General features: G+C 35.3%; 1 protein-coding gene and 2 pseudogenes across 2 annotated transcripts; 1 reads left to right on the top strand and 2 right to left on the bottom strand.

The window, feature by feature from the left end:
- Window positions 1-107695: 107695 nt before the first annotated feature.
- Window positions 107696-287506, bottom strand: LOC149567120 (pentatricopeptide repeat-containing protein At2g03880, mitochondrial-like; annotated as a pseudogene).
- Window positions 135346-140083, top strand: LOC149567122 (putative cinnamyl alcohol dehydrogenase 7/8; annotated as a pseudogene). Its single transcript, XR_016362346.1, has 6 exons — window positions 135346-135606; window positions 136145-136258; window positions 136360-136587; window positions 137697-137982; window positions 139344-139497; window positions 139605-140083. The product of XR_016362346.1 is annotated as a putative cinnamyl alcohol dehydrogenase 7/8 (transcript).
- Window positions 189144-282165, bottom strand: LOC149567121 (putative inactive purple acid phosphatase 27). The gene is made up of 13 exons (XM_089820319.1): window positions 281074-282165; window positions 280769-280999; window positions 278417-278508; window positions 277032-277104; window positions 276718-276840; window positions 241785-241877; window positions 213189-213321; window positions 210075-210156; window positions 209714-209846; window positions 209292-209497; window positions 209050-209174; window positions 190101-190411; window positions 189144-189776 (listed from the first exon to the last, which is right to left on the bottom strand). Exons 2-13 carry the CDS (start codon window positions 280982-280984, stop codon window positions 189468-189470), a joined length of 1896 nt encoding a protein of 631 aa, XP_089676445.1. The 5' UTR covers window positions 280985-280999; window positions 281074-282165; the 3' UTR covers window positions 189144-189467.
- Window positions 287507-288358: the final 852 nt, after the last annotated feature.

The following is a 288358-nucleotide window of genomic DNA, read 5'->3' as shown; positions in this document are numbered from 1 at the left end:
GGAAACATGAGACTTGATAAGTCTACCAAGTCCCTCAACCATAATGATAAACAAATAAGGAGAAAAGGGATCTCCTAGGCAAAGAACCCTAGAGGCCCCAAAAAGCTCTGATGGTTCACCATTAAGGACTGAGAAGGAGGGAGTAGTAACACAACTCAAAACCTAGCCAACCCATTCCTAACTGAAGTCAAAAGCTAGAAGAACTTTCTAAAAGAAACCCCAATTAACTCTATCATAAGCCTTAGCCATATTGAGTTTGATGAACATGATGCATTCTCTAGAAGTACACATAGAGTGAATGGCTTCAACAGCAATCACCAGCCCATCCAAAAAAAAATTTCCAACCACAAAACCTCCTTGGTCCTCAGAGATAACCATGGGAAGCCAAACTTTAAGCCTCTCTTCTAGCAGCTTAGTAATAATTTTATAGACCACATTACAAAGAGCAATGGTCCTAAAAAAATCTAGTAAATTAGCCTCTTCCTTCTTTGGAATAAGGCCTAGGAAAGTATCATTCAAAGCCTAGAACATATCTTTTTTGGAATAGGACTCTTGAACCACATCCAAAAGGTCATGATTCATAATATCCCAAAATTCTTGGAAGAATTCAACAGGGAAGCCATTAGGCCCTAGAGCTTTGCTACACAAGCTAAAGACCACCTCCACCAAGTTAGACATATAAATTATAAAAATAAGAGATTCATTCATGTCCTTGGTCACAATAGAGGGAATACAGGACAAGATTGTGTTCTCCTCAATTTCTGCTAGAGGCAAGTCATCTAAAAATAGAGCAGAGTAAAACTAAATAGTTTCCTTGGACAAAACTCGAGAGAAGATCAAATGCATCCCATCAAAAGTAGCAAGAGAAGAAATGTAACTCATGTTACATTGAGCCTGCACAAATTTATGGAAAAATATGGTGTTCTTTTCCCCTTCTTGAAGCTAGTCAACTCAAGCCTTCTATTTCAAATAAACTTCTTCTCGATGATCCCACTCTGCTAAATCACTAGAAGCTTGGGATTTCGATATGCCAAGAGCTTTAGATAAACCCAAATCATGAATCTATCTAGTAATAACATTGAGACAATCTTGAGCCCTCTTCATCATAATGTGGAGATTACCAAAACAATTCTAGTTCCAATTCTTCAACTTCCTTTTGACATACTATAACCTTTTAGAGAAGGAGAACATACTAGTGCCATAGGCAAGGCCTCCCTATCTCCACTAGTAAACCATTAAATCATGGAGAGAAGAGTCTCAAAGCCACATCAGTTGGAACTTAAAGGGAGGCTTCTTGGGGGTAGCAACATAACTAGTTGTGATCTTGATAGACCAGTGGTTAGAGCCTCTCCAACTAATAATTTCAAAAGAGAGAGAAAGAGAGCCACAATTCTAAAAGAAAGAAACCAAGAACCTGTCCAAGTGTTCTGAGATGTTATCATCTCCAACCCTTCTATTATTCCAAGTAAAGAGCCCATTAAGAGGTTTGACATCAAAGAGATGTAAAAGATATATATTTTCCTGAAGAAGATTAGAAGAAGGACCCAAGTGAGCCAGCCCACCCTACTTCTCCTCCAGACTATTGACAAAGTTGAAATCCCTGGTCACAATCCAAAGCAAGAATGGGTGACAGCTTTTGACATGCCTAATATGTTCCCAGAGCTTAATCTTGCTAGGGAGATCAATAGGGGAATACACATTAGGAACAAGAATTAGCTCTCCAATTTCCAAAGAAGAGGCCACCATTGAGAGAGCTGAGTGGCAAGATATCTAGTAGAGAGGTGTAACTTTCCTAGGATCCCAACGAATGGAAAGATCACCAGAGCTTCTTAAAGCACCAAAATACTGACATTACCCTAGAAACCAAATTTTAGGAGCACATCTAAACATGGAATCCACCAAAAGCTTGGTCTCCTGGATACAAAGGATATCTAGAGAATAATCAACCACTAGCTCATGAATAGCTTTTTGTCTAGGATACTATTTAACCCCCTCACATTCCATGAGAGAATAATCATTGAATAAAGTGGGGAAATTGTTCATCCATGGTCTTTATGGCCCTAGAATCTACCAGTAAATCTCCTATAAGTTTAATTTTTTCCTGATCTTGCTTTTACCCAACTCTTGGGGGAGTAGCAAAACAAACTTTCTTAAATGGTCTTTGCATTGGGCCCAAAGCAAGAGAAGATCCATTTCCTTTATCAAAGGAAAACACGTCCTTGACCAAATCTTCCAAAAGAATATCCTTTTCCTGTGTAGCAAGATAAAACACAAGGGAACTAGACTCAGGGCCAATAGAGGTCTCCAACTTTTATTGAACTACAATATCCTAGTTGCCACTAAGAATAAAACTCCTCCCCTCTGAGCTAGTAACCCCACACTAAGCCTCTATAGGAATGCCTTTTTTGATGACCATATTGTCGAGCACCTCAAATTGAGTGAACCCTAAGTCCACTTGCCGATCTAGATGAGATATCTTCTGAACCCTCTCCTTAGCATGGTTTTGAACAGGGATAAAAGCACCCTTATTAGGACTGATAGTATTAGATCTCCCTTGCCCCTAACTTGAAGTGTTCATTTGAGCTTTCCCTTTACTAGTACTATCAGTGTAAACATTTCTTTTTCTAGTACTAACAGTTTGACCATTCTCCTTACCATCATTAGCCATCCTTGGGCCTAAGAACCTGCTAGGGGTACCATTGCCTTTAGAGGCTTGAGGGTATTGGTGCTATAAATGACCATACACATGATAAATGTGACATCAAAAGGGAAGGGATTCATAATCTAGCTGTTGAATCCAAGAAGAAGAGCCTAGAAAAATTTCCAAAGAATCTGACAAAGGATTATTTCAATCAATTTCTACACAAATATAGGCATAAGAATTAACCTTTTTATCTAGTGATTGATGTGTTATAGCAGCCGACTTCCCAAGCATAGCAACAATCCTTCAAAGGATATCCTCTTGCCAGAACTCCAAAGGAAGCCACAATAGGTGGACCCAAATAGGAACCCTCAAAGGTAGATCCTCAGTAGAATTGAACCCCATATGCCAAGGTTTGACAAAAAGACCCACACGGTCATAAAAATATGGTCCTCCCTCAAAGACCCAGTTCCAATCTAACATGCAAGAGAAAGCCACCAAAAAGTAATTGTTACCAGCTAGCACAATATCTATATCACCTTCCACCTACCATGAATGGTGAATCTAAGCTTCCAAAGCCAACAGGGAAATTTGGATACCAAGAAATTTGCATATCAATGCATGTGTGGCCAAATAGTCCACATCTTCCATTCTTGCATCTGGAGGGATAACCAACATAGGTTGATCCTGGCTATGTGGAAGGTAGCCATTAACTTTATTTAACTTCAAGCTCTCGCTAACATAAAATGTCTCCTTCTCCTATGAACTCACCCTGGGAGAAGATCCACCACAAGTTGAGGCTCCAACAAGAATGAGACTCTTGGTGACCCTGCTCATGGCCATAAAAGCCCAACAAACAAACTCCCTCATAGTAGAGCTCAACCCTCACACACCTCTAAAGAACACTCCCACACACTCACATAGCCACATGTAACTGATAGGTAGGAAAGGTCAGTGCTAGGGTACAAAAATCTAGCCTATGTGAAGCTCAGAGTAGAGTGCATTTTTCCCAAATAACCATAATCCTTATAAATTTCAAACTATCATATACATAGAAATTATTTCCAGTCTTCTAACAATAAGAATGAGCCCTCAAGAACAAAATTAAGATTTTCCTAATGCCATGAAATTTAAGAAAATATCCTCCAAAATATTATATGTTTACTATTTAGGATTAACACTTACATAAACTTCAATCATACATAACTTTTGGATTTTCATTCATCACTCATGTCTCGCTCTATTTTATTGAAAAAATCTAAAAAATTGATTAATACATTCAGTATTAGGAAGTATGAAGAAAGATCCCCTATCAATTACCATATTTGAAAGATGGTCAACAACGGTATTTCCCTCATGATATATATGTGAAATCAATGGTATTTCCCTCATGATATATATGTGAAATCATATAAGATGAGAACATACACAACAATGGTTAAATTTTCTGAAATAGATAGTTAATTTTCCAATTCTAGCAAGATTGAATCATAAAAGCATTTATAATTATCATTGGATCACCCTCAATATTTAGATCCGTAATATCCAATGATAAACCAAAAAAAAATCCATAGTAAGATGCCAAAACCTCTACTTTGTTATTAGTTCCATTCATAATAGCAAGGCTTTAGAAGAAATCAATTCCCCTTGAGAATTTCTAATACAAACACTTTCTCCAACATACCCAGGCAACCTCAGGTGGCATCGTTAAAGTTTAACTTGTATAATTAATAATAAGGCTTACACCACCTAACCTCCTTCCTATTAATTCTCACCTTGGTTTTCATTTGATGATATGTTGGAACACATAGCTTTAGTCATATTTTAATAATTTCATTTTACTATTCCTGCTTTGGTATTTACTCCATCAAAATCTCAAAATTTTAAGTCAAATGGGAAGAGAAAATTAAAACTACAACTTTTCACTCTCTCTGCTCAAACCACAATTTTTTGTAAAAGTTAAGGTTAGAAAGTTAGAATTGGGAAGTTTGAGTTAATGGTCATCCTTCTCACTCTCTCTACCCAAACCTCTATGCACTCTCTCTCCCTTAGCCTTAACTTTTTGCCCTAATCCTAACCTATACTTTTTAGAATCCAAACCCCAACTATAAATAACTACCATTCAGAGTTCATACATGTCATGGTGAGACAAAATGAATCTCTTCTTTAACATGTGTAGGATTTTTCTTTCAATAGTTGTATGATGCATGTACTATATTATAGGTTTGGCATCTCACTGAAATTGAAGATGGTCAATGCTAGAAACAAAGATTAAATTTGAGATTATGCAATGCTAAGCCAAGCAATGAAAGAAAAATCACACATCATATTATTGATGAAAACACAGCTAACATGGAATTGATAATCTAGAAATTATCAGGCAAGAACTATCAGTATGACAATGTGTCACTGTAAAACCAATCTTGCACTAGAACATTGAAGGCTAAAGGTTGAGTCACATTAAGCCCAAGCATGATAAAATTCAAATAGATAACTTTTTAGAAATACAAATCAAGTTCAAAAGAAGAGATTGAGAAGAAAAAATACTCCACAATAGTGTGATTAAAGGAGTTTTCTGAAGTTGTTTATGAATGCCCACACAATAATCAATGAAGACTGCATACTTGAAAGACTACAAGATCTTTTACTAGGTGCCTAATTTGGGAATGCCACTTGCATGCAAAATGTAAAATTATAGATGAAGCTCATGTTCATCAAAAATTGCTCAATGGAGATGATCAACTCATGCAATTTAATAATATAACAATATTGTAGACATTACATCTTTGATACTACTTATCATGGGCATCAAGTGTGGAGAACACATGAGGACAATCACTCAACCAAATGAAGTTATGAAGTCATCAATAAAGGTGGCATTGGTAAAATATAAGCATGCCAATCGCTTGAAAAAATGTTGGAATATGAATACAAAGTGTAGAACATGGATATGCACAATGTTGAATAATAAACATCCTTCAGAAATAATGAATGGAGCTCCTTGTCAGATTTTGGCATTGTGAATTCACTAAAGTTATGTCTACAAATGAAGAGAATCTGTTGCTCCTCATTTCTCTTCAAGGATTCTAAATTTTTATAAGGTACCTATCTGATATGCTGGAAATATCACATAGAATGCATCAATAATTATGTTGAAGAATAATGCTTGCTAGAATTAAAACAACAAAAAGGGAAGATAAAAAAAATTTGTGGGCTTGTAATTTAAGCTTTGGGATACAAGCATAGTTGTCTGGGGAGACATTAATCCTCCCTTTCTCCTTTCCTTTTCTTCTCTCTCTCACTTCAAACTAATTCAAACAGATCTTTCACTGCATTCATGAAAAATTCCTATGATTTCTGTACCTCTTTTCATGGTGGGGTCAATAGCATGGGGAATGTATGAATCACCATAAACACAGATTCCTACTGGTTCTACCCAATGCTCAAAAGTGATTATGTAATTTTATTGATATATAATGGAAATGTATGAATTATCATAGCTTTTTAGGCACCAACTTTTCTTATATATATATAGATATATATGTATGTATATATATAGATATATATGTATGTATATATATAGATATATATGTATGTATATATATAGATATATATGTATGTATATATATAGATATATATGTACATATATATGTACATATATATGTATATATATATGTACATATATATGTATATATATATATAGATATACATATATATGTATATATATATATAGATATACATATATATGTATATCTATATATGTACATATATATGTATATATATATATAGATATACATATATATGTATATCTATATATGTATATATATATAGATATACATATATATATAGATATATATGTATATATATGTATATATATATATACATATATATGTATATATATATGTATATGTATATATGTATATACATATATGTATATATATATGTATATATGTATATATGTATATATGTATATGTATATATATATGTATATGTATATAAATATATATATGTATATATGTATATACATATATACATATATACATATATATATGTATATACATATACATATATATATGTATATACATATACATATACATATATATATACATATACATACATACATACATACATACATACATACATACATTTATGTATGTATATATGTATTGTATAATTCATTTAATTTGTGTAGATGCTACCCTTATTGAAGAGATAGTAATGTTTAATTATTTAATTATTTTCAATTATATACAATATGCTACTAATGGTTTTATGTTTATATTTGATATAATTTTATAGCCCAAATATTTTCTTGTGAGAAAAGTCCATGCCTAGCAATATGAACTCAGAACAAAATAAGGTGACAATTGTTAGATTGTGGTCTTAGTTCAAAAGAAAAGGTGATGGAAAATATTATTGTCCTTGAAAAAGTGCAAGGGCTTAAAGAATTGAAGAATTCTAATCACAACAACTCAAAGACTGTTAGTCTAAAAATGGTTTTGACACTTGAGTGCCAACACACTTAACCACTTTCTATATTGAAGCTGAGTACAATGTATGTCGAGCCACAACGCTTGCTGAGTCAAGAAATTCATAAGGTGCTGAGCAGTCTTTAGGTGTCGAGTGACTACAAGAACTGAGCATGATCTAAGTACCAAGCAATATACAAGAGCCGAGTTACATAAAGGATGCCAAGCATATACAAGAGCTGAGTTACGGAAGGTGTCGAGCATCAGGAAGCAGTAAGTGTTGAGTAACTCAGAATCAACATATGAGTTTGAAACTTCTCAAACTCAGATGAAAATCATTTTCATAGCCGACATATGACGAATCTCGATAGATTTAAGTGATAAGATCAAATCATTTATATTTCCTATGCAATTTTCATGCAACCAATAAGAAAAATGGAGAAGGCATGCAACCAATGATAAAAGTGCAAGGAATAAGCGAGAAACAAAGATTCAATATGGATCGTAGATCCATAAATAACCCTAAGTCTTCGAGTGTCTTTATAAGGAAGACAAAATCTCATTGCACAGAAGTGGATGGACAAGGATGTGTAAGGAAAACTAATTTTCAGAGAAAAGAGTATCAGATCATAAAGGATCAAGATCAGAGAAAGTAGATTAAGTGTCTATATTTAGCAATCAAAGGATTGTAAGCTATTAGGTTTATTATACCTAATACTCTCCAGAAATTGTATTACAAAGAAAACCCTATGTTGATAGGTTAGCTTAGCCGCTATTTTGTAGATCCTTTAACTAGGTGACTAAATCCTTTGATAGGGTAACACTTCATGTAAAGTGTTTGTAAATCCTTTAACCAAGTCACTATTGATACAGTGTAAAGCCTTTGACAAGGCAGGCCTTTAACAGGGCAAACCATCAGAAGTGGTCAAGCATTATTACTACAGTGATTTTATGGGTATCATCCCCACCCCAGTTTTACCTTCTTATTTTTGGAGGGTTTCTAGGTTACCAAAATCTCAAGTGTTATGTGGTGATGCATATTTGTTTCTCATGATTGCTTAATTTTTTATATGCATGCATGTTCATTTTAAAGATATGTTATTAAGGACTTCAAACTATTAGAAAGCTAATACTTCTGATTCACCCCCCCCCCCCCCCCCCCCCCCCCCCTCTTAGAAGCATTCTTTCCAATAAGATATTCCAACAATCTTGATTTCTCTCAAAAAGGAGCCTAACAGCTTGGAGGAAAAGATCTAAAGATGGAAGTTTTCAAACTTGGAAAGATCATTAAAAACTAGGTGATAGATGTGCATCTCACTTTACAAAAAGTAGAGGAAGCTAGAGTAGAATTAAGAAAATCTTTGAAAAGAAGAAAGGAGATAGCCATAGCTGAAAATGACATACACTACAAGGAGATTGATACCACACAAGTATTTTCCAATGGAGACACTAAAGAATTTGATGCAACAATAACAAAACTAATGGAGAAAAATAAAGTTCAAGCAGAAGAAATAAGATCTCTCAAGATGGAACATGAATCACAGGCCATAATGTTATGTGAAATCACTGAACAAAAGAAAAGAGTAGTTGAGGATAGAATCATGATGGAAGATGACAAAAGCAATCTTGCAAACAGATGGAAGAAAAATGTACTGAATTAACAAGAGTCTCAAACATGCAGATGGATACACTTGCTCAAATGATGAATCTTCATCATGAACTTAATATGAAAGATATTGAGATCTCTACTTTGAGGATGCAGAATGAACAATTGTAGAATGAATTGAACAGAGAAAAAGAGATAGTAGAGAATCTCAACAAATCAAGTGAAGCCATAAAATACTTTGAACAATTGCTGAAATTCCCAAGATCAGCCCATGATACATTAGGAGTCGGATACAACAGTGCTGAAGTTGGTGAATCATCAAAGAGTGTTGAGCAAAGAAGTGACAAAGGTAAGAATTCTAAACCCACTTGTCATTACTGTAATAAAAAAGGACATACTACTAATATTTGTAGGAGTAGAAAAATCAATCAGCCAAACACACACAAAAGTAAGAGTTACTGTCACAAGTGCAACATGTAAGGAAATATGACACAAGATTGCAGATACAAAATCCCAAGAACACAAAGATTTGATGGACATTGTCATAATTGCAAAAAATATTGACATAGGGCATTTGAATGCAAAACAAAGCCTATGTGGACATCAAATCAACCAGCAAAAGGGAATGAAAGTCACTACCATTAGGATTAAAACACCAGGTATAGTTGTCACTATTGTCAAGAATATGGACATATACCCCAGAATTGCATAAGAACATATTTCAAGGGGAACTATAAAAGATGGTTGATTCAAACCACATGTTTTAGTTGCTTAAAAATTGGTCATACCAGCAAAAACTATCCTACAAGGTCCAAAGCACCAAATACTGAAGCCAACAAAGGAAAAGAAAAGATTGATGTCATAAGAGGACAAATGAATAAAACTTGGAAAAAGAAAGATGAGTGCAGTACATCAAGAAAAGGGATCACTTCACCTAACGGGTCAAGTGATCACACTTCATCAATCTAAGCATAAGAGAGATATATGGGACTGATATACAAAGTTGTATCATACATCAGTCCCAAGACAAAGAAGCACTGAAAAGAAGAAATAAGCATAAGATAAGATGCTAAGACTAAACTTGAACAATGATACCAAGTTGTCTTTGGATGTCGAGTTATCAATAAAGTAAGTAGATGCCAAGTATAGTTGCCGAGTGGAAGCCGAGTTGAAAAACATTTGGAAGATGAGTGATAGGTGTAGGTACTAAAATGCATTAAATGCAAAAGTTTCTTTTGCCACTTAAAAGTAAAAATTGATTCATTCTTGAGCCATTAAAACAAAGAGCAATTTCCTTGAGCACGACTGAGCAACTTTCAAGCTTTCAACCAGTGATCTGCAGCAATTCAGCATCTACTCAAGTGATTTAAGTATCTATCCAAGTATTTCCTTCAAGTGTCGAGTTTTAAAATTTGAGAAATTTACATTAATCATTAAAACCCTAGTTCGGATATAAATGGCGTCTAGTTCAAAAATGACCCAAGAGAAAATGAGCCATGAGATTCAACTTGTCTGCAACGAAGTAAAGTAGCCTAAGTTTAGACCTATACTAGAGGTTGCATACAAAACTGATCCCGCTGGTACCCTATCCACCATCCCTGAAAAGGTTTTTATGGTTCAGGATGTGCGAAAATGCTATAATTGTAAAATAGGAGCCATAGGAAATTTGGAAATTTTTAATGCGTATGACAAACTCTGTGAAAATGGTATTCTGAAAGATGAGTTTTCTATCATAGAAAAGAAGGGTTTAACCAAAGCCCTAAATTTTCCAATCGTATTCAAAAATGAGTGGATAGGCATTATACTCAATAGAATCCATGATGGATCATTCTAGTTAGAACAAGGGCAAGTCAAGATTAATAAGAAGATTGTTCATAGGGTTACTAGTTTTCCAACTCTAGATCGGCCAAAGACTTTGAGAAGTGAAAAGAAGGAAACAATTGAGAAGCACACAGGTGCAAAGTGGAACAATAGAGGCATAACTATAGACACCATAACTGATCCCCTTCTAGACTTTGCTGTAAGGATAATATCACATAAGTTTTACCAATCCAACAGGTTAAACAGTGTACCCTGCATAGCAGTAGATGTGGCACATAAACTTGTAAAGAAAGACCACACTTATGACCTTGTAGAGCTCTTGTTGCAATAGATCAATGAAAATCTTGGAGCTATTAGAAAGTCCAAGGGAGCACAGTGTAAATTTGGTTAAGTGTTGGTTTGTATGTTCTTCTATATAATGAAGGAATTCCCTTCATTTGGCAAAGTCAACTGGAGTTAGAATAAAACCATTGTTGATCAAATTAATGATTTCATTGCACAAATGGGAGATAGCTTTGATGATCAAATGTCTATCTATATTGAGGATTTCAAAAATGCAATGAAGAATAGAATGAGAATACCAGTTTCACTGGTAGAAAAGCATATAAATGACATATGTTTTCTTGTTGATATTGATTTCACTTACATTCAAGTAGTCCTTCCAAGAACAAGATGGCTTAGACCATTGGGATATGAGCTTGATGTTGATCAAGCTTCTGTAGCCATCACACCTTTACTTGCAGAGGAAATGGACAAATCTACCAAGTCATTTGGAACATATGACACTATAAAATCAAGAGTTGTTACAGAACTCAAGACAGCCTCAACAGTAAAGAAAAAGGAAAAGCTGGTAAAGCAGATAAAGAAGAAATTTGGTGTTGAAGAATCAAGTGTAGTAGGTAAAGATGAAGAGATTAGTGAAGGAGAAGAAGAAGGTGAACCAGTGCAAGAGCCACTTGAGAAAGATGAGAGTGTCAAGGAAGCATAAACCAAGGAAGCACCCATCAGAGGCAGAGTCATCAAAAGGAAAACAAAGACACCTCCTGCTTCTCAGCCTTCACCAAAGAAAGTTACCTTGAAAATGCCTAAGAAGCCAACAACCAGAGCTAAAACAAGGGCCTCTACTCAAAAGGCTAAAGAGGAAGTCGTAAAGAAGAAAAAAATAAAGGCACAGGAAGAGCCAAAGAAAAGGAAAAGATATGTGGCCCAAAATGATACTGATGAAGAAGATCAGACTGAAAAGGTAAGTCCTCCTAAATCTTCAATTGATACATTATGTAAGAAGATTAGGAATGGAGACTTAAATGAAATAAAAAAGATTGATTTCAATAAGTTCAGTAAAGAAGAACAAAATAACATAGAAGAGTTAGTCTATGCATTAATGGGACAGTTCAAGTATACACCTCTTGAACTAGATGGACAATTGCCAAAGGAATTGTCTAAAATTATAGAAGACATATGGCATTTTTGTCTAAAGATGGAGAAAGAGATGAGAGAATCAACCCTAGCAAACCTACTGCCTAATTTAACAAAAGAACAAGTAACTCAAGCAGTCAAAAGGCATAGCAAAAGTTTTACACTTAAATATAGGGCATTCTCCATTCTGCAAAACAAAATTGAAGAAGTTGTGCAGAGAAAAATAAGAGTTTGGAAAAACTTGTACAAGACATTTGAAGATGTTCTTGAAGAGGTATACAAAGAGGAAGCTACTGCTAAACCTAAAGAAAGAAGGAAGAGGAGAGAAGAGAAAACAAAAGAAGAGAAAAAGGTTGAAGAAGAGGAAAATAAGAAAGAAAGAGAGGAGGAAGGAAAAGATGAAGACAAAGGAACTTATGAACAACAAAGTGTGCAAGACACACATCCTTCACCTCCTAGCCTACCTCACTCACCTACCACACCTGCAGAAATCATAAAGATTAAGGATGTTGTTGACACCACATGTCAAAACATTAATCCATTAACTATAGTGGATCTTACTAAGATCCTTGACCAAACAACTTTACAAGCACAATTGTGTACAAGTCCTATATTGGTCAATGTGGATAATCTTCAAAAGTTAGTAGATAAACTTAAAGAAGCCAAGGTGTTACCACAAGAACCACCTCAAATTATTCAAACTATTGGGCTTACATTTCTACCACCTCGATCACCACAAAGATTAGCTACTCAAACTCATTAGGAGCCGAGTGCAACAATAGAGGTAGTTACAGGAATAATAGTTCAGACAGCAAGTACTCCTCCAGCAACAGTGACACAAGAAGAAGAAGACAAGCAAGAAGAAGAGGATAAGGAAGAAACTCAAAATAAAGAGGAGTCTGCAATACAAACTTTGGTTGAATTACCTAAAATAGGAACTCCCACCAAACCCAGTAATAAGCAGAGTACTAAAACAATGACCTTACATGTTATTACACCAAGTTCAAGTTCTACTAGGGTAGCCAAGACCATCCATTATGGTATTCCCGAGCTTGATGAAGAAATCAAAATACCCTATTATGATTCAAGCACACTAAATGAGGAAAAGATGAATGAAATACAGAGTGCATTGGATAAGAGAAGGAGACAAGAGGCAATGAGGAAAGACTACAAATACAAACATGCAATGAATGAAATAAAAGATATATTAATGGATGCGTTTAGTCTTCAACCTCCAGATGCAAATAGGCCAATACTTGAGCAATTATCTGATATAGTTGACCAAGTAAATAATGAAGACTATGATACTAATGTAAAACTAATGGAATGGTTAGAAAAGAAGTTTTTAGGAAAAGTCAATTAGGAAATAGCTAATAAAATAATTTTGGGATAGGTTGACCTAGACAAGAAATTGGAAAATGTAAAAAGTGTATTAGGGAACATATTTTCCCTTTATAGAAAATTGTGTGATTTTTCCAGGTTCACACAAGAAATAAATCAGAAAATTTTGAACCTTGAGAGTAAATTAAAGCTCTCTAGCACACAATTACCCTCAGACCCTGCACAGAGTGAAAAGAAATTTGCTCAAACATTACACACTCAGAGGGAATCAGCCACATTATCAGCAGAAGAGGCCACTATAAAAGAAAAACTGATGCAAATTCAAGCCTCCATCACTCCTCACTTAGAAATATTGCACAAGGAGCAAATATATGTAGAAATAGTCCTGAAGATGGATCCAAATATTTCTACACATGAAGGACTTGTTGATCTCGTAGCAGAGCTTGCAATCCAACAAAAGTCATTGGATATTGCCTTAAATAACTGGGATGCAGCTCTCCAAATACTCCTTGAGGTAAACAAGACATTTTTGGCCAAGCATGGCATTACTATCTAGGACCCTTTGACATCAATATCAAAAAAGGGGGAGATAATATTCTAAGAGGGAGATAATATTGTGAAGATATATTAAAGAGAACATTAGGCATAACGACACAAGACATCGGCATGATCAACTCAGGGGGAATTATAAGCATGATCAACTCAGGGGGAGTTATAAGAGTTATAATAATCTTAAGGTATATATATTGTAAGCTACAAAGTTACAAAATTTTTGTTAAACCTTTGTATATATACCAAGTAGATGAGTAAATGTACTCATAAGATCAGATAAATATTTCTTAGTTAAGTGTTTTTGGCACTCATGTCAAAGGGGGAGATTGTTAGTCTAAAAATGGTTTTGACACTTGAGTCCCAACACACTTAACCACTTTCTACATTGAAGCTGAGTACACTGTGTATGCCGAGCCACAATATGTGCCGAGTCAGGAAATTCATAAGGTGCCAAGCGATCTTCAGGTGTCGAGAAGTCTTTAGGTGCCAAGTGAAGATCAAGTGCCGAGTGACTGCAAGAACGAAGCATGATCTAAGTACCGAGCAATATATAAGAGTTGAGTTACATAAAGGATGTCAAGCATATACAGGAGCCAAGTTACAGAAGGTGTCGAGCATTAGGAAGCAGTAAGTGTCGAGTAACTCAGAATCAACATATAAGTTTGAAACTTCTCAAACTTAGATGAAAACTATTTTCATAGCTGACATATGATGAATCTCGAAGGATTTAAGTGATAAGATCAAATCATTTATATTTCCTATGCAATCTTCATGCAGCCAATAAGAAAAATGGAGTAGGCATGCAACCAATGATAAAAGTGCAAGGAATAAGCGAGAAACAGAGATTCAATATGAATCGTAGATCCATAACTAACCCTAAGTCTTTGAGTTTATTTATAAGGAAGACAAAATCTCATTGCACAGAAGTGGATGGATAAGGATGTGTAAGGAAAACTAATTTTCAGAGAAAAGAATATTAGATCATAAAGAATCAAGATTAGAGAAAGCAAATTAAGTGCCTATATTTAGCAATCGAAGGATTGTAAGCTATCAGGTTTATTATACCTAATACTCTCCAAAGATTGTATTAAAAAGAAAACCCTACGGTGATAGGTTAGCTCAGCTGCTATTTTGTAGATCCTTTAACTAGGTGACAAAATCCTTTGATAGGGTAACACTTCATGTAAAGTGTTTGTAAATCCTTTAACTAGGTCACTATTGATACAGTGTAAAGCCTTTGACAAGGCAGGCCTTTAATAGGGTAGACCATCAGAACCGGTCAAAGATTATTACTGCAGTGATTTTGTGGGTATCATCCCCACCCCAGTTTTACCTTCTTATTTTTGGAGGGTTTCTGGGTTACCAAAATCTAAAGTGATATGTGGTGATGCATATTTGTTTCTCATGATTGCTTAATTTTTTATATGCATACGTGTTCATTTTAAAGATATGTTATTAAGGACTTGAAACTATTAGAAAGCTAGTACTTCTGATTCACCCCTCCCTCTCAAAAGCATTATTTCCAATAAGATATTCCAACAGATACATTGTAGGGAACATGATCACATTGAAGGGGAAAGGATTTTCACCCTTTGGTGAATGTGGATTTCAAACTGGTAGAACATGGAGGGGTAAATATCAAAGCAGAAGGTAATGCTCCCATGGAAGAAGATGACCTCGAGGTAGAGGACACAATTGAAGATGTTGGTATTGGCACAACTAATAATGTGCCAGAGAATAGGATTGAAGATGATGTTACTAGAAAAACTAATGAAGATGATGATAGTTGCACATATAATGATGATTATGAAGAGAACCTTGATATAACTATATTTGCAAAGGCATACGAGCCCCTGTACCAAAGCTCCCAAACAATGCTTCTCTCCACTATATTGTTGTTGGTAAACTTCAAGGTTATGAATGGTATATCCAATGTAGCAATCTCACATATGCTAAGGTATAGTGTCATTTTTGTCATCTTCTATGCTAGTGTACCATTAATGTTCTTTATATTAATTTTTTTTCCATAGGTTGATAGGTGAGTGTTTCTTACCACCATCAAACATTCTACCTCACTCTTACCGAGAATTATCATCCATTATGAAAGATATTGGAATAAAGTATCAAACAATACATGCATGTCCCAATGATCATATTATATATCATAAACAACATGAATTTTCAACACAATGCATTAGTAGATATCGATCAAATCAAATAACCAAAAGGGTGCCTTGTAAGGTTCTTCGGTGCATTCTCATTATTCCATGTCTGCAACAATTATTCAAGTGCACTAGCTTGGCACAATTTATGGATTACCATGCACGCAATAGAAGTCAAGATGACAATAAGTGAATGCCTATGGATGGTTCTGCATTTAAGGACATAGTGTTAGTGTAGTTTTTTATTTTTTCTATTTTGCTAGGTTTTTCCTACACTTTTAATAATCTCACTTAGGTTAATAAAGCATGTCTTATTAGGTGAATGGTTGTGAGGTGTCACCTTCCTACATGTGAGCATCCATTAGCTATCTTGGGAAGATACTTTGCTATCTTTAGTCCGATAGATGGTTGCTCCTCATTGGTTGGTGTTGCCACCTCCTCCCTCTTCCTAGCCTATATAAGCATGCTACCTGGCTTGTATTTGTATCTCTTATTTTTGCACCCTCTTAATGCTATTTTGCTTCCAGCATTTGCATTACTCTCTTGGAGACTAACTCTATGATGCTATTTTGATATTGTATCATTTGCATTCATAGTTTAGATATTTACTCTTTGCAATAGTTTTTTGGGTTATTAATCTTTTCAGATTCTAACATGGTATCCGAGCTTTTCTATGTGCAAGAGTAGATTTTAGTTTCCTTATTTGAGAGATTCGGGGGGGGGGGGGGGGGGGGGGGGGGGCAAATAAAATTTATTGTATTTTTTTGAAAAATGAAGTATGCTCTTCTCTTGCATCTTTGGATGATCTGGAGAATCAGAAAAGTTTTGACAAAAACGGTTTTTCTCTAGGGTTTCAATCTCAAATCTGACAACCAACTTACATATTTGGAGTTTTCAATCAGTTTTGCAGGTTCCAACATGTCATTGATGGACTTAAGAAGCTGATCCAGCATTTGCATGTCATATTTTGGTTGCTGGGGTCATTTTTTAATTTTTGGAGCCGGTTTTTACTGTTAAAGGTGTTTAATTTACACTACAGCAACATCTTCTATACATCAGCAAGAAAAACGCTTTTTGAGTTTTGTTTGCAGCCTCGAAAAACCATCTGGGTATCTTTTAGATTTTGCATGCAAGCTGTATATTTTTTATAATCGAGCATGCAAAGCTACAGCCATACCCCTCTCCGTTGGCAGTCGCAGATTTGAATGCAATTTTTCTTCAAATCAGGGGATCAGCAAATTTTTGGAGCACTTTCAGCCCAAACAGACATCACCATTAGATCAGGAACGCCGTTTGCAATCAGGATTTATATAAAGCTTGTCGTTTTTGGACACAGGGAAATTTTGGGAATTTTTTGAAGCCTCCAGGGTCTGCCGTACGGATCGTACGGACGCAAGAAAAATAAATCAAAAAAAATTATTAAAATGGGCCGCTGCCAGCCCGCCCCCGAGCGGCCACCTATGCACCGCTTGCCGGCCACCACAACCGGCTGAGCCGTCGCTGGGCAGCCCCAGCCTGGCCGCCCCTGCACTGCCCATCGCAGTGACACCGCTTCAGTTTTCCCAGCCACCGCTCAGTCTCGCCGCCCTTGCGGCCACCTCCACCCAATTCTCCACTCCGACAGCCGTGCGCTCTGTTAGCAGTCTCCGTCAGCGTTTGCAACCACTGCAGGGGTGACACGTTGCCTGGGCACCACGTGGCACCTTGCCACGTGGAACCGCCACGTCACCCTGCCACGTCAGCACTTTTGTCACGTTGCTACAACGTGGCACTCTTTTTTGCCGAGACGGGTTGCAGGTCATCAATTTTAATCCCCAGTTTTGCTGACGTCAGCATGACGTCATCCTGCATCAGCACCTTCTTGCACCTCTCCTAGGGTCATTTTGGACCTACCTTCAGTTTTTTGGCCATAACTTTTGCATACCGAGGTATTTTTCCGATCCGAAAGAAGCGTCGAAAAGCTGGGTTTGAGACAGAGATGTTGGTATAGGTGTTTTTGAGTTTTGATGCAATTTGATTTCTTATTATGGCAGTCAAATCTGGATGTTCTGTTTTGCACTCCGGGAGGCGTATCTTGTGCTTCCGATATCCGATTTTGGACTTCTTTATATCGCTGGAAAGCTCTTTCTGTTTTCTTTCTAGTGATGCTAGTTGTTGTTCCAGATTCTATTCTAGACACATCCTATTTAGTATTTTGCATTTTAGCATTCTGGTGGATATTCTGTTTGTTTCAGGTCCAGAGATCAATTTTGTTGCTTCAGTTGCTTCGTTTTGGGCTTTACCTTCTGTTGTTTCAGCCTTATATTTTTTCTGATCATTGTTGATATTCATTGTAAGCATCTTTATGCAACGCACTGAGATAAAGTGCCACTCTTGCGTTTCGGGATCCTTTTCATCATTGTGATTCGTTGTACTCGCACTATTATATAAAGTGCCATGGGGGGGATAGTTTTTTGCCGCTTATAGGCCCTCTTTCTCTAATTCCTCATGCAGTGTCGATGACACATGCCTTTATTTGTGTTTTTACCTCACTCTTAATGAGTTTGGCTCTTGTGTTGTAGGAGATTTTTGGCCCATCTTTTCAGCTGCCTGTCACCTCACCTACCTTAAGGGGAGGTTATATTGTTGTTCTATGCTTCTTTGGTTGATGGTTTGTGCCTTCTATTTCCATGGAGGTTTCTTTGGTTGATGGTTCGTGCCTTTTATTTCCATGGAGGTTCTACAGATCAGCATTTTGACAGAGTTTTGTGGTTCTTCATGCTTTAGTGATGCTGCTTCTTCATGATCACTCCTTGTTCCTATTTTAGGGGACAATTTACCTAGCGGGAGACTTCTTCAGTTCTTCACTAGGTTCTTACCTCTTTTTGGGGGAGGGTTTTTCCCATGTGGTTTTCTCTCTTTCCCCACTTTCAGAGGTTGCATCTTCTTGCATTGTACTTGGGTACCTAACATGACCTCGTTGCCGGGACCCATTTCTACATCCACCTAAGCTTCGCTTATGGGGGGGTGTTAGTGTAGTTTTTTATTTTTTCTATTTTGCTAGGTTTTTCCTACACTTTTAATAATCTCACTTAGGTTAATAAAGCATGTCTTATTAGGTGAATGGTTGTGAGGTGTCACCTTCCTACATGTGAGCATCCATTAGCTATCTTGGGAAGATACTTTGCTATCTTTAGTCCGATAGATGGTTGTTCCTCATTGGTTGGTGTTGCCACCTCCTCCCTCTTCCTAGCCTATATAAGCATGCTACCTGGCTTGTATTTGTATCTCTTATTTTTGCACCCTCTTAATGCTATTTTGCTTCCAACATTTGCATTACTCTCTTGGAGACTAACTCTATGATGCTATTTTGATATTGTATCATTTGCATTCATAGTTTAGATATTTACTCTTTGCAATAGTTTTCTGGGTTATTAATCTTTTCAGATTCTAACACATAGAAGATAGGTGGCCAATATTTAAAGAAGAACCTCATAATTTGAAGCTTTCATTGGTAGCAGATGGTGTTAATCCATTTGGAGAGATGAGATTTGTTTACTCGGTCTAACCTATCTTTGTTATTATTAATAAAATTCTTCCTTGGATGCACATAAAGAGGGAGCACATAATGTTGGCAATGATTGTACCAAGTATTTTTCCATTTAATAATCATCTAAATTAATTTATAAAAATAATATCAAATGGCCATAATAATTATATTTTGTTTATGTTCATTCAACTAGGTAAGTACCAAGTGAAAGATATGAATGTATATATTGAGCCCTTGATTGATGAGTTGTTGGAGTTATGGAATGGGGTCACTATGTATGACATCTCTAGATTAATTAGTGAAGGACAATTTTAATTCTGTGCAATGCTTGTATAGATAATACATGATGCCCACATTTTTGTGGTATGTAAAACTGTTAACACATATATTTATATGTAATAGTGCTAACACATTTTTTTTGTATTTTTAAGTTGCATGTGATAATTATAAATATGAATCTTCTAGTGCATAGTCATCTAATTATACATGTTCTTGTAGGTCTTCAAACAAAGGAAAAATTTGCATGTATAATTTGTGGTCCAAAGATGAAATCTTGTCATTCAAAAATTTTAGGAAAGAAGGTGTTTGATGATAATAGACACTTTCTCCACAAAAATCATAAGTATCAAATTACTGAAAAACATCTTTTCAATGGGAAAGAAGAGACAACATCAAATCCATGAAGAATGACACCTCACATGTGGAAGTTGGAATACAATAGAATGAATCATTGAGGTAATGTCACTCCATCTGATGTAGGTTTTTGTATGAAATTAAATTTAGAATGCTAGGTTTTGTTTAGTAATGATATAATTGATAGTTGTGAAGGTCGTCAAGGAATTACTGAGCAACTTTCAAAATGACTTAAAAGCTATCCTAAACAATTTAGTAGGTTTTCGTACTACGAGAACCTTCCAATCATGCATTTGTTTGATGCTATGCATATTGAAAAGAATGCAACAAAGATACTATGTAAAATATTGGATGGAAGGCATGACAAAGAAAAATTAGTAATCACATTGATGAATCTAATCATGCATTGAAGTTTTTCTTTGAATCAAATAGCAATGAAAACCCAATGAATATGAGTGTCATTCTTTGGTTATTAATGCAGTAGAAAATTGATGCCATATTTGAAGCCATAAAATAAACTAAATTTTTAACAAGATTTTATGCAAACATAAGTAGTCTCTTATCAAAGAAAGGTGATTTTGGGTCAAGGTTGAAAACACATGATTAGCATACCTTCGTCAAGGTAAGTCATGTTCTTCTCTATTTACAATAAATTTGTAAACCATCATGTACTTTTGATTATTTTATTTTATAATATATTGAAAAGATCATTTTATTATTATTGCAGTATGTTCTACCTCTATCTCTCCCACACAACTTTGACAACATGAGTGTCAAAAATGTTATATATGATCTTGGGAAATACATGAGGCTAGAAGTGTTATTTGTTGGATTTGTTGTATAGATATTATTTTTGTTTCTTGCTCTTCTTTTTCTATAATTTATTGTATTTTTTTTTGAGAGTCTCGTTAATATGTTTTTGTGTGATGAATATCTTCTAGGTGGTTGTCATTTAAAAAAATTGATAAAAAAGACATAAAGCATTGGAAGAGAAAAATTCTTCAACTTTTGTGTGAGATGCAAAAGTGTCTACCATAAATTTTTTTAATGCACAAGAACACTACCTCATACATCTAGTTGAGGAGATTGAATTGTGTAGACCTATACCAACTAGGTCAATGTGGATGGTTGAGAGGCACTTGAAATTTTTTAAGGGCTTGATTTGACAAAGAGAATGTCCTGAGGGTTCCATGGTTGAGGGATATATGGTCTACCACACCATGATGTACATTAGTGAATATCTTCTCAATCTTGCATCAAAGATCCATGTAGATTGCAATTGGAATCTCAACTCCATTAACGAAAGTTAGATTGAGGAAAGTGAGAGGTAATTACAAGATGTTAGTGTAGTTAATTAATTCTTATCCATCATCAATATAAGTTATTTCTAACTGATCTTTTTATTTTATACAATTTCTCATGAGTGGGATGCACTTCATTTGTATATTGCAAACAATCTTTGATTGGATGATGGTATGTATTGAATAATCTCAAAAAAATGGTCACTCATTAACATGGGAAGGTGTTGCTTCATTGGTTAAAGAAGCTCATTGTAATGGAGATTCCAACGTTACACCTTTGGTAATTGATCTAGAAAATCATTTAAGAGGTGGAAATATATGTATACTTTAATTGGATGCCAATAGTTCAATATAAAAAAAAGGTATGTGTAGGTATGCACTATTAGAAAATTATCTACACTGGAAAGAAAATGATCAAAGTAAAAGACTTGTGTACGTTGATGGAAGGCCAAAATCAACAGGGAACACTGTAGGTTTTATAAATAGTACACATCTTGGGTCAACTAATAAGCAACCCAATAGCATTTTCAAGGCACATGAAGGAAATCATGTTAAATTGCATGTACAATAAAATCAATAAGTTCAAGGGAAGAGCTGCTAATAGATTACAATTTGAATCACTTAGATACAATTAAAGTTACAATCATGAGACTTGTAAGTACTATATATGTAATATTTAAACTAATTACTTCCATTTATAACTCCATTATATAATATACCATTTTATTAATAAGTTTCTTTGCTAAGTCAACTATTCCTTTCATTATGGTGATGTTTTTATTTATTTATTTTTTTGTCATAAGGTGACATGGCCGATCCATCAGATGACAGAGGTAGGGATGTTGCTCCCACCTCTTCTCCGGGTTAGGTAAAGCTTTTGTATAAAAATTTGTGCAATTGTAATTTTACAAAATGTCATATCATTATGTTATTTTTTTAAAGATTTTGGACTTGTTTTGATTATTTTACTAATGTTTTAGTCATAATTTGATGCTTAGGGAAAGGGAAAAGAGCATATTACACAAGAGAAAATAGTTGTTAATGTGGCATCCATAGTATTATGCAATGATGACATTGCATATACCAGTGACCCTATAAACATGTGTAAAAAGAGCCTCAAGAGCATCAATTGACAAATTCTTGGGCTTGTGATGGATCCAAATCCACTAGAAGAGAAATAGGCCACAAGAAATGAATTGTGTCGTAGAGCATGCTATCTAGAAGTAAGCAACAATGAATCTTTTGCTAGGAAAATAGTTCAATAAAGCTTTATGTTTTATACTAATTTATGGATCATGAACCAAAATATGTATGTTTTGTTACAACAATTTTTGAGACCTTATTGAGTTGTTCCACCCGGCAAGGGTACCAATGTAGCTCCTACAGGTATGTGATTTCAATTTTCAATCATCAAAAGGGGCATTATTTTCTTCATCATTATTATTGATAGTTTTATATTACTATTGTCATGTTTTTGCAATCTATATTTTAAAAACAAAGTACATTGTATATATATATATATATATATATATATATGATTTTATTTATGTGTTGATAATGTGCATATGCCTCCTTCCATGAGGTTGGCCAACACTTTAAGATTTTTGACTACAAGATTGACAACAAGGAGCATGCAAACATCCACACTTGTTGCAACTAGAGTTGGTAAATCCTTGTTTTGCTACATTTTGTTATGTGTTAAATATGATTTGATTTGTACTTTCTTGTTCATTTGATTATAGTATGACATTGATTAACTTTCTACAGGGATAGGTACACCTTCTCATGATGATAGAGTTGATACTAGTACTAGTGATAATTTACCAGTCTTTCCTAGAGCAGCCCATGTTACTTCTACTAGATCATTGGAGGCATCATTATTGATGGTTGAGAAAGATATGATTTCCTTAAAATTGCCTAAGCTTTTAGGTAGTTTAAAATTGTAATTATTTAGAGTGTAAGTGTAGTTTACTTATTAAAAACTCATTTTTGACTAATGATCTCATGATGATTTTGCTAGAAACGATCATTTTATGAATTTTTTTATGATTTAACATTGAAGATATTTGGGCCCACATAATGTAAAAGGCACATAGCTTGATATAATTGGTTGCTACATTTTTCTGTTTATCCATTTGTTGTAATATATTCAAGGTACATAGCTTTTAACTATTTTTTTATTGAACAATTTTATTTTTTTTGTTAAAGGTGGAATGAGAAAAGCCTTGAATTGAAAGATCATCTCATAAAAACTATGGAGGAGCTCTTTGGTCAAAATATTTTGAACAAAGTCCAAATTCTTAAAAATGCTTGCAAACATCTAAAGACTATGAAAAACCCATACATAAGGGCTCTAAAGGTCAACCCAAAATATGCATGTCCTCCTATGGTTATAGACCTAGAGTGGAATGAAATCATTGAAGATGCAAAAGAGATAAGACTAAGAGATAAAGGAATTAACCCATCACCTAGCAAAAATAGGTATGTGGTAGTATTAATGTAATTATGCACAAATTAGTGATCTTTATATTTATATAATCTAACATATTTTTAACATATTTAAAGTTTACATATACAGGCTCTAGAACACATCAAAGGCTACACAAGCTAGGAAAGAGAAGGTTGGTCAACACCATCTTGGCTCTAGTGAATATATGAAACTTCACTCATGCCTTGTAAGTAGCAATAAATGAAATTTCATATCAGTTCTTTTATATAAAATTACAAATAAGCAATACATTCAATATTGATGCCATTATGCAAAAGATGTAGGGCATTAAATTCAATCTAGTGCCCATAGAAGAGAACAAACAAATTGGCTTCAAGAAAGGTTGTAAAGTAGTGGTTGTCCACCACTGCATAGATTCTAGTGGCCAAAGAGATGTAGAGGATTCTGGTGCACCTATTCACACATAGGTAAGTAGGACTAATGAATAATAACATAAATTGAGAACTTCATGAGAAATAATCTATTTGATGTTAATTTCGAACAATAATAACAATGTGCATGGCATTTCACTGCAACATTCTACTCTTGATACAGATCTTACTCATGATAACAAAGACACAAATTCTACACATGATGATGGCCTTGATGTGCATCATAATGATACATGTACATATTCAATTTATATTGAAAATTAATTATGTAATTATTAATAAAATTTAACATCTTAAATTGCAATTGGTGTAACCTTTATGTGATAATTTTTTACTATGCAAAGCATGATGTTAGTGTTGAGCATGTTGATGTTGGGACTTAAAAAAATGTGATAGTAGATGATGTGGCACTATCAGGTAAATAAAAATCCCTTTTATGTTCTTTAGATTAATGAAATACTTATAACGTTAAAAAAAAATGTTTAGAATTAAACTAATTTATTTCTTATTACAAGGGTGCATTAGCCTTGTCCTAAAAAAGAAGAAGAGGAAGCCTCATGTCATAAGATCAGAACCACAAGAGCCACAAGAGAATGGAAAACATAGTTAGGATGTGCCTATTAGCCTTTATCTTCAACAAAATAAAACCCAAAAGAAGAAATGAATGTTAAAAACCTTATTTGATGAGGAATGTGTTGATGATTTTTTTAATGGATGTTTCTTATTAATGAATTATTGATGAATTTTTGTACATATTAATGAATTATATGTCATGTTAATGAATGTTATGTGAATATAATGATTGATGTGTTCACGAATTATTGATGAATATTTGTACGGATTAAATAATTGTATATCATGTTAATGAATGTTATGTGATTATAATGATTCAATAATATACTTCTAAAATCAATCAATGAGATATTTACTTAGTTGTTAATGGGGAATTTAGAGTGATTATTGGGTAGGGTGGGGGATGGGGCCAGAGAAGCCAAATGAGCTTCCACCTTCATGTGGTTGGCCTTGTTAAGTAGAGAATATGAAAAGATTCTCAAAGCAAAGTGAAGCTCAAACTAAACAGCAATATATGGTCCCATTAATTCTTCCCAAATGCCTTACCAACTTGACACTCAAATAAAACTTCACTAAATCATCATAACACCTTGTAAATAGGATCATATGGATAAAACTCATTTTTTGATTACACAAGCTTTATGAACAAACTCCCAATGGAAACTTTGTCATTTCCATCACAATCTGATTTGAATGTCATACTGTGATTGTGGCATAATAGTGGCACATGAAAGGATTGAAACCTTCCCAATGCATACATCAAACCAAGTAAATAACCTCAATGCACTTCAAGGTCAATCACAATGTTTTTTCCTAACCATACAAATTTGACCTTTAATGAATCAACATATTACTATAATTGTCACTGTCATGGTCAAGACAGTATGATAATGTATTTTCTACACAAGGATTGAAAACAACTTAAAATCCATTTCCATCCAAGGTGAGGTTTCATCTCATTAAACTTCATGGAATATTAGGAGACTAGCATTTCTTCCATGTTGATGTCAACATGTCTAATTGACTCCTTTGGTCATCACCAAACTCCACCTAACACACTTTTCTCAACTTTATAAAAATAGCCAATTTCACTGCTTGAAGATAATATTCTATTGTGAGATTTTATACATGCAAAGTAATTTCAGGAGGAAGATGGCTTGGGAAGATTCTTCCTTGGCATTGTAAACACTCCATATTTCTCACTGCTCTTCATCTGGTCAAATAACTTCATTTTCATCATCCCAGCTGCATACATCTATAAACTCAGCAAGTATTCCACCCAAATACACTCTTCTATCTTGGTAAGAAAATCATATCTCCAATCTTTGTTCTTGGAGCATATACAACCTCCATGATCTTCTCATGATCCATCACCAACACCATTGCATCCTTTTTATTGAGATCATTTATTCTACCAAATTGTCACTTACCTCATGTCATTCCTTTTAGCATTTTAAGTCTTCATTCACCATCAAGGTTACATCATTAGCATCCATACCCTTCTCCTCACTCAAAGGACTCATCATACTCAAGCCCCATAGGACTTGCTTCCTTATTGTCCTCACTAGAACCTTTGTCTTCCACATATGCTTCAACACCTTGAACCTCTTTAGCACTAGGTTCTTCATCTTCTTTACCATCCATCACTATTTAAACATCTTGAAACAACTCATTTTCAAGTTGTTCATCCTTTTTTTTGCTTCAACCCCATCTTCCTCTCCATGTCATCAAGCCCCATTCTTTATCTCTTTCTTGATAGTATAGCTCTACCTCCTTTCCTCACACATTTTTTTCCTCTTCTCCTCTTGCTCTTTTTTATTTATTTTGATTACTCAATGATTCCTTCAATGATTTGTATGCTTCAAGCATATTTCTCTAATTTATCAAACCCATCTTTGTTTGTTGTAGAATTCCTCTTAACCTTCACCAACTTGCAAGGATCTAATCCCTTTCTCTGATACCACCATGATGCAAACATAGTGGTTCAACACATTTGTCCCATGTACAAGGATAGATTACTAAATTATTCTAGTGAAATATAACTTCTCACATCAAACATATCCTCTTAAACCACTAAATAGATTGAACCAATGCCAAGTCCCCTAACTAATCATCCAATCACTTAATGACTCTATTAAGACCTATTAATGGTTAGAGCCTATCACAAAAAACTTTGTCCAATCACTATGCTCCAAATATTGGTTTTCCATCAATCTTTGATCATGGCTAAGTATCAATCACATAATAATTTACTGATTGTCATCCCTTTCTTCTTATAACAACTTTATCCTTCAAATGTGTTTTAATTCCACAAACTATGACTCCAGGACCCTTGACAACTATTTCTCTACAAAAAAATATCATTCAGGGACATTCATTGTGATTTCATCCACAAACAAATATGATTTAGGTACTAACCAATCAACCATGAAAGAACCATTTTAAAGCATTGTTATATCAGTCAAAACATATAAATATGCAAAAAGTTGTCCTTAATTGATGCTCAAAAATCATTCGAATATTACACTTATCATCAGGCTTTGACATCTTTTATAGACCAATGCAATCTACTGAAACCAACCTCCAACTTTGTAACTACCCTATAAAAATAATAGATTGATATTTTATTTTGTATTCCATTACATCAAATAGCCTCTTGTTTCCCCTTTAGACTCAAACATCAACTAAACTCTAAAGCTATCCTTGAACCCATCTATTAGCCCTTGTTAGGTTTATTTTCCCATATTGGTAACTTTGAACATTTTGACACGTTTTTTATTCAAACTTCATTCAAATGGCTCTAATGGCCATGGTTACTTTGGATCACTTTTGTAAAATGGTAGGGATTAATCACTCTCCCCATATAAATGTTGAAAGTACCATCATTGCACATAATTGTGTCTTTAATCGATATATTGAAGAATGTGTGGTAAGTCATGTGTTGCTTCTTAGACCTAACTGCATTTTTAAGGAGATTGCATTTAGATGTTGACAATGTTGTCAAGCAACCTTGAAAACTTTTTGCATTTTGTAACAAATTACACCCAAACCATTTCAAACCTCATACAATAGGTGCAATATGACTTGAAAATTTTCCCAATGTAGAACAAGATTTAGTGTGCAAAGAACATTAACAATAAGAGAAACATTCACAAACTAAAAACTAAATTCACATATATGCTTAGACAAAGAAAGAAAACAAGAAATGCAAACCTCAAAAGAGAAAACACTCCATGCTTCCTTGATTTTGTAGATGTGTCCTTTGATGTGGATGTATGCTCAATTGCTTGCCCAATTGCTTCAATGGTGGAGATGGGTAATGGAAAATTGGGAGCCTTATGAGCTCTCAATTTGGCATTATAAGGTTAAGATTGATGACTTTGGTTCTCAAAATAGCATGGTAACTTTAGGTCAAAGATTGTTGTTGAAATGGCTTGGGATGGGATTCAATTTATAGGCCAAGGGGTAGAGGGATGGAGGGCTTAGATGCAAGGATGGGGAGATGGTTAAGGAGGGCTAAGATGCACTCAAAGGGGAGCACATGGATTGTTCTTGTTTAGCACCAATGCGAAGGTGACCCTTGTCACAAGGAGGATGAGTGTGAGAGTGTAGGGTAAAGGGTTGGTTAAAGGCATGATGAATGGGGTTGAGTATGTAAGAGGGATGTAAGAGGAATGAGTGTGGAAGAGGGAAGACTGTGGAAGATGGATGTAAGAGTCATGAGTGGGCTTGTAAGAGTCTTTTATGGTTTGTAAGAGCACTCATGACTTGGTGGTTGGGATTTTTTGAGGGGAGACTTTGGTTTAGTTTAGGAAAGTCTTAAACTTGTTTAGGGAATGTGACAACATTAGGGGGTGGATTACTCTTGGGTTTAGGATTAGATTAGAGATGTTAGAGATGTGCAAGTGGATGGCATTAATGAGGGTGGGTGAGTTAGTGACTAAGCTTGGTTAGTATGGGTGGATGGGGTGGATTAGGCTAAATGGAGGATTAGGGATAAGTTAGAGGTTTTTGGATTTGAGGATTTTATTTATCAAATAGATTTATTTAATAAATGGAGATTTTGGAATTAGATAGAAGAATAGGATTTAATTGATAAATAATAGGTTATTTGATTTATCAATTAGGACTCTAGATGATTAATTAAATTATTCAGCTACGGATGGAAAAGGATTAATTAAATAAGAATTTAATTAATGATGCCTTTAGAGATGGCTAAATTAGATTACCAAAGTGGTGTAATCAAATTTAGGTGTCTACATTTTGCCCCTCTTTGACATAGTGTTGAGACAACACTATTTCAAAGAAGTTCGAATGAAGACGACACGAGGAAGATGTTTTGGAAACAAGGTTGCCCTAGTCTCAGATAAGAAGAGGAGAGACTAGACTTAGATGATGCCCCCTCAAGAAGGTGGCAGGGAGAGAAATGAGGCTCGACGACTTCTTGAAAAGTACAAGAACTTGAGATGAGCTAAGACATAGATTGGCAAAGAGAAGGGACTTAATTAGCTCAAACTCTCACTACGGGAGAATGATAAAGGGAAATCAGAGGCACAAAAGTAAAGCAAGCTTAAGACTTTCCAAGATTGGGGGGAGGATGGAGGAGCAGAGCGCTATAAAAGGAATCCGTGGTAGGGAGATGGATGATGGATTGATAAAGCTGATGCAACAAGATTTCAAAGAGTCAAATTGGCAGAAGATGGGTTTCAGAGATCCCTAGGACTAGGATTGTGGATCTCGAAAGATGAGGCTTGGTGGATTAATTTGATTGGTGGATCCCTAAGACTAGGATTGTGGATCCCTAAAGCTAAGTGTGAGGAGTGATTCAAAGAGATACTGATGCATAAGCTGGGGGAGGAGTGACAAATGCAGGATATGGATGGGGCATAATGGAGATAAAGGGATTCCATTGAAGCTTTTTGAGTAGGGGGATACTTCAAAGAGAAGTACCACCATGTAGTTGAGCACTAGATTTGCTATAGGACTGTTGATTAATTGCCAAGGTTACCAAGAACATCAAGGCCTTTTCACCAACCGTCCAGAGGATTGATAAACTAACTCAAAACAAACACATAAAGATTGTCCCAGTATCACACATGAATCCCAGAGGAAGTAGCATGAAAACAACACTAGGTAACCCACAAGAAAAAAAAGAAAACAAGCAAAATACTTGATCAAGACCTTATGCTCTAATTGCCCCATTCGCAGCATACCATGATATGGAAGATCATGCCAACCTTGAGGAGGGAACAAGGAGATTGCTTGGAAAAGATATTTTCAAGACCCAAAAGGGAAGATCCCCAAATCAAAAGAAAGTGAAAATCCAAAAGAGAACCATTTTCCAACGAGATGGGTAGGACGAGGTACTAATGGACCAAGGTCAGACATGAGGAAAGCTATATCCTACAAGGACCTATCGAAGAGCACCTAAGCTGGTGGATTTGGATGAGTGATGCGTCTGGCAAGCTGAACTAAGAAGGATAACACTTTGGTGATAGGAGATCTAGCTAAAGGATGCATTGGAATAGCTAACCAAGATGTGCGATATGTGCAAGATGCTGATCAAGGACAAACTGACACGAAAGCTGGATAGATACAATGGTACTAAGCTAAAGAGAATGTACAAGCTGATGAACCAAGATATGTTACAAATGTACAAGTTTTTTTAAGTTTTGGTTTTTTTGAGATGGAAATGTTTGTGAAAGATGGGATGTCTATAATAGTTGATAGGTGGATAGGTAGATGGTTTGCGAAAAGCTTAAGTGAAAATGGGGTTCTTTGTGTGCATGTGATAGGATACAAGCTAGGATACAAGATTATTTACAAGCTGGAATATGGTACAAGCTTTGGACAAGATTCAGATATACAAGCTATGATACAAGGGATTTACAAGGTATAGTACAAGATTTGGTACAATATTTACAAGCTGAAGTACAAGATTTTACAAGCTGTACAGGAGGTATTTACAAGCTCTATCAGATTTTGGATATTTGGTTGGAACACCAGGGGAACAAGCAGGTGTGTTATGGGACGGTGAATGAATGGATGAGGGATAGGATAGTGATAGATAATGGATTAGTCTTTAGTACACAAGGTGCTTGAATTACTAGGTTTTCACCAAGGTACCTATCCAAGGCACTTGAATTGCCAAGTTTTCACTATTGGACGCTTATTTCTCTTTACTATTTTTTGTATTTTTCAAAAGCTGGGTATACCAAGGATCTTCAAGCATAGAACTTCTTGAGATGAATGATGTTAGTGGGATCATTCAATAGTTCTCCTTCCAGTGTAGATAACTAATAGGCTCCAGAGCCAAAGGATGCAGTGACAACATAAGGACCGAGTTATGTAGGTTCAAACTTGCCTTTCTTTTCTCGATCTGCTTGGACTTTCATGTTTTCTTTGAGGACCATGTCACCTGGCTGAAAGTGTCGTGGGAGCACCTTCTTGTTGAAATTCCTTTTGAGACGAGTTTGGTAGACTATGAGATGGTCATAGGCTTGTTGTCTCTTCTCGTCTAAGCGATCTAGCTGGGTGAGCCGAGCTACTCTGTATTCTTCATTTGATATTTTCCCTCGCAAAGATATGCGTAGTGAGGGAAGTTCAACCTCTACAGGTAATACCGCTTCGGCGTCATAGAATAGGGAGTATGGAGTTGTTCCTCTGGATGTACAGAAGGAGGTTCGATAGGCCCATAGAGCTAGATTTATTTGTAGGTGCCAATCGCAGCCGGATTCATTGACAACTTTCTTTAGGATTTTGAGGAGGGTTTTGTTAGTTGCCTTTGCTTGGCCATTACCTTGTGGGAAATATGGGCTGGAAAAGTGGTGATGGATGCGGAGGGAAGTGCATAATTCTTCCATGTTGAGATTTTCAAAGTTACCTTCGTGATCAGTGAAGATGGTGGATGGGATGTCGAAGCAGCAAACAATGTGGTACAAGATGAACTTGGAGACCTGAACTCCTGTAGCTGAGACTAGGGGGACTGCTTCCACCCACTTAGTGAAATAGTTTTTAGTTGTTATTATCCATTTATGTCCATCAGATGAGAGAGGTGTGATAGTTCCAACTAGATCAAGGCCCCAACAAGCAAAAGGCCAAGGTGGTGCAATAGGCTGTAGATCCTGTGCTGGAGTGTGCACAAGATTTGCATGCTGCTGACATGGGAGACACTTCTTGACAAAGTCACAGGAGTCTTCTTCAATGGTAGGCCAATAGTAGCCTGCTCTAAGGATTTTTCATGCTAGGACAATACCACTCATGTGGGTACCACAAAGTCCAGAGTGTACTTCTTTTAATTCCATCGTGGCCTCATTTTCATCTAAACATCGAGAGAGAGTATCGTGATAACCCCGACGATATAGGGTATTGGCTATGATAACATAGCGAGATGATTTTTGGATGAGGGTCTGGCGTTGGGTACGTGTGAGGTGAGGGGATATGATACCATCGTTAAGGTAAGCATGAATTTCATGGTACCAAGAGGATTGGGGACCAACCAAGATACAAACACGATTTGAATCCTCATTCGCATAGGTGGCTGTGAGGAGCTACTCGACTAAAAACTCATACTGCATAGCTTCTTGGGGAATTTCCAAGAGTGAGTTGATAGTGGCCATGGTGTCTGCTACCTTGTTCTGCATTCAAGGCACTTGTGTAAACTAAAGCTTTGTAAAATGTTGGGTTAGCTGATCAACTAGCTCTTTGTAGGGTAATAGCTTTTCATCTTTGGTTTGATATTCATTTAGGACTTTCTTGATGATGAGCTGAGAATCGCCAAAGATTTTTAACTCAGTGATGTTCCATTTGGTTGCTATCTTTAATCTTGCTATGAGAGCCTCATATTTTGCTATATTATTGGTACTAGGGAATTGTAGCTTGAAGGCTTTTGGAATATAATCTCCTTGAGGTGTGACCAGCAATATTCATGCCCCTGATCCATGAGATGTGTATGAGCCATCAAAATAAAGCTTCCATGGGGGTTGTTCTTCAATTAGGCAGATATGCTCGTCCGGAAATTTGGTGAGCAAAGGATATGCATCTACTAGAGGTGCATCAGCTAGGTGATCTGCTATAGCTTGCCCTTTGATTACCTTTTTGTCCACATACTAAATGTCAAATTCACTTAGTAGCATAACCCATTTTGCTAGCCGACCTGTGAGTGTTGTTCTAGAGAGCATATACTTGAGAGGATCAATTTTGGAGACTAGTTGGATGGTATGACTTAGCATGTAGTGGCGAAGCTTTTGAGTTGAGAAAACAACTGCCAAACAAGCTTTTTCCATAGGAGTGTAATTGAGTTCATAACCAACTAGGGTTCTACTGATATAGTAGATGGCTCTTTCTCTGCTATAATCATCAAGCTATGCTAGAAGTGCCCCTAGAGCAATAGGTGTTTCTGATATGTACAAAATTAGGAGATGACCAGGAACTGGTGGAACCAAGATAGGGGGATTGGTGAGATACTGCTTGAGCTGGTTGAAGTTGCGCTAACATAAAGGATCCCACTTAAAGCTCTCATCCTTCTTTAGTAAATGTGAAAATGGTGTACACTTATCTGCAAGCTGGGAGATGAAGCGCCGAACAGATTGAAGCTTTCCCTGAAGAGAGCAAAGTTGTCACAATGTCTAGGGAGGAGGCATGTCTAGGATAGCCTTGACCTTTTTGGGGTCGATCTCTATACCTCATTTAGAAACTATGAAGCCTAGAAGCTTGCCAGATGTGACCCCAAAGACACACTTCTTGAGATTTAGCATGAGATGATATTGGGCTAACCTGTCAAAGACTTTCTCCAGGTCAGCGAGATGATCCATGAAGGTGTGAGATTTGACTAGGATATCGTCCACATAATCCTCCAAAATGCTATGGATAAGATCATGGAAAATGGCTTTTATAGCTCTTTGATAGGTAACCCCAACATTCTTTAGGCCAAAAGGCATCATGGTGTAGCAAAAGGTTCCCCAAGGGGTAGTGAATGTTGTCTTATGCTGATCCTCTTCTGCAATCTTGATCTGATTATACCTAGAAAATCCATCCATAAGGGACAAAATTTCATGTCCAGCTGTAAGATCTACAATCATATCTATGTTGGGCAAGGGAAAATCATCCTTTGGACAAGCTTTGTTAAGATCTCTGAAATCAGTGCAAATTCTGATGTCACCGGAAGGCTTAGTGATAGGGACCATGTTGGAGATCCACTCTAAGTAGTCAATAGGTCAGATAACCTTAGCAGCTAACATTCTTTCTAATTCAGCTTTGACCAGTAATGCCACCTTGGGGTGCATTTTTCTAAGCTTTTGTCTGATGGGCTTGATCTTTGGATCGACTGCAAGATGATGAACTACAAGCTTTGGATCAAGTCCTGGCATGTCCTAATATGACCATGCAAATCAGCCAATGTTCTCTCGTAAGACCTCAAAGAGGAGGTTAGCTTGGTCTTGTGATAGGGATGCAGCAATGTGAACAAGTCTGGGAATCTCTGAAGAACCAATGTTGACTTCTCTAGGATCCTCTATTAGAATAGATGACACCTCTGGTCAATTATCTTGAGGAGGTAATAATAAATACTCATGTTTTGCTTGTGGCTCTAGATTTTCTTGTTGAGGGGCTTTCTTCACTACCTTAGCTAGTCTCAGATTCACCTTAGTTATAGTTTTGGGTGTATCAGAACTAGGTTGGAGATTTTCTCCAAAATACCCCTTAGGATCTAGCTTATAGATATAGGCAGAATCTGGCTTTGTCTACTTGTGAGGTGTTTCAGCTCCCATGAATCTTAGAAGCGCTTCCTCTAATGCGAACTCATCAATGTGTATGATGCTTGGTTGGTCCCAATCTATGAGTTGTGGATGAGCAAGTGGTAGGTCAATGAGATGGATGGATAGTTCTCGGAGAACAGAGTCTCCTAGGAAGATTTGGTCTGGGATATTGTCGTAGGCTCTCTTTTCAACTTCCTCGAGAATGTCTTCTATTTCAAAAAGGTCGCGGTGGATGTTCAAAAAAGCATGACCATTCTCGTTGGTGCCCCTAGTTGTGGGTATGCCAAAGCCAAGACCTGACTTTGTTTCCCACTTATGTGCTTCGATGGGACATTGAATGCCCCTTTCTTCTAGTCCTAGTCCACCTCCTTGATAGTTCCATTTTTCAGTGATGAGCTTATGTTCTTGGGGATACTTCTGGCTGAAGTGGATAAGGCGTTCTTGATTTTTTAGAGGTGCATCCTTATGTAACCAATTGTTTATATCTGGAGTGAGCTCTTCATGAAGAGGGGTTTTTTAGGACACAAAGGTGGTTGGGCCAAACTCTTTATATCAAGGAGGTGGAATCTCCTTAGCTTTGTGATATGTCAGCCATCCATGGGTATGTGGATCAAGTGGGATTCCTCCAACAAAAAATGCATCTAACAGACTATATTCTCCATAGCCTTTGTTGTTGATCTTTACGGTAGATAGGGTGGAGGCAAGGATGGTTTCTACGTCATTACAAGTGTGGGATGAGCTGGCGATGGCTGTGATGATGTCTATTCCAGGGAAATGGTTTATATATGAGGCTTCAACCGCATTGCAGTAAGCAAAGGGTTCTGGATCGGCATGGATGGTCACCTTAGTGCCCTGATGCAAAAATTTGATGCACTGATGGTAGGTGGATGGAACGGCTTTCATAGCATGAATCCATGGGCAACTGAGGAGAATGTTAAATGGTAGGTTTAGATCAACAACATGGCAAACTGTCTCTTGGATGACCGGCCCAACCTTGATTGGTAGCAAAATAGTCCCTTCTGTGGTTCTTTCCAAGTTGTCATAAGCTTTGATGGTGATAACCTCACTGATCATATCCACCTCAGTATACCCAGCTTTTTTTATGAATTTTAGGGTGCAAATGTTCAAGGCTGATCCATTATCTATCATTACTCTTTTCACGGAAAAATTGGATACCATGATGGCTATGTGAAGCGGAAGGGTGTGATCTAGCTCGACCGCAGGTATGTCGGTGGGTTTAAAAGATAGGGCACATGAGGATGAAAGTTGTCCAACAAGATTACAAAAATTAGTAGCATTGATATTTGAAGGGACACAAGATTCTATGAGAGCATTGTCAAGGATGTCTTTGGACATGGGAGTAGTACGAAGAAGGTCTAAAATGGAGATTTGGGTTGGCATGTTCCCAAGGTGTTCCAAGATATTGTATCGGCTTTTTGATGGAGCTAATGGTGCTGATGAAATTGGTGGGCCTGCGATGTTAAATTGCACTCTTCGAGTGGTGACTGCACACTCATTGTCTGGTCCTCGGATATTGATAACATTGACAGAAGGCTCTTTCTCAGATATACAACCTATAAGGCTACCATAGTCTATATAGGATGAAGTGTGTTCATTGTTCTTCCCATGTTGTTGGTTTGGTTGGCGGTTGTTGGTGTTTTTTTGGATAGGTGCTTTTCCAAGATTTTGGTTGTTATGTGGAGGAAAAGAATTTTGATAAATCTGTAAGCCTGCATTGGGAGAGGTTTGGGCACCAACAGTGATTTCTTTTCGATCAATGAGGTCCTGCACATAATCTTTCAGTTTCATGCATCTGAGGGTGGTGTGACCGTTTACCCTATGGAACTTGCAATACTCATTGTCCTTGTACCATGCAACTTTGGATTGGCTTGGATCAATTTGCTGGGTAGGAGGAAATTTGATGAGGTTGTCCTTAGCCAATTTCTCAAAAATGACATCCAATGGCTCACCAAGGGGTGTATAATTTCTAGGTGTAGGTTAGAATCTGGGTTTTTTCCCTGCAGCTACATTGATGGCATTAGCTTGATTGCTAGTTCCTTGGAAGTTGGGTCTTGTATTGTGGTTTTGATAGCTTTGGTTATTCCATTGTTGATAGTTGATAGCTTGTTGATTGTTTGTTTGATATGGTGGGTTAGACTGATTTTGGGAAGGACCAACAATATTCACATGTCTGGTGTCAGTAACCCCATCTGTTGCAACATGCTTGTTTTTGTTCCAATACCTAGACTTGTCATTGGAATGTGATTGATTTTGGTTGGCCTCTTTGTAAATCTTGACCACACCATCTTTAATGAGCCCTTGCTCAAGGATCATTCCTATCTCTTTGATATCCTTATAGGTCTGCAAACAGTTCATGGTCATGTGGTGAGCCAAGCTAGGATGGGCATTATCAATCAACATTTTCACCACATGGCGCTCTGGCAAGGTGCAAGATATGCAGGTGGTAAGGGTTTTCCATCTTTGCAGGTATTTAGCAAGGCTTTCTCCACCTTTTTGCTTAGTGTGGACAAGGTCAACTATTGATAGCTCTGTTTCAAAAAGATGGGCATATTGGGCTACGAATGCCTTAGATAATTCAGCAAAGTTTTTAATTGTGCCATATGGGATTCTGTAAAACCATTCAAGAGCTGGTCCTGCCAAGCTTTTGGGAAAAAGGTGTAAGAGGAAGACATCATTGTATGCCACATCTTGGCAGTGCATGTAAAATTCTTTGATATGTGTGACAGGGTCTCCTTTTCCTCTGAATTTGTCAAATTTGGGTACCTCAAAGTGTTTGGGAAATGGTGTCATGGTAATGGCTCTGTCAAATGGGTAAGGACACACATTCTCAAACTTGAATGTCTTTGGATCATTCCCTTCTTGGATGGCTTCCAGAGTTGTCTTCATTTGCTCCCATTCTGAATTGATAGGTGATGGCTGGGGTGCCCCCAATGTAGGAGTGCCTTGAGGTAGGTATGCGCTAGATGGGGCCACTGAATATGGATGGCTATGAGGGATTTACTAATAAGGATTGTACATTGTTTGGGCAGCTACATGGTGGATGACGGGTTGTTGAGGGGGAGGTGGCGCATATTGTTGCATGTGCTGCGTGGCTTGCTATTGATATGGGATTTGAGGTTGGGATTGAGGAACATAAGCTGGCTATGGGATAAATGAATGGCTTTGTGGAGGTAAGGTATAAGATGGTTGTGAAGCTTGGGGAAAGGATCGGGGGGCTTGTGAGGTTTGACCAATATATGTGGGTTGTGCCCCCATTTGGGATGGTATCTACAAATAATTGGTGGTTGGCTGGGGTGGTGGATTACCTCCTAGAAGTGGCTTTGAAAAGTAGTTGGTAATAGGAGGTAATAGATTAGTTGGTGGTGGAGGTGGTGGGAATTGAAAGCTTGGGAATGGAATTGATGGGGTTTGATAGCTTGGTTGCTGGATTTGGAAGCTTGGTAGAGTGGTGGCAGGAGTTGGGGTCACTTGGGAGCTTGACAGAAAATTGGTAGTAGCTTGTGGGATTTGATAGCTTTGTGTAGTGAAGGTAGTAGCTTGTGGATTTGTGGCTGATGGTATTGAGCTCCCAAGACCTAATGAAAATGATGGGATTGTGCTTTGGGCTGTGGTGAACAAGCTGGGGGTGATGAAAGGTTCATTACTTGGCCCCATGGGTGGCATCCCTGTTGTATATTGCTGAGGTTGGCCAAAGATGCTAGCACTGATTTGGGAGATGGGTGGATTTGGAAGGTTGGGTTGGGGAGCAGCAGCAACAATAGTGAAGGGAGTGAATGGTAAGGTGTTTTGGGTAAAGGGGGTTTGGAGCAGAGAGGTATGAACCAAGGATGGAGTGGTGGTGGCTGAGTTGGCTTGCGGCGTGGAGATTTCAACTTGGGTGGATGATGGTATGTTTGGGTCTGTTGGATCATATGGATTGGCTGGAGGCTCTTCTTTTGGCATATATTGAGGATAATTTGGATCATAAGAGCCTATGGGTGGTGGCAGGTACCCAAACAATGGGTGAGATGGATCTGATAATGGAGGGGGTCTTCCAAAGTCAAAGGTTCCTACATTATCCCTTCAAAAATTAGCCATGATTGTCTCTTTGTTCTTGTCTATAATGACGTTTACCAATATTGCATTTCCTGGTTGGTTCATGAAAGCTTCAATGTCAGTAGGTGATGGCATAGTTTCTCTGGGCTGAAGGATGGTTGAGTGCTCAAGGGGGGTGAGGTTGTTCGATCCAAATGATAGGGCTCCATTGTTTCTTTCTTCTTGGCTAAGCGAGTGACGGGTGGCATGAAAAATGCTCCTAGGGATGAGATGCAAAAAATGCTGATGGATGCAAAAGGGGGAAGGCTTCTCTATGCAAATGATTTCCTAGGTTGAGGCAAAGCTATATGACAACACCTAAGGAGGATTGGGTTGGGGATTCTAACTTCAAAGATATGTTGCCAAAGCATGAAAGGTCTGCTTTCCTATGTGCAAGCTTGGTTGTGATTGTGTCAACTTAAGGATAGACTGATGATCCTTTAGGAAGAACATGAGATTGACCACTTGTGGATCCCAACCTTTAGCTCAAGGTGATGAGGGATAACAAGTGACAAAGCTAGATTACCCTAGAAAAAGCTCTGTCAAAGGGATAACCTTGGTGAGATTGGTGGATTTGAAAGATTTTAGGAATGACAAACTTTTGGCAAGGTGACAACGATTTTGAAAGCTTAGATGTGCAGATTTTGGATTACTGGCTAGATGGTTTGGTTCTAAATGAGATGGATGAGCTAATAATGCTTAAGGGGATAACCTAAGATGGCTGGCTTTTCTACAAAGATGACTCTAAGGTGAAGCTTATCCAAGAAGATGTGGAGAAACAAGGGTGTCTAATCATAAAAATCATGCCTAGTTGGTAAGGCATAAGCAGGATTAACTCCTGGATGTTGGCTAAATTTGATGGTGTGCTCTAACCAGGCCTCTTGAAGTGCTTCGTCGGCAGCTTTTTCCTCTGCTTTGTGGAGTTTGGCAATTCGTGGGTTTGGTGTTATTTCTTTTCTCTTGGCTGAAATTTCTTGGTATGCCAGAGATGGCTTGAGTTTGACTTTGTGAAACTTCTGTTTGGGTTTGGGTTGTTCCAACATAAATTTTTGAATTTGCTTGGCTTTGAGAGATCTCAGTTGTTTTGCTTCGACTCGTTCAAATTCTAAAATAGGCAGTGACTATGCTAAGTGTGCCCTAAGCTAGGATTGACCAAGTTTGACAAACATTCATTCAACAAGTAAAATAAAATCAAGCAATAGATAGGAACACCCAGATAGAAGTTTGTGGTTCTCAGAATGTGATACTTGCACCAAGGAGTGTGTATATTCTACAAATGTTTCGATCAGTCACTCCAAACACATTAACACCCTAAATAGTTTTTTCCAAGGCTGACAGTTGGTTTAGCTAGGGAGTCCTCGATATACGCAAGGTACGTGAAGCCCAAATCCGTAGATGAGACCAAAAAGATGTCACACAACCGAGAGGAGTAGTAACCCACTTCTCCTTTTTCACTTCTCAAGGGTATAAAGTTCCTTGAGGCTTAGCTCGAGTGACAAAATCTTGATCCTAAGAGAGGTGTCTTTCGATTCACCTCTCGATTCTTATACTCCGTCGGAACGCTGGAGTTGAGGTCATCCAAGGGGTGATGAAATCCCCAAGCAAGCCTCTTAAAAAAAAGAAACAAGGTTTTGGATCCTAATCTTATGCACCCAAGATGGCCTTGAAAGATGACAAGGGGAGAGAAGACTTGGATGACCTTGGGCTAAAAAACACGCTTGTTCTTTTACCAACTGACTCTTATGTGTGCTAATCTAGACCTTGCAAGCACTCATGTTTAAGAGACAATGTTCAATTCCAACTTGAAGCGCCAACAAAAGTAAATCGATCGAAGAATGCAAACAAGAAGAAGAGTTAGGGTCAACAAAAGCAAACTTGCGCACCCGGAGGCCCTCCACGTCAAGTATCGATTGATTTTCTTTAAGGCATTCAAGATTGAGTGTGTGTTGATTTTAAACCCAAAACAAATATGTGTGAGATTCGATTTCAAGTGTGTGCCCAGAGGCCCTCCACATCAATTGTTGTTCAATTTTAGTGCCCAAACTTGAAGTGTGATCAATTTAATCTAGAGTTTTGTTCATTTAAGAATTTCGATAAAGCTAAAGCAAACGTTCAAAGACCAAGTGAGTTAGTTAGATTGTGGAACACTTAACACCTTTTTCAAGTAGACCCATCCCCATAAATGGCACTAAGATTGCAACCAATGGTTGAATTGATGGGTGATTAGAAAAGAGGTGAGTCCAAGGAACTACTCAAATTGATTTTTGCAAATTTGTATTTAACTTAACAAAGTTTCTTAATTTTCCAACAATCAAACTTTTCCTAAATTGCATGCAAAAGAGAGATTTGTTTGTTCTTTTTAATGCCCCAAAAATTGAAGTGTGAGATATTGCATTGATTCATTGATTCTTTGCATTCAAGATTGAGTTTGTTTGTTTTAAGTATGCATTCCAAGAAAAATTGATTTTAATCCATGGCATTCAAGAGTGTGTTTTGAGCAACATTCATTCAATGGAAAATGTGTTATAACCATTCAAGTTCATTTTAGCAACATGCATTCAAAGACAAATGATTAAACATTCAAGTTCATTTTTTTAGCAACATGAGAACCTGCAAAAAAACATGGTTAGTGGTTTCATATGTGCTCCAACTTGCAATGAGACAAAAAAAGAAATTTAGTTAGTCACCCAAAATCTTCAAAAATGAAAGCTTAACTATGGAAAAAAAAAATTTAACTTTTTTTGCTATTTTTTCTACGCGTAAAAATGCTTAGAATGGTCTTAACTATGAGAAATAAAGATTTTAAAACAGAAGTGCAACAGAGACAGGCAAAGATGACAGTTCATCAGGCACAGATGCCAAACTATGGAGACGCTGATCTACGGAGATGCTGATCTACGAAGATGACAAACAAAGAAGCAGAGATGACAAGGTAGCCGACGGAGGCGCTGATCTGTGCAGACAACAATCCAGGATGCGTAGATGACAGTTGGAGATGCCAAACTACGGAGATGATAATTTGGTTGCGAAGACGATAAAGTAGCTAGCGGAGACAATAGTTTGCAGGCACAGACACCAAACTGTGGAGACGACATTGCGCGAAAAAAGCTGAAAAACACAAATTTTTTTCAATTTTTTTTTTTTTTGTTATTTTCAAATTTTTGAGGGTATGTCTTCTTCCCCAGTGCATTCTTTAACCTACAAAAACAAGTGAAACACCCTACAACTCACTCAAACAACAAGAAACATTAGATTATTAGAGAAAACAACATATAGATGAAAATGAATGATTAAATGACCCATAGTGGGGTCCCACCGGGCGTGCCAAAATGTAGAACAAGATTTAGTGTGCAAAGAACATTAACAATAAGAGAAACATTCACAAACTAAAAACTAAATTCACATATATGCTTAGACAAAGAAAGAAAACAAGAAATGCAAACCTCAAAAGAGAAAACACTCCATGCTTCCTTGATTTTGTAGATGTGTCCTTTGATGTGGATGTATGCTCAATTGCTTCTCCAATTTCTTCAATGGTGGAGATGGGTAATGGAAAATTGGTAGCCTTATGAGCTCTCAATTTGGTATTATAAGGTTAAGGTTGATGACTTTGGTTCTCAAAATAGCATGGTAACTTTAGCTCAAAGATTGTGATGAAATGGCTTGGGATGGGATTCAATTTATAGGCCAAGGGGTAGAGGGATGGATGGCTTAGATGCAAGGATGAGGAGATGGTTAAAGAGGGCTAAGATGCACTCAAAGGGGAGCACATGGATTGTGCTTGTTTAGCACCAATAGGAAGGTGACACTTGTCACAAGGAGGATGAGTGTGAGAGGGTAGGGTAAAGGGTTGGTTAAAGGCATGATGAGTGGGGTTGAGTATGTAAGAGGGATGTAAGAGAAATGAGTGTGGAAGAGGGAAGAGTGTGGAAGATGGATATAAGAGTCATGAGTGGGCTTGTAAGAGTCTTTTATGGTTTGTAAGAGCACTCATGACTTGGTGGTTGGGATTTTTTGAAGGGAGACTTTGGTTTGGTTTAGGAAAGTCTTAAACTTGTTTAGGGAATGTGACAACATTAGGGGGTGGATTAGGCTTGGGTTTAATATTAGATTAGAGATGTTAGAGATGTGCAAGTGGATGGCATTAATGAGGGTGGGTGAGTTAGTGACTAAGCTTGGTTAGTATGGGTTGATGGGGTGGATTAGGCTAAATGGAGGATTAGGGATAAGTTAGAAATTTTTGGATTTGAGGATTTTATTTATCAAATAGATTTATTTAATAAATGGAGATTTTGGAATTAGATAGAAGAATAGGATTTAATTGATAAATAATAGGTTATTTGATTTATTAATTAGGACTATAGATGATTAATTAAATTAATCAGCTAGGGATGGCAAAGGATTAATTAAATAAGAATTTAATTAATGATGCCTTTAGAGATGGCTAAATTAGATTACCAAAGTGGTGTAATCAAATTTAGGTGTCTACACCCAACACCTAAGAACACCAAATTCTACCCTTACCCCCTTGACTAGTTTGACCATGATGGCCTATATATACAAGTTAGGCTAATGGTTTTATAATTTAGGTCATTATTACATATCACTTATTCCATAAATTTTTATTTTGGATTAAATCTATATTTTGGATTAATTTGTTTAATCTATCTTGGTTTAGACAATGCAGAAGGAGACCCTACTTTAATATGCAATCTCAATTGATATGCATAGGATATCAGGTGGAGCTGAAAAATGCAACACATCTTTGCATTTTTTATATAGGTCATTAATGTGAACATGTTGCATTTTTTCAGCTCCGCCTATTGTCCATGCATATGGAATGTTGTTGCATGCACATTCTCAATTAAGAGTGGTTGAATCTTATTTTGGATGGGAGGGAGAGAAACCAAAGACATGTGGATGCTTAAGTGGCTACAAACAATTATTCTTCACTATTTACATTCTATTGTTGAGTTCTGTTTTCTTACTATTGCCATATTCTACATTTTGATGTTATTAAAAGTAATGTTTTGTTTCCTTTATTGAAATGTGGTATGCCTTCATTCATTAAAATTGATCTCTACCAATTGAAACCATATTGGTAGTATGTTGATCTTAGTCTTCTTAAAGTTGTTATAATGCTAATTGATCATGATTTCATTGTATTTGGTTGCAGGGTACCAAGCAACATAACTGATAAACTCAAGTTGGTGTGCCTGAGTTTGACAATATTGATACTTAAGGTTTGTTACTGAACTAGCAATCTCTTTTTTTAATTTATGATCTAGTTAAAACAATAGTGGTTTTAATTTCCCTGTTAAAAGCATTTGAGTTATAACTTACTTTTGTATCATGTCATTATTGTAGACGAGGATGCTCCAACTTTGAAGTCTCCAGTACGGTCATATCACTTTTGTAAAATGACAAAGATTGATCACTCTCCCCAAAAAAAATTTTGAAAGCACCATCATTGCTTGTAATCTTGTCTTTAATTGATATATTGAAGAATGTGTGGTGAGTCATGTGTTTCTTCTTAGAATGTTTCTTTCACTTACTCTTTCATAGCAATCTTAGTTTTCTTTAGTAAAAGAAATTAGCTTGCAATATGTGCCAGAGTTTTTAAAAGTCATAGGGTGAATAAATACTTTCTTACTAACAATTAAGTTCCATTTTTCATAATTTATCAAGTGTAATTAAATAACATATCAAATTGTTTAGTTATCAACTTCTAGATATCAAGTTGCATTTAGGAAACAAAATAACTATTAGAATTCTTTAAAATAACTGAGAGGGGGGGGGGGGAATCAGTTATTCAAGGTCCAAATGCCCTAATAATATTTTTTCACAAATTATATTGAATCCATAAACTTTTCATCCATCCAAGCTTAAATCAATCATCTTAGTAAATTATAGTAAATCAATATGCAGGGATAAAACATGCAAGATCAACACATGACATAATGATTTACGTGGAAACCCAATTTGGAAAAAACCACTAGTAACATGCTACTTGGTTTTCACTCTTCTAAAGTGATGCCATGTTAAAGGCTTACAACACACTGTTAAATGTGACCTTGTTAGAGGATTTCACCATACTGTTAGGAATGGGCCTGATCAAAGGACTTTAGAACATTCACTTGGAATGTCACCCTGTTAAAGGATTTACAACATGGCTATTAAACCAACCTAAGTCCATAGGATTTAAACTAACTGCTACAATTGCTAGAAAGTAACAATAATAGCTTTTTGATCTGATGCAACTTACAACATATCTTGCAAATTTCAGATCACACTTCAGCTGAATCTTTTGCTTGTCTTTAATCACTTTAGCTCTAACAGCTTGTCATCTCAAGCTTCATCTCCTTGAGTCTTCTTACTCATCATACCAATGCAATCATATTTGTGGTCATCTGTTGAAGCAGAGTAACTGTGCTTTTTTTTTTTTTACTCCTTAGCACTTCCTTCAACACTTTATACTTTCATGCTTGACCTCTCCTCTCTCTTAGCTTCATGACCTTGTTATTCCTTAAATAGAAATCTGGATTGCCTTTGTCGCTCGATTCTCCTTCTCCAACTTTAGGGTTTCAAATGGATTAGGTAGGATACAATGTATCTGTTGAAAATGATTGAAAAGATCATGATAAAAAATTGTTGGAATGATCATATGGAACTGGTAAAGAATGTTCTCAATCATTTTTTTTTCATCGATGTCAAACTTGCTACTTGCAGGAATGACAATTGCTTTAGTGATCCAAATACTATCAATTGGTTGATTGACAAGGAGGAGGCAATCAATAAGATGTAACTAGAACACCTAGAGAAAGGTTGAAGTTATGATGTTGTAATGAAGTCCAAAGATTAGCTAAGTCATTGATGAAAAAGTGTATTGATGACATACTCTAAGACACAGAGAATAGGCACATTGAAACATATCAAAGATGTAAGGTTTTACCTAAGTCATTTGTAAAGACTAACTAAGATCATTAAGGAGCCAAACAGATTCCTATTTGAAGCCAAGCAAGTGCCGAGTGAACTTCAGATGCCAAGCAGAATCAAATGTCGAGTGCCAAACAGAATCAAGTGCCGAGTGTCGAACATAATCAAGTGCCAAGCAGAATCAAGTGCTGAGTGCTGAGTAGAATCAAGTACCAAGTAGATACAAGTGCCGAGAAACACAGAGATGCCAAGCATCAGTAAATCAATAATGCCAATTTGCTGCATTATTTTGAAAATCAAAGATTCACCATATCTAAGCCAACAAGGTTGTTACCTAGAAATCTATGAATTAAATGGAAGATAAGAATGATGAGCTGGTGGCACAAAACACCATGTAGAATGTTTTTGGAGAATACAACTGGACTCTAGATGAAGTTTTCTAGATAAGAGCAAGATATGGGGTAGATACATTGTATCCTACCTAATCCATTTGAAACCCTAAAGTTGGAAAGGGAGAATCGAGCGGCAAAGGCAAACCAGATTTCTATTTAAGGAATCATAAGGTCATGAAGAGAAAGAGAAGAGGTCAAGCATGAAAGCATAAAGTGCTAAAGGAGGAGCTAAGGAGGAAGAAAGCACAGTTACTTTGCTTCAACAGATGACCACATATATGGATGCATTGGTATGATGAGTAAGAAGACTCAAGGAGACAAAGCTTGAGATGACAAGCTGTAAGAACTGAAGTGATTAAAAGCCAAGCAAAAGGACTGAACTAAAGAGTGATATGAAATCTACAAAGTATGTTGTAAGTTGTATCAGATTAACAATCCATTATTGTTACTCTCTAGCAATTGTAACAGATAATTTAAATCCTATGGACTTAGGTTGGTTTAATAGCCATGTTATAAATCCTTTAACAGGGTGACATTCCAAGTGAATGTTCTAAAGTCCTTTGATGAGGCCCATTCTTAACAGTATGGTGAAATCCTCTAACAAAGTCACATTTAATAGTGTGTTGTAAGCCTTTAATAGGGCAAGCTTTTAACAGACATCACTTTAGAAGAGTGAAAATCAAGTAGCATGTTACTGGTGGTTTTTCCCAAATTGGGTTTCCACGTAAATCACTGTGTCATGTGTTGATCTTGCATGTTTTATTCATGCATGTTGATTTGCTATAACTTGCTAAGATGATTGATTTAAGTTTGGATGGATGAAAATTTTATAGACTCATTATAATTTGTGAAAAAGTATTATTAGGGCATTTGGACCTTGGATAACAGATTCACCCCCCCCCCCCTCTAAGTTATTCTAAAGAATTATAACAGTATCTACCCTATATCTTTCTCTTTTCTAGAAACTTTCTCTAGAGTCTAGTTGTATTCTCCAAAAACATTCTACATGGTGTTCTATGCCACTAGCTCATCACTCTTTTCTTCTATTTAATTCATAGAATTCAAGATAACAAACTTGTTGGCTCAGATCTGACAAATCTTTGATCTTTGAAATAATGCAACAACTCGGCACTATTGGTTTATTGATGCTCGACATTTCTGTGTTACTCGGCACTTGTATTTGCTTGGCACTTGTTTCTACTCGGCACTTATTTTTTCTCGGCACTTGTTTTTGCTCGACACTTGTTTCTGCTTGGCACTTATTTATGCTCGGCACTTATTTCTGCTCAGCACTTGTATTTGCTCGACATCTAAAGTTCATTCGGCACTTACTAAAATTGAACTTGCTCGGCTCTCTCTCACTAATTAAATTAGTTAGGCTTTACAAATGACTTAGCTAAGACCTTGCATCTTTGATATGTTTCAGTGTGCCCATTTTTTGTGTCTTAGAGTATGTCATCAATACACTTTTTCATCAATGGCTTAGCTGATCCTTCTACTTCATTACAACATCATAACTTCAACCTTTCTCTAGGTGCTCTGATTAGATCTTATTGATTGCCTCCTCCTTGTCAATCAACAATTTGATAGTGTTTGGATCACTAAAGCAATTGTCATTCCTGCAAGTAGCAAGTTTGACATCAATGACAAAATAATGATTCAGAACATGTAGTGCCTACCCTCGTTCACATCTTTTCTAGACTTATTGTTGCTATTATTATCAGACTATGTAGACTAGTTTTATGTTGATGTTTTAGTGGTGTTGTTTTGACACTATTAGATATTATGATAGGGATTCAGTTGATATAAGATGAGATCATTTAGACTTTACATTTCATGTGTGTATGATGATCATTACATTGTTTTCAGTTATTACTAATGATTAGTTAGATGGTTTATTATCTCATGTGTTTTATTATGGTTACTTACCCCATACTTGCATGTGCATGGTGTGTGTGTTTTTTTATTGTATGGTGTTTCTAAAGTGGTTAAGGAAGGGAGTCGTAGTCACCTGCTTAGTCGGGATCTACACGATGCACCACTTCCTGCTATTGTCTGTTTAGCTTAGCATTATATATTGTATGTACATGCATGATTTTTTTGTAGGTTGCAGGTACCGGGTATCGACTTTCCTGAATTGTCAGGACGAGCGTACCCTATTATACTATCTCAATGATAAGAGAAGGGAGATAAATTCTCAAGTCCAAATCCCAAACCTAAAAACCATTTGTCCTAGTGAGTTAAGACAAGTATCAAAGTTGAATACCCACCGAATGTGTCGGATGACATATTTCATGATTTTTAACCCTTTAGATTTATTTTGTATGATTTGTTCTATGATGGATTTTCATATTTTATCTTGGAGGTCTATGGTGAATTTTCCATTAATTAAGTTTTAACAAATAGATTTGATTAATAAATTATTTATTTGAGAAAATTAATAAAATATCATGATCTTTGATATTTTGATTGTAATTAATTAAATGTGAATTATTGGGGAAAAGGAATTAAATAAAAGAAAACTAGAAATTAAAATTAATAATAATTATAAAATAATAATAAAGTAATAAATAAAATAATAATAATAAAAGTTATAAAAATTAAAATGAAAGTTATAAAATTTAAATAGAAATTATTTAAAAAGTAAATTGGAGTTATAAGCTTGCATGGGAATCAAAATGTGTCAACAACACGGGGGTTAGTGCATCAATTAAGCACAAGGTGTCTACAACTCTATGACTCATCAAAAAGGTTGGAAAAGACCCATGCTTAGTTGGTGACACCTTCCAGCTGTTTCAAGAAGCATTCCAAAGATTTCTTGAGAGCTCTTTATATTCAGGCATTCATAGAAGCTTAGATAAAATAAAATAAAAAAGGTGGAGAGCAATTGGAGGACTCAAGAACTCTAAAGAAGGGAGCTCACTCTACAGGTTTTCTGAGGAAGAGTGAATTAGCATCAGAATCCGAGTAGATTCTTGTGATTTTTCTTATGCTATTTCCGCATCATGCATTCCTATCTTCTTCGTGTCTTCCATATGTCTTCTAAGGAATTTCATATTTTTATTGTATGCATTTTCCATTTGGGCAATTAAATTTATTTGAGAATTTTATATGCATGGATTTTAAAAAAAGAGAAAATGGGGCTAGGGTTGAGATTCATAGCCAAACCCATTAGATTAATTGTTGGAAATTTTGGAGATCAAAAATCTATGGAGGAATTCTGAAAAATTGAAATTGTAATCATAAATTGTCAATTTGCTTATATATATATATAGTGATATTTTTAATTTTGTATATATTTATATATATATACATATATATGTACATATTCCTTTATATATATATATATATATATATATATATATATATATATATATATATATATATATATATATATATATATATATATATACATACATATGTATATATAATATATATATTTGTTAAAAAAAAAATCGATTCCATACCGTGGGCGAAAACGTTTAAGAAATGTTAAAACCAAATCGCAAAGTCTGTATCGAAATTGCATAAGCGATTGTTAAAAATATATATATATAAAATATTGGGCGGGCGGGTACTTCGTACCCCACCCACCGCAAGCCTGCGTGATCACAGGGTACCTGCGATCCCAGTGTACCTGCGGTGCGACACTTTAATCGCCGTGCGATTTTAAATCGCATTGTGTTATATGTGTTGGTTTTAAATTATATTTGCAACGATTATTTCATATATGATTTGGATATGAATTTCAATTTCATTTTTTTTATAAGTTGCAATGTTATTGATTATTAAATGTTATTATATATATATATGTGTGTGTGTGTGTATATATTTATGTATGTGTATATATATGTGTGTGTGTGTGTATGTATATAAGTATATATGTATAAGGGTGAGTGAGTAGCCGAGTTGGTGTGAAGGCGAGTTGTGAGGCGTAGTGTTAGGCTAATGATCCCGGTGCTACGCATCAACTCCAGTTCGAGTCACACTAGGTTCACCACAAACCCTTTTTGCCAATACTGGCATGTTGTGATGGTTAAGTTGTTGCGTTGTTATCCTTGCCATCCAGGTTCAAATCTCATGGGGATGAGGTCCCCCGTTTGTGGCCTCACTGGTTCATAGCTCCAGGTCAAAGCGTTGGTGGTACCGGTGGGCGTGTCACGCTAGCGCTACCGGTCACGTTAAAAAGTTTACCAGGCGCATTAAAAAAAGAAAAGTATATATGTATATATTATTAATTATAAATAATTATTATAAAGTTCTCGATTAATGGATCACTTTTTTTAATGAGTAAAATATTGCTATTAAGCTTGTCAATTATGAAGAGATATTAACAATTAATTTAATTAAACTTAGTTTTTAATTAAGATTAATTATTAGAATATATAATCGAAGTTTTTGATTCATTGAGAATGTCAATTTTCAAACAATGTCATATAAATCAATTAGAAAATTGAGTCTGATGGAGAAACTTTTATCTATCAAACGAATACTTGGGTTAGATAAAACGTGAAAATTCTCCACTTGATGTTAATTTGGGAATACATAAACTGAGACTTTTGAATTCAAATTTGAAAACTTAGCAAAACCAAAACATGTGTTTACATTGTGTATTCTTTATGCTATTGTTTTGGGTTTTGGGTTGACTAGTGTTGACCAGTATAGGACGTCTACCAGAGGCTTGGGGGTTATGTGATTGTGATGTCATGATGATGTTTTAATCTTGATCTTTATAACCCAGCCATGGTTATGTGATGGAATGCTCTGTGTATTAGTTGTGAATACTGATTTTTATGGTTGAGATTCTTATTTATGAGACACTTGACTTAACCATTATTTTGGGTCATCGATCAGTTATCCTTGGTTATTTTCTAGTCGCCATGATGGGACTGAAATGTGGATTTATTTTTGATGATGATATGTTGTGACATGTTTGACTCAACCATTTTTGGAGTCTTCGATCAGTGTGTTTGAGATATATTTTGGTTAATTGAGAACCATTGGATACTTTTGATTATTAGTGATGCTTCAGTTGCCAATAGAGAACTGTTGTGGTCATGATTTTCTATGGATGTTTGCTCATGGAGATTTGATGTTTTTATGCATATTTGATGATTTTATTATGGATTATTTTTGTGATTTTGAGATTTATGATTCCATGAGCATTAGGGTAGGATATCTACATGTAGTGATGGGAAGTGGCCTGCACTGGGGGTCGGGGCCCTAAGAGGCTGCCAGGGTAACTCATTGTAAGTTGGATTAATAAGTGATAACATTCACACCTAATACTAACTAAATGAACCTAAAAAGATAAGAGTTTTGGTTCTCACCCATGCCTTGAGTGCTTGTATAGGCTAGGATGGGAGTAGTGAGAACGCATGGTTGCGACCTTACATTCCATAGTATGCCTTGTCAGTATGAGAGGATACTAGTGGCCACATGAGATTGGTATGGACCCATGGAGTTTAGCTAACTGCCAGGGTAACTTGTACGTGATAAATGTGATGACACTTTTCTGCTTGCATAGTAGGTTCCTACATGTCATTGTGTGCCTCTAAGAAGTAGATGTCAGTTTCGTGATTGGAACCTTTGAGTTAGTATACTTTTAGGATTCCTGGACTATAGAGATTTGTGCTATGTGTTATGGATAGCCTGTTTGGGACTTGAGATTATCTCCTCAGCACGGTGAGAGTGGACCACTTAGGTACCACACGGTCAGGTGGTAGTGTATTTTCCACTCTTATCATTTGAGATTCATTGAGACATCGTGGCTGATGCGTCCTTCGTGATGGTGGATATGTATCCTTTCATCGATGATTAGCATATGTTAGATGATGTTATCTTATGCTTATATTTGCATGTTAGATTACTTTCTACATATGATGTTGTATATGTTAGGAGTGACATTCCTACTATGTTAATACCGATGATCTCTTAGGTGATTTGGGATGTTACGCACGGAGGGATGGCTAGGGCCCACGATGGTCTAATGATGCTATTAACGGTTGGGAGGAACCGTGCACTTAGTTAGTTATGTTTTATCTTATGATGAATGTATATGTATTTTATGATGATGTATCATGTGTATCATGTGATTGTCTTTGATGTATCATGGATTAGAATAGGATGATGTACCTTATTTCACATATGTATATTCTTTTAAGCCTTCATACCCTGTGACATGTACAGTGGATGATTGAGCATTTGGAAATGTAATGTATGAACATTGGACTTATCATTATTATTTTATGTGGATGTTGTACTAGATGGATTCATGTATGTAATTCAACGTTAAAGGATCTTAAAGAATGTAATCTGTTATGTATGTTATGTTTACTTTTCAGATGGACATTGCTATTGCTTTTGTTATTGTGAATAAGTTATGTATGGTATTTACTTTCATCTAAAAAATAAAAAATAAATGTTACCAAACTTAGTGAAACTCTAGGTTAATTCTTTGGATCCCTTGGCGGGGCGTTACATTTGGTATCAGAGCCTGAGTTTCTACATTGGGAGCTCTGGGTATTTTGGAACAACTAGAACTATGAACTATTAAGTGTATCTCTTCAACTTGAAAGTAGGTGAACAAAAACAGAACCTGAACTGTTAATTGAATATTTTTCATACTTCAACACTTAGTTTTCAAAATTGAAGATTTTACTTAAACCTAAACATAGAATTGAACTTAGTCTATTGCAAACATGTGTCTTTTGATTGTAATAGTACCTTGTTCTGTTGTAAGATGGTGTCTGGGACTAGGTCTTCTGTTAGAGGCCGTGGTAGAGGCCGAGGAAGAGGCCATGGTCGTGGCAGAGCTGTCAGTGCCCATGAGTCTGCCCATGAGGGATCGACTCATGTAGAGAGCAGGGAAGAGCACTCTAATAGGTAGCAGGAAGAGAGTTGTAGAGAGGACCAAGATAAGTCTGAAGAGGTTGGTTTGAGACAGATGATGCAGACTATTTTAGAACGTCTACCTCATGTTCAAGAACAGCCTAAAGTGCATCAGACAGAACAAGAGCATAGACCCAAATCTAGAAGTCCTCGGAAGGATCGTCAGAGGTCCATTGTGTCCACTCAGATGAAGGATCTTTCAAGATCCAAGGTCGAGCCTTTCAATGGGCAAGGTTCTGGTTATGTGGCCGAGCAGTGGTTGATTTCCCTCGACAAGATTTTTGCCATGCAGGATTTTGACAGCAATGTTAAGGCAAGATTTGTGATCACTAATTTAGAGAATTTTGGGGCCACTTGGTGGACGATTGAGGAGAAGAAGTTGGGAATCGATATGAGCAGTGTCACGTGGGAACTATTCTTAGAGAGTTTCCATGAACGATTCCTACCAGAGGAATGGAAACTACAAAGGTAAAATGAGTTTCATAATCTCAAGAAGTACACTTTGTCAGTGACCAAGTATGAGTGTAAGTTTTATGAGCTTATGCCTTTTTCAGGGTTCATTGAAAATTTAGCTCAGTTGACACAACACTTTGTTAGGGGTTTGAATAATCGTATAATTGGGGGTGTCAAGGTATTTGAGCCATAAACTCTCAAGGATGTGGTACATCGAGAAATCCTTGTTGAGAAAAGTGTCAACCTTGGTCAAGGTGGTTTTGTAGGAGCACCAGCAGCATCAGGATCTAAAGGCAACTTCAATTCAGGTGGTAACAAGAAGCCTTTCTTTTCTAAGAGAAAATAGTATCAGCAGCAGTCTCAGCAGACGTAGCAGCAGAAGGGATCAAATTATCAAGCTCAAGGTGGTGGCAAAGGTTCTAAATTTAAGAACAACCGCAATGCTCAATGCAATAAACAAAATCAGTCAAATCAGCCAGCTCAAAGTAGCCAGTCTTTTGTAAGTAGGATAGTCGCCAGCAATCTCATGTACCACCTATGGGAAGAGGATCTGGCAGGAATACATAATGTTTTTCATGTGGTCAGATTGGACATTATGCAGCTCAATGTCCACAGTGAGCACCTCAATTTTTAGGACCTAGGCCTACAGCTTCAGAACCCACAGTTGGGGATGCAGGGAGAGCTGATAGAGTTTTTGCAGCAGTTGATCAACGTCAAGTAGATCATCAGGGAACAGTGGTTGAGACCACAAGTTCTATTTGAGGCATATCTCTTTCAGTATTGTTTGATTCAGGAGCTATAGATTCATTTATTTCACCATCTATACTTTCTAAGTGTAAGCTGGATACGGTGAAGCAAGATCATGGTTGGCAAGTGGAACTAGCCTTAGGGATTAAGGCCTTCACGGATTCTATAGTTCATAAGTGTGGGCTTAGCTTAGGGAGCTTTGATACGGCAGTGGATCTTCGAGTCATACCCCTTGGTTCCTATGATGTGGTTCTAGGCATGGACTAGCTTGGATCTCATAGAGCCAGTATAGATTGTAGAGAGAAGATTATTTTGTGCCAAGATGACCAAGGGAATGATGTGAAGATAGTTGGGATACCGAGGTCTATATCTCTACGGATGATTTTTGCTATGCAATTGAAGTGAAGTTTCCATAAGGGATGTTAGATATTTATTGTTATGGTAAATGATCTTGATGAGGAAGATCCTGTGAGGAAGACTTTAGATCACCTGATTTTACAGGAGTACGCAGATGTCTTTTCAAGTGAGATTCCAAGCATACCTCCAAAGAGGGACATTGATTTTAGCATTGATCTAATTCCTGGAGCAGAGCCTATCTCTAAAGCTCCTTATTGTATGACTACTCAAGAACTGGGTGAGCTACGTCTTCAACTAGAGGAACTTCTGGCCAAAGGGAGCATTCGACCTAGTGTATCACCATGGGGAGCTCCAATGCTCTTTGTGAAGAAGAAAGACTGTTCTTTGCGCCTTTGTATTGACTACAGTTAGTTGAACAAGGTGACTATTAAGAACAGGTATCCTTTGCCTAGGATTGATGACTTATTTGATCAGATCAAAGGAGCTACAATATTCTCCAAGATTGACCTTAAGTCAGGATACCACCAGCTTCATATTAAGGAAGCAGATATTCACAAGACCACTTTTCGAACGTGCTATGGGCATTGTGAGTTCATAGTAGTACCTTTTGGTTTGACTAATGCTCCATCGGTGTTCATGAGTTTGATGAATGGTGTTTTTCGATCATATCTTGACAGGTTTGTTCTCGTGTTTCTTGATGACATATTGATATTTTTTAAGACTCAGAAGGAGCATGAGGAACAGCTGCGGTTGGTATTGTAGTGTTTGAGAGACAATCAGCTTTATGCCAATGCCGCTAAGTGTGAATTCTTCAAATCGAAGATTCAGTATTTAGGGCATGTTATCTTAGGTGATGGTATTTCAGTGGATCCTACAAAGATTCAAGCGATAATAGATTGGTCTACCTTGACTAATGTGTCAGAGATTCGTAGTTTCATGGGTTTAGCTGGTTATTATCGTAGATTTGTCCAGAACTTCTCTAGGATAGCACATCCTATCACTTCTCTTCAGAGGAAAGGTAAGAAGTTTGTGTGGACAGAGAAATGTGAGGAAGCATTTTAGAGGCTCAAGGAGCTTTTGACTAGTGCACCGATTTTAGTTGTACCTAAACCAGAAGGTGATTTCATGGTGGGTACAGATGCTTCTCTTGAAGGAATTGGAGCAGTGTTGATGCAGAATGGTCGGGTGATTGCGTATGAATCACGCAAGCTCAAGGATCATTAGTTAAATTACCCTACACATGATCTTGAGTTAGCAATAGTAGTTCATGCTTTGACAAGGTGGAGACATTTCTTGTTGGGGCACAAATTTGAGCTACATAGTGATCATCGTAGTCTTCAGTAAATTTTTACTCAGCCTAATTTGAATGCTTGCCAGAGATGATGGATGGAATTTTTATGCGAGTATGATTTTGAGGTTAAGTACATTCAGGGTAAGGAGAATGTGGTGGAAGATGCTTTGAGTCACAGGAAACATGTTGTAACATCGATGACTCTTAGTGTGGATTTGAGGAGTCAAATTCTTCAGGCACTTCCTACAGATTCTTGGTATCAGGAAGTGTGCAGAGAGATAGATTCAGGAAGATCTTTGGAAGGTAAGTTTGCAGGTTATGTTTGAGAATCAGATGCTCTTTTGAGACATTTGGAGAGGATTAATGTGCCATTACTGGATGAGCTTCGCACCTTGATTCTGGCAGAAGCCCATCGTACACCTTACTCAGGACATCCAAGTGTCAAGAAGATGCATGCTGATTTGAGACGTTTGTTCTTTTGGTCCGAGATGAAGCAAGATATTGCTGATTTTGTGGCTAGGTGTCTTGAGTGTCAAAAAGTCAAGGCAGAACACCAGCACCCGGCAAGACTATTGCAGCCTAATCTCATTCCTTCTTGGAAATGGGATATCATCTCCATGGATTTTATAGTAGGATTACCTATGACAGTTCGACGTCATGATGCTATCATGGTTACCGTTGATCAGTTGACTAAGGTGGCGCATTTTTCACCGATCAGGTCTTCCTACACAGCAACTTCTGTAGCAAATGTCTTCATGTGTGACATTGTGAGATTACATGGTATTCCTAAAAAGATCATTTCTGACAGGGATCCTATATTCACGTCTACATTTTGGACATCGTTGCAGCATGAGCTTGGAGTGCAGCTAAACTTCAGTTCGACATATCATCCAGAGACTGATGGTCAGATAGAGAGGGTGAACCAGGTTTTGGAGGATATGTTACGGATGTATGTGATGGATAGGCAGACACATTGGGAGGACTATCTCTACCTAGTGGAGCTGGCTTACAACAATGGGTATCATAGTTCTATTGGCATGGCACCTTTTCAAGCATTATATGGACATCCTTTTCGTACACCATTGAGTTGGGACAGCCTCGAGGATCACATTCTATTGGTTCCTGAGATGCTTCATGATATGGAGCAACAAGTAGTGCGTATCCGTGAGCATTTGACTACGGCACAGGATAGGTAGAAGAAGTATGCCGATGCTCATAGGATTGATAAGCAGTTTGCTGTGGGTGATAAGGTTTTCTTGAGAGTGCGACCATGAAAGAGTTCGATCCGGTATGGAAAGGGTTCTAAGCTAGCACCTCGCTTTGTGGGACCATTCAAAATTTTGGAGAGGATTGGCCCGGTTGCTTACCGTCTTGCTCTACCACCCAATCTAGCTCGCATTCATGATGTTTTCCACGTTTCAGTGCTTAGGCAGTATATTCCTGATATTGTGCATGTTCTTGATTGGAATGCGTTGCAAGTAGAGGACGGGCAGCTGGCTTTGGAGCCGGTTCGTATTCTGGAGCAGCGGGAGTTGACCCTCAGGGGTCGAACCATCGAGCAGGTAAGGGTCCAATGGGACCCTACTGATGATTCTTTAGCTACTTGGGAGGATGCAGCTAGATTGAGGGAGTTATATCCCTATTTGTTTGCAGGCTTCCAAGAGTAACCCTAATTCAAGGGGGGGTGGATGTAGTGCCTACCCTCGTTCACATCGTTTCTAGACTTATTGTTGCTATTATTATCAGACTATGTAGACTAGTTTTATGTTGATGGTTTAGTGGTGTTGTTTTGACACTATCAGAAAATATGATAGGGATTCAGTTGATATAAGATGAGATCATTTAGACTTTACATTTCATGTGTGTATGATGATCATTACATTGATTTCTGTTATTACTAATGATTAGTTAGATGGTTTATTATCTCATGTGTTTTATTATGGTTACTTACCCCATACTTTCATGTCTATGGTGTGCATGTTTTCTTATTGTATGGCATTTCTGATGTGGTTAAGGAAGGGAGTCGTAGTCACCTGCTTAGTCAGGATCTACACGATGCACCACTTTCTGCTATTGTTTGTTTAGCTTAGCATTATATATTGTATGTACATGCATGGTTTTTCTATAGGTTGCAGGTACCGGGTATCGACTTCCCTGAATTGCCAGGACGAGCGTACCCTATTATACTATCTCAATGATAAGAGAAGGGAGATAAATTCTCAAGTCCAAATCCCAAACCTAAAAACCATTTGTCCTAGTGAGTTAGGACAAGTATCAAAGTTGAATACCCACCGAATGTGTCGGATGACATATTTCATAATTTTTAACCCTTTAGATTTATTTTGTATGATTTGTTCTATGATGGGTTTTCATATTTTATCTTGGAGGTCTATGGTGAATTTTTCATTAATTAAGTCTTAACAAATAGATTTGATTAATAAATTATTTATTTGAGAAAATTAATAAAATATCATGATCTTTGATATTTTGATTGTAATTAATTAAATGTGAATTATTGAGGAAAAGGAATTAAATAAAAGAAAACTAGAAATTAAAATTAATAATAATTATAAAATAATAATAAAGTAATAAATAAAATAATAATAATAAAAGTTATAAAAATTAAAATGAAAGTTATAAAATTTAAATAGAAATTATTTAAAAAGTAAATTGGAGTTATAAGCTTGCATGGGAATTAACATGTGTCAACAACATGGGGGTTAGTGCATCAATTAAGCACAAGGTGTCTACAACTCTATGACTCATCAAAAAGGTTGGAAAAGACCCATGCTTAGTTGGTGACACCTTCCAGCTATTTCAAGAAGCATTCCAAAGGTTTCTTGAGAGCTCTTTATATTCAGGCATTCATAGAAGCTTAGAAAAAAAAAAAAAAAAAGGTGGAGAGCAATTGGAGCATTGGAGGACTCAAGAACTCTGAAGAAGGGAGCTTGCTCTGCAGGTTTTCTGAGGAAGAGCGAATTAGCATCAGAATCCGGGTAGATTCTTGTGATTTTTTTTATGCTATTTCCGCATCATGCATTCCTGTCTTCTTCGTGTCTTCCATATGTCTTCTAAGGAATTTCATATTTTTATTGTATGCATTTTCCATTTGGGCAATTAAATTTATTTGAGAATTTTATATGCATGGATTTAAAAAAAAGAGAAAACGGGGCTAGGGTTGAGATTCATAGCCAAACCCATTAGATTAATTGTTGGAAATTTTGGAGATCAAAGATCTATGGAGGAATTCTGAAAATTTGAAATTGTAATCATAAATTGTCAATTTGCTTATACATACATATATACATATATATATATATATATATAATATATATATTTTTTATAAAAAAAACTGATTACATACCGTGGGTGAAAACGTTTAAGAAACATTAAAACCAAATCACAAAGTCTGTATGGAAATCGCATAAGCGATTGTTAAAAATATATATATATAAAACGTTGGGCGGGCGGGTACTTCGTACCCCACCCACCGCAGGCCTGTGTGATCGCAGGGTACCTACGACCGCAGTGTACTTGTGATCCGCAGTGTACCTACGGTGCAACACTTTAATCGCCGCGCGATTTTAAATCGCATTGTGTTATATGTGTTGGTTTGAAATTATATTTGCAACGATTATTTCATATACGATTTGGATATGAATTTCGATTTCATTTTTTTAATAAGTTGCAATGTTATTAATTATTAAATGTTATTATTTATATATATATATATATATATATATATATATATATATATATTTATGTATGTATATATATATATATATATATATGTATGTATGTATGTATGTATTATTAATTATAAATGATTATTATAAAATTCTCAATTAATGGATCACTTTTTTTAATGAGTAAAATATTGCTACTAAGCTTGTCAATTATGAAGAGATATTAACAATTAATTTAATTAAACTTAGTTTTTAATTAAGATTAATTATTAGAATATATAATCGAAGTTTTTGATTCATTGAGAATGTCAATTTTCAAACAATGTCATATAAATCAATTAGAAAATTGAGTCTGATGGAGAAACTTTTATCTATCAAACGAATACTTGGGTTAGATAAAAACATGAAAATTCTCCACTTGATGTTAATTTGGGAATATGTAAACTGAGACTTTTGAATTCAAATTTGAAAACTTAGCAAAACCAAAACATGTGTTTACATTGTGTATACTTTATGCTATTGTTTTGGGTTTTGGGTTGACTAGTGTTGACCAGTATAGGACGTCTACCAGAGGCTTGGGGGTTATGTGATTGTGATGCCATGATGATGTGTTAATCTCGATCTTTATAACCCAACCATGGTTATGTGATGGAATTCTCTGTGTATTAGTTGTGAATATTGATTGTTATGGTTGAGATTCTTATTTATGAGACACTTGACTTAACCATTATTTTTGGTCATTGATCAGTTATCCTTGGTTATTTTCTAGTCGCCATGATGGGACTGAAATGTGAATTTATTCTTGATGATGTCATGTTGTGACATGTTTGACTCAACCATTTTTGGAGTCTTCGATCAGTGTGTTTGAGATATATTTTGGTTAATTGAGAACCATTGGATACTTTTGATTATCAGTGATGCTTCAGTTGCCAATAGAGAGCTGTTGTGGTCATGATTTTCTATGGATGTTTGCTCATGGAGATTTGATGCTTTTATGCATATTTGATGATTTTATTATGGATTATTTTTGTGATTTTGAGATTTATGATTCCATGAGCATTAGGGTAGGATATCTACATGTAGTGACAGGAAGTGGCTTGCAATGGGGGTCGGGGCCCTAAGAGGCTGCCAAGGTAACTCATTGTAAGTTGGATTAATAAGTGATAACATTCACACCTAATACTAACTGAATGAACCTAAAAAGATAAGAGTTTTGGTTCTCACCCATGCCTTGAGTGCTTGTATAGGCTAGGATGGGAGTAGTGAGAATGCATGGTTGCAACCTTGCATTCCATAGTATGCCTTGTCAGTATGAGAGGATACTAGTGGCCGCATGAGATTAGTATGGACCCATGGAGTTTAGCTAACTGCTAGAGTAACTTGTACATGATAAATGTGATGACACTTTCCCGCTTGCATAGTAGGTTCCTACATGTCATTGTGTGCCTCTGGGAAGTAGATGTCAGTTTCGTGATTGGAACCTTTGAGTTAGTATACTTTTAGGATTCCTGGACCATAGAGATTTGTGCTATGTGTTATGGATAGCCTGTTTGGGACTTGAGATTATCTCCTCAGCATGGTGGGAGTGGACCACTTAGGTAAGACGTGGTCGGGTGGTAGTGTATTTTCCACTCTTATCATTTGAGATTCATTGAGACATCGTGGCTGATGCGTCCTTCGTGATGGTGGATATGTATCCTTTCATCGATGATTAGCATATGTTAGATGATGTTATCTTATGCTTATATTTGCATGTTAGATTACTTTCTACATATGATGTTGTATATGTTAGGAGTGACATTCCTACTATGTTAATATTGATGATCTCTTCGGTGATTTGGGATGTTACGCACAGAGGGATGGCTAGGGCCCACGATGGTCTAACGATGCTATTAACGGTTGGGAGGAATTGTGCACTTAGTTAGTTATGTTTGATCTTATGATGAATGTATATGTATTCTATGATGATGTATCATGTGTATCATGTGATTGTCTTTGACGTATCATGGATTAGAATAGGATGATGTACCTTATTTCACATATGTATATTCTTTTAAGCCTTCATACCCTGTGACATGTACAGTGGATGATTGAGCATTTGGAAATGTAATGTATGAACATTGGACTTATCATTATTATTTCATGTGGATGTTGTACTAGATGGATTCATGTATGTAATTCAACTTTAAGGGATCTTAAAGAATGTAATCTGTTATGTATGTTATGTTTACTTTTCAGATGCACATTGCTATTGCTTCCGTTATTGTGAATAAGTTATGTATGGTATTTACTTTCATGTAAAAATAAAAAAAAATGTTACCAAACTCAATGAAACTCTAGGTTAATTCTTTGGATCCCTTGGCGGGGCATTACAGAACATTCTTTACCAGTTCCATTACTTCCATTACTTTTTATATATGATCATTTCCAACAATCTCCCTCATGATCTTTTCAATCATTTCCAACAATAACGCACTAACATGAACCATGAAAATCAACCCAAGTTGGCTTATGTGGTAAATGTGTTGTATCTTGATTCAACTCCTTAACTTCTAGCTTAGTATCCCACTTCATGAATTCTATTACCCAAGTTGGGTTATGTGGTAAATTTTTTGTATCTTGATTCAACCCCTTAACTTCTAGCTTAGTATCTCACTTCATGAATTCTATTAGATCTCTCTCTCTCTCTCTCTCTCTCTCTCTCTCTCTCTCTCTCTCTCTCTCTCTATCTCTCTCTCTCTCTCTCTCTCTCTCTCTCTATGGAATGAAGCCTTCAAGGTATTGGGGGTGTATTGGCAGCTCCAATAATTTCCAGGGTCTTCTCCTTTTGGGAATGGTCACATGAGTCTTAACAAGGGCCAAGTTGGAAGAAGCTGCCAGAGCATGCTTTTTCATGAAGGCCCAAGAAACCATGAGTTATGGTGGACTTTGATAAGAATGTCCTCAAAGAGAGGCACTAGGAGAGGTCCTACTTTGAAAGTTTGTCATTGATTTTTTTTTTAAATAATGGTTGTCGTCAAAATTTTGATCACTACTAGTCATTATTTTGATGATTCTTGTCGTCAATGGCATGAAAAACTCATCAATAACAATTTTCTAAATGTCGATAACAATTTAATAATTGTCAAACTCTCAATGTTTCCTACTAGTGGTATGACATCGCCCTGTGACGAAGATTGGGATCATTTTCAACAAGGTTGTCTGTCAATATATCGACAATCTTGGATTATGTCAAAAGTTAGAAGAAATTATAGCAACACTATTTTTTGACCATTGTCCATTGAAAGATCGACCAACTCATCAAAAAATAGGTCCAAATTTACTAGTGTCATGTTGTCTTCTAACATTTTCCAATTTCTTTAGTAATAACAACTTAACCAAGGGAGAATAATCTTTCCTATAAATTTAATAAATCATGTTTATTAACATCGTACATTACAAAAATAATCATTGACATTAATACAATTGAATTTGGGGAACAAGTTAGCGGATTTCATATCCATGGACCAAGTTCAAAATTGCATACAAGATTCAATTTCATACTTGCAAAAACTATTTTAATATCTAGAAAATTGAATTGGATTATCAAAAATCCAAAAATCATAAAGTCATACTAGATTCAACTTCTTTTTTCTAGCAGTGGTAAATTGGCATAGTCATATTTCATCTCTTCTTTGTCAATATTTGAGTACACACTTATTATTGTTATTTGATTTTATGTCTAGATCTAACTTTGTATGCATTTCCAATGCTAGCTTTTTATCTATTATTTTGATTAGAACAATTTACCTTATTTACAATTGATTGGTGAATCTAACTTTAAAAATCCTATACAATTTACTCTAGGGGTTTGATCTTTGTTATATATTTTCTATTTAGATATGATATAACTGATAAATTTATGTTTATTTTAAGCTTAATTAGGATTTGGATCTAGCCTAATATGTGCTTCCTATTGTTTTTATAATACATTTAGAAGATTATTATTATTTATTTATGTTATCCTTACTTGAAAAACCCTTCCTCGTGTACTTTCATTATTAAATCTTTATCATATGAGAGTAATTTTCCTATTTTGTATTGAGATTTCCTTTTATTCCATGTGCACCACCTATGCCACTATACTTTATGATGATGCCTATTTTGTGGCCTATATATTGACTTAGCTACTACTTTAACCATGTATTCGTTTGGTACATCTAGGTGTCTTTATTTACATGTTATGTTGTATGTGGTGAACATAATTTCCTTCTCCAATTTATGAGCACATTCCTTTTACAATTATAGATTCTCCCTAACATAATTCTATTTCGTCATCTTTTCTTGTCTACCAAGCAATGTTGATGCACATATTTTACCATCTCATTATGTTTCTAGTTCTTCTCCTTTTTTGTAACTATAGATTTATTGATGATGTATTTATTATTCTATTATGATGTGGATCATGACTAATTGTATATTTCATATTCCTTTAATGTACATATTATAGATACATTAAATTCTAAGAAAAAATCATTCTTACATGTCAAATATTTTTTCATCCTTATATATATGCTCGTATATATAATGATGATACATTAAAATACAAGTAATTGGTAACACATTGATTAAATAAACCTAAGAATGGTTTGATTTGGGTGATACCTATTTTACATCATTTCATACTTCATCATATGCTTTTATAGATAATTTTAATTAGTTCTCCCAAATAAGTATCAAACATATGGATTTATTTTATAATTTAGTTAACCTTGTTTGGAGGATCACATGGCCTTTATAGGTAGAGAATTGTGATGTACAACTTTTTGATGCCCTTAGGCATTCTTCTTTATGCCCTTCTAAACTTTCTCATGATATATCTTTGAGTAGTTGTGGGGTGCACATGACTTAGACATGTATGAAAGATAAAAGAGTGTGAGGATATTATATAATATTTACTAGTCATATCTCAGAATCATGTGCCAGTAGTTAGTCATAATATCCATCATCCTCTACTATTAAACACTTGATATGAATATATATACATATTGAGTGTCTTAAGAATGGTCTTTCCCATTATTTGAACTCTCCAACATGAGTCAACCAAACCATCTAGATGGTGATATTAATTATTATGGATGAGTATTCATAAATAAATATTTTACTAATGGGATATTTTATAATCACTTTACGTATGAAATTTTGACTTATACTTTTCCAAGTTGATATATGAAAAAAATATTTCTTAGCAAAGTAAGATGGTATAGGTGATTAAGTTCTTAATTTGACATACTTTTAAACTACATGATTCACTTATTTTCATGACAAAATGTTTCTTAAGGAATTTACAAGCTTGAATGGTCATGTTTTTAAAGGTTTGTTTTTCATTTTCATGTACTTCTATCTCTTCTTTTATGGACCTAATTCATTCTTACATGAAACATGTTTATTATAGTATTGAGATAGTGATAAGTGTTGCTAATCATGTAGTGCAAGAAATAAGAATAAGAGTTGGTAAGAATTATATGTAATGGTCCAAATAGGTTCCCTAATGTCATCTTTAAATAACAATACTTAATTTTCTTTATAGCATTTTATCCTTAAAACTTATGTTAAACCATCTATTAGCTTCATGTCTGCTTATGATTTGATACATTATACATCCTAATATCCATTTACAAATAAGGGACTAATGCCATAATCCTTATAATCAAATATATCTACTTAACATGCAATAAAGATACATGAAATAGATTTAAACCATCAACTACACATGTAAACCAAATCATAGATTGTTCATTTAATAACATTATGAAAAGTACACCATTATTTTATTCATCATACATTCATCTAAATACAAAGAAATATACAATGTCATGGCATCATCATAACTTCACTCATTTTTTCAAATAATTGTAAACATGTTCACATTTTCCTTTATTTCTCCTAGAGATGCAATTGACCCTTATTACATAGCTTTTCATTTCATGACAAATACTTATGAGATTTTACTTTCTTCAAGATTTAAAATTACAATATTACATAAATTTATTTCAATGAGATGCAACGTATAGACTTCAAGAAATGATCTTCAACCACTGCTCAACAAGGTTGATTCATATAAAGTCATCCATGAACACTCGAATAGTACCTCGAAACATTTTTCCACCCAACCACATGGAGCCATAAATGGTCCACTCCCCCAAGACCATGATCCACATAGGTTCTAAGGAAATCTAAGGATTATATCCCAAAATAAAAGTACAAAGATAACATAAGGCCACATAAAGGATAATGCCCAAAAAGAAATCACAAAGAAAATGGACAACTAGAGGCAAAAGCATGTATGAGATGTTTGGCCACATCTAGGAGAGTTTCATCGTAAATTATTATATAATTGGATCAACCTTCTAGGGAGCCAAATCATCCTACAACACAGAATGTCCCTACTTGAGTACTACAAAAGGATATGTACAGTGTGCCATAGTAGAAATATGTAATGTTGGGATCAACCTTCTAGGGAGCCAGACCATCTTGCAGCATAGAATGTCCCTACCCAAGTTCTCCAAAATGCACGATATCTAATTATCTTTATTAATGTGAATTTTAAAACCCCCATAACTCATTAATTTTATTAATGTTACCACTTGATTGTGAAAATTCACATGTACAATAGCCTACACAAGGTGTTGGTCTCTAACATAGGATCCTCTGGCAACCACTTCTAGGCCCCAACACCTATAGTGAGCTACTCACCTAGGGCATCTACCCTACTCAAAAATCCATAACCATAACCATAAAAGAGTTTAGGGAACAACATTCATAGGGTCCCACACTCCTAGTTTAAACAAGACCCTAACTCATCATATAAGCATCACAACACATAAACAATCAAAAGGCACATTGATGATAAGCATATATCATTACAAGCATTTCAATGATAATTATAAATGGCATACATCACATACAAATTTGATATGCCTATTGGAAACTATAATTGAGACAATTGTTATGTTGTCATTGATGTCAAATCTTATTGGTAAGACAGTTGCTATATGAGTAGAGTGTCGTATCAAGATGATTGATGAAGAAAATTTGAGAAGAAAGACATAACAAAAGGACCTAGAGGAAAGCTTGACTTATGAGGGAATACAATGGAGATTTGAGTAGTTAGACTTTGACAAGATGATATGATTATTTAATCATAACCTAAGTGGAGAAGACACTTGTTTTGAAGCCTAGAAGAAGTGATCAAAGAAAGACCAAATGCATAGGCTTGACTAAGAAAAAGAGTTAAAGATTAAGGAACTTGAAGTTTATGCCGAGTGATGCTAGAGTTGACCAAACACTAGTATAGGCTGAGAAAAATATAGTGTCCATCAAGCATTATTATTGACTAGGTATCAAAAAGTATGTTGGACATAATAGTTAGTAGCGACCAAGTAATTCAGTGATGACAAATTATTAGAACCCAGTGTGTGGTTGAGGGAAAACATTTCATAGATTATGAGGAAATCTTGATTTCCAATTAACACAATTAAATTTTTGGAATATGGAAAGCATGTTGAAGATAAGGATGGATGACTTGGAGCATTTAATTCAAGGGAAGTTGTGTTTGAGTATTTCCATGCATGAATCCAAGGAGACATTTGAAGAAGTTTCTAGAAGAGAAAAGAGGAGATAAAAAGATGGAAGGATTCATTGAATTTAACATGACCCTAAGATCTATGGTGATGTTTAAGTAGAAGAAGATCATAATTACTTATTTAAGCAGGTTCGTTAAACATAGAGAGATTAGCAAAGTTGGTGAAGACCTTAACAAGGTTGATGTAGTTGTTTATTTTGTTGATAGGAAAACTTGAGCAGAAGGTTGAACAATGAAGTGTTGAGATGAAGAGTGATTGCTTCAAAGATTGCCAAGAAAATTTGTAATGGAGATGTTGATGGAGGCCAATCAATGAGTCAACTATTGGACCAAATTATGATCTGTATTTGCAAAGTGAGTTGTATTTGTCAAATCTTGACCTGTTATTTCTAACCATTATATCAGTATTGAAATCCTTCAATCAAGGTTGACCTAATAGTCATATATAAGTCCTTTAATCAAGGCGACATTCTAATGGAATGTTTTGAGGCCTCTAACAAGGCCACTCCTAACATAGTGATTAAATCCTTTAAAAAATTCATATTTAGCAATACATTTTGTAACCTTTAATAGGGTTGGCTCCCAACAGAGCTCACTTCAGAAAAGTGAAAAAATGGTGACATGTTACTGGTGGTTTTTTCCAAATTGGGTTTACACATTAAATCCTAGTGTCATACTTGTGTGGATGTTATCTAAGATGTTTTATTGTTAGTGTTTCACATTTTGCAAGTTTTTTACTATTATGACAGTAGATTGCAAGTTTATGTTACAGATTATTTTCTATACAGACCAAGCTAGTACATTTTTAGATCTGAAGTATTTGAAGCGATTAAAAGTTTAATTGATAAATCTGGACTTGAGGATAACCGATTCAATCCCTCCCCCCTCTCAATTATTCTAAATTTTTCTAACAATTGGTATCAAAGAATTGGTGATTGTAGAGGAAAGTTTCAAGACACTTAAAGGTAAATATCAATATGTACAAAAAGGAGATGCTAAGTTTGAACAAGGAGAACTTCCTTGCATGACAGAGTTTGATGAAGTTGTATTCGACAATAATTGGTGAAGGAGCCATACACTATGTGGAAAATGCATATGTAGAGATACCAAGACCTCTAACAGCTTAGTAGATGAAAGAGAATAAAGAACACAATCTGGCTATGTTGGAGATTGTATCAGTCCTAATTTATACCAAGTTTTATGACATAAAGGAGTGCACAACTACTAAGCAAAAGTGGGATAAATTGTAGACTATATATGGAGGAGACACAAATCTTTTGAGAGAAAAATCAAAAACTTTGAGAGAGAAATTTGATGAAATGAGAACGATAGAAAGAGAGACCATTGCTTAATACTATGGAGGAGTCAAAGAAGTGGTAAATGTTATAAGAGGATCAAATGGAAAGATTGATGATGAAATTATGATTAGCAAGGTACTAATAACCCTACTTCCTATTTATGCTATTAGAGTCTCTCTAGTACAAGAATTGAGATGTACCCTTGGTAATAATCTGACTTTGGAAGGATTAGTTGGTAGGCTTACTACTTTTGAATTGTCAAACTTTGATAGTTTTACTCATACTACTATTGAATTTGCATTCAAATCTCAATTGGTTCTTAGTTAAAAAGGAAAAGGAAAGTGTTTGAATAGTGATAGTGATGTCTCTGACGATGGCCTTGATGAGCTTGAAGCATTGATGGCTAGAAGACTTCCAATAGGAAGAGGAAAATAGAAAGGTAAACTTCCTATAATATTTTTTTCATGTAACAAAATTGGTCATAATGTTGTTAGATGTCTTGATAGAGAAGACAAGGATGAAAGAAGGGAAAGCAAGTACAAGGGCATAAGAGATAATCGAGACAATAAGAGGAGCAAGGGCTACAAAGAAAAAGGTAAGAAATCTTTTTATATTTTGAAGAAGAAACTTACAATGAGTCTGAAACTAATGATGAATAAGTTGTCTATGTTGCTATGAAAGAAGATTCTTATGAAGATGAGAAAACTACATAAATTTCATATGTGATCAAAGGTGATAGATGGAAAGGAAAGGAAAGCGGAAGGGAAAGGGGGTTTTATAGTCCATGACACTATGTCATAGTTTTTGGGTTTATGTATAGTGACACTGATATGGGACTACCTCATACTCTTTTTTGAGAGGCACTTGGTGCTACAAACGAGGTGTACATACCTTACCCCCCAATGGGATTTGAACTTGTGACCTCTCTTTTAAGAGTACAAGTTCTCCATCACTAGACCAACTGAGGTTGGATAATTGATAGTGGCTTCTCACATCACATGACTGGTGATAAAAGTAAATTTGAAATAATGAAACAATAAAAGGGTAGTTGTGTTAATTTTGGTAATGATGCACCATGTCTTGTCAAAGGTAAATGATCAATACAATTGACTAATAAGATAAAATGTGACAATGTTTATTGGGTTGAAGGACTTAACAATAATTTTTTGAGTGTTTCAGTTGAACAAATTAGGATATAGAGTTGAATTTCATCATACGAAGGCCAATATATTTGATGCTACTAGTGAATTTATCTGATGAGACATGCTCATTTGCACAATATGATGATATATGGTTATGGCATAAGATGTTTTTTCATGTGAGCTTTGATAATTTGGTAAGCATTAGTAAGATAAAAAGAGTAAGAGGATTACCAAGTTTGGAGAAAAATGATAATGCTATGTGTGAACAATGTCTATTGGGAAAAATGAAAAAATCTAGTTTCAAGAGAAAAACCTATACATCTAATGATATTTTGGAATTGGTTCATACTGACCTTTTTGGACCTATTGGAGTGAAAAGCTATTGTGGAGATGAATATTTCATTTTATTTGTTGATGACTACTCTAAGATTATGACAATAATGTTTCTTAAAGAAAAATTTGATGTTTTTCAGTTGTTTAAATGGTATTTGGCAAGAGTTGAAAAGGAAACAGGTAAAATTCTAAATTTCTTGAGATTTGATAGAGGAGGAGAGTTTATCTCTAATGAATTCAACATATTCTGTGATGATAGACGAATCAAAGGAAGATGTTAGTACCTAGGACCTCTCCCCAAAATGGAATAGCTGAAAGGATGAACAAATCAATCATCGATTGCACTAGAACACTAATGATGTAGAAGAATGTGTCACAAAAATACTGGAGAGAAGTTGTAAGTACAACATCCTATACTTTGAACTGAGTCTAGGTCAAGAAAGGTACAAACATTACACCCTTCGAGTTATGGTATAAGTATGCACCTAATGTGAAATATTTTGAAGTCTTTGGAATAAAATATTATATGTTGTTCAAGACAATAGAAATGGAAAACTTGATGCTAAAAGTGATGAAGGCTTATTCTTAGGATATTCCACTAAGAAAAAGCTTATAAGTGTTTGAACTCTAACACTAACAAAGTTGTGGGAAGTGTAAATGTGAAAATTAATGAATATGTGAAAAGGAATGAATTTGAATACAAAATAGAATCTAAAGATTACAACACATTAATATATGTCAATGAAGGTGTTCACTACACCATACCTGAGCTAGAGAACAAAGCTATTGATCAACAAAAAACTATGAATGTCAAGTTGCAACAACAAGCAACCAAGCAAGAAACTTTAGGTGTCAATCGTCAGTAGAATGATGTTGTGATACATGAAGAAGATGCTGAACACCAGGAAGCCAATGTCAAGCAAGTGGAACTAGAAGTAGAAATACAAAAAAAACTTGAAATCAATTTTTAAGATGAACCTGTACAAGAAGAAAGAAGAAAAGAACCTACACTAGCAAAGTATGTGAGAAGACATCACACACCTAAACAAATCATTGGAAACAAAGACTCTGGAGTTATGACAAGGAAAAGACTTAGAAGTGATACATGTTTAATTAATTTTTTTAGTGAAAGAGAATGATTTACTCTTCATGATAAAAAAAAATTCAAAAGAAATAAATCTAGGAGCGTAAAGCATATAGTTCAAAAAAAGATTTTGTTCAAGGCTCTCAATAAATAGAAACACGTGTTTATTCAAGTAAATGTAGGAGATGGAAGGTCATATTAGGTACATAGTACACCATTTTAGTCATGCATGACTCAAATGTAGAATGAAAAAATGTGCATCATAAGGAGTGTTGTATTTGTTCCTCAGATGTATCATAATCTTAATTTTACCAATGAGGACTAAGTTTCATCAAGAGGAACTTGTAATTTGGATTCTAGGTATCTTAGTAAAAGGTATAAATATTTTTTTGTGAAAGAGAATTTGATTTATTCTTCATGAATGGTATCTAAACATATTTTATTCATAACTCCCGTCATTTCATATTAATTGTTTACTTCATGATGATATCGTTCAACTCCCTCACCAAATCTGCATTATATCCTCCTCCTCAAAGTTCCATTTTTTCTCATTTGCAATCTGCCCTTATAACTGTATTGTGACAGCTCAATGTATGATCCAAAATCTCCATTAGGCACAAGATTTGTTCCAAAATCTGATCCAAATTTTTCTTCAAATCAGGCACAAGGTCTACTCCAAAACTGATACAACTCCTGCACAAAATCTGCTCTATTTTTAAAAAACAAACTTGCACATATAAATCTGCATATGTTCTTCAATATGAATCATAAATATTCTCCATACGTTGTGCTCTTTTGGTTTGCATTGAATCAAATAGTATTTCTTTTCTTGCTTGCTTTTCCAACTCCAAATTTATCTTTTCCTATTTATCTTCTATATCTTTGTGAAAGGGAGCAACTCTTTGAATAGAGATAAATCTTTAGGGGACAACACTTTTAGTTAATAAATTATGGCCTTTTAAATATATAATTGTTTCCTTATTAACCATTACCTATTGAAATTTTTGCACTTTAACAAGCTTAATTATTGTCTTTTTTTTTATGATTGCCTTTATAGTTTGACATTTCTACATATCCAATATGGGAACTGCTTCTAATACCCACATACACACACCTCTTATCTTTGGGCAATTACATACTTCTAGTTTGCCTCTTTGAGAAAACTTTTCTAGAGCTAATTTTTTTTTCTATAGTTTTGGCTTCATTCCTTAGAAATCCTTTCAAGATCAGAATGATTAGAGAACTTCATATTCTTAATGTTGATTCAAGGCTCTTCCAACCTACCTAATTCATGAAGAACATCAATATCAACTTCCTTTTCAAATATTCTGACCTTTTAAATGCAAGGTAAATGATATTTGGCTGCTTTGTTGCTTTGATCACAACGAGATTCAACTTCTTCCATAAGTGTAAGAAGTTGAGAGAGAACTCTCCTTCCAACTTCACTGCGGGTTAATGCAAATTGTTTTCTTCTCTGTTATACCACCCACCTCTACCAATGTTTGCATCATGCTGAAGACCTTATGAAAAAAATCTATAGTTGAGGTGTTCTTTTCATTGATACTTTGTGAGTCATTCAAACCTTTAACATATTAACATATTTAACCAAAATCAGTGACTTAGAAAATATATGCACAGGTTCTACAGCTTAATCCAATCTTTCCCTCCTTGTATATCAGCGATGCTACATTCTTTAAATAGTTTGTCATAGTAATGTTTTTCCAACCCACATCCCTTTGAAGAATCTGGATCATCTTCCTCCCAGAAAATGAATTTGTATGTTTCTCCATGTGTGTCTTGGTCTATTTTATATTTTCCATAAAAGAAAACCTAATAAACTTCTAATGACGATCATAAGCATTGAGCCCTCTGATACATGTTCATCATCAAATGTCATACTCCGTCTAAGACTGGGGAAAACTAAAAAGGAAAGGGAACTGTACTTGGCCAACCTACGGCTAAGGAAAATAAATAATAATAGAAAGAAAGGGAACTATAATTGGCTGACCTAAGATAAGGAAAAGAAATAATAATAAAAGAAAGAAATTGTTAATTGAATAAGAACCAACCCTTGCAAGGGACTGGATTCAATGAAATGCCACATCTCTCCCATTATGAAGATATAAATAGGGGGGAGAAGAGACCAAAATTAGGAAGAAGGAAGTCAGAAGTATGATTTTTATATTGAAGAGATCAGCAAATCATTTACAGCAGAATTGAACATCAACAAGTAATTTTTATGAAATAGGAGCTGTGAACCATCTAGGAGATCAAGAAGGAAGGAAGTATTCAGATCTGCAAAAAGGCAAGTGCATTGAATCAAACAAAGAAGAGGGCCAATCAATGGGAAAAAATCAATTCCAGAATTAATAAGGATGAACATCAGCATAAATTAAAATATATCCAATGATCAATACAGAAGGCAGCCCCAAATTTATCCTGTCAAAGAGCTATTAACATTAACATCTTCTTGGGCAAATTCTACGGGTAAATCTCTCACTCTCTCTCTCTCTCTCTCTCTCTCTCTCTACTTGTGTACATAACTTGGCTTATATAGAGTAGCTTGGTCACAGTGATGAATGTTTGACTCTGCCTAGTAAATGACTAAGTGTGTGACACTAATAGACAACAATAGTTAGAGATAACAATAATACCATGATCACTCTAGGTGGAATTGTGGACAATGTTTCAAACGAATCTCTAATTAACGTAATATCTAGGTACGCCTTGAACTTTGGTGGAGTGAATTCATCATTTCAAATAATTTGTGCATTGTTATCCCTCAATGTCTCATTCTTCTCGCTAGCAGATGCAAACGATGTCATCTTCACAATCTAGGGTTTCAAAATCAGACAACTTTACACTCGGTTCAAACATAACCTTGCACAACTTACTCATTAAGCTAATGACACACACTTGAATCTCTTTGCAACTTTGCATAGACCTCTCTGCAAATCGCCTAAATTCTTTGCTCTATAAATTTGAAAACTAGTGAGTCATAATGAACTTCAAAATCCATTATATAGGTTCAAATGGTTGAATACATGAAACATATTTGATATCACCACATAAACTCTTGTTTAAACATTCATCTCATATCAATGTAACCATTCACATCAACATAATATCAGATCTACTGTCTAACTTCATGAATGTAAACTCATAAAGACATAACACATTAATCCATAGATTTGGTAACATAGAAGCCCTCCAAGGTAGAGATAAAACTATGATGGAGATGACACCCACAAAATTTTCAATACTGCAACATTAAAGCTGTACCTATTAAGGCTGCAATATTTTGATCACTTCTGATGATCTACCCTATGAGGGGTCTACCCTATTAAAGGTTAAAATAATTGCTAAGTTCTACCTTGGTTAAAGGATTTTATATCACAACTAAGTGAGTAATCTATTAGGAGATTTACATAAGCCTATTAAAGTAACTATGTTAAGAGATTTAAACCCCAAAACACCTATTAGAATGTTCAATACCTGATCCTTCAGTTAGCATTTTAATAATTGATAACATATCTCCTCTATGATATATTATATCACCTTACTGTGATAGATCTTCTCTATCTCTTCTCAAAAAAATTTCATTGCACTGCTTAGTCTCAACACTCTGGTTCACCTCCAAAACTTCACATATACTCACACACACTCATCCTTATAAACTAGGTCATAGATCCTCCTTAAATAGATGTTTGGGTGAACCTCCTAGATCCAAATCAATAATCTAGAATCAATCTTTTTTTTTATTTAGTCCTTTCATTATTTTGATTAGTGGATTTCCTCACATAATCACCTTCTTGATTACCTCCTTGATCTTCAAAACATGCTTCCACCTCGATAAAAATAGTTAACATAAGATTTTGTACCATTCTAAACAAAAATGTGAAATTTTTTTACTCGGCACTTACATAACACTAACACTCGGTGTAAACTATTTCTTCATGTTGTCCCTGGACCTTATATGTACTCGACATGAACTAAATTGCGTAGTCTTTGTATCACATTACATCAACTACTATCCTTGACAAACTCGACAATCATTGGAGTACTCAACGACCATTAGCTCTCTCGACAGTAACTACTGCTTGACACATGACTTGAAATATTTACAAGTCTTCAATACTTGACTTAGCCTATATAGGATGACTCGTTCATAATGATTACCAAATAATCCTTCATTGTGAATGACTAAGTGTTTTACACTAATAGACAACATGACTTAGGGATCAACAATAATCAGCAAGCAAAACAATCTTGATCATTCCTTTAAATACATAACTTCTTCCTTTCTAGAATCTTCCATATTTTTCCTCTTAACCATGATCGTAGATCTTAGATGCAATGAATTTAGATTGTTCTTCTTCATTTTGTTAAATCTCTTTCATCAAATCTCCATTATATCTTTCCATCAATAGATCTCATAAAAAACTTTATTCTTAGCTTTCTGAGTTTTCAAACATTCTTGATTTTCATCAAATGTCGACCTCAGATTAAATCTTTTCTTAACTTGTTATTCTTGTTTAGGTTCGGTGAACATTAAAAATTTACTCAAGCAATACATCACTTGGCTAACACTAAAATTACTTGGTTAACACTAAAATGTAACATTCACTTGCTAGGTGCTCAATGACAACTATAGTATCTTAGTTAATATTGTATTCCTTTATTTACTGATCAAAATGTCTTGCATATGCATGATTTTCATTAGTTACTCACAACGTTATATGGTTGTAAAACAATTAAATCAGCATTATACTATCACAATCCAACTCTTCAAGTACTCATTGAATATCATACACTTATCATCATACTTTCTTCAAATTCTCTTCATCAATCAAATGATATGACACTCTACTAAATTAGCCTAATTTCTTACCAGCTAAGGCTTGACGTCAATGAAAATATAACAATTTACTCTTTCATCATACATTACTAGTATTATCGGTTGGGGCTAACATTTCCTTCTAGTCCTTTAATCTTTAGTTGATCTCCCTATTTTAGACATACTACAAGTCTCACTTTCCTCTTCTATTCTTATGTTTTCTTCACTCGAAGAAGACACATCTGACAAATACCTATTTGTTGGTATCTCCACTCCATGAAATTAGAGAGATAGCTAGTAATGAGAGAGATATTTTGCAAATGGGAGAGATATATTACATGACATGAATCTTACTATTGATAACCGTATTAAATGGACTATCTCTATGTGGTGAATTGACTTATGCTTGTCGATCCATGAGACTAAGTGGAATTCTTCTAAAAGGGGTTCGATTTCTTGCATATGTAATTCAATTATCTTATGTTAGTTAAATATTTCATGATATGTATTGTCATGCCCAAAAATAAGGGGCAAAAACACACACACAACAATTTTTTTTTTTTTTAGCTTGATCACTTGAACGTCATAACAATTTAATCATTTACTTTAGGCTCCATGACAATGAAAATTTAAAACGTACCCATTAACTTTCCTTACCAATGAGCGCTAGAGTTACGCTAATTAAACCTTTACTAACCACCTAATTTTAAACCTAAATTTATTAGAAATAAAATATTTCTAAAGGTAATACAATATAATTAATATAACTACAATTAGATAATAAAATAAAACAAGCTTTCATAACTTACTAATCTTAACATTTTTAGTTGGCAATTAACTCCAACATATTTATACTATCTAATTAATTAATTTAATGATCACTATTTAAAGTTGGTGACTATAACAAATTCAATGAATCTATATTTTAATCTAAACTTTATTCGAGTTATCGTAACTTTAAGTCCACATTAAAATCAATCTATAAAGCTCATAATAGAATAAGGCTAATTAATGAAACATTAAAATTGTTTTAAATTACAATATTCAATTTCACGTAAAAACTTTCTAACCAGAAATTAATTTAATATTCTAACATCTAACCACTATCTAATATCAACACCATTACCAACCTAAAATAATTATAACATTACCTCCTAAAACTAACAATTATAATCTAAATATAGGTTTTAAAGTAATCCTTAATTCAAAATATAACAATCTAAACTTTATTAACAAAAACTAAACTATCTTAACTATAAGATTTCTATGATACTAAGCTAACTAACAAACTATACCCAATACTAAACTTACTAACCTAAACATAATATACTAACTATATATTACATACTAAAACATCCTAAATTAACCAAGCTTAAAATGGAAGAAAGACAATGTACAAGAAGTCTAATTAATATCTTAGAATCTCATCTAATTTATAAAGTGATTAGAATCTAATTAATAAATTAAAAGTATCTAATCTAAACTAACCATAAAAATCTACCCACAAAACAATAACACTAACTACTACACATTACCTATACATACCCCCCCACTATCCTGGACCAAGTGAGCTAGCTACCCACGTCTCCCCCACATCCCAATGGGCAGTGCGCTGCCCTAGGTCTGTAGTACATAGACCTGTCCCCCTCTAAAGCCCTGCGTGAGTGGGAAGAATGAAGTCAGCGCTTGGGAGAAGAAGTGAAGGCATTATTGCCTTTTGCAATAATTTTTTTTTGAATTTATCTTGCTCCAAGGCTCCTCAAGCCTATCCCACGTTTCCCCAAGGTATTGACACGTTGACATAGGTATGTCAGCACAGTACTGTCCTTTGATTTCATGGGTACAGGATACTATAACCAGCGTAGGTGGAGGATGTGGTGTTTGGGAGGAGAAATAAAGGTGGGGTTTAAAAGTTCAAGACTATGCAACATCCTTCCTTGCTCCCCAATGCGATGTGACCAACGTACCTTGCTGCAGGGTGGTGAGATTGTGCCACGCCTAGCAATGAAATGGGTGGGTAATTCAAGCAAAAGAACAAGAAGTGCATTAATTTAAAAAGTTGATTAGGTAGAAAGTAGCTTAGTCAAATATATATATATATATATATATATATATATATATATATATATATATATATATATATATAAATTGTTATTTTTTATTATTATTCACATGCATGACTCTTTTTTTTTCATATTCTTTTGTTTATATATTTTAAAAATTAGGATATTTAAAGAGGTAGGAGGATGTTAGGAGAATCCTTTTAAGATTCTCTGCACTCAAAAAAGAAATTTAAAAATTTTCCATACATTTTCCAGAGAGTGTTTTTTCACTCCTGGAGATGCACATTTTTTTTTGAAGTCCATTTAGTGTGAGTGTTGACAAATTATATGTTTTCTTGTTATACTAGGAATGTATCAAACCTATTGACAATAATCATTCTTATAACAACTATACCAAAACAAGGAAGCACACAAGATTATATTTTGCCTTTCTCTCTCAAAAATTTTTTTGTTTAATTTTAATCATTATATAACAAGGGATATATTCCTTTTATCTAGAATACAAGGTGATGTATAATTCTTAGTCCAATCGAGTTTTGATCATTACGAAACTTAACAAGGAGAAGATAACATGGATCACAATGTAGGATTTCTAATTCATCTAAATACTTAAACCATATATTTGGAACTTTAACATATCAATTTGCATTTTAATAACATAATTGGAAACTTGGAAATTTATAATTAAATGTCATCATCTATCGATCTATCTACTCACAACATAAGCCACATTTGAAATCACATGATAACCAATTATACTCAACACCAATTTTATTGGCAAACTTGATTCAAAGGCTCAGCCGAGAAAGAATCAGGAAGAAAACCTGGCGTCATTGCCATTTCAACTTATTTTTGAAAAATAGTTACATAGGATATCAATCTCAAATTACAACAATTTAATTGAATTTTCTTTATGACCCTCATCAAGGGATTCATAACAATTTTTGCAACACATTTCTAGAACCATGGAGGGAACAGAATCTGATCAGGTGACCACAAGCATGACCAAGAACAAATCAAAACATGCATATTCATACAAGGCTTTCACAATAGGATTCACAATGAATCAAAACTAGGGAAAGGTGGATTTTTCCAACAGGAGACATCAGACACAACACCAAACTAGGTGCCCAATCGGGGCTATAAATCAAGAACTTTCGTTCTTCCATTCTTACATGCCAAAATTCATACATGGTTTGTGCTGACAGGTAGGGGCCCATAACACCCTACCCTCTCTCCCTCTTCTCATCCCGAGAAGAGACTCTACACTGTTGGAGTCTAACTAAAATGCCCTTTCCCGAAATTGGCCACTTCTGCCCTCTCCAAGGGTGAGTAATGCCAAAACACCCATGCAAAACATCTCAAAATTCAAACATAAACATGGAAGGAATTCATTCAAAAATAACATGGTTTTCAAAGCCTCCCAACATACCCACAAACATACAAACATTCAAACAACAACAAGGTAGCATAAGCATGAAACAAACATGAAATCTGAACAAGGGAGATGAGAATTCCTACCTTCACAAAGAGGTAATGGCAAAAGAATAAGTTTGAGTAGAGCTTTTCCCTTCCTTGATTCAATCTTCCAAGACTCTCTCTAAATGTAGAGATTGGGTAACAACCTCCACTAGTCCAAGAAGGGCCTCTAAATAAGCCTCAAACTCAACCACCAAAGGGATCAATAACTTCTACCACCCACTTACAATTCTAGAAACTCCTAACTCAACCCACACTATGGTTAAACACTAAGTGGAGGTGGGGTGATGAAACTCATGGTAGCCATAGTCAATTTTCGCACAAAAGCAAAAAGAGACTTTTTGAGTGGCCTCAAAAGTCAATAAAAGGGGCTTAGGGGTTGGAAAAGACCCCTAAGCCATATCCATACCCCTTGGGTATAAAAATTTCATGTTTTAAAGCCTTAGGAATAGGTTTAGAGCCAAACAAAAGCTAGGAATAAAATAGGACCATCTAACAACTCTAACATTGCAGATTAAGCACTAATTCGGATTAAGGGATGACTAACCTCGATTAAGAACCAAATAGAAAACTTACACTAACTTAAACCAGCTTAGGTTCAAAGGTTACACAACTAACCCTACTTAGCACACTAAAGAACATACACAATTCACGAGTGTCAAGTGACACTATAAGAACACCGTTTACGAACATTAACATTTACTGATCACATAAGGATACATACATACATCTCAATTTAAAAAAATACTTGAATTACGAACAACAAGGTTTCCAAATTTAGCACATAGAGATCAGTTCTGTTCCTCCATCGATTTTATCGGCTAAAATATCTGCACACTCATTGACACATCAGTAGTCCCAAAAATCACATGTACATATGTATATACATATCAGAATTTCACATAAATTGGAATATACATCACTCAGGGTTTCTTTCATCCTACTTAATTCTTAACCATTTAAAATCTCTTAAATCAAAGTATCAATCCTACATTTATTGATTTCATCAACATACATATACATAAAATATTAAATGGCAAACATCAAATATCTGAAAATAACATCACACAACATAAAATAATATAATATGTTCAAGTATTTGATAATGTCTTGACATCTCGAGTCATGAGTATCAAAATGAAAAAGTAATAACTAAGGCTACGAAGGGTCGGGGCGAGGCCTCACATGTATACTCAAAATGACACAATAGACAACATAAACAATATACAATCATCATAATCACATCCATCATAAGCATCACATATGAATTAAAATTATTAAAGGGTACATCATAAATTATTCATGCAATAGCATTGGAATTCTATACATAATGAATAAACTATGTAACCATATAATACAAATATATTCCTATCAAGAAATCATTATTAAATACATTAAGGATTGATCACATACCTCTAAAAAATTTCATCCTCGTGTAGAACTAGACTGACCTCTAGATCCCTTATCTCAGAATTAGATCGATGACCTCCCCTACCTAACTATACGAAAAAGGGGCGGTGCCCTATCCCTATCCCTGGTCAAGGGGCTCCTACTATCCATAGGGTAGGTTCCTACAAATAATCTTCACTTCTTTTAAGATAGGGTCAAATTATCAGTAGTTCAAATTGGGAGAAACTATAGAATAGAACATTTTAATCTCATAATGTTGCTTATTTAACTAGACAATTATAATAATCTATTTCAAATTACCACAATACAATATTAATATATACTTCCAACAATATCTTGGATAATCAATCTTGCCCTAAAAAAACATAAGAAATGAACATAAATTGAATACAATCCATCCATCATAATTACCATAAATTGTATCTTACATTATATCAAAAATACAAATACACAACCATACTCATGCATATATGTGATTATATATTTCTCAAGTTTGTCTAAATGTTGTTTATACTTAATATATATTTCCCTCTTTTTGTTCAAAGTCAATTTTTGACCTATTCTCATTATCTATATTTAAATCTTAAACGTATGTTATTATATATTTGTTGAGTTTGTTTGAATGTTGTTTGTACTTAATATTTTTTTTTTTAATGTTTACATTCCAAGCCACTTTTTTATTAATTTAGGTTTCAACCTAAATAATAGACTTCCTTAAAAAATAATTAGAACTGTAATTATATTATTTGATCCGTAATTAATAAGACTTTTCAAATGATAATCTTTTTTCCCCCTTAATATAACCTAATAAAAGAAATATCCTCCTACTCCACCTACATTTTAGATAACAAATATATTGAAATTTGTGTTAGGCCTTCTTAAAAATAGGTCAAGTGTTGAGATAGATTAGAGAAAAATTCTTCCAAAAAATCCTCAAAACGTATTAAACCAAACAAGAAAACTACTCCTATTGCCCAATCAAATATTGAACTAAAAACATTAAGTAGCTCAACAAAATTGAATAAGAGACTAATTTCTACCTCATTCAACCTACACTTATTCAAGCTAAAATGTTTGCATCATAAGAAGTAATCAACAAACTTGAATAGAAATTAACTTTTATCTCACTGTGCTTGTATTTATTCAAACTCAAATGTTCGCAATTTTGTATGGAGAAGACTAGCAATGACAACAAATCTCTACAAAATATTTGAAAATGGCATATTCTAGTGTATGGAGCATCATGAAAAGTAGAAAGATTTGGAGCTATTTTAATTCCCTTATCCTCTTCACTCACACTCCAATTTAACCAAAATAAAACTATAAATTCTAAGTCATAATCATCTTAACCCTAATTTTTTTGTAGAATTCATTTTCTTCATAAAATGCACACTATAACAACAGAAGCAATACATGACATTCATAACTTGTGAATAAAATATATCACAATGAATTACAACACTGTGTAAGATGCATTGAGAAACAAAAATGCTTATGAGGAGAATTGGAACCTCTTCAAACAAGCATGCCTTAATTGAACAAAATAGTGAAATCTACATATAAAGCCTTGATTCTTAGGGTTATGTCATGAGATAATTGAACCACTCATACTCATGAAAAATGGGTAGAATTATTTAAGGAATGGCTGGAAACAATTAATTCTAAAACCACAAAGGAATAATATTATATAAGATTTAGCTTCATTTTTCAAGTATAGGGAATTTCATTGTCGAGCCCAAGTTCAAATTTTCCAAAAAGCATGGTAAAGTATGGTTAATATACTACATATAAATTATTTACATCAAAGGTGAGACCAAGTTGTATTACAACAACAAAAATTCATGGGATCATGTTTGTGGGAGATAATCATCCAAGACCGCTAAATTATTGTACATCTAGAATATAGAATTGCCTATTTGTTATTGTGTATACTGTGTTATAATCTTGTAGTCATACCTCCTCTTCGAATGTAGATATCCCTTTTTTAACTTTCTCAAGGATTTCCTCCTTGCTAAATGCCTCTTCTTTTGTCATTACAATCTATTCTTCAATGATTTCAAGAAGCACTAATGGATCAAATAGTTCTAAAAAATATTATGAGATGAAAACAAAATCACATCAATTGACTAAATTAATATAGATATCCATGGTTATATTCTAACATAACAAGAAAAATAAGTATTGCCAAAAAATTACCATAATCCATAGAGGCAATGGCTTCATCCATATAAATATTACTTTCTAAAAAATGATGAGTTCTCCTACAAGTTTCTTGCAACTATGTTCGCTTATTTAGAACAAAATCCTCCATCTTGCTTCATTTCAACTCCTCTAGCCTTACAACCTCTACTTCACCTGACTCTACATGCAATCCAAATGTTGAAGTGTAGACCATGCACATGATCAAGAATAATACTAGATCATTACTTCTCGATAAACATTTAATATCCAACCATCAAGTTGACATCAATGACAACAAAATAGACTATCAATGCCCATCAAACATGTAGTATGACATCTATGAAAAAATATGCATTAGCTATGCAACACTTATACTAATTGAAAGAAAAGTGAAGGGAGGATTTTTTTAAGATCAAGTTGCAATACTTAGAAGATTTAATGTAGATGGCATCCATACCATAACACAATGATTTACATCCAGGGAAAACCATTTCAACAAAAAAACCCCACTTAAAAAGTAACCCAATGCATTATTTAAAAAGTAACTGATATAAAAAAACATATTTGTAGAGAAAACTTCTTGTAGGACTGTCACTTATCAAAGATCTTGAGGTAACTTAAGAAATATAAAATTCTTATAAAGAAACTCTATCTCATGCACCTAATATATATGAGAGAATATACATGAAACCATAAACCAATATTATAACACTATGAGCTAAAACCACCCAAAAATTGGTGCCCAACTTATCTCCAATCCAAGATTCCCTTTCATGTGTTAGAAAACACACTAAGACATGTAACTATAAATTTTACAACTCATTTATATGTCCAAGACATTTTCATGTTTCTCATTTCAAGAGATCCAAATATCAGAGTTTGGATAATATTTGTTTTGGGTCACTACAACATTTGGGTTCAAATTGTGACAACAATTTGTGATGACAGTCTAAGTTGTGGTTATTTTCATGTTTGTCATTGTAATTGTCCCCGATGCCATCACAATATGTCAGAGTCGTAATTGTGATGCCCTTACGAGCATAAAACAAAACAAAATACAAAAAAAAAATACGACAATCATTTTCCATTTTTTTGGATTTTGGAGAGTTGCGCGTGAAAGATGTGGAGAGCTCTAAACAAGGGTGGAGAGTTGTGAACATTGTCATGGCCCTTGTGATCGGTGCATTTGGTTTTTGTGCCCTCATGATCTATGCATTTCATTTCCATGCCATTTCTCTATAATTTCATTATCCTGTAATGCCCTTGCTATGTAATTTCATTTTCATATCGTGCCCTTGCTCTATGATTTCATTGTCATTTTGTGCTCTTGTGATCTACATGTCTTAGTTTTGCGATTTCCTTCAAGGGTGAGAATGTGTATGTATGTAAATTTATTTTTCTTTTCCTTGTAAACATGTATGTCTTTATATTTCCTTCTAAACATGTATCTCTTTATATATTTAGACAGATCTTTTTCAAGGTGCTTATTACATATGTGATCCAACTGCATACATATTCTAGAATCCAAATAATAAAACAATAAAACTCATTCAACCCGTGCTAAGTGACTTAGCTCAACATCCTACACAAAAATAATTCAGACCATGAAAAACGGACCGAGTTCACAAGAAATTTTACAAAAACATATCACAGTAGATAATTTTAGAAAGAAGTAAGCCATAACCAGTTAAATGGGTGTAGTTGTTGATTAGCTGGGTTGATATATATGTATATTTAACTAGGTTATGGCTTCTACAAGGTAATGATCCTCATGATTATGCATATGTGCTTGGTACATTTCGTTCATGTGATATATCTCTACATTTTGTTGATATCCCCTTGCTCTGTAATTTGGTTGCCATGCCCTTGTGATCTTTGCATTTTTTTTTCATGCCCTTACTCTACAATTTCAATGTCATGCCCTTGCTCTGTGATTTTTTTGCCATGTCGTGCCCTTGCTCTGCAATTTTGTTGCCATGTTGCGCCCTTGCTCTGTGATTTCATTGTCATGCCCTAGCTCTATGATTTTCTTCAAGGGTATGTAAATGTTGGTTTATTTTCCTTCTAAACAAGTATCTCTTTATATCTCCTTTTGAACATGTATATTGAGAGATCTTTTTTAAGGTGCTTATTACATCTTAGATACACAACATAAAAAATGATCCAACTACATACAAATTCTAGAATCCAAATAATAATAAAATAAAACTCACTCAACTCGTGCTAAGTGACTTACCTCAAGATCCTCCACAAAAATAATGCAGACTAGGAAAAATGGGTAGAGTTTGCAAGAAATTTTACAAAAACATATCATAGCAAATAGTTTTAGAAAGAAACTAGCCATAACTAGTTAAATAGATCTAGTTGTTTATTAGTTGGCTTGATTACAACACCCTTTAGAACTGTCATCAAATTAGGTACAATAAAATGAACAATCAGTTGTTCCCATATAGCAAGATCAAATACAATTTTCCAAGGTGATAAAATTGCATATGTAAGGAATTGAAGAATAACTTCAGTGAAGAGTTGAGTGTAAGGAGTTGAAGAAGCAAGTTCTGCTTCTGTGCAAATGCCATAATCATGAGGCTCATTCCCTTGCAGAAGTCTCTACCATAATGACTTTACCTCTAAATCATGTAAAGGATGTTGAAGTGGTTCCCAACCTTGAAACACTCTTATAAGCATTTGATACTTGGGGTCATCACAGGGAGACTGTGTCAATACTTGAAACACTCTTATAAGAATTTGATATTTGGACTGTAATTTCTCAAAGACACTTGCAAGTGATTCCAATGTCATAGTACTTACTGCAACACTTTCCTCGATTCTATCTAGTGGCTCCCATAACATCCTCTATGTTGTCTAGTTGTTTCTGTCATGCAGTCTCTTTCTAAAATCTTTGCTTCTTGTTCTCTTTCTAAAGCCACTCCTTCTCCTTTGTTCTCATGCCTTAAATTTTTATTATCAAACTTTTGAATATCTGCCTCTACCTTATCTAAAGTCAACTTCATAGTTTTTTGTAACTTTGGCATAGGTGTTTGATCATCGATAACTTTCATTTCAGTATTCAATTTTTCAAGATTGGTCAACACCCTCACTTGTAGACTTCTCATATCAAGCACTTTTTGTATTGTTTCAATGTCATGTTCTTGCTTCTAAGCTAACAATTCTTCAAATGCATTTTCTTGTAAAACATTAATTTTGTTGAACAATTGTAAACTCTTAGAAAGTGCATTGTTATTTTCGTGTATGTATGTATGTATATATGTATGTATGTATGTATGTATGTATGTATGTATGTATGTATGTGTATATGTATATATATATATATATATATGTATGTATGTATGTATATATGTATGTATATATATGTATATATGTATATATGTATATATATAGATAGATCTTGTGGATTATGGATTATAAACAAAAAAGAAAAAAAATACAACATTAATCATTCCCCAATTGTTTTGATTGATTGTGGAGAGGTGAATGCGAAAGAGGGTGGAAAGCTCTAAATGAGGGTGGAGAGCTTTGAATGTTGGTGTAGGTTAGTGGAGATCTAGGATTTTTTTGTCATTCCCTTTTGATCTTCGTGCCCTTGTTCTATGATTTTCTTCAAGGGGAGAAGAGGTACCTATGTAAATGTTCTTTTCTTTTCTTTCTAAACATGTATTTCTTATTCATAAATAATAGCTTTGGTAAAATTCAAGGATAATTGATTATGATGATTGTATAATATGTGCATGTATGTATGTAAATTAGTGCACTATGTGAACTACTTTACATGCATACATACACACTTGCATAGTACTTGTGCTAAATTAAATTAATAATTCATGGCTTGAATTTACACAAGAAATTATCCTTGCATTCAATCGAATTTATTCATGCCAAACTAAGTATGTAGAAATTTGTACTAACAGATTGTATTATCTCTTGGTGATTAAGTCCTAAAGATTTCATGCATAATATCATCCAGGTAATCATTAGATGCATTCACATTAAGTCATAATAGGATCGAGAAAATGATCCATTTATGTTACTTCATACTTGTTTTATTGAACATTTTGTTTAACATAATTAGTAATACTAGAATTATACAGCTACAACTATTAGTCTTGTTTATTTTATTTAATCATATACATTTAAGACTATTAGTTTTCTTAAAATTAGATTGTATATTTGTTATTACTAAAACACAAATATAGATCTCTAATAGTTATCTTTTTAATTTCAAGATCTTCATATTTAACAAGAAGAGTTTCCACTACTGGACAGTGGAATAGCCACATAGCTCATGGCTTTTTCCACCAAATTATATTTTTATTATATTTTTGTCCTTCAAAAATATTATAGGTGAATGTTCTTCTAATTTTTCATATATTCAATAATTTTTTGCTTGTCATTTGAGGTTATTTTCTATTATGAGATAGAGACATCTATCATAACGATGGACATGCCAATTTCGATCATCCTGCTTTCAAAGCTAATTCCCTTATTAATTAATGAAATAACTTGCAACTAACACCCTAATTTTTTGCAAGTTGCCTGATTATCCATTCACACAAACGAATCATTCCATATCCATAAACAACATCTAATCTTCTGTAAGTCTCTCTCCTCTAAAGACCCAATACATGGATTCATTATCATCATGAGTAGACTCACTCTCCTCAGACGAATTCAACTGAAACTATTAATAGCAAACTAAGTATGCAGAAATTTTTACTTACAAATTATATTTTCTCTTAGTGACTAAAGATCACATATAGTTTTCCAAGGTGATAAAATTGCATATGCAAATGTATGTATGTATGTATGTATCTCTACATCTCGTTGTCATTCCCTTGTGATCTTTGTATATGTATGTTTGTATGTATGTATATACATATGTATATGTATACATATGTATATGTATACATATGTATATGTATACATATGTATATATATACATACATACACACACATATGTGTGTGTGTATATACACATACATATACATAAAGAGAAGCTTCTCTAATCACCTCCTAGGGGAAATATAAAGAGATAGATGTTTAGAAGGAAAAGAAAAGAACATTTACATAGGTGCCTCTTTTCCCCTTGAAGAAAATCGCAAAGCGAGCACTACTAAATTTGGGCTTGAACACCAATAATTACACCACCATCACAATTTGACTCCAAATGTTGTTGTACTGCAAAGGGCACAAAGATCACAAGGGCACAATAGAACAAAAAAATAGCAAAGCAAGGGCACGAAGATCACAAGGGTGCGACAAAAAAATGTAGAGATCACAAGGGCATGACAACAAAATCTTGGATCTCCACTAATCTCCACCAAGAGCACGAAAATGAAATGTAGAGATCATAAGGGCACAACAACGAAATGCAACGATCACAAGGGCATGACAATGAAATCTCCACCAATGCTCATAGCTCTCCACCCTCTCTCGCATGCAACTCTCCATAATAAAAACAAATGGGGAGTGATTTATGTCATTTTTTATTTTTTTTAATATATAAAATCAACTTCACATTGTGTTGTAACTCTTCCATAGGTGTTTGATCCTCGATAGCTTTCATTTCAACATTTCAACATTCAAGTTTTCAAGTTTCCTCTTCATTATATAGTCCTTTCCACCCTAAAAACCATGTTGTTACTTCATTAAAATCAAGACTTGAACAAAGCCAATGATTAAAAAAAAGCCCATATTCCAAAATCCAAATAATAAAGAAATAAAACTCACTCAACCCATGCTAACTAACTTAGCTCAAGATCCTACACAAAAATAATGTAGACCAAGAAAAGTGGGCAAGAAATTTTAGAAAAATATATCATAGCAGATACTTTTAAAATGAAATAAGCCAAAACTTAGTTAAATTGGTCTAGTTACTGATTAGTTGGGTTGATTAAAAATTCCTATAGAACTATCATCAGATTAGGTACAATAAAAAAAACAATCAGTTGTTCCCAACTAGCAGGATCAAATTCAATTTTTGAAGGTGATAAAATAGCATATGCAAATGCATGTATGTATGTATATATGTATGTGTATATACATGGATGTATGTATATATGTATGTATGTACATATGAATGTATGTATGCATATATAGAGAGAGATCTTGTGGATTGTGGAGATCAGTGGAGATCTAGGATTTAGTTGTTGTGCCCTTGTGATCGCTGCATTTTGTTGTTGTGCCCTTGTGATCTTTGCATCTCGTTGTCATGCCCTTGTGATCTTTGTATATGTATGTATGTATGTATGTATGTACATATATATACATATGTATATGTGTGTGTGTGTGTGTGTGTGTGTGTGTGTGTGTGTGTGTGTGTGTGTGTGTGTGTGTGTGTGTGTGTGTGTGTGTGTGTATAAACATAGAAATCTTGGCACAACAAAAAAACAACAAAAGACTCGCTCAACAAGTAGCAGGCCACGGGTATTATCACAAGATTTTAAATATAACTATATAAGGAGTGAGTTAGGATGTATATAGGTTAACCTTACATTAACTGTAAACTACAACACAAAGGTTGCACCAGGGTATTATAGTATTGTAATTATAGAAAACTGTCTAATTTACCTGAGTGGGTGTATGGTGGAAAAGAGTTATATTAGGTGAGTAAAGTTCACTAGTGGTTATAGGAATAAAACTACATCAAAACAATTAGAAACCAAAACTACATATTTGTTAGAGTGAGTAGTTCAAGGGTCTTGATCCTATGGATATAGGTATGTAGGTAGCCTGGTAGGCAGAGTATGCCTCTAGTGTTCAGACGCCTTGGACATAGTTAGGTAGCACTTAACCACATGTATGTATGCATGTATGTATGGTGTAACTATTCTCTACTAAATAGTGCCATCCACATGGGGTGGGCCCAGTTGAGCTTGCACCTTCTGCAATACGTCATTTCCATTATTTGTGCTCTCTGAATCAAAGGTATATAACTTTATCACTTGTAACTATAATTTTCAAATAGTAAAAAATCACAATAGTTTCTTACAATTATATGGTTCTCATTGTAAGTTTATAAAATTGAAGTTTAAAAATTAATTGCATTTATGTACATCTTTTTCAAGTTTGATATTTCTCTTTTTTTCTAACTCACAGTCCAACAATAATTTTTCAAAACACATACTGACCAATTCGAGATTGGGGCAAAAAATTGTAAGAATGATTGTGCCAAAAGAGCTAAAAAATCATGATTGGTGTATGATAATCATCTTTTTATGCTCTTTTTGGCATATTTGTTCTTACATTTTATGATTTTTGGTGAGAACAAAATTCCAAACTAATCAGGTAGGTGATCCAAAATTTTAAATCATAATTGGTTGAGGCATGTTTAAATACCTTATTTCACATGTTATTGAATGTTAGGTGTTTATGTGCTACTATTAATAAATGTTAAAGGATGAACTAATGTTAGATGTTAGCTTTTGACATTATGAGATTATTTTATGGATGCTCATAATTGTTTTTTACTTCATGTGATAATGAATGAATTCTATATTCTATTAATGAAATAATGTGAGATCCATCTCTTCTTAGGTACTCTTTTTAGGATGGTGTACCAGTTCTTAAGCACATTCCCTCTATCTAGATGTTTCAACAAGGGGAAAGGTTAGTCTTTGGGAGCTATAAACTTTATAGGTAGTAATTATAGAAGCGTCATGAATATCAACATCTTTGGAAATTCTAGACAAATCCTTCGCAAGGAAGTTTCCAGATAGCAAGTCTACTAGGATTTTGTACTTACGAAATTCACTCCCTTGTCCATAGATAATTGAGCTTTCATCTTGTCTTGTGATAAGATCTATTTCTTTATTTAATAATAATTTGTAAAAACATAAATTATAATTCTATATTGATTTTTTAATTATTAAATGCAAGTATACTGCATAGACAATTCCTGCATGTAATCTGTCTTGACCCAGGTGCATTAAGAAATCTTCTAGAAGTGTTTGACATTATGACCAAAGAGATTCCTGAATTGACATTTCTTACCCCCAAAATGCCATGACTCAAAAATTAATTGACATATTTCATTATGAATGTGCATTGCAAGTTGACAGCAAGCATCAACTATTTGAAGGAGAAAAGATTACCCAAATTATAAACATCTACCTTATCAAAATTAAGATTATAAGAGCTCAATATAAAGAAGAACATAAAGATAAATTAAGAAAGTTTAGATGTTTTTTATCTCATACAATATCAATCAATGTGGATTAAGTGAAATGGGTGGTCAATATTTTATCCACATTTTGATTGTTGATGCCCATTTAATTCACTGGCAGTGAAAATCGCTTTCCCAGCTGAAAATAGGAACTTTGTTCATTCCCTCCTTTTTTCTACCAATTTTGAACATAGTATAAAACTTTTGACAATATCATTTTGAATGCTCTATTAAGATGCATCTAATTTGCCCCCAAAGAAGAAATCCCATAAGATAATTTGTTGCCTAATAAGTTGAGAAAAAGTTTTGACAATGTAGGAACAAATGATATTTTCAACAGCGTGGAAAAATTGAGTTGAATTTTATTTGGTTTTGGCTAATACAAACTTTTATTTAAAATCTATGTTTTTTTTCCAAATGCCATGGTTTCTAACAAGAAAATATAGCTGAAATATTGTATAGAAATCATAGAATATATCTAATTTTGTTAAGGATAAAATTTTTCATCTTTTTAAAGAGTATCTTTATTTAATGATTGCTTTCTTTAGTAATGGGGTTTGAAATATGTTTACTTTTTTGCACCTCTTTATTATAACTATGTTTTCTATGTGCTCAAGAAATACGATTTTTTGAAATTCCAATTTGACTTCATTTAGATTCAAGAAAATTAGCTAAGATAGGGTATTAATAATGTAGGAACATGTCGGGAAACTTAGTGGACTATGTTATTATTTGTTCTATGTTCACCAGTAAATTTAATTGGAATGTTTGGATCTAGCAGACTTAATATTTTATGCCTATCTTATTAAAGGTTTAAAAGAATTGCAGATAAATAACTTGATTTAAATTCTACAGATTTTGAATTGTATTGGCACACTCTCCCTGTGAGGATCCCAAGTATCTACTAATGATGTTAAATTGGTCTAGTTATTGATTAGTTGGGTTGATTACAAATTTGTGTAGAACTGTTATCAGATTAGGTACAATAAAATGAATAGTCGGCTATTTCCAGCTAGCAAGATCAAATACAGTTTTCCAAGGTGATAAAATTGCATATGTAGATGCATTACTTGAATGCTAGGCATAAATCACATTACCCAATTTATAATGAATGGTTGGATATAAAGGCTCCATATGTTGGCCCAACAATGGAAGCCAAGGATGTAACCATGCATGTATTGGCACGCTCTCCTTGTGAGGATCCTAAGTATCTAATGTCATTGTTAATAGGGTGCATCACTATATGATCCATAATATAATTACCTACTAAAGCTAGTAGTAACTTCTCTCATGTATCCAAAAATATAGCATAGGTTCAAGGTCCCTTGGCTCCTAGGAATTTGTAGCAGCTATTCTCACTACGAGAAGAATAGCTTCAATTAAGAGTTGAGTGTAAGGAGATGAAGAAGAAAGTTCTACTTCAATGTAAATGCCATAATCATGAGGCTCATTCCCTTGAAAAAGTCACAACCTAGTTCAATATACGTATATATACAAGGCATAACCCAGTTAAATGGGTCTAGTTGCTAATTATTTGGATTGATTAAAAATTCTTGCAAAATTGTCATCAGATTAGGTACAATAAAAGGAACAATCAACATCATTTTTGTACAAGATCTTGAGCTAAGTCACTTAGCATGGGTTCAGTGAGTTTTATTGTTTAATTATTTGGATTCTAGAATATGTATTTAGCTGGACCAACTTTTTTGTTGTGCTAAGATGTAATAAGAACCTTTAAAAAGATCTCTTTGTATACATACATACATACATGTATATGTATGTATGTATCATGTGGGGATCTAGGATTTCGTGGACATGCCCTTGTGATTGTTGAATTTCTTTTTCATGCCCTTGTGATCTTTGCATCTCATTATCGTACCCTTATGATCTTTGCATCTTGTTCATTTTATTGTACCTAATATGATGATAGTTCTATGGGAATTTTTTGTCATTCCCTTGCGATCTCTACATCCCAAGTATCTACTGATGTTGTTAATTTGGGCATCACTATATGATCTAGAATGTTATGAAGTATTGAAGCCAATAGTAACTTCTCCCATATCTCCAGAAAATGTAGCATAGGTTTAGGGTCCCTTGGCTCCCAAAAATTTGTAGTAGCTATTCTCACTACTGGAAGAATAACTTCAATGAAGAGTTGAGTGTAAGGAGTTGAAGAAGCAAGTTTTTCTTCTGTATAAATGCCATAATCATGAGGATCATTCCCTTGCAGAAGCCATAACCAAGTTAAATATATGTATGTATCAACCCAGCTAATCAATAACTAGACCCATTTAACTAGGTTATGACTTGTTTCTTTCTAAAAATATCTGCTATGATATGTTTTTGTAAAATTTCTTTCAAACTCTGCCCATTTTTCTTGGTCTACATTATTTTTGTGGAGGATCTTGAGGTAAGTCACTTAGCACCTTAAAAAATATCTCTTTACACACACACACACACACACACACACACACACACACACACACACACACACACACACACACACACACACAAACATACATACATACATACATGTATAAATGTATATATGTAGGTATGTATGCATGCATGCATGTATGTATGTATGTATGTATGTATGTATGTATGTGCCTTGTGATCATTGCATTTCATTGTTGTGCCCTTGTGATCTTTGCATCTCATTGTCGTGCCCTTGTGATCTTTGTATATGTATGTATATACATACATATATGTATATACATACATACATACATATATGTGTATATATATGTATATACTATATATGCATGTAGGTATGTATGTATGTATATAAATAGAGAGATCTTGGCACAACAAAAATAATAAAACTCACTCAACAAGTAGCATGGCAACGCCTATTGGTAAGTAGATTCCTCTTTCTCTCTCACATTTTTCATGTGTTTATTTCACTTGAACTATTATTTCTTAGATAATATAAGATAAGATAAATTTAGTAATGTCCAACAGGAGACCAACAAGGGTCTAAGGGACTAGAAATAGTAGAAAAGGCAAATGCCAACAAGGGGAGCACCAAAAAGTGTCCGCAGAAAGAATGTGAAAGAAAAACAACAAAAGAACTAAGAAAAAGGAATAAAAATAGCTAAGAACTTCTCACAAGTGAGAAGTAGTCTAGAATGGAAAGGTGGACATTAGAGAAATCAGGTACTTTGGAAGGTCACCTCTAAGGTCTACTAGAGGGATGCTACTGAGTGTGATCTCTACAGGGTCTCACAGATCTAGTGTGAACCAAGATAGTGCAGAGAGGCCACTTCGATATTAAAGGGCATTTTTTGATATTGGATTCATTTTATGCAAGAGGCAATGAGGACATTCTTGGATGTACCCATGTGATGAATTTCTCATGAGCAATGAAGATGAACTTCCCTTGAGAGTAGCAAGAGGTGATGAGGATATTCCAGGTACTTTAAAGATTTATCATTTTTAAAATATTTTAGATGTTAATGAGGAATTTAGATGTTGGGGGTGGGGGGTGCAAATGAGTTTCCATCTTTACGTGGTTGGCCCTGATTAGTAGAGAATATTAAACTATTCTCGAAACCAAGTGAAGCTCAACAATAACCTATGATTGTATGACAACTAATTATGTGAATCTCTTGGTTTTAGACATTACAGAAGGACACCATAGTTCAATATGCAATGTCAATTCATATGCATACGACATCAAGTAGAGCTGAAAAATGCAATAGGTTTGTATTTTTGTTAGAGGTCTTTAATTAGGTATTTTAAGTTATAGTCCATTACGAACATTGTTCATGATGATGGTCTATAATTTTAAAAAATTAAGAGACCTATCAAATAAATGTAATTGTGTTGTGTTTTATCAACTCTAATAGGTGTCCATGCATTTGAACACAGCTATGCATGCAGTCTCGATTCAGAGTGTCAGAATCTTATTTTGGATGTGATGGAAAAATGACATGCACCAGAAGATGGGAAAATGATGGCACTTTTGCAGGTTTGGAACCTTTTTTTTTAACTTTAAACATTGATCATTTCTTAAAAAATTTAGATGTTAACGGGGAATTTAGATGTTGGGTAGTGTTGGGGCCAAATGAGCTTCCACCTTCACATGGTTGGCCCTGATTAGTAGAGAATATTAAACTATTCTCAAAACCAAGTGAAGCTCAATATTAACCTATGATTGAATCATAGCTATTCAACATTTGTCGCTAATTTTTTATTATTATATAGCACGTCATTGTAATTGTGACAACTAGCTATCGATCCCACATCATTCCTACCACATGCCAATCCCAATTGTAATAGAGGTTTCCAAAGGCTTTCCTTGGGACCCACAATATTTATGTTGCAATTGCGATGGTGTCTTTGATAGATTTTTGTCACAATTCTTACAGTGAAAATGAATGGTTTGCTAGAATGGTAGCCCAATTTATGACATTTGTAGCCATCTCAATTGTGACAATAACCCTTGCCATCACAACTTGCAACAACAAAATTTTGACGCCCATCTGATGGGAGCCAATTTTGACCGATGTCAGTTGCACAACAGGGTACTATCGTAATTACAGTAGCCTATCGTCGCAATTTGGCCCCAAATGTAGTAGAGGGTGTTCAATTGACCAACCATTTGAAGCATTAGAAAGCTCATGAAGTGATCTATTAATATAAGCCTCTATGCTAGTTATGAAAACTTGGTTGTTCATCTAGACCCTTTAAGGAATTCAAAATGGACTTTGAAACATTCAAAACCAAAAACTCTAATATCTCCAAATCTAGACATGATCTCACAATGAAGATTTATTAATATGCCTATATGGCCATTACATAGCTTTCGAAAAACTTTTGGACCAATCTGTGCTCAAATATTAACTTAATAAAATAGTAATCTTATGTAACTACAAGGTTGACACACAATTTTTCTAATACATCATGAAAGGCACTACCATAGTCTCTTATTTTATCTCTTATGGAGGATAATTCATTTTTTATTGGAGGTAGTAGTTTTTGAGAGGTCATATTGAGTCATCTTTCCTTCTTTCAATTCCTTATTTTCCCCTCTTTAGGGAAATAGTTTTATCCCATGAGGTTCCATCCTTCTCTTTGTTTGTGAGAGATCACATTTGTACCTGGGTACCTAATTTGGTCTATTTCTTAGAACCCATCATTGTATTGTTTATATCCTTCCTAAATTGAACTTAAGGGGGGAGGTGAGTTGATGTGAACATTTGTTTTTATTATTTGGTTTCTCTTATCTAGTGTGAAAAAGACATGTTAGCTAACTCATTCTTAGCAAAGTTCTTTTTACACATATTCACATGATATTTTCTTTTCTTAGGAAGTTGGAAGCCTCTCTAGAAGTCTCTCATAGACATGTGATCTTATCTTGTGGTTGTTATATCACACATGATTGTACAACACTTGTCATGATTTTAGTTAGTCTCATCTCTCAATCTTTCTCATGTAAGAAAGACCTTATATTTGTATAAGCACATCCATAAGAAAACAATCTATGAATGTATAATCTAATCAAAGCATATAAAAAAACTAATGTAAAACTTTATGTCAACCCCCACACAATCATATAAACCGCTATACCTAATAGACAATAAAACCTCTATGTACCCTAAGTTTGTAAAGAGGGGAGTTAATTTTCTACAGCCTTCTCTCCACAAAATTATTCAACTATGTCAATTACTATAAAAACCAAGAGTCGCAGGGCGGCTAAGTTCCTACCTAAGACTGAAATAGAAGTAGAATAGAAGAAGACTAAGAACAATGTCCTAAACTAAAAAATAAAACTCAAATCCCACCTAAACTCCATCTATTATGGCACTGCTCAAATCTATTACATAAACCAAGTCCAAAGAACAATGAGGCCCTTCTAAGACTTTAGTAAGGTTGTATATTTCAACTACTAGAAGAAGCATATATAGTCCTTTCAACCAACGAAAGGAAAGAAGGAGATGGAGGAGGAGTGTCATTAATCACCTAACTCCAGATTGCCCAAAAGGAGAAATGATGCCATAGGAAATAGAAAACCCCAAATATCACTTAGAAAAGATAAAAGTAAGAAGAAATAATTTTAGTGAGTCCATAAGAGGTTAAGTTCTAAAAGTAATAAAGCAAGGCCAGAGACAGACATTGAGAGCCTCAAATTTTGTGGTTTTTATGGGCCACAAAACATAAGGAAGGATAAATTGTAAACTAGTTAATATAACACCAATAATTTCCATTCAGAAATACTCCACAAAAGTTGAGCCAATATAACAGGGGATGGAAGAAATTATTTAACATCAACTTCTAAAAGGGAAAATCCATCAAACTCTACAAACAATATTTTGAATTGGATTTTTTATTATTGTAATCTTCTAGAATACATTCATCAATTTGTTACCATATCAAGAAATTTTAACATATTAATTGTTGTATTTTTAAAACTCAAAATTACCTAGAACTTACTACCAAATGAAAATCAAAATAGTCTTAATTTAATACTTTAAAGCCCTCTACCCACAAAACTTTGGCCTACTAAACCCTCCTAAAAATATGCATAGAAGAGAAAAAATTCTCACACAATCAAGCTACAGTGTCAAACACATTATCTAACTTAATCATACAAAACTCTCATTAATTGGTATTTTCCACTGCAATAATCATAAAAAGAACTTAAGTTCATGCCATGATGGGGAAGCATATAGTACATGAATGCAACCTAGTTTCATTTGAACACCATTTGACAATGGAGCTTCTAGACAATGAAACTCTACCATATGATGGGGTGACAAATACTAAAATACACAAACAAGAAGCCCATGAAATACATTCAAACTATGAAGCATCAAAAGCACCTAGATTGAAGCCTCTACAACTGATCCTTTAAGAGAGCAAGGGTCTGGCGTCTTAACAACCCTTCATGCTCTCATCCTGTACAAGACTTGAGAAACTTTAAATCAAAAAATAATTAAATCTATGTTTTTCCTTATTGATTAGGTAATTCATAATGTAGCATACAATTTTCAATACCAATGAAAAAACCAATAGATACATGAAAAGGGGGGGAAACTCAAACTCACCGATTGACAAAACCAAATTATCTTCCCAATATGCCACACATTAAAGACTCAGGCACTTTTCCCTCTACATCAAGGTCTAACCCACCTTAACTAGGTCACTTGAAACCCACATTGAATTAGCCAAATGAAAAAGATAAACTCATTCCAAGATTGATGTCACAGCCAAGTTTGAGAAATACCCCTTGCTAACTAAATCTAAAGCAAAATGATAATTTGCATAGCTAATTTAACATATGATTTTCACAATTGACTATAAAGTAGAGAGAATCATATTTAACAAGTCCTAAACTAAACAACCTATTAAAAATTAAAGAGCACCCTAACAAAAATTAAAGAAATTGCCAAGTAAGAAAGGGGGGGTACCCTAACCTGCTGAAAGGTTGTTCTGCAAACATGGGAACAAATATTGTCTATCACAATATGAGGAGCAACCACAATTGTTATACCTCAATTCATCAATGAATATGGAAAAACTAATTCCACTCAACCTATTATATAGTAAAGAGTTAAATGGTCTTATCCAATTAAAAAGATGAGAAAAGATTAGAAACTTATTGGAGGTTAATGGTCTTCTATAAAAAAATCTTCTGTTTAATGGTCTTATGAATTAATTTGTTGGAAAGAGCTCTTCTGGTTCTAATAAAAAGCACTCTTAAAAAGAAACTCCTGAAAAAAAAATTCTAATTAACGGTCTTCTAGACTTTAATAAACAAGAAAGCACAACTATTTTTAACATATATGATTATTTCACGAATATATATAGTTCATATTGCACATGCAATTGTGAATTTAAGCCATGGTGCTCAAATGTCTAATGGTGTATGCGCCTCATTGTAGAGCTCTTTGCTTTGTGAATGATCTCATGTCTTTTATTTCCTGTAATACTCTACTTTTGACAATAAAAATATAGGCTTGCAAAGTGTTTTTACATGTACTACAATGTAAAGCGTCTAAATATGTCTGCAAGAATGGATTTTTTTCTCTAGTAATAATACTCCATTGTTGTTGTTGGTGTTCTAAATGGTACTAAAACTACTAAGCGACAAAAAGCTTAATACCAGAATAACAGTACATACACAATCTAAAGACTAGCCTATTCTTATCAACAATTGCATATGTAAGGTATTTGGACCCAACTTCAACAAAACCACAAATGGTTTTCTACTCCTTCGGCTCTGCACAACCAGGGTGGGTATACCCAGGGATGGTTCAAATCTGAGACGACTGTATGAGGGTTATTCTTAGTTTCATTTTGATTCTCATTTCAAAATCCTCAAATATATACATAATTCTTACTAACTTGCTAAACACATCCCATAAACAGATATGGCCAAGAAGTCTTCTATAGATCTGCAGACGTTTTCAACAACAATGGCTAATTGAAGCTAAAAAGATTTCATGCAGACAAGTACTGGCCAACTTTGAAGATCTACAGGAAATAAAAGTAAATTTTGATTTGATGATGCATTTGAAAAACCATTTGTAAGATATTTCTCCTTCAGCTGAAACAACTTGATCAGTGCCTAATCCATTGGGGGTTCAGAGTCTACAGCAAAGTCTAAGATCTAATTTGTTGCCTTACAACAAATTTTATCAGCAATTCTTGTCAGAATTTGTCATTCAAAATCCTTTTCTATACTTAAGGGATCTTATCACATTCATCAAAGCTTTTATTTAATCCATTGAATTAACAGCAATGATAGATGGATATACAACCTACTTAGATTGCATTCAATTGTACAAGCTTTTACTCATACAACATCAAGGTAACTAAGTATTGAGAAGGAGACAAAATTCAGAAAGAACTGATATGGGGACAGTTCATAGTTTGTATTCATTTCCTTTGAAAATGGTACATCTTTACAATAAACTCAGAATAGCCTTCAGAAATAAACACAGTTCATTCTATCTTCATGTATTTTCAAAAAATTTGACAAAGAAACACATTACAAACTTGCCTTCAAAATTTGGACCAAAAACTAGACTAAGCACAATACTTAGAAGAAAAAGAATTCAGACCATTCTTTAGCCTTGGGATCTCACTTAAATAGTGTGAAATGCAACAAGCTTAGGGCTAAAGAGAGTGACACGTGTCCTTTAAAAGATACTGACGAATGTCTGTAGTGAAAGACAAAAAACAAATAACAGAGAAGCTAACACATCAAAACTTCCTGGGTGGGTCCCTTTCTGTTATACTTCTCATTTGTTTTAACAAGAAGATAGGATCTGATTCTCCAATTATTCTTCATCCTCAGAGTAAGTAGCCATGAGGTTTGAAAGTGATGTATTGTCTTCAGTTACCTATAAATTTTCTTCAACCTGGGGAGTTTCTATATCCTCAGTATTAACTTCAGGGGTGATTGTTACTTTTTCACTTTCTTCCTCATCATCTTCTGATATTTGTTCTAGAAACTGATTTTTCCACTTATTAAGAGCATCATCATCTGACCAATCAAAGTTCAGAGCTTCTCTTTGTATCATTATTAAAGAATTTTCATTTTCTTCTAAAACATCAAATTCTTTCCCCATAGCAGTATAAAATAACTGTACTTTTACTAGTTCCTCATTAATCTTAGCCCAGAACCAGTGGCCAGTCTCACTCATGATGTTTATTATTCTTTTATTTAATAATTCATCCATCTCCCTTTTCCACTTTTCTTTTTCTTTTAGCATATCAACAGATTCTAAAGCACAAGGAAATAGTGTGAAATTTTCAGCGATGTATTGGGAAAAGCAGAGTGTTAATCTTCTCTGTAAAGAATCCCTTTCATCATCAAAATTCTCTGCTTATTTAATAAATCAAAAATCTTCTCAACTTGATGATAAGTCATTTGAACTGCAGATATACATATGATTGTAATATCATTATTTCTCTCCCTCCATTTCTGTGCAAGAAGAGTCAGCTTATCCTTATCCCTGTTCAACTCATCCATGAGGGCTGCAATTCTGGCCAACTGATCAAAGAATTTTGACCATTGTATTTTATCCCTCAAATATATTATACCCTGTTTTAACTTTTCTTCATATTGATTTCTCAATTCTATCTGCAACTCATGCAATTTTGTTTTTTCTGCTTCAAAGTCCTCTGCAGTATAGAATTGGGGCCTTTCAGGGGTGTCAGGTATTTCAATGATAGGGGTTCATCCAAAAAATGACTGTGAAGGGTACGCAATTCTAAGTGTACTGGATTCTCCCACCTTTCTTTTCCCAAGTATCTTCTCCAATTGAGATACCCTGTTTTCCAACTCAATTCTCTTTTTTACTTCTTGATTGTAGGCATCCACCACTATTTCATACTTACTCTGCAAATCAGTCATTTCCTTTTCTTCTCTTTCTGTAGTGGCTAAGGAAAATTTAGAATAGTCCACATTCATGTAGGCTACCTGTACATTTGAAGTATCAGCGACCCTCCTCACAATGATATTCCCTGTTTAAAACCATTTCTTTACCGAAAAATGTAACCCCTTTAAAAAGAAACATATGCATCAATAGGAAGTACTGACCCCAGACCTTTTCCACCTTGCCCTTTGCAATCCCCACCAATCCATTATGAATCTCATTAGCCAGGTAAGATGAAAAATCAAAAATTATTTCTACACCGAAAGAAGAGATTTGGGTGATCATATACATGAAGCTCACCGGAATAAAGTCTTCTTCACCCTCTCTGAAAACTCTGCACAGGGTCCTGTATATCTCTACTGCCCTAGCATTAAAGCATGATTTCTTGAAAGGTTCTTTAGAAGATGATGTTATTATTGGTAGGTTTCCAATTCTGCCTATTTGGGCTTTCAATGCACCTTGTCTAACTACATCCCTTTTGGACATATATTCTTTTTCTAACTCTATCAAATTAATGGGCACATGATACATGGTGAGAGGTCCCAGACTGAAAACTTTCCTAATTTTTTCTGGACTGATGGTAATTAAAACCTCACCATCCATTCTTCTCACTACCTTAGTGGTTGGATCATAGCTTTTCGCTACAGTTTCAAGGAGGTCATAATCCATAAACACACTAGGAACAACAAGCTTTCCAAGATCAAAATTCCATATATTGGCATGAGGGGCATATAATTTCCTTTCTGCGAACCATTTTTTGAACAGACTCAAACCAGTTTGAGAAGTCTGAGCATCTTGAACCCAATTACCCTTATCATACAGTCCATCAGCTATCCTTAGCCTAGGGTTTAATGAGGTTAACCTCTTAACTTGTGTTGTCTCTATAGTAGACTCAGGAAGCAACTCAAGCAAATCATCATGCACATTCCTATCCAAATAATTTACTGCACCTGAAAATCCCTTCTTCGGAGGCATCTTGGACTTATTTTTCACAGAACTGAAAAGCCTACGAGGATTATGGTAGTATTACTTACTTCAATTTTGTCTTTGTTTTCCTCTATATTTTCGCAAACTTTCTGCGAATAGACAACTTCACAATTTCTACCAGGCTTTGGCACACTTTCCTTCAGTAATTGCTTCTGCACAAGAATGGCTTCAAATCTTTGCTCGCATAAGATGAAACTGATGAAATCTCTCTGTATTATACTCTATTTTTTCTCACGGATGAAGCTTTCATGTCTAATTAATACAAGGAGTGGCACTACATTCTGGGTTTAAAACTACGTTGTCGATCTTCAAAGATCCTACGATCATGTGATATGGAGAGAACAACTAGGAGTTGCATTTGACATGTCAGTCAATTTACCCAATGAGAGCTTACCATGTATATCATTCTTTCCTTGATGCTGCTTGTATCTAGACCCATTAACATCTAAGGACACGTGTCAGCATGTTGCTACTTCGTTATGCATAAAAAATGAGCATCTTGCCATAGCGAAGCAGCGACAATCGTCGATCTGATTCGAAATCAATCAAATGATATGCTACTGAGTTTTCTCAGAAAGAAGGCGATGGGCCGTATTCACTATGTCACTATAATTATCTCCCTCACAATTCTTCATAGCGAGAAGACGACAGTCGTTGATCACATACTCAATCAAGGGTGAGGAAACTACACGGGGTCTTCTGATTCATATTCGCTATGTCGCATGCTTAAAAAGCATGCAATTTTGCATAGCGAGGTAGCGAGCTCCATTGATTCCATTCCAAGCTGACGTTTAGGATCTCTTTGTACATTTGGTCAGAAAGGCATTAATGAAAAATGGATCTATGCATAGTTGGCACCTGTCAAAAATTTACTATAGTCCTAATTATCATTCCACGTCACCCAAGGTCCTGCCGATCTTCAAATTTCACAGGCCTCGCTACTTCGCTAATGGTGAAGTATCTAATTTTTCTGATAGTGAGGTAGCGAGCTCCGGCGTTTTAATGAATTTCATACCAAAAAATGCAAGGGGCAGAAGATAATTATTTTTGTTATTTAAACTGCTTCTGACAATGGCATTTATGACTTGTCACACCGCCTGGTGTAGTCACGGTACCGGAAAAATGCAACATCACCGCCCCTTCAAATTTCACGAGGCCTCGCTACTTCGCTAACGGAAAATCTGCATGCTTTTTTCGATAGCAAGGTGGTGAAGCGTCTAAAAAAACAATCATTCTGGCTCTTATTTCAGATATTATACTAGGACCCTTCCCTGTTTGGACGGTAGTTGCAACGTGTACCTGCACAATAAATCATTCAAAAAAAAAATCTCCGACCACCGTATCTTCACTTTGCGGTCCCGCCTCATAAAATACTCAGCATTCGCTACCTCGCCATACTTAAAAAGCATGCAATTTTGCATAGTGAGGTAACGACAGCGGTAGATCTACTTGGATCTGATGACTAGAAAAATGAGAAAAAGGGGATCTCGGGGGAACATAAAATAAAAAGGCACAGAATATTTGTCTCACTTAAAAATTCAAAAGTTTCACGCCTGAAAATTTATGAATAGAGAGAACATAGGGTTTTCATGAGTTTTTTCTTTATGGATGGATTATCCAGAAACCCTATGTTTCACCTAGGAATAGAAAATTTGACTTTTCTACAATTGAACAAAAACTTCTGTTACACAAAAAGTCAGACCAATAGTTGTATAGCTAGATTATGGCATGCCACCAATGGCCTTTTGTTCTCTAGTAATAATACTCCATTGTTGTATAACTAGATTATGGCATGCCACCCTTGCTGGGTTGGATCACTAGTACATTTGCACTTGTTTTTCTACCAAATTTTTTGACCAAAGCTATGAATCCTTGTTTTTTTTGTTTTCTTTCCTACATTGGTCAAAAATAAAAATTATATGCCCGCTTTGGTCAAAATTTTGACTAACTTAAGTTTTCCCAAGTTGAAAATATCCTAAGTTTTCCCAAGTTGGTTGAACAACTTGGGTCATAATAGAATTGGTCATAATAGAAGAGTCAAGCTTTTAGAATTTTATTAATGCATATGCATCAAGCTTGAAAAATCAGGGCAAGAAGAATGAAAATTCATAGGGAATGAAGAAGAATGGAAATTCGTGGCTAAACTCATTCCCGTGTTGGTAAGAATGGAAATTCCAACTAATTTCATTCCCGCTGGCTATGATGGAAATTCACAGGCAAATTTAGGGCTCATTTTGCAAGGATTGCAGTAATATTGGGTTCATTTTGATTGTTGGGTTCATTTTGGATTCTTAATCACTACTAGTGCTGCAGAGTCTATTTTGTTCTAGATTTTTGCTATATAGTTCCATATTTTCTTGATCTTGTGCATGTTCGCATTTTCAAAAGTATTCTTGCTGATGATATTTTGTCTGGCTTGCAGAGATTCCTCTCTGGATGTAGTATTCTTCACAAAGCTCGAAGTTAAAGATATATTTTTGGTGACTTGAAAGTATCAGAGTAGATGGGCCTTGTTGTTGAAGTGCTATGTTACGCATTGAGAAATTTTCAAGGCAAGTGGTCTGGTATGTGTCACCTTTCCTAAGAATTTTGTATAATTGTTGCCATTTAGTGTCTTATAAAATGCTCAAATGTATGCCATTCAATGTATGTGAATATATTCTCTTTTATTTAAGGTGAAGATTCTTGGAGGCAAACTTATAGACAAGAGCTTGATGCTCTTAGTGAGATGCTCAAAAAGTGTGAACATGAAAATGATTTTATATGGCATGATAAATTGTCTTATTTGGATGAACTGCCCAATTTAGAGGGAAAGAAAATTGCAGCACTGATTACATATGAACTAGTTGGGTTAGACAGAGAATTTGTTTTTGTGTCATTTCACAATATATTGAAATCATTCTTTGTTATCCCTATCAAAATGCAATAAATTGTCTTGATTTTAATTTTCCAATGCATAATAGCTTGCATATGACTCGACAAAGCATTGCTTTGACAAGCCATGAGAGATAAGATATAAGATGTTCATTTGAATTGATCCATAATAGTATGTAAAAATGCTCCTATGGGCCTTGAAAATGTGTCTAGGGTGGCTAGATGCAAGTGTTGGAAGAAATCTATAAGAAAGTCTTTTTTAGGTAGAAATTAGTTTTGTAACCTGGAGAACTAAATATAAATATATATGTAATTTACAATTCTTGACGAGATGATTTTGAGAGATTGTTCCAATATTAAAGAAAAATGGTTTTTTTCCCAATATGCAGAAATCAATTTTTTCTTGTGGCATTTTTCCTAGAATAAATTGCAAACATAAAAGTATTTTACCATTCAACATATTTTTTCGAAGTCTTGTTCACGATCTATAAAGTGGGTAGCAATATTTTATGGGAATTGTTCCATGGAGGATGAATGCAATCAGGGATTAAAAAAATTTACTCCCTTTTATAAATTACATTATATATGTGACAGTCTTTCTGAAGAGTGACAAGTCTCAGAGTTGCAGTGATGGCGTGAAGTGTTGATTGCATTTTCATTTTAGCATTCAAATATGAATGTGTGTGACTTTGGAACCTAAAAAAATATCCAGTAAGATCTGAATGGTAGATTCTATTGCATTAGTAAAATCTTTATTTAGTTTTGATAGTTATAGGAACTCTATTGAGTTAATGGTAACACTATTTTTTGAATTTTGCAGAACCATCCTACTGATCAGGTATATAATGAAACCAATTTTTAGGTTAAATCTTTTGTCCATTTATCATCCTTTTTATAAATGTCTTTAACCTCCAACTTAATGTTTTTGTAGTGTAAAATTATCCCTGCCACTTGATTTTTATGTTTCTGATTAAATTGCTTCAACCTTGAACTTAATGCTTTTGTAATGCAAAACTATCCTTGGACTTTGATTTTTATGTTTCTATGTAAATGGCTTCTACCATTAACTTAATGCTTTGTAATGTAAAACTGTTGTGCATAGTTGTTTCTAGAAATGATTGTGCATTCTTTTTTTGCATCAATGTTTTAGATCACACTTTCTCCTTCTACTCTTTCATCCTAATCATGGGTCACATAGTGTTGTCCAAAATGTTAATGTGAAAAAAAGAACACAATCATATCGAGAAACAACTATGCACAATGCTATGGATTGTAGTAACTACTAAATTTAATTCAAAACCATCATTGGACATTAGCTTTACATGTCACTATTTAAGTGGTTTTAATCTCCCATTTAATGTTTTTTTAATGTAAATTAACCCCCCATTTAATGTTTTTGTAATGTAAAATTATCTCTTGGGCTTCAATTCTTTATGTTTTTGTTTTCTTGCTTTGTTGTTGGCTATAACCAAGGACACATTATGCATCAATTGTTAGTTTATATTATAATATGTAGCAATGCATTTCAAAGTAATAGGAGTCTGTCTGCCAAGTACAAGATCTAGCACCAAGAATAAGAACAAATAGGTTATTATTGAATTGAGTTTAGTTTTTTGGTGTTTTTCTATGATCCAAGTTGTTCATGATAACAAAGGCTTCAATATAGAATAAAAAGAATAGTTGTTTGTATTTTGAGATACAAGGGAGTTTACACTTAAGCTCACTCACAATTGTCAACATATACTGTCTTGGAACATGTATACTAAAATGCAATTGGAAATTGCCTCAAGCTTCAAATCACCGAAGAGTTACCATTTTGATGTAAAATTGCATTGGTATGCAGCCAACACAATCATTTGACAACTATAATTTAATATGTTACCAAATTGGCAGACAAACCAGCCAGTCCTTGGTAGGTTTTGTGTTGGAATAGCAGGTGGAATTGTCTAAGGTGCCTTTTTTAAGGTCCCAATAACAATTTCAACCTCCTCTTCTAGCTTTTTATTTTATTTCAAACAAATGTAGGCTTCTGGAAAACAATTCAATGAAACATTTTAGTTGTAGAATAGGCATTTGACAGATAGACCAATAGTGTATATGAGCGCAAATTTGCACTGTACCAAGTACACTGTGGTCTAGCTTGCAAAACACTGCAAACAAAAACAAAAAATTGAAAATATAATATTCTAGAAATGGAAAACAAAACATCATCACTTCATTATTATGGAATGTTTGACATGGAGCGCATTAGTGGAAGCTTGTTTTTTCATATTATTTAATTTACCATTACCAATAATCTCTGCAAGAACATTGTCCCTATTTAAAATGATGGAAACACGCGGTTAACATCTCTCACAAAAATTTCTCTTCCAACTATCTTAGAGATAAATTTTGTTGTAATGTGGCAATCTGTACACACTTGAAGATTCTTAGCAACTCTAATAGTTGTTCCAAGGGGTGTGTTTAACAAACCAAATGCAATTGCCAACTTTTCACTATGGTAGCCAACAAATGATTCTTTTTCCTCCTCTTCCACATCATTAAATAAATGTCTTAAATCTAGGGAATACCCTGTTGCCTTTATCACAAGCCAATTTCTCCAACTTTGCATAGATCTCTTGTGTTTGTGGATGTGATCTATCTCCTACACACAAAAAACATGTACCATTTTGTGGCCTTCAATCCAACTACATCCAGGGATCTTTTTTATTCCTCTATCTTCCATTAGTCTCCTTACAATTTGAAAGTCATCCCATCTACCCACTTCTTTATAGAGGTTTGAGATAATAACATAGGTTGCAACATTCTTTGGATCCAAATCAAGAATCATCATTGTTGTAAACACTCCTAAGCCTACATTATATGTCATCTACAAGCACCAAGAAAATGCATCCATAGAACCACCACATGTTTGATTGGCATCTTAATAATAAAGTTTAGAGTGTCCTCCAGATAGTTAGCACAAGCAAGAAGGTCAACCATGCACACATAATGATCAACAATAGGTTTGATGCAATAAGGGTTACTCATATAGTTGTAGTATGTGCAGCCCTCGTCCACTAATCATGCATGGCTACATGCACATAAAAAACAAGAAAAGATTATTATGTTAGGATGTTTTCCAAACTGCCTCATTAATTCAAAGGTTTGAAGAGCATCTTTGTAAAATATGTTTTGAGAATATCCTACAATCATTGCATTCCATGACATGACATCTCTTTGAGGCATCCTATTAAATAGTTTGCATGCCCTATATATGCTTCCATGATATGATTAGTAGACTCATTGAGAGGGTTATGGAGCTTTGCAAGGGCTCTGTGAGTTGTTTTTGGACTTTCAGATGGAAATTTCTACATTTTAGGGAGGGGTCCTATTTTTAGGAAGGGCCAACAATTGACTGGTTGACCACCTAGAGGTCCATAGAGCAAAGCGGTTTAACATGTTGGAATAGTAGGTGGAATTGTCTAAGGTGCCCTATTCATGTGTTGGAATAGCAGGTGGAATTGTCTAAGGTGCCTTTTTTAAGGTTGAAATTGTGAATTAAAATATTTGAGGCAAAGTCTGCAATATAACATCTGCAAGTGCCCCATGAAAGGAAAAGTACTAGTTTCCTGAAGCTAAACGTTGCAATAGTATGTACAAGCACATGAAATATAACAAACAACCTAGCAGAGTTGGCAGACATGGTGATTCTATGGGGGTATGTACACAAGCTTAGATGGAAAAGTTGGATTAGTATAATTTTCCATTAGGGTTTCAACAGCAAAAGAAAATTATCATACTGCCATACAGTGAAAAGTATCAATTGTTAGGTACAAAACTTTCTCCTTTATTTTTGGGCAAATCCTTTTGTATTATTTTGTCATTGTTGTATTTTCTCAATAAGCTAGTAACATGGTCATATGTCTAGGTGGTTGTTACTCTTACAAGAATTCACATTCTGTTGTTGTATTTGGGAATTGTTAAGTCCATGTAATAATTGATTAGTTGTTAAGAGTAAAAAATAAGTGAACTGATAAAATGATTTGGAGCTAATTATCTAAGTTCAAGATTACTTCAAATTGAGATACTACCTAAATAGTATGACCATGTAAGGTATATTTATGTACATTCATATTTGCCCTCTTTACCATTGAATAAGTGAAATCAAATCATAATAAAGTGTATCATTTCTCTTGACCAATGGATTGCATTGTATTGGGAGATCAGGTTTAAAAAGATGTTGCCCATAAGAAGTAGAGGGTCTATGAAGATAATCCATCAAAGTGAAGCATGATTGCATGCTTATCATGAGACCACAAATAGGAAATTTGTGCTTTTTGGTTTAAGGGGACCAACAATCTGCCAAGATAATTTTGAATTGGTAAAAGTTTGTAATTCTTTTCATGGAATAGGTAGAATGGGGAGAATCAATTTGCAAATGTTGCAATTGCTAGAGCTTGTATGTTTGAATCAGTTTTTACATCACTTAAACTAATACCATCCTCTTCTTTCTTCCCACTTTGAATCTTCAAAAGTTGCAAGTTACTGCAGGACATTTGGATGTTTCCAAACCCTATCATGGGTCATTCACCATTTGATGGCATTGGAAGTTGCTTCATAGTTTTCTTTTCTTGTATAATTTATTTCCTAATCCTTCAAAATGATTTTGATTTTTCTAGGATGGTGATGTTTGGACATTCAGTGTATGGTCTTTGAATGGGCCTCTTCCACCCAAGACAATCCATGTCAATTATGAGGGTTTTGCAGAAGGTTAGCATTCCTTCCTCTGATAGATTTTAGTTGGTAAGTGGAATTCTAGGAAATTCTATCAAACGGCTGTCATCCTATTTGCTTAATGCATGACTAGCAAAATGAGGCCTTAAGAAGAACTTTTGATTCTGAATTAAAATATGAGAAGTACTTTTTAGAATGCATGTTTCATACTGGAAGATGCATTTAGAAGTATCATGAATAATTTTTAACTTAAAAAGTTAAATATGGTATGGAATACATGTTTCATACTTAAAAGTAAGCTTATAAATATTCTGCAAAGTATTTTTCTTATGTTACATCTATGTAATCTATATATTTACAATTCTATCTTTTTCTCTTTTAAAATCTTCAAATGACCTATGAATTGATGACTTATTAGATGTCAAAGTTGGGGATGAGCTAGTTGTAGATGGTGGCATGGTGAGGCTTGAAGTAATAGGAAAAGAAGGTCCTAATGTGAAATGCCAATGCACAGATCTTAGATTGTTACTACCACATGCAAACCTAACATTTTGGAGGCAGGGAAAAGTGGTTCGTGAAAGGAATGTCATGCTTCCCACAATATCTTTGAAGGTGATTTCTCATTCACTTTGATGTGACATGTGTTTGTGTTGAGATTAAGTTATTGCAAACCCTAATGTTCATTTCATCCTATAGGATTGGCTTGACATAGATTTTGGGATTTCTGAGGGTTTTGATTTCATTGCTATATCTTTTGTGAAGTCAGCAAATGTAATTAGACATTTAAAAAGCTATATTACTGCCTGATCTTTTGATAGGTAAAGAAAAGATTTCTAAATGGACCTCACTAATTCTCAAGAAAGCAAAAATACTTGTTTGTTAGTATGGTTTTGTTATGCTTTTATTGACAAATGCACTATAGCTTTTGATGGTAGTTTAATATGTACATCTTTTGCATTTAATCCACACACAATTAAATTTGCAATTTGACATGAGTGTACTTAGGATCCTCATTCTCTACACTGATATTGGTGTCAATGCTAAAATTGAAAGTGTCAACTCTCTGAAGAATCTTGAAGATATAATTCGATTGTTTGATGGTGCTATGGTAGCAAGAGGAGATCTTGGTGCATAGATTCCTTTGGAACAGGTTCCATCTATCCAAAAACAAATTGTCCAGCTATGTTGGCAACTGAATAAGCCAGTTATTGTTGCATCTCAACTACTTGAGTCAATGATAGAATACCCTATACCAACAAAGGCAGAGGTAATTTCATATTAAGGATTAGACCTTATTAGGTAAAATTTAACAGTAATTCAATCATCTCTTTTAGTTGTATAGTGATTCCCTGCATATCACTCGTTTCATATGTTTGGTGTCTTAGAAATTTAGATATAATTGTGTTAGTAGCCCTCACAAATAGACAACTAGAAAAATTCTCTTTTTCTGAAGGCGGAGAGCTCAAGAATCATCACTTCACTATCTTATACTACACAATATGTTTTCCTAGTGCACCTTTTCCCCTTTTCATAGAGTTGTACTAATGAGGTTTTTCTTTTTTCAGTTGCTTTGTGACCAAGCTCTTGGAAGCCTCATAAAGTTTGCATGTTTTGATTCAAAAGACTAAGAAATAACACAAGAATAAAGTTGTAAACATAGTGTGATTTGATTTAGCAATTTAGTAAGTAGTAAACTCACCAAGAACCCCTAGCCCTCCATGGTCACTATAGAAAATGAAGATATGGTCATTAGGGCCACTATTAATGACCTTCCCACTCCCACCTTTTACAAAGTCTTTATTTCCAAGGATAACAACAAACAAGTTCTCTATAATCACATGCCTTCCTGTGTAGTCTTGAATGAAATGAAAATAGACAATTAGGAAAAGTGGTCTTAAATAGTAAGTCACATGGGTGAACCTTGGAAGATAGTCTCATCAGGAATAGAGAAATTATATTATGAAGTCACACGGGTAGACTTATGAGATAGTCTTAAGAAATTGAACAATAATGTAAACTTGTAAAAGTAGATCACCTTAGGGACACCTACATAAACATTTTGACCTTCAGGATGGTTGATGATAATCCCCAGTCGAGGATTAATAATATTATTTGTTATGTCATTGTACATGAACACAACAATATTCTCCTCGTTTAGTCCCCCCTTTGTAAGAACTTGATATGCATGGAAAACATCAGCCTGCAAAACCAATCATTCAATTCTCAGCATAATAATTATGGTAGGTCCATAGTATGATTTTTGGCACACTTAAAAATAAAAAATACTATAACCCTTATTAATATTGAGTATATTAGGCATATACTGATCTACTATTTCTAGTGTGATATAAATCATAATTTCCTAAGATGTATGATTGGATTTATAAATCAAATCCTAAGAATGGATTTAAAGGAGGACCAAGGAAGTATCTACCTTTATAGCCACTGACTAAAGTGTATTGGGTAACAAATATACTATCATAGAAAGTGAGATAGGAAATCTAGATCTATATGCATGATTCTGAAATGCCTATATTGCCACATCTCTTCAATTCTTGTGCTATTTTGTTACCTATAATTAAATCTGTGCTTGTCATTAATTTACCAACAAATTCATGTGAAACAAGAAAAAAGATGCCTTAGTTGCATCACTATTCCATGTAACCAATAGTTCTATTATTTCACATAGATGTATCTCTTTTTTACCAATAAATATATGACCAAATCTATAGATCTGTTGGATATTATCTAGTTCTATCTCACTTTATACAATACTACCCCCTAAAGGCCAACTAGACTGCAAGATATTCAATAAAAAGAAGAAAAGATAAGGAGTCCAAGCTCTATTTCCAATCAAAATAGAGAAAGAACAATCTTAGCTTAAAATTGGAAACTAGTTTAATATTGAGTCAAAATGGCATATCAAGAGGTCAACCACTTCCAGAAGAACCAAATACAAGCATTCGAGAAAACACATTGACTATGCTAGCTTTAGTTAAAAGGATACGTATGGTAAGGTTTGACATTGTAGATGCTTCCAATTCTAAGAGAATCAAATGACATGTTGTTTCAGGTCCATTGATAGGCAAGTTGTGGTCTAATCAGTAGTGTATACCTGGCAGTGGCCCATTGACATCTAAGTGTATAGAGTCTTCATTCAAATCTGGCCCTATCCTTCATTCCTCAATATCTCATCGTGATGGTCCATCAAAATTCTCTCCCTATGTCTCACCTCCTAATCTATCTCCACCCCACAAAACCACACTATATGAGCTTCCCAAGCCACCTATTGATTCAAAAAAGCCCTTAAAGTGTTCTAACATATCTAATATAACTCATTCAGCACCTTTGCTAAGTAAGAAGAGTCAAGAGACATTATTTCCAAATTCTATACAAATTCAAGCAAGCTTTTATTCTCAGTTTACTACTATTTTACATTAAAAAAGACTGAAAATTTTCAATTCAGAGCCATAACACTAAATTTTCCATGTTTTGGATTGTGCTACAAAATTTGCATGTGAAAAATAGAGCAGAGAAAGAAGAGCTGCTGAAAGGCCTTATTATTGGCACTAAACTTGCCCCACCTCTTCCTGTTCTTGAGAAGGCATTGCCTACTTGCTTGTTTCTTATGCATGATGTTTTAATTTTCATGGCCTTTTTTTTTTCCTACCTGAATGCCTTTTATCCAAAGTTGTATTCAAGGACTAGTGATTCAATGTTTTGTAGGACATTTTGATTGTGTGGGGAGAGCATGACCATATCTTTCTAGTGGCTAAGGCCTTTGAATTGAAAAAGTGAGTACTTAATACTTTTAGTTATGATTGAACATTATATTTTGTAAGTTTTATAGTGTGAATAGCATGGGAAGCTTCCACAGTCCATAGTGCTGAAAAGAAACTCTTGGAAACAAGTAAGGTCATAGACATTGTACACTCTATATAGACATTATGACACTCTATAAATGGATTCAGGATGATAGATAATGTGGTTATTGTTGAATGTGAAGTCCAACAGTCATCTGGACATTCCTCCCTAGTAATGATTACCTCCTTGTGATCCACCCACTTTGTTGTTTATGAAAGTGTCTCTCAATGAAGTTTCATGATTCTTCTTCTTCATGTCCTTAGTAAGAAAAATTTCAACATCATAAAATCTTAATACACTACCCAAGAATATCAATCACATAGCATACTTAATAATAGATATATCAGACATTTCTATTGATACACTAATACATATAATTGCACACCGGTAGGTTGATTATATCAGGAGTTGCAATTGATTTTGATTTATCTTCCATTACTTGCTTAAATAAGTATTCAGTTGGCATAGAAGAAAGGGAGATTGAAGTAATTGTCCTAGCTTTTCCAACTTGGCCAAAAAGGGGACATTACAAAATGAAAAGGAAAAATAGAAAAATGTTCATTTACTAGTCCAGGGATGAAAAAATGTCAATCACAAATCAGTCCACCCATGTTGAAGTATGGCAACGATTGACTTACCACTTTCACAACAAGTCAACCCATTTCCAGAATTCAAAATTATATTTCAATATTTTATAGCAAAGTCTCACTTTTCTTCCATTGGATACATCTAACATTGAAACAACACACCACAGACACTAAAACAAATACATGGCAATTCTTGGGGAGATGAAATTTATTCTTATTTTAAGTTGTCTTGTGATAAGCTTGATCAAATATTATCTAAATTTCCAACAAACCTTCCAATTAAATATAATATCTTATGGAAGTATATCAAATACCAATTGAAGATAAGTTTCCTATCCATTAAGGTGGGAACTAAATTGATGGCCTTTTCCTCGCCCTTTTAGATGATGTGGTTGCTTGTTGCTGCATCTACAATGTTTTCTAGTATGATGAACATAGAATCCACCTTGGTGAATTAGAAGATCACAATATCTCTAATATCATAGAAACACTCTAGGCTTCTCATGATCAGGATGTTTCTCTACAATCATGGATATTCTTCCAACTATCAACATTGGTTAATATGACGCATGAATATCTCAACTTGGGGAATCAGTGTTAGCTTCGTTTAAGGGCTTCTAGAAATTATTTTATGTTCTTCAAGGACTTGGTAACTTCTATAATATTCTCATAAAACAATCTTTATTGTGTGCAATAGAGAATAGTTATAAATTCATACGTGTGTGGATACCATTTTATAGTTCTCTAGGTTATCAATTAGTATGATACAATATTTTCCTTTTATTGATGCACATTTAGGTGAGATTGTTACATTTTGTAAATGGAAGTAATGACATTGTATCATGTAATAAGATGTGGAACCAGTTTTTTTTTTAGGTAGTAACTTAACCCAGCTAAGACTTTGATTGTAGTCTTCAATATTTATCATACTTCTTATGGTAAGTTCAAAGTTGGATAAAGTTTCTTCATCAAAATAATTGTAATGGCTCAAAAATTTGAGTTCCCAATCCAAACCTAGTTTGTGGACATGCAGTAAGAGAACCCAAACTATTAGGTTCAAATATATGAATTAAAAGTAGATAACTAATAAAATATAATGTGGGGAAAATTCCTAAGATAATATATGTCCAATGGTGAGTGTAAGAATTGAAGTTTAGGAAAAAACTATTAAGGATTTTCAGTATGTGAGTTGTCAAAATTTCTGTCTTTCCTGGTGGTTGTCTTGTATTCGACTATCTGATTCTAAACTAAACTAAAGATAATTTTTTGACTCTTGAACCTATACATTGCTACTTCTCATTTTCATATATTACCTATCTCCTCATTCCTTGTTGTTGTGTTTCAGATGGGAGGTTCCTATTCTAGGTGCAGTGAATATGTCATTCACTTCAACTAATGCTAGAGCTGGCTTGGATCCTCGATTTATAAATTTGGACCCTGTCTTTAAATGCTCCAAGCTTTAAAGTGGTGGTCGCCAGAGGTATGCAATCTATGTTAATGATTTTGGTGTTGTATTATACTTCTGCATAGCTATCTTCACGATAAAAAGAAAATTGTAATTGAATTTACATAAATACCATAGAATATTTTTTTTTTATTTTAAGCTGGTAGTGGCATGGTCTGATGGTTAAGTTGTGGTGGTGTTGCTCTTTCCATAAAGGTTCAAACTCCAAGGAGGTGGTATTATTAAATATTTAAATGGGAATGAGGTCTCCATTTTATTAACTCAAGGGTTCATAGCTCCGAGTCAAAAGTGTTTAACTCTTTTTTGAAAAATAAGTTATAAACATAATTTATCTATAGAACGTAATATGCATGAAGCAAGAAAATTGACCTTGTTTCTAGTGCAGGAGAGGGAAAGTCATTGTGCATTTTGAAGTCTAACAACATCTAACAGTATAGTGTGTCACAAAGGCCTCAAATATTATTAGTTGAATGACAAGTGATTTCAAAATAAAATATCCATCTTAAATTAGATACCAAATAGGAAGATTATAGCCCATAAGAAATTATATAAATCTTTGAGCAATCGTTAAGAATAAAAAGTTATAGGCTAGAAACTATCATCTCTACCTATAGTAAAATATTACATGTCATTGTTAACAACTCTTCACCATGCATACTCTCTTTAGGATCAAGTTTTTTTGATAGGTTTAAGTTATCCATATAAAGTCTCATTAGGGCTACCTTCCCTACACAATCTACAAAACAAAGACCACAATACAAAAGGAAAAATAAGTAAAATTTTATATCATAGTTTGAATTGCTTGTCTCACACAAAAAAGACATCAAAGATAATAAACCTATATAAATTCAAATAAGAGATGTGATTTCAAATGATTTCAAAGATAATAAATCTATATAATATTGTAGCTTTCAGTTTCAACCATTAAGGAATAGGACATGTCTACAATAAATAATTCTACCAATATACAAGACTACTAAAATTTCCACTATACAGTATGGCATCAAAGACTAAATATATCCGTTTGCTCAAGGCATCCTTTAATCCATTTATTTTTCTTCTGTGTTAGTTTTTTGAACTTGTTGCTTGGCTGATGTTCTACTTCTGTAGGGTGCAAAAATCAGCAGCTCTGTTTATATGTTTGTGTTTTACTTCTTATCCTTCACCAAGCATAGATCACCTAAATAGTAGAGGTCCTATATTTGAAGGGATTCTAGAGTTTAGTTGCAGTTCTTATTTATCAAGCAATGTCCTTCCTATCTTCAGTTTTGCTCACTTTATGCTTTAGTTTTTAATGATAAAGCTTATTTTCCTAACTTAATGCTCCATTAAAATGTGTAACTATAATGCTTAGATGTTTCTCCTACTACATGGAAGATACCTGAGGAACATAACCAAGTGTAGAGCAAAAACCATGCAGAGAAAGTAGTTGAGTGTAGTGTAATTGATTTCAGTTAATAGGAGACAGACTTTTTATTGTTGTTTGTATTTTTAGAAGAGCATTTATAGAAGATATCATACTCAGGTCTAATTTTTTTATTGAATGAAAGATCCTTGATTGATCTCTTATGTTGATCTGCTATAATTTTATTACTTTTAAATTTGTGCTCCCTATTTATTAAATTTTTCTTGCAGAACTAGACGGAAGTTGCAGAAGGGTTTGATTGTTTTATGTTTTTAATGATTTTGTAATAAGTAATAACATAAGTACAATAACATGAACCAGTTCTAAAAATATATTCCAAATACAATCAAAGCAATTTTGCTTCAAGCAAATTTTTTAATATAGAGCCTAATTTGTAACCATATGAAGATTTACAATAATATCCAAATGATTACAACCAAGGATAAACCCAACCTAAAGGTGTGAAGGAGAAATATGAGCCTAGAAGGAAGCTATGACCAAATTCCATCTCTCTAATGTTGCACATGGGAAAGAATATGGCTATCAGGTGCTATCGTACAACTGCAAATATGGCTACCAAGTGTTGCCATATAGCTGCAAAGTGCCCACACGTGGATAGAATGCCCAAACCCCAGCTAAAACTCTAACTCAATACTACATTCTCTAAAAGAAACAATGCACAATCTCCAAGATGCTTCTGACTGCAACAAATTCAAACCACTATTTTGGGGGCTATGTCCCAAACAAACAAAGCAAGTGGGGTTGGCGTCCCAAATGTTGAAAGCTCAATCAAAGCCCAAATCACAAATCCAAGATGTAATATGTCAATAATGCCTTAGAACTTTTTCTTTACCTTCTTATAACTCACCATACTTAGCTCAAACCCTAAAAGTGCCTCCATGTGGCGTTGGGTTATAAAATAATATATTTCTCATTTTTTAAGTGGTCAAGTATCCATAAAATGACCTTTTTCCCAATAGAAAGAAATTCGTTCACCGAAATTCTCTGAGTCAAAAGAGAAATATTTTGAAAAGTTCAAGACCTTTCCAACGAGCTATTACACCAAGGGATATGCATCTAGATGAGGCCCAAAAACCCCTTATTAGTCCAAAATGGCTATAAGTTAGCCTTATTTAATTATTAAACATTAACTTAGGAAATATTAAAAATATAACCCAAGTAGCTACAAAATGCCCCAATGACACCACAAAACATGAAATCATCATGTCACCTATTTTTGACTGAAGTCAAAAATCAAGGATCCACTGGCAATCTCATCCCTAAAATCTAGGGATGCTCCTAAAACTTAGGAAACAAACCGTATTCCTCTGAAACTAAACTCAAGGAATCATCTCATGGAGATCCAACCCTGGGCATGACCATTCATCCTAAAAAATAGGAATAACCCCATAATTTTAGGAACTGCCTCCTAAAAACAAGGAACATCTCCAAACTGAACAACAACTGCCAGAACACCAAATTCCCAACACTGTATAACCAAACTAGGTCTCTATCCAACCCTATCAGCCTACAAGACCCCATAATAAGTTGACTCACAAGTCTCTATTAGATAGAGTTAAAGAGGGGACATGAGAGTCATCCCCTCTCGGAGATGCTTGCCCACAGGAAACTGTAATGTTGGATGTTGTAAAATGCTCTCCCCCTCCCAAGTGGAATCCTCTATGGGAAGATCTCTCCATCATACGAAATACTCTCAAATCACCCTGCTTCTCAACCGTCATTCCCTTACCTCCAGAATCTCATCAGGAACCAAAAACAATTTACCTTCCTCATCCATGGGAGGAAACTCAGGTGACACTATAATATGTTGTCCAAGTGCCTTTTTCAGGCAAGATACATGGAATACATTATGAATTATGTTGCCAGGTGGTAACTCAACATCATATGCAACCTCCCCCACTCACCTGATGACCTGGTATGGACCATAAAAATGTGGTTGGAGCTTTTTAACTCCCCCCCCCCTTTTAGGGTGCTTTGTCGATATGGTTGTAAGTGCAGAAAGACCATATCATCCACCTCAAATGCTCTCTCAATCATGTGCCTGCCAACGTATATCTTTTTCCGATTCTGAGCTTGCTGTAAAGTCTCTTTAAGAGATCTCATGATATCCTGATTCTCCTGTAACTAGTCCTGAGACAAGGGTACTCTACTGTCACTAAGTGCCTAATCAATGAAAGATAATGCCTCGTATCCATAGAGAGCTCTAAAAGGCATCATGCCAATGGACATATGGTCTGTGGTATTATAACAATACTCACCCAAATACAACCAACATACCCATGCTTTTTGTTGCCCTGACACATAGTTATGCAAATATCTCTCAACCCACTTGTTGACTATTTCGGTTTGTCCATCAATTTGAGGGTGGTAACTAGTACTAGGTGACACATAGTGCTTGTTAGCTTGAAAAGTTTTTGCCAAAAGGAACTCATGAACCTGCTATCCCTATCACTCACAATGGTCTTGGGACGATCATGGAGTCTAAATACCTCTCTAAAAAATAACTTAGCCACCTGTGATGCTATAAAATCTAATGCAATGGGAAAGAAGTGGGCATACTTGCTTAGCCTATCCACAACAACATAAATACAATCTTTCCCCTGAACTCGAGGAAGACCTATAATGAAATCCATAGAGATCCATGTCCACTTCTATTTTGGTATAGGTAAGGGCTTCAATGGACTTGCTGGGTGGGTATGCTCTGACTTGTTTTGTTGACAAGTCATACACTCACGGACATGGCGTAAAACATCATCTTTGAGACCCTTCCAAGAAAATATCTCACAAACCTCCCTATAAATCTTACCATATCTTGGATTTCTTGTTGTAGGAGTATCATGGAGAGCATGCAAAATTTGTTCCTTCAATTGAGAACCTAGAACAAGATAAACCCTGCCCTTGTAGTAGATAATATCATCTACCATGCTATATCTGTCATCCACTATCAAACCCTCCATGATCTCACAAACATTCTGATTCTTGCATTACTCAACTAAAATTTGAGCCTTCCAATCTGCTGAAATCTTGCTCAATGATCATCGGGCAGCCAATGAGGGTTTCCTAGAGAGTGCATCAACCACAGTATTATTCTTCCCCTTTATGAATTCGATATTGAAGTCATAAGCTTGACTTTTGATAACCCATTTTTGTTGTTGATCATTGAGCTATGTTTGATTTAGGAAATATTTCAAACTATTATGGCCAATTCTTACCATAAATTTGTTGCCAGCAAGATACTATCTAAATTTGGCTAATGCATGCATAATAGCCAACATTTCCTTATCATAGGTAGAGTACAACCTTTCATTGTTTTGCAACTTCCTACTTTCATAGGCAATGGGGTGTCTATTTTGCATCAACACTACTCCTATACCCAAGCCCAAAGCATCACACTCTAGGACAAAGGGCTGCAAGAAATCTAGTAGTGCCAAAATAGGACAAGTACTCATAACCTCCATGAGTCTACCAAAGACCCCCTGTGCTAGTTATGTCCATCTGAATGCCCCTTTCTTTGTGAGATATGTCAAAGGTGCTACCAACTGAGAGAAACCTTTCACAAATCTTTTGTAATAAGCACAAAAACCAAGGAATCCATGTAACTCAGTAATGTTCTAAGGACTGGGCCAATTCTGAATCGCCTAAATCTTCTCCTCATGCACCTTCACCCCATCAACACTAATCACATGACCCAAATATAATACTTCCCTCAATCCAAAGTCGCATTTGGATAACTTAGTAAATAGAGACTGACTCTCCATTATGCTAAGTACATCCTCAACATGTCTGATATGATCCTCCCAAGTATGACTATAAATCAATATGTCATCAAAAAATACTAGAACCAACTTCCTCAACTATTTGTTGAAGATATGGTTCGTACAGGACTAGAAAGGAGCTGGTGTGTTGGTAAGGCCAAAGGGCATTAACAAAAACTTGTAGTATCCATAGTGACAACAGAAGGCAGTCTTGTGTACATCCTCTGCTCATACACGTATTTGATGGTAGCCTGAGTGAAGATCAATCTCAGAGAAGTAAATAGCTCCATGAAGCTCATCCAACAACTCATCAATGTGTAGAATAGGATATCTGTTCTTGATTGTCCATTTTTTCAGCACTCTATAATCTACAAACATCTATAGAGTCCCATCCTTCTTCTTAACAAGCACTACTGAAGAAGCAAAGGGGCTAGAACTTGGCCGAATGAAACCCATATCCAAAAATTCATGAATAATCTTCTCAATTTCATCCTTATAGGCTCTAGGATGTCGATATGGTGTAGTCATTACTAGTTTTTCTCCATCCTCCAACTCTATACCATGCTCAAATCCTCTATTTGGAGGCATTCTAGAAGGTATGTCACCAAAAACTCTCCCATGATGATCCATCACTAACTGAATGTCAATATGAAATACACGATCATCCTGAGGTGTGGGTGTTTTGGACTTAACCAAACAATGTGTAGCCCAAAGCACATCATTATGTCTAAGGAGAGTCTCCATCCTATGAGAAGTCACCTCTCTAGGTCTACCATCTGAAGCTGCCCTCAAAATAATCTTCTTCCCCCCAGAAAGGAACTCTAACTACATGTGATGGTGATCAATAATGTAATGCCCAATACCCTGTAACCACTGCATGCCCAAAATGACATCATAATCCTCTATAGGAAGCACATAAAAATCATCGGTCAGAGTATAATCCCCAATCTAAATACTAAGTTGTGGAATCCATTTGGTGCAACCCAAAACTGCACCATCTACCACCTTCACTCTAAAACCACCAAACTCCTCATACTGTAACCATGCCTCTTAGGCAACTTCTAATCAATAAAGTTATGCGTAGCACCTGTGCCTACCAAGCTTGTGACCCGCTCCCCCTTTAGTGTAGCTCTCAACCAGAAGGCATGAAACTTAGGATAGCTAGAGAGGGTAGCCATAGCTACTTTGGCTAATGCCATGGGCTCAAGGGTATCTAACTCCAACTATGTCTATACCTACTCAACATCCTTCATACTATCCTCAACATCAGTGTCAGGCACATCCTCATCTCCTAACTCAAAAGTCACCTCAATCAAATGAACCTTTCCTTTACCCATGCAATGGTGTTCAAGCTTCCAAGGTTCTTTCCATGAAAAGCATAGTTTCCTCCTCCTCAAATCATTCTGTGTCTCTGGGTCCATCCTAGGAGGTCTAGCTGATTGACCACCCCTAAGTTGTGAGGTGTTAGCCTTTTGTGGAGGTCGTGAATCTTTGAATGCCCTTTTATCTAATGGATAAGTAGGAATGGTGTCCAATCTCAATGTCACATCAATAGCATCCTTAAGAGTGGCCGGCTGGAAAGCACGAACCAATCCCTTAAGCCTGTCCTGCAATCCCTCAATGAATAGCATCACACTACGCTTCTAGGGCATCAAGTACCATAACCGTAATACTTTGGAACTCATTAATATAAGCTTATGCATGACCAGTTTGTCTCAAATGAGCCAACTCTCTATAGTAAAGTTTTGTATCCTTACGGTCAAACCGTGTAATGAGTTGCTCAATGAATGCAACATAGGAATGTACTAAGGCTTGATCTTGGGTGACCAATCCATGGTGCCACCAATCATAGGAAATCCCCTCTAAATGCAACACAACAAACTGAATAACCTCACACTCAGGCATATGCCGTAATGAAAGATATGTATCCAACTTATGACCCCAAGCTCGTGCACTCCTATCTCCTAAGCCATTATATGTAGTCAATGTGATCTTACCAGTAGCTCTATTGAGGTCATAGTTCTATTGCTACTGTGGTGGTCTATAACCATGATCTCCCTTGAACCTATTTGTGTCTCTATACTGTGCACAATATTAGGGAAGAGGGAAGATGTCCCCAACCTCAAGGGGTAGAGCTTTCCACTTAGCTATGGCTGCCAAAACTGACTCCTGGAACCCCACCTCTTGTGGTTCCATTTGTGCTAGTTGTTCACCTAGTATGAAATGAGGAAGCAATGGTCTATTCGTAGCAGGTGTACGATGGTGATGTCACCTAGAGGAATGAGGGGAGCTCCCAACTGAAGAATGGGACTGATGGTTGCACTAACTACTAGCCACTAAAATTGATCTACCTCACTTGCCTTTGTGTCCACCCATCTCCAAACGCTCCAAGGTATCCTATAATCTCTCTAAAGCCTAGGCGATCCTGGGCTGAGTAGTGAATAGGGTCCGCACCATCTCTCTCTCTCTTCATCGTCCTGATTCCCTTCGCCGCTCACCTATTCATCTGCCATAATAGGTTCGTAGTCTATTCCAAACTCACGCTTGTTCAGAGCTCTTCTGCATGTATAAAATCTGTTTACATCAGCTCTTCCAGGATGCATAGAAATAAAATCTATTTAACCCAATAGGCTGGCAAGAAGCATAGCTCTAATACCATTGAAAGATCCCTGATTGATCTCTTCTGCTAATCTGCTATAATTTTATTACTTTTAAATTTCTTCTCCCTGTTTATTAAAATTTTCTTGAAGAACTAGACGAAAGTTGCAGAAGGGTTTGATTGTTTTTTGTTTTTGATGATTTTGCAATAAGTAATACTAGAAGTACAACAACATGAACCGGTTCTAAAAATATATTTCAAATACAATCAAAGCAATTTCACTTCAAGCAGATTTTTGAATATAAAGCCTAATTTGTAACCATATGAAGATTCACAATAATATCCAGATGATTACAACCAAGGATAAACCCAACCTGAAGGCATGAAGGAGAAATATGAGCCCAAAAGGAAGTTACAGCTAGATTCTAGCTCTCTAATGCTGCACGTGGGAAAGAATATGGTTGTCAGGTGCTATCGTATAGCTGCAAAGTGCCCACACCTGGATAGAATGCCCAAACCCCATCTAAAACTCTACCTCAATACTGTGTTCTCCAGAAGAAATAATGCACAATCTCCAAGATGTTTCTAACTGCAACAAATCCAAACCACTATTTTGGGGGCTACGTCCCAAATAGGCAAAACAAGTGGGGTTGGTGTCCCAAGTGTTGAAAGCTCAGTCAGAGCCCAAATCACAAATCCAAGATGTAATATGTCAATAATGCCTTAGAACTTTTTCTTTACCTCCTTATCTCCCACCATACTTAACTCAAACCCTAAAAGTGCCTCCATGTGGCGTTGGGTCATAAAATAATATATTTCTCATTTTTTAAGTGGTCAAGTATCCAAAAAATGACCTTTTTCCCAATAGAAAGAAATTCATTCACCGAAATGCTCTGAGTCAAAAGAGAAATATTCAAAAAAGTTTGAGACCTTTCCAACAAGCTATTACACCAAGGGATATGCATCCAAATGAGGCCCAAAAACCCCTTATTACTCCAAAATGGCTTTAACTTAGCCTTATTTAATTATTAAATGTTAACTTAGAAAATATTAAAAATATAACCCAAGCAGCTACAAAATGCCCCAATGACACCACAAACCATGAAATCATCTTGTCACCTATTTGTGACTGAAGTTAGAAATCAAGAATCCACTAGCAATCTCATCCCTAAAATCTAGGGATGCTCCTAAAACTTAGGAAACAAACCCTATTCCTCTTAAACTAAACTCAAGGAATCATCTCATGGAGATCCAACCCTGGGCATGATCATCCCTCCTAAAAAAGTAGGAATAACCCCATAATTTTAGGAACCGCTTCCTAAAAACAAGGAACATCTCCAAACTAAACAACTACCAGAACACCAAATTCCTAACACTGTAAAACCAAACTGGGTCTCTATCCAACCTTGTCAACCTACAAGACCCCATAATAAGATGACTCACAAGTCTCTGCTAGATGGAGTTAAAGAGGGGACATGACATTGAAGATATAATTTACATTTAAGATTGGTTTTCTTAGTGCAATCTGTTGGTTTGAAAATTTAACAATAATGACCTATTTAAGAAAAAGAGTTGAGATTTTAAAGACACTTCAAACAGGTATCACTGTTCTTTATATCTTACAATACCAGCTAGTCACTGAGCTCAAACCAGAAGCTTTAAATTGAGATTAGGACAAGTTTTACATCATCCCATTTAATAGTTCACATATTGAATGTTTAAACTCCACAACTAATAAGCTTTGTAAGTTGCAATTAGAAAAAATGTCACGTGAGATTGGATTCTGAAAGACACCATAATATGTAAAGAGTTAATTGTATGACGGGCTAGAGCCTTAAAAAAATACCTCACTAGAGTTAATGGACATTTTCCATTCCTCCTAATTTGCCCAGGTTTAATGATACAACCTGTTCTGTTGAACTTGCCCCTCCAGCCATTTTCTTGAGGAACATCCAACTCTTCCTTTTCTTCCTTGCCCCCATCATATATAGAACAAGAAAATGGTACCATATCCTGCAAATCAAGAAGGCAACACATATGGGTTAATTTGGCATAAATAAAAATGGGTTAACTGTCCATAAAATTGAATTTAAATACCAAAAAAATAAGTAAAACTAAGTGTAAGCACCTCTTCAAATCAAAGATGAACAACAATATATTTTCCACTGCTTATGGAGTTGTGCTTAAACATGCGTTGTACTAACTGGTCTGCGAGGGTAGCAATTGATTCAACAAACTTTAGTGCTTCATAATTTGCCAAACATCTCATTCGTTGAATCAGGGGTGGAACCTCTTGTGATAATCAATTGGAAAATGGAGAAATCTATATCACACTGCACCATGAAGAATGCAGCATTAGAAAAGTCAGAACCTACAAACCATTTCTAATGTTGCATTCGTCGCGGATGTATTCCCAAATCAACATCTTCCAAACTCTATATTTATTTTATCGCGGCAACATATGGTGACTCGTCTTACACATGCCAACGACATCACTTTAGAAGCAATATGTATCAATTTATTTAAAGAACCATTACTAGGCATTCATTAGGGGATTCACCTGCTCTATTTTTAAAAAAAATTGACCAAGAATTGGTGGAAATTTTGACCAATTCTTGAGAGTTTTCAACCAACAATTGGTGAAAATTTCAACCAATTCTTGATAGTTTTCTATGAAGAGTTGGTCAAAATTTCCACCAATTGTTGAAAGTTTTCTACCAAGAAGTGGTCGAAATTTTAACCAATTCTTGAAAGTTTTTGACCAAACATTGGTGCAAATTTCAACCAATTCTTGAAAGTTTTCCACCAAGAATTGGTCAAAATTTCAACCAAAAATGACAAATCAAAGTTGGCAAGACAAAAAAAAATTCGACAAAAAAAATTGCCACGAACTACTTGATTGAAATTTCAACCAAAATTCGTCGAAAATTGAGTCCAAATTTACTAGTGGATGGACAAAATCCCAAAAGAACATTTTATCCACCTACTTTGTCTACATCTACAAACAAATAAATCCCACCTTTCCTAAAACAACATGGAACAAACAGATCCACAAAATCGGTCACACAATTGAAAATAAAAGGGTACTATTGTCAAGAAGGTATACATTTAAATGATTAATGTAAAATGACAAAGTCACGGATTTTGGTACAGAATTTGAAGTACCAAATCATGCAACATCTGAAATTTATTAAAAATTATTAGTTGCAAACACCAAGTCTGTAATAAAAATGGATAAATCCTTGTGATTTGATCGCAGACTTTCTACGCCCTTCCTCAATAATCTAGTATGAAGAGCTAAAATGACATCGAAGTTGGAATTAGAGGATGCTTTACTGATCTAAGGATCACACCCAAAAGGAGCAATATAACTCACTGTGAAATTCCTAAGTCCAACTTCATAAAGATCTCTAAGAGCAATGATTATCTCACTAATCACAGGCTCCGCCAAATTGACCAGTTACTATAATAACTAAGAAAAAGTAGATGCAAATATTTAGAATTCCAAAAAAAATGCACCAAAATTTGAATTACATTATGGAGTTGTTTCTGTAGAAATATATGTCGTGTAATCATTTCCAACACTAGGTATAAGCACTACAGATGGTTTTTTTTTTTTGCAAAAAGAGGGGTAAAAATTTATTAAGACAGAAAGGAATACAACAAGGAGAGCTCAACAAGGAGCTCGATCCTGAGCAACAAGATCATTAAATTCTTGCACCATCTCAAAGGACAGTTGCCCCCTATCCCTAATATTCCAACCCGGATCATGACTAGAAGCCCATTTGGCTAAACAATCAACAGGTCTATTCCATTCTCGCGGAATATACTTGAACCTAATGAACTGAAAAGAGGAAGAGAAGAAAAAAATCTGCTTAACAACAGTGGCCAGCTGCCAACTAACATCCTCAAGCTCTTGCGAAGAAAGCATGTTCACCACCACCTGGGAATCAGACTCACAAATAATCTTACTCCATCCCCACAAGCAACACTGTTCCACAGCATATAAAATAGCCTGAGCTTCCATGAGATTGTTAGTAGAATCACCCTTATGAATTGAGAAGAAAAATTTAACATTCCCAGAACTACAACGAGCCACTCCACTGATACCAGCCGGACCAGGATTCCCACGAGAAGAACCATTAGTGTTAATTTTCAGAACTCCACAGGGAGGAGGAGTCCAGTGCCCATCTCGGTTAACCCGACCCTTCCTCTGATGGTGAAGCTGCCTAGACATAGAAGGAAACCTATGAGCCGCAACCCCATCCTGCAGATGAAAATTGAGGCGATTACAGATAGCAAGATCAATCGAATCCATACCCCCATCAAGCTCACACTTCACAAGAATAGTTTCCTGGAGAGAATGTGATATTTTCCACCAAAGATGCAAAAAACCAAGCCGAACATCTTGGAATATGCGACGATTCCTCTCCAACCAGATATGCCAAAGCATGAAAGATGGGCCAGCAATCCAAGCAACATGGAGAGAAGAAGACTTGGAGGGAGCACTACCCAAGCGAGCCCAAAACTCAGGAAAAGAGGAAGCATGCCGACAAGAGCAACCCCAAGCGCTCCACCAAAAGGTGCCATATCTGAGTAGAATAGGAGCAATGGAAGAACAGATGGGAGATAGACTCCTCTCCATTACCACACAAAACACAATAAGAGGGGCCCTGAAATCCACGTTTACAAAGATTATCCCAGGTAAGACAATGGTTGTGAGCCACTAGCCACATGAAAAAATTGCACTTGGACCAAGAAACTTTATTCCAGACTTGCTTCCACAAAGGGACCTTAGCATCCCCAAATAATTGTCTAGTTATCTCCTGATACCCAGCAGAGACATGATATTTACCAAACAAGGTACCGCCCCAAGCCAATACATCTGGACCAAGCAAAGAGGAATACTCTCTAGAGGCCAGAATTTGAGAAAGCTCCTGACGATCCATGTCTGTACCTCCAAGAGGCCAATCAGAGGAATGCTTCAATCTATAACCAACAACAGGTCCCAATTGATAAGGAGTCTTGTAATAAGCCACTTTATCCCATCCAGCGGCCAGAAAAGAGTCACAAAGAGGCTGAAGATGAGGGTATATGGATAAAATGGAAGGGAATCCATCCCAAGCATCAGACCAAAACAAAGCCTAAGAACCTCCTTTACATATCCAGAACAGACCCCTCTTCACCAACATCGCACCTATCTTCAAATTATGCCAAACCATTGAGCCATGACCTTCAAGAGGAAGTGCAGAAACATAGCAAGGATTAGCACCATGAAAATATTTATGAGTGATAATACGAGCCCAAAGTTGATGCTGTCCAGAGCACCATCGCCAATAAAGTTTAGCAGCCAAAGGTTGTCTACTCAATAGAGCAGAACGAAGACCAAGACCACCCTCCTTTTTAGGCCTACAAACAGTTGCCCAATTAACCAAGCCCCATTTAGTACTACGCAAATTACCACTCCAAAGGAATTGTCGAGAAAGAGCATCAAACTCCTTGAGAAAGTAAATAGGTGCAGCATGAAGCATGCTTCTATAAGTAGGAAGAGCTTGGATAACAGCTTGAAGAAGAGTAATCCGGGCAGCAGTAGAAAGCCATCTATGAGTCCAATGATTTACCTTATCCTGAAGCTTGGTAATCAAATTTTTCTAGAAGAGACGTGGCTTCCTGGAAACAGCAATAGGAATGCCAAGATAAGTCAAAGGAAGTGAACCTATCTGAAACCGTAGGATACCAACAATCCTGTGCTGAATAGAATCAGGAGTGTTAAAAAAGTAAATGAAAGATTTGTGCTCATTAACTTTCTGGCCTGAAGCTGCCAAATAAACGTCCAAAGCATGTCGAAAGGCTTCAGCTTCCTTGATCCTAGCAAGACCGGCAAGAGCAGAATCATCAACAAATTGAAGATGGGAAAGAGAAGGTAAGCCATTACCACACCGCCAGCCTTGAATAGAATTCTAGGACACCTGATGCTTAATGAATCTGCCCAAGCCTTCAGCCATGATGATGAATAGATATGGGGAGAGAGGGTCACCCTGGCGGAGGCCTCTAGAAGCACCAAATAGTTGTGAAGGTTGACCATTAATAAGAATAGAAAAAGAGGCAGAAGTAACGCAACTCATAATCCAACTCACCCAGTCAGACCTAAATCCAAAAGAAAGAAGAATACTCCTTAGGAAGCTCCATTTAACTCTATCGTAGGCCTTAGCCATATCTAGCTTAACAAACATGGCTCTCTCCCTTGAAGTAGCCATAGAGTGAATAGCCTCAGTAGCAATAACCACCCCATCCAAAATTTGTCTTCCAGCAACAAAACCACCTTGTTCTTCTGAGATAATAATGGGAAGCCACCTTTTCAGTCTCTCAGCAATCAGCTTAGTAATAAATTTGTAGACCACATTACATAAGGCAATTGGTCTAAAAAAATCCAATTGATTAGCACCCTCTCTCTTAGGAATAAGAGTCAAGAATGTAGAGTTCAAAGCTCGAAGCATCTGCTTGCTAGCATAGGATTCTTTAACCACCTCCAACAAATCATGATTAATGATGTCCCAAAATTCCTGAAAGAATTCAACTGGAAAACCATCAGGACCAGGAGCCTTCCCCTTAGGCATGCCAAAGACCACCGCCTCCAGCTCTTCCAAAGAGATAAGACGCATGAGATAATCATTCATTTCCTGAGTGATAAGGGAAGGAATACAGGACAAAATAATATTTTCTTCATTATCAGCAAGAGGAGAGTCCTCAGAGAAGAGGGTAGAGAAGTACGAAATAGCCTCCTGGAACAAAGCTGGCAAGGAATTCAGTTGGATACCTTGAGAATTAACCAAAGAAGAGATAGTGCTCTGATTCCGGCAAGATTGCACTGTTTTATGGAAAAGGCAGTGTTTCGATCACCTTCCTGGAGCCAATCAACTCGAGCCTTTTGCTTCCAAAAAATTTCCTCTCGAAGTTCCCATTCTTCTAGAGCTCTAGAAGCAAGGGATTCAGCCTGGCCAAGATCCTCCAAGAAACCTCGACCTCTAATCTCCCTTGTGATGACATCAAGATTTTCTTGAGCAAGCCTCTTCATAAAGTGAAGATTCCCAAAGCATTCCCTATTCCATATCTTGAGCTGCCTTTTAACATATTGAAGCCTTTTAGAAAATGAGAACATTGCAGTACCATATGTAGGGGCACCATCTTTCCACCAACAAAAAACAAAATCATGAAGAGAGGAGTCACGAAGCCACATCAACTAGAACTTAAAAGGAGGATGCTTCGGAACATAAGCCCCTATAGCGGAAAATTTGATTGGCCAATGATCTGAACCCCTCCAATCAAGGATTTCTGAAGAGATAGTAAGGGTGCCACTAAGCCAGAAGCAAGAAACAAGAAATCTATCCAGGCGTTCTGAGATAGCAGCAACACCAATCCTGCGATTATTCCAGGTATAGAGGCCATTAGAAGGCTTAACATCAGAGAGATGCAAAAGAGATATGTGTTGCTGAAGAAGAGCAGAAGAAGGCCCCAATCTAGCCAAACCACCATGCTTCTCTTCCAGACTTAAAACTGAATTGAAGTCCCCTGCTAACACCCAAGGATGATAAGGATGACAATTTCTAACATATTGAATATGTTCCCAAAGTTCCTCCTTTCCCACAAGATCAACAGGTGCATACACATTAGTAACCATGATTACCTCTCCTAAGTCTAGAGCAGAAGCTACCATAGAGAGAGCTGAGCGAGAAGACATCCAGCCAAGAGGAGAAATTTTTTGAGGATCCCAAAATATAGCTAAACCACCAGCACTGCCTATTGCCCCAACACACTGGCATTGGCCACGAGACCAAATACTAGAGGCATGTTGGACCATAGACTCCACAGAGAGCTTAGTCTCTTGGATACAAAAAACATCAGGACTATGATCAACCACCAAGTTATGAATAGCCTTTTGTTTAGGGATGCTATTCAACCCCCTTACATTCCATGAGAGAATAATCATCATTGGGTAGATTTGGGAAAATGAGAATCCAAAGGTTTCACTGAACCAGACTCAATCAATATATCTCCTGTGAGTTTAATCTTCTCTTGGTCTGTTTTGCGCCCACTCCTTAGAGGGGGAGAAGAAGAAGCCCGCTTAAAGGGTCGAGGCAGCAACCCCAAGGGGAGAGGGGATCCCTTGCCCTTACCTGATGGTAGCACATCCTTAACCAAGTCAGCCAAAACAACGTCATCATCTTCCAACACTGCAGGAGTCACCAGAGCCGCTGTCACAGGAGCTACAGGAACCTCACAATTTTGATATACTACAACTTGAGATGCCCCACAAGCATCATTAGGAACAGATCTCTCATCTGGGCAAGCTGGATCAGAAGAGATAGGAGGAGGAATACCCTCCTCTAGAACCATACTATCCAGCACCTCAAAACGGTTAAAACCTGAATCAGATAATCTTTCTTTCAAAGGCCTCTTTTGACCACGTCCCTTAGCTCGAGGACGAACAGGGGTAGATCCATCCTTATCCTACATTGGAGCCTTACCCTTACCTGTAGCATCTTGTGGATTCATCCCCTTGGTAGTATTAACCATTTGAGATTGTCCTTTCCCTGTAGTATCTGCCAAACCACCAGCATTTCCAGCTGTAGATCGATCCACTCCTTTGAAACTCGAGTTACGGGGGCACTGCCGCAGTAAATGACCATACTCATGACAAATCCGGCAACGAAAAGGGAGGGATTCATAATCTAACTGCTGCACCCAAGAAGAATCCCCCAGACAAATTTCCAAAGAATCTGGTAATGGGTTATTCAAATTAATTTCAACACAAATTCTAGCAAAAGAAATAGCCTTTTTATCGAGGGTTTGATGTGCGATCGCAGCTGGCTTCCCTAACAAAGCAGCAATTTGTCGAAGGATGTCTTCACGCCAAAATTCCAAGGGAAGACGAGGCAAGCGAACCCAAACTGGCACTGTTGAAGGGAGATCCTCAGCAAAATTAAAACCTGAATGCCAAGGTTTGACAAATAACCCCACATTGTTGTAGAAATAAGGGCCTCCTTCAAAAACATGATCACGATCAGACATGCAAGAGAATACAACAAAAAAATAACTATTCCCTGCCAACATAATCTCCATATCGCCTTCCACCTACCAAGAGCGGTGGATCCATGCCTCAAGAGCGAATAGGGAAATCCGGATTCCAAGAAATTTGCATATCAAAGCATGCTTGGTCCAATAATCAATGTCCTCCATTACAGCCGTTGGAGGAATAACCAGAACAGGGAGATCATGGCTACGCGGAAGACAACCATTAACTTTTTTCAGCTTGGAGCTCTCCCCTGAATAAAACGATTCAGATCGCATTGCATGCATAGTTGGAGAAGAACCATCTGTTCTCACCAACGGAGAAGAAATCCCAGGCCCTGCCATGCAAACAATAAAACCCCCAATCCAAAATTGACTGCAGAAAATCTCCAAAAACACCGACGCAAATTATGTCCAGTAGCTAACAATCCAAACAGAACAACACTATAGATGGTTATATCGAGCTACATAAACTATTTCACCTATTGCGATCTAAGGATGTGAAAGTGAAGGATTCATATATTCCACTGCCTCTCACTGCAAAATTCATTCTTTGTGTAATCTCACCCACATTCTTTGTGTAATCTCGCCCACATTTGGTTTACACTTGTGGCTTCTCATGATACCTATTTTTTCTTAAAATTTAACTTCACATGAAACCTATATTTGCAAACCCAACTCAATAAAAAGAAGCTAAGTGTCTAACACTCTGACCAGCTGTCCAACACCTTTGCCACTTGTCCAAATCTTCAAAGATGCAAAGTTTTCATAGGTACAAACCTTCCTCTTGAAAGACGTGTGTTCTTTCTTCTTGATAAATGCAAGAGCAACTGCCAACTGATTGCAATCCAAATTTGAGGTGGTCAAAATACATTAGAAATAAAGAAAAATAAATTATGAACTAATAACTATCATTCTTTTAAACATGCCAAATGTTAAGGTGGCCTACAAAAGTAGCAACAATCCCAACACCTTCTGCACCAACACTTTGATATTCAACCCTTCTCTTGTACAGAATCTCATGAATCCTCCTCTTTAGCCAAAGCCTGTGTGTCAACAGTCATTTCTGACAAACAATAGTTAAAGCTCGATCATCTTTCAGCAAAAAACTTAAAAGATAAATCTATCAGAAGGAAAATAAGGCAATGTTATTGGTCCTGGAAGGAATGATTAATTGTTGTTTAAGGTTTAGCCCTTAGCATAAGTTCTTGCCATGACAGGAACTAACAAGGGATCGAAGAAAATTACATAAGCTTTAGGGGCAACCAATTAATCTTGTTAGATTTATTAAAGACATTAAGTTTTTCCATACCAACCAACTTCAACCACCTTCTAAAAATATATATATTTACAATTGTCTAAAAAATAGAAACAACTTCATGCATTATAAAAACATTTCAATTGCTTGACAATACCCTTCATAACCCATTAGAGGAAGGCTTAATGACACTCTGTAGTTTGGTAGGCAATATAAATTTGATGTTCCACATTCCCAATATCATTGGAGTATATATGACTTACCAACAATCAATAAAATTGAAGCACAACTCAAGCTATGTTAAATATCAAAAAATATTCCTCCTAACATGCATGTGTTCTAAATCAAGCAACAAACTCATCATAGATGGGAGAACGACAACACGTAGAGCCCCACCCATTTCTTTGTCAAGATTCTAGATGTATAGAGGTCACAACTTTAAGTCAGGTTACCAAGTCTCCTTCTCCAAGGAAAAAAATCACTATTTTTTTCATAAATACCCTTCATTTCTTTTGTTTACCTTTCTCCTCCTTTATTAGTATCAAGTTAGAAGGCACCTCAATATAGCTCTTCTTAACCATTTATTTCATATAGAGTGGACATCATCAAACAAGAAAGACTAGACATGTAATAACATAAATGAAAGAATTTAAAAACAAACCAACAAATACCATCCTTCCAATTCATCATCATCTTCATAATAACCAAGTCATCACGAAAAGGATGCGGCTATCCTCCATCCAAACTGTACAGTGGACCAATTTTCAAAAAATAAAAAACATCATGAATTTTTCTGAAAAATTTCAGCATTTGATCTTCATGATCTGCATAGTTTGTAGTCGAAAACAATAAAAAAATTGGAAAAAAATCACTACGTTTTCATAAATCTGAAAAAAAAAAGTTTGACTTGGTTTTGTCTTTAGTGCATTTTGAATGGAGATTAGCCTATACCTCACCAAAGCTATTAACAACCCTTCCCCCATTATAAGATCACTTCTGTATATAATATTGTCATACTAATTTTTATATAAGAGAAGTACGATATACTTCTATTCAGATTGTTATAATAAATAATTTAGACTGAATATTTAAAATAATATAATATGTTATTATAGTTTTATTGATAGGACACCACATTTGAAATATTAGATAGTAGGTAGATATCCATTTTGCAAACGTTAGGCGCTATCAGCTTTATTTTGGCCATTACCTCAGAGATTGGTCGTCGCCTGCTGGCCCCAAGCGGACCTCAGTCAAAAGAAATTTTAAAAATGTTGCATAAGAACATGTTTTTAAGATTGGCATAGCTACGTGCTGGTTGCTGCCCTTTTCTCTGTAATAACCAAGTCTTGAAGAAGTAAAGCATAGCATGGGTAGCTTGGAATGCGAAAGATCTGTTACAGGATATGCAGCCAGAGACTCCTCTGGATATTTATCTCCATATAAATATATTCTAAGGTGGGTTGGTTATGAAATTCTCTTCTTTTAGGTCTTTGAACTTTGAGCAATATTAGGTCGGCAAAGGAATGAAGCTTTTGTTTATGAAGTTCACAAATCAGGCAGTCTATAGAATTAGAAATTTAAAAAAAAAAAGGTCTCAAAAGATTCAACTAACAAACCCTAATAACAAATAAGAATGACCATTAATCTTTCTTGATCAAGTTTTATTTGTACTTGTGAATTTTGACCAAAGTTATCTGACATTATTTTCTATTGGTCCAGTAACAAACAAGAGAGATCATTAATATTTGCCAGTTAAGCAGACCATAATTCCTAGAGATCATTAATTTTTGCCAATTAAGCGGACCATATTTCCTATACGTTCCTCCTGAAATGAAGCTTGAAATGTAAATGTTCGTTTTTCATTAAATATGATCAGAAGCAAAATTTTAACAAAATGTTTGTACTGAAAAAACATACACAATCGAAGCCAGAAATAAAAAATTACATTAATATGATATAAAAAATTACATTAATATGATATGTTTTTATACAGGACTCCAGGTCCGCAGGATCTGGTGCTCAGTGTCATTTATTGTGGCGTATGTCACACTGACTTGCATCAGATCAGAAATGAGAAGGGAAACTCTAGTTACCCCATGGTCCCTGGGTGAGTCTATTTTTATGTTAATGATTGCTATTTCAGATGTGGTGATATCTTGTTTTGAACTAGGTTTATGGTTTCTCACTGCCAAAAAAGTTCTCCAACAGGCAGGAAGTTGTGGGGGTTGTGACTGAAATTGGCGAAGAAGTAGAGAAATTCAAGATAGGAGAGCATGTGGGAGTTGGTTGCATTGTCGGGTCATGCAAAAGTTGCAAAGCCTGTAGTGGAAAAATGGAGCAATATTGCAGTAAGAAGATTTGGACTTACAATGGTGTCTACCCTGATGGCAAGCCAACGCATGGGGGATTTTCTAGCACCATGGTGGTTGATCAGATGTAAGCATACAAGTCGGTTGTTGTCTTTTTTCCTCTTATGCTTGGGAGTAGGCTACTCTTAAAATAAGTCAACTTTGACTATTTAATACTTCTAAGCTAGAAATCAAGTTTTAGTGTGATGTTTAAGCCATCTAGAGTATTATATTCTGCTTCACTAGAATTATCTAAAAAAGTACAGCAAGTGACAGCTTTTAATGAGATATATATATATATATATATATATATATGATCTTCAGGGTAAGGTGCTACACAGGCACCATTTAGTTTTTCTTTTTTGGTTTTGGATCTTTACTTGTTTTAAGGATTGTTTGTTTGACCATTTAGTTTTAAAATTGTATGAAGTTGGAAAATAGTTATAGGTAGCGCTGGATGTACATCTACGGTTGATCCCATCTAAAATGGAGGCTCCTAGCACTTCTCTGTTACCCAGCAGAATTCTCCTGGGTAATTTTCTTCTGGCATCGAAAAATTAAAAGAATTCTCTGTTCATGGACTAGGTTGTGATTATAACTAGTAAATGAATGTGGCTTTTGTTAAGAAAATAGCAACTGAAGTGTATGATAGATGCACACTATTAACAAATAAGAGTGAATGGAAGAGCAATAAACAGAGCATACAAGGAACATACAGCAACAATCTGAAAGAGGCACCAAACTCACCGAAAATTTGATTATATTAAACAATTCATTCACCAGCATCATTCTACAGCATTCTTATAAAATACAAGAGTAATAAGAAAGGGCGTCAGAAACCAACTTGGAAGTATAAACTGGGCGCCAACATCTGGAAACTTCATAAAATCAAACTTTACAATAAATGCTTCAACTACTGGCGGACAACTCTCATGCTCATGATTGACACGACATTTACAACAGTACTAACATGACATTAACCGATAAATTAAGAGTTCATTTGCATCACACATATAACAGCTTTAGTTGTGTTATCATAATCTAGTGTGAATAATCCATTTGTACTTTATTTAGACAATATGAATTCTTTTTTGCCAAGGTCACTTTAGGAGGGTTCGAGCCTGGATTCATCATTAAGAACTATGTATCTTCCATGAAAATGTCGAAATGTGACTATGATTCTTTGAAATCATACAGGTTTGTAGTTCACATTCCTGAAAGTTTGCCCCTGGAACAAGCAGCACCACTGTTATGTGCTGGAGTTACAGTATACAGTCCAATGAAGCATTTTGGATATGCAGAGGCAGGAAAGAGATGTGGAATATTGGGGTTGGGGGGAGTAGGGCACATAGGCGTGAAGATTGCCAAGGCGTTTGGACATCATGTGACTGTTATAAGCTCCTCTGATAGGAAGAGAGAAGAGGCTCTGGATGTCTTTGGTGCAGATTAATACCTTCTTAGCTGTGATGCTTCACAAATGCAGGTACGTTTTACAGAAATCAGCGATTCTCTTTGATGATCCCATTTAGATTTGAGAATCAATCAGAGTGCCCTTTTTTGTTAATTTGTTTGGCTCTCGCACAAGTTTTTTATATTTAATTGATGGTAACCTTAATTCAAGAAACCTCCTTCTCTTGATTGGCCCACATTACCTGTAATTTTGTGAGTGATCATGTTGTTTGATTTTGAAGTTATGTTTAAGCAATTCAAGAAGTGGGTTAAATACTTAAAGTGCCCTGTAAAAGTTTTCCATAAGATGTATCCTTGTTTTAATTTGCCCACATTGTCTGTATTTATCTGAGTGATCATGGTTTTCTATTTTGAAATTGTGTTGAATAATTCAGTAAGTGGGTTAAATACCTAAATTACTCTGTTTTCATTTTCTTGACTTCATCATTTGCTAGGTTGAACCAGTCAGGTGAAAAAACGAAATGTTTATCATAAAGTTAAACCAAGAATAATTCTTCAGTCACTAAAGAATTATTTGCATAAAGCTTTGAATAATATTGATATTCCAATATATTAACAAATATAGGATACCATTTAGAAAAAGCATATAGCTCATCAGTAGAATGAAGTATTATTTAAATTAAAGCTTCCTCATGATGGTAAACGATTCCTAATTTCTCAAAATCTATGCTTGCAGAAACCACAAAACCAAGAATTTGTATTATGAAGAGAGGAAGAAAAGAATTAACGAAAAACATATTTATCCTGAAAACTTTCTCAAGATAGAAAACCCCGACTATAGTGAAGGCAATTGCCTACTAACTACATATTTTAGTTAAATGGCATAAATAGTGAATGTGCAGATATTGAATACAATCTGCCCCTTGTTACATTCAACAAGACCTTACCTTAGCTATGTATGCACTTCGCCCATACCCGCTAGCTCTTTTTAACTAATGATAGCAAGTTTTTACAATTCATAAAGATTATTTGAGATTTCTAGTTAGAGTTTCTTCAGCAAATTTTCAGATCATACTCTGTAGTGCAGTCTATCATTACGATGATACAAGAAAGTATAAATAATCAAAGTTTAGTTCCAATGTGATCCATAATACTGATGAAAAATTCTAACACAGTCTACCTAGAAGAAATCTCAAATAAACAAAAACTTTATGCTTCTGTTCATTCGTCTCTCATCTGCTCGAAATGCAATACACAATTGGTCCAGAATTCTGGAAGAATAAAACAGAACATACAAATTTACATGTTTCACTCGGACAGGGGATAATAATTTTTTTCCTCATTTTCAATGCCCACTGGAGAAATTTCAAGTCATTCAAACTTATTTTCCTTTTGGGTTATTTACTTATTTACAATCATTCTTGTGTCTTGCAGAAAGCAGCAGATAGCTTGGACTTCATACTAGATACCATTCCTGCCAAACATCCACTGGAGCCATACCTTTCTTTATTAAAGATCAATGGAAAACTTATCATGCTTGGTATCAGTCCAGAGCCATTGCACATTGTTTCTCCTCTTCTAATACTTGGTAAGAAATTAGTCCCTCCTCATTTCCCATGTATGAATCTGGATTACTTGTTCTTCAAAGGGCTTATTATTAATTTACATTGAGCCAATCTAATTTTTCATTTCCAGGAAGGAGAAGCGTAGCAGGGAGTTTCATTGGTAGCATGGAGGAAACCCAGGAAGCTCTAAATTTCTGCGCAGAGAAGAATGTTTCATGCCAAATTGAGATTGTGGGTATGGAGAAGTTGAATGAAGCAATGGAGAGATTACATAAGAATGATGTCCGTTACAGATTTGTGCTCGATGTGGCTGCCAGCAATCTGGATAAGTAGCACATCTAGTTTAGTCAGGCGTGTTGAAACATATCTTCTAAAAGATTTGCTTCCTGGATGTTCTCTCTCTGTGGCATTTTTATCAAATTAATTAGTTGTCTACAAATCATTTTATAAAATGTTTCTTCTTAAGAAGAAGTTTCCTTATGTAGATTGTCTTAACATGCTATTATAAAACCTGTCTATAATTAGTCTATCTATAGTTCATTAAGGTCTCTACTGACAACAATTTTTTTATCACAAAAATCTTAAATGATAAAAGAAAATTGCATTTGACCTGCATCTTGTTAGTCCCTGCCTTGCATAAGGCAGGGTACTAATGTTCTCCCTGGTGGCCATCATTAATTTTTTACAACTCAAACTAAAAATTTCTAAAGTTCAAAAACTCATTATTTTTTAAATAATTTTAAGTGAAGATTACTTATTTTCTATTTGGTCGGTGCCAATTCTCCCAGAGGTAAAAATATTTTTTTACTCTAAAAATTAGTAAAATAATAATTTGGATACTTCTTCATAATCTATTTGTTCCTTCCCGCCCAGCGGCCGGGTGCTCGATGTATTATTGGGTCGACAAAAAGTCTTGAAAAAAGTGATAAATCAATCATGCACAATAAATATAGGTATAACAGGTGGCCTTTCAAAAGATAAGAAAAGGCATACTAGCACTTGCACCAGAAAGAGGTGCAAGGGGTACGCCGATAGGTTTTATTAGAAAAGAAAAATGTAAGAGATGTAAAATTGATAGCGTATAATCAAATTTTTATATAGAATAGAGGTATATACACATGACTAATCTCTTTAGAGGTTTAAATGTTGTAGAACATCCCAATTCAAGAGTTGATTTGAATACATTTTTTGAAATATTTGTTTAACTATAAATACAAAAAATAATTGGAGTCTACTAGGTAGAAAATAAAAGGAAAATGAGATTAATTGATAAGAGGAAGTAGATATGAGTCATTTTTATTAAATTTAGAATTAGAAAAAAAAAAATCGCATTCAAAAGGCAACTTGGCATACTTGATCTTGGATTTCAGTTTGAAGATGCACATTCCAATTGACAGACACATTAAACCCTGGTTGTAGAGTATTCAGCTCTGATGTATTACTGGAGGAAAGGTTGGGCAAAATTAGCCACGACCTAGAAAACCAAAATAAATGTTAAATTTGAAAAAAAATCAATAACATGTATAGTACTAAATGGAATTAACCTAGATAGGTCACACAAGTGAAAGCAATATTCACCAAAATATAATAGTGTGCAAATGTCACTTGTAATATTTCAATGATTTCTAAAATATAATATTGTGTAAATGTCAATTGTACCAATATTAGAAAATGTTGTATATGTAAACACAAATGAAATGGGCATAAAACTAAGTGAGTACAAAACTGATATTACTTTTTCAACAACAATGGATAAAAATTAATCTAAATCTTGAACAAAGCAAGCACATTTTTTTGGATTTCATTGGGATAAAATAGTTACATAGTAAAAGTATTGTAATTTTACATTCTTCACCCTTTAATGTCAAGAAAGAGGAGAAGTTGACAATAGAATACAAGAAAAATGAAATGCAACAATTTGATGGAAAAAATAAAAAGTTTTTATAGAAGTAATAAAACCATAAAATAATAAAATAACATACAAATATTTAATTATATAAATCAAAGAAAACTATATCACAATTTTAAAAAACTTTCAATTACATTGATAAGTATAAGATACAAGATATAAGATACGATAACAAAAGTTTAATATGGAACTGATATATTTTAAATAAAGTATAATAGAGTGAATTTATAATTTTGAATATTTTAATTCAAAATATTTAGTAAATTTAAAATTTAAAAATTATTTTAATAAGAAAAAAAATCTATATATGAAAACACATTTGGCTAGAGGAAACCCTATACGTAATTTTAATCTATTATTTTTTAAATATGAGAAATAATAAAGTCATTTTTTTGTTAGATACTTAGTCTTAATACCAAACCTAAGAATTTCATGATGGTTTGATTGGATGATCAAATTGTTAGATCATTAATTTTCATGTTGATTTCATTACGAACAAAGAATTTACACATTTGTTTTGGATTTCAGTGGGTTTAAATAGTTACATATTAAAAGCATAATACATAATAAGATAATAAAATAATAAAATAACATACAAATATTTGAATATATAAATTGAAGAAAACTAGACGTTATTCCAATTTTTATAAACTTTCAATTACACAAAAGAGCAAAGAAACACATTTTTTCATTACATGCTTATTATATTATTTAATGTCATCATTCAATAATTGTACAATTTTATTTTATATATTATAGTTTTATTTAGTAATTTAAAAAAATTACACCATATTTCCTAGAGTTGTATGCAATCATGCATAATTTATTCTTTGTATAATAAATTATTCTTTTTGTAGTGTAATGAATTTGGTGGTAGGGGTAGTGATATTACTATTTCAAAATCCAATTCAAAAAATAATAACCACCATGTTTAACAAAGCATTTGCATTTTCTTCTATTAGGGTTTTAATTTAATGGGTTGTAGACATATGCACTAGGAAAATTTAGAAGCCTAGTCTATAAAACTTATTAGGCCTTTTAGTTCAATCGGACATGGCATCAAAATTTCAAGTTTAGAGTCTAGACATTCATATTATGTCGAAAATTTGATAGTCAATGCAACACTTTGAAATTTAAGCATAACAATAATAAAATATAGAAATTAAAAAAAATTATTTCATTGTTCAATTTATGAACAAAGGTCCAAATGATACCGAATAAAATGATTTGAACAATGCCATAAGTTTCTTCCAATTATATATTCTCAATTGACATATACTTATGCGGTTATGGTTTCTCCCAACATACGTCTCTCATTTAACAATTGCTTGATCTCGTACAATTGTGTGTAGTCATAGCATTTCTCATTGATGAAAATATAAATGTATGTTGAGGGGTATGTTTTCATTCTATACTTAATGTTGTCATTCAATAATTGTAAATTTTTTTACCATAGTTCCATGGTCACACAACTTACCTCTGATAAAAAGAGTACTTAAAGAAATGTATGTTGTCATTACACTTTCATTATATTTGTTTATGCCACCACTTAATAGTTATACTATTTCATTTTATAAATTATAGTTGTATTTAGTTATTCAAAAATCTCATATTCCATCTAATGCAACCTTCTTTCCTATAGTTGTTCTTTGTATAGAAGAATGTTTTTCTTAAGTGAGATGACTTTAGTCATAGGGGTAATGATATTATTGTTTCAAATTCCAATATGGAAAAGCATTAATCAACATGTTTGGAAAAGTATTGCATTTTCTTCTATAAGGGTTTCAATTCAACAGGTTGTAGAATATTATATTGGGTAAAGTTAGAAGCCTTATCTAGAAAGCCAACCTATCTATAAATTATTTTAGGCATTTTCTATCAAGAAAGATCTTGATAAGCCTTGTAACAGTTATATTATTCGGCTTTAAAAGTATGCAACACTATCTATTTTTAGTAATTGAAATTTTTAGATATCTACATCTTTGTGAAATACATCAATATCTTATTCCACATGATGGTTAAAATTACTTAAAAATCTATAAATTGTTAATTCATTAATCTACTAATTTCACCTATTCTTAAGTCTAGATACATTTTGGTGGAAACTTTGATGCTTTGTGTCCCTTGTTAATTATAAATTTTCTAGTTTTAAAAAAAGGAAGTTTCAATGTGCCAATTTGTATGCAAAAAATTGCTAAAGTATAATAGCAAGAGATTGTAAATTATCTTAAATAAAAATTGCAAGTTTGGTTGTGTCATTCCCTTTTAACAAAGGAACACACATCCTTTTCATGACTCGTTTGAATTCTGGCTTTGCATTACTGATCTCCACAAAGAAGAAAACAACTATTGCAAATGTTAGAAGTGTTGTAACAAATTTGATCTTTTGAATCTATAACAATAATACAATTTTGTATGTTTGAACAAATCAAGAGAAAAAAACTAATATTTGCAAGCCTCCCAAAATGGCAAAATACATGCTCAAATAGATTTTTTTATATCTTTATAAAATTAGGATACAAAAATGCATTTTTAAGAAGGATTATTGTTCCATATCTCTCCATTCAAAGGAGGACAAGATTGCTTAGTTCTTATAAGAACTGAAGTTATATAAGTATATGAAGTAGGAAATATAGAGTTAAAGTTATCAACTGATGAGATAAAGGGGCTTTCTAATGAATGTTTCATAAAGCACAATACTTGTGAAGGTTTTGCAAATGGGGTTGCAAGCAGAGTGGGTTTAACCATGGAGGAAACTCTATAGTTAAGCGTTCTTAAGCTAGTGTAGTATGGGATGGGTGATATCTTGGGAAGTCTAGGTGCTTCACCTCTATGAGCATCACTTAGATCTAATAAGCACTAAGTGTTACATTTATTCTTCCGGTGCTTTACCTCTGTGAGAATCACCTAGATCCAATGGTTGCTAAGTGTTACATTTATTATCCACAATAACATATAGATTAATTTGTTAGTTGGATTCCAATAGATTCAAACAATACACACAATCACAATCAGAGATAGAGCTACTAAAGTTAGATTGCCTTTGATATAAAGTGAAGCATAAGACACTTTATGCATATCTTTTCTTGAATACTCAATAAAAAACAATAAACTTAACCATAGTTTCGTATACCCAATAAAGAATAAAGAATGATAAATATGATTCATACTTCCTGAATAACCAGTAAAGAACAATAAATTAAATCCATAATCAACTATTGAATGATTATGACCACTGTAAATTTTCCCATCATTGCTCCTGAATATCTAATATATGATGATGAATATCTAATATATGATGATAATTTTAATTCATAATTCCTGAATACCCAATAAAGGACAATAAATTAAATCCATAGTTAACTATTGAATGACCACTATAACTTTTCCAAAGCTTGTTGTCATATGACAAGAAAAGTCACTGATGTTGGCCTCTGAGACTGTAGAAATCAGAGCCTCCATTAAAACTTGGTGTATTCCACCTAAAAAGTTGTTGCAGCACCACACACTAAAAAAATACTGAAACCCTCTTTCAGGTCAGATTTTTTTTTCGCACTAAAATAGCAAGCAACAATTGGCCAGAATATTGTCACATATTGTGTGTTGTATTTGGTATTTCTAAATATGGCAGTGGTAGGAAGAATGTGAATTAAGAAGTGCATTGCTTTCATGGCCAAGAGATTAATATTGTTAAAGCTTTTTACAAATTGGAGCAGCTAAACTAATGAAAGATTACAGTTTGTCTATATCTAAAGTTCTTATCCCTGAAATATTGAATTCTTTTCTAATATAGTCATTGATTAAATTTAGATTTACTGTGTATTTTCTCTAGATTTTGTTATTTTGTAAATTTGCCAAAACTCAGAAACAGTAAGCCACTTTAATAGAAAATTGTCTCCGAAGCAAAAAAATTATGTGGTAGATTGTATCCTTTCCACAAGTATAAAAACTAACGACTCGCCCTAACAATTCAGAGCCCATTACGATGAATTTAAATTCAACTGCTCAAAAAGAATAATAAATCGAGATTTCAACAATGCTTTTGACTATGAAAATCGCAGTGTGTAAAACTATTTGTGATTAAATCGCAATACCTGAAAATTTTGTGATCTCTAATCACAAATAAATCACAATTTCCTAGAAGTTTCTGCCATAAAAAAAAAGTGTCCAAAATTTATGAAAAATTGGCACCCCTAATTGGCACAGATCGCCGGCTAGACTGCAATACAAATATTGTATTTTTAGAAAAAATTCAAGATTGCGATTTATCTATGATTCACAGACAAGAATGGTAGGAGAAGGGCTATAAAATATAAAGATCCTTCCCTCTTCGGCTCATGGGAGTCACCAATAATCTCCACATGAACAGATCCCTTCCTTGAAATGATGGAAGCGATTAACATTAATAAAATATAACTAAGATGGAACGTACCGGGATCGATGTGGAATCGACGACGACGATCATTTTGCAAAACAAATCTTTGAAACTTAATTCATCTCCGCCCTCTGGGAATCAAACCCACAATTAAATTATCGCAAAACTTCAAAATGGTGACTGTTGTTGCCCACTGCAAAATTCATCGATGACGATCGGTATTTGTTTTCTGTCAAATCCATCAACCCTATATAAAAAATGAACAAATATAATGAGAAATTACTACAAAAGTGTAAAATATATTCTGATATCTATATTCAATGGACTATGTTGTCACTCCTCAGTCCAATCCTGCTAGTGATGCAGATACCTCTTGACTTAAAAATTTTGACACATGACATGTAACTTTCAATTGTATATTGTCACAAATGCTAGAACACTCTATAATATATATAGCATACCAATGCATGCATTTTATATATCATAAAGCAAAGATATGATGTGGAGAGATTAAGGAGCACAATTTACTAGGATGGTGTTTTTGCAATAGGGGCGTTGACATCACTAACTTATTCCCAATTGTATCAATTATATAACTGTTATTGACGACTATTGTAGTGTGAACAAATTGCCAGAGGCATTGAGATTTTTGAAGAAAATGATAGCATTCAGCACCAACAATGGTGAAGACACAAGAACTGGTACACATACTTATATTAAACCATAAGCCATATATATATATATATATATATATATATATATATATATATATATATATTCCTCACACAAAGGCATTTAAAAATCGTAGTTAGAGTGTTGATGGAAAAATTATAATCCCAAATACCACAATGATGGGAAAATTAATGTGTGATTGTGGGTGAATCGACATCTTCATCTGTGTTTGTGTTATTCTAAATCCTAGAAGTCAATTTGACCAGAAGAGTGAAAAATAGGGTTGGTTCTGAATGTTGATGCAAGTTATCCCAATACTTATCCAATACATTAGGGTACAAATAAAGAGGTCAAAAGGTATGACACTTCAAACACCCACCTAGGCTAGAAGCACTGCCTTTGAACATGGAGCAGTCATCCAAGATAACATGGAAGCAATAGGAACGGTGATAAACATCACTAACAAATAGTACAATTGCAAAGCACACATCTTCGGGTCTCACCCCAACAATCATATGCTCAATCAAATATGGAGAACTCAAATCCAACTCAAACTAATGCATAATTAACATTATCACATTTCCACAATCCACATAAATAAACAACAATGGTGAAGATGCAAGAACTAGTACAAAGACATATATTAACCATAAGCAACATCACTAACAAATAGTACAATTGAAAAGCACACGTCTTTAGGTCTCATCCTAGCAATCATCTGCTCAATCAAACTAATGCATAGTTAACATTCTTAGATTTCCACAATCCACATAAATGATAGCATTTAGCATTAAACAATAATGGTGAAGATGCAAGAACTGGTAGAAAGATGTATATAAACCATAAGCCACATATATATTCCTCACACAAAAACATAAAAATCATAGTTAGATAAGAGTGTATACCCTAGTTGCTTCCCTATTTCCTTCAAGTAAACATAAAATTCCAGATGACTTACTCTTATAGATATCATTGGAAGAAACCAATACATTAGTAGCAGATGAAAATATGAGCATGCACAAAATAGAAGCAGTAGATTAAAATATGATCATGCACAAAATAGTAGAAGCATATGAAAATCTAATCATGCAAACAAGTTATAATTTGGAAAAATCTAATCATGCAAAAGTGTGATAATGTCAAAATGGAAACACAAACTAAACATGGAATGTCGTGTTGGGAAATCATGTAGTGCCTAGCCCTAGTTCACATTTTTCCTATCATTGCCGAACTCCTTTAGGCTAGTTTTATGCTTATGATTAGTGACATTGTTTTAAGATTATCAGATATTGTTTTACATTTAGTTGATTATATGATGAGATTACTCAGCACTCTATATTTCATGTATGCATGATGATTATTACAATGTTTTCAGTTATTAATGATGATTAGTTAGATGGATTATCATATGTGTTTTCTTATGGATACTTACCCCATACTACATGTGTATGGTGTGCGTGTTTTTTTTCTTTATGTATGACATTTTTGATGTGGTTAAGGAAGGGAGTCATAGTCACCTGCTAGTCAGGATCTACATGATGCACCATTTCCTACCATTGCATGTTTAGCTTAGACTATTGTGTTTGTACATGTGTAGATTTTATGCAGGTTGCAAGTACCAGGTATCGACTTCCCTGAATTGCCAGGATGAGCATACCCTATCACATTATCTCAATGGTAAGAGAGGGGAGATAAATTCTTAAGTCCAAATCCTAAACCCTTAAGCCATTTGTCATAATTGATAATTAGGACAAGTATCTGAGTTGTGTACCCTCCGAATGCGTCAGATGATGTTTATTCGTGATTATAACCCTTTAGTTCGATTTTGTATGTGGTTTTCTATGATGGGTTTTCGTATGTTGTTTTATGAGTCTTTGGTAAATTTTCTATTAATTAAGTCTAATTAAAAGATTAAATTAGTGATTTAATTTAATGAAAATTTATTATGATATTTTAATATTTAATTAATTGAGAAAATTAATTAAATAAGTAAAAAGGAATCAAATTTGGAGAGAAAAGTTATGAGGATAAACTTAGAACGTGATAATATTTATTTAATTTAATAATAATACATTTAGAGTTCATTTTTAGATAAATGCTAAATATTATTGTTTAAGTTAATAAATAATTTATTGATTAAGTTTCAAAATAAATTAAAAAGTAAAAATATTTTAATTTATTAAAAAATTTAAGTTCGCATGATATATGCATGAGATTAAAATATAAGAAATTAATTAAAAGATAAAAAAACAAGTGAACTTAATAAAGATATTTTAATTGCATAAAGTGTGCATGAGATTAAATTTAAATAAATAAATTAAAAGCGAAGTCAAGTGAAAATTAAAGAAAGTTATTTAATAATGCAATTAATGTGCATGATAAGATTAAGAAAAGATAAATAAAAGTTAATATAGAGTTCAAATCTGGTGAGTAGAGAGTTCTCCTCGGGGAATGCACAATTAGTGCTCGATTTAAGGAGAGGACTCTTTATCTCATTTTGGGGGTTCATTTTCGAGTGAGACAAATTGGGATGCAAATTTTGAAAGCAAAATCTGAAGCAAATTTTGGAAGGGAATTTTCGGGAAAGTTTCAGAGAGAGAGATTTTTGGATAGAAGCAAATTCTCTCACAATCTTCGGGTGGTTGCATGTTAGCATTAGGTTCAGGTAGGGTCTTGTGTTTTGATCACTATTTAATTACACAATTTTCCTTTCCTGTCTTCATCATGCCTGTGGATTGTGAATTTGAATTTCTCTGTGATGAATACTTAAACATTTCAATATTGTAAATTGTTAAAAGCTGGCCATATCTTCTGTATACGTGGAGATTAGAAAAGTAATCAGAAACCCTTGTTTTCTAAATTAAAGAAAATAGAATTTAATTTGGGAAGGGTTTGAATTTAAAAATGAAAATTTAAGATTAAAAATTTGGATGCTTAATAATATTTTCTCTATCAGAATAATGTTGAAAATTAAATATTTTTTTGTTTAAAGAAAAGTTTTGTATTATAAATTTTATATATAAATCTTATTACATAAATTAATTTAATAAAAACAAGTATTTTAAAACAAATAATTATATTCATACAAATGGGGGAGGGGGATGTTTTTTTTTTAATTTAAAATTTAAAAAAAAAAAATACATTGGGGAGGGGGTTTTACCCCACCCCCCACTCACCTTGACTGCCGGCAGCAGCCGTACCCACTGTCACAGTTCCTATGACAGAGGGCAAGTTGCATGGCCTTTAATTAAAACCAATGGCTTTATTATATGCATTGTGTGTTAATTTTGTTATAAAGTTTTTTTTAATTATTATTTTAAATTATTAAAATTTGTTAATAGATATTTTTATATATATTAATTTTTAATTATTATTTTAATTAATAATTTTTATTAACAAGTTTAATATTATTAGTAATTTTTATTATTAATATTATTAATAGTTTTTAATATTAAATTTAATATTATTTAATAATATTTTATTAATAAGTTTTATAATTTAAACTTTATTATTATTTAATAATATTGATAGGTTTTATTATCATTTATTAATTAAATAATAATGCATTTAAATATAGTTAAATTTTAATAAATAAAATTATCGATAATTTTAATTATTATTAAATAACTAATAATTGTTGAGAAATTAATATAAGTATTTAGTTTGATAATCATTAATTAATTTAATTAAAAATTAGTTTAATTAAATTTAATTAATGGTGAATAAAGTTAAACGAAAATTGTAGATTTATTTTTAATATTATTGTTTAGATTGGAATCACTTATTTTAATAAGTTAAATAAATAACTAGTCCTTAGATCATTTTTAGGAAATCAACTTAAATCAAATAGGGGTAACTTCGTGAATTATTTAAAAACAAAAATGGGTTAATTGTAAAGATGAACTATAAGACTATTTACTTGAACACAAACACTGAAAACTAAAAACTTATTGTTTAACTCAAACTATGTGTTTTCAAATCAAACCAAACTATGAGACTATTATGTTTTCTATGTATTGTTTATGCTTTCGGGTTTTGGGGTTGACCTAGCATTGACCAGTTTAGGTTGTTACCAGAGGCTTGGGAGTTATGAGTTTGTGATGTCATGTTGATATTTTGATCTCGATCTTTTAGGCCAACCATGGTAATGTGATGGTGTACTCTATGATATGTTTGTATTTACTAGTTGTTATTGCTTTCCAGTCTTCTTGTATGAAGCTAAGGTGTATGTATATGAGATACTTGACTTAACCATTTTTGAGTCCTCGATCAATTATACTTGGATTACTTTCCAGTCGCCTTGATGGGATTGAAGTGTTTTCTTGTTCTTGATGATGTCATGTTGTGACATGTTTGACTTGACCATTTTGGAGTCTTTGATCAGTATTATTGGGATGCTTTTAGTTGCTTGTAGAGAACTGTTGTGATTATTATGATTATCTTTTGGTGCTTTCCAATTGCTCGTGGAGAACTGATGTGAATATTGTGGATTATCTTTTGATGCTTTTTAGTCACTTGTATAGGGTTGAGGTGATTTTTATATGATTCTTTGATTTGTGATTTTATTGAGCCTAGGGTAGGTAATCTACTTGTAGTGTTAGGAAGTGGCTTGTAATGGGGGCCGAAGACCCTAAGTGGTCCTGGGGGTAACCCATTGTAAGTTGTTTTAATAAGTGAAAACATTATACTAAATGGGATTAAAATGAACCTAATAAGATAATTATATGTTCTTGCACATGCCTCGAGTGTTAGTACAGACTAGGATGGGAGAAGAGAGAACATTTGGTTGTGACCTTGCATTCTGTAGTATGCCTTGTCAATACGAGAGGATACTAGTGGCTGCATGGGGATCACTAGGGACCCTAGAGTCCTAAGAAATTGCCAAGGTAACTCCTACATGATTCATGCGATGACACTTGCCCATTTACATAGTAGGTTTCCTATGTGTCTTGTGTGCCTTTGGGATTAGATGTCATTCTTTATTAGAACCTTTGAGTTAGAATACTTTTAGGATTTCGTAGACCTAGAGAGTATTTTGATGTTTGGATTGATATCCTATTTGGGACTTGAGACTATCTCCTCAGTGCGACGGGAGTGGGTCATTTAGGTTCCACGTGGCTAGGTGGTAGTGTTTTTTCACTCTTACCATTGAGATCTATTCGTAGTCATCATGGTTGGAGCTTCTTGAGATGCTTGTTATCATGTTTAGGTGATGTTATTTACTGACGCATTTCCTTATATTGATGATTGGCATGTGATAAGTGATGTTATCTACTTTGTAGGATCATCTTATGCGTATTCTAGGATGTTAGATTTCCTTATGCTTATGTTGTAGTATGTTTAGTAGTGATGTCCCTATTACTATAGTACCGACGATCTAATTGGTAGCTTGGGATGTTACGCATGGGGATGGCTAGGGCCCATGATGGTCTAATGATGCTATTGACAGTTGGGAGGAACTACACACTTAGTTAGATGTGTTTTATGATGGATAGTTGTATTTCATGTTGGATGTTATATCTTTTATGATGGATGGATGTATCATGTATGGTGTTCTTTATTGCATTATCATTTTTAATACAATCTAAGAATTTTTTTTGGCTTTCAAATTTATTTTACTATATAGGTCCTTTTTACTACATGTTTTCTAAATGTAATGTAGTAATTTTTTTTAAATTTAAATAATTCTATCTTAAGTAATATAATTATTTATTGCATTATCATTTTTAATAACTCTATCTTAAGTGATTTATAGCAATCATAAATTTTGAGTTTATATTTTTCCTGTTACTCTATTAATTATATAATTTATTTTCTCATTTAAAAAATAAAACTATTTTTAAGTAAACTATTTTATAAATATATTATGTAGAATTTTATATATAAATAAACACATTGATAAGGACTCATAAATTATGTTGAAATATTTTAAAGGTTTTATAAAAATTATCTTAAAATTATCTTCACCTCTAGTAGCTATAGATTTCTAAGAGCAACCACTTTATATTTTGGTACTTTTAATTGATTTTTTTTTATTTAAATTTTTTTACAAATATACCATGAGTAGACTAAGTTTAATCAAATGAAGTATGAAGTTTCCTTATTAGAGTAGATGACAACTAGGCTAGCCTAAGAAATTTAAATGACTTATATATCAATCTATATCCAATAACATCAAGTACCACCATTCTTATCAAACTAAATTTTGGGACATGATTCACAATACAACAACCTAACAAAAAATTTAGTTATAGCTACAAATTCATATAGAATTCAATACTTTTGATATCTAAAAAATAACATTATCTTTTATATTTATTTTTTAATCTTACAAGTACCCTTCCATAAGGCAGGGACTGAAGCTCACTCAGAGCTCTTGTTGGTAATAGTTCCTGGATGATAAATAGATTGAGGAGACGTTAGTCTTGGTGTTATTTGTAGGAAGAAGTTAATTTAGTAGAAAAAAGGAATTTAGACTAATTATGTTGAAGGTGTCTGTCAACTATAAATTTTACTTTCAGACTAATTCGAAGGAAAATGTGTAGTCAGAAAATTGAGGCTTCTAGTCAATGGTACACAAATATTTATGGATTAGCTTTCTTAAAAGCTTAGTATGAACTATCATAAAAATAAAGATGTGAAATGATTACCAATTTGGATCTCATAGTAATTTTGTTTCAACAAATTACCCTTTCTTGAATAATAACTTTTATTGATTAAATATGTGCCTAGTTTTTATTTTATCTACTAAAGTTTAGAGAATGCTTTTGTGATCATTATTAAGGAAAACTATTCCATTTCAACTACAGTTGCAGCATATAACAATTCATAGTAGCAAAATTCTTTGGAGACATTAAATTCGAAAATCAAAATATAAGATATGGAACATAACACAAGTCTATACTATTCATATTTATCCATTGCACATTTTTATGTGAATTTAAATCTTCAATGATAGTGGTTATTATGAATCAATGATAGTAGTTATTTGGTGATTTACAAGTAAATGGAACTGTTAAATGTTGAACCACTATTAAATTTGAATTTCCATCTGCTAACAAAATCTCTTGTGCGCTCTTCAACTTCTCAACCCATGTCTAATTAGTTTAACAAATCTATCCTACATAGACTAAATTATTGGAGGATATTCATAAATATCTTATATTGCTAAGGCTTTAAAAAGTATCAACAGTTATATTGCTTCCTGGGAAATGCACGCCAAGATGCAACTACTAGTTATAAATTAGCTAATTTAATTTTTTTTTGTATTACCATTAGAAAAATAAAATATTTGTACGACATTTTATAAGTTAAGGAGATTGTAGTCATTTTTGGTAGTAGATGATTTGTAGGAAGAAGTCTTTTAGTGGAGAAAATATGTAGACTAATAATTAATTAGTCCAAATCATAACATATATAAAATCTCCCAAAATGAAGCATGCTACCCAAAAAAAAAAAAAACCTATAAAAAGTTGCATGTAAAGAAGAAGATTTAACTCTAACAACCTCTACTTATGTGGCATACAAATGGTCACAAATGACAAACAATATGATCTTTGAGAAACCATCATTAACAAATATGTACAAACTATTAATTACTTTCTTGTATGTTAATTTATTAAGCTAGGTACCAAGAATTAAACCATGTATATAGAGATCCACCAATTTAAATGTGGAGATTATCAATGAAAATATGGTGATATTCCTAATGAAAGTATTTTCTATTTAACATATGAATTTTTTTAAATTTTTTTAAGAAAAAAACAAAGGTGAGAAAGAGAATGAGCTACAATATTATGAGAAAATTAGAGAACAATGTGGTATTTGTGGTTGATAAAGACTACAACCATTAGAATCACTAGAATCATGAACCTACTATAAATCACAAGTCATAACCTTTCATTATATCTAAAAGGTACAATCATAGGAAGGTTTGAAATTCCAAGGTATTATATCAATAAGAAGGAAATTAACCTTAGAAAACTAAGAAGAAAGTAGGGAAAATGTAAAAATAAATTAAAAACAAGAAAAAAATCATTTTTCTAAAAATTTAGCATATGTTTTCAAATAAAGTACAAAGAAACAAGTCGTATAATTTCTAAAGAAACACTTAAAATGACTATGAATTACTAGTGCAACCACTTTATCAAAAATGGAAAAACTAAGTACTAGAATACCAAGAGAAAAGAGAGACACTAAAACAAACACAATTTGGATAGAAATTAATTTCCACAAGAAAAAAATCTGAGATGAACCTCCTTATAGCAATATCGTGAGAATGCTCGAAATAACAGAATACAAAGTGATAGCAGAACTCAGAATAAATCTACTGATCGCAGGCCACTTCGAGGGGGTAACCTCCTTTGAGCAAGCTCAATACAATAAATTCGTCCGTGCCCATCAAGGGCCTCAACCTATTCTTATATACTGGGTACGATCTAGAAAAGTAATACTACCTATGCATGTGGGATAATAAAATAAACTCACGGGACGACTTACAAAGCATATGCGTCCAACAACTCTACTGTAACAAAATAAACAGAAGGAACACACAGGTTCCTAACATCCCCTCTCCCTTAGAAAAAAGCTTTGTCCTCAAAGCTTAAGGTGTGGAAATTGTTGTTGAATCTGAAGAAGGGGTTCCCAGGTAGCATCCTCTGGTTGCATGCCATGCCACTGAATCAAGACCTCAGAGATGGAGCGAGAGCGAAGCTGGCGAGTGCGCTGGTCAATGAGTGCCACCGGCTCCAGGATAATGGATCCTTCTGTATCCATTTCAGGGAGAGTAGTTTGTGCTCTGACAGTGGTACCCAGAACTTTCTTTAGACAAGAAACATGAAAGACTGGATGAATGCGGGAAGAAGGAGGAAGTTCCAGTTTATAAGCAACTGAACCAATCTTCTGCAGAACCTGATAAGGCCCATAAAATTTTGGGGCCAGCTTATGACGCCCTTTCAGCTTTAGGGAGGATTGTTTGTATGGCTGTAGACGAAGAAAAACCATATCCCCAACTTGAAATGAGCGCTCAGAACGGTGTTGATCTGCTTGCTGTTTCATCCGATTACGGGCCATGTGAAGATTATCTTGTAAGGTACGAAGAATCTGATCCCTGCTGCGGAGAACTATGTCAACTGCCTGGACTGGTGAGCTGTTGGGAGTGTAGGGAAGGAGCACTGGAGGTGCCTGACCATAGACTGCTTCATATGGAGTCATTTTAGAGGCAGTGTGGTAAGAGGTATTGTACCACCATTCAGCTAAAGGGAGCCACTTGGCCCACTGATGTTGCTGTTCGGAAGTGAAGCAACGAAGATAAGTTTCCAAGCATTTATTGACAATTTTCGTTTGACCATCAGTTTGTGGGTGATAGCCCGAACTCATCTTCAGTTTGGTGCCAGTTTTCTGAAACAGTTCAGTCCAAAAATGACTGGTAAAAGTTGCATCACGATCAGAGACAATGGAAGAAGGGAGTCCATGAAGACGAAATATCTGGTCCATGAAGATTTGTGCAAAAGAGGAGGCAGTATAGGGGTGGCTGAGGGCACAAAAATGACTATATTTCGAGAGACGATCAACCACAACCAAGATCACTGTCTTGCCACCGGATTTAGGAAGCCCTTCAATGAAATCCATAGAAATATCAGTCCAAATCCGTGTAGGGATGGGCAATGGTTCGAGCAAGCCAGGAAGGAGGGTCGTTTCACCCTTGTGGCGTTGGCAAGTATCACATTCAGCCACCATCTGTTGAATCGTCTGTTTCATCCCTTTCCAAAAGAAGTTTCTCCTTGCTCGCTCATAAGTTTTGAGGAAGCCTGAGTGCCCTGCTGAAGGAGAAGCATGGAGTTCATAAAAAATAGCCTGATGTAGAGCTGGGTTCTGAGGAAGCATTAGCCGACCCTTGTATCGAAGAGAAGCACCATCCCAAGAGTAATGTGGTATAGCAGAAGGATTATTGGCTAGCTGGTGAATGATTTGAGATAAAGAAGAGTCACTGTCATAGCCCTGCTGAACAGACGCTAACCAATTGGGAATGGGCTGAGAAATAGCGGAAAGGGAAGCTTGATTATCAAATGTGCGAGAAAGAGCATCTGCCACAATATTCTCCTTACCCTTCTTGTAGGTGATCTCATAATCATACCCCATGAGTTTGCTGACCCATTTCTGTTGTGTAGGAGAGGATACCCGTTGTTCCAGGAAGTATTTCAGACTTTGGTGATCGGTTCGGATGCAAAAATGACTCCCTAAGAGGTATGGCCGCCACTTCTGTACAGCATGCAAAATAGCCATCATTTCTTTTTCATAAGTAGAGAGGGCTAGATTCTTACCAGAGAGGGCTTTGCTAGTGAACGCAATAGGATGGTCATCTTGCAGGAGAACAGCACCCAATCCATTGCCGCAAGCATCACTCTCAATAGTGAAGGGTTTGGAAAAATCTGGCATCGCGAGAACAGGTGTATTGCACATAGCCTGTTTCAGTTGTTCAAATGCAGTCTCAGCAACAGGGGTCCAGGAGAAGGCATCCTTTTTTAACAGAGCTGTCAATGGTGCTGCAATTTTCCCGTAATCTTTGACAAACTTGCGGTAGTAGCCAGTCAACCCCAAAAAACCCCGAAGGCTCTTGAGAGTTTTAGGATGCGGCCAAGTTTTCATGGCATCTATTTTTGTAGGATCCACCCGCACTCCATGGTGTGCAACAATATGCCCGAGATACTCCACTTCCTCCTGGCCAAACACACATTTAGATAGTTTTGCACAGAGTTGATGATCAGAGAGAAGTTGCAAGACAAGCTCCAGATGATGGAGATGCTCAGCCCAAGTTTTGCTATATATGAGGATATCATCAAAGAAGACCAGAATGAATTTCCGGAGGTATGGTCGAAATATGTTATTCATCACTGCCTGAAATGTTGAAGGAGCATTCGTGAGGCCAAAGGGCATGACTAAAAATTCATAGTGACCATCATGTGTGCGGAAGGCAGTTTTAGGTATATCCTCCGCATTAACCCGAATTTGATGATACCCAGAACGAAGATCTAACTTGGAGAAAAAATGAGCCCCATGAAGTTCATCAAGAAGTTCATCAACAACTGGAATGGGAAACTTGTCCTTTATAGTGAGATGATTAAGTGCTCGGAAATCAATGCAGAGTCGCCATGACCCATCTTTTTTGCGAACAAGCAGAACTGGAGAAGAAAAGGAACTGGTACTAGGGCGAATAATACCTTGCTTCAGTAAGTCACGGACAAGTATCTCGATTTCGGTCTTCTGATGAAATGTGTAGCGGTAGGGCCTGATGTTGGGCGGAACACTGCCAGGAAGGAGCTGAATACGGTGGTCCTCTGGACGAGAAGGAGGTAATCCCACAGGTTCAGCAAATATACCAGAATACTTGTCCAAAATGTGTTGGAGATCGGCAGGAGTGCTAGAGACTGCTGATGGCTGCATCTGAATGGAATGGAGCTGAGCGATGACACCATGTGAATTCTTCTTAAGAAGTTTTTCCATACGGTGTGAACTGATGATGCTGAGAGACCCTGGTTGTAAGCCTTTCAAAGTGTGTTGGTGCCCCTCGGCTGAAAACTGCATCCAAAGTTCAGCAAAATCCCAGAGAATGGGGCCAAGAGTGCGTAACCATTGGGCACCCAAAACCACATCACAACCACCTAAGGGTAAGGCAAACATGTTAGAGCGCATGTTATAAGCTCCAATAGAGAGACGCACATTGCGACATTTCCCTTTACAAGGTAAAGTGCCCCCATTGGCAATCATGACTTCAAAGCTAGAGCAGGGATGGATAAAGCAATCAGCCTGTTTGGCTATTCGTGGATCAATGAAGTTATGAGTGCTACCAGAATCAATGAGTATAGTAAGAGGGATCTTCTTGAAGAAACCCTGGACCCGCATGGTTTGTGGAGTAGTGACTCCTGCCAAAGCATGGACAGATATCTCTGGTGGAGCTTCTGGGGAAGGAGGTTCAGGCTGGTGAGGCTCAACCTCAGCATCCACTGTTTCCTGAGCATCTACATATTCTTCCAGTTCCGGTGGAGAATCCACATCCAAGAGATAGAGCTTTTGCTGAACACATCTATGGCCCCGAGACCATTTCTCATCACAATTATAACAAAGCCCTTTGTCTCGCCTAACTCGCATCTCTGTTTCAGACAAGTGCTTGATCGGAGTAGTTCTGGGAGCTGGTATGACTGGAGGGTTGTGAGAACCTGTATTTCTGAATGGAACAAAATTAGATCTGGAGCGTTGTAGAGCACTAATCTTGTCTTCCGCTAACTTAGCCAACCCAAGGGCTTCCATCATTGTAGTAGGTCGAAACATTTTGACTTTTGAGCGAAGTGCATCCTTCAGACCACTGACAAAACAACTACGGAAGAATTCATCAGACAAGCCCTCTGTGTGATTAGCTAATTTTTCAAACTCTGTCTGGTATTCTCTTACAGTGCCTGTTTGACGCAGTTTAGTGAGTGCTCCTGTGAAATCATCAAAGGAACTAGGGCCAAAGCGCTCCAAAATGAGGGTGCACAATTCGCTCCACGTTGGGTCTACATTAGCCTTGATGTACCAACAGAACCATTGAAGAGCTTCATGTTCCAAATGAAAAGATGCAAGGGAGACTTTGTGGTTATCCAAAGTATTATGCAAGCTGAAATACTGCTCTGCCCTATAGATCCATCCAGTCGGATCAGAACCATTGAAGCGTGGAAAATCAAGCTTTGGTCCACGGAAATTGCCAGAAGAGGACCCAGTATCTCCTGAATGGTTTCGGCTCATGGCTGACTGCTGAAAGTTAAGACCCAGAATTTTGTCATCCAGATCTTGAAGTCTGGTTTTGAGGGATGCAATTTCCTCTTCCATGATTTTTGCTCCTGTACGCGTAACAACCATAAAACAAGGTTTTTTTTTTTTTTTTTTTTTTTTTTTTTTTTTTTTTTTTTGAAATGGGTAGAAGATGAGAAACAAAAACTTTTTTAGTTACGGCAAACTTGGATTTGGGTAAAACTCATATAGGAAATGGGTGTTCGACGGGTGGTGGGAGACTATCTAGGGACAAGGGAAAAAGAAAAATGAGGGTTTCAAGGGTAGGGAGGCGAAATGAGGCGAACAGTCCAAGAGGGATAAGGGAGCAAAATGAGGAATTGAATCTTGTGGCTCAGTTTGGTGGCGATTGGATGAGAGGTGAAAAAGATAGGGCAAACCCTAAAATTAGATAAATGAGGGATTTAGGGCTTTGATATGTAAAATTTGGGGTTGGGTCGCCAAGGAAGGAAGTATGCGAAATGATATTGCAGACGTTCTGCGGAAGTATGAGCAGAAACAGAAAGCAAACAAGGAAGCTACGACTAAAAAACAGAAAAATTTTTACTTTTTTTTTTTTTTTTTTTTTTTTTTTTTTTTTTTTTCTGAACAGTCGACTTAGAAAAATTCACGCACAGACAGAACAACTGAAAAGAGTTATTGCAATAACAAGAGATATTAGAAGTGAGAGGAACCTGAAGGCCACGACAGAAAAAAATTTGATGTAATTTCCACCCAGCGAGCCCAAGAGAGTGCTCTGATACCAGATGAGATGAACCTCCTTATAGCAATATCGTGAGAATGCTCGAAATAACAGAATACAAAGTGATAGCAGAACTCAGAATAAATCTACTGATCGCAGGCCAATACAATAAATTCGTCCGTGCCCATCAAGGGCCTCAACCTATTCTTATATACTGGGTACGATCTAGAAAAGTAATACTACCTATGCATGTGGGATAATAAAATAAACTCACGGGACGACTTACAAAGCATATGCGTCCAACAACTCTACTGTAACAAAATAAACAGAAGGAACACACAGGTTCCTAACAAAATCCAATAGAAAAGACTACAAAAATCTTATTATAAATTACCTCTATGCAAGAAGAGAACAAAATATAGAGGGGAAAAAAGAACAAAGAAAATTGGTGGACTAGGAAACATCAAAGGCATTATTAAAAAGAATGGAAAAAGAAAAATGAAGTTGTCGATGAAGCTCAAGTACCTTATTTGTTTAGAAGTTGTTAAGAAAATCATACCTAGAGGACATTAGATATGGTCCATACTTAGCACATCCTTTCCATAAACAAAAATGAGATAATTATGCAAGTAATGGATGAATTCATCAAAATTAGTTTTTATTTCATAGAAAGATCTGTGCAGGTTTTTTTAAAGAGGTGAACATAATTCAACAAAATCACATTACTAAACAAATAAAGCTTGAAAGATAAATATATCAATTAAAATAAGTGCAACTGAAGAACTGGCTAAAGATTAGAATAACATGCAAAGTAAGAATTAATAATTTTAGAAATCAAGAACAAAACTTATGATAGATGTCCTATTAAAAATATGAAAATTTGATAATGTTCAAAAACTCTATGAAGATCCTATTGGTACAAGTCAATAAGCCTATAAGAAATTTTGAAAGAAAATAACCATAAAATGAATTTGAGTATAAATTTCTACATTATTGTTGTCACCATGACAGGCAAAACAACCCAGGAAATTGGCAAATAAAGAGGCAATTTCTTAGAGGGTTTGGAAGTACAAGGTAGACTAGAATAAGGCAAAAAAAAGGTTATTGTAGACAAATGTAAAAATAAACTAAATAGGAATTGGGGTGACATCAAAATGATTGATTACTCCACAAAATTATTAGTGAGTGATATCATAAAAACCTAAAGTAATATTTATCCATATGTAAGTAGCTCACATAAATGAAATAAATTTGAACATAATCAAACATCCTTCTTTAGGACGCCAAATTGAAGTTAATAGATATCACAAACATACAAGATACATTTAGGAGAGAATTTGCCAACAGTAAAAAATATAATCTAATACATAAAAATATTACGCAAGGAAGGGACATGGAGAAGAATATCCAAGTGATACAACAAAAACTATAAATAGAGATAGATTCATTATCAACATTAGCAACTCAAATAAAAGGAGAAACATAGGGATTGCTAGATCAAACAAGAAAATGAAAGTAATACAAATATAATATTAAGAAACAAAAAAAGTAAGATATGAAGAAGCAAATCTAATGTGACTATGATTTAAAGTGGGGAAATGGTTTATTAGACAAAAACCATTTTCTTAGAGAATGCTTGTAGTTAGTATAAATTAGTATGGAATGCATTGCCATGGCCCAAAGCACTTAAATATGAGCTATAAAGGTTCAATCTCTACAAATTTGGAGAAACTAATAACATAGTTGGCCTAGATAAGTCACAATGGCATAATTACAAGAGACCTAATAGAATATGACCAACAAGAGACCTAATAGAATATGACCAAACAAGTGAATAAGGAGAAATTGTTAACAAAAATGAAAGAGTTAGGTTTGGACATGCATAACTATTACTGATCATTTCTATGTATTATTTGACAAAGAATGCAACAAGTCATTCTAACACTTCTTGAACTAGAATGACTATACATAGAGGGAAGATGGACCTTTTGACAAAGATATATATATATATATATATATATATATATATATATATATATATATATATATATATATATATATATATATATATATATATATATATATATATATATATAACTATTACTGATCATTTCTATGTATTATTTGACAAAGAATGCAACAAGTCATTCTAACACTTCTTGAACTAGAATGACTATACATAGAGGGAAGATGGACCTTTTGACAAAGATATATATATATATATACACGACTATATGTGAAGGGAAGATGTACCTTTTAACAAAGAAAAATAATTTGATACATGATATAATTACGATATACACACACATATATATATACATATACACACACGCTCACACACACACACACAGGTTGACTACAAACACCCACTATTTTAGATTGACAAAGCGATGTTTTTTGATACTAAATCTCCATTTTGATAGTGAAAGATTCCTTGGAGATAAGACAACATATTAGGACTCTAGAGGATTTTGTTAGGTTAGGAATTATAAAAAGGATAAACCGATACTCACTAGAAAATCAATGCAATAGAAAATAATATCTTTTGGTACCTTTTAAGGGATTGAAAAATACATAGACAATTGTAAGGACTTGTTCCCTCACAATTAATATGTTATATACTTAGTTTATATAATAAATGCTACCTAAATGTGTGTGTAATAAAAAAAAATTGTGATAAATAAATTTTCATGAATGTTTATAATTGAGTGAATCTTTAGGTTGTGCATTTTTTTTGTCTTTAGATAGGTAAAAGGTCATGAGGCCCATGATTGTGTTTAGATTTAAAAAACCATCTCAATTGGGTACCAAAGATTGGAGATGGATAGTTATCCTTGGCATAGTCCTTATATAAATATCTCAAATTATTTTATCCCATTTCAACATCTATTTTTTATTTCTAAATTTATAACTTTGATCTTGATACTTCCTTGTGAATATAACCTGCAAATTAAACTTGGCTACGATCGAGTTGGTAGAAGGAAAAAAAGTATGCTTCATAATAAAAAATGAAACTAATCTCCTATTAACTTCAATTTTAAAATTAAATAGTATATAAGGAAAAGTTTTGAATAAAAAAAATAATGTCACTTATTAACATTAAACTACACGATATCAACTAAATTTAGCATGTTTATTTTGACAATAAAAGTTCTAAACCAAATTTGCTTCAAGAACAAGATTTTACTTACACTTACAGAATTAGCTTGTCTTATAAGAATCTTTTCTCCATCTATTCCTTTGTTAGCGAGATTATTTACTTCTCTATCACCTTCCCTTTAAAGATGTTTTATGATTATTTCTTTGAATTGATCAATAGTGGCTAGGGAATATTCAAGTTTAAAGTTTTTTAACCATTAGTAGTAATAGGGCCATAAATATTTATTAGAAAAAAGGAAAGGTTTCTTTCTATACTTTTCACCTTACCTCCCATCCAAAAATTGATTTAATATTGATAGTTCAAACTTAATCTTTCTCGGGTCTCAAATTATGGAAAGTCCTCCTAAAGCAATATCAGTAGGTACTCCTAAAAGTCTAATACCTAATTTCTTCTTTAATTTATCAAGTTATTTATGTAATTTAGTTTCTTGTATTAATAATATATCTGATTTAAAAGTGTTAATACAATGTTTTAAGAGACTTTGTTTGTTAGGGGCATTTAGATCCCTAACACTCCATTATATAAGCCTTGTAGTGAAGCAAGAAGGTACTTCCCCTTCCCTACATTGAAGATGGTTGAGATTTTTGTTTGATTCTCAGCTTCACTGTCTCTCATTCTTAGTTCTAATGTTGATTTCCTTCCCCTTTTCTTGAGGATTTTCTCACAGTTGGGTGAATCAAATCCTTTAAAATTTGTGCAAACCCAACTTTAATATTTTTTATAGTTAGAGGGAAACTATTAATGTAAGTACAATCCATAATGTCTAGATTTCATGTATCATTATTCTAGGTCGTGTTCCAAATTATTAATGAAATCCCGATTTGGGGAATTATCATTATCAATATTAGTAAAATTGTTGTTTGTTCCAAAAATGTTTTAAACAACCTCTAACTCTGGAGGAATTTCATTTTCTTGATCCAATGCCAAGGATTGGTCCTTAGTGTTACCTATTGTTGTATACTTAAAAGTTTAAAATTTATCCTTGGATTGTTGAATTTCATTTAGTTGATATTTTAAAGATTGCCATGAGATAAGTTCTTGGCATAATTTGTTATGACTTTCCATGATGTCACCTAACATAATGCTTGGATCTTTCAATTTTAGTTCCATATTGTGTACTAGCTTCTTTTGATTAAGAAGAAATTAGAGAGGATAATATTATTTGTAGTAGGTTGTGTTTTTATAGAAAAAGAAGTATGGAGATCAACACTATCAAAATTCTATATCTGGATGGTAGCAAGAGGTTTTTTCGTGATGGATAAAACAAAGTTTACATTGTTGATCAACTCACGAGTTTTAGGACTCCGAACCTGCTTTACCCAATATTGAGAACCATAGGGGTTTCTAGGAGGATCAATAATATTGTTATTAGTGATATTAGGGTAGATCTTAGTGTCTATATCTTCCTTGAACTTATTACTCAACTTGAAACCCTCATTATCCAGAAATTTAATATTCAAGTTGGTTTTGCTAATAGTTATTAAGGGTAATTTGTTCGAGGGATTAGGGCAATCATAGAAATTTTTATCCAAATTAGTATATGATGTTTTCATTAACCACGGTTCCAAAATCAAGATTCAAGATATATTTAAATGAATTATTAGTAATAATTTTTAATGGTTTTATATTTTCCAGTAATGGAACACTAATTAACTAAAATTTTGAGGTTATTAGAAGCTAGAAAATTCTCCAGTAACCCTTCATATTTTCGTAGCACATTTCCAATTTGAAGAATTATCTTGCTATGTAGAATTTCTATAAGGAAATTTGAAAAAACTATCCATTTAAGATCATAGTAATTTTTATATTTATCTAAACTAAAATTCAGATGTTAATCAAAGAAGTGAATAAGAAGCCCTTTGCAATAAAAATGTTTCCAAGATAATAAAATAATTCTTTAATTCTTTATTTTTACATTCAATGAAAATGAATTTTTCCTCTAAGGTTTTTATACTTACGTAGGCAACAAACTTCTTTTCTATCCAATCAGGGGAATTGAAGTTGGAGATATGATTACCTTACCAGAATGCAAAGACTCCCTTGTCTTTACAATGATCCCACCATTTGAAAAAATATTATTGGATATTATTGTATCCATATCGGATACCACCACATTGCCCTCCTTATTAAAATTTTGAAGAAAAATTTGCCTCCTAAAGCCGCTAGATTATCCACTAGTTTCTAGACCATGCAACACCATCTCCTTCCATTCCAAGATTTTTGTGGAATAGAAATTTTTTGGTAACCCTTATAGTTGCTTTTCTCATTTTTGCAATAGGAAAATCTAGGGCCACTCTTATCTAAATTCTTTTTCTTTTGAGATCTAATGAGGTGGTTCCCAAATCTCTAGGAACCATAATTTTCCCTAACTTCTTTAATGGAGGCTGGAAAAATAGAGCTTTTCTTCTTCGCTCAGATTGTTTTATACAAATGGTTATTCATCCTTCATCATCCTCTTTTTTGTGTCCATGTTCATGGCGACCAAGAACATTCTAAGGGCCTATTTGGTTGTTGGAATTGAAGTGGAATAGGAATCGACAAATTCCTCAAAAATTAATTCTTAGCTTGGTTGTGTTAAATTGAAATTGGGAATTGGAATTTGTATTCTCATTTTGATCCAAAACAAGAATTTGTTGATTCCACCAAAATACCTATTATTGGAATAGAAATTCTTATTCCCATTTTTTCTTTTTAAAGTTTAATCAAAATTTGAAGTCCATAATCATTACTTCACAATCTTTTGTTTATCTGGGTTTGTTAACGACATTGCCAATGATGATGGAAATTGGTTTAGAACAAGGGTTTTGTACTACATTATGGGATTTTATTGTTATGCAATTGTAGCTTGGTTTCATTTTCTTTTCTTTTTTTCTTGGTACTAAGGCACATTACTATGGACATACATTACTCCACGGAGGAGCCAAATATAGAGATAGTAGATGAGGATTTCTTTCTTTTCATGCCAAGTTTTGAGATAACTATCGGTTCTACTCACGTAGTCACTTTGTCAAAGGAATTGAGCTAATGATGGTTTTGATTATATATAATGTCTATGGATACTTATCATGTCATAATATTGTGTTGTATCTTTTAACTACATTTTCCATATGGTTTATGGTTGGGACATGACTTTTTGCATCATTCTTGTTTAATTTGTCTAGATTTGAGTGGTGAAAGATTGTGGAAGACTGAAAAGATTGGAAACATCAGTTTGAGTTTGCAGGGATAGCACTACACAATGCTCTCTAGGTTATGGCTATGTCAATTTTGGTGAACCTATCAATGGTGACCCACATTTCATCTCTCTGCACTTTTCTTGATAGATTTCTAATTTTTTAAGCATTGTATGTGCACCCAATTAGGTTTTTTTGATATTTTATTTGTTCTAGTTTGAGTAGTGGATGAATATTCTTTGCACATAATGTATGTTACATGTTATCTATTTATAATTTTTTTTTGAGGGAAAAATCTTCAAATATTTGAAGTAAGCATGAGCGATGCAAGGAAAGTGTTTGACAATATGTCTAATAGAGATGTGGTAGCATGGAACTCAAATTCCAATTTTAGTATTGTCAAACCAAATGAGTCTGGAATTTTAATTGCAATTCCCAATCCAATTACTTATTCCTATTCTAATTCTTAATTCCTATTCATATTTTCCTGTTCTATTAGCCAAAAGGACCCTAAGGGCCCATTTGATTGCTAGAATATGATTTAGGAATTGGAATCTAAAATCCTTAATTTATGGATCCTGGAACTCGAAATCCATATTACAGTTTCTGGAATTTAGGGACTGTTTGGGTCAAACCCAAAAATATTATATATTCAGAATGTCTTATTCCAAACTTGTTTGGTTCAAAATATGAATATATGATTCAAAAAATGAATATAAAAGTTACAGTGAGAAAGGTGATTCATATCTCCAATTTGTTCAAGAACCTGTTCATGGTGCTTCCAACTCCACACCTATTGAAAATTTCAATGTTCATTGCAAAATTAAAATTCAAGAAATAGTTAAAAGAAAGATGAAAGAAATTTGATACGTACAGTAGTAGTTATTTTATTTAATCCAAACATATGAGCAAGTGCAACAATAGCCAAAAAAATTCCCCCAGTTTAAAAAAATTGTATTCTTACAAACTTCTCCAATAATCTTTCTAATTTCTTCAAGCGGCACCTACTAATTTTTGCAAAATGACATTCAGAGGCTACTCGAAGTAGATGCAAAGGGTATCATTTCTTGAAATCCCTCACTCTCTCGGTTACAACTCAATTAAATTTCAAAAATATGTGCAAAACTAGGTGCTCCCAAATGGGCATCCAAATGTCAAACCCAATTAAATTTCACTTTAGTTGAAATCCTCATTTTCAAAAATGGGATTTAAAATAGGAATTAAAACAGGAATTCCAAATAACAAGTATTTTGAGGGGAGATAAAATTCTTGTTTTGGGGTCAAATGGGGATACCGAATCCACATTTCCCCCAATTCCAATTCTCGTTTTGCGTACCCAAACAATAGATTCATAATTATTAAGAATTCCAATTTCCAATTCCCACTCAAATCCGTAACCCAAACTGACCCTAGGAGTTAGGACTTTCATTTTTTCCTAAGGCATTGGAATGACGACTTGGGAGAAAATAATATTTGGTGTAATAATAATGAGGAACTTACTTATTTAAGCATTTTTTCTCTGCCTCTGTTTGACTTTTGTCACATATATAATTTGTCTTCCCAATGTGCATTGAGTTCGTGCCCAAACACACTTCTCGAGTAGATTTTAAAATATCTCTTGGGATATCTTGTACCTTTTGCAATTACTGCTTGGCTATTTTTTGAGATTCACATTATCATTTTACATTTCATAATGCAGTTCCATCTAATAATCCTTGCGATTAGGTTATGCATATGTTATATTTACACTATATTCTATTTTCTTTATCATTTTATTGCTCTAGGGTTAATTTTGTTAAACAAACAAATATATACCTTAAGCTTATGTTTTCCTATCAAACATACCCTACAAATATCTTAAGACCCTCTTAACTATACTAGAAACTGGGTTAAAATTAGTCATTAATCAAATGAGAGCTCACACTACTTGGAAAACACATTATATTTCATACAACATAGTGTACACCAAACTTCTAATAGCTTTTACATTAGTTACTCAATCCATGTCCTCTTTTTGACTAGGTGTACATGAATGCTATATTATAGATAACTATATCCCCATTGAAATGGAAATAGTTATATATTTGTATGTAATTATGTTGAACTCCTCCAAAGTTGAGTAGGCACATACTTAATTTGGCACAAATTTTAGTCTCCTCGTCCAAAATGTACTTGGCTACTCCCAAGTCTTATATGTTAAATGATGCTAAAACATGAGACTTAAAATCATAACTCACTTCCTTATTAATACCATAGTATAACATCTCATCTACATACAATATGATAAAAAGAAAATAATTGCCATCAATTTGGTAATAAACACAATGATACGATTTGAATCTAATAAAAAACACATAAGGGACAAACTTTTGATATCATGTCATTAGAGATTTCTTGAGACTATATAAAGATTTACGTGTATAAACCAAATTTTATTTTCGTATCTTCGTGTGGTGTATTGGATACATTCCAAGTTATAATATAAAAATAATATTGTTCACACTAATTTTTCTAGGTTCAAATCAAGCACTATTGCTATAGTGAATTACGCTATCATTACAACTGAAAAAATAATCTCATCAAAATCTGTTCCCTCCACTTAGAAATAACCTTTCACAAACAACTTTTACTGTACTTTTAAATACAACTATATGTAAGTTTTCTTTTTTAGTACCATTTTTCAGATAAGCTTTCTTCTTGTAGTAATGCTACTAACATGTGACATTCTTTCTTGATGTAAACATCTCCTCGTCTAGAGCCACTCTTTAGGGATCCAAATCATCCATATCTATTCCCTCCTTCATAATCACGCTAAATAATATTAGTTATCAAGTAAAAGATACATGATCTCCAATAAGAGAGATTATGCTTATCTAGTTAATATCTACCAATTGGACCTCCACAATAGTCAAGAGTTGAGGTTGAGGTTTTGAAATCCTTTTCAAAACAATTTAAACCATCCCTTCTATCTTTTACAAGCTTCCAATTTACTTTTCTAAAACTTTGTGGATACTTAAACCACATGTCTTATCATCTTATGTTTGATGCAAACTCCTCTATATTGTTATTAAGAATGGTGTGTATGTAGATTTTGTTGATCCAGGTTTACTATGATATAAAGTACCTATTGAATTGGAAAATAATTTTATAAATTCACAAATACTAGCTACATGAACACATTTAGTTAGAACCATAGATCCCCACAATATATTACACCTTTTCCTAGACAAAAGACTGTGCACACCTACAATTTAGTTTTTTCACTAAGAAAATGATTCATGCCAAACTAAGAGTCTCAGTACACCATTGGTCCCCTTCACATGTCTATTCAAGAATATGTTCATGTAAATATTCCATGACTATTAATATTTAGGGTATTCATATCTAAAGTATACTTTCATGTCATAAGTTTTATAGAATCACAAAAACATTTTTGATTTTAGAGCATCTAGAAAGAATCACCTTAGTCAATATAACATATTCATTTTTATCCATATTATTTTGAAAAAGTATATCCATGTAATATTCATAGTCACAACTACAAAACCACCACCCTCTATGTTGGGGAATTACAAATCCTATCTAAAATAAATTACTCATTATAGTTGAAGAACTTGTACAATTAAACATATTATGAAATATGACACAAATACTTGATAATAATATGCCATTCTAATAGGGAAACATCCTAACCCTCTCTGAGAGCACTACATACTATAATATTCAACAAGAGACTCAAAGCATCAAAGTTTATGCCAATAGTGTTACATATTTAAAATTAAGATTAGGCAAGGTTTGTTGTTTAATACATTACCAATTAAGTTGGAATGTACGAGTGAAATATTTTGATATTATAATGTGTTGATTAGAATTATGTTCAATGATTACCCAAGTTTTTCTAAGTTTGAGTGTGAAAATTTTCCACTTCCAACAAAGAGGCATGGAAGTAAACATCAATTATGATGTTCAAAAATTTAATTGCAATAATCTTCTTGTTCAGGAATGATGTCAAAAGATAGTAGCAATGGTTTCTACCAACAGTGCATGTGTCATTCCCATGCATTATCTTTTTTCATCACATGAACTAGGTCTTGTGATATTTTGTTTGCTTCAATTTCATTTTCCCTTTCTCATCCTAATGATGAATCAATGAATGTGATCCAGAATGTTCATGTAAAAAATATTGATAGGTTATCCTTTATTCCAAAGGCATACTATGTTACTTAACCTTAATAACTCAAACAATGCATAAATTTACTCAAAATGCCATGCAATTGATCTTGCAAATCTCATCTAAAATTTTTGAGTAGAGTAAGAAACAACCACCATTAGGGTGTCCAATATTGTGCAACACAATATTTTTTTAATTTTTTAAATCACTTCTCAAATGTGGATAATCTACTTTGTTAGGGCATCATGTGAAGGATAGATTTGGTGATAAGCATGGAATGTGAGGACAAGAATCCGTTAGCGTGGAAGGGTGGTTTGCCTACTTGGATGGGACAATTTTCTATTGTGAACGATGTGGTTTATATATGCTTCCTCCATTTCTAAAGAGGGTGTTGAACATGTTTAGGAAATGTTTGTAAAGTTAGTGTATGAGAACTGGGGGTTATGATAAGGGAAGAGGCAATTGTTTGTAACAAATGAAGTAGAATCTAAATATAAATTTCTACAAGAATCTTATTAAATTACTTAATGTTATATAAATACATTATTAAGTATTTTTTGTGCTTAAATTTTAGTTTCAAATATTATTTTCTTATATTTAATTTATATAATTTATGAAAGATGAGAATTGTCTTTAGGGTTACAGAGTTATATATAGTTTAAGCTAAATTTAAATTAGTAAATACAAAGTAATTTTTCAACTTTTGATTATATGCTAATACTATATATGATTGTTACAGTGTTACTTGAATCAATTTTTGAATTTAATTTTTACTTTGATAAAAAAAAAAAGATTATCTTCACTAAAATTCTAAATAATCCTAAAATGCCTACCTTAACTCACCTAAAATGTTAATTGAAATGCTCATTACCAAAAACTAAAATTACAATATAGATGGTTACAATTGAGATCCTTATCAATGCAAAAATAAAATAACAATTACATAATTTTAATTATTGCATTATTTAAAAAAATATTTTTATTTTGTATAATATAAAATCTAATACTTATTAAATTTTATAAGTATAAAAAAATTATGTTTAAATCAAATATTTTGAAATTTCTATAATTTTCTAAACATAATTAATAAAATATAGTTACTATTTTATATTTGTTCAATCCTTAAATTTTAAAGAAGCACACAAGCTTTTAATAAAAAATGGAAAAAATTAATGTACGGTGCATATGTTATAGTTTTGGCTGGGGTAAGCTTCACTTCATATTTAAAGCTGCAAATAAATGCTCTCCACACACAACAATGCACATTAAAGATTTAATTTTATCTATTTTTTTGTTTGTAAAAAATATTTTTCTCCCAACCTTTTTCTCTGTGTACCAATAGGAATTTTTAAAATAAATAAAACTAACAAACTTTATAAAATTCTTCAAACAAAAAATAATTGTAGAATTTGATAGGTAGAAATAATTGAATTTTGATATTGAATTAATCCCAGAGAGAGAGAGAGAGAGAGAGAGAGAGAGAGAGAGAGAGAGAGAGATTATTATCATTATATTGAGTGTTGAGTTATTATTGAACATTACAGGATGTATCAGGTCTTAAAGTGTATTATTGAATATTATTTGTTTGGAGTGCTTTAATAGGCCCTGTTGATGCATATTTGAGCAATATTCTTCCTTGAACATATTTCTACAACTAAAAACTTTCTATATAGTTTATCACTTTTAAATGCTTAGATTGTTCTATGAAATCATGTTGACTCTGATCAGGTTGCCATGCTCTTTGTGGTTGGACTTAGATAGCATTCATATTTTGGTATACCAATGAAATTTGAGTATTTTGATGCATCTCAATGAATTGAGCAATTTGTGCCAGATTGTTAAGGAAGTCGATCGATTGTAACAAATTGTAATCATTGTGTGATCATCTTGACCAAGGGTTGCTTTATGAAACCATTATGACTTGTACATTGAAAGAGGTTCAAAATATATGGTCAACTTAGGTTCAATAGGCAAGGAAATATATTAAATTATTTTTAGAGCTCTACCTTTGTGAGAACAAAACCATGTGACTAGTAGTCAAGTGTGTATACTATAGAATATTATTTTTTGGGAATTCTATCTCACCTTGGCATGTTTGTTCTTAAAAAACAACAGGAGCTACGTATTTGGTGCATTTTCCTTTTTATTACTTGATGTGTCATGTGTTGAACTCCTCTAGGCATGTCTTGGTTATTTAATGTGTTTCACAATATGCTCTTTAGAAATATAGTTTGTTAGGAAGTAAGGTCTTCTCTTTTAACCCTTGTGAGAGTTATATATGTTTTTTTTTGAGATAGGGCTTTATACCTCATCCCTTGTTGAGGAGAACCACACATACTTTAGGAGCACTTTTCCTTAATTTGGACCCTTGAAGATACCTCCTACAGTGTGATATGAATGTGTTAGCTCTATGTATATGAATTTGGCTTCTCGACATCTCGCCAATAATGAAGAGAACGAAGTGCACCATGATGAGAGTGAATGATTACATAAAACCTTGACCATGGAATATCGAGCTCTAAGCAGGAACTACTTGACAAGTTTGAGCCAATCCAACAAAGCTTTGATTCAACATTTTAACTCCCCTTGGCTTAGGTCATTTGATTGAAGGTGATTTTCACCTCTCTTTTGTCCAGACACCAACCATGAAGAGATAGATTTTAAAATCATATAGGTTTTTTTGCTATGCACCCTTTTCCCACCATTACAACACTTTTGGACTTTCTCCTCGATGATCAACACAAGCCCTAAATCAGGGGATCAATAGTTTTTCTTGCCACGCCTAGTAGAACAAAGCTAAAAATATTGATAATATTGACTAGATTTAGTTCATGAATTGGGATTTGCAACTTGAATGAAACAAGAAATTTGTAATGTCTCCACTATTAGGGTTATAGGGACAAGTTATACCTACAGAATAAATGCTAGAACTTAAATAATAAATCTTACTACACTATTCTACCCTCTTTTTTAAACCCCAATCTTAAGGATGTCTCCAGATCAAGCTTCCTAGCTCATAGCTATATCATCATAATATTTTGGCACATAGAGACCATCAATTGATCATAGTCATGGTGGTCAAGTGGAGACCTTGACACCTCACATACCCCATGATATGAATCTCATTAGTCTCCATGATGTCGGTCCCATGGATTGACACAAAGAATCAAATATTCTTTACATAAAGATTCATTTGGTTGTCTCATTAAAATGATATCATTATAACATTCAAATAATATTCAACGATTCACAATTCCTTGTAATCAAATAATACATTATATTCAAATATCTGCAATTTCATACACACACACAAACAATAACATTTAAAATAACCAATAAATATCATATTATAATACCTTTAAATATTAAAATAATATTATTTAAAATAACACTAAAGAAAATTTCCATACCTTTATTTACCTATATGGAATCATGATCACTTTTAAGTCCTTTTATGGCCTATCCTGTAATTTCGGATTTTCTCCAAAATTCCTATTAAATCTCCTACTTTCCATGTAGGATGAACATTCTTCCATACTTACTAAATCCAATCCATACCCTTACTTTGTATTTGTTCATGGAATGAATTTTATATTGTTCTCCTTTTTTCATTTTCACATGACAAGCTCCCTCCTCCTTAATATTTATTTTATTCTCATCTCTTATATACTCCCATAGTTCTATGCATTGATTTTCACCCCATTTTTAATCATTGTGTTGTGGTTTATATACCGCTAACCATTCCTTGAAAAATAGCAACCATGAAGCAACCATGAATGAGCAATGCCTGTTTGGTGAGTTTAATATCTTCTTAAAAACTATTTAGTTTATTTTTTAGATGTGTATAGTGATTACTATCACCTCTTAGGAAATTGTTTATTTATTTAGTTATAGTAAGTCATTGTCCACAACTAGTGTAGTTTTAACATTTAGTTGTCAATAGTATTTACTTATTAAATCATATTTAAGTATTTGGCTACTAATGTATGCTTGATTTGTTTATGAATCATAATGTGTCATAGCTATTTATTTTATATTTAATTATTTATATTAAGTGTAATTTGTCTTCTAATGTATATTGTCAATTATTTGTCAATTTTTATATTATTTTATTTTGTAATCAATTAGCTATTACAATATGATTTAGCATTAGGTTCTTTAGTAGAGGGGTATATTATAAAATTTCACACAATAGGTAGTAGTCAAGGTTCAGATAAGGGCATGGACCCAAATTATTACAACTATGTTGATTGGGTTGCTCCTTAACCTAGTCATACTGACCGAAATCCCATTTTTTGGGAGATGTTGCTCAAACTTTAGTGCAAGTTGGGGATTATTGAGCTTGAAAGGCAACAAAGTGTCCTTTGGAATTTGTTATCTACTCTACATGACTTATATGGGACCCTGTTTAGTAGAAGTGTGTCATGGAAGAGAAAATCAAAAGCATAGAACCTTAAGAGGTTTCAATTCTAATAGGAGATTAATCTTTTTGGTACAATTCTTTGGAGTTTTTTCAAGTCCCTAATGTCATATATGTTTTCACCATTCAAATGAGCCTTGATGGTTTTGTGCTCAAGGAAAACTAATGACAAAGGTATGAAAGGTCAAATGACACAAGCAAGAAAATATATCATCATCCCTTTGCATCGAAAGGTCAGTAATCAAATTTTCTGCTTTTCTGAGCTTTGAGCTATTTTGTTGAGAACAATGAGATTTCTATTCCTAAAGAATTAGAAAATGTGGAGACACCTCCAAAGGAAGTATCGTCATGGAAAACCTCACCTACGCCCTTTAGTGAGTGAGGACAAGAATAAAATGATGCCATGAGGTTCTAGTATGAGCTTGAAGCCTTTACTCCTTCACTCGATGAAAAAAATGTGACCATTCAAAGAAAGTATTTCTTGTGTTCTAGGAAGCATAACCACTATTTTCCTTACCTCAAGAACATATTGATGCACACCTTTTGTGGTAACTCATTTGATGAGGGTTCACAAATGCCCAACCATGTATTTTTAGAACCATTCACTTGTCGGTATGTTAAGGTCATGCTCATGTTAGGACATGAAAAGGGTATTATCAAAGATGTTGAGATGTTGTTGCACATCATGTCATAGGAATACCCAAATAGAGTCACAATTTTATCACCTCTTATTTATCACGTCGAAAAAGGATAATACCCCAATTACCCTTTTGTCAACATAATTTTTTGGAGTCATTAATAATTTTTGTTTTGAAAAATACCAAAAAGGTGGCTATTTCCAAAGTTCATTAAATAGATTTTATAAAAAGTTATTACTTTCTAGTTAGTGTAAATAGTTAGGTTTTATTTTTGATTTTAATAATTTCTATCACATAAGGTTAACATTTTCAGTGTTCCATATATAGTCATTAGTTATTTGGTAATTGCAATTGGCCCTTTATGATTATCATTGTTGGTCATTAAAAGTTTTGCAAAAGAAGCAATGGATTATTATTATTTTTGCTACACTAAACCCCTTTTGTCTATTAAGAGAAAATGTGCCAATGCAATAGAGCTTCCATTTTATTTTGCACACTTTCTCACAAAGGTACCCTCTACTTTGTTATCATTATGTGTGTGATAATGAAATCTCTTGTTATGATATTTTAATTCTTTACATTCAGATAAGAATTTTTTTTTAAAAAAATTAAGCATTAGGATTTGCAACAAAAATAAGTGTAGATGGACAATAAGATAAATCCAACGAAATTCAAATTTCATATTTATCTGTAGTTCTATATATATTTTAAAATTTTGTTTAAAAAAATTTACGAATTTTTTTTTGCCATTTACATATATCAAAATATTTCTTGGAAGCAAAATATTCCCTTCATGTACAAATGACTTCATAGGAAGGGTTGTCCTCTCACCAGTCATGTTGACCTTCTACCTAGTTTTCTTCTGAGTTGGAAGAACCTTTGCTTGACCCAATAGGTGCATCTGAAGCTCGTTCAAACATTAACCTCATATAGAATTCTTGTATTGCATTCTTTGACATTTGCATCTTGGGATCAAGCTATTTATTCAAGAAAGCATCCCCATTCCACACAAAGCATCGATGAATCTCCAGAGGCCTATAGCAAAAACTCATGATAAAAGGCATAAATGTCATCCCTTCTCCTTTCTCCAACTAAATCCTCATGTCAGTTGCTAGTAAAACCGGACATCATCCCATGCCACTGCAAACACATATTCAAGTCCACACATTATTTTTTCAAAACATCCCACTGTTGGTTAAAAAATCACATCCCTAGACACTCCTAAGTCTAGTAAAGAGCCTATGAACCTAGAAGAGATGTTTGTGTTTAGCCTATAGCGGTCCTTACATCACAAAAATGCTTTGTCTAGTACCCATTTCAGGGTAGTAAGGACTAGTATGTCATCAAAGCCTATCAGTAGGTCTAACTTTTGACCAGATGTGACTATCCTTGAGACAAAATGCACCTTTGACCAAAATTGAAGAAATCGAAAACACAACATATTTTTCTATTTTCAGTATTTGTTCTTCATGATCTTTATGTTTTGTGATCGATAACAACAAAATATTTGAAAAAAAATAACTGTATTTTCAGAGATCTAAAGGAAAAAAATTGACTTTTAGTATATTTTATCTAGAATATAGCCGACACCCTTTTCATCATCTCTAAGTACTATGGAGGGATCTTGAGGCAATAGACTAGTCAATCTAACAGGATTATTCATGCTTACAGATCAAACAAGTTTATCTTTCACTTTGGCTCTTTAGACTTGATTAAATGTTATGCCACCTTTCGGATGCATTTCCCTTTTTATAATGGCAGTTGATTGTCTCCATAAGTATCCTGTATTTAATCCATTCGAGGAAATGTTCACATCCACATGTGAAAGCACCTTGCTCGTTTTCCAAGAGTTGTCATCCATCTACTTCGATTTTAGTTACTATTATTGTTGTTGAGGGAAACTTGTAGCCTTTGAACTCTGAAAAATATAACTGCATTTGTTTCTATCTTAAATCAGTACGTAAAATCATGGTAACTGTGATCAGGCCACCACGCTCTTTGGAATTAGGCCCAATTGGCGGTCTTGTTGCAATAGAGCAATGAAATTCAAGCATTTTCTTGCAACTCAGGGAATTGAGAGATCTATTATGGATTCTTCAGCATTACGATCGATTGTAAAAAAATGTAATAATTTTATGATCATCACGACCAAAGGCTTTTCTATAAAACCCCAGTGACTTGTATTTTGAAAGCAGCTGGAAATATTAGAGTTAGGTTCAATAAGCAAGGAAATGTACTATATTATTTGCAGAGCTCTACTTTTCTAAGAACATGACCCTATGGTTGGTAGTGCAAGGGCGTAAACTATACCATATTCTTTCGGATGTGACTATCCTCTCTATAAATTGCATCATTGACTATATTTCAAAAAAGCAAAAACACAATGAATTTTTTTTTTTTAAATCAGCATTTGATCTTCATGATCTGTATATTTTTTGATTGAAAACAACAAAAATTTTCAGAAAAATTTACTGCGTTTTCTTGAATCTAAAAAAGAATCATGTTTGACTTTTTTTTTTCTTTTTTTGTCTTTGGTGCATTTTGTCTAGAGATTAGCCAACGCCTATTCTTTCCAGTGCATTCTCTTTGTTCTTAAAAAATTGTGAGAACTATGTATTTGGTACTTTTCCTTTTAATTAGTCAAGGTGTCATGCATTGAACTCCTATAGATACAATTCAGTCTATTTATGTTTTCTACGGTATGTTTTTCAATAATATAGTTGTTTTTTTCGGAAGTGAGGTATCCTCTTTCAACCCTTATGAGAGCTATTTATGTCTTTTGCTAGACATGGTCTTATACTATGTCCCTTGTTGAAGAGAAATACACTTTCTTTAAGAGAAACACGCCTTAATTTGGACCCTTGCAAATGCCTCCCACATTGGGATATGACTTTGGCTTCTCGTTCTTTTTCCAATAATGAAGGGAACCTAGTGTATCGTGTTGAGAGTGAACGACGGCATGTAATCTTGACCAAGAAATATCAATCATTGAGTAGATACCACTTGACAAGTTTTGAAGCTCGTCCAACAATGCTTTGATTCAGTTTTCTACCTCCCTTACCTTAGGTTGTTTGATTGAAAGCAATTTTCCCTCTCTTTTCTCCAAGCACCAACCATGAACAGTCAACTTATAAAATCTTGGAGGTTGTATTGCAACATGCCCTTGTCCCACTAGTGTAACACTTCCAAAACTGCCCCTTGACAATTGACATAATCTTCAAATTAGGTTACCAACACATACAATGGTCTCCAATATTCATATTATGCTACTAAGTCCTTTATACAAATAGTTGAGAACCCATTATACCCTAAAACATTAAATTTCTAAAATCAATTAGCAACTATTCCGCTTCTTAATACAAGAACTTCATTTATAAAATTATGAGTAGTACTAATTTCAATCAACATGGTGATATTCTATCATTTTACAACTCTATAAATACTTATTGGATTATACATATGAGTTTTGGACAAGGCTATGACATATCCAACACACTTTTTTCTTCCTCTTCTTCACTATATACATATTTCACTTTTTTTGTATTTAGATTCTTCCTTATCAAAGATAACTACAATATAATGCACTTGGCCCTTTCAAAGGCATATATAACCTCACTTATAAGGTTCATTGAATTTAAACAAATTTACATTTATTACAATTTTATTTTACTTCATTATTTGTCAATGGTCATAGAATTTTTTGCAAACTAACTTTTCATTTATTGGAACTTGTTTATAGGTGGAATATTGAAGTAAAACTTATTTTGAGACGAGGCAGAATCCAAGTTGATCGCTCTTTTTACAACTCTTGAAGATTAGAAGGATCAAATAATAAGGTTCATTGAATTTAAACAAATTTACTTTTTTTACAATTTTATTTTACTTCATTATTTGTCAATGGTTATAGAATTTTTTACACACTGAGTTTACATTTATTGGAACATGTTTATAGGTGGAATATTGGAGTAAAACTTATTTTGAGACAAGGCAGAATCCAAGTTGATGGCTCTTTTTACAACTCTTGAAGATTAGAAGAATCCAATACTTTGCCCTAACCCCTTAATGGTTTTGATAACCTTCAAAAATAAGACTCGTGATTATTTTCTTTGACACAGTAGGTACTTTGATTACAATCCTCTAAAATTTTCTTGTGTAGTCCTCCACAAATCTATAAGTTTTTAACTAGAGTATATTACAAGTAAAATACTAGATCAACCTTATCAATATTTTAGCCAATATTGGTTGAACTCCTTAAAGATACTATAATAAGATTGTACCCAAATGTTCTTGTAATTCTCATATAGTCTGATTATGAATTGATTTATTTTTATTCTAAGGGTTATTTTAGAATTTGAAGTTGAAAATGCAATAAATTGATAAATTGTCTTGAACTTACGTGTTAAGAGCTTTGTACTTAATATAAAGGCATGAAAATATTCCATTGTCCCAATAGTTACTTCTTTTAGTAGATTTATTCTTGTTTGGAGGATTTATGTTAAAAGAGATTGAATAAGTATCAAGAAAATTAATTAACCCTTATTGTACTTAAACATTCAATTAACCACTAATTTACTTCACTCTTTTACCTTGCATGACTTGCACCATCATGCAATAAAATTATTAGGGATTTGATCCCTTTATCTCTAACCCACGTTTAAATTAATCAATGACTCAAACATTTCTTGAGACTATTCTTCCTATGTCAAGCCATACCTCCTTTATTCCATTTTGTGTCTTCATATTACTCTATTATCCACTTTTCACCAAATAATTTTAGCCCTTGTTCTAAAGGTTAATGGAATCAAGGCTCCCTAGTTAGAATATTATATTCACCTCATATATTTCAACAACTATTAATTGACTTTCCTTTATTACCATTGAAATTATGTGTTAGAAAAATAATTCATATTTACAACAATTAAAAATAAAACTTATAAATCATCAAAACAAAAACTCACTTGTTTGGAAATATGAGTGGAGCAGAGCAAGGAGGAATTTTGAATCGGAAGCTGGGTGGGAACACGGCCAAGCTAGAGAATGGCGAACAATTTTTAGGGATAGAGCAGGACAAGGACAGGAAAGATGTGGATGCTACAGAGGATGGGGACCCACGTGATTTGCAGCCACATCCAAGAGAAAATAAAATTGCTCATCCATTACCTAGGTCTTCAGGGGGAGGGCCCCTTGGAGCCTAGGGGTGGTGGACAAATCTCTTTGGGGTCAAACCTTCAAGTAAGTCAACCTTCCCCAAAATCATTGATAAGTCTGATAAGGAAAAGGGGATTTTGGCCTTGGAAGTTTCCACTAAAATTATTGACCACAACATCCTGGGTATGGTGACCACCCTGGTGGGTAAATTTATTGGCCCTAGACTAAACATTGATTTGGTAAGGATTTTTGCAAGGAACAAATGGGAGCTGAAAGGGCAGGTTGAATTAACAGCCATGGCTAAAGGTTTTATGTCTTTTGAGTTCTCCTACCAAGAGGACTATTCCAAAATTCTTTGTGCGGGAAACTGGTCGATGGGTAAGTCTAATCTTGTCCTTCAAAAGTGCACTTCCAACCTTGACCTGAACAACGACTTCCTAACCCAGGCTTCGGTCTAGATAAGGTCGTTAGAGCTGCCCTTAGAATACTAGCACGAAGATGTTTTTGATGGCATTGCCAGATCCTTTAGAGAACTGCTATCAATTGATCCTATTACTGCAGCCAAGAAAAGACTTATGTATGCCAGAATATGTGTTGGGGTGGTTGAGGGTCAAGATATGCCCCAAGTGATTGAATTTCAGTCTCGACTGGGAAGAAGGGTATAATAGATTGACTATGAAAATGTTCCTTTTGCCTACTTCCACTGCAAAAAGGCAGGACACAAAGTGAAGATCTACCCAATCTTCAAAGAGAAGGTAAAGTTTGGTAAGTCCCAAAATAAACAAAGTAAGAACAAGGCAGGAGCACCCAGAAAGATGTGGAAGGAAAAAGCTTCAGAAGGAAAGAACCTGGGGGTTGAAGTTAGTGAAGGAAATGAAAAGAGGGATCTCCCAAAGGAAGGAACAAGAAGGAATATGTTGGATGGGACACAAAGAACCATCCATGAATCATGCAATCGAATCAAAGCATGAAGATCATTTCCTGGAACATACATGGACTCAATGGAATCCACAAATAGGAAATAGTTAGGAATATGCTCAGGGATCATAGACCAGATGTTTTTTTAATCCAGGAAACCAAAATGAAGAAGGAAAAGATTGAGAAGATCTCTTTTGGGAAAGGCATGAAAAATACAGCTACAGACTCGGATGGTGCATCGGGTGGTCTGCTATCCATATGGAAGGAATCTTTGGAAGCCAGTATCATTTTTTATGAAGGTAATATTTTGCTTATGAATTTTTTCAATCCTAAAGATTATGTGAGATGGTTTTTGTTGAATCTCTATGCTCCCAATACAAAAAAAATAGTAGAAAGATTTTTTGGACCAAAATTTTTGAATTGGTGGCCAATTTAGGTGACACCAAAGGCATTATAATGGGGGATTTCAACACTCCTCTCTTAGCTTCTTAAAAGTTAGGAGGGCTCCCACCTAATGTTGAAAGTAGGCAACACTTGGCTAAAATCTGATTAGGGATATGGCCCTTCTGGATGTGGACCTTGGGGGCTGTAAGTTCACATGGTCCAATAGGAGAATTAGTCAAGACTGCATTCAGGTTAGGTTAGATAGAGCTCTTATTTCTATGGATTGGCTGGGCAACTTCCACTATAAGCTTTCATCTCTTGTGAGGCTTGGGTCAAACCATTCTCCTATTTATCTTACTCTTGATAAAATCAATAGAAAGAAGGCCTTCCCTTTTAGATTTGAGAAAATGTGGTCGACTCACCCTAGCTTGCATAACAAAATCAAGGAGTGTTGGGGTATTGAGGTGGATGGAACCGTTATGTACAAGGTTACAAAGAAACTTAGGTTCATAAAATCTAAGATCTGCAAATGGAACAAATCTAACTTCGGTAATATTTTTCAGGATAAAGAGAGGATATTGGGGGACTTGGTTAAGGTGCAGAATGATATCCAGACTTGGGGTTATGATGATAACATTCTAAACTCTGAGAAGGAAATTTTGGCTAAACTTCACAACATTGTTGGGAAAGAGGAAATGTTCCAAAGGCAGAGGTCAAGGTCAGTTTGGCTCAAGGAAGGGGACAAAAATTCTAGATTCTTTAACCTTTCTACTATGAAACACAGGGCAGCCAACATAATTAGTGAGATTAAAAAGGGTAATGATACTTTAAAGGAAGATGATGAGATAGCGGACGAGGCTATCAGGTATTTCTCATCGATTCTCACAAAAGATCTCAACTTGGATGCAGAGGACTAGAATGAGGTTGTTAACACCATCCCCAAAGTCATAGGTGAAGCTCATAATTGGGCCTTACTAGCTATCCCTAAGTATGATGAAATCAAAAAGGCAATTTTTGATCTTCTAGCTAAGAAGGCCCTTGGCCCTGATGGTTTCCCTACATTCTTCTTTTAGATGTACTAGGATATTGTTCATGTTGATATTGTTGAAGCTGTCTAGGAATTCTTTAGTGCTAGAGATTTGCTGAAATAAATTAATGCTACTTTTATGGTTTTGATTCCTAAATTTATTAAGGCGGATACCTTTGGATCTTTTAGGCCTCTCAGTCTTTGCAACTCCTTTTATAAGATCTTTTCAAAAGTTCTTACTAATTGACTTATCAAATTACTTCCAGAGATCATCTCGCCCCAACAGTCGGGCTTTGTTCTTGGCAAACAAACTTTGGATTCTATCATGGAAGTCCATGAAGTTATCCATTCTCTTGAGATGGGTAAACAAGAAGGATTTCTTCTCAAGTTGGATCTTTCTAAGGCTTATGATAGGGTGTACTGGGGGTTTTTGGAAAGAATTCTTGAAGCTTTTGGTTTCAATGCAAAAGTGAGGAAGATGATCACCCAACTAGTTTCTACTCCCACCTTTGCCGTCCTAGTGAATGGTGCCCCTCTAATTTTTTTAAACCCTCAAGGGGTCTTTGACATGGTGACCCTTTATCCCCTATTCTCTTCATCATTTTGGTTGAAGGCCTAGGAAGGCTCATTTATTCCAGGAGGGGCAGAGGGGATTTGGTTGGTTTGAAACCATCTTCTGGTCCTTTTGTTTTTACTCACTAGTAGTTTGTTGATAATACGATTATGGGAGGTGAGGCCTCAGTGAGGGAAGCAAGAACTATGAAAATCATACTGAATACTTACTCTAGGGCCTCCGGGTAGCTCATTAACTGGGACAAGAGCTCAGTGTTTTTCTTCAATACCCTGTTAAGAAGACAGAAGAAAAATGCGAACATTTTGGGATGCAAGGCTAGGTCCCTTCCTTCCATTTACTTAGGGCTTCCCTTGGGGATTAAACCTCCTGACACTTTCTGGGACAATCTTGTGGACAGATTCAACAGGAAGCTAGTTGGTTGGAAAGGTATCACCTTGAGTCAGGCAAGTAAAGTGATGCTAATTAAGTCTACTTTACAAAATTTACCTACTTATACTCTTAGCCTTTTTTCTATTCTGTCCAAGGTGGCTAAGCACCTTGAAGCTATCCAGAGGAATTTCATGTGGTCAAGCACTGATGAGAGTAAGAAATACATGTTGGTGGCTTGGGATACCATCTGCAGATCTAAGAAGAAAGGGAGTCTGGGGATTAGAAAGTTGAAATAGTTCAACTTAGCTCTTCAAGTGAAACAGATTTGGATAATCTTCAACAGCAAAGGTGAATGGAGAGATATTTTGATGTTTAAATATGCTAATAATCTCAATCTTAAACAGTTCATTAATAGGGATTCTGACCCCTGAGGCTCTTCCATCTAAAATGGTCTTATGAGAATTAAGGGTTTAGCCTTTGATAAAGCTAAATGGCATGTGGGAAATGGGAAAGATATCAATTTCTAGCTTGATGACTAGCTAAGCTCAAGCTCTCTCTAGGAGATTGAGTCTTTCAACAGATGGGTTAATGTCTATATGGAAAGATTTGGGAGCAGGGTGAGTGACTATAGAATTCATAATGGGTGGATTGACCTAGCAGAGGTGTCTGACGAGTTGAAGTCGCTAATGGACATGGTAAGACATATTCCTTTATCCCACAAAAAAGATGTCATTGTTTGGGGGGAGACTGCGCATGGTCTTCAAATTGTGGCCTCTGGTTATGAGACATTGCAATTTTAGGGCCAGGCCCCTATGTGGGCCAAAGCCTGGTTCCTGGGCCTTATTCCAAAAATTAACATATTCTTCTGGATCTTGCTCCAAAATCATATCCTCACGATGGATAACCTCACCAAAAGGTGTAACATGATGCCTAGTAGATGTATCTTATGCAAAAATAACAGTGAGAGTGTTGACCATATGTTTATAGACTGCCCTTTCATTAGTTCTATTTGGTCTCTCTTCCTATCATTTTTCAATTTGTCCTGGTGTTTTCCTTCCAACATTCTGGAGCTCTTTGATCAATGACAACTTGGGCTGGTTGGAAACGAATCCAAGACTTTATGGAAATGGGCCTTACCACATGTTTGCTGGGGGGTTTGGAAAGAGAGGAATAACCGAATCTTCAGGGACAAGGAATCTAATGCCAAAGTTGTTTTTCACAAATGCCTCAATTCCTTGATGGAAAATTTTACCAACACTAAAGGACCTATCCCTCCTCTTAAGACCAGGGACATAGACAAAAGGGAGGGATGTTGCTAGTCTTTCCCACCTGAGGGTTGGCATAAGGCTAATTTTGATGGGGCAGCCAAAGGCAACCCAAGAAAGGCTGAGGTTGGTGGCATCATAAGAAATGCATCTAGGAAAGGGATTGTTGTGATTGTTGCTCCCCTTAGAATTCAAACCAATCATTATGTGAAGGCCATTGCGGCTCACCAGACTATCAATCTAGCAAAAGAAATAGGAGTGAAATACCTATGGCTGGAAGGAGATTCAAAAAACATAATTGATTGCCTAAATGAGAAGAACAAGCCTACTTGGACGACCACAAATATTATTGAAGAATGCATTCAAAACCTTAAAACCTTTCAGAAAACCTATGTGGCACAATTACCGAGAGGCCAACAATGTGGCAGACAGGTTGGCGAATTAGGCAGTAAAGTACAACGAGTGGCTAAGTGGATAGATGGTTATCATATCCCATCAAAGTTTCATGAGGTCATCGAAAGGGAACATATCCTAGGCAGATTGGGTATAATTAAAAGCCATTATGAAAGTTAGTAAGTTGTGGGAAGCAATAAAAAATACTCTGTGTGGATTTATTATGATAGTTAATGATTTATGGGGAATGCGTAGAGTTGTGAAGTGGAAGTACGATATATCTCGTACTTCCCATATCTACAATATCCATCAACTCATGTCAAGTACCACTTGTGGGAAGAGAATTCACAAGGCGGAAAATAGGTGTAAGAAAATGAGGAGAGTCGAAGGCTTGCTGGTTTTGAAGGGCTCCGATAATGACTACAGAGATTGCATAGAGAAGAACACCATGGTTGGGGAAAGACACAGGAGGGAACCAGAGGACGAAGCCTAGAAGTGGAGAAGGCGTTCCAAGGTGTCAAACATACTGAAGAAAGGAGAAATTACAAATTATATTGAACGCCTCCATGGATGGAAACCCTTTGTAACCAAAAGTATGGTAAAAAACTGGAATGAGGGCATGGTCAAAATAGATAGGGTGGAGTTCTCTGTGATAGAAGAAGTTATCTCCTTGGCTACTGGCATCCCCATAATTGTCAAGAAATTTTACAAAGACTAGAAAATATCAGGGCAAGCGGTGGTGGAATTCACAAAGAACCAAGATGAAAGACAGGCGTTGGTGAAGAGAGGTACCCATTATCTCCCGAGCTCCATCAAGCCTCTATGGAGATTCGTGCTCCATGCTATAATCAAATATATTACTCTCGACACTAGGTTTGATCATCTATGCACTTACCACTTTGTGTTACTCAACCATTTCAGGTATGGGGCGAAAATCTCTATCCCCCTCTACCTTTATTCTTCCATGAATGAAAACATTAATGAGTATCAAGAAAAACATACTAGGAATCTGACACTCCATGAGGGGTTGCTATTGTTAATTTATGAATACTTCAAAGGTAGGACTATGGGTAAACAAATCAAAGATAGGAAAGAGGGCAAGAAAGGAAAAGGGGAATCCAAAGAATCTGATGAGATTTATTCGCCCTGGGATACGGAGCAAAGTCTTGAGATGCATACGAATTCTGAGGAGTGTGATTCCCTGTAGCGAGGCTCGGGGAAAAAACCCTAAAAGAAAATAGCAAGGAGAAAAAAGTGCCCCCTCGAGCCCATACGGGACATTGACACATCCTCAGATAGGGGTTTTAATGAACGGGCGAAAGGAATGGATACGGGAGAGGATAGTGTAGAGGCAGAGGAGAATATCAAGGAAGGGGATGGCAAGGAGTGAAAGAAAAGCAAGAGAGCCATCACTATCAAAGTGTCGGCAAGAAAAGAGAAGGAGGCCACAATGTCAGGGAATCGGGAAAGGAAAACCCTAGATGACAATGAGGATAAGCAGGGGGAGGAGATCAAGAAGGCGGAAGGGGAGCCCAACCAAAGTGAAGGGGAGGGACCCAAACATGGCTATGAGGATTTTGGCACTAGCACTTACAGATGTTTGGTCACAAGGAAGGATAGGAAGGTGGTGTGGCAGAACTTTGACTCAGATTTGGCTACTATGGGCATCAAACATGAGCTAATCAGAACTCAGGTCAAAGAAAATAAAGAGGGCAGAATCCAAATGGAGGAGTTGATCGATCCTGCTATGGTCATCTTCAACGACATTGCAAAGGAGCACCCAAACATGGATGTCCTTAACAATGCGAAAAATAGTGCAGTGGATAGCTTCTTTTTTCACGAAATCCTTGAGCTCAAACACAGAGTGAGCACTCTGGAAAGGGAGACCTATAGCTTAAAGAACAGGATCAAAGAGGATGAACAAAGTGTGGACAAAAGAGTGGAAGAAGTCAATAACAGAGCCCATGCGATGGATAGGACAATGCAAGGTATAGATGAACAGAGCTCTAAGATCCTCAAGGACAATGAGAACATTAAGAGGTTCATACACTATACGGATGACCAAAGTATTAGCAAGGAGGAGGACCCTGACACCCACAACATAAAAGATAGGACTCTGGAAGAAAATGCAAGGAAGCAGACTAGATCCATCACTAGAAAAAAGGACACCCCAACCCTAGACCAGGAGTTTTTTGAGATGAAGGAGACAATTGGCAAACTGTTGAAGCTGGAGATAAGTGCAATAGAATTGCTGAGAGACATCGTCTGAGTGCCCTGGCCTTTTGTGGGTAGCCCTGGTTTTTTGGCGTCTCTCCCTGGCTTTACATTTGTTTATATCTTTGTTTAGGGAGAAGTTCTTTCTTTTTGCTTTCTGGCTCTGTATGTAGCCTTAAGCGTTCTTTTCTATGTTTTGTTTGGGTTTCAAGGCCCTTTTAAAGCCTGTTTTCCATAATAAAAAACAACTCCTCACTTGTAATGATTATTTATGTTTTGTTTGTGGATTCAACTTAGCTATCACAATAAGCCAACAATGAAATTATTACATATGGGGTAAAAATCACCCATTAAATAAAATGAAATGGTGTTGAGGTGGCTTCCAATAAGTATTGATTATAACATTGAAATGATCGCCCAACCTTGATAAACTCACAATTAGGTCCTATACAAGCAACCCCCAAATCATTCACCTCTCATCCTTGAATTCTCAATTGTTTGTCACAATGAAGCCCAAGTGTTAACTTTAAATGGGATTTCACACATTTGAATCTGGGTTTTTACTCTATCAATCCAAAGACATCAAGAGGTTTCCACCCTCCCATCTCTACTAATAGATGAACCAAATGTAGATTTGAGGGAATGAACCTTTGGCAACAAACCTTGTCTCTATAATTGCCCCAAGTGCCAAAATGTTCCCTAAAAACGATACCCTTCTTCAAAATTTTGAATGCGTCTTCTCGTCCTATGCAAGTGGATTACATAAAAGATCTTTTCAATTACAAGGGACCCCACTTTAGTGACCCATTTCATGGAGCTACTTTAAGTGGTCACACTATGAAGATGTAGAAGGTATAAATAATAATATACTTTTTTATTTTTTATTTTTTTATTTTTTAAGATTATTTTACCAACTCAGACACATTTTTACATTGTTTTTTATTATTTTAATGGTTTCAAAATTTTCAGTTGAAATTTAAAATTATTATTATTTTTTTAAATGATTAAAATATTATGCTTATGATAGAACCTCAAAAACATGAAAGATAAATTAGGGAAATTTTAAGCGTAATTGACCAAAGAAAAAATTAAAACATAAATTGTAAGCTTTATTTTACATTCTTACTATTTACCTACTTCTAATTACTTACATTAGTTTATTCTCGCTACACTTTTTCATATCTTTTTCTGATCTTTAAACATTTACTCTTCAGACAATTTCTATTTATCTTTTACTTCCACTATCATTATACATCTTGCACATAACTTTTATATTCATACAGCTTTGTTCCTTCTTATTATATTTAACATCTTTAACTTTTCCCATAAGATAAATTATATATTCCCATATATACATAAATATTCTATTCTATATATCATTTATTGATTCTGACAATAATTCTCACATAGTCTGGGTTTCCTCGCTTACCCTTGGCCCACACATGACATGAATGCTTGGCAGTCTTCTATTATTATTTCACTAATTTGTTGAAAACACATGTTAATCTAAAATAATATAACAATTTAAATCTACACGGTTTTTTTAAAATGAAAAATCGTGTTTCCTGGAAGGTGACAACCATGTTTATTTCCCTTGTACTCACTAACTCTTCAGTGCAGGGAATAATCGAGATGAGCATAAATATTTCATGGGATGTTCAGATTCTTTTGCCAATTTACTGAGCCAGGGTAGTACGTGGGCAGTTACCAATAGAGTCACAACCAAGAATGTCTCTGTATTCTCTTGTGATCCAAAAACTGTCATATACTTTTCCATCGGAGCTTTTTTTGTACTCAAACAGCAATGAAGAATGGTTAAAAGCTGTTAGCTTCACAAAACCAAAATCTTGATCTTTAAAAATGCTCCAAGAGGTTTCTAAAGTGGTGTAATCAGCAAGATGGCTTCCTCCACCACCTGCAACAACATGAATTGTTGCATTGAAAGTGCCCGAATAATGAGTCTTTTCTTCACTGACACAGAAATTCTGCATGAAAAAGAAATAAGAGAGATGTTTATTACACTCAGCATTGTTGGGAGAGTTCGGTGCATGAGAAATTGAAAAGCCTCCAGAACTGAGAAAACCATAAAATATGACAAGAAAAGATAAGAGACAATACATCTTGATCACATAATTGTTATTCTAAAATATGTTACCTTGCGCAGGAATATTAACCTGACATAAGAGGCTAAGTTGTATAATACATTTTGATAACCCAGATCTGTTTATTTTGAGTGCAGAAATTTCATGATAAATTCAATTAATGCAGCAAAACTCACTTGTTTTGCCAAATGAAGTTACTTGACTTACTTCATAAACAGGGCATGATCGTTCGTAGTTGTGAACATGGCCAAAGAAAGCAATGTCAACCTTATATTTCTGCCAAAGTTCTTGGTATGTTTCTCGTCCCATTGGCTCTTCAAATGCTCCATGCAAGGCAAGCCATGAATTTGATGAATAACCAAGAACTCGATGTGCAATAAAGATGAGCCATGGTTGTTTTTGTCTATCTGCTGATGCTAAGCACTTCTCAATAAATTCATATTGCTCGGTTCCCTTCAGCCAGTCAAGTTCTGAATCCACAATGCAGAAATGAAACATGCCATAGTCTGTGGAATACCTGAAGTAAAACATATCCACACATTAATAGAGTTTTGAATGCAAAGGGTTAAATATAACAAAATAAATCCATTAATTATCAATTCTGCTCAGCAGTAGGTATATTTGTCATCAAAAGTGGCTGTCGGATTATTTATCTAAGAGGATAATTCAACCAAGTTAGATGAAATTATAATAAGAATTACCCTATTCATATATATGCTATGTATGTAAGACAGCACATACAAGACAAACTTCTCAATCATCCAACATCATTTTTTTATGATACCAGTGAATTTTACAGAATTACAAGCACAAGCACAAGACTAAAACAAGCTAGGTTCCATTCTCTTACAGCCATAGGACTCGGTATTTTGGCCAGTATCTCACTGGGGAAGGTTCCAGTCCATTTTCCCTCGTATAAACGCAAGGTTGTATGGGTACTCGTACCACACCCCTGGTACTCATACCCACGTTACATGTATCCCAAGTACCGGGTACTCAATGGAGATCATCATAGCTAAAGACCTTGATTAAGATTTTTAATTTTTTCTTTCGGTTGTTTGTTTGCATATCAGATTATTGTTTATCAAGCTTAATTCAATACTTAATCAGTTTGAAACTTTGATACAATATTGATTAACAATAAACTTTATCTCTGTTCAAAACAGAAGTTTATCATTTGCAATATGTCATTGTCATATGATTTACGATCTTCTTGTTCATGTTCAAAGTCTGCCTTCTCTGTTATGCATCAAAACATTCATCATATATTATTATTGCAAACATATAATAAATCTGAAACTGAAAACAATACATTACATCTGCAAGCTTTATCACTGTTCTTGTTTTGAAAAACCATTGTCGTGACTCATAATTTCAGATTTTCTATAAATATACAAGTATAATTAAAAATAAAGTTTGACATATCCAAGTACCCCCATCCCCTATTATGAAAAATAGCCGTACCGGTACCCCAAGTACTCCCGTCCTCATGCAACCTTGTATAAATGAAATTAGGTTTGACCCTATAGTGTTATATGCTAAGTGCATACTGGGAGTGGTTGATTGCTAAACTTTTATGAATTTATTGTAGAATGCGAATCGCACAGATCCATAAAGGGTTCTACAAAGTTTCATCTCTTCCAATAGTTTATTGAGGATATCCTCAGCATATTTCCATGTAAATAAACAACATTAATGAGTTACAAGAAAAATGTTATGCTGTTGGCAGTATGCGCTGTGGTGTTGACATTGATGTCAACCCTCTGCATTTATTGATCAGCATTGATTAATCTAAGATTGGGGAAGGCTGTAGTATTTTGCTGAGACAACAAGAGTTCTGGTATGGTGTCTAACCTCAGCACATGGATCAGCATTAGCCATTATGGTTTTGGAAGAGTGTTTGAGTTGTCAAAGGAAGGCACTGCAGACCATATCAGTAAAAACCATTTGGAGAAGTGAGAGCCCCCATGGGAGAAAGAAGCTGTTGGAAAGGAGTTGCAGGTAGAAGAGATGGTCGCTGGACATGGGGAGATCGGAAAGTACCTCCTTTCTGCTCGCAACCAGAGCTGACTACATGGCAACTGCCTAGGAACTCCCACGGCTTTGAAATATCCTACAATAGCAGGAGGGTAGGGTTTGGGCCTTGGCACCATAGGAATTTCCTCCCATGTTCAGACCTCGAAATAGACATGGATACGGAAAAAACCAAGAGAAAAAGATGTCGGACTGAAACAAGATTGCTCAAAAGATGTGGAAGCCAAAGGAATCGTACAACACTAGGTGTTTGAAGAAAGAAGATGCAAGGAATATGGCAAAGGTATGTGGTATTACTGAAAGTTAGGCCCTGTCTCAGTTAATGTTAGTAGTAAATGCTTGAATTTGTCTTGGCTTAAAGAAAGGGGCATTTTTTGAAATGGTTTAGAAAATGGTCGGTCGTCTCAAGGGTGAGAAGGTGGTGTGAGGAGTCTTGGCCCTTTAAGTTTAACCTAAAAACCCTGCCCAATGCCTTCTTTCTAGTTATCTGTGAATCTAGCCAGGCAAAACAATGGGCCTTTGATAACAGCTCCAATATGATGGGTGGGCAGGTTTTCTACATCAAAGAGTGGGAAACAAACTTTAATCCACTGACAGCCAAGGTGGAGGGAATTTATCCATTGAATGTTGGGAGGTAGAACTACTGAAGAAGATTAGGATCTCAATGGGTAGATTTCTGAAGGTGGGGGAAGAAGTGGAGAAAAAATATTTTAGTATGTTTGCAAGACCGTGTATTAGTTAGATTCCAATATCTCCCATCTCTAAACAGATTGATTTTCTGATGGATGCTGGGATATGGAAGCAGAGGGTAGAGGTGGAAGAAGATGTGGAATGGTGCAAGGCTTGCAAAAACTTGGGGCATTCAGAATGGGACTGTCTGAAAGGCATGTGGGGGAAAACAAACGTTGTTGATGATTCCTTGCATAAGATAATGAATATGGAAATGGATGCAGGGGATGAGAACATAGAAGATGATCCCATAGAGGGATGAGAAGGCCTCCCACACAATCATGCTCTAGAATGCAAAATTAGACGTGAAAAGGAAATGCTAAATATGGGTGCAGCCCAGGTATTTGAAGTGGATGTGATCAATCAAATTAGGGATGAAGGGGTTCAAATGTCTACAATCGAAGAAGGAAGAAACAACACTAGAGACGATACTTCGGAGATGGAGGATTTGGAGGGTAGGGGATTGGAACCTTGCGCTAAGGAGTTAATGAAGGAGATGGAACTTGAGGATAGCCAGAAGTTTTCACAAAGTTACTTCAGCTAGGTCTTTGAAACAAATTTCGAGCTTATCCCAAAACAAGAAATGAATAGGAATACCACAGTAGGGCTTGAGAGTGATTTGCATCCTAGATGTGAGAAAGATTCTTTGGTCCCAAATGGCTTGCTGATAGAACAAACTATTCAAATGGATCTTTACATTCCCCACCCAGACACGCATCTCCTATCAATAAATTAAATGATGATCTGGATGAGTGTAGGATACCAGTGTTTGGGGTGAATAATCTGGTGGGACTCAAGGTTAAACTCCTGACTCCACCCACCAAACACACATTATATGGTGCAGAAATATTCCTTGGTGGTGGTAAAGAGTGTGTTGGAACAACTCATGGATGCAAGGGGAGATAATCTAGAAGCATCTACCTAACCCTATTCTAGGCCGACGAGAGGTAGGGCTTTTGTGGTAGAATGGGGACTTCAGTTCAAAAGAAGAAGATATCTTGGAGTGAAGGACAATTAGTTAGACCCAAACTAAGTCTCAAAAGGCTAAGGTGGGGGAGAAAAGGAGACGACCTAAATTTTTCAAAAGATCAAATTGGAGGTGGCTAGTAGTGCCAAGGGTCAAATGAAGCTATGTTCTGGGAAGGGCATTACCCTTCCCAAGGAGCCATGAAGGCTCTATCGTGAATGTCAGGGGCCACAATGCCCCTGACAAACAACACCTGATCAAATGATGCTTTGATTAGGAAAAGCCGAACATTATTCCTCTTCAAGAAACAAAAATGACAGGTACAAAAAATTTGTCAGCTTAAAGATCATCGAAAAGATGGGAAGGAATATGTGTGGATTCCACAAAAGCGTCAAGTGCTTTGGAGTGCTACAAAACCCACAAAAAATGGAGTTTTAGAAAGAGGTAGAGACTCTAACTAAATCTTGGTTCAGGTAAGCTTGCTGGATGAAAATAAGACCTTTTTTTGGTAAATCTGTATGGAACAGTAAGGGTTAAATCAAAAAAGGTTGGAATGGGCTCAAATTACTAATTGCTTGGAAAACTTGGCACAAGATTTAGTGATGGTTGGGGAAGATTTTAAGCAACCACGTGGAATTCAAAAAAATAAGTAGTGGGAGGCAGGACATTGGTCCTATTTAATGTAATTTTCAGCAGTTTATTTTTAATAATAAGATGGAGGAAATACAGTCAAAGGGAGGCTTGCTTACATGGAGTAACCGAATGAAAGGTTTTCCCAACATCGCTGAAAGATTGGAACATTTCTTTGTTACAGTGGGTGGGAAGACTCGGGCCTTACTTTTGAGTCTTTGATTGTTCTCTTTTCAGGCTCGAATCATTTTCCTAACACCCTCTATTTCCATGGTGATTTGAAACCTATTCAATCCCCTTTCAAATTTGAATGTATGTGGTTCTAAGATCCTGAACTCCTCTCTTAGTGATGGGTGGTGGAAGGAGGCCTGCTGTCAAGATGGAACCAAGAGTTTTTGTTTTATGAAGAAACTTCAATTTCTCGAGGAGAAACTCAAGGAATGCAATAAGAAGGTTTCAAAAACATTTTTGAGCAAAAAGATACTATTGAAAAAAAAATTAGAGACTCTTAATGAGAAGGTTATAAAGCATGGTATGACTGATTTTGATTTTGAACAAGAAAATGCATTGACATGAGAAATGCATAGGCATTGGCTGCGAAGGAGCCTTTTTGGAAGCAGAAGTCTAGGAGAATTGGTTTAAAGTGGGAAACAGGAAAACTAATTTTCTTCACTCTTCAATAAGAGTCTGGAGGATTGCAAACAAAATCAATGTGATCAAAGACATGGAAGGGAGCTTGCTTTGGTAGGGACAGTATTAGTGCTGAAGCGGTCAGATTATTTTCTTCCTTAATCCAGAATGAGAAAATAATATGGATGGACAGATTGAGGATTTGGGTGACATTATTTCTCATAGTATTAATGAAGAACGGAATGAGATCCTCGTAAAGCCGATCGTGCTAAAGGAGGTAAAAGTAGCTTTATTTTCCTCATGGTTTTCCTCTATTTTTCCAAAAGTCATGGGATATTGCACCACAAGCTGCGGAAGGTGGTAGAGGACCTAGAACTAAAAACTACATTTGCAAGGATTTGAATAACATATTTATTGCTCTTGTTCCAAGAAAGGGACTTTTAGGGACATTTTAGGTGTTTCGATTAATCTCTCTATGTAATGTAGTGTACAAAATTATCCCCAAGGTCAGCAAATTGGCTCAAGCCTGTACTACATCTTTTCTAAAAAACAGAGTGATTTTGTGCCTGGAAGATTAATTTGGAAGGAATTATTATAGCTTACTAAGCTATACACTCAATTAGACAAGGAAAAACTGAAAGAATATTGTTCAAGCTTAACATTCGTAAAGCATATGATAATGTCAATTGTTCTTTCCTCCAAGTTTTATAATGTTTTGGTTTTTTCGATCATTGGGTGGACTGGACAAAGAGCTGCATTATCACCCCCCGATTTTCAATTATGCTTAATGGGAGTCCACGAGGTTTTTTCAACTCCTTTCAAGGCACTAGACAAGGTGGTCCCTTATCTCTTGCGCTTTTCATCATTATGGCGGAATTCCTAGGGCAACCAATTACCAAAAAAGGCACGAAGGACAATGGAAAAGCATTCAAATTGATCAAAGCATGGAAGCAACGTCGCATCAGCAATTTGCAAATGATAACTTATTGATGGGGGAAGCATCTATAAGGGAAGAAAGAAACATAAGGCAACTCTAGATAAATACTACAATTTGTCAGGGCAAGCACTAAACTGGCACATATCTGAGGTGATATTTTTTAATACAGACTTAAGAACTACAAGCAATATGTAGGATTCTTCATGTTAGGTCGGGAAACAACTAGGTAAATTCCTTGGGCTTCCACTATTTGGAGGGGCGAGGCATGCGACATTGTCATCCAAGTTTGTTGATAGATATATATGGAGAATGAAAGGGTGGAAAAGTTGACAATTATCATCGGCAGGTGACATTTGCATGCTGAAGTGGTGATATCGATCATTCTAGTATATTCAGTGATGTGTAAGCAAATTCATACTAAGATTACCAAAATGATTAAGCAAAAAATGAGGTTTTTTTTCTAGAATGGGAACCAAAATCAAGATAAAATTCCTTTGCTAGCATGGGACCAGATTTGCAAACCAAAAGATGTTGGGGGAGTTGCCTTAAGAAGATGGAAGTTAATGAATGAGACAATGAGGGACAAACTAGCCTTGATGGTTTATAGAAATCCACAATAGAAATGGGCAAAAATCTTGTTAAGGAAGTATCTGGATACCTGAGAAAAGGAGAGGATTTTCACCATTGTCAACCCGATCATCAATATGGATTTCATGATGGCATGCAAACACATCATCATAGACCACATCACATGGAAGTTAGGTAATGTTCAAAAGGCCAAATTTTCGTCGGACCCTATGGAAGGACTACCTACCCTTGCTGAAGGAAACTACAATAGAGGATTGAGAGATAAAACTAAAGTTGTTTGGGGAGACAAAGTATCAGATTTTATGAGCCGCACTCGAGATGAGGATCTAATCAAATGGAATTGGAAAGATGGTAGTAGCTTGAACCTCAATGAAGAGGAGACTTTGGAGTTTAGAAGGGTACAAGACAGAACGAAGTTTCTATTGTACAGGGGACTAAGATGAGATTATTTGGTGTGGGGAAAAAAGTGGTGAATACTCAGTTCAAGTGGGATATTAATTGGCGGAGGCTGTGAATAAAGTGTTGGATCAATTGTCCCATTGTTTGCCAAAAGCTAGGTCATTTTCTTGGTCGGTAAATAAAAGTTGCATACTTACTGGTGAACAATTGATGAGATACAGATTTCATGGGCCTTTTCAATGCCCATTATGTAGAAAAGAAGTAGAAACTATTGATCACCTATTGTTGAATTGCGAGGTGGCAGCGGAATGTCGAAACTTTGTGCTGAATAAATTAAATTTGCAGCCTGCTTTGCCTACTAAACAAGGAAGATGCTACAAGGATGGCAAATTCCAAAAATAAAGTCAGCTTTCTCTTGCATTTGGCTCATTGCACTTCAGCAATACTATGGGAGATTTGGAAGGAGAGGAACTGATGAAGTTTTCAAGGAAAACAGGAATCCATAAAGAGATTGTGCTTCCGGATTAAGAAAAATATAACTGGGCTAGTCAATGCGGCAGTTTCAACTCAAAACTCAAATAAATATCCTTTTTGTTTTGCGAATTGTAATGTCCCATGCTAAAAGACAGACCTATTAATGAGCCCTTAGAGATTCAACTACCTAAACTAAGTAGGGAGAAAGTGAAGTTGGAAGTACCAAAGATAGGATGGGTTAAAATCAACTCTAATGGCGCTGCTAGAGGTAATCCAGGCCCATCAGGAGAAGGGCGCGTGGCTAGGAATTCAGATGGTAATATTCTTGCAATGTAACATAAAATATTAGAGGGAACTAACAATGAAGCTGAAGTTTAGGCAGTGCTCCTAGGAGTCGAATTGGCATAAAAATTATAGGTGGAAAATGTACACTTGAAAGGTGATTCACAAATTATTGTCATTACCACTGCCTCAGGCACTTCGTATGGATGGCAGTTACAAAAAATCACTACAATTATCAAAAGGAAGCCAAAAACATTTCAAGATTTCAAAATCACCCATATTTATCAAGAGGGAAATTCATTTATGGACCCATTGACCAAACTGGCAATCAACATGGCAACTATGACCTAGGCGGATGTGAAGACAACACGGCAACAAACAAGGGAAGTGGCGATATGAAAAGCCTGAGTTGTCAGGGATTTCAAAGGACACAATGGCATGACATTGCATTTGAATCAGGTAAGGTGGTGAAGTGTGAATTTATTTTGGCAGTCCCTACACATGTTGCATTTTATTGTCACAACTAACAAACCAACTATACATTCCTTCCTATGCAAATTTTGGGTGTTCAATTTTCATTCTCTCTTGTAAGCGGCAGCATCAAAAGTGTTTCATTCCTTCCTATGCAGAGAGGCAGGGAAAGAGACCATGGAAGCAAACTTTAGTTTCAACATAAAGAAGCAGCAAATGGTGTCTAAGGGGTTGGTTACAGAGGAAAGGTTGAGAAATGTTTTAAACTATGTGCACATATTTTTCATCAATATCATTTGGGCCCTTCTGGGAGTGGAGCATGTGGTTTCCAATTTAAGATGGCGCACAAATGTTGATATCGCAGCCCTTTTTTCTGCTTGGGGCCTGCATTTTGCATCTAGGGCAGAGGTGAAGTGAATTGTAAATAAGAAGATATAACTTTATTAATGTCCAACAAGAGGATCCATGGGACTTCCAAAACAAGTTGATGGATAGCCAACAAAATGACCACCAAATGGTGTTTGAAGGAAGAAAACAAAACCACAAAAGCAAGAGCCACCAAAACAAACCACCCAACTTGCTGCTCTGAGCAGCTAAGAAAAAATCCAAAACCAAAGGATAGGCCCTAGGGCAGGAATGGATCTTGCACCATCATTGAAGATCTCTGGAATAGAGGGTAGAGGGTCGTTATGTGGAGGATCTGTAAGGACGCACAACCTTGAGAGGCCCAATAGAGGGGTCAAGAGGTTGTTTGGCACTCCGTGCTAGGTAGACCATCATGAAGAATGAGGTGGCCAGCTGATCAAACCAAGGTCTTGTGGGGAGACAGTGTTGTAGAGTGGTCTCAGAGCCTTCTATTTTCCTTGAGATAGAACTTGAGGCGCCTCTGATCTAAATATCTGAAAAGGGAGTTTAGAGACTAATTCTTCTTGAACAAATAGTAGAACCTCCCTCTGATCTCATAGTAGATGGGGCAATGGAAAATGAAGTGAGCCTCCATCTCTTCCACCCTCAAATCACAAAGCTGGAAGATCTTGTCCTCCCTAGCCAAGAGATGATCAGATTGAATGGGGAGCCTATGCGAATCAACTTTGAAGGAGCCAAGAGAAATATAGAGAACATGTGACCAGTCATGAGATAGGTACAAAGAAAGAACAAGAACAATGGTCCCATCCTAGATATCAAGTAAGTGCTCCCCATAGAAATCCATTCTCTGGCTAAGTCCCTCGGGGGGGTTAACCAAATTAGTAAGAATATGTTGTTTGTAAATATACAAGCTGATGTGCATGTTCAGCTCCTACCAAGGAGGCAAGAGACCAGAGGGGGCATCCAAAGAGTAATGGAAAAGTGAAAAGTGATCAATGTTGATCCTGATAGAAACTAGAAGAGTCAAAGCCCGAGCGTACCAACAATGAGCTTGCCTAGTGGGATCTGAGTGCGCAATAGGCTCTAAGGAGTGTTAAGTAGAGTAGGAATATATATAACGCCCCTTCAAACTGTCTATGAAGCAATGTAGGCAATATAAGAAACAAACCAAGTCGAAGATGGTGTCAGGCCTAAAAGGATGGACCTCAAACTTAGCTAGGACAATACTATGAGGAGTGGACTACTAGCAGTAGGTAATGTGTTGTAGAGAAAGAATTTGAACTCACTCAATGGAGGTCCAATCCAACCCCAATAAGGAAGGTCCTCAAACTACAAAACCATAGAGCATTGTTGGTCTGATCAAAGTGTCCATAAGAGTCCATAAGAGTCAACTTGGACGTGGTGTTTTGGAAGTGGTGCTTGAAATACTATCTCTCAATAAGGGGTAAAGAGCCATACCCTTTGTTGATACAAGGCTAAGTGTAGGTTTCATGCTGAAACGAGGGCCAGAAAACTTGACCCCCGGATACGTGTAGGGAGAAAAAATCTCAAGCTTTGCGCCCTAGAAAAGGAAGTGGAGGTGTGAGGTCTTGAGATAGTAGAAGGCCATCACCTTGGACTTACTCAAGTTAATAGTCAATCGTCATTAGTCGTAGAAAGATGTAAGGCCATCAAGAAGTCTCTATAGCCCATCTAGAGAAGAGACAATGAGGACCACATCATCCGCAAAGAGCAAGATCGATATCAAGACCCGATATAAGGAACAACCATCCCCAGGAGGGAGTGGACCTAAAGAAACACCTCCAGCACATCAATGTAGGAGATAAAGGGAAACCCTGCTTCACCCAATGGTGCTATGAATAAAGTCCGACATCCCCTAAGGGGTCCTAATGTGACCAACCCCTGTCTCATAGTCTCATGATGGTAGTCAAGAGTCTCAGAAATACCATGTTGTTAAGCCTCTAGAAGAGGGTTGTTTTGGGAACTAAGTCAAATGCTTGCGGAGATCCACAAACCAAGTGCACTTTTGAGGAGTGATGGCACGCCTCCTCGATATCATCTTGAGGGTCAAGATGTGCTCCATGGTCCAAAAATCTAGATGGAAGCCAACTTGCCCCTAAGCCTGAATATACCTCTAACCAACTACTGGAAAAGAATAGAAAACGATAGCATACAGTTTAGAGAAAGTGTGCCCAACCATGATGGTCCTGTAATTGTTGGGATTTGAAGTTGGCTCAACCTTATGAATCGATGGAAGATATGTCGTGACCAAGAGGGGGGGAAGCTTGTGCAAACCACATTGTTAAACAAATCTATGAGGAACAAGCCCAACACCTTGGTGTCATACTTCAAAGTTTTGCCTAGAACCCTTCCTATTTCGCTGCCCTAATACTGTTTAGGTACCTAATAACCTCAATGTTGGTGACGGTGAAAAGATGGCAATGGGGGAAAGGGTGACAATGATGGAGGGTTGGCCAAGGATATTGTAAATTGTGGAGGTGTGATACCATCGAGTTGTGATCTAAGGGCAGATGGGGGATCGGAGAGGGAAAGGATGTGACAAAGGGAATTAGGAGGCTGAAGGAGTGAGGTCCTAAGGGATCAACTATAATGCAAGATGAAGGCACAATTTTATAGTGAAGGAAGTGGCGGTAAGTGTACTTCACCCCCATGTAGGCAATCGGATAAAGGGTGGAAGCAGTGTGAAAGGTGTGGTGAAAGGATTTGCAGTCATCGTCAAACCACTAGTTCATAGGGAAAGAGTCCTTATAAATAGGAAAGAGGGCTCACGGGGCAATGTGGTAGAAAAAAGCGAGAAGGGAAAATTTCCAAATGAAAGTGGAGAGATGATTGAACAAGGTAGAGGCACTCTCAAGCGTGGGGCTGAAATCCAAGGGAAGGAGCCGCCTGAGGTGCATGGTAAAGAGGTCTTGGACTAAGTTGCCAAAGAAAAGGGAGATGCAAGGAGGAGAGGGTGGAGGGAGGGTCGACGAGGGTGGAAGGGGCAAAAGAAATCCAGCAATATGCAATTCCTGGGCAAGGTTTTGTGGCATTGCGAGGTGATTGGGTTCAATTGCTTGGGCTTTCATCCTGGTCACTCTTTTTTACTGAACCATTCTTTGGGGGATAGTTTGAAGAGGAGAGAGGAAGCTCATAAAGCCTAGGCATTGCTAGTGGACTTTGCACACAATTGGGAATCAAACTAACAGTCAACATTCCAAGAAATCAAATGAACCCATATATTTTCAGGCTGAAATATACAAGAGCCTAGGAGGATATGGAGGAACGGAAGAGGGAAGTATGGTGGACTGCGCATGAACGTATTCAAAGGCATGTTGTTTCTTCCTCTGCGTGGAGCCAAGGAGGTTGTACTCATGCAAGAGGTCAAGGAAGAACAAATTCTCGAGCTAGGGGTAGAGGATAACGAAGCGCTCGCAAGGTTTGGTTGGAATCCATGATGGGCAACATGAAGTTGACAGATGTGGTGACAAATCCCCAACTTGTGGCACTTGCTCCCTTGGAGTCCATAGTGTTTTGGTTTTTGTAGACGAGGGTTTCAGGCATGCTGGTGTTTCTAGCCAAGGTGGCTCTGTGTCGTGCTAGTTTCCTTTGGTTTTCAATGTGTCGGATGGATCTTTGGTCATAGTTTTATAGCTGTTTGGAATGAATAGTAGTAAATTATGAAAATATAGTCCAGGTCTAAATGACAAGTCATATTGTGGTTTTTTGTATATATGCTCATACACTTACCCAATCTACAAATAATTTTTTTATCTAGTTGTGTCGATAGCAAGGTGGTTCTTGCTTTTTTTGGTATCCAGAATCTGCCAATTGTTTGGAATTTTGGAATAATATCTTAGTCTAGAGGGCCAGTTTCTAATGGCGGGTAGTTTTTGTGCATATGCCCATCTGAACTATATAGATGAAGGTTGTAGTATCTAATTGTTAGGTTGTATAAGGGTGGCAGGAGTTTTTTCAAGAAAATTGGTACATTATCAAACAATCCAAATGATCACATTCTACACTTCATATTTATATTATAATAATAAAATAATCTTTTACTGAGAAACAAAACCATTTGGAGATAAAAGCAACAAACCAAAGTATAAGATTTTTTGAAAAAAGAAGCAAAGATCAAGTCAAAATTGTATTTTAAAAAAACATAAAAAATTGTAGAAATATAAAGGAAATGAAATAGGGTTTAAACCATGAATTGTAGAAAATAGATTTTAGTCATTTATATTCATTTTGCTGATTATATAGGCAAATATTCAATTAACCTTAACAGCCTATCACCAAATAGTTGTCTAAGTCTAAGATCAATTATAGGGGCGAATATTTAGTTAGCCTTTAAAAGACACTCACCAAATAGTTGTCTAAGTCCGAGATCAAATATAGCTAAGTCTATGAAGTAACTGAGATAAGCATTTATAAGACTATTTAAGAGGGCATTCACCAAATAGTTATCCAAGTCTGAAGTCAAATATTAGTTGTCAATCAAGTAACTAAGATCAACATTTATTAGACTTTTTAAGAGGGAAGCCGCAGTTATCTAAGTCTGAGACAAAAAATTGGCTAAGTATATGAAGTAACTGAGATCAAAATTTATCAAACAATGATCTAGCTACTATTAAGAATTTAGTAAGTGAGCCATTTTGAAGTGATCCACGACTTCCTTTGCAATTGAAGCAAGGAGTTTTGTAGGGGTAGTTTCATATTGGAGAGAGGTTATCAAATCATATTCCACAATTGCAAGACTTTATATTCCATAATGACAATTGGTAAGTCATTATATATGGAGTAGAATTCAACAAAACGCATTTGTTTAGCAATGTAAAAGATTAACAAGCCATTGGTTTTAGAATTACCTAGCTTGCAACTACTATTTTAGGTGGAGACAAATGTTAATAATAATATTTTAGATATTAATCATAAATTAAAAATTATATATTAAAAATCAAATATATTAATTATATATCAAAAATTAAATCCATACATTATATATTTTACAATATTTTTAAATTTAAATTTATAATAAGTATACATATATATTAATAGTCAATGATAGTTTGACTTTTAAAACTACTTCATAATATTAATTATACACTACAAGGATTTGCTCCTTCCCTATCAAAGTGCCATCTATAATAGTGCATAATAGTTATAATCTTAAAATTAGTGTATAATATTAATTATACACTTGTTTGCATTAGAATCCACAGGGAAGGGCATGCAGAGATCTTAGGTCATATCAAAGTCGGTATTTAAACAGATTCTATTAAAATAATAATGAGATGTTTCAAATGGTCATCTTTAGAGAGTTTAGGTTTATAAGCTAATTTTTTATTTTCTTATTCAACTTACGATTGTTTTGTTTAGAACAATTGCCTTGTACTTTTATACTTAAGGAGACTTTGTTTCAATTGTTTATACTGAAGTATCAAGTTTTATAACACGGTATCAGAGTGGATTTGGGTCAAATTCCCTCATGGGAGGTCCAAGGTCATGTGGCTTGCATGTACTTACATATGTTTTTTTGTGAGTTGCATGTTGCTTGCAAGCATGTTTTCCACGCGAAGTGCCCTCTTGTTTTACCATGCAATGAAGTACGGTTGTTTTTGTGGTGTTTTATCAGATGAAGTCTAATGTTTTAAGACATGAAGGTCTTTGTGATGGGTTGTTCTAGTTGCCACAACGACAACCTATTTTCTGCAATGCGAGGGTTTTGCATGATTTGGTTCTAAAAATCATGGCCTTTTGGGTTTTATAATTTCTCTCCACAAGAAATCATGGGAGGGCTTTTTAGGTTTTTCCAAAAAAATGTGGTGTTTTTTTTCTAGGTTTTCTATTTGTTTTTTCCATAAAATTAATGGGTGGGCTTTAATAGTTTTTTCCCTTTCAAAAATTCTATTGGGTTTTGATATTGTTTTCTCAAAAGCTTTTTCTTTAAACAATTTGAGCGGGTTTTAATTTTTTTCCCCTCTAAAAAGTATTGTTGGTTTTCAATAATTTTGTCCTCAAAAATTAAATTGTGGGTTTCTGTAATTTTTCCTTCAAAAATTCTAGGATGGTTTTATCATTTTTGTCCATAATTTTTTTTTTTTTTTTTTTTTTTTTTTGGGGGGGGGGGGTTGTGCAGTTTTTTGCCTTAAAAGGTCTTCCCATTTTTCTTTAAAAACAAAGTTTTGGATTATGATCCATATCTTGGATTTTGCGTCTTCAGTTTTGATCGATTTTTCTCCTCATAAATCGTGTTTGGCTTTTTCAATTTTATTCTGAAAAATCATTTTGCATGATTTTGTCCTCAAAATGCACGAGTGCTCATTTCGAGGGATTTCTAATTTTTCCCACAAAACTTTATGCCAAGTGTTCATGTTTTAAGGTTTTTGTCATTTTTCTCCAAAAAAATGATGCTTCGTAAACTTCAATTTCACAGCTAGGCAGTTTTTCCCACAAGAATTGTGATTTATTGCAAACTATTTTTGGTCACACCTAGGGTTGTTGGGGCAAACATCTATAAATGTTATGTTGTAGTTTTTAACAAAATTGTATGTTTCCACAAAATCATGGTTTCAAGTTTTAGCAGATGATCTTTAGGGATTTCTAGGGATTTTGATACAATTTAAATGAAAAAAATATTGAAAACTAGGTCAACAATTTTTCCCCAATTTTTTTGTTTTTTTGGGGGGGGAGGGGGGGAGCGGGGTGGAATCTATTGGCTCTACGATTTGCAATTAATCAGGTATAATTACATTTTTTTGCAAATTACACATCCACTACAAACAATTGATAGTTGAAGGTAATCCTCTATTGTGGATGTCCAACCTCTTCGTTTTGATGTCTACACTATGTGTTATGATGATAGTGATTGAATCCATAGAGATATGTTGTTGTAATAGTATGTTGCAATGTTATTGAGAAGTGGATTAGAAACATGACAATGGTGCCGATGCTACTATAATTCTATGATATGTTGCACTATCTCTCTTGTTGATTAGGGATGAGTAATTGTTGTAACAAAGGTGTTTTGATCACTAAAGGCTATTGAAGTGTGGAGGTGCAGAGAAGAGCATTGTTGGCTGCCTAGAAAATAGATTGTTTATACCATAGCTGAGGCGAGGTTGTGGGCCTCGTGTCTCTAACTCGGCCAAGTCCCATGGACTCGTTGAGTCCTACTGGCTTGACTCTATGTTAGCCAACATGTAAACAGTGGAAAAAAAACAAATTTTTAATGGTTTTTCCTTTCTTTTGTTGGTATGTATTGCATGTCTAAGACTGAAAAAGGTCATTCTACCACTTGCAAGCACACACAACGGAGAAAGAAGGCTTGAGAGAAGAGTATTGGGATTTTATGAGATAGATTGGCAAATCAGTTGACTCTCATATATCGGTTGCTGATTGTTTGTGCCACTTTGTAGCTTGCATTTAAGCATTAAGAGGAGTCAAAAGAAGCATTTGGAGGAGGCTTCTACAAATTTGAGTTGCATTTCCATTTTTAGAGGATTATGAGGATGAGTATGATGATGAGGAGAATGATCACGATGAGCGTGTCACTGAGGTTTAGCCTCAGACACAGGGAGAGAGGATGGCTCTAGAGTTTTCCATGGCCTATCTTAGGCGTACTCATAGGAGGACATAGGCTACTATGAGCCTTTAGTTTGATATATGTTTTGAACTTTTGATTCCATGGATATTGCGGACATTTGACAGTGACACCATATTTCTATTATGTTATTTAGTTTAAGTAATTCCTTCAAAAAGTCACATTTATACTTATGTGATCTATGCAAAGTTGTGTATGTGTGCAAAGCAGCTTCTATTTATCTCAATTATTGTGTAATTGATGTTAATTGGCTAAATGATGGATGGAAAAAACTTTAAATCCTTAATAATCTTTGAATTTCATAGTTTCTTTTATTGCCAAGTCCCGACGCTGAGTCTAAGTCCGAACCCCATTTGGGCTTGCCGAGTCTGAGGCTTGTAACATTGGTCTATACTATGGAACATGGATTGTATGTCCACATTTAATGCCATGATTTTGTGGTTTGGAACATAGATTGTATGCATTGTAGATGTTGCATATTTATCCTTTCAAGTCCCTTGTATTTTCGCATATATTTTTGGTGTATGTAGTACATTGACAATTTGGGTGCCTACGGAGGCTAGTCTATAAAATGCTCTCTATTTCTTCACATTGAGACTTCTAATGTTGCAGCTTTGAAGATGTGTTTGTTATGTTTGTGCAGTCTCTCAATTAGATTTCCAACAGTAAAGTGTGTTCAAGTGTGCTTTTAGTGTTGAGTTTCATTAACTATGTTCCCTGGATTTTTGGTTATAAAGTATCAAAATGGTTTTGGCAGCCTAGATCGACATGAGAATGTAAAAGAAGCCTTTCAAAATGATGATGGATGTTCAAGGAACATCTCTATGTGGTCAGCATGATAATGATTGATTGTTTTGGTGATGCATTTTGTTTGAAGTTGGTTTTTAGGTAATTTGTAGATGTCTAGCTGATAGGGTCTTTGGGCTTTCCCACACTTAACATTTGGGGGTTTGCGCTAGCTTTGGAGATTGTGATGAGCGATGAGTAGTATTTGAGTCCTACTATGCCCTATTGTGATCTGCACTAGGCAAACTTAGTTGTGTTTTTTGACCGATTGGTGATGTGCTACCTACTAGAGCTATATGTTACCTCATTGCTGAACTTGGAGGACATGCACCAATGCATTTAATGTTTGTGGTTGCACTGGAAGATGTAATTCAAGGTTTTTGGGTCCTCTCCATCTCCTGGTCTGTACTGCCTTCACCAAATTGTGTTGTTGAGGCCAACTTCTTGGGGTCATTGCTTCAAACCAACTTAATTGATGATTCCCTTGATGTTAAAAGAACACAAACCAGTTGCAAAATGTGTGGATTGTGGAAGACATGAAATTGAGAAAGCAGATGTGTGTGGTGGAAGCAATGGAACTGAATTGATTGTAAGGTTGCTTGAGACATTGTGTCAAAAGCATCTATATTATAAGGAGACTGTTGGAAACTGTAATCTGTGGTCATTTACAGTGTAACTCGCTTTCATGTATCTTGCACTAAGATAGTGAGCTTCCTCAACAGGTCCTCCTTGTATCTTACTCTCAGATAGTTTGTCTTGGCTGCAAGTCTGACGGTAAGCCTCTTGTAATATTTTTCATATGTTTTGAGATATTTCTCACCATGGTTTTCCATCATTGGCTTTTCCACATAAATCTGGCATTCTCGTGTGCATTGATGTTGATTGCTTTATCTTGCACAGATAGTGATTAATGTTATATGGTTTCAAATTATAGTAAAAAAATTAAGTATTGTTAAAGATTGATTCACCCCACTACCCCAGTCTTTGGGTGTGTTCAACATATTCAATTTGATTCTTTTGAGTGATAGTCTGGAAGTTGCAGGAAACACGCAGATAGGTGATTTACATGTGTGGAAAGCAAAATTTTCATGATTCTCCAATAGGAAGTCTCACCAGTTTCAAAATGTTTCTTTGCAGGAGTGTACAAGCCAGATATGCAGTTCTACTAAATGCTGTGGAATATAGATTGACAATCTGCTTTTGTGTAGAATTTTGGCATATAACAAAGAAAGTAACCTACCCAGTCATCTACTAGCTTAACTTCCTCACATTTCTTTTGTTTCTAGGATTTTTACAATGATGTAATTTTATGGTATTTTTACAGGCCATCTGCATACACACATGGAAAATAGACATTTATGTTCATGGTATTAGCCTAAGTCCAAGGATACGTCGAGTTTCATGCATGAAATTTGAATTTGAGTGAATTTTTACCCTTTCTGAACTTGATTCGAATTTTATGTTATTTAATATAATATTATTTTATTTTAAATAATATTAAGTCATTTAGTTTAATTATTTAGCAATGTCAATCTATTTTGACAATTTTGTGGATAAATTACTTATATTTAATCATAAATAAAATTGTATAACATAAATTTACTGTCGATTTGTTTTTATAATTTTTACCCTTACTGATCAACGAACTTGAATTTGAATTCAAACCTTTTGACTTAGGTATTAGCATAAAATTCTAATTTTATTTAACCAATAACAAGGTAGAGGTAACTAGGCAAGGGAAAAGCACCACGGGAAGGCCAATCCTGTGTTCACTTTTGCATTTATCATAGGCAACAAACTAGGGATTGCACTTACAGTGTTTTGGATCCACATCTATCTTACAATTTCACAACCAAGCTCCTTAAAGTCCTTGGACCATATTGCAAAAGTGTTAATGGTTTCTTCCAAAAGGTGCATAACAATCCACAAGACACAGATCTTCCTGGAAATGACACACTACTTTGCTTATGTCTCATATATAACGAATACAGTGTTTGCAAGCTGTCATGTAATAAAGTAATCACATGAACAAAGTAAGACTTCATTTGCTGATCAATTCAATAAATAAACAAGAAGACCAGATGCATATGTAGAGTAAATGCAAAATGAGCAGTTGGCAAACTTCAGGTCCCCAAAGGATAACCTTTTTTCTTTACAAAAAATGATCATGATATTTCATGTGAGCAATAAAATGATTTGAAGAACTCAGTCAAAGATTTATATGATAAAATCCTTGAACATAATGTGATTATTACATATCATATCTTAGCATCATTGTTTGTTGGCACATAAAATGTGGTTTTAGCTGGCACCCCACACTCTCCTCCCGAGTCTATATTCTTATAGAATGAACTTGAATCAGGCCAATCACGTTCATGGTTCCCACTACAAAATAAGAATGGTAATAATGTTACATTAAAAGAATCTTAAAATATTTCTGGAATGTTGCATGGATAGGGAATCAACATTTCCAGAACATCAAAAAAGTAATATTCATCAAACCTTGCAACCATGTATGGAACCTGTGAAGCAATGGGCTCCACTTGTGCTGTGAACTGATCCCATTGGGACAAGTAACCATTTGCATAAGATAGATCTCCAATGTGAAATACAATGTCAATATTCTCCAAGTCCTCAATGAGACGATCAGTAGTGTTCAGAGTACCTGGTTGGTAGTTGCTGTATGCATTAGAACCATCACGCTCCGCCTGAAAGCAAGCAAATAGGAAATTAAATACTTCCTTGACAATTTCAGGTTTGCAATTGAGTTAATCTTTCCTTGATATTCAAGAATCCAACAGCCAAAACTGAAGCATGTTCTAGATGAGAATTCCCTACACAATGATAAAATGAGAGAATTCAAGATCTTGTCCCCTATAACAGAACCATACCCAGATGTTGTGGGCAAAATCCATGCAACTCACCTTTCCCATGTCACCGAAAATAATTACACGTTGCAAAGAATCTTGGCCGGGATATGGGGAGGCTCTAAAACTCTTCTGCTGTCCCCAAATATATGAACCATTGACCAGTCTATGACCAACCTTATAGTAGTATCTGTCATTCATGTACAAAAATCAGGAAATATGTATGTCGATCAAACTAAGTTTTCAGACAATCGATTTAGGTCTCGCTTAAATGCTTTCCTGAGCTTACATAAACAGAAAACCACACTGAAAACATAACAATGCCCACAATTTGATAAGGTAGAAAATATATTCAAATGCTTAGATAATAGCCCACATCAAGATGCTACTCCATTTGAGCAATATAAAGTAAACTCACTTGGCATTTGGCCATAAATCCTTCAAGATGCTTGTGTGTATGAAACCAGGATCTCGCCAGCCAACTGTACGAGCAGGTTGACCTGAAAAAAGAGAATTAATCCTAGATTAATATAATGGGATTATAAAATGTGATTTTAGATTATAATGAAAAAGGAAAGTGAGATGGCCAAAAAGAAATCAATTCTGTACAAACCTTCCATAAACAAGAAAAAATAATTGCACAGGTTATGAAACATGGAGATGCTATCACATGAGACTATAATTTTAAGAGACTTGCACTTTATTGTTCTCAGCAATTTTCATCTATATTTTACAAAGTGAAACTTAGGATATTTTATTTTTACATCTTTTGGACTGAACCATTTCAAGCATAGTTAGCAGATCCAGCTGGATCTGGTTCAAATCTGGTTGAATTCAGATTTTCAAAATTGCCAAAGCTGGTTGATAGAGACCTTATTTCTTTAAATAAAATAAAAAAAACTTCCAAACAAAACAACTTTTTCAAACCTAATAATTATAATTTTAAGCTAATTTGTGATATTGCTATCAGGATTCAACTATGTAAGTTTTTTGAGTCAAACTCATTGACCCATGTTTCATGAGCAGTGGTTCACACGAACTCATCTCTCATGAGAATGAATGGAACACTTAGCACTCATAGAATTTAGCTCACAAAGGTGAATCAATGAGACTCCCTGAGAGGTCACCCATCCCAATACTACTCCAACTTGAGCACGCTCAACTACGGAGTTCCCTCCATGGTTAAACCCACTTTTCTTGCGACCCCATGAGTGCTCGAGTTAAGCATGGTAAAGTTGGAGTAGTACTGGGATGGGTGACCTCCTGAGAAGTCTCGTTGATTCACCTGTATGAGCATCACCTAGATCCAATGAGTGTTAAATGTTTCATTTATTCTCGCAGGAGATGGCTTTGGGTGAACCACTACACATGAAACATGGGTCAATGAGTTTGACTCCAAAAACTACATAGTTGAATCTTGATAGCAATATCATAGTTTGACTTGCTATGGAAAAATATATCTTATTTAAGCTAATATTTCAAATGTGTTACTCATTTGGAACAATTTATTTCTTACCAAACCAAGCAAAACACATGTACCCCCAAAATTGCAATCATTTAAATAAGGAAAAAATTTTAAAAGGAAATAGCCCTTTATTTCCTAACAATTAAATGTACTGAAATGGAAGAAAACTGAAAGAACTAAATTAGATTGCAACCTATATCACAATGACTTAAATTGAGAACATGGTGACAACAGACTAGGATAAATCCCCGTGCTAAACTACGACACTTGAAAGTGAACACAAACTTCTAAAATTTACCACAGCTATTTACTAGTCTTTGACTAGATAGCTATCAACATGAACATAGAGCAAAATTCATCAACTTCTACCACCAGAAACTAAACCAAGAAATTACCCTAGGTGAATATCACACCAATGTTCCAACAACAGAGACATGTGTACACCTTTGATTTGAGGTTTTCAAGTGCCTTAACCACCGCATCATATTTAATAGATGGAAAATTAAGTGCCAACTGTCTTAGATTAGATTGGATTGACTCACCTCTTGATTAAAAGTGTTTGAGAGTTAACTCGTGAACTCCTGGACATATCACTTCCTTGAGTAATTATTCAAGAAGCCTTATTATATGTACTCCATCCATCTATCTTGTGTTCAATCTACTTATCTACTATTTATTTTGATCTTTTTGTATTGGAATACATCATCTTGCACGTTGCAACATATGTAGCATCCAGCTTTGGCTTCTCTGACACACCTAGATCTAGATTGGATTTGTGCTAATTTTGATTTGCAATATCAAAAAATCTTACAAATGTTGATGTGATGTGCCTGGTGTTATTGGCATAAGGAGAAAAAAATCAATAATTACTAATCAAATATTGTGGGTCCATTAAGTGGGTCTCCTTATGTCAAACTCTTCATTAACTAAGTTTCCTAAGGAAAAAGCAGGGGATATAAGACAAGGTTACAACATACCACGGCTACAAAGTAGAGTCACCTAATGCTTGCATTTCCCTATAGGGATTTTGTTAAATATTTGAAAGAGCACCTTAAAAACTATTTTGATTGCATTAGCTTAGGAAAAACTAATTCTACAATTGAAATCAGAAGCATTTACGATTTGCATTACCTAGTCTGCTTAAGGTTGTTATATCATAGCAAATGCCTTCCATACAAGGAAACAGTGCAACTGTGTAAATAAATTTGTTGGCTGAAGATATATGTAAACTTAAGGCAACCTATATGACATGACATTGCATTATAAACTCTAATTTCTGCTTCACAATTGTGAAAGAGCTCTAATGCCAACTATTTTGATAAGATGGGTAGTATATTACATTTCACAATGTAGTCATGATAAAGAAACTAATTTGCTACTAAAAATGTACATAGAAGAATTGATAAAATCACACCTTCTATAGTGGGTTCCAGAATAAAGCAATGTGTTGAGATATACAATGGTTCAAGAGGTTATGCTTTCATTCAAACCAGACTTTCTCAGCCCAGAAAGAATGTTGTCCAATTTTTCACAGCTAGTCTCCGAATTTCTTGAGATGGAATGATCTTTTCATAATTATTGGTCAATGCTTGTTTTAGAAAAGGACAGCAACATAGTTTATACAGAATTATTAATTATAAAACATAGATGTTTTGGTGGAAAGATATATAGTACAAGAACAGATATAAGTTAAGTGATTAAACCAGGTTAAGGAACTTAGATGATGCATTATTAAATGACTTCTCAGGTTATCTAATGAGGCATGTGGCAATCTAAAACTATGATCGACTGACTAGAATATGTGTCTGAGTTCAATTGTGTGTTCAGACCCATCAATGATAAGAGTGTTCCAGAAGAGAAATCAGTAGTTTGTCCATGATAGATTGTCCATGCCTAATTTGAATAAATTACGATGAATAAACAGCAATATCAATTTAATTCTTCATGAAGAAATATTATTTAGGACAAAATAGACCCTTCATTCTGTCTAGACTGACTTCCCTACTCTCTTACACTACTAATAGTAATAATGTAAGAAAAGAAAGACAAGAAAGAGAGAGTCTCTACCACACATCATGTTACGCTTATATGTCAGTGTTCCAGCTGGGGAGACCATGCTTGATTTTTCTCCTTGAAGACCCCATTCAACGATAGGCATTGCTTCTTCAATATCATATCCACTTGTCCATGTAACTGCCATCTGTTGACACTTAGTTATTAGAGTATATAAAGCCAAAGACAAAACTTGTGAGACAACATGTATGAAAGGAAGCTAAGTGTGAAATAACACTTTCGAACACTAAATCTAACACGAGAAGATGCAAAAAATTTCTTACAAACCCTTTAAACTATTGCAAACTAGATAAATACATGCAAATCAGATTTAAGCCAATAAAATCACAACACCAAACATACGTGGGAAAACCCTTTCAGGAAAAAATAACACTCCAAAAGCTAGACTCCATTATATTATCAGCAACAACAACAGTACAAAACAATGCCTAGAGCCAAAGCTCATCAAGAGTAAATACAGTAGTAGAGATTTCTAGAAAGTAAATGGCACATAAACACTCCCTAGAAGATATCCTAATCTAACCTATCATCATAAAATACACTAAGAAGCTACATATTTATTGAGTTCAACACGTGGAAAATGCCCATGGTTGCAATAACCATCTCTAATACCAAAGAGGCATGTGGTATATGCTAAATGTAACAACCAGTTTTCTTGGGTCTTAATTAACAACTAACATACTCAAAGAAATACAGTTATTACTTCATATTCATAGGAAGACAGTTAAATCAGTTCCATTCATATGAAAGAGATTGACAATTAAAGTTAGTTATACAAAATTTATTAGCTAAGAATTGAAATACCATAAATGAATTTTCTGTGAAAATTGAAATCTACATACCAAGGAATTTGAGATAGAAATCAAACTAGGGATGTTTCTGCAACCACCCAAGTTAGTCCACAAATACTATTATAACAATATCATATGATGACTACCATCCAAAACCGCTATGTCAAAATCAAATGCCAATTACTATTAGATACCACTATATTAAATTAGGGCATCACATACCACTTTATCAATTGGGGCGTCAAGCGTCAATTACCATTGGATCATTTAGAGCTTCAAATACCACTGTATCACTTAGGGCTTCAATTACCACTGGATCATTTAGGGCATTAGATACCACTGTATCAATTAGGGCTTCAGATACCACTGAATCAATTAGGGCTTCAATTACCACTGTATCATCTAGGGCTCTAGATATCACTGTATCATTCATTTCCTTTCGATTGCTTAACTGTGGCAATAACTCAAGATTAGAAGATATGCTCATATTTATTCTTCATATAAATGAAAGATTGATATAACAATCCATCAAATAAATCTATCTCTCGCAACTAATTGTAAAATAACTGTAACGATGAAATAACTCAATTAATCTTACCTTCTTGCATATACATCATAAAAGTGATAATACCTATTTCCGACAAACAATTGAATGTATAGCTTATCTTTGTCTGTTGTACATCCGACAACTTTGGGAGAGGTGAAACATTGTCAGGGGCTTAACCACCCAACCACAGACCTTAACTTATTCCCCACACAATCTCTAACGAAAAAGGCACTCCCTACCCGGAATTGGACTTGGAACATCCGTCATCTACTAAGTGTCTTGGTATTTAAACACACCATTTGACTTGATAGTAGGAGTTACAATAACAAGGTCATGCATGAACTATTAAATAATTCAAACTAAAAAATGATAAACATTGTTATGTCATATTTGATTTTGTTTCATGTTATTTCAGATTCCTTTCACTCACCTCATCACCCATTTCCTTGGCTACACAGCTGGGTGGGTGAGTCCCAGGTGTTCGGAATTCTCAGAACAATCGGTTCTTTCGGTTGATTCTCAATTAAATTATAAAATATATGTATTTTTCAGCTTATCACAATTTGTGATTTGAAAAAGATATTCTTAAAGATTGCATAATTTATTGTTTAATTAATTAATTTAATCATATCTGATTTCTCTTCTATGTTCTTACAGATTCATTCCACCTCTTCACCTTACCTGGCTATACAGCCAATGAATCCCAGGTGTTTGAAAATTCTGAGCAATCTGCTCTTTGCATAAGTTCTAAAAAGATTCATTGATTAGTATATCTTATCACAAACTATGACTAAAAAGAAATATGTTCTTGAGACCATTTGAAAATATTAATGAATTTTGATTTCCGAACAGAATAATTCATCCAGGTTTTATTGTACTTAGAAAGCTCTCTCTTAAGAGATATTATTCGACTTTTTCTATAATGATTTTGGATGTTATGATAGTTAAGAAGAAAAATCAATAACAATGTCATGGAATATTCAGCAAGCTTATAACTTATTCTTGGAAAGGAAAGAGGTCTCTAAGCCTAGTCGGCTGCTAGGGAAAATCAATATTAAAACATTGGAATATCACAATCTGGAATGATTACACATGACCTGATATAAACTGTGGATTTGTCTGAAGTTGGTAAATCGATTTGAATCAGCTTTCCTCTAGTTGTTTGAAATGTCACTTCAATGCATATGATTTCTAATTCTCAACCATAATACTTGTACGGCAAGGTGCAGAAAACGTATTGCTTGAACAAAGCTTTTAAAATGTTATTTCAAGGAATTCGTCACAAAAGAAATATGAAATCGGAAGTAATAAAGGCGGAAGAAGATGCTAGTAAGATGTAGTCGCTGCATACAGGAGTTTGGATGTTAATATATGATCCCCTCTCTCCTCATGGCTTCCATTTTAAATAATAATTCGTGGTTTCTTGGCTCCCGCTGGTTAAAAGATTATTGCTGTGACTAATAAGAGGAAGTCGGTTTCTTAAAAAATGAATACTCTCAACTCCCATTCTCGATTTCTTATAATATAATAAGGTGGCTCTTTGGCTACCGTAACAAAAGTATTATCTTGGCAATTAAAAATGCCAAGTGTTTAAATCGATTGCAAAAGAAAGGAAAATAAAAAGGTTGGAAGAAAGAGTTGGAAAGATTATAATTTCATTATTGTCAATTTATCATACCAAGTGTTAATCGGTTAAAAGAAAGCAATATTAAAATGGAAAGAAATAGAATTGGAAGATTATAATTCGAATATATTATTATAATTTTTATATATAAATGTATATGTGAATATATTAATGAGGCGACATCATTTTATTAAATTATTATAATATAATGGTGTCATTTCATTTTTATATCTATATGTACATATATAGATATAATATGGTAAAAGATCATATTAAATCCTTGGAGGTACGTTTTATATTTTAATTCAATTATTTATGTTTCTCAAATAATATTTATTTATTTAAATAGCTCATGCGGGCCCACAAATGTATCTTGTTTCAAGCCACTAGGTCCTTAATCCATCTGCCCAATGATGGTGATGCTCTTGTGCCTAATTCTTTTCTAACAATGCTTCCACCCCTTCAACATGTTTCCTATAAGGAAATTCTCCACAATTAAATCATATTATCATAATAAGTTATAAATAATCATAACGGTTAGCTGCCTTTTCAATTCCATGAATTCGTGATAAATAATCAACTAGCATATTATCTTCATTATAATGACTAACCATCTTATAATTTCACAGGATTATAACCAATTTAACTGTCAACTGACTTCATGTGAACTTCAACGGCTATATTTAAATTAGGTCAAAAATTGGGATGTAACACTAAACCAATGACACGTCACATATTAAAACTTCCAATGCAACAAAGCATAACTCATCAATTATGGTCATCTTTCCATATGCAACACCTACCTTATGCTACTTGTCAAAAGTGAACTCCACCATTAATATCAATTGCCAAAAAACAACTCTTCGTGACTCTTCCACGAAATTAGTAACTGCCATAGCTATAATAAAAAAAAATTATAGTTTCAACATAGCAACTCGTGATACTAACTCCTTAATTTTAGGACCTCCAAAGTGGGTGTAAAATAAATAATAAAAATTAACATGTTCAGACTTAGATTGAAACACCTCAATCCCAACAATGTATACATATATAGTCAAGTGTGTGTATCATGGTATTGGATAGATAAAAGGAACGTTGTCAGAAATTAAAATCACTTGATTATTTATATGAAGGCAGTGGGTAATTTTCAAATTTTAATTTCGTGATAATTTTATTGTTAAAAATAAAAACTAGGTACAAGCACTTCCATAATTCACTATATTTTATTCCCATCTAGAATTTTTGGTCATATACAATGCTTTGTTATTTATTCATCTAGTATGTAGCGTTTGAGGAAAAATAAAATCCTGATAGCAATATCACAACTTGACTTGTTGTGGAATTGCGAGGAAGAAAATTAATGCACCAACCTAGAAGCCTCAAGGCATACATGATTCCCTTCAAACCACCTCATAATGTCAACTAGGAGTGCCAAGTAGATCAAACCCGAGTTAGAGGTAACTACTCGGTTTGATATAATTTGTTTGTTTATAGTATGATTGTGAGAATGTAAAGTTAATTGATGAAAACCAACTAAGTCTAAATGCAGTTCATTAAGTGTGGATTAAATAGATAAATGAAATCACAAAGGTGTTTTGATTATTGGAACCAAAAGAACTAGCAATTACAAACAAACTATGAAATTTGTGAGCTTTTTTCACCAAACAAACACACATCCCAAAGGATTGCAACGCAACTAACAGACGGTAGTGCAACGCGTTGGTGTCCCACACAAGCAGGGTAAAGAAAACACATAATGAAGTTGAAAAAGATGCAAAACTAGAAAGTTATCTATAGAAGTACAAATAGGGTGACTTAACAAAACATAAATGGATGAAGCAAAGCTACTCTAAGTGCTTAAAATGACAAATATATGTATTTAAAGCACTTACTAAGTAGGTTTAACCAAAATGAAAGATGTGTTGATCTGTATGTTATCTACTTGAATAAATGAAGTAAAGAAGAGATTGTGAAGGAGATGAAACCAAATTCAACAATTGGCAATGCATTATAAATAAGTCCTTTAATCCCTCGAGCTTACAATGAAGAAAGCCAACACAACACAAAGAAGGAAATGTTTGTGGTTTCTTAAGAGGCTTGCCTCAATCAAGCTCCCATTTTGGTGTTTCCATCTCCATAGAGGACCGATAGACACGATATAATTGGTGATACATAATCAAAATGGAAAGAATAATAACAATAATATTGAAATAGAAACAAGATAAGGAGGATAAATGCTCAAACACACCAAGAATAGAGGGAGAAACTCCCCAAAACACAAGAGAAGTTCCTAGATACATGTAGTAGAGCCAAATAGAACAACTTGAGAGGGCAACAATGGTGGACCCTACAACAAAAATGTATAGAATGCAAGATGTTTTTATTAAGAGCAAGGGTACAAGTGTGGAAGGTTGGGGATTTGAATGAATGATCAAGAGAGAGACCAAAATACATGCAAAAGAGGGTTTTTGAACAATCGAGATGAAATCCGCACAAGGAAAGCCATTGTTTTAGGCGTTACAACCACATGGTGGCAAGTTTGTAATTCTCAAACGACTCTCTAAACATCTATAGATTTGCAGAAGTGAGTGTGGCATGTGATCGTCTCTGTGGCGTGTACGTGTCTGATGCTACCAGGACTTCCTTATCTGAGATTTTGGCTAAATGGTGAGTTGGCATGGTGACGGGGATGAATAAGGGTGGCAAAAATGGCCTTTATACAGTGGCGTAAATTTTACACCATTATAGGAAAATATCTCCAACTTATCAATTCATAAGCTCAAGGGGTTTTCTAATGAAGGGTTCATTAGGCACAACACTTGCTTAAGGTTTTGCAAATGGGGTTAAAAATAGAGGGAATTTAACCATGGAGGAAACTTCGTAGTTAAGTCTACTCAAGTTGGAGTGGATGGGTGACCTCCCAAGAAGTCCTGGTGCCTCACCTCTGTGAGCATCACCTAGATTAATGAGTGCTAAGTGTTTAATTCATTCTCATGAGAGGTGGGTTTGTGTGAACTACCACTCATGAAACATGGGTCAATGAGTTTGACTCAAAAAACTACATAGTTGAATCCTAGTAGTAATATCACAAGGCAATGTTGTTAGAATTTGATGGGAGCATCATAGTCTCCCCTCCTTGAAATTGCTAGCCCACAAGCAATCTTAAGTTGTCGAGTCAATATTAGTGTCCCAAGATTTGTAGCACTGTTCATTCATAACATAATTTAGTTTGACACTATATGAAATGATTTCTTGAACATTACTACAAAGAAGGCTAATCCCATGATGCATGAATTGTTTTAACGAATAAACTTATCTCCTTTAACTTACAAAAAATATCATAAGCTATCTTATTGATAATGACTATTCAATTCCATATAGTACTAGGGTTCCAAGTTAACCCTAAAAATCGGCCATCATGATGATGTTGTGGTAGTCTGATTTCATCAATTGGTTTTCCATATGCAAACAGCCTCCACCTTTTCTCAAGTCTTTATAAGTGTCCTCTATCTAGCTCAAAACTGAAATAGATATCATTCTTGATTAATGAAGAAGAAACTTTACTAGACTATAAAATCAAAGTCTACATATTCTCTCTAGGTGTCAAGAGAAGAATTCTAAGTTTTCTAATATGTCGCGGTCACTTCAATGTTGTTGGAAGACTCCTTGAATGTAAATGGGAATTATCACTCATTGTGGTGGAGACAAAAAGTGGAATGTCTTGTCCTGCATTTTGTCATCACAAAATGTTGGTAACAGCATGAAACTTTTTCAAGCTAGTTTCGCATTTCTCTAAGACTGAATTTGATATTTAATTGTTTAATGTTGATCGATTGATCCATTTCGATTCAAATATCAAATTATTTTATTGAAGGCCTTCGTCAAGTCTTTCATTTTGCTTTATGTCGAGCCTTTGCTTGATTTTTGAAGCCTTCATCATTCGTTCTTTGCTTTTGAGTTTGCGTTTGCTTGTTTTTAGTCCTTTGGTTTTGCTCATGTCATGCCTTTCGTTTTTCCCTTCGATTCGATCTAACCTAGAGGTCAATCGAAGTTGTCAGTCAAGAGTTATGCCTATTTTAGTGCCTCAAAAGTGGACATTTTAGATGCAACAACACGAATTAAAAATATGATGTTATATTTTCAATTTGAAATTCACTTTTTGAAAAATATAACATTATATTCACTTTTTGTTATGTTTTTAAGTTACTTTTACTTTAAATTTATAACTTAAAGTGACTACATTGCACTTTATGTTATAATTTTAAGTTGAGTTACTTTTCAATTTTTCACTTAAAGTAACTATATAACTATATAGTTTCATTTTTATTTTTTGGTTTTAAAAATCAAATACTTATTTAAATGTTACTTTAAAATGATATTTATATTTCAAAATATGACAAATAAGTATTGTTTTTGACCCATTTTGTAACATTTTTTACAATTTTAAGTGAACTAAATGACTTAAAGACTTCATAATTTTATATGCAATAACATGTAAAATCCATCAAAAGTGGACTTTTTACATACCATTGCATATAAAGTTTACTTTGGTGGACATTTTTGATGTCATTACATCAAAAGTTAACCATAAGTGGACCTTCTTGATGCTATGACATGAAAAATGGAGTTTTCATGCTTATGTATCTAAAGGGTGAGTTGCATTTTAAAATATGCATTGCACCTAAAAAGGTCCAATTTTCACTTGGAAGCATATTTTAAAATATGCATTGCACCTAAAAAGGTTCTATTTTCACTTGATGCATATTTTAAAACATGTCATGCACCTAAAAAGGTCTGATTTTGAAGGAAAGCATGTTTTAAAATATGCTATGTATCCCAAAAAGTCTGATTTTGAAAGGAAAGCATGCATTTGGCCTCCAAAAACCCGATTTTGCTCATAATTTGAGATTTTCTTGGTGGAATTGTATGAAATCTTCTCCATTAAAGATGTTTTTCCTTGGCAATGATTTTAGTTGCATCAAGAATGGATTTAATATGCTGAAAACTGTTTTTGGAAATCAATCCTAGGGCACGTTTTTGAGGAAAACTCCAAATACCTTCATTTTTGCTCATAACTTGAGTTTTTCTCAATGGATTTATATGGAATTTGTTCCATTTGAAACGTTTTTGGATGGCAATGAGTTTTCTTGCTTCTAAAATAGATTCATTTACCTCAAAAACGTTTTTGAAACTTTTATAATGGATTACGTTTTTGAAGAAATTTGCAAAAAAATCCATTTTTAGTGCATGTCTTCCCTCCCAACCAAATCGACTTGGCATCTTTTGGCGATTACATTGCATTGCAGTTCATGTTTTGAGGTTTCATGATCAAAACGTTTTGATCTTACAAGATAAGAAAAAATGTTTTTTGCCAAAAACGTCTTGCAAGCATGAATCTTCAAAAACATTGGATCTTGGAGTGTTTTTAGGGCACGTTTTGGCATCTTCTAACAAGAATCCCTTGTTTGCTGCCCTCTCCCATTGGAATTTGAAAAGTTGAAAAAGGTCTTACCATTTTTGAAGAATTTTTCAAACATTGGAGCATCTTTTTCCTTCATATTTGGCACTTAATCTTCATGTAAGTGGACTTCTTCCTCCTTGCTATTTAATTCATGCTTATCTTGCTGATTTTATGCATGAAATTACTTGATGGTTGCCATTTGTGAAAATATTTGCCATGGAAAGTGTTTTTTTCATTTAAATATGAAGTTTTTATTCATTTTCATGTTTTTGGTTCTTTCCCAAGTCCCAATTTTGAATTTGATTTTTGAAGTGCATTGCATCTTGGCATGTTTGAGTTATTTTTCGAAGGTACGTTGTTTCTTTTTTGTTTTGTGTTTTGTGCTTGCTTGCCAATTTTCTCCACTTGGAGAAATTGCAAGTTTTTTCCCAAGAACTTGTTTTGCTTCATTACATGCGAAAGCATCGTCATATTCCACATTTCGTTTCATGTCACAACACTTCATCTCTCACTCAACAAAATGCAATTACATGTTTTTCATTCCATTCGCCATCCACACATGCATGTAATCCCATTTTTCACTTCCATTTTCACCCATCTCACTTTTCGCTTCCATTCGCAGGACACGATTACACGAAATGTCTTACGTGTAATTGCATCCAAGGGGTCTGATTTTGATTAAAAGTCACATTTTGAAAAGTCAAAAAAATGTCATTTTCACTTCCCATGTACTTTGACTTCTCCTTTTCACCAAAAGTGATTGTAAAACTCATTATCTTACTTCCATTTTCCATTTTCATCCCTTCATATGCATTTGCGCTTTCGTGAGCAAATATATGTTTCTGCATCTTTCCATGCTTTCCATTTTGACCATTCGCACATACATGTGAAGTGTATCCTTCACCCACATTTGCATTTCATTTCACCCTCCACCTTCCGTTACATGTTGCATTTACATGTATTCATTTTTCATGGAATAATGCCTTGAAAACGCTAAGTCACTTTTGAAATCAACAATCTCCATTTGCACGCATTCCCATGCACCGAGCACTTCATGTCAAAAAAAAAAAGGTAAAGGTGTTGATGGAAAGTTTTTCAAGTTTACATCTGGACATCGTCAAGAAGGTTTTTAAAGTGTCAAAGAATCCAAAATGTGTTGATCTACAAAGGAGAATTCACGACAACTTGAACAAGAAAAGCTTGATCACATCAAGTTTTCAACTGACAACAGATAATTCGTCAAAGCCAAAGGTTATCAAAAAATGTAACACCATGGTTATCAAGGTGAATGCAGCAGTACAAAGTATAGGAACTTCCGATCCTGTGATCATTCAGGATTGCATCGTCAAGTACAAGGCCCTGCGGAACAATCCTTAGGATTGTTTCAATTCTCTTATGTCTTTCTTCTTCTTCTTCTTTCATGTTTTGAAGAGGATGTATTACATGAAGATGTGTAATTACATGTAATGCGAGTTACATGTGTAGAAAATTACATGTAATGAGAGTTGCACGTGCAGTTGCATGTAACCCTATAATTTCTCTTTGAGTTAGGCTAGGTCAAAGTTGGTTGAGTTGCTCCCACTTTTTCCACTATCTTTTTCTCAACTCTTGTGCCTATATAAAAGAGTGCCCCCTCATTGTAAAATTATTATTATCTTTATGCAAGAGAGCTCTGGAGAAATTGTGCCAGCAGAACTTTGTTTGTGTAAGCACTATTTTGAGAGAAAGTGAATACGAAGGAGCACTTGAGATTAACTTTGATTAAGTGAGATTGTTATTTGTATGAATTGTAAGCTTTGTCTATAATTCATCCAAGTTGTCTTTGATTCATGTTATCTTGTGTTATTGGTAGTTGTATCTCGTGAATTGAATAGAAAAGAGTTAGGAAGCAATTGAAGCCAAAGTTTTGACCGGGAGCAATTGTGAAAATATTTAGCTAGAAGCTTTGTCTGTAGCTTATATTTTCTTCTTAATTCGCAAAATAGATAAGTATTCTTACTTTTATGAGTCTTTGTGCCCCAATTGTAAAGCGTTTCATATAGAAGTAGGACCGAACTTAGAACCAAACCAGTACATTTTCAGCTAGCCTTTGAGTTAGTGAAGGTTTATCGGTATCACTGTTTCCAGCTCTTGATAAAAGTGTAGTTAGAGATTTACACTGCCTATTACTCGCTCCACTAGTAAGTGGATTCTTTCTTGAAAGATAAGAAGAAAGGATATTGGTAACACCCATTTTACAAAATCTCTCGACTTTCTGCTTACCTTGAGTTGATCCAAAGAACGTTGAGAAGGGGGAGCCTTCCCTTTAAGGTAGGAGAGACTCTGTCTCACACATTGTGGCTAGTCATCCTATTTTGCAACTAGATTTTTACCCAAAACTGTCGGTTGCAAAATATCCACCCAACAGAATGATACTTATAGGATTTCTTACAATTAGCTTTCATAAAGTGAGCAATGGTCCAATAACCCTTTAATTATTAATTGATGCTATCACTACACAACATTAACTATTTTGTGTAGGATTTACACTGGAAGTGTTACTTCTCAAACATTCAACATTTAATCTTTGAAAATAAAGGAAAGAATCCTCATCATTAACCTAACCTAAAAGGTAATCTCTTGTAATTTGATTGAAGAGTGATTAGTCATAACATTAGTATGGTTGGTCTTACTTCTCCAAGCTTATTTCCACATCTCAGTGAAAGGAGTTGCACCAAGGTCCTGAGTTTTATGATTGTCTTCAATCTTATCATAACATTTATGAAGGAATTCTTTAATTAATTCAAGGAGTGGGTTGTCATAGATCCATCTTTTTCCACTTCATGAAAGGGATTAATAAGCTGAATGTCATCCTTGTTTCCGAACCTATTGTTTTCCCAACTTTTATTACCCAACTTCTCTAGAAAATGGTTTGAGCTGAAGTACTCATCTATCTTGTTTGATTCCTTAATTTGATAGTTTCCTCCTTTATTCCCTTGTTCTTTGGAGTGTCTCGATCCATCTTGATTTTCTATTTGTGGAGTTTAATGCACATTTGTCAACTTATCGTTTTCTTGATATTGATATGCGATCTCACAACATCTAGCTATTGGTCTATCCTTCCTTACCATTTCCAGTATCTTTCCTTCCAATGTCACATTTTTTTGTTTATTTTCCTCAAGGTGATTGTATTGGATACATAATGTATTTCTCGTACACTATCATTAGAAATGTTACGCTTCTCATCCTTGACCTTTGGTTTGTTAGGGACTGCCATGTGCTCTTCAAGAGCTGAAAGAGAACCCTGGATGACATCTTCATTGCTAAAATGTTTCACATTGATTATGATCCCTATATTCAGTCCCTATCATATCATCCCTGATGCATGATCCTTGAGACAGCATAAGTTCAACCCACAATCCTTAGGAATTAGTGTACTTAGTTCATTTGTGATAGAAGGAACATATGAAGAATTGGCTGCTTCTATCCCATTAGAGGGATCTAAAATTATTTCTTCTCCTTGTATCTTTAGACTTTTGAAATATTTGGTGACTATATTCTGATTTTCTGTTGCTTGATAGATTTTTATTGTATTAACCTTTTCCAAGGCTTCAAAAATTGCAGTTGTTAGACACTTTACACTTTCCTCCTTCGGTTCAACCACCATCAAGGCTTCTAATGACATTTGTTGTTAGGAGCACATGCGTGAATCTCCTCATACAATTTTTGAATCACAATTATTAAGTGATCATGCTTCCCAGTTTTTCTCCTTAGGTCATGGTGATAAATTCTTTATATTTTTTAGGCAAGTACATCATTATCTTTGCACCTTGCATACTCTCACCCACAACTCAACTGACCTCGACCAATACGCTAAGGATTATCACACCTAAGGGAGTGTAGAGGGCTGCACCAGTGGCTACTGTGGCAAAGTGGAAAACAACACCAAAAGCCACAGCATTGTTGTGTTGTAAACACATGTGCCCCATTGCAAATAGGGACTCCTTTTTATTTTCCACTTTCTAGCTTTGTGTCCTTAGGTTGTGTTGGGTGGATATTTTGCAACCAACAATTTATGCAAATTCAGTCGCAAAATAGGTTGACCAACCATAGTATGTGAGACAGAGTATCTCCTACCTTAAACGGAAGGCTCCCCTTTCTCACCATTCCTTGGATCAACTCAAAGTAAGCAAGAAGTCAAGAGATATTGTAAAGAGGTGTTACCGATATTCTTTCTGATTTTCAAGAAAGAATCCACTTACTCATGGAGCAAGTAATGGGCAAGGTTTCATCTCTATAACCATAGTGGCATTAAAGCTTCTCCATTAGGTACTTTCCTCGGGTGTTTTCCATAGGGTACTTTCCTCGGGTTTTCTCCATCAAGTACTTACCTCGCGTGTTCTCCATCGGGTACTTTCCTCAAGTGTTCTCCATCAAGTACTTTCCTCGGGTGTTCTCCATCGAATACTTTCCCTCGAGTACTTTCCCTCCGTACTTTCCCTCAGGCAAAATGCAAGTGTGTCATCAGGAGCATTACAGTGGTATCAAAGCTAGTGATCTTGCCAACTTGTTAGGTATTGAGTTCAAATCATGGAACCAAGTGATGGGTTGGTTGATGCACTGAAAGAGCTAAGAAGTCAACAAAGGCTCCATGAATAGGCGAATGAAACACTCAACCTCTTGACGTACACAAGGCCATCAGTGACAACATTCATTCCTAGGGCATAGCAACACGAAATGCGAACTCCCACATTGGTCGAGATGCTGAAGAAAATCAAGAAAGATCGGGTGATTGGTGGATGGGAGAGAAACATATCTCTGAAGGATTATATAGAATTGCGAATAAAGTATCTGTCATCTCAGCACAATAAACTCTTCAATAAAAGTCTAAAGCGGGAGATTGATAAGTGGCTCCCAGATGAAGTCATACAATTACAAGAGGAAAATGAAGAGTCACATGAGGATTTGCAAGAGTCTGTTGCTATGCCTACAAGTGGACAATACTTGAAACTTCAAGACAACGAAGTTTGGTGAAGAAGATGCATGCACTAATTTCATTAAACCAACACTTGTCGATCAACTTGATGGAAATTCTCTACCAACAACTGTTCAACTTCATGGAGATGCTACAAATGATTCCCTACAAGAGCAACCACAATTGCTTGAATATGGAGTTTATCCTTTAGTTGTGCCTAAGTCATGCATGATTGCAATTTTTTCATGTGAAGAGTTAACTCATAGGATCTACATGAGCTATGAGTTTCTTGAGGATATTGATGATTACATGAAGATTATGGATCTAAACATCGATGTAGTCTATGATTGGCTTCTTTGGGATCCTAGTGACTTTGGACATGACATTGTAGCATAACATAAATTTGGCAAGGATGTTTCTATTAGAATGGAGCAGCGAAAACTAGTCACTCTTCACCGGTATGATGGTAGTGCCGACAAATATGGGTAAAGTGATGGTGGTCGAATGTGATGCACTTGGATTTGTACTGGTGCAAGACCATCCTCATGGAAGTGGCAAGATTCACCTGACTGATGAGACTCCAAACGAGGTTGGTGTGCGTGATGTCATGAAGGTTTTGGATTGGAGCCTCGATGTATTTTATGATTGGCTTCCATGGGATCTAGGTGGTTTTGGACATAGAAATGTTTATATCAGAGCGACGCAATGGAGGCCTGGTGGTGGTCTACTCATCTCAATTGAATTCAATCATGCTCATCTGATCTTGAAGAAGCATGGAGCTTCCAGCAGATATAGCTATCCACATCTGTGCATGGTTTGGTATCTCGGAATTTGCGGATTACTTGAGGACAAGCAATCTTTGGGCGGCGCGGATTTCTATTGTCCCCAATTTTAATAAAATACTTAAAATAATTAACAATCCAAAAATTTAAATAATATTATTTGGACCTTTAATTTTCAAAAAAGGAGCCCAATTATTATTAGTTATCCATAGGTATTTTTCGTGTCGGCATAGTTTGTAAACCCACGGGAGTGTAAAGTTTCTACAAATTTTGTTCTAAAACTCGGACTTTTATAATATCCTTTATTGTTGAAGATGATCTTCTTAATGTTCTAAAAGTAGGAGCTATCACCTTTGATTCTGTTCTGAATTTGTTTTATCTCTGCAATATATTCATATAGGTAGTACTGCTAAAGGAGCAAACTTAAGTTTATTGTGTGTCCTCATACTACAATAAAAACATACCTATTATACCATAACCAAAGGGCATGTCCCTCAAAGGGACATGACCCTCTCTAAGTCGGATCATACTACACTTCCATAAATCGATGACCGATGGAGATAATTAAACATTAACTAACATAACTATTAAGTTATAGTTAGTGTTAAACATTAATATTTACCAAGAATCTCCGCCCATCCTTTTATGAAGTGTAAGGTATACAATGCCTTAAATGGTATTCAAAGGAAGAAGATTATGGTGCAGTCTGCACTCTCAGACCAATATGATATCACTGTTATAAACTTAACACTCCCTCTTAACTTGATAGTCATGCTGAGAGATAACATATCTAGCATCATCAATTCTGATGAATAAGCATAGATTGATACTCTATATCTATCTTAATCTTCTGAGCAAATGGCATTATGGAACACATGATACTGAGTCATATAACCATCTTGTGATATGACTTATGCTAATGATGTTAGTATTGCATGTAATGCAATACACACAGGATAAAATCCGAAGAATTATTAAATTCTTTATTTATCCAGGTTGTGACTCATAGGAACTGGTAATCCTATATCACAACTTGATCTTGAGTTAAGATCTACCAAAAAATAGGATAAAGTCTAAAGAATGAATTCTTCCTTTATCCAAGTTGTGATTGATAGGCATAGAAATGCTTATGTCACAAATGATCTTGAACTCACCTAGATTTAACAGTAGTTCTATACTGTTCAATACATTGTCTGAGGGATCATCATCTCTCATAATGTCTTTTATACAAGTATTCATTACCTTAGAGATCATCACCTCTTAAATAATGAATAGAGATGGTGGAGCCCATAATAGTCAATAACCTAACAATAAAATTATTTTATTAATAATTTAAAGAATACAAATGAATTACAATTCAACCATACCAAGTCTTTTCCTGGAGTGTATATCTTCACTCTAGAGAGAGGTTTGGTGAGAATGTTGTTTGATTTGCAGTGCAAATGTATTCTAATTTTATAGTATTTCTATCTACCATATCTCATACATAATGGTAAGGAATTTCGATATGCTTGGACCTATCATGAAAAACTAGATTCACCGAAAGTTTGATGTAACTTTGATTATCACAATGAATAATTGTAGGATTCATGGCTTGCCCAAATAATCCCACAAGTAATTTTCTCAGCCAAACTGCTTCTCAAGAAGCCATCGTTGTTGTAATGTATTCGGCTTTTGTGGAGCTTTGTGCCACCGAAGACTATTTTCTGCATATCCAAGATATCATTGTTGATTCTAAACTGAAACAACATCTTGAAGTACTTTTTTTGTCTTTAACACTTCCATCCCAATCTGAGTCAGTGAATCCATGTAAATCTAAGTCAACTTTTTCATATTTGTGCCGAAGATTAAGAGTGCCTTGTAAGTATCTCATAATGTGTTTTACTACAACTAGGTGAATCTCCTTTGGCTTACACATAAACTGACTTAAGGCATTAACAACATAGCAAATATCAGGTCTTGTATTTACCAAGTACATAAGGGACCCAACCATTTGTCTGTAAAGAGTAAAATCTATGGAAGGTGATTTTGTTGCTACTTCTTTAAGTTTATGTAGATTAGTCTCCATTGGAGAAGACATAGACTTGCAATTCCACATTCCAAATCTCTTCAAAATATCTAATGTATACTTCCCTTTGATTAAGTACAATGTTGTCAAAATTCTGCCATACTTCTAGTCCTAGGAAGTAATGAAGGAGTCCCAAGTCTTTCATCTCGAATTCTCTAATTAGATCTTTCTTGCATTGATCTATGAGATGATTATTACCTATTATTAGTAGATCATCAACATACAGTATCAAAATTACCATATCATCTTTATCCCTTTTATAATATAAATTTGCATCGGCTTCATTTTTGGAGAATCCTAAGCCGGTGAGATACTTATCTGTTCTTTCATACCAAGCCCTGGGAGCCTACTTAAGCCCATAGAGAGCTTTCTTGAGCCTACAAACAAAAATGTTAAGATCATGAGTTTCAAATCCTTCAAGTTGCTCAAAATATACTTCTTTTGTAATCTTTCCGTTTAGGAATGTTGTTTTTACATCCATCTGATGTACTTTCCATCCCTTCGATGTTGCAATGGCTAGGACTGCTCTTATAGAGGTGTATCTAGCAACAGGAGGAAAAGTTTCTTTCTGAGAGAATCCTCTAGCTACAAATATGGCTTTATATTTTTCAATGCTACCATTAGCAGCATGCTTTGATTTAAATATACACTTGGAAAAAACAACAGATTTTCCTTTAGGTCTCAGAATAGTTTCCCAAACATCATTCTTCATAATAGATTGGTATTTTGTTGTCATAGCTTCTTTCCAAGTTGTATGTTTAATAGCATCTAAAGTATTGGTTGGTTCTGATTTAGAAAATCATTCATGTTTGTTGTATAACTAGAAAATCTTTTGGGTCTTTTTCTTTCTCTGACTGTTCCAGAAGGTGCAGCAAAGTCTTGTGCTTCCTCGACTATTTTAATGGCCCAAAGTGGTCTTTTCTTTGAATTTTGAGTTTCTCCCAGATTAAGGTTTTGAATTTCTTCCATGTTCTCCTTCTGAGACTCAAATTCAATATTTCTTTCAGAACAAGGTAAAGGAGAGGGTTCTTCAGAACTTAGGGCTCTTTTGAATGCTAGATCTTCTTCAAAAATTACATCCCTACTAAATTCAATATTTTTTTGTCCATATATGAAAATCCTATATGCTTTAGATGTTTCACTATAACCTACAAAAATACCTTTTCTCCCAGAGGGTTCTAGCTTAGTTATTTTTTCTTTTGGAACATGGATATATACAAGGCACCTAAAAATCCTAAGATGACTTATATGGAGTTTAACCTTAGTAAAGACTTCTTCAGGAGTTTTATCTCTAGGGTAGGAGTGAGGGCTTATGTTTTGAATATAGCCAACAATACAAGAGGCTTATGCCCAAAGATAATATTCTAGATTTTGATCAAATATCATAGCTCTAGCAGCTTCTATAATTGTTCTATTCTTTCTTTTTGCTACCCTGTTTTGTTCTAGGTTATAAGGAACGGTATACTCCCTCTTAATTCTTGTTTCTTTACAAAACCTTTTAAACAAATCAGAGGTGTATTCGCCTCTATTATCTGTTCTAAAAGTTTTAATTTTATGTCCTCATAAGTTTTCAATTAAGGTTTTAAATTCTTTAAATCTCTTTAGCATTTCTTCTAATTATTTGCATTTTAGGAAGTACATCCAATTTTTCCTAGAGAAGTCATCTATGATCAAAATATAGTACCAGAATCCTCCGAGAGAAGGAACAAACATAGGTCCACATAAATCTAAGTGGATTAATTCCAAAACATTGTTAATTTTCCTAGTGCTATCATGGAATGGACTTTTGGTGTTTTTACCCAGAGCACACCCTTTACATATGTTTGAGTGGTCTTTATTTAATTTTAGTTTAGGTAAACCAGTAACCATCTTCTCCATAGTTGATAAGGTTTTGAAATTTAGATGTCCTAACCTTGTGTGCCATATTTCATTTATGTTTGCAACTTTATGAATTGAGGCTTGAATAGGTCAACTAGGTTTTGAATTTAATTCATACAAATACCCTTTTTTCTGACCAATCAATTTTGCTTTCTTAATTGAGGAGTTCTTAGCCTAGGTTATTACTTCCCTGTCCATGAATGCAACATTATGTCCATCATCTTCAAGTGTTATAAATGAGATTGGAATTCTTTTTATTCTTGGTACATAGAGTACTCCTTTGAGAAGAAGAGAATTTCTTGATTTTAGTTTCCAAGTGCAATTCCCAATTCCTTTGATGGAATGTGTTGAATTATCGCCGATGGTGACTTTGCCATTAACTTTTTTTGATATAGAGTCTAGCGCTTCTTTGTATCCTATAATATGTCTAGATGATCCGCTATCAATCACCCATGCTTTATTTGAGACTTCATTTGATAGTGACGAATAGAATACACAATTCTCAGGATCATAGTTATTTTCTTGCCTAGTAACATTTGTACAGTTCACTTGTTGTTTAGAATTCTCAGGGCAATTTGATCTATAGTGTCCAAACTTTTTACATCTAAAGCACTTTATTTTGGATAGATCTTTCTTAGATTTGTCATTCTTTTGATTACCCTTTTTCTTCTTGAAATGTTTCTTCTTGCCTTTATAGGAGTTTGTATTAAGAACATGAAGTTCTTCATCTTCCGTTTTCAATTTCCCTCCTTTCTTTAGTTTTCCGAATTCTTCCTGAAGACAATCTCCCTTAAGTCTATTGAAATCAGGAAGTTTATCCCTGGCACTTACTCCTTGTGCGAAAGTTTCCCATGAATCTAGTAATCCATCTATAGCCATCAGTGTCAGTTTCGTGTCATTAATGATGGTTACTATACTTGCAAATTCACCTCTAAAGCTGGCAACCCTTAGGAAGTAAGAATTCATTGATTCTCCCTTCTTTATTTGTATGTGATTTAGTTGTCTTTTTAGTGCGAGAACTCTAGTTGCATTGTTAACCTCATATGCATTTACTAGAGCATTCATCATAGCAAATGTTGTTTGATGTTTTGTTAGTATAGGTACGGTATCATTCTTTACTCCATCTAATATGATCTGAATGGCTTTCCTATTTCCTTTAATCCAAAAGGATTTATGAGGTTCAACTGTAGGTTGTCTGGATGCTGATTCAACAAATTGTTTTACATCATTTTCTTCAAGAATCATCATGATTTTGAATTTCCAAGCATCAAAGTGTTCTTTCCCATCAAACTTGTCCTCGGGTCTAATTGTGTATGCCATTGAAGATAGAAGAATGATGCTAGATATATATAAGGTCTGATTACTTAATTTGCAAAGCCTAGGTTTGACTATCAGAGCTCTGATACCATGTAAAGTTTCTGCAAATTTTGTTCTAAAACTTAGACTTTTATAATATCCTTTATTGCTGAAGATGATCTTCTTAATGTTTTGAAAGTAAGAGTTATCACCTTTGATTCTATTCTAAATCTGTTTTATCTCTACAATATATTCGTATAGGTAGCATTGCTTGAAGGAGCACACTTAAGTTTATTGTGTGTCCTCAAACTACAATAATACCTACCTATTATACCATGACCAAAGGGACATGACCCTCTCTAGGTCGGATCATACTACACTTCCATAAATTGGCGACCAATGGAGATAATTAAACATTAACTAACATAACTGTTAAGTTATAGTTAGTGTTAAACATTAATATTTACCAAAAATCACCGCCCATCCTTTTATGAAGTGTAAGTTATATAATGCCTTAAATGGTATTCAAAGGAAGAAGATTATGGTGCGATCTGCACTCTCAAACCAGTATGATATCACTATTATAAACTTAACAGGCAGTTTTGTCCAAAGGGATGTTTATGTGTAGCATGTAGTAAGTTGTTAGTTATATGATTTGGACTATTTCTTTCAGCTGCAAATTCCTATTGGAATTCTACGTTATTCATCATTTCAGAAGTGGAAGAACTCCCCTACTAGGCTATTCCGGTTTCAATGGTATTCAACCCTCACTTTATTCCGTCTGTGTATATCTTGGCTTGAATCTGGCAAATCATAGCACCATCCTTGTTTTGCAAATACAATATTTTGAGTTTCGGCAATAAATTGTTATTTCTCTATTGGCGTACACTTCTGTGTTTGGCTATTATTTGGTGTATTTAGTGAATTATATCTTCCCTTCGACATTTCCAGCTCACTCCCTGAAGCACATTCTTCAAACATTACCATGACATTCTTTAAGAATTACGATGGCATCAAATCTTCTCCATCGAGTACTTTCCTCAGGTGTTCTCCATCGGGTACTTTCCCTTGGGTGTTCTCTACCGAGTACTTTCGTCGGGTGGTCTCCATTGGGTGGTTGCTCTCGAGTGTTTCCCTCAGGTACTTTCCTCACGTGTTCTCCATCAAGTACTTTTCCTCAGGTGTTCTCCATTGGGTACTTTCCTCGAGTGTGCTCCATTGAGTACTTTCCTCATGTGTTCTCCATCGGGTAGTTTCCTCGGTTGTTCTCCATCAGGTACTTTCCCTTGGGTGTCTCACTCGGTTGTTCTCCATTAGGTACATTCCCTCAAGAGTTTCCCTTAGGTTCTTTCCCTCGGGCAAAACTCGGGTATGTCATTGGGAACATTACATATGATCAATAAATGCAATCAAAATCCAAGTCTTACACTTACTTGGAGAGCAAAGAGCAAAACTTGGAGCAAGAAAAAGTTGACATGGAATTCTTCTCTGCAAAATCAGGTTTTGGAAGTGTTAATGCACGTAAAGATCAAGTGCTTTGAAAAATTCAAACTCTAGCTCCAAATCGTGGTTTCTTGTTGCAAATTCCCTTCTAAGTGCAGCTTGCATTTCTCCAAAAGATTTTCATGTTTAAAAATGCCTTCCCAAGACCAAATTGTGGTTTGGACCTTGCATTAAATGTGCATGAGAGTAGCAAAATGTTCGCACATGTTTCTCTTAAGAAAATCAGGGTTCTCCAAACATTTTGTATATTTAAAAATATGCAAAGGCAAATACATTTGAAGCCAAAATCAGGGCTTGAAAGGCCAAATGCATGCAGCGTTTTCCTTTAAAAGCCCAAATTGGGGTTTGAGGAAGACATTACATGTGTTGGAGAAACCATGTTTGCCTCAAATCGTGGTTTGGAATGCCTTCTACATGGGCATTTTTGCATAGGAAACCCAATATCGAGGTTAGGGATTCCAAATGCATGTTTTAAATATTCAATAGAAATGCATGTAAACCATGCCCAAACCAAAATCGGGCTTTAAAGGATGCATTACATGTGCATGTAATGATGTAAATGCACTTACAAGACTCTCTTTCAAACATCTATGGCAAAATCAGGCTTTAGATGAGCCTTTGCATGTGACATTTTTCCTTGGAAGACCAAAATCGGGGTTTGAGAGCCCTCTTACATGTAATGCCTTGCCTTGGAGACCAAAACCAGGGACTCTAGATTCAAATGCATATGCAAATGTGTGCAACTTACTTAGAGACCAAAATTGGGTTTATTGGAGCTCCTTGCATGTGATGTTTTTGCCTTGGAAAGGCAAATCATGGTTTACAAGGAGCTTTACATGCAATGCCTTTGCATGCATTTGGACACCTAAACCAAAATTGGGGTTAGGAGTCATTGCACATTTTTCATGACTTGCATTTACCAATAAACTTCATCTTTTGGCAAATTGTGGTTAGGAAAAGGCATTAGACATTTTTATTTTAATGTAAAGACCAAAATCAGGATTTGGGGATTCATTTACATGTTTTAAAATGCAAGTGAAACCACCCAAGTAGTTGTTTTGTGAGAAAAAAGTGGTATACAAGCTAAAAACATGGTTTGGAGGAGCAATTATATGTATTTAATTCAAAAATAACATGTAATTGACTTGCATCACTTAAAACTTTCTATTTAGCACATCTGTTTCATTTTCTTAAGCAAATCTCACTTAAAGGGGTCAAATACATATTTACACTAATATATTTTACATATTATGTGTAAATATGTTCAAAAAGTGATATTTCACTTAAATGTTTTAAATTAAAACATTAAAGTAAATCTCAACATCAAAATATAGCACAAAGTGCTTTATAATGACTTAAATCACTTTAAGTGATAAATTAAAAATCATAAAGTAACTTTAAAAGATAACATAAAGTGATTTTAAGTTATATTTTATAAAAAAATTCAACTCAACATTAAAATATAAGGTCAATATTTTAAATATGCAGTTGAAGTTGTAAACGCCACTTTTTGGGCACTTAATAGGAAGTATCAAAAAACCCTTAATCTGAATTGGAAATTCCAAGTTCAGAATTTGAGAATCCCTGTCACCTACGAGATTCTATCTCTAATTCGTTGATCGTCTCAAAATTCCAAATTTTGCAAGGCTAAAAAAATTGAAGAGAAATCATGAGACATCTTGTCTAAGGATAGAAAATTTAAACTTGGAATGCAAAAATCCTTCCACTAGTTGAATTTCCAACCAAGGAAGTGCTTCAAATTTAAACCAAATAGTTGAAAATACAAGAAATGGAAAAAAGCCAAGTAAAATTTCAAAATAGAAAATGAAAAAAATCCTTGTGAAAATAGGAATTGCAAAATAACAAATCAAGCGAAGATGAAAAAACCCAGTGAATTCCAAGAAAAAAAATGAGAAATCCTTGTGTAAGGTTGAGAAATCCAGAGTTTAATTGCAAAAATCCTTAAATCATGCTAAATTCTACCCAGCAATATACAAAATCCTTGGACAAGTGGAAATTCTGCCAAGGGGATCATGAAATCCCTTAAATAGGAATTCCATCCTCCAAAATGAGTTTATCCTTACACATATCAAAATGCTGGCCTCCAAATAAGCATTAATCCTTACAAAGGTCTAAATTCCGCCCAAGAAATGAAGATTTATCTTTACAAACCTTTAAAATGTGCCCAGTATTCATTGCAATTGCTAAATTCCCACCAAAAAGTCATTGCAAGGGTTGTATTTCTGCCTTGGAAAGAGATTAAATAATTTACAAATGAAAATCCGGTCAGCTCCTATCAGTGAATGTGCAAATTCATTTTAGGAGGCTAGTTGGCATTATAAACAAAATTGGGATTTACAATAAGCACCTATAGATGTAAAGTGCAAAACCCTTCATTCACATCAAATGCAATTTGAATTCAAAGGAAAAATACAGAATGAGAGGGAATTTTGTGCGGACCTAAACGAATTTGAGAAAATTGCAGCAGGAAATTCCCAGCAAAGGTAAAAGGGGAAATCAAATCAAAGAAATATCCGACCTAAGGAAAAAAATTTCCAAGCAAGGCGCAAGTTCAAAACAGAATGGATGTGAATCAGGAAGGTGTGAGTTTAGTGCAGAGCATAGATTAAACTCCCAGCAGGACATGAATTTCATCAACCAAAAGTGCAATTTCCAGATCTGATTCATATCAGAAATCTGAATTGCAATAAGACCTGAGGGGCAAAAATCAAAGACAAAGCCAGAATTTTCGATAAATACATTTTGTTTGAGGAAAGAGTAAAAGGCAAGGGTTTCAAAATCAGATGCTTATTATTGAAAAAACAAAAACAGATTTCATCCTTCAATCCAATTCCAAATGAAGAATTGTTTATCATGAAAACATTTTAGAGTTATTCAAAATTCTCTTGCATGCCATTTTTATATCTAGCATTAATTGAAAATGATTTCTTTTTCAGTTTTGATACAAGGACCAAAGTTGGTATGCTGATGGACTGATGAAGATCAAGATGAAGCAGATCTAAGAAGACATCAAGATTCACCCTTCTAGATGATAAGTAAAAGGAAATTGCAACATGAAGAGCTCTACAACTAGTACAAGGAGATCAATCCATCACAACAAGGAGCTTAACAATTCAAAAGGAGTTATTAAAGCACTCATGGTGCTCAAGAAAGCCAAGGATGGGTCCAACAGCTATAACATGAAGATAAAAACATCAAGATCCACACTTTAGAGAAATAAACAAAGAAGGAACTCAAGCTCAAAGAAGAGAATCGCTCTGCAAGTAAAGAAAGGCAAACTGAACTTGGAATTCCAAAGGTGGAAATCCAGGAGTCAACATGAAAGACCCAATCACTACAAGAGGGCTAAGATATCAAGAAAAGGAAATATTCGAAGAGAAGAATTCCAAAAAAACAAAGAAATCTAAAGGATGGAAAAGAACATTCAAGATGAAGCAATTTGGGGATATATAGTATCACAATCAATCAAAGGTGAGACAATGTTGATTATCAAGAGATATTGCTAGAGATGCACAGACTGATTTATCATAATGAAGAAGTGGAGTTGAAAGAAAGATGAAGAAAATAAAAACTTTGAGAACTATAGATGCTAAGGTGGCACCCACTCATCTTCCACCAGTCACATGTCCAAGTTCATCAAACCTGACTCAATCACAAATGGACATGTGGAAGGCATTTAATGCATTATCACAATCAATTTTCCCACTGGTTCATCCTTAAAAGTTAAAAAGACATGTGCTTAAGAATTTGCATTCATCACATTGGATGATACTAAATGTTTGTAAGCAGTAATTGTAACTAACCCTAATTATGGTTTCTCTAAAATATCTTGGTTGTTAATATCAAATCAATCTAAGCCCTTCATTTGTAACAAAGGTCTATAAAAGGTTTTGTCTTCTCATTTATAAAATAATTAAAGATTAGAAGATTAGACATAGAAGTAGTAGTAGTAAGACGAAATAAAAAATTGTTGCCAAGACTATGTTGGAGTTAATATACAATTTTCATTAAAGAGAAGGTGGGTCTTTGTGTGTTGTTTCAATATTTTGCTTGGTTTCTACTTCTCAAGACTTAGTTAAAGTTCATTAAACATAATGGAGTAATGTGGAGATATATGATGAATTCTTTGGTTCATAACATTTAAAGTTTGTTGATTGCAAATTGTAGTGCATGATTAGTCTAAACCCAACTAAAGCACTAGTTCGAGTGTGGATGTTCATTTGGATGCACAAGTATTTGATATTTGGATAAATGTTACAATATGATCTTTGGAGATTGAATCAGTTTTGTGTTGTTTCCTCGTAGTGAAATAAAGCTTGATTAAAGAATTCATTTATCAAAGTGTTATCCATGGTCATCATTGTCCTTAGGTATAAAAGTAGATTAGATTCTCTAACCCTTATCCCATTTGTCCCTTATTTGAAGTTCAAGTTCTAGCCACTTTAAGGGGACAATGTTGATTGAATCCAAGAAGAAAAGTGTAAGTTCCTTTGTGTGTTACCAGCAATATCACATCAACTCACTAATTTATACAACACACAACCACTAGTTCGTAGTGTAAATCTTGGGGTTGCCTTATTTGATCACATAATTACACATTGTTTAGCATTTGAGATTTCCTTGGAGAGGAAAAAATAGTTGTCATTTTGATTTACATTGACGTGTGTCACAAAACACCCATCAACAAGCATTAGTTAAAATAACCAGCACAGTGCTAAATGTTAGTTCCACCAATATGCCAGCTGCCAATCCTGCTAGCATGTCAGCTACCAGCATACCAACCACTACACTAGTGCCAGACGCAGTAGCAATGGCTTCCACTAGGGCCACACCACCCCAACAAGGCAATGAAGCTACAGGGGAGGATGATTGTAAAAGAAAATTTCAAGAAACACCTACCACCCTCTTTCACTGCCATTACCCAATCTCCTAGGGGAATTAGAGTTTGTGCTAGTAGGAGGAGACGTTGAAGGGATAGAGAAAGGAGAAGAACACAAATAAGTTGCAGAAGAGGAGCTTCTGTGTATGGAGGTTTTGGTGGAGACAGTCCAAGTTGTGAGGCCTAGTGAGCAATAGGTTGCCATCATCTCTCAACCTGCTATTGCTAAGGCCAATGCCAAGGTTACAGTGCCAGAAAGGGGGGGATTCAAATAATTAAAGGGGGGGATTCAAATAATTAAAAATTAAGTGCAATGCAAAATCTTTAATAATTATCATTTAATGATAATCACCATAGTTGTCCCAAAATAATTTTGTTTATTGTTTTATTTATTTACGTAAACTATCGGTGCTTGCTGATCCAGCCAAGAAAAGTAGAGAAGGTTGTATTCCAAGTTGCTAATTTTGCTTTTTACTCTATGCTATATTTTCTATGATATGTGCTTTTGGGGGGGGAATGATGCTACATTGTCTATGATATGTATTTTAGAAAGGAAAAAAATGATGCAAGTGAACTTTTGGTGGTTTAACAGTAAAAGCATATGACTTTATGTACATGGATTAGCTTCACAATGATATTTATTACAGAAAACAAAACTTGACAAGAATCACTGCATATGCTTATTTTCTTCAATACTGTCGAAGATATGGTAGCGTCGGTCAGTATGGAAGGATTAACCTGATAGCTGTGTGTGCATGCATGTATACCAGTTCACCATGTGAACTGGTATACACACATACACACACATATATGAACATAATCATTATCCTTACCATCATCAAATTCAACCTGACTGTGCATACTATGCTAAGTATGAAATCTGTACATTATCTCTTGCAACAGTGCATTACCTTGCCAAATCGATCAAGCACTGATCGAGTCTATGATCACTGTTTAATGCAGATCAGTTATGACTTGTTATCCAAACAAAACCTAATTAAGATCGGTGTTTTAAAGTTTAATTGGTTAATTATAATCACCCGATTAGGATCAGGGCTTTTGGAAACAATCGTAATTGAATCATCATGTCTCTTTAGACCGATCGGACATGACTGCCCTTGATATGGCCTTTGGTAGGGCTATACATATGGAAAAACCTCAAGAGATAAGAACCATCGAAAACATAAATAGTTCTATCTCTGCAAGTCGTACTTCAGACTTATACCTGCAATAAATTCATCAGCATTTATCTCTCAATTCTGAATGTCTATTTGATACATATACATTCTGAATTGCATCTATTTGCAAATAATATCAGTCTGAGTTAAAGTTTCCAGTACATTTACAAATACTACCAGTACTCTAGATTAGATTCATTAATGGAAAGTTTGCACATGACACACTCAACAGAGAAAAAATTGCACTTGCAAAAAGATATTTAATTGGCACTAGAGGCATTAGTGGCAGTAATTAAATTGGTTGGACATTGCATATTAATAGTGTACTGAGAATGGTTTGATTCCAAGTAGTGTCAAACAGGCAACACATAGGGTGAACAAATGTGAAAAAGTTAATGTGTCCATGTCAATTTGATCCTATATTCTAGTGCAACAAGCGAACTGAATGTCTTTATATGCATTGTAGTGATTTTAGTGTCAGTGATGTGAACAAATATGCAGTAACAAATATATAGAAATATTCCATCATTCTATTGCTACGAAGTAATGAAAAACAATAAATATTACTTCATATTTTAATAGTACAGCGTAGATAGTTTGGTTGGACATTGCATTAATAGTGTGGCAAAGATAGTTTGACACCAGGTAGTGTCAAACAAATAACAGATCTGGTAAACAAATGTGAAAGAGTTAATGTGTCTAGGTCAATTTGATCCATGCTCAGTTGGAAATTGATGTAAATATTGGCTGGCCATTGCATGTTAATAGTGCGGCAAAGACAGTTTGGCGGCAAGTAGTGTCAAACAGATAACAGATAAGGTGAACAAATATGAAAGAATTAATGTATACAGGTCAATTTGATCCAAACACATATAGCTTTGTTCTACCGTGACAAGTAAATGAAATGTATTGTATGTGTATTGTAGTGATTTTAGTGTCAATGATGTGAGTAGATATTCAGAAACAATACATATAAAATTATCCGATGTCCCCTTGTGGCTGCTTTAGTGCCCTCGCTGCTTAATTTTAAGCAGCTAGAGTGTTCCCATGCAGTTTTTTTATCACAAGGAAAGGATAAATTGGAATCTTTCACTATTTTAGTGGAGCAGCTGCTGCTTAAAAATTCAAAATAAGCTTTGAAAAAAGGTGAGGCTGAAAATAAGCAGCAACTGTCTTCACCATTTTTTTCCATCTCCTTTCTATTTGCCAACAATTTTGCCTTCAAATATTATTTGCAAGAAATAAGACTAAGAATTAAATTTTAAAATAATATTTAAGAGGACTGCTTAAAAATAAGCAGCAAATGTTACACCCATAGGGTCACCAGCTCCACAAATTGTTGAGCAGCCGCTGCTAGCAGAGATAAGCTAAGCAGCAGAGTAGGAACCTGCCCCTTTTTTAACCATTCTATAGCTAAAATTATTGAAAAACAATAGATATTACTTCATATTTTAATATATGGATTCAAGAATAAAAATATTCAAAATAACTACTAGATAAAAAATAATGTACTGCAAGCTCTAGATGCATGAACAGGAAAGTTTATACTCAAAACCATAGAATGGCATTTACAAAATCGAAAAGCAGACAAGAATAAAAAATATTTACCTCATTCCATAACTTGCCTTGAGCAAGACGTGGATACAATGGTGCCTTTGGATATGCAAAACTAATAGTGTTGGAAATCGCCAATAACTTTGGCTGTAACACAAGTAAGAATAGTCAAGGCCAAGTGGCATGCATAAACCGATCATGCTGGTTTTGAAAGATCTTTACAACTTGTAAGAAATTTCTCAACGTAGACTAAATAAATTTACAGAGAACTGAAAAAGAATGGTCAGACCCAATTTCATCTGCATGCAATGTTTTTCTTTTGCTTGTCAAATTACTTTCTTGGATATTAGGGATGTTTTATGTTGGACAAAATAGAATAGTATTTAGACAGTTCCCTCTAGCATAAATTTGAAAATTGATGGCCTTAATAATGAGCAGGTGCAATATATCGGGTGTCTCATACATCGCTTGGTTATCGGTTATCAGACTTGTTTCATCATGACCGATTAGTATCAGGTGAGTTGTAATTAATTATGAACAGGTGCAATTGTATATATGTTAAGGCATGACCCTACGTGGTTATGTTTCAACATATACATACTTGTTCTACTTTCTATCTGCAGATCATATAAGTTACATTGGCATATCGATCTCAGGTTATATCAGAATACTACTTCAATAAATATATTTAATATATATTGGATTTACATAAATCATTAAGCACACATAAGAAGAAGAAGTCAAGCATTCACATCAGAAACTCAAAGATCTCCAGAATTAAATAATATCAAGACTGAAAATACAGTTGCTTAGTCTCCAACGCTAAAGATCTATTAAACTTTACATGGTATCAGAGGCAGATTGGTAAAGAGACTTTCAAATTTAATCTTGAATCAAAAGTGGCAATATGTCAAATAATGTTAGAGTAGAGGATATGCTTGAAGGAGCAGCAAATTTCTTTTCTTGGAAAATTCGGATTATTACAATTCTTGAAGAATTAGAACTAAAATCTTTCATTGAATCAGACATTTCGATACCTGAAGATGAGGCAGAAAAAGCCACTTGGAGAACTAGAATCTAAAAAAGGCATTTGAAGTATTCAAGACAATTAAGGATACATTTGAAATCAACAACTCAAGTAGATTGATTACATTAAAAAATCAACTAATGAATACTAAATTGAGTAAAGGAGAAACAATATCATCCTACTTTGAAAATATTTCTGAAATTAAAAACCATTATCTTCTACTGGAAACAAAGTAGAAGACCAAGAACTATCGATAATAGCACTTAGAAGATTACCCATGTCTTAAGAAGCATTCATCCAAATCGTCAGCAGACCTTCAATACTAGCTTTGATCAATTAAAAATTGATTGCACATCAGAAGAATCAAGACTAAACACTAGAGGGATCATCTCAAATCAAGAGGAAGAAAATCAAGCTCTCTTCTCAATCTCTAACAACAAAGTGAAAAAGAGGAAATTCAAAGGAAAGAATTATGACAAAAGGAAAGAGAATAATAATTACAAAAGAAATGACTTCTCCAAAGTTAAATGTTATAAGTGTGGGAAATTTGGACATACTTTTAGAAATTCTCCAGAAAGGGAAAAAGTCTAAGCTTATTTAGCCGAAACAAAGAAGGATGAAATTCTATTATTCTACTCTGCCTTATCAAGTGAGATGAAATCAAATGAAAATGTGTGGATAATAGATAGTGGCGCTTCCCAACATATAACAAGATTCAGAGATAAGTTTGAAAATTTTGGAAATTATCTCACTGAAGGAATCACCATTGGAGACAACTCCACCTATCCAGTTAAAGGAATTGGGTCCTGATCTATACAACTAAAGACTGGGGTCACACTAAAATTAAAAGATGTTCTCTTTGTACCAAGCATAAAAAGAAATCTAGTATCGATTTCTAGACTAGCTGATGAAGGGTTTCAAGTCACCTTCAATAAAGACAGTTTTGTCCTGGCCTAAAAACACTAACCTAAAAAATGCTATCACCATAGGGACTAGAGATGGGGCCCTATATAAACTATGCAACATTCAAAAGCAAGCTCTTAACCATGAAGTGACAAATCCTAATGAAGTATGACATAGAAGACTCAAACATATTGGATTTAGTTCACTTCCAAATGTAGATAAATTCACTGGAACACCTAGCCTAAATTCAAAACATACAAGCACTTGCAAAGGATGTTCTCTAGGAAAGAACATTAAAAGACCTTTTCCTCCTAGTGAACACAAGTCTAAATCAAAACTGGAACTAATTCACTCCGACTTATGTGGACCTATGCCAACACTTTCTCTAGGAGGTTACTCTTACTACATAATATTCATTGATGATTTCTCTAGGAAAACTTGGATCTATTTTCTAAAGGTCAAAGAACCAAATGAGGTTCTATCAAAATTTAAAGAATTCAAAGAAATTGCGGAAAATCAAACATCAAAAAGTATTAAAACCCTAAGATCAAAAAGTGGGGGAGAATATACTTCTGAAATTTTCAAAGTTTTTTGTACTATTAACTACAGAAATTTGCATCCTATCTCTGCATCAAAATACTAGAATTAGTCCAACGGTGTGGGTGACCTAAAAACAGGATTGAACCTCCGGATTCAAGCTGGTTCCTATCAATTTTTTTCAATGGTATATCACTTGCAAACATACGACTAGAAAAGAAACTTTTGAGGGAAAGGGATATGAAGAAACTGATTTAAAACAAAATCCTAGGTAAAATGGCGATACACCAAAAGATTATGATTAAAATTTCCTTTTCTTGAACACGGGATGAAAACTTTTAGCAATGGATAAACAGATACAACTTTTGACACATTGATCAGCACATAAGTATTTCAAAAGAAGACCAAATAGATGAAAGTATTAAAAGGAAATTAATCACATTTAACACCTACAATGACTGGTATGATTTTTGACCTACATAGAACAATAATAGCTACTCAAAGACACCTTAAAGGTTTTAGGATAACACTTATAAAAAATATCAACCATTAATTCTACATACAAGAAATGACACCAAAAATAGATCTCCGATGCTCAATATATTCCTTCAAGGCTCTGAAAAATACAATTTTAATCTGAGACAATACTGAAAACATAGTGAAAATAACCTCAAAGGCCTCTGCTCAATACTGAATGCCTTTTTACAAGTAAAAGTGATAGAATATATCAAAAACCCTCCTTTCAACTGCCAATAAATGACCCTAAAATGAGGAACTGCTTTGGGTCGAAATCATGGGAAAAGACTCCAAAAGAGGAGTCAATCCTTGTCAAAAACGATGATTCACTGCCTGATAACTACACTAAGTCATAATAGCACCCATGACTCACTCATAACCACCCATGAAACACTCTAATAGACCATAAAACGCTCTAATAGACCATAATGACTCCAAAAATACCTAGTCAAAATCCAGATTTGACCTTGTAATCCCTAAAAAGATTCAAAACATCTCATAAAGCAACTCAACTTAAATCTGAATACTAAGCCTTCTCATGAAATATCTATAACCTCCAAGACCAAGTACTTATAACACATGTTCAATTATTACTCTTTCTCCATTTGCATTTAAAAGAATAACAAACGTATTAAATGGTTTATAAAAATACCATTAAATACATTGTTTTACAATATAACCTTTATGCAAATCACTTAACACCCCTTTTTGCTTTAACACTTAGCATGTTTTTTAATAAAAATTTCCCACCCCTCGACACATATAATTACATTATTTTTTGGGAAATAAAAAACAAAAGCTTCTCTTCATCCTCGGATTTCAATGGTTATGAAAAACAATCGAGGGCATATCTTATTGCAACCCTAAGTTTATTCATTTGTATGTCGCATTATTTGGAGAGCTTGGAGAAGAGATGCGGCTAGGGTTTGAACAGCCGCCATGGTTTTTTCGAGGATATCTGTCATTTGTTGAAGTCATTTTCTGCAACTAAATCCATGATTTCTCTGAGTTTCTTGCCATTATGCAAGCTGTGATTGGAATGATTATGAGGCTAGAAGCTGTAATATAACTGAAAGGTAAGGTTGTTGTTAAACTTGCAGGGCACGTTTTATTTTAGCCGTTGATGTTGGAGGTCATACTCTGTTAGTTTCATGAAGAAATATGTGATTGCAAACTATGACTGGTTTTATTTAGACATCACCCTTTGGCTTTTTTCCTTTCTCACCGTTATTACCATGATTAATGAGGTCAGTTTTCATATTTTGTCTTGATTTATCCTCACGATTGGAGGTTTAAAGATGCACATCTACATTGGACTGGAACAACTGGGTCTTCAAGCCAACATTGTTGGTTTTGTTGCCATGATTTATGAGGTAATATTGTTGTTATTTGCAATCGCCATTATGAAATTTTATAATCAGCAATTGTTCTAAATTCTCCTCTCCTTTGCACTTCTTATTCTATAAATTCTTTGAGGAAGTGTGACTTCATTTCTGATTAAACCCGAAATGGGTTTTTTCCTTTCTATTTGAAGCTTTCCAAAAAGAAAATATGTCATGTTTCCTTATGGCTGGGCTCATGTCCTCCTTTTATTTATTCTTTAACCCTCCATTGTGATTGTTGTTGTTCATTTGGTAGCTTTTGCATGAGTTGTGATTCTAGGCGCATCCTTATTTGAGCCACTATATTTGATATTGTTGCTGTTGTTTGATGGAATATTGCCATTTGCTACATATGACTTGGATTTTTTTTTATGTGCTATTTTGAACACAAAACAGGCTTAATCTACTTTCTTCATGCACTTTAAAATGATAAAACTATTTGTTGCAGCTGTTGTTGAGTTGCTTGAAGCTTCATTTTGACTAAGGCTTTCTAGAAAACGTACTTCTTCTTGCTAACCATTGCATATATTCTCTTGTATCACTGCTTTCTAAGTATTGATATGTCATGAAAATCTCTCATGAACTTCACATATGCTGATAAGAATGACTAGATTCTCATTTTCCTTGTTGTTAATTACTTTTAATGATATCATTAATACCCTTCTAGACCACTGTCACAAACACCCTCGTGATTTGCTTCATATCCTTGCTATCAACAATGCAAATGCTCATCGATGCAGAGTTGTCAGAAATACATTTTGAATGAACAATCATATTTCTTAGCATGTTGTAAAGCCTTCTCAGCTTTGTCTGTGATGAACTGTTGTTGAGTTGTTTCTTGTATCCACTTTATCAACATATGCATAAGCTTTATTATTTTAATGAAATAGACGCAACCCCAGCAAATAAAGATTATTTACGAGGTTCAAGCACGGGCTCATGACACTCATAAACCACTTTCTGTGACTTTGCATCCATAGTTTTTCAGCACCTGTTCCTTGTGAAATTAACATGCTTGTATTTGTTGGAAAAAATCTTTGTTACTATTATAATCCATAAAGTTTCAATTTGAGATTGTTGTCCCTTAAATAGACTTAGCTGATCCATTTGATTACAATGAAAGGTTTCATATCAAAAGTAATATGTCCCTTTGACATTATATAGTTCTTTCCTAATTCTTGACATCTGTTTAAAATAATTACTCCAATGCATATGTCAGGCTCATACCCAAAGGAAGCCTCGGTTAGGGGCACATACACATTGGAGTAATTATTTTCCTGCACATGAAACAAACAAATCAGCATGAATATTTCCTTTTTACACTAGCATTGAGGATATCATGGTTTCCTTTCTTCTGCATATTTAGGACAGCGTTGAAATCAACATAGGCATAGAGAGAATTTTGAAGTAAGCAGTCATTGCTTAGATCCATATGGGATCTAATATCATTGTCTTTTCAATTTCTTTGTAGGACTCACGAATTCACTACAAAACCTATGGACCAAGGATGACTTCAAGCCAAGCAATGACTAGTTACTTTTAAATGATCTCTCTTCTTCTATTCTATTTCTTTTTTGAAAAGTTGTATAAAATCTTAAATCTGTAGAAGAAAGAACAGGCTATGCTCATGGCTTGTGTGAGTCGTTTTTCCTAAAATGCTCTTAAATACATGTGTTTATATTTTTCAAATGAAAGAACTCAAAAAAATGTATTTTATCATTATTTGATACAAATGAAATGATTTTCTTTTTCAGAACTTCGCACTATATTTACTTTGCTGGTTGAAAAACAACTTATTGTATAACAATAAATGGGATGAAAAGATTCCCATATATGTCCTTATAGCAAAATTGCTAAGATAATGAAATTTTGATAACATTTTTGGTGACCTTTGCAGGATGTATGCCTGCTATACACGAAAACCAGTAGCCTTGAATATCCATTAGGCTGAGAGTCAATAAAAATTTGCAACACTCAAATTGGTGAATAGATGACTGATAAATATCAGTGTAGGATAGGATCTTGAGTGTAGATCTATGGCTTGTGGTAGCATGGCTCCCCTACTCCAAGGAATAGGTGTACACTCAGGATGTTATAAGGTACTGATATTTATCAGTCATTAATCTGTTCTGAACAAACATGGCAGCTTGTGTTCTGGAAACACTTAGGGAAAACTGGAAAACTAACTACAACCAGCAACAAAAACACTCTTAACAGCAGGTCTGTATGTATCGTATGATTCCTATATGTGAATGTTGCATAGCACATGATAGCTGAAAAAAAATCTCCTACATGTATAGCATAGTGTTTTGATATGTAGGGACCATAATATGTATGAGTGTTGTTAAGAGTGCTTTCTGCTGAAAACTAACTACTAACACCTAGGAAAAGAAAACTCAAAGCAAATGGTGCAGTAGCACCTTATTCAAAAACTCTAGGATTTACAAAGCAGGACATACCTCAAAACAAGGTTTGAGGTGAATACCATTAACTGGTATTGGCAGATTTTCTCCTTCAAGAGTTGACAACTGAAAAGAGTTATGTTCCTTACATTCCATAATCACAAATGGGCCTCCCCAAAATGAATCAAACTTAGTGTGTTTACCCGGTTTGCTCTTAAAATCATCCCACCTGAGAACAATATCACCCACATTGAAGTCCCTAGCTCTTGCTTTTCTGTCAAAGCTTCTCTTGACTTGCATCTGCTGGATATCCATAGTTTGCATTGTTTTCCTTCTACTTTCCTCCAACTCCATCAGCGGTGCATATCACACCAGCATAGGTTCTCCTTCTTCAAAAGAACCAACTGAGTGGCAAGATCAAGCGCTAGCAACTCTGTTTCAATAGACAACCAAGCTTCCTTTCCATTAACTAACTAATAAGGTGAGTTCCCAATTATCTGCTTTGGAGTGATTCTATCCACCCATAAGGCAGCCTTCAACTTAGAGTGCCAATCATGCTGATTCTCCTACAGAATTCTTTTAATAATCCTTATTAGGTTCTTGTTTGTAGATTCTGCTAACCCATTACCCTGTGGGTGATAGTTGGAATTAGTACTGAGATAAATTTCATGCTTAAGTACCCACTCGGTTACTCTTAGTCCAATGAAAGGAAGTGCATTATCAGAAATTATAGAATCAGGTACTCCAAACCTGTTAACAATATCATCATAAAAATTAAGGACCTCTGTCTCATTTGCATTCTTGAGTGTTGCTGCCTCCGTCCAACGTGTGAAATAATCAGTGGCAGTAATTATCCATTTGTGTCCCGCACTTGACGGAGGGTTGATTGGTCCTATGAAGTCAACATCCCAATTTTGAAAGGGTTGTTCTATTTTAATTGGCTACAAAGACAAAGCTGGCAGCCTCTCTTTCCCTACAAACATGGCACACTTGACACATTTTCTAACATACGCATGGTTGTCTTTAAAAATGTCAGACCAATAATAACCGCCTCTAATAATTTTATATGTTGTGGTTCCAAGGGAAAAATTTCTGCAATCTGGTCTAAATCAATGCATCTGAGAAGGACACCATTGTGATCCTTTCTATACAAAACATCATTAACTAAGACAAAAGGAATGGACTATAACCGATAATACCTTCATTTTGCCTTGTCCAAATTGGCTGGACACTCACTGGTCTTCAAGAAATGAACCATATCTTGTAACCAACTTCTTTTCCTATCATCATCAGTTGTCATACCAATTAGCAAAACAATATTTGCTTGCCCTTGTAGCTCTAAAATCTCTCTATCAGCAATCTGCTCACATAAGCCCTTGCCTCTAACCAACTTAGTCACCTAGATATCCACATCATACTCCATGACCCATATTATCCAACCAGCTCTCTTTTCATTCAAATCCTTACTAAGTAAGAATTCCTTGACACTAGGGTGCGCAACCCTTAAATGAATCTTGCTTTGAGACAACAAGTGTCTAAATTTCTTAAGTCCCTTAACAACAGCGAGGACATGTGTTTCCACAAAACTGTATCTATGCTGATAATCCTCTAAACCTTTGCTGAAAAAGGCTATTGGCTGCTCCAGACCCTCTGCATTTTGTCGTACCAACATTGTGGAAATGGTCTCATAACCACCATACGCATACAAAATGAAATAATCCTTGCTGAAATTAGGATTTACTAAAGTAGGAGCTGCTGCTAAAGATTCTTTAATAACCTGAAAACTATTTTTGGCCTCTTTTGTCCAACTAAAAACAACATTCTTCTTTAACATAGCAATTAATGGTTTTAATAAATCAGCAATCTTAGGCAAAAACTGCCTTATAAAATTAGTTCTCCCAATAAAGGACTGCAATCCTTTCTTATAATGCGGCAATTGTAACTCTATAATTGTTGCTATCATCTATGGATCCACTATAACCCCTTGCTTAGAAACCACGTAACCCAAAAGCTTACCTTCATGCACAGCAAACACACACTTTTTTGGATTGAGAGATATCCCAAACTCTCTGCAGCGCTCAAAAATCTGCCTTAAATGACCCAAATGATCTACTGCCCTTTTGGAGTATATTGTGATATCATCAAGATACACCAATACAAATTGCTACATCAGATTACTAAACACCATATCCATGGCTTTTTGGAACGTTGCCCCTACAATTGTCAAACCGGAAGGCATTCTCTTGTATGCCATGGTACCCCATTTAGTGGTAAAAGAGGTTTTATACTCATCCTCATTCTTGACCAAAATCTGGTTATAGCCCGAATAACCATCTAACAAAGAGAAGCACTCTGAATCAGCAACGTACTGAAGTATTTGTTCCATAGAAGGAAGGGGATGCCTATCCTTTAATGATGCTCTATTCAAATCCCTGAAATCTACACATAATCTCAACTCTCCATTCTTCTTTATAACAGGGACGAGATTGGACACCCAACTAGTGTGTTTGATTGGTAAAATAATGCCACTCTCAATCAACCTAAAAACTTCTTTCTACATTAATGGCTCTAATTTGGGATTTATAGGTCTTTGTCTCTGCCTAATGGGCTTGGCATTAGGCTCAAGTTCTATGGTGTGTTGTGCTAACTCAGGATTAAAACCTTTTAAATCACCATATTCCCATGCAAACACATCAGCAAATTCCTGAAAAAGTTGGATGTAAGACTCTTTTTCCAAAGGAGTACTCACCTTACCAAACTTAAGCTTTTTTCCGGTGCCACCTCCAAACTCTCATAATGTTATTGAGAAACCAGCAAACCAGTTTTATCCTTTTTAGCCTGATCATCCGAATTGAAAATAGATTCCAGTGAAAATAAACCTTTAGGCAACTTGTTGGACTTAAGCTGCACTATTTGGTCTCCACAATTCTGCTTAAACTTATCCTGATTAGAAACTACAAAAATAACTTCTTCTAGCAGAAATTGCAAGATCTGTTCATCATTTTCAAAAACCTGTCAGTTTACATTATTATCAGGAACCAAAGGCCTTACTACAATCTTAAAATGTTGCAGGATATTCTCCTTGTTGATTTCTGCAGGTATGTTAAATTGAGCACCTACGGTTGCTAATCTATCTGCATGTTGATTTTTAATCCTTGGAATTGAAACAATATTGAAAGCAGAAAACTCCTCAATAATGTCCCATACATGATGCTTATATAATTTCAAAGTATCATTTTTAGCAACATGTAAATCTCTTACCTAACCGACAATAAGTTCACTATCACCATGAACCTCAATGCAACCAATGCCTCTTTTCTTTGCCCATTCTAAACCCTGAATCAAACTTTCATACTCAGCAGTATTATTAGTGCAAGAAAAACCAAATCTAAAGGTTGCATAATGCTTCATTCCATTAGGAGATACTAACATCACACCTCCACCAGCACCATGTTTACTTTTGGACACATCAAAAAAACATATTCCTGACTTTGTCTTGCTGCTCAGAATCAGATTCTACCCTTTTAACTAAATTTGGCATTACCAAACCAGCTTCTTGTAACATGTAATAACCCATTCCAGCATCTAGAACAAAACAAGAATTGGCCACAAAAGCATTCTCTGCAACCCACTCATCTAAAAGTATGTCAGGAATTTAAGCAGTGGATGTACGCAAAACAAGAGCAGCACGATCATCTTGGCCAAAATTGACATAATTTTTGTTTACCGTGCTAGGTGTATAAGGTTCTATGATATCCCTTGCAAGTAATTTTGATTGTATATTCACCTTTCTTCCATATCTTGTACGGAAAATCATATGAGACCAATCGGATGACAAATAACCTCCTATCTTAGCTGTAAATTCCCTTGATAAGCAAAGACCAAAATAGGGACGTAAATCTATCACACGTCTTGTGGAATAGAAAAGGTAGGGCAAGCATGCAAGGTCAAACTAGCATTTTTTATGAGACCTATGGAATTTACAGATGTACCATCTAGCTGAACTACACCTTTCTCTATTGGCTCATATTTTAGCTCTAATTGATCAGCTACCCTTTTTGACATAACAAAACAAGTTGCTCCACTATCAACCATTCAATTATGTACCAAATTTTTCCCAATGATTAAGGAATCATAGAAAGGTGGTCTCATGTCCTTATTGTAATGGCCCTTGCCAATAGGCCACTAATAACCACTAATACTGAACTGTAAAATTTCGTCAAACACTTGACATGCAAACTAAATACACTGTTGAAAGTAAAATGTTGAATAAAGGAAATTGTTGTGCAACAAATCTACTCAAATAGCTGATGTAAAATAGAGCCAATATATTTATTCAATGATAACCAAATGCTTTTACATATGATATGCGATTTTCAACTCTAAGCATTACAACATGACACATTACAAACAAACCCTCACTGGCTGAATGCAACTAAGAATTTCTTGCAACTACAAACTGAAATGAAAGAACTTGGATTGAGCAAATGCTGGAGACTGAATGTTGAACATGAAATGATGAAAATGCAACTCCAACCTGCCCTCAAACTTGCTGACCGTACGGCCTGCAGGTACAGTCATACATGTACGGATTGGTACGGCCCCTAGCAAAAGTAAATGCTGGGCTGAAAGGTGTCGAAAATGCTATGAAAATAATTGCCAGGCTCCAAAGAAAATTCTCCCAGAAAATAAAAATCAAACTCCCAGCCAACAATGATATATGAGCAAAAATGTATGTCCAGGCTGAAAATCAAACCCTGCTGAAAATGTCCAAATAAGCCCAACTTCAAGTAGCTGAATACCACTTCCAAAGTGCAACCCTTCAAAGGATATTTCACCTCCTCAGTTATGCAAATCCTTAGGAGACTCCATTCCTAATGATCAAATGACAATCTGCAGACCAAGATAGCGCCACAAATGCTCAAAGAGAAAAGTAGTGTAAACTCAAGTCATAGGATGTCCAAATGAGGGGCCAAGCACTCTATTTATTCATTTTTCTAAGAAGCTACTAAGAACTTCTAGAAGTATCCATAAAATATTCTTATGAAATTCCTTTATAATGCACTTTTATATAAAAAGTAACTTTATAAAATAAAAAGTGCAACTCAACTCAAAATTATAATATTTTGGCCCCGCATAACACACAGAATAAAAATATGATAAACCCCATCTCTCCAAGAGCAAGATAGACCATCCAATCCCCAAATAATCATCAGAATGACTCTCTCACCAAAATCATTTGCCTACAAGGGTCCATGATAGGCAAATTCACTGAAAAACAACGTCATTAAAAAAGGGACATGATAGTTTGCCCCTCCTGAAATTGCTTGCCCTCAAGCAATCTCAAAGCTGGATGTTGCAAAATATCTTCTCCCTCCTATGTGGCATCCTCCTCGGGTAAATCTCTCCAGTTCACCAAGTACTCTCTAATAGTCCTCCTACAGAGCTGTCTCTCTCTGCTATCAATGATGTACTCAAGAACAAGAACCAATTTCCCTTCATCATCCAATGGAGGAAGAACTGCTGAAGGCACAACATGCTGACCCAATGCCTTCTTGAGCCATGACACATGGAAAACATTGTGCACCCTGCTGTCTGTTGGAAGCTCAAGCTCATAAGCCATCTCACCTATCCGCCTGTTAATCCTGAAAGGGCCATAGTATCTAGTCTTAAGCTTCTCTGACCCCCTGTTCCTGAGAGTAGATTGTCGGAAAGGCTGCAGCATGAGGTAAACCATGTCACCAACCTCAAAACTCCTCTCTATCCTCTTCTGGTCTACATACTGCTTATCATGATTCTGTGCTCTGGCAATATTATCTCTGAGAGCATCAACAATGTCCTTACTCTCCTGAAGCAAATCCCCAGCACGAGGAACTCTAACATCACTCATAAGCAAATCAACAAAGCTCGGTGCATTATAGCCATATAGTGCTCTAAAAGGAGTCATCTGAATAGACATGTGATAGGTAGTATTATAGCAATACTCACATAAATAAATCCATCTAACCCATGCTTTTTGCTGACCAGCCACGTAGTTCCTCAAATATCTCTCCACCCACTTATTTACTACTCTGTTTGCCCATCCGTTTGCGGGTGGTAACTAGTGCTAGGTGTGAGCTCAATGCCACGTAAACAGAACACCTCCTGCCAAAAATGACTGAAAAAGACTTTAGCCACCTGCACTGTCGTGTAAGTAGTAGTGATGGGAAAGAAGTATGCATACTTCATCAATCTGTCTACCACCACATAGATGCAATCTCACCCTTGGGCCTTAGGCAAGCCCGTAATGAAATCCATGGATATGCACTCCCACTTCCTATTAGGAATGGGAAGTGGCTATAGGAGCCCTACTGGAAAGGTGTGCTCTTGTTTGTTCTGCTGACAAATAGGGCACTCTCTAACATACTATAACACATCTACCTTGAGCCCCTTCCATGTGAACCACTCCCATACCTGCCTGTACGTTTTGAAGTATCCAAGATGTCCAGCTATGGGTGAATCATGAAGTGCTCTCATAACAATATGCTTCACCTTCGATCCTGGGACTAAGAATATCCTGTTCTTGTAGATAATCAAATCATCGACAAGTGTATACCTGGTATCGACAATTGTCCCATCAACAATACCAAATGCCCATGAATCTCTAGCATACTCAGCAATGATCAAGTGCCTCCAATCCTCTGATATCTGAATCATAGCACTGAGATGCTAAGATACCGATTCGTGGGCATCAGGGGTGGCTTCCGCATCTGAGGCATATAGATGCCGGATGCGCCCGGATGCCCTACGAGTGTTGGCCAAAAGCCAGCTGCAAGCAACCGGATGCGCATGGAAGTTGAGCAGGCAGCCGGATGCACGTGGAAGCTGAGTATTAGCTTACAACATTAGAATGGCATTACAACATGGCACATTACAAACAAACCCTCACTGGCTAAATGCAACTGAGAATTTCTTGCAACTACAACCTGAAATGAAAGACCCTGGATTGAGCAAATGCTAGAGATTGAATGCTGAAGACGAAATGGTGAAAATGCAACTCCAACCTGCCCTCATACTTGGCAAAAATAAATGCTAGGCTAAAAGGTGACGAAAATGCTATGAAAATAATCACCAGGCTCCAAGGAAAATTCTCCCAAAAAATAAAAATCAAACTCCCAACCAATAGTGAGATATGAGCAAAACTGTATGTCCAGGCTGAAAATCAAACCCTGCTAGACATGTCCAAATAAGCCCAACTTGAAGTAGCTGAATACCACTTCCAAAGTGCAACCCTTCAAAGGATATTTCACCTCCTCAGTTATGCAAATCCTTAGGAGACTCCATTCCTAATGATCAAATGACAATCTGCAGACCAAGATAGCGCCACAAATGCTCAAAGAGAAAAGTAGTGTAAACTCAAGTCATAGGATGTCCAAATGAGGGGCCAAGCACTCTATTTATTCATTTTTCTAAGAAGCTACTAAGAACTTCTAGAAGTATCCATAAAATATTCTTATGAAATTCCTTTATAATGCACTTTTATATAAAAAGTAACTTTATAAAATAAAAAGTGCAACTCAACTCAAAATTATAATATTTTGGCCCCGCATAACACACAGAATAAAAATATGATAAACCCCATCTCTCCAAGAGCAAAATAGACCATCCAATCCCCAAATAATCATCAAAATGACTCTCTCACCAAAATCATCTGCCTACGAGAGTCCATGATAGGCAAATTCACTGAAAAATAACATGTCATTAAAAAGGGGACATGACTCTTACCTTGGACTGTTATATTTGATTTGTTGTTTTCATCATTTTTTGGCTCAACGTTTGTCATTACCATCTTCTCACAACTTCCATCAGCCTGCTCTTGCACACCTTCACCATTCAACGCCTTTTCTAACATCTCAGCTTGTCTCGAAATAGATAACGAGGGACACATAGTCAATGACATGTTCATTTTTTTCATGTAGTCCACTATGTTGTAAGGTACAACTAAATGTACCTTCTGGTATATTTTAGCAGCAGCCAGGTCTACATCTTTATGAGGTTGATTGCTAGTTTGCTGGATTGGGTGTTTATGTGGTACATTTGGTCCCTTTGTGAATGATGGTCCAGCATTCACGATAGGCTCTTTGCCTTTATCAGCTATTTGATCCATTTCTAGAGCTCTTTTCTTTTCTCTAGCATATGTTATGATTGTTAGATCATCATTTATGCCACAGAATTCCCCACTCTACCAATTCAAGAATACCGTCTCATTGGGATGCACATCCTATTGCTGTTCAAGTACAGTAGAAGATGCATCTTGATGTATACTAGCAACATTTGGGACTATGAATGCTTGATTGATCACTCCATTTGAACATGTGGCTTGATTATGTGCTTGGTTGCATGGATAACACCATTCGTAATCCACTGCAAGATTATTTTGTGCAGGAACAATATCTCTTACTAGATTTGCTTGATTTAAAGACCCTAAATTTTATGGCTGAAATGGTCTCTGATTAACTTTTTGTCGCTGACCTTGATATGGCTGTCTATTCTGCTGAAACTACTGGTTATACCCCTGATTTTGATAAGATTGTGCCGCTCCTTGCTGCTTTTGGTTATACCCTTGAAATGGTGGCCTAGGACCTTGGTATTGTTGTTTCTTCATGCTAGTCAACTCATTTCCTAAGGTCTGGGAAAAGGTTTTAATTTCTTGAAGTTCATTTGAGGGTCCAACAATAGCGTTGGTTTGGCTCCTTGTTGATTCTATAGTTAGAACAACAGGTATGGCAACAAGAGGGGGTATATGAAGTGGCATATTCAGATGAATATCCGGAAAATATGGCATGGGAGGCCTAGGGCCTAACTTTCCTGCTTGAATAAGACTATTCTCTTCCCTAATTGCTATACTATAAGCTTGAGGTAATGACTGACCCCCCATTGATTGTATCATCATAGATATATCACTATTAAGACTTTTTAGATAATACAAAAATGCATGATCAGCAACAGGTTTTACCGCAGTAGGTATCCTATGCCAAGGTTTTTGGAATCAGATATTGAAATCTGTCATTTTCTCTAGAGGAGCTCTCTTGATGGTAATCAGCTACTCTACCAATAATAGATGATCTGATTTCTCTTCAAAAAAACTTGTAAATGCATCACCCAGCTCGTCCCAAGTTGATATAGAAGCCACAGGAAGACTTCTAAACCATTCTAATGTCTTTTACCTGAATGATGCAGCCAATAGTCGCACAGCTGTATTCTCTTGAGTCACATGGTGAACGTTGCATAGTGTTGCTACATCTCTTATGTGCTCAAAGGGCATGATTTGTCCTTCTCCCATGAACTCCCGCAGTCCTTTCAAAGTTGTTAGTGGTATATCATCATGCTGCTGTAGATTCAAAGGGCTACCTTGATTAAAAGTTACGAAGGCAAAGGCTCTTGGTGCAGCCATTGTGCGAATTTGCATTGATATACTTGTTAAAACTGAGTTTGTACTTGCTGGTACAGTACTTGAAAGTGATGAAAAAGTGCTTGTACTTGTAGTAGAAAAACTAACACTTGTTGTACCAAAGTTATTCCTACTGTTTTGAAAGTTGAAATCTCTTGAAATGACAGTTGGTAGCTCTTCTCTAATAGTTGGTGATGCTGAACGTATTACAGGACGTTGCAATGATCTTCCTCTTCTAGCATACACTCTTGGAGGAGTCGTTTGAACTCTCTTTGCACGAGGAGTTCGATCAAGAGTCCTTCCTTTTCTTTTAGGTGATGACAACTTCAAATATTCGAAAGACCTTGAACTTTTGGTTTTTACCTTTTTCATCAAAATTTAAGCATCGGTCACCTTCCTTCACAAACGGAGTCACCACATATGCTGAAAATGAGCTTCTCTAAAGCTACAAACTTGCTGTAGCATATCATACGGCAAGAATTTCTCGACTTCGACTCCCACCGAGCATGCCAAAACTGTTAACTCCAAAAATTTGCACCCTATCTCTGCATCAAAATACTAAAGATTTCTGGACAACATTGGATCAGTCCAAAGGTGTGGGTGACCTAAAAACAGGACTAAACCTCTGGATTCTAGGCGGGTTCCTATCAAAAAATTTCAATGGTATATCACTTGCAAACAAACAACTAGAAAAGAAACTTTTGAGGGAAAGGGATATGAAGAAACTGATTTAAAACAAAATCCTAGGTAAAATGGTGATACACCAAAAGATTATGATTAATATTGTCTTTTCTTGAACACGGGATGAAAACTTTTAGCAGTGGATAAACAGATACAACTTTTGACACATTGATCTACACATAAGTATTTCAAAGGAAGACCAAATAGTTGAAAGTATTAAAAGGAAATTAATCACATTTAACACCTACAAATGACTGGTACGATTTTTGACTTGCATAGAACAATAACAGCCACTTAAAGACACCTAACAAGACAAACCTTAAAGGTTTTAGGATAACACTTATAAGAAATATCAACCATTAATTCTGCATACAAGAAATGACACCAAAAATAGATCTCCAATGATCAATATATTCCTTCAAGGTTCTAAAAAATACAATTTTAATCTGAGACAATACTAAAAACACGGTGAAAATAACCTCGAAGGCCTCTGCTCAATGCTGCATACCTTTTTACAAGTGATAGAATATATCAAAAACCCTCCTTTCAACTGCCAATAAATAACCCTAAAATGAGGAACCACCTTGGGTCGAAATCATGGGAAAGCCTTCAAAAGAGGAGTCAATCCTTATCAAAAACAATGATTCACTGCCTGATAACTGCACAAAGTCATAATAGCACCCATGCCTCACTCATAACCACCCATGAAACGCTCTAACAAACCATAAAGACTCCAAAAATACCTAGTCAAAATCCAGATTTGACCTTGTAATTCCTAAAAAGATTCAAAACATCTCCTACAGCAACTCAACTTGAATCAGGATACTAAGCCTTCTCATGAAATATCTATAACCTCCAAGACCAAGTACTTATAACACATGTTAAATTATTACTTTTTCTCCATTTGCATTTAATAGAATAACAAACGTATTAAATGGTTTATAAAAATACCATTAAATACATTGTTTTGCAATATAACCTTTATGCAAATCACTTAACACCCCTTTTTGCTTTAACACTTAACATTTAACAGTACGACATTTTTGCTTCTTGAAGGGGTTAGATGGTTGAGTCTTGTATTGTACTTTGCTCATGTGTTGGTAGATGTTATTAGCTTGTTCTGTGTGTGATTAGGTAGGTTGTTAAATCCATTTCATTTCCTTTTTGTAAATATTTTGGTTTTTGCTTAGTTGTTGTCCTGAAACCAGGCAGTTTGGGAAAATGGAGTCTTAACTCCCCTTTCCACCGTGGCAATGGTACAGTCTCTTGGAATGTGTGAGAAGACTCCTTGTACTATAGGAATGCAAAAGCTTGGGCCCTAGAAAGAAAGTTTGGCCAAGTTTCAGTGATGCCCTAGACAAGCCAAGTGAGCATGGTCAGGGATCACAGAGTTTGCAACAGCAGATGAGAGGATTGAATGCAATGAAGGCTTCAATCCAAGTGGATAGAGAGGACATGAGAGTGCAGAAGCTCTGTGCCAAAGGAGACCTCCTAGTGACATGTTATAATTAGGATTTGAACAAACCCTAGGGATTTCTATCAGTGAATTAACAAACCCTTGATTTTAGGCTTAAAATCAGCATTCCATTGTACGGATAGGATGGGGAATTGAGACTAGGCGAATCTTACAGGTCTCCCAAAAGGGTATCTAGATATGAAGTTAGTTTGCCACCTCTTTAAGACTTTTTCTGAGTTAAGTAGGAAAAAGTGAGTTTGGAGGCCTAATTCCTTGCACCCCTTTTAGGCCTAAATTGGAGCAGTTTCTTGGAATCGATATAGATTTTAATGGATTTTTTATGGTTGAGTGTTGTAATGGCCTCAAAACCCTAGGGACAATCCTCCCCCTTCATGTGAAGTAGATTGTGGCCATATGTGGGTATTTGGTATAGGTGAGCCATTAGAGCATCTAAGGAGCATTGCTAGAATGAAGCTAGGTTCTACATTGGTCTGGACAAGTTGAAAGGAGAAAGGATTGGAGTTGTGATCCTTCCAAGTTAGGGTTAGTGCAAGAACCTTGTTAGGCTAGAGAAGAGGCCTAGAGAGAACTCTAAGAGAAGTTAAGGTTAAGGAGCAAGACTTGTTCTTACATCAGAGTGGTATCAGAGCCCCAAAAGATTTGGAATTGTGGATAGATGTTTCAGACTACAGAAGATTCAGTAGGTGAACCAAACATGGTGACTAATGCCGAGTTAGCCAAGGAGATGGGTGAGAAAAAGGAGAAAAGAAAAATCCTTGAAGAAGCCCTAGAAGAAATGAAGACTAAGCTAGAAGAAGTTGTTGAAGCAGCCAAGAGTAAAGATGAAGGTTGGAGGAAGCAATGAAAAAAGTAAGGCAAAGGTTGATGAGGAGGACATCATACCTGAACCAGACCCTCTATTGAATGAAGAGCCATTCTTGAAGGCCATCAAAGCACTAAGAGGAAAAGCCCTAGAGGGAATTCCATTGTTTAATGGAAGGATGGACACTGATACAATGATGGAATGGATTGAGGGGATGGAGAACCATTTTGAATGTGAAGGTGTCACAAAGGCACAAAGGGTGAAGGTTGCCAAATCAAGACTTAGAGGATCAGCATTGACATGGTGAAAATACTTGCAGGATGAAAGGGTCAATATGGGCAAGAAGCCTATAGCTAACTGGAATGCCATGGTGATCAAAGTGAAAAAGAACTATCTGCCAGAAGATTATGATGTACAAATACATAGTAAGAGGCAAAGTCTGAAGCAAAAGGACTTGGATGTGGCCTCTTATATAGAGGAATTCCAAAAACTATGCCTAAGGTCCAAGATCCAGGAAGAGGAACCTGTTAAGGTAGCCAGATACTTGGGTGGGCTTAAATGGAGCATCCAAAAGGAGCTAAGCCTATGGACCCCTACAACTGTTCAATAGTGTCATCAATTGGCACTTAAGGTGGAGGAGAAGAACAGGAAGAAAGGTGACTCAAACTTCAAAGGTAGAGGTAGAGGAAGAAACCAAAGAGGGCATAGAGGTGGATACCAAGGCAAAGGCAATGATTAGAGAAATCAAGGTGAGTCCAAACTGGCAGAGCAAGGCAGTCAAACTACTCCAAGGGGAGGTTATTCAAGAGGAAGAAGCAATCAAGGAGGCTCAAATGGAGGAAGAGGTACAGGTAGGAGCAACTCATATTTTGCAATCATGAATTGTTATACTTGTGACCAATTGGACCACCCTACCTATAGATGTCCTCATTAGCCTACTTCTTCAAGTATTGATGATAGAGTTGCCTATGCTCAAGAGGACTCCATGAGTTCTAAGGTATTTGAGGTGGATCATATTGAGTCAGAGAGAGGAGAGAACTTAATGTTCAAGAGAGTGTTGATCAGACAACCAGTTAAGGATGAACCCAAGCATAAGAGGACCTTGTTCAAAATTAGGTGCAAAATTTTGGGCAAGGTGTGCAAGGTGATTGTGGATTTAGGCTCCATAGACAACATCATATCAAAGGAAGCAGTGGAGAAGCTCAAGTTAAAGAAGGTACCCCGTGTTAAGCCATACAAGGTTACATGGTTGAACAAAGGACAGAGTGTGTTGGTGAATGAGCAAACTCTAGTTGAGTTTTCAATTGCAGGTTACAAGGACAAATTACTTTGTCACATATTGCCTATGGATGCATGCCATCTACTATTGGGCAGACCTTGGCAATATGACAGAGGTGTTGTCTATGATGTGAAGGAAAATTCTATTTCTTTCAAGAAGGATGGGAGAACTTTCAAGATTCAATCCTTATTGGAGAAGGATGAATCGCAGTCTAAAACACTTGGTGTGTTGTTGAGTAGTGGGAAGGAGTTCATCAAGGCTCTTAAGCCTAAGGATGAAGAGAAAACTAAACCGCAACCTTTACCCACTGAGATCCAAGAGATGCTTGAGAAATATAAGGACATAGTGAGTGATGGTACACTTGCAACTTTACCTCCAAGGAGAGTGATAAGTCATTAGAGTGACTTTGTACCTGGTGCTTCATTGCCTAATAAGGCAGCCTACCCTAGATCAAAACAAAGAGGTAGCTAGCCAAGTGCAAGAACTCCTAGATCAGGCTCTGATAAAGAAGAGCTCCAGTCCTTGTGCAATGCTAATAGTTTTGGCATCCAAGAAAGGAGGAAAATGGAGGCTTTGTACAGATTCAAGAGCCAATAACAAGATCACTATAAGGTATAGGTTTCCCATACCTAGGATTGAAGACTTGATGGATTGTCTTGGAGGAGCTCAATACTTCACCAAGTCGGACCTCAAAAGTGGTTACCATCAGATAAGGATAGAGGAAGGTGATGAGTGGAAGACAACTTTTAAAACCATAGATGGATTATATGAGTGGCTTGTGATGCCATTTGGGCTCTCAAATGCTCCTAGCACATTCATGAGACTCATGAATGAAGTGTTGAAGGATTACACTGGAAGGTTTGTGGTGGTGTATCTTGATGATATATTCATCTTCACCAAGACAAGAGAAGAACACCTAAAGCATGTGGAAATGGTGCTAAGGAAGTTGCATGAGGAGAAATTGGCAATCAATTCGGAAGTTGCATGAGGAGAAGTTGCAGCTATCCTAAACTGGCCACCACTTACTACAGCAACAGAGGTAAGAAGTTTCCATCGGTTTAGCTCAGTTTTATAGGAAATTCATCAGGAATTTCAATGGTATTTGTGCACCATTACTAGATACCATTAAGGGGGGAGTGAAAGCTAACTTTAGGTGGACTCCTGAAGTAGAAAATGCATTTGAAAAGTTGAAAGAACAAGTAGCCACACAACCTATCCTTAAACTACCTAATTTTGAGAAATTGTTTACCCTAGAATGTGATGCAAATGGAATGGCAGTTGGGGGTGTGTTGAGTCAAGAAGGTAGGCCAGTAGCCTTCTTCAGTGAGAAACTATGTGAAGCTAAGAAGAAGTACTCCTCTTATGATGGGGAATTGTATGCCTTGGTTCAGTTTCTTAGGAAATGGAGGCATTACCTTCTACCCAAGGAGTTTGTGGTGTTTACCGGCAACCAAGCCCTTAGCTACATCAATACCCAAGAAAAGTTAAGCAATAGACATTTGAAGTGGATGGAATATCTTCAAGCATTCACATTCACCATCAAGCATAAGAAAGGGCAGATGAACAAGGTTGCAGATGCACTAAGCAAGAGGATGTTGACCATCCAAGAAGTTCAACTCCATAGCATTGGTATAGAGAGTTTCAAGGATCTCTACAAAGGATGATGAAGACTTTGCTGAGGCTTAAAAGATATGCTCTGAGTTTCAAAATCATTTTCATAGCTTTTTTCTAATTATACCTTGCAAAGTGGACTATTGTTTAAGGGTAACAAGTTATGTGTTCCTACGGGTTCTATGAGAGAGAACCTTATCCAAGAGGAGCATAATGGAAGCCTAAGAGGGCATTTTGGCATCAACAAGACCCTAGAGTTCGTCCAAAGGTTCTACTATTGGCCAAAGTTATCAAGGTATGTGACAAGATATGTTCAACAGTGTGTAGTGTGCATGAAGGCAAAGGGAGGAGCTAGTAATGCAGGTTTGTACCAACCTTTACCAGTCCCTAACAGGCCATGGGAGTGTGTTCGCATGGACTTCATTGTGGGGCTACCTAAGACAAAACGGGGTTGTGATAGCATCTATGTTTTGGTGGATAGATTTAGCAAGATGGGCCACTTCATACCCTGTAAGACTACCCACGATGCTAGCCATATAGTACATTTGTTTTCTAAGGAGATTGTGAGGATCTGTGGACTACCCCTAAGCATTGTGTCAGATAGGGATGTCAAATTTATGAGACATTTTTGGAAAACCTTGTGGAGTATAACCTATCTTTTGGATCAGCTTACCATCCTCAGACTGATGGTCAAACTGAGGTGGTCAATAAGACATTAGGAAACTTGTTAAGGTGCCTAAGGAATATGGTCAAACATGGGATGTAATTATTCCTCAAGCAAAATATGCATATAATGACAGTATAAACAGGACAACTAGTAGAAGTCCATTTGAGATTGTTTATGGGATGCATCCAATGCGTGTGTGTGAACTTAGGGACCTTGGAGCTAGGGAATACAGGAGTGGACAGGCTGAAGACTTCACTCAAACCATGAAGAGATTCAAGAACAGGTGAAGAAGACTATACAAGAATCTACACAAAAATTGAAAGCTAAAGTGGATAAGAAGAGTAAAGATGTTCAGTTTACAGTAGGTGACTATGTCATGGTACATTTGAACAAGTCTAGATTGCAGAGAAGAGTACCTACCAAACTACAGATGAAGAGAGTGGGACCCTGCAAGATCATGGCTAAATATGGAGCCAATGCATACAAGGTGGATCTGCCTAGTGACATGAACATCTCACTAGTCTTCAATGTTGCAGACCTAACCAAGTTTAAGGGGCCTTTAAATGAAGTAGATGTGAACATAAAGGAGGTCAGCAAGGATGTGGCTTAAAATCAGCCACATCCTGGTGACATGTTATAATGGGGATTTGAACAAAACCTAGAAATTCCTATCAGCAAATTAGCAAACCAATTGAGACCAAGTGAATCTTAAAGGTCTCCCAAAAGGGTATCTGGATATGAAGTTAGTTTGCCACCTCTTTAACTTTTTTTTTTTAGTTAAGTGGGAAAAAGTGAGTTTGGAAGCCTAATTCCTGTAGGCCTTTTAGGCCTAAATTGGAGCAGTTTCTTGCAATCGATATAGATTTTAATGGATTTTTGATGGGTGAGTGTTGTAATGGCCCCAAAACCCTAGGAACAATCCTCTCCCTTCATGTGAAGTAGATTGTGGCCATATGTGGGTATTTGGTATAGGTGAGCCATTAGAGCATCTAAGGAGAATTGCTAGAATGAAGCTAGGTTCTACATTGGTGTGGACAAGTTGAAAGGAGAAAGGATTGGAGTTGTGATCCTTCCAAGTTAGGGTTAGTGCAAGAATCCTATTAGGCTAGAGAAGAGGCCTAGAGAGAACCCTAGGATAAGTTAGGGTTAAGGAGCAAGACTTGTTCTTACATCATAAACTTGGTATGACAAATTTGCAAATGCATTTGTAAATTTATATTTATTCATGAATATTGAAAATTAGATTATTTGCAAACTTATAAGATGAAAGGTGACGATCTTTCATATGTGTTTAAGGTCACTATTGTAAGGTGACAATCTTATTAGTAGTTGACCAACATTCTGACAATTGTTAAGCGAACTTAACCTCATACCAATTGATAATGCTAGATGACCCTGAGTGGGGGGGTGAATGGGTGTAATCACAAAGCTATAAACTTTCACCAATAACTTCCACAATAACAACATGCAATGGAAACAACAATTTAGAAGTGAAGTAAATCAAACGTGCACACATGCAACAAGATATCCCCAATATTTTTCACATGGAAACCCTTGATCAAAGGGAAAAACCATGGTGAGAATTAGTACCCACAAATCTCACTACTGCAGCAATAAGTTTTCCCTATTAGGACCAATTACATCCACCTAGTTAAGGGCATACTCTTTTAAGAGTATTTTAGCTTGGTTAAGAGCTATTACAAATACCTATAAGGATCTACTTGATTAAGGGATTTCAAACTCCTTTTGAGAGTCACCTTGTTGGATGATTTGTGCTTCGGAGATCTTAGGTATATGCTCACCTTGTTAGGAGTGCCCTGATTAAGGGATTTTGCTTGCTAATCTGTTAGAATCATCAAGTGAGAAGTGATCGAATGATTACACTTAATGCATGATAGATCCAATGTAATAACCCTATCCAGATATAACCTTGACAAACACCAATTTCTTCACTATATAATTGTTTGACATTTCATCAAACACTTGGCAAGCCAGCTATGATAGATCAAATATGTTGTTTTATGGTGGTCTTGTCTTCTTCTTCTTTTTTAAAGTTCTTTGCACATAGGCATGAAATGAAAATTCTGAAAATGGAATTTAACTCACACTAGTTGTGGAAAATTGAATGTTTACAATTCACTTAATCAGCAAAAAATAAATGCTTATAAGGAAATTTGTAATTAAAATTGAAGAACCTATTTACAATTGATTCCCTTCAAATGCCACAACTATCTTCCAATGTTGCCGCCCTAGTAAGATTCATAATGGATGCTTAAAAACCAAACAGCAGGCTACATTTCGAATAAACACAGTCACCCAGAGTGGTGTCAAAATACAACAGCCCAATAGGGAAAATCAATCCTCCCAAGAAGCAATTCGGTCCCCTCCAATAATAAGCCCAAGTGTGTAATAGCTCAAATGCCCAATAGTAGATAACATTGGCAACCAAAACCTATTAAGTCCAACGCCTAGTATGCAAGTTTGAAACTCCTAACTCCTAACTAGGCATTTAGGCATCTGGAATGCATATAATCCAACACCAAGTTGTAGACCCAAACACCACCATATAGCAAGGAAGAAACCACACCACACAGAAGATATTCATGGCACCTAAGTCATTACATCAGCTTATAGATTCTCCACTAAATTCTTCACTTCTCCCAACCACAAGAAACACCGTAAGGGAGATACAATAACTATTTAGAATATAAATAAAATCACTACACCTCAACATTGATTTTGAAACTCCAGCTTAATCTCAAATCTCTAGATCAAACCCTTATACCTCAACAAAGGAAATGAAAATCACAAACTCAGAAACCCTCACAAAGCAACAAAGCAAAATAGACAATTGGATGATCAATTCTCATAATGGAAGCCATATTTATAATCTTCATTGTGCAACTTAGCTTCAACTACACACCTTTCACTTAAAAGCCTTTTTGCTTTATACTTATGCATATAATATAAATTATTAATTTCCTTTTGGCTCCCAAAAAATGAATTTTCCAACCATATCATGATATTTTGACACACAAGGTCATTGTTTCTTGTGCCGAAGATTTAAAACTTTTCAACTCAGTTCCAACAAGCTATGACACTAAGGTGGCCAACATACAATACCAAAAAAAATATAAACCTCGCATATTTAGTTGAATAATAATAAGAATTCACTTGTCTTGTGAAAATAACTGAAGAAGAGCCAATAGTGGCATGTTGTGATGGTTAAGTTGTTGCGTTGTTATCCTTGACATCAAGGTTCAAATCTCATGGGGATGAGGTCCCCTGTTTGTGGCCTCACTGGTTCATAGCTCCAAGTCAAAGTGCTTACCCCTCTTTTACAAAAAAAAAAAAAAAAAAAAAAAAAAAAGAAAATAACTGAAGAAGCATCAAAATCGATATCTAACAACACAAGAGTGATAATGATGAAGAAAAACAATGAATGAACTTGATGGGGTGACTTACTAAAAATTAACACTCCATCCAAGATTCTTGGATCCCAACCTAGAAGCCAAAATTAAAAACTAAGAGCATCACTCAAATCCTCTAACTCAACTAAGATCACTGAAACCAACTGTTAACTTACTAAAAACAGTAAGTCCCTCAAAATGGACCTAAAACTCACCATAGGCCACTAGAAAGCCTAATAACTCCACAACTAAGACCCTGAAATCCCACAGTCATCACATGAGGGTCGCAACGATGAATTGACAAAGTCAATTGCAAGAACCTTCTAAAAATGGGGACATTACAGTCCTCCCTTCCTAAGATTGCTTGACCCCAAGCAATCCCAGAGCAAAAAAGATATCACAGTATGTCGGGATCCCAAGGGTAAAACTGTGTGATATACATGTTGTGCACAACCGACTCCTATAGCACCAATACCCAAATAACTAACATCAATAACAAAATCCTCTGAAACCCAACTGCAGGCACTAATGGAGAAAACGGCTCAATGGAACTCAACCCAACTGAAACACCAACTCTGTCAACACCTGAGTCTCCATCAAACTGATACTCACACCCAACTGCACTGTGGAGATGGTAACAACCATAGGTACCTGAAACACTACCACCAACTCCAACCTCTGTGAAACTGTCCTAGGTGTGTGGGTACCACAAGTGATCTAACTAGCAACTGCTGATCCCATCTGCAAAAGATGGTGCTAACCCATCCCATAATGGATCGTATGAAACTGGAGCCAACCTACACTGACGTGTAACCGAATTCTCTACTAGTGGGTCAAAAGTGAAATGAGCACTCCCCATTGTGTAATGTCGGTGAAAAGCTCCAATCTCTGTCAAAGGCTCATCAAAACCAAACCGGGAATCAGGAGAGGCTCCAATCTCTGACTTCAAACTATTGGTCAACCAGGTTCCTGGGCAACCCTCTCAGTAAAACTGACAAAAAATCCCTTGGGGAAGCATTGTAGTCAAGGTCTCTACAATCTTTACCACTAAAAGTGTATAACACAAGAGCCCCGAATGAGAGTACCCTCAGATGCTCTATATGGTCCCTCTCGTGAATCTGCACTCTCAAGTAAGTACTCAATGAATGACTTAGTGTAGTAGAAATTATATGTAGAGGTGTTAACCTCCTCCCCTGCAATCCATAGTTGATCCCTTTGAAATCATGGCACTACTAACTGTTCGATGCTAGCTATTGTATGAGATGAAACAATAGATTTGCTCCTGGTAGAAGGAAACAAATCTCCATAAGAGCACATTCCCACATCAAATGTTATCCTGCCCAAGTCCTGTGAAGGAGATGGAATGGTGTCAGGAACTAATGCACAACCCTCTGAAGAATCCACCACTACCATGCTAATCACTAGAGAACCTCAAGCTCATGCTTGAGCTCAACCACCTCCTCCTCTTTCCTAACAATGTCTCATAACATGTACTCCCCCACTCTAGAAGGTAATCCCTATCAACAACTAACTATGAATAATAATGCTTCACAATCTTGACAGCCTCTTAAAGCGTGTGAACCTCTGCTAGGGAAATACTATTATCATTGTGCTCATTTGACATAGGAGCACCCCAACCAAATGCGGCTAACATCTGACGAATAACATCATAATGCTCAAACGTTGAAGAGATGTCACTATCACTCACCTTCAGTTAACTAATCACATGTTGTCTTTGTAACCCCTGACTCCTATGCAAGCTCTCTGCCTCACTAACTACACTGTGATAGGAGATTGAATCTAAACCACTCACCCCATGATCGCTAGCATCGTATATGCTCTCATCCTTGCACACATCAATAATCAAGGTACAACTATTTGGTACCTTTACCAACTCCTCATCCATAGTAAGTAGAAGCCCCTACAGTATCAAACTCCTCGCATGTCTCAGCTTTCCCCTCAATAGTAAGTCCCTACAAACATCGATCCTAGGACCCAACCAAGAACTCCTCGAAATCATCACCTAACATCTAGCAAGGAATATCAGGTCCACAACAACTCATAGCATCCTCAAATGAGTCATCAAGGGTATCCATACTATTTGTATCCACAACTCCTCTAAACATCCACTGTTGTCACCTGACCCTACATATATTACTCAATTTCATGTTGTCAATAAATAATGCCAAAGCCTAAACCAACCTTCGTTGACTCTGTCGTAACACCCAGATCACTAACATCACAACTAGGTGATTCCATACATGCATCAGTCCCACTTGAAGAAGACACTTCCTTCTGCATTGAATCATTATTATGATTGCTATCATAGACATCAGTGCTCACACTTTCTGCATAGCCTCTAATAAAAATTCGCTCCTTAAGAGAGTCTGAACGATCAGTGGTAACAACTACCTCAATAGCCTCTACACTATCTGCAACATAAATTCTAGAATCCTCAACTTGCTAAAGCTCAGTGTTGTCCACCAATGACACTAACACATGTACATGTCTCTGTGTGGAAAGTTCACCATCAAGGCTACGGATAGGACTAGTGAGTGTCATAATAAATACAAGTACATCTGCATCATTAACACCTGTCTGGGAAAACTCAAGCCTTCTTCCCTGCATCCTTGGTGCCAGTCAGTTAAAAGTGGAAACAATGTACCTCGCTGCCCTATCAACTATCACCAAATCCAACAGCCTCGTCTCCAGCTTTTTATGATGTAGCTTAAGCCTTTCAATGCTCTCCCTAAAATAATTTATTTTCTCACTATTTTCCACACTACTCCTGCGGCTCCCAAAAACTACTCGTTCTCTTGTGTTTGTCCATAGCTAGGAAAATGCTAGAGTGTTGGTTACTCCGAAAACAACAACAGATCCAAAATAACAAATATCTTTCCTACCCTACAGGATGGCAGCAAACCGCTCTGCAACCACCATAATAACCCTGTCTAGATATAACCTCAACAAACACCAATTTCTTCACTATTTACTTGTTTGACATTTTGTCAAACACTTTTGTCAAACACTTGGCAAGCATGCTCTTATATAGATCAAATATGTTGTTTTTGGGTGGTACCGTCTTTTTTTTTGTAGTTCTTGGCACATATGCATGAAATGAAAATTTTGAATTGAAATAAAATTCTGAAAATGCAATTTAACTCAAAGCAGTTCTGGAAAACTGAATGTTTACAATTTGCTTGATCAGCAAAAACAAATGCTTGTGAGATAAGGAAATCTGTAATTAAAATTTAAGAACCTGTTTACAATTGATTCCCTTCAAATGCCACAACTATCTTCCAATATTGCCACCCTGGTAAGATTCAGAATGGACACTTAAAAACCAAACAGCAGGCTGCGTTAGGAAGCAACAAAATCACCCAGAGTGGGGTCAAAATACAACAGCCTGATATGCAAATCAGTCCTCCCAAGAAGCAATTCGGTCCCCTCCAATAATATGCTCAGGTCTGCAATAATATAGACACCCAATAGCAGATAACACTTGCACCCAGAATCTATGAAGTCCAATTTCTGGTATGCAGATTTGAAACTCCTAACACCAACTACTCCCAAATCCAATAGACTTGAAGTTTAGGCGTCTGGAATGCATATAATTGAATACCAAGTTGCAGACCCAAACACCACCATATAGCAAGGAAGAAACCATACCACACAGAAGATATTCATGGTGTCTAAATCATTACTTCAGCTTATAGATTCTCCACTGAATTCGTTCCTTCTCTCAACCACAAGAAACATAGTAAGGAAGATACAGTAATTATTGAGAATATAAACAAAATCACTATACCTCAGCAGGGATTTCAAAACTCCAGCTTAATCTCAAATCTCCAGATCAAACCCTTAAACCTCAGAAAGGGAATTGAAAATCAGAAACTGTGAAACCCTCACAAAGCAACAAAGCAAAATAGACAATTGGATGACCAATTCTCAAAATGGGAGCTATATGTATAATCTCCATTGTGCAACTTAGCTTCAACTACACACCTTTCACTTAAAAGCCGTTTTGCTTTACACTTAAGCACATAATATAATTTATTAATTTCCTTTTGGCTCCCAAAACACAACCTTCCCAGCCATATCATGATAAATTGACACATGAGGTCATTGTTTCTTGTACCCAAGATTTAAAACTTTTCAACTAAGTTCCAATGAGCTACAATACTAAGGTGGCCAACATACAATACTAACAAAAATAGCAACCTCAGCTTATTTAGTTGAAATAATAATAATTCACGCGTCTTGAGAGAATGACTGAAGAAGCATCAAAATCGCAATCTGACAACACAGGAGTGATCCTGATGAAGAAAAACGATGAATGAACCTGTCAAGGTGACTTACCAAAAATAGATGTTTCCTCCAAGATTCTTGGAGCCCAAACTAGAAGCCAAAAATAAAAACTAAGAGCATCACTCAAGTCCTCTAACTCAGTTGAACTCATCGGAACCAACAGTTGACTTACTTAAAACAATGCCCCTCAAAGCGGAGCCATCTCACCATAGGCCACTGGAAAGTCTAATAACTCCACAATTGAGACCCTCAAATCCCACTGTCAACTCACGAGGGTTGTAATGATGAACTTGTTAGAAAGTAAAGTCCACCAAGATAACTTGGGGGGTGAAGGGGGGGTGAATAAGTTATGCAATCAAAACAACTTTTGTTATCCTTATTAAATCTGAAACATGTAATCAATAAGTGCAATAACCACAAGAAGATAACCATACACAATAACACCGGATTTGTTAACTAGGGAAACCCTTGATTAGAGGGAAAACCTTGGTGGAGATGGTACCCACAAAATGATGTACTAATATATAAGTTCCTTGTAAGAGGATGGACCTTGTTAGGAGTCAATGAAATACATTCACTACTTCTTAGTCCCTATTAGGAGACTTTGAATCCCTATGAGGAGATTCCAACACTATTAAAAGTTGTGGAAGGAAAAACGACCCACTTTCCAAATAGCTTCAGGGGCAAGACAACCGAACTCATTGTCCAACTAGCCTCTGTATTATTCCTTTCAGAACAATACCAAAATATCAATTGTCCACTAGCACCCTCTGCCAAATATAATTTCTTTGCTAATTTACTGTGCCTCTACTGCACCAAATACTTCTCAGATCTCAATACTAGATCCGCAAACTCACATCATACTACTAACTCACATGTAATTTGCACTTACATATCACATTCGTACATTCCACATCTTTTAATCACAAGGAAAATAACTTTCCTTTATACCAAGTCCTCAAATTAATTCATTGAGTCGGCCTTGAGGCTTTCTCAATTTACAATTACAATAGAACCACATTAAGATATAACAATACACGTTACATTACATCTTTTCATAATTACATAACACTATCAGCTCAGAGTCTTCACAAGTTTTCACACGTGTAACCTCGGACTTCGCACACTCACTGACGTCATCATCGTGGTGTCTTCTACCTCTGTCTAATTGTGCTCAACTAGATTCTATCCCTATTAGGAGATGTAATCTGATTACCAAAATGACAAAAACCACTTCTTAGGAACTCTGTTGGTATACTATCTTCTGTAAATCTCGAATAACTATCACCAATCTTCAACTTTATGCATGCGCTCTTAACCACGACATCAGGATACTCTGTAGAACATGCCCTAAACTATGCTTGACCTCATCTTCAATCCTTTAATCATACCATCTCAATCTCTATCTGTTACTCTGCCAGTCTTCACAGAATAACCAATATGTTGACATCAACAAAAAACACTATCATGAATGCAACATATGATCATACTAACAATCTCCCACATGCTCCAGCAATGCTAGAATACTCCGCCATAGGAATATCATCAGCATTCATGCTAACAGAACAGACTAAGCCAACTGCAGGAACCTGCTCAAAATTGGGACATTACAGATTTGTGCTTTGGACTTGTTAGGATCTCGCTGACCTTGTTAGGAGTGACCCAGTCAAGGGATTTCGCTTGCCAATCTATTAGAATCATCAAGTGGAAAATGATCTGATATTTGCACTTAATGCATGACAAATCCAATGTATCTTTGATCAATGCTTTGCTCTGAAGAGCACTAAAACACACTTCTTCACATCTAAACTATCATTGCACCAACATTTACCACAACACAATCTTTCATCTCAGGCAATTCAAATTCCATGTGCAAGCGTCAATTCATCAAATTTTGTGCCATGGTATTGGCCCAACACAATTTTCTAGGTAACTAATCCATCCTTTGACTTTAACATTATCACATTACCAAACCTAGACAAAAACATTTTGCCGGTTGTTGTTCCTCACATTGTGACCTATTCAACACATCAAATCTTCATCTGTACAATACTTTGGTAGATGAAACACTAGAATTGCGTAGACATACCTTTGCCACACACTCTGAAACATTAAATTTGATTACCACACACTAACTGATACCAATAGTTACAATCATGCACTACATGAGATAAGCTCCCTATACCATGACATATCGCTAACCCTAGATTTATTACTCAAGGGCTCATTCAAGATGACCCTAAGTTCTAACTATGTATCCCTTTCAAGGAATTAAAGGCTCTGTAGTTTGCATGATAAAATTCTATCTCTTTCATTAAGGATGTAATCATGGAAAACCACCCACCAAGTAAGGTAAAAAAGCCAAGCAAACAAATAATTATTGTTTACCTCTCAAGGACTTATTAAACGAGACAACAAACCATGCCCAAAAGACACAGATTCGAATAACAAAAATTGTAATTCTAATTCCTTGGAAGGACTCCCATAGTTAATAATATAATAGCTTAATTGGTCATTCAACAAAAAATTAACAACCCAAATGAAAATATAACTTAAGAATTTATGAGTAAGGTACAATAATGGTAAAATTGTCATTGTAAAAAATACATAGGATAGATGCAACAAAAATATTGATCACTATGTGATTCCAATAAAAGTACCTATCAACCTGTATTAAAAATGTGTATAATAAGTTAATCTTACTATAGCCCTAAGCATTAAATTTTATTACCTTTGGACACTTTCATAACACTTATATACCCAAGTTGATCCTCACTAAATTATCATATTTCTGACATACAATTTGTATCTAATTTGCATGAGATAACCCTTTGGTAATAAAGAATAGTCAATAACAAACTAATAGCATCAACCTTTAAAGACATCTACAAATTGTATTAATTCAAAATCTGTATGAAGCTTACTATAGCCCTAAGTATTATATTTTATTACCTTTAGACACTTTCATAACGCTCATACACCCAAGTTGATCCTCACTAAATTATCATATGACTGCGACGTACCATTTGTATCTAATTTGTATGAGATAACACTATGGTAATAAAGAATAGTCAATAACAAACTAATAGCATCAGCCTTTAAAGACATCTACAAATCATATTAAACAGCCAACCACAATTGAAGTCCTATGTTGCCAATTTTGTTCCTACAACCCTTAAGTCGGGTGTACATCGGTGCAAAGTTTGGTCCTTGTCAAATTTGGTTGTAGAGCCCCAAATTTGGCCTAAAAAAGTCTGTCACAAGGACTCGAACAGACTTTCGGCAAATTTGGAGGAAATTTGTTGCCCCAACGGAAAAACTTGGGCCAACTTAGGGCTGAAAATTTTTCAACTTTCTTAGAGTGTTTTTTGGGCCAAATTTGGTCTATTTGACCCTCCAACCCCAAAAAAAGATCACTAAAAACGCCAAAAAGGTTGTTTTATGTCATTTGTGTCTTTGTTTTATATGTCATTTGTCAATTGAACTAAAACATTACTGTATGTTGTGGTGTATTTTTCTATGTTTCTTTCATATACCATAGTGGTGTATACATACATGTTATATATGATGCTGTTTTTTTCTATGTTGCTTTACTATAGCTTAGTGGTTTATTCACTTATTTGCTGCTGCATACATACATACATACATATTTTTGTACGGACAAATCCAAAATGGATTCGAACCCACCCAACAAAAAAAAAGTCAAAAAATTTTGAGCACAAATCCTAACCCGCAACATAGTCGAAGTCTAATGTGCTCCTACCCTTACTGAGAACACCTCCGTGTCAAGCAAAATGCAAAAATAGACTTGATCATACCACACTAATTGTCATATTTTTGAGACATAAAAAAATTAGCCAAAGGTAATAGGACTAATGATCCAAAGCCACTTCATTCCATTATTCATCATAATAATCACTAAAACCAACAAACCAAAGTGCACATATGAGGATCAATGTTACCTAGTACATAAGATTTCCTTAGAAATTCATCACCTTCCAATGTTGTATGTCAAGGTAATTAGCAAAATGTTCGTAGCATAAACTTGAGTATCACAAATCGCAAGCAAGCTATTTAGGTTCCAAAACTCGATATCTATTAGCTGATAGTGAAAAGTAAACAACACAAGCCTATAAATTGCACTTCAAAGGCATAATCAAAATAATGGAAATGGCATCTAAAGATGGGCTTGTTAATGATATTCTTTGTCAAAGGGTTCTGCCCCTATAAAGGGGAAAATAAAAGGATGCTGTTGGAACTGAAGTCTGAATTAGATATTATCAAGATTAATGACAAGTAACGAGGAACATGATATAGTTTGCAAGTAAGAACAGTTACCAATCAATCTGTATATCTCCTATGACAAATTTTTAATATATATTAGTTAAACCATAGGAGATCTTTAGACCAGTTTTATATATATTAGTTAAACCATAGGAGATCTTTAGACCAAAACATATCAAATCTCATCTGTATAAATTTAAATAAAATTTTAAAGAAAGTAAACCGGAATCTGACATTTGTGTTCAAAAATAATAAAGCATAAACTGCATACATTAGACAGACCGCCTGAGAAAATTGCAAAGGCGAAATCAGCTCGTTGATTGATAAGCCGAAGCTTCAACTCTCCTTCGCCTGTCTTTGCATAATTAGTGGTTGAATAATTTGCATATTGAAACTGCAGTATACATGATTATAAAAACATTTTGGTGAAATGCCATTTTTCTGAAAAAGCTTTATCCATTAAATATATCTTATAACAATGCCTCCAACATTCTAGTATTCCAACAAATATATTTCATGTCTTTATCAGTTTCTTCTGGACACAAATTGAGTGGAACAAATAAAATGATGGCCTCACAACTATACCTTAATAGGTGCAGAGCATAATAAGGGGATCTGATCCTTATCTGGCCCACTCTCTGGGGTACAGGTTGAAGCACTGAAATCACAACAAACTGATTACTGGTATATTGTTTTGCATCATATCATTTCTATGAACAATCTTCCATGCTAAATACCATACCTATAACAGAAATTTATATCACAAGCACATACTCTTTTGTATGTGTGATATAATTGAATATTTGTTTCACTTAATCTCCAGGATAAAATGTGGGAGTGTTGACTGACACAATCCTTTTGGATTAGTAACAAGTATCCATCATTGAACGAGTAATGAACTCCACAGTATAAGAAACAAACTTCACTATTTGTGTTATTATCAATATTTGTTTACTCAGAATTTGTAACCACAAAATTTATATCAGCACACAGTAAAAAACATTGGTTGCTCACAAGCTTTCTGGAATTTTGTATCTTCTTCAAAGAAAAAAGAGCTTTACAAATAAATAAACGCAACCCAGCATCAAGTAAAATTAAGGCACTACTTCATGTACCTTGGGAACAACAAAAGACTAGAACCTAGATATTTGCAATCCCTAAAATCTGGTACCATTGTGATTACATAGGTCCATAATCAAACAATGAACAAACTGCACAAGCATAAGAAAGAACACACAAATATGTGATGGTATCAATATACACCAAAACAATAATATTACTATAGAATATGAAATGATACCAAAAGAAGATTGCAAATTCATTATAAAGTGGGAGGCATTGCTGTTTATAATTTTATATACATCCTGAAAAGTTATAAAGGTAAGGTTAGTCAAACCCCTTAAGGCGGTAACCCAAAAAATTTAATGTGCAAGTTAAGCATGAGCCAATGGTACACCAGAATCAACCCTAACTCACAGGGATCCGACACGATTGTTTTTGAAGCCTAAGAATCTCCAATACAAGAAAGTATAGCACAAAGGATGTGACTAAAATTTCTAAAACTGATTCAGGTAGATGTATCTACTAATCATAAGTGTTACAAATTTCATCACTACTTGAGCTTTGAATAAAAGAAACTTCAATACAAAAAATAAATATATCTCAGCAGATCATTTTCCACCATGCAGCAACAGATATTAACCAAGTATTAAAACACCATCTTATCCGGAGATTTTCCTCAACATACAAAATTAACCATTGGTCTTCCCTTTAACAGTAGACGATATGATTTAATAGAAACTTGATTTCAAACATTTGAACTAGAGCTTCACTAAATGTTCTCACAATTTTTTTATTTCAATTACCCTTGAGCTATAATGCTAATAAGTAAAAAGAAAAAAACAGTTTACTTAGTCCTACGATTCAGGGAAATAAATTATGCAGGGCTCAAACAGAGGTATATTTATTACTTGAAATTTGCTGGAGAAAAGACTGCAATCCAATCATCTGCTGCTGGTGAAGTGCGGTTGTATGTCACTGTCATCCACTGATAAGTCTCGCCCTACAGGAGGAATGAGCATGCAATAGTAAGTATTAGCTCATAAGATGATTTTGCACCATAGAAATAAATCAGCTAAGAACTTCACATAATCTGGGTATTAAATTGAGACTGTGATGAACATCAAACCACCAAAAATACGGCAACATGCTCTTTAAGCATACTTTAGGAAGAATTTAAAATAGTTATGCGAATAGAAGAGTCCCAGAGATTCACTCATTTGGAATTTTCTCATGCTCTGAAGGGAAACACGGTCTTACATGTAATACACAAATCCTTCCAATTGATTGGTATAAGGTCAAATTTCAAACAATTCAAACATCAACAGTTTTTTAGTTATGTAAAGAATATAGAACTTACTATAAAACAGTTTGATGGATCATTCATTTCTAAAAGAAGTCATTATTATACACTTCAATTTGTCATTCGCACTCTCCTACTTATCAAGAGTAGAAGAGTTGCAGAACAAAGAGTGCAAATCAATGTAGTCGTGATAAAGATTGGCATCTGAGTGGAATACAACCACAATCATTAATGAACAATAGTCTCATTGTATTTTAAATATTCAAACGATTTGAGGAAAAAAAAAAATAGTGGGAGAGGGAAAGGGAGAGAGAGAGAGAAAGAGAGTAGGGGATGGGAGAGGAGAGAGAGTGAGAGAGAGAGTAGCCCGAGAGAGAGAGAGAGAGAGAGAGAGAGAGAGAGTAGGCCGTGGGAGTGGGAGAGGGAGGGAAGGGAGGAGGGAGAGAGAGAGAGGTTGGGAGTGTGTGTAAGAGAGAGAGAGTAGGGGATGGGAAAGGGGGGAGAGAGAGAGAGACAGAGAGTAGGGAGAGGGAGAGAGAGAGAGAGTAGGGAGAGGGAGAGAGAGAGAAAGTAGGTGGTGGGAGAGAAAGAGTGAGAGACTGGGGGGTGGGAGAGAGAGAGAGAGAGAGAGAGAGTAGGGGATGGGCGAGAGAATGTGAGAGAGAGAAAGAGTAGGCAGTGGGAGAGGGAGTGGGAGAGGGAGAGAGAGAGGGAGAGAGAGAGCGGGGGGGATGGGAGTGTGTGTGTGTGTGAGAGAGAGAGAGAGAGAGTAGAGGATGGGAGAGGAGAGAGAGAGTAGGGGGAGAGAGAGAGAGAGAGAGAGAGAGAGAGAGTAGGGGATGTGTGTGTGAAAAAGAGAGAGGGAGAGGGAGAGAGAGAGCAGGTGGGGATGGGAGTGTGTGTGAGAAGAGAGAGAGTAGGGGGACGGGCTGGGGGAGGGGGGCTGGGAGTGTGTGTGTGAGAGAAGAGAAAAAGAGCGAGGGGGATGGGAGTGTGTGTGTGTGTGAGAGAGAGAGAGAGTAGGGGATGGGTGAGAGAGAATGAGTAGGGGATGGGAGCGAGAGAGAGTAGGGGATGGGATGGGACTGCTTCATTTTAAATATTCAAAACATTTAACAAAAAAAATTTAATGCCCATAAAGAAATACTCATGCACCATATAGGGTTTTGGTGGAGAATTGAAAAGAATGCAACAACAGATTTGTGAGCTTCAAATCCTGCTAGGAATGCTTCACGAAAACTTAATGTTCTTTTTTCATAAAAAATAGGTGAGATTTAAAGACAGTCTTATACAAAGCCTCATTAAAGGACTTGAAATTGTATGTTCCGCTCTCTGTGCAATTGTTAATGGCAAAGGTTTCAACCACAAAAGATTATCAACCCCATAACAGAAAAGAATTAAGAGATGTTGATAAGTATTTGAAAATTCACATTGTAGTCTATCTGCAAAACATTCATCGAGTGGAATCTGATATAAGGATCCTTCACATGCTTACCTTAACCTGTTTCTCCATGAGTGCTGATATTTTTCAGTTTTTAGGTTTGGTGCGTAATAATCAAGCGGTGTAAAAGTTTATAATCAGAAAACTCTGTACTTTCCAGTTCCGTTGATAAGCTAACAGAAGACATTTGATGAGATCTAAGGATGAAAGTTGAACAGTGCTGTAATAATTTCATACGACACTCAAATTCTTTATCATGATTTTTAGAACATCCAGCAGCCTGAATAATTCTCAGTCTGTTTTCTCTAGTTTTTTCGGTCTTAATACAGATAGAATATGCTGTTCTGTTAGGAAGGGCTTTTCAATCTGTTTTATCTTGCTCCATTTTTGATGAAATATGTGTACATTATTTCTAAATCCAAAAAATACGAGAAAAAGTGACTTTCCCCAATTCAGGGAAAAAGCTCGCCATCGGAGAACAGGAAAATCATTTAAATAAGATAAAAGCAATAACCGTACCTGAACACCAAGAACAGAGGGAGTAGCGCTTATCTGAGCAGATTCGTCCAGGGCAATAATGGCCTTCCCGACAGCTATTTCTGAAAAGGGATGATCACTGCGGGGCCTCTCATATCCATCATTATGATTATAATTAGCATCTGCCGCTGAGCACAACAACAAGAAGAAAAGAAGAATCGTCCCCAATTTCTTCCCCATTTTGCAGCTCTTCTCCATCTGTGTTTGCCCGCCCTAAATGCAAACAATTGTCAGAGCTACAAATTTATAAACCCTTAGTTTCCAAGCGTTTGTAAAAATGATCTTACCTCGCGAGTGTCGCATTGAATTTGTCGCTTCCCGATGCAATTGGCTTTTCTGACATTCCATCCTAGGATTTTTGGTCTTTTGTCTACTTCTCTACGTCTTTGTTCTTGTTTATTTGTTTTCGTGCCAATTCAAACTTTGTAATTGTTTAATGCAACGCTGGCCTGTAAAACTTCCATAAAATTTTATCCATTACATAATGGCATCACGTAGATGCGATTGCAATTGCTCGTTAGCCGATAGGTTATTGTAGGTGGAGATTTCACCCCAAACCTGTCCTTTCATACCAATAATTGTTTTAATCTTTCTTCAAAACAGCTCAACGGAGAACAAATAAAAATCTTTTTGCAATCTCTTTTTAGATTTCTGCAATCTTAGTAATATCGACCAATCTTTTCAGGATTCATGAAATCTGCAGTTGGATTGTATTTGAGCAGATATTTCCAATGAATTAATTCAATGTCAGCTACAGTAATGAGTGGATTTTCGATTTCCTCTACCCTCTATAAATGTCCTCTGCCATATCAACTAATCAATGAGAAGGTGGTGGTCTGATTTCATGATTTGACGGTGAAAAACACAAGGCAGTTGTGGAAGTTGTGTGGTTTTTGAATAAATTTTTGCTGTTGCGGTTGCGTATTGTTTTGGGATTTGGATCGGTTTAAGGTTAGAGTAACGTTTGCATCAGAGGAAAGTATTATTTTGTGTGCGCAAAGCGATGGGTACAGTGTTTTTAAGGAGGATGTGTATCGGGGTGTGTGGAGGATGATCTTTGTGCATGTGGTGCGTCCGCGGTTCGACCCTCGGGAACATCGAATTTAGTTTTGTTTGGAATAGGCATGGTCGTTCTAGAGGTGTGAATAGAAGAGATTTTGGGCGGAACGCTGCAGGGGAACAAGCCTTGGGTTTTTGGTGAAGGTTTGAATAAGCAGAGGTTTTTCAGGCATGGTAGGAGTCAGAGAGGGCAGCAGTGGATGTGTTACAGATGTATTGGATTGAGTGCCTGATATTTCTGTCGCTTTATGTTTGCAGCTCTTTGTTTACCTTTGATTGGGAACCCAGGAAAGTTTGAGGTTTTCACAATCAGATTCGGAGATCCATGGGTTGAGCTCGGGGGCTCATGTCTAGTGTTGTGGTGGTAGAGAGCTTTAGCCATGGCTGCCTCAACAAAAATGTCTTCTCTGAAGCGTCTGAGGATTGTCTATGTATTCAAGGGATTTTTAAGTAATCTTTGTATCATTTTCAAAAATCTTTTGTTTCATTTTTTCAAATATGTATTTTTCTTTTTCAAGCTCAGTACTGTTTTTCTCATATACGTGTTTGATGTTATGGTATTTTGGTGTAGGGTTGTCTGAGTGCTGTGAAGATTTATGTATAATGAAGACTGGCTTGTGAATAGCCCCTGGAGAAGCCATTTGTTTACCGCTAAGGTTGCCGTGCATCGTACTTTTTAGGAGAGCTCTGTGCAGATGTTGATTCTAGAGAAGCTGATTTTTCCTTTGTTTCAGTCTATGTTTCATGCAATTTAAACAGAAATTTAAAAAAATTGTCAAGAGGATGAGGTAACAAGAAGATACTCTTTTTTTTAATGGAGGGATTAGAAGATACTTTGAAGAAGAAAAATAACCATTGTAAACAGGACCATACTAGGGCCATGGTATCGACTAAGCAGTCTCCGTAACCTCTATTACAGGAAACTAGATCTGACATTCGAAGAAATCGAAGTCAACACATTTGTACAAGTAGAATTGATATGATGATATGATATGATAGATTTTAATGACGTCCACGAGACTAAAGTAGTCTATGGAACGCATGCAATCACCCTCCCAAGTCAAGAGCGGAACTAGTCAGTTGTAAAGTTTTGGATAACTTGTCTCCCCTTCTCTGAAGTTTGGTAATCAAATCCGCTGCTCTCTTCACTTGATCTTCCTCAAATAAATAGTTGAAGTTCTTGTTCTGCAATATTTTTGCATAACCAGATTTGATGTCATTGTAAGCCAAGCAGTCCTTGACAAAGTGCTGCTCTGTCTCAACTACTCCCATATTACAAAATAAACATGTTCTATCTGCCCACTCTTCCTTTGGAACTTGCCACCTACCAGTTTCACATCGCAGCTGATGTGAACTAGTTCTAAGTTGTGCCATCAACATTTTTGCTTTCCAGTTAATAGGTGCTCTTATATAGGCATTTTCATCATGACTATAAGTGGGATTAAATTCTTTAATGTAATAGGATTTTTTCCGCCCTATGCGTCTTGTCCATAGAATATTGTGAAATTTTTCATTGACAAACTTTTTTATTTCTGTAATGTTATCCGGGCAAGTTTGGATGTTGATATCCCATTTTCGCATCCATTTGTCATTTTGCTTCATCCATGTGCTTTTCCACTTCACAAGTTTTTCCTCTATGATCAACTTGGGCCAACGATGTGTTTCCAGACCTTGGGTTTTCTTTAAGTAGCTTATCATTCGGACCAAAGCAACAGCTTCTAATGGATAGGAACCCACCTCTGCCAAAAGGATCTCATACGGAACTGTGGTCTTGACTTTAAGATTGCATGTGATGAAGTGTTTTTGAATTCTTTCTACTTGCTGCCATTTTTGTTCGGACATACTACCTCCCCACACTTCACATCCGTATAAAATAACCGGAGTGACTAGCAAACCAAAAAGAGTTTTCATAGTCGTCCAATCCCATAATTCTGCGTTCCTGCACTTGTTTTGTAAAGAGTATAACGCCTTCCAGCCCCCTTGGATCCTTTTTGATCTGCAAGTATCCCAATTGAGTTTGTTATGAAAATTGATGCCCAAGTATTTGTACTCTTCCACAATCTCAAGTGGGCTATTTTTCAATAGAAACTCGTCTTGTATGCCCCTATTCTTCTTCAGCGAGAATATCATAATTTTGGTTTTACTAGTGTTAACTTGCATTCCTACTTCATGACAAAAAATTTCTAGTGTTGTTAAGTGCTCTTTCAAACCTTTAGCTGTTCTAGCAAAAATTATGAAATCATCCACATATAAGAGCAATCTTATCACAAAGTGGGCTAGCTGCACCCCCTCATCATTGGTCTTGTTTATCCACTCTTCTAACTTGTCAATATAGAGCCCAAATAATGTTGGAGATAGCAGACACCCTTGCTTAACCTTGATGTTGCTGTCAAAATTTTCTGATAGCCCTTCTATCGTTCTGATTTTAGCTTTGACCTGCTCATATAATCTGTAAATTGCTGACCTAAGCTCTTTAGGAACTTCCAACTCTTCCATTCTATCCCATAATTTATTACGTGGCACTGTGTCGAATGCTTTTTTAAAGTCCACGAAACAACAAAAAGCCTCATTCCCCAGAGTGTCCCAAACTTTCTCAATCAAGTATCTAAGAGTGATGCCATGATCTATAGTAGAGTGCTTCGGTCTAAAGCCTGCTTGCCCTATTGCACGTTTGCCTTCTGTTTCAGCCTAGTTGATGATTTTTTGTTCTACCAAGCTGCCAAATAACTTGCCAAAAAGTGGATTGATCATGATGGTTCGATAATTAGAAGGATTATTTATATCTCCACTTTTGTGGAGTGGGATCACCACACTTGTCCATTTTACAGGGAAACCTTCTCTATTGACACTGTTGAAAATTTTAGTGATGTGTTGTGTGAGGGTTTCAACACCCCATTTTAAATATTCAGCTTGAAGCCCATCTATATCTTGCGCTTCATTGGCAGCTAACCTCCTTATGCATTGGATAATATCATTTTCGCTGAATAACTCCCCTGTAGTCTATGTTTCCATGGTTCTACGTTCTCCTAGATCACACTTGTAGAGAGTCTTGGCATGTTCCAGCCATTTGGTTCCTGTTATGTTGTTCTATATCTGAGTTTTTCTCTGTTGAAGTTCTTTCCAAAACTTTCTGGGGTTGTTTTTACCAAGATTAATCAACTCGATTCTTCTCTTATTTACATACTCTCCTTTCTTCTTTTTAATCAGCTGATCATACTCTTTTCTACTTTCTTTATTTATGTTCTTTTTCCAATTTTTTTTTGTTGTTTTGCATTCTTCATCAAACCACGGATTAGCCGGAAAAGTGTTCTTGGTTTCTCTTGTGGCCCTAGATCTTTTACACTCCTCCAATGCTTTAATGATAGTAAGAACAAGATTATCCTTGTCCATGAAATGTTGTTTATCAGACTCGGGATGGTTTCCCGGAACTCTAGACAGCCACAAAAGAGAGTTTTGGAAAGTAGCATGGTTTTCTTGTGTCATTAAAACTTTGCCAATTGGAATCCTCTTCCTCTTTTGTAAAGGTTTTGGGACAATATGTTGATCTTTAAAGTGAGTGGCCACCCTTATCAAAATGGGGTTGTGATCATATTTTAGCTCCATGGGGCAGTCCTCTATCTCAAAGTTAATTATCTTTGCGACATATTCTTGCGAGCATATTACATAGTCAACAACACTTTGTCCATTGTATCTTTTGCATGTGATTCCACCTAATTTAGGCCACTTTTCCAAACCATTGCTTTTCAGATTTACTTAATTGACGACTTCACTTATTGTGTAATGGGTTTCCAGGATTTAGTTATCGTTCACGCTCCCGAGTGTCACTGCAATAACCAATGAATATTTTATAATTTCCAATTTGGTTTGGAGTATTTTTGGGTATAAGTAGAATAGTTGATGTTTTACTTCAAATTTAATTATCACATTCTAGATCTACTTTTGTGTTTTAATGTCATGCGAGGATGGCTTAAGAAAATAAATATTACTCTATTTTTAATGTCTTTTTCTTTCATCACTTGTCGAACTTTTCTAAAGTCGTCCCACCTACCAGTTGAGGCATAAATGTTTGAAAGAAGCATGTAAGGTGCGGGATCAGTAGGGCTTAATTCAAAAAGATGTTTTGCTGCCCATTGTGTGATCTCTAGATTCTTATGTATTCTACACGCACCAAGCAAACAATTCCATATTATAGCATCAAGTTTTGTTGGTATTCTCTTAATGAAGTGTATTGCCTCCTCTAGGCGCCCTACCCGGCCAAGAAGGTAAACCATGCACGTATAATGATCAGTTTTAGGTTCAATATGATAATGTTTGCACATGGAATTGAAGTATTGATAGCCACCATCAACTAATCCTGCATGAACATGTGCAGAGAGGACACAAATGAAGGTAATATGATTAGGTTTCATATCAAAGGATTTCATTCATTCAAAGAGTTGAAAGGCCTCCTCTACACATCCATGCATAGCATTACCTGCAATCATAGCATCCAAGCCACCACATCTCTCTAATGCATTTTGTCAAATGTTTGACGAGCCTTGGCAAGACTCCCACATTGTGCATACATGTCTACCAAGCATGTCATATGATGACTTTAGACTCAAATTATTGCCTTACTATTTCTTCATGGATTTCCATACCTAACTCAAAAGTTGCCATGCTGCCACACACAGGAAGAACACTTCCATAAGTATGGACATCCGACCTCATATCTGTTGCTTTCATTTCTTGAAAAAAAATCAAGTGACTCCTCCCCCTGCCCATTTTGTGCAAGGCCTAATATGATTGCATTCCATGACACCACACGACATTGATGCATTCTTTTAAATAGCTTTAGGGCCTCATCAATAAGCCCATTCTACGAAGCCCTAAAATCATAGCATTCTAGGAAACAACATTTCGCTGAGGAATTTCATCAAACAATTTCAAGGGCGTATCCACATCGCCATTCTGTGCATATTCTACAACTAAAGAATTCCATGAACGACATTCTTCTCTGGCATCTCCTCAAAGAGAATCATTGCATCACACATAAACCCATTCTGAGCATATCTTGTGATCATGGCATTCTAGGACACCAAGTCTCGCTGCCCCATTTCACCAAACAAATGGGGTGCATTCTCAATTTTACCACATTTTGTGTACTTGTCTACAAGGGCACTGGCAACAAACACATTGGATACAAGTCTGCATTTTATTATCCGTTGATGTATTTTCATATCCTGGCTCAGAAATTCTAAGTTGGTGTACGTCGAGAGCACAACAAAGTAAGTGAGATTATTAGGTTTTACGCCTGCATTTTGTTGCGTCTAGTGGAAAACTGAAAGTGCCTGTTGAGGAATATCATGCCTTGCAGAAGTTGTGATCATCACAGTCCAAGAACAAACATCTTTCTTTGCTATTTCATCGAAAACCCTACAAGCCTACCATACTTCCACATTTGACATACATGCTGATTAGAGTATTTTGTAATATAATGTTTCTTGCAAATAACTTTCTATTGATGTAAGCATTGATTTGCCTGCCCTCTCCTAGGGCTTTCTGGCTTATACATTCCTGCAATGCATAGACATATTTGGAAGGTTGTTCACATATTGATTCAACATGGGAGTATGATGAACTGAAGCTACTTCTATTGACATGTTTTTGAATGGCAGCCATTGTACACTTGCATTGAATCATTTGAACCCCAACAAAGAAAACTATCACTAATTTTTTCTGTCATTGCAGAACTCCACGAGTATTGTCAATGGAGGGGTTTTCCACACAAAATGGTACTCTTGTAAAATATTTCTATGAAACTTTATTTTTAGCCGATAGGCTATTATAGGTGGAGATTTCACTCAATACATGTCCATCATTGAAAACTCAACTGGTAACTATTCCTTGGTTTATAATTACATGCCATGGTTTACAGTTACCTATCAATCAACAGAAAATTCACGCAGCCACCCAAAAATCAAATTCAAATCAAAATCAAATCTTATGCAAATCAAATCAAATCTCCTTGACCAAATAAAATCTTTATTGCTATGCAAATTAAATTAGATTTGCTTTTATCGAAACAAATGTTCTAATTGCTTAATCAGGGGCACTTCTCACCTAAGTTGTGAGAACGATCAATTTTGATCAATCATGAAGATTCTTATAGATTTTCCATGAATATTTATTCCATTAATATCAGCTTTAGCTTCCATAATTTTTTTTAAAATTATTCTTTTATGTACCAGAAAGAATTCCATCACTTGTGCAGAGATGAATGAGTTTACCTTAGGTTTGGTTCTCCAACCACCGATCAATCTGGGTTTCAATTTGAAGTATTTTCTCCATGGATTCAGGGCCAGAACAGAGCACCAGGGACAAACTATAATGGGTTAGACAGATCAGTTGGATATTCTTTCTCATCTTACAAATTGGGGGTTTTCATTCTCCTTTTTCTCGAGCCTCCCGCACTACCCAACTACAATGGCTTGTGCTTCCATTTTTCATTCATACTGTTTTGTGGCTTCTTTT

Source organism: Cupressus sempervirens, chromosome 3, assembly GCF_028749045.1.
Source record: "Cupressus sempervirens isolate cs-2001-9-10 chromosome 3, ASM2874904v1, whole genome shotgun sequence".
Taxonomy (NCBI): Eukaryota; Viridiplantae; Streptophyta; class Pinopsida; order Cupressales; family Cupressaceae; genus Cupressus; species Cupressus sempervirens.
This window is presented reverse-complemented; position numbering and strand designations above follow the sequence as displayed.

Coding starts and splice junctions, on each gene's coding strand:
- LOC149567121 (XM_089820319.1), bottom strand. CDS start 280,984: ATGGAGAAGAGCTGCAAAATGGGGAAGAAATTGGGGACGATTCTTCTT. Junction 277,105..278,416: donor TTTTCTCCAGCAAATTTCAA/GTAATAAATATA, acceptor TTGTGATTTCAG/TGCTTCAACCTGTACCCCAG. Junction 209,847..210,074: donor GATTTATGGCCAAATGCCAA/GTGAGTTTACTT, acceptor CATGAATGACAG/ATACTACTATAAGGTTGGTC.